The 288358-nt window shown below is 44.8% G+C and overlaps 1 protein-coding gene across 3 annotated transcripts; it reads right to left on the reverse strand.

Moving 5' to 3' along the window:
* Positions 1–6905: 6905 nt before the first annotated feature.
* On the reverse strand, positions 6906–222086 carry VPS18 (VPS18 core subunit of CORVET and HOPS complexes). Of its 3 annotated transcripts, XM_073610190.1 has the most exons (6): positions 221898–222027; positions 161024–161117; positions 146540–146681; positions 140421–140512; positions 104323–106178; positions 6906–25077 (listed from the first exon to the last, which is right to left on the reverse strand). In XM_073610190.1, exons 2-6 carry the CDS (start codon positions 161115–161117, stop codon positions 24349–24351), a joined length of 2913 nt encoding a protein of 970 aa, XP_073466291.1. In that variant the 5' UTR covers positions 221898–222027; the 3' UTR covers positions 6906–24348. The 3 variants fall into 3 exon arrangements, with proteins under 3 accessions (XP_073466291.1, XP_073466292.1, XP_073466293.1); XM_073610191.1 differs by lacking the exon at positions 161024–161117 and having other exon boundaries at positions 221898–222086; XM_073610192.1 differs by lacking the exons at positions 161024–161117; positions 221898–222027 and adding an exon at positions 181246–181463.
* Positions 222087–288358: the final 66272 nt, after the last annotated feature.

A 288358-nucleotide genomic window follows, 5' to 3' on the forward strand; every position in this document is an offset into this window, starting at 1 on the left:
AAAAAATCCCAAGAAATTCTTTAAGCATGTAAACAGTAAAAAAGGGAGGACAGACCATATTGGGCCCATAAAGAATGAGGAAGGACATCTGGTTACAAAGGATGGGGAGATGGTGAAGGTATTGAATTTATTCTTCTCCTCAGTCTTCACAAGGGAATAGGGGGGCTTCAGTAACCAAAACTGCAGTGTTTATCCTCATGACACATCACAGGAAGCACCTCCATGGTTAACAGAAGACAGAATTAAAATTTGACTTGGGAAACTTAACATTAATAAATCACCGAGACCAGATGGCTTGCACCCGAGGGTACTTAGGGAACTCAGTCAAGTAATTGCTAGACCATTGTTCCTAATTTTTACTGACAGTCTACTGACTGGAATGGTACCAGCTGATTGGAGAAAAGCCAATGTAGCACCAATATTTAAAAAGGGCCCAAAATACATCCCTGGGAATTACAAACCAGTTAGCCTAACATCAATAGTATGTAAATTCTTGGAGGGAATGATAAGGGACTATATACAAGATTTTAGTAATGAAAACTGTATCATTAGCAGTAATCAGCATGGATTCATGAAGAATTGTTCTTGTCAAACCAATCTATTAACCTTCTATGAGGAGGTGAGCTGCCATCTAGATAAAGGAAGGCCCATAGACATGGTGTATCTGGATTTTGCAAAAGCATTTGACACAGTTCCTCATAAACGTTTACTGTACAAAATAAGGTCGTTTGGCAAGGACCATAGAGTACATGGATTGAAAACTGGCTACAAGGGTGAGTTCAGAGGGTGGTGATAAATGGGGAGTACTCAGAATGGTCAGGGGTGGGTAGCGGGGTCAGAGACAAAAAGAACAGCGCCCTCTAAGTGCAGTATGCAAGTTGATTTATTCAAGGAAATGGTTTAAAAACACTCACAAAAATAGATGAACAAAGGGCATGAAATGTCATCTGCTCCTGATGGCCGGGTGAGAGGGAGGAAGGTCCGGTATGGATGTGGCGGTGGCTGTGTTTTCCTGGATCCAATCCTGTGCCGGTCACACTGCTGGTTCACTGTGCTGTCCGGTGGATGGGAAGGGGATCGCAGAGACGGACGTCACTTCTGGGTCAGGTCAGCGGGAGGTGCTCGCGTTCGGGACATGCGTGTCCCTTCCTCAGGCTTGAATAGCGGTCATCTTTGGTGGGGGCATGATCTACCCACACAATACACAGTCATGTGATGTGTTGTCATGGAAACATTATACACAAGGGGAGGGGAATGAAGAAGGGTGGGAGGGGGAATGGAGAAATTGAATGACAACCTAATGGGTGTGTGTGTGGCAGTTGATTGATGAGAATGAAGATGTATATGCTACAGATGAGGAGGGACGGAATATGTGAACTTAATGTATGTAAAATTGTATATAGGAAATTGTATATGAGAAAAGTAAGCAATTAGATCGTTGAGGAGTGGATGCAGTGTATTACAGAAGATGTGATAAATAAGGATAGAAAAAAAAATAAATAAATAAAATAAAAATGAATAAGATGTGGTGAAAGAAAATGAAAAAAAAAAAGTTAACATAAAAGTAAAAGTAAAAATAAATATACGAATGAATATAAAAATAAAATTGACATTAAATTAAAAGATGAAAACAAAATTAAAAATTAAAAAAATAATAAATATAAAAAATGATAAAAATAAAAATAAAGAATGGGAAAACGGGGGGATGAAAAGGTCAAAATAAAAAATATAAAATAAAAATGCCAATGGTGGTAATGGAGAGTAATATTTATGGGAACATGATTGTAGTAATGGATAATAATAATGAGATTATGTGGCTGGGATTGGTTGTATGCGGAAAGGAATCAGGAGAAAGGTGATAGGTGGTCGAATAGACTTGTAGGGTTGGGGAATGGTACTGTTGAAGTGTATTCATCATACAGATGGTATAGAGAGAGTACCGACTAAGTACGTGGATGTGGCAATAATGTTAAAATGAATGGAGGGAATACCCATGTGTAAATTAATAACATCAGCAATAATGAATAAAAATTCGGGTGGGAGAGGTAAAGTTCACGATGAACGTTTGGAGTTATGCAGGGGTGGATGTGTGGGTATGCGGGTGTATACAATGTTACGCATGCATGTATGCACGTGCATGTAGCAACTGTACAAATGTTCCTGGGCATGCGTTTAAGGGTGATAATCAGTAAGAGGAGATAGGATACTGGAAACTATGTATTGGTTAGGTCATAGTAGGGTGTTGATTTCTATGGTTTCGTTTAAGCCTCCAGGCGATAAAATATCCAGGGTGTAAATCCAATAATTCTCTCTTTCACAGAGTCTTTTGTATCGTTCAGCGGGGGGAAAGGTGTTTGGGATGGACTCCAATATCCAAACCCGTAGTCCAATGGAGGATTGGTCGTGGAATTCCAGGAAGTGTCTGGGGACACTGTTTGTCCTTTCCTTGTTCGACCAGGTTGCGGTGTTCTCCAAAGCGTTTACGTACGTTTTGGATCGTGCGGCCGACGTACAGTAGGCCACAAGGGCAGATCAGGCAGTAAATAACATATTCGGAGGAGCATGTGAAAAAATCAGGTATTATATATTGTTTGCCTTCATGGGTGAAGTCCTTTTGTCTGTGTGTAACGTGGACACATGTTAGGCACAGAGGTTTCTTGCACTGGTACATACCCTTGATGTTGAAAAAGGTTAGGGATGTACTGGTGATGGGGAGTGATGGTTTTATCTTGCTTGGTGCTAATTTGGCTTTGATATTTCTGGCTCGTCTATAGGTGATTAAAGAACGGTCACTGACTGTAGCTTTAAGGTGAGGATCTTCTCATCGGATTGGCCAATGTCTTTGGAGGATCTTTTCCATCTTCTTAAATTTGTTATGAAACTGTGTGACAAACCGGATGTGTTGAGAGTTATCTGTGGATGTGGCTTCTTTATTGACCTTAGAATCTTTATGGAGATATTTTTGGAAGGCTTCTTCTATGATGTCGTCTGGGTATCCTTTTTCTTTGAATTTTATTTTGAGTAACTCACTGTGAGATATGTAGTCTTGTTCCAGGGTACAGTTGTGTTTGAGCCTACCGAATTGACTTCTGGGGATGTTTTTAATCCAGCGAGGATGATGGCAGCTCTTGTAAATACGAGTTCCCTGACGTGGGCTTGAAGTAGTTTTGCGCACAGATGGTTTTGTTTTGGTGGAATAATTCTAAGTCCAAAAAGGTTAGCTTGTTGCTGTCGGTCAGAGTGACGTCACGATACAGCGTGATAACGAGGCTTGGCTCTGTTCTCTTGCGGCCTGCCTTTTCTCTTATTTATTTACACTTTTCCATTTAAATTTGATACCCTTATAAAATTTACACGCATTGGAACATCTCAATTATTGGCATCATATAATTTATGGGTTTTTGTATATCTTTTGTGGTTTAACCAACCGGAAGTGGTGTGACTCAGTTACACTTCTGGTACCATGGCACTTCCATATGGGTTCACTAGCTCTTTATAAGCGGTGATGTGTAAGGGGTCTGCACCCCAGATGACAGCTGCTTTTAGCAGAAACGCGTCAGCTGGACCCATTACAATTACCGCTACTTGCCTTTACATGTGCTTGATGATCTTTAAATATGCGAGTCTGTTTTTATACTTTTTAAAATAAATTAGTTTTTACGTTATCATGCTATGCGAGTTTTTCATTCATTTTCACATGGTATGTGAACATCCGTTTGTGGCCCCCTATTGGAACACTATCCTTATACCGCCGCGGCCAATCGTGGGAGCCAAGTTGCCGTCCTGACCTAGGATCCATCATGGTTGTCCAAGATGTCCCCTTTTAACCAGCTGGTCTCAAAGCCTTTGTGACTTGGGTGGCATAAGCCTCCCCAAGTGAACATCTGGTAAGCCTCCTAAGACCCTTGGTGGCGGCCTCTTCACCATTCTAGCCTTTCCTGAAACGCTGTTGGTCTCAAACATCTGTCCAGACCTCTGTGGTTTTTCTCTATATCTTTGGACTTTAATATTTATTGGTTTTTACCAACATATGCCTGGACTGCTGCTTATATTCATTATTTATTTTTAGTTGGGTATTTTAGTATTATTAGTCACCTTGATGATTTCCCCTCTAAATTATTATTGTTTCACCAGTTTGCACATATATATTGTACTGTATATTTTGCACAGGATATGATCATACCATATCCATAGAAATCTTTGTACTGTGAATTTTCTCACCGAAATTCTTATTTCATCTTTGCTTGTAACCTTTATTTCAGGTTTTTGACACTGGTTTTTATATTTTCAGTTTATTTAGGTTTTATAGCGCTACACTTTCATTTTTATATGACCTAACCAAAACATAGTTTCCAGTATCCTATCTCCTCTTACTGATTATCACCCTTAATAAACGCATGCCCAGGAACATTTGTACGGTTGCTACATTGTATACACCCACATACCCACACATCCACCCCTGCGTAACTCCAAACGTTCATCATGAACTTTACCTCTCCCACCCGAAATTGGATTCATTTTTATTCATTATTGCGAACATTCTTACTTTACACATGCGTATTCCCTCCATTCATTTTAACATTATTGCCACATCCACGTACTTATTCGGTACTCTCTCTATACCATCTGTATGATGAATACACTTCATCAGTGCCGTTCCCCAACCCTACAAGTCCATTCGACCACCTATCACCTTTCCCCTGATTCCTTTCCACATAATATCATTATTATTATCCATTACTACAATCATGTTCCCTTAAATATTACTCTCCATTACCACCATTGCCATTTTTATTTTATATTTTGACCTTTTTATCCACCCGTTTTCCCATTCTTTATTTTTATATTTATTTTAATCTTTTATTTCAATTTTATTTTTATATTCATTCGTATCTTTATTTTCATTTTTACTTTTTATTTATTTTTTTCTTCATTTTCTTTCACCCCATCTTATTCATTTTTCATCTTTATTTATCACATCTTCTGTATTACACTGCATCCACCCCTCACCGATCTAATTGCATACTTTTCTCATATACAATTTCCTATATACAATTTTACATACATTAAGTTCACATCCTCCGTCCTTCCGCCTCTGTTGCATATACATCTTCATTCTCATCAATCAACTGCCACACACACCCATTAGGTTGTTATTCAGTTTCTCCACTCCCCCCCCACCCCTTCTTCATCCCCCTCCCCTTGTGTATAATGTGTCCATGACAACACATCACGTGACTGTGTATTGTGTGGGTATAGCATGCCCCCACCAAAGATGGCCGCCATTCAAGCCTGAGGAAGGGACACGCATGTCCCGAACGTGAGCACCTCCCGCTGACCTGAACCGGAAGTGACGGCCGTTTCTGCGAGTGGTGTACAATCGATCCCCTTCCCATCCACCGGACAGCACAGTGAACCAGCAGTGTGACTGGCGCAGGATCGGAAAACACAGCCACATCCATACCGGACCTTCCTCCCTCTCACCCGGCCGTCAGGAGCGGATGACATTTCATGCCCTTTGTTCATCTATTTTTGTGAGTGTTTTTAAACCATTTCCTTGAATAAATTAACTTGCATACTGCACTTAGAGAGCGCTGTTCTTTTTGTCTCTCATCAATTCCAGAGTTCTTGTGTATTCTTAACTTTGAACTGGCAGCCCTCTGTGGACATTTTCCAACAATATTGCTTTTAACAATTGGTTTATATTGCTATTAATATTGTTTTTATTACTGTTCACATACCCTGGTTAACACTGTTTGTATCTTTATATGCCTAACCACTACCATTAGATACCCGATTGTTCCTCCTCCCCCCCCCCTTGTTCTAGATTCATTGTATCCAGAGAGCGGCAATTATTATCCCACTTTTTTCGTGGGTAGTGGGGGCCCCCAGGGTTCTGTGCTGGGACCAATCCTATTTAATTTGTTCATAAACGATCTGGAGGATGGGATAAACAGTTCAATCACTGTATTTGCAGACCATACTAAGCTAAGCAGGGCAATAACTTCTCCGCAGGATGTGGAAACCTTGCAAAAAGATCTGAACAAATTAATGGGGTGGGCAACTACATGGCAAATTAGGTTCAATCTAGAAAAAATTTAAATAATGCATTTGGGTGGAAAAAATATGAATGCAATCTATACAAAGGGGGAGAACCTTTGGGGGAATCTAGGATGGAAAAGGACCTAGGGGTACTGGTAGATGATAGGCTCAGCAATGGCATGCAATGCCAAGCTGTTGCTAACAAAGCAAACAGAATATTGGCATGCATTAAAAAGGGAATTAATTCCAGAGATAAAACGATAATTCTCCCGCCCTACAAGACTCTGGTCTGGCCACACCTAGAGTATGCTGTCCAGTTCTGGGCACCTGTCCTCAGGAAGGATATACTGGAAATGGATTGAGTACAAAGAAAGGCAACTAAGCTAAAAAAAAGGTATGGAGGATATTAGTTATGAGGAAAGGTTGCGAGCACTGAACTTATTCTCTCTGGAGAAGAGACACTTGAGAGGGGATATGATTTCAATTTACAAATACCATACTGGTGACCCCACAATAGAGATAAAACTTTTTTGCAGAAGGGTGTTTAACAAGACATGTGGCCACTCATTAAAATTAGAAGAAAAGAGGTTTAACCTTAAACTACGTAGCGGGTTCTTTACTGTAAGTGCGGCAGGGATGTGGAATTCCCTTCCACAGGTGATGGTGTCAGCAGGGGGGTATTGATAGTTTCAAGAAACTATTAGATAAGCACCTGAACGACCACAACATACAGGGATATACAAAGTAATACTGACTTCTAATCACACACATAGGTGGGACTTGATGGACTTGTGTCTTTTTTCGACCTCACCTACTATGTAACTGGGATTGTGCAGAGCAGGGCGACACAGCATATTACTGAATTTTAATCAGTATAGACACTTTTAATGTTTTACATAGCGATAACTGCAAAAAGGGCCAGCATGAAGTGATCTAGCATGACCTAATTTACTCACTAAAGTTCCACTTTAAAAATATATTATAATAAAAGAAATACATCTCACCCCAGATATGCAGCTGCTATATACAATGATGAAGTGTATGAGAGCCCAGATCAGAAGCACTTGTAAATAAAGCTCAGGAAAAATATTTGTAGAAAAAACATAGACCCCAAATGAACAACACATGTAAAAAAAAAACAAAAAAAAAACCATGCTGAATAAATATACATGTACAGACGCCAGATCAGCTTCACTGAAAAGAAAACTTTGTAGAATGATGTGTGCAGACCCCAGATCTGCAGCACTAGCAGTCATTACATGCCTCTAGAGCAGTGATGGCGAACCTTTTTGAGCCTAATGCCGCGTACACACGGTCGGACTTTTCGTCTACAAAAGTCCAACGGACGCTGACGGACTAAAGCTGGCTGGTAATCCGATCGTGTGTGGGCTTCTCCGGACTTTCAACGGACTTTTTCAGCCTCAAATCCGACGGACTTTAGATTTGAAACATGCTTCAAATCTTTCCGACGGACTCGAGTCCGGTCGAAAAATCCGCTCGTCTGTATGCTAGTCTGACGGACAAAAACCCACGCTAGGGCAGCTATTGGCTACTGGCTATCAACTTCCTTATTTTAGTCCGGTGTACGTCATCACGTAAGAATTCGACGGACTTTTGTGTGATCGTGTGTAGGCAAGTCTGTTCGTTAGAAAGTCCGCCGCAAGTCTGTCGGACAGGCTGTCGGACTTTTGTAGCTGAAAAGTCCGACCGTGTATACGGGGCATCAGTGTCCAAACCATGACACAAAACCTACTTATTTCTTTCAAAGTGCCAACACAGAATTAAACCTACCAGCGGCTCTGTACAGATGATGGGACTGATCATCCCTCTGAATGAGCCCTAAGGAACCAAAAATGTACAATTCTGCCAGATTCGTTCAGAATACAGTTCAGGAATGCATTGTGCTCAGAATACACTGTGCAACATACACTGACCATAACACCCACCTACCTGACACATGCACTCACCTACCTGACACATACTTCCTGCACTACTCACATCCCCATCCCCTCACACACAGTACATTGTAGATTGGAGGATCCATCCTCCTCTTTACCTCTCCACTCCCTCATCGTCCAGCTGTCCCCGGGCAGTATTGTGGGAGTCCCCGCCCTCCAGCCACTCCTCGATATCCCCACCTCCGGGAGGTCAGCTAGCAGCTACTGCACCTCTCCCATGGCCATGGATGATCTGCTCCGAGTACCGCCCCTACCCCTCTGCTGTTCCACAGGCTGAACCAGAGGGACAGACTGAACCAAAGTAGTCCTAAAGCAGGGGGAGCTGGAAAAGGGTGCCTGCAGAGAGGAATGCCCGAATGCCTTACCAGAGGTGTAGGGGTCCGGGAAAGGCAAAAAGCTGCAGCACAGACCCTCTGGACGGTGGAGGAAGAACTTTACACCCCCCTAAATATCTCACATGGGACGAGAGGACTGGCTACCCACCCCCCCCTGCCAACATCACTGGCACTGATGCATGGAAGCCAGCTCCTCAGTGCATGCACTGCCAGTGCAAGTGACTGCCTGGCTGGGGAATTCTCCTTGCGTGCCCACAGAGGGGGCTTGGCGTGCCAGCTGTGGCACACGTGTCATAGGTTCGCCATCACTGCTCTAGAGAATGGGTAGGATAGGCAGTGCTGATGAACAGTGGGCAGAGGTTACAGATATACAGTTCCTGCATATATTTATTAGTACCCCCTCCCTCGTTTTTTTCCATGGTGATGTGATTAAGTCAGCAACATAGCTGCTGGAACAACACAGGGAATGGAGGGAATTGGGGGTTTACCCTGATGAAGTTAGAGAACCTAAACTAGTGTCCAGTCTCCTTGACAGGTAATTAAAGAGAGCCTCTGAACAAGATGCAGGATCTTAGGAGAATAACGTTTTCATATGATTAGCAATTACAAGTGTATTCATAAAGAATTCAGACCCTCTTTACTTTTTTTTTTCCTAAATCTACACTCAGTAACCCATAAAGACAAAGTGAAAAGATAATTGTAGAAATGCTTGCAACTGTGTGAAAAAGGAAAAACTAAAATATCACATTGGCATAAGTATTCAGAGCCTTTGCAACAACACTTGAAATTTAGCTCATGTGCCTCTCATTTCTCTTCATCGTTGCTGAGATATTTTTACACCTTGATTGGAGTCTACTTGTGGTAAATTAAATTGATTAGCCCTGATTTCAAAAGGCACACACCTCTCTATAAAAGGTTTCACAACTGACAATGCATACTGTATCAGAGCAAAAACCAAGGTCAAAAAGAAACTGCCTGCAGAGGTCAGAGACAGGATTATTGCAAGTCTCAAATCTGGGGAAGGCTACAAATTAAATTATATTATATTATATATATATATATATATATTCTGCTGCACTGAAGGTTCCCAAAAGCACAGTGGCCTCCATAATTCTCAAATGGAAGCAGTTTGGCACAACCAGGACTCTACCAAGAGCTGGTTGCCTGGCTAAACTGAGCAATCGGGAGAGAAGTGTGACCAAGAACCTGATGGTCACTCTTACCGAGCTCCAGAGATTCGGTGTGGAGATGGGACAAAGTTCCAGAACAATCACCGCAGTCTTTTACCTATCTGGGCTTTATGGCACAGTGGCTAGACGGAAGCCTCCCCTCAGGTGCAAACACATGAAAGCCCACTTGGAGTTTGCAAAAAAGCACTTAAAAGGACTGTGAGGAACAAGATTCTCTGGTATGATGAAATCAAGATTGAACTGCTTGGCCTCAATTCTGAACATTATGTTTGGAGGAAACCAGGCATCACTCATCACCTGCCAAATACCATCCCAACAGTGAAGCAGGGTTCAGTCAGGGGAGGCAGGTAGGTCCTCACCTGTCATGAAAGGAAAAAAAAAAAAAAAGGAGGAGCTTCGAGGGTCATAGCTCAGCGACCTGGGGTCATAGATGCCAAATTTGGGGGGTATGGTTCCAGAGATATAGGGATCCTTGCGCAGCCTGTCAGAAGCTAAATACAGAGCGGCCACTTTAAATACAAGCTGACGCACTCTGTTTGAAGCAGACTAAGAGGTTGGGCTCACAGTGCCTCTCACTTCTTGTCAGAGGCACAGAGCTCAATGAACAGCTTGGAGTCTTGGACCAATGGTAAAGTACCATTGGTCGCAGCTGTCCAATAAAAATGCTGCAGTGGAGGCACGCCTCCCACTGCAGTGTCATAGAAGACAAATGCTCCCTTCCAGCCCAGCCCTCTTAACTACAAGGGAAAAACACCATGTGTTTATGGGTATAATATTTACCCACAATCCCATGTTTCTCTTACACGGTTACGAGGGAGAAACTGATTATGTTGAAAAGGTACTGTTATATTCAAGCTAAATCATATATTTGTTATAACATAATAATTTATTATCCATTTACTGTGAAATTACTGGTTGGAAGTTATAACTTCAAACTTCAGTAAATTTGTCCGTTAAGCCACCTGCAGAGTACAGATTACTTATGTTAATTAAACCCTTGCCACCCAGGCCAATTCTGTGACATTTCTCTCCTATATGTAAAAATCTTTTTTTTTGGCTAGAAAATTATTCGGAACCCCTAAAACATTATATATATATTGTTTTAGCAGACACCCTGGGGAACAAAATGGTGGTCGTTGCAGCTTTTTATGTCACATGGTATTAGCGCAGCAATTTTTTTAAAGGCTTTTTTTGGGGGAATAAATAAAATGAATAATAAAAAAAAAAAAAAAACATTAACGTTAGCCAGATTTTTTTGTATAATGTGAAAGAAGTTACGCCAAGTAAATAGATACCTAACATATCATACTTTAAAATTGCGCAAACTAGTGGAATGGTGCCAAACTTCAGTACTTATAAATTTTCATAGGTGACGCTTTAAATTTTTTTACAAGTTACATGTTTAGAGTTACAGAGGAGGTCTAGTGCTAGGATTATCGCTCTAACAATCGCGGCGTATATAACCTGTGTGTATCTGGCTCTGATACTAGCCAGGGCCTCACCAGCCACTGACCTTACCGCATGTCCCTGTTGTGGTGGTGTTTTTCAGCAGCAGGGACTGGGAGACTAGTCAGGGTTGAGGGAAAGCTGAATGGAGCAAAGTAAAAAGAGATAAACAAAAACCTGTTCCAAAGCACTCAGGATCTCAGACTGGGCCAAAGGTTCACCTTCCAACATGACAATGATCCTAAGCACACAGCCAAGACAACACAGGAGGGGCTTAGGGACAACTCTGACTGTCCTAGGATGTGGCACAGCAAGAGCCCTGACTTGAACCCTATTGAACATCTGTGGAGAGACCTGAAAATGGCTGTCCAACAGTCCCCATCCAATCTGACTGAGCTTGAGAGGCTATGAATGGCAGAAAATTCCCCAATACAGGTGTGCAAAGCTTGTTGCTTCATACCCAATAAGATCCTAGGCTGTAATTGCTGCCAAAAGGTGCTTCAACAAAAGTAAAGGGGCTGAATACCTAACTACATGTGGGATTTCAGTTTTTATTTATATATACACACACACACATATATATATATATATATATATATATATATATATATATATATATATATATATATATATATATCACACACACACACACGTTTCTAAAATTCTGTTCTCACTTATTGATATTGGTATTGAGCGTTAATAAACCTGTCGCTGCAGGGCAACGTAATGGTAGGGGATTTTGCAGACAATCATCAGGATTGTGTGTAAATCTGACAAGCACACAGCTGCCTGTCAGATGAAAGCAGTCCGGGGGCCTCCAGTAGCACCGGATTGCTTTCATACCCCCGGGCTTCGCTTGCCCATCTGTGGGCCTGGGGCTGACATAGCGAGTGCCATCAGGTAGGAGGGGGGGGGGGGGTTGGTAGCTGAGCAAACACACCTTCTTGTTTGTGACCCGAAAGCGATGCATTTGATGTCACTTCCGCCCCTCCCTCAGTTTCCCTAGCCAGCAAAGGATGGAATGCAATGCAATCTCTATTGCATTACATCCAGTGGAGCATAAAAGTGGACTTTTAGACCCTGGAGATCTCATTAACCACTTACGGACCGCCCGCCATTATATGGCGGTACTTTGAAGTGGGATATTGTTGTTATGGCAGCTAGCTGCTGCCATAACCCCGCTATCCACTTCTTCAGCGGGCGGACCGTTTTCAGATAAAAGTGGTCTCTGCTGCGCAAGATCACTTTTATCGGGGGCAGAAGAGGGGGGCCCCCCTCCCCAGTGTCCTCCGACGCTTACCGGAGCCGCCGGCAGCAGCAATCGCGTCCTCTTCAGTGTTAGGTTTGGAGCTGAGTGAGGGGAAGATGGCCCCTGCTTGGCTCTACAATTGCAGGGCAGAAGCGACGTCAAAACGTCACTTAGCTCTTAAAGGGATTTTTTTTTTTCAAACGACTTTTTTTATTGCATTTTAGTGTAAATATCAATCTTTTTAAATTCCTTATAAACAGGAATAAAAGTGACACCATTTTTTTTTTTTAAAGAACAGTGTAAAAAAAAAAAAAAAAAAAACAAAAACAAAATATTAATAATAAAAAGTATATATATATATATATATATATATACATACACACACACACACATATATATACATACATACACGCAATATATATTTACTCAGCGTAACATCTTTCACAGTATAAAAAAAAAAGATGGGCTAACGTTACTGTTGTCTTATAAAAAAAAAAGTGTATTTTTTTCAAAAAAGTAGCTTGTAAGACCGCTGCACAAATACGGTGTGACAAAGTATTGCAACGACCGCCATTTTATTATCTAGGGTGTTTTTATCTTGCAAACCTGGCCTGTTAGTGGACACTGAGGACAGGGTTGATGACCACTGTTGTAATGTATTTGTATTGAATTTTCGGACGACAACTATACTGACTAAGCGAAAATTGTATGATCTGGAATCGTGCGAGGAAAATTTGTGTGCATGCCCAATCGAATAAGATGGGAGGAACGGTCGTGATCGGCTGTCGAAATAAATGTACACGCGATCCGAAAATCGTATGATCCTTCCTTTGACAACCGTTTTTGTACGATATTCGGATCGTGTGTATGGGTCATTAAAGTGGATAAAGAGAACCTATCACCTAAAAATGATCACATAGGGGACTTTTTGTCCCCTATGTGAAAAAAAAAAAAAGTTCAATAAAAAAAAAAAAAACATTTGTTTTTGAAATTGTAAAAAAATTAACAATACAAGATAGGCTGTGCTAAGTTAAATAAAAAATACAAAATCTGCTAGCACATACAGTATCTCACAAAAGTGAACACACCCCTCACATTTTTGCAAAAAATTTATTGTATTTTTTCATGTGACAACACTGAAGAAATGAAACTTTGCTACAATTTAAAAAGTAGTGAGTGTACAGTTTGTATAACCGTGTAAATTTGCTGTCCCCTAAAAATAACTCAACACACAGCCATTAATGTCTAAACCGCTAGCAACAAAAGTGAGTATACCCCCTGTGAAAATGTCCAAATTGGGCCCAAAGTGTCAATATTTTGTGTGGCCACCATTATTTTCCAGCACTGCCTTAATCCTCTTGGGCATGGAGTTCACCAGAGCTTCACAGGTTGCCACTGGAGTCCTCTTCCACTCCTCCATGTGACCACATCTGGTTGATGTTAGAGACCTTGAGCTCCTCCACCTTCCGTTTGAGGATACCCCACAGATGCTAAATAGGGTTTAGGTCTGGAGACATGCTTGGCCAGTCCATCACCTTTACCCTCAGCTTCTTTAGCAAGGCAGTGGTCATCTTGGAGGTGTGTTTGGGGTCATCCTGTTGGAATACTGCCCTGCAGCCCAGTCTCCAAAGGGAGTGGATCATGCTCTGCTTCAGTATGTCACAATACATGTTGGCATTCATGGTTCCCTCAATAACCTGTAGCTCCCCAGTGCCGGCAGCACTCATGCAGCCCCAGACCATGACACTCACACCACCATGCTTGACTGTAGACAAGACACACTTGTCTTTGTACTTCTCACCTGGTTGCTGCCACACAGGCTTGACACCATCTGAACCAAATAGGTTTATCTTAATTCCACAGGACATGGTTCCAGTAATCCGTGTGCTTAGTCTGCTTGTCTTCAAACTGTTTGCAGGCTTTCTTGTTTATCATCTTTAGACAAGGCTTCCTTCCGGGACGACAGTCATGCAAAACAATCTGATGCAGTGTGCGGCGTATGGTCTGAGCACTGACAGGCTGACCCCCCACCCCTTCAACCTCTGCAGCAATGCTGGCAGCACTCATACCTCTATTTCCTAAAGACAACCTCTGGATATGATGCTGAGCACGTGCACTCAACTTCTTTGGTCGACCATGGCGAGCCCTGTTCTGAGTGGAACCTGTCCTGTTAAACCGCTGTATGGTCTTGGCCACCGTGCTGCAGCTCAGCTTCACAGTCTTGGCAATCTTCTTATAGCCTTGGTCATCTTTATGTAGAGCAACAATTCTTTTTTCAGATCCTCAGAGTTCTTTACCATGAGGTGCAATGTTGAACTTCCAATGACCAGTATGAGAGAGTGAGAGTGATAACACCAAATTTAAACACACCTGCTCCCCATTCACACCTGAGACCTTGTAACACTAACGAGTCACATGACACCGGTGAGTGAAAATGGCTAATTTGACCCAATTTGGACATTTTCACTTAGGGGTGTACTCACGTTTTGTTGCCAGCAGTTTAGACATTAATGGCTGTGTGTTATTTTGAGGGGACAGCAAATTTACACTGTTATACAAGCTGTACTCTCACTACTTTACATTGTAGCAAAGTTTCATTTCTTCAGTGTTTCCACATGAAAAGATATAATAAAATATTGACAAAAATGTGAGGAGTGTACTCACTTTTGTGAGATACTGTATATGCTGGAACAGCATAAAGGCTCATTTACACTTGCTTTGGCTTCCCCACACATTAAAGCGCCTACCGCTTCAACATGCTTTTATGATGCATTTTTGATGCTTCAGTAAAGCTTTTGGTGGAGCTTTGGCGATGCTCTTTTGAAGCATGACAGATGGCCTGCGTGTGTGTGGATATCTCATACCTGCAATTTCTCCAAAACAAAGTGAAGCTAAAGCTTAATTAAAGCCTCTCAAAGTCAGAGTTCTATGAAGGCTTTGAAGCACCACTAAAGCGACATGGGGTATAAAGTTCTGAAGTGAAGCAAAGCAAAAGCAAACGCAAGGTGTAAACATGACTGTAAGCTAACCATTTTATTTAGCGACAGGGGCTTTGACTGGCATTTAGAGAGCTTTAACAAAGCCTGTCCAAAGCAAGTGTAAACTAGCCCTAAAAAAAAATAGTGTACCAAAGGTGCAGCGATTAGAACCAAAAAGATCAGGATTATAAAGTCCAATTTACATATTGATCAGTCCAAATAAATGCATTCCCAAACCTGCTTCAAATATAAATTGGAAAGTAGCAATCAATATAAAGAGAAGGAATGTCCAGAAAGGAGCCATCACCATTGTAACGGAACGTCCCACACAGCTTGAGTGCTTCTGTCAGCATACAGCCTCCTCTTCCAGTCTGAACATCAGATATTACAGCCCATATATTGTAACTAAAAACTAGGCGAGACTAGCTCAGTGACACAGCTTGAACATGGAATGATTTATTGGACAAGAATACAGCCTTTTATACATTTCAGAAGTATGTCAGTTCCTCGCATACACAATAACCCAAATATCTACCCAAAACATCACACAATGGTTTAGCTAACGAGGTACAGCTGACTCATCGCTAATCCTATCACATTATTTAAATAACCACCTGAATGACTCGGATGTCACATTGCAGACCAGCCTTGCTGACTTCAAGATAACTGCAGACAATACACATTACCATAAGCGTAAACACAGCAAACCTTCAAACAATAGCAGAAGACCTAATTACAATTAACAATACAAACAGTGATCTCCCCCCTCCTCAGCCTAGTAGGCAACCAACTATATTAGGAGTAGACTGTCCAGCTCCTACACAGCTCTAGAGTCCTGTGATCAGCTCTTTCAATTAACATGTCGAGTTCAGAATTGAACAAACCAGCAATAGTCTTTATATATATATCCTGGGAGAGATTGTGGACAAATATATTACTGTTTCATTTTAAATAACCACCCTCTCATTATCAAACAGCTGTCTATTTTTCTCAGTCACTCTATGCCCTTAATAGACACAGGGTAACTTAGACATAGGAGTTGCATGGGGAGCTAAAACAAAAGGTTTCCCAACCTCTTCAAGGAATTTTGGGTTCCATGGGCTCCCCACGCAATCACATCTCTCCCCTTTCGGCAGCAGCAGACTAACACAGAGGGAGACCCCAGACAGGTTGACTCCAAAGTTAGTCCGTAGTTCCAGTCCCCCAATGTCTGCACTAACGCAGTACCCCAAACAAATTGTTCCAAACAGAGCATTACTCGCCCAGCCAACCTCTGCCTCTCTTGTAGAACATACCCGCTGCTGGGGGGGGGGGGTGAACTGGTCCTTCCTTCCCCCTGGAATCACTTCAGCTGCTGGAGAGAAGACAGGGTGGCTGGGCTCACTCAGTCATGCTGTTGGGGATCTGGGCTGACTGCCCAGCATCCCTGGGGTATACAAGTGGAGACTGAAGTCCCATCCAATTTCACAGGAAATCCATCCTCAGTTGAGGGTAGAGGCCAGCAGCACTCTGCCCTTTTGCCAGCGCTTCTTCTGGGGACCCCTCATCATCTGCGCTGGCTAACTGTTGGGGAGGGAGGCCGACTGCCCAAGCTCCCTGGAATGCCACTGTTGCTGGGAAGAGGTTGGTAGCACTCTGCCCTGTTGCCAGCACGTCTGCTGGTTTTCTGTTAATAGAGACCGCAGGCCCATCCACCAATACCAGATCAAGCTGCAGTTGTGAGGCGCCGATTGCATTCTCTCCTTAGATACTGATCTGAAGCTCGGGAGTGACCGCCACCTCCTCACTCTGGGCCTCCAGAACTGCTGCAGGTGTGAGGAAGAGGTCTTGGACCCCCTGTCCGGTTGCCAGCGCTTCAGCTGGGTTGGTGTCATAATTCTGGGGCGCCATCTGCTACTGGAACTCCCTTTCTCTGGTATTGTCTCCCAGGTGCACAAACCCTTGTTGGGGAGGGGGAATGTGGCTGCTTACCCTCCCTGCATCTCTGAAATCCACTGGGGAAGAGGAACCATCACCTTCTCACCTCAGGCCCCTGAAACTGCCACGGGTGTGGAGCAGGGGTCTGCAGTACTCTGTCCTGCTGCCAGTACTTCTGTTGGGGGTTTGCTAGGTGGTTCATCCTCTACAGAGAAGTTGATTAAATCACTAGTCTCTAATTGCTGAAAATCCAGGGCACGGGCTGGTGACACTTGGGCCCAGTGCCAGCACTTGAGCAGGTGATGCATAATCTGTAACATCCTCCAATGAAAAACCCATTGGGTCCATAATCTGTAATTTGTGGCTGGAGAGATGAGCCGACCGCTCCATCTCCCGTATCCTCATCCGGCTGCTGAACAGACATTTCTCCATCCAAGATCATCTCACCCAGAAACAGGATCGTCAAGGTCAGTCAGCACTTGTTGCATCTGCCATAAGACCTCTGCGTCCATAGCTGCGGGTGAAGGTGGGCAAAGCAAACTGTTACTATGCCACATTGCCGACTCTTCAGTCAGGATTTCAGAGCTGTCGGCTGGTACTTCTGGATAGTCCCAGGCAAAGGGAGCCCAGCCCTGGCGCTGAGCAGAGTCTAGCAGCCGTCTGCAGGCGATATCCAGCTCCCATTCCTGAAGGGCTAGAAACTATATCTTCCAGTGTCCAGTGCACTTCGAGACGTTCAGTAGCTCTTTGCTGAAATCCATGATTTTGTCCAAACGCCACTCCAAATAACTCCCAATTTATGGCCCCCTGACAGCTTCACATACAACAGTCCCAGGCCGCCGTAGCCAAAGCCTTCCGTTGGACTGCCATCCGCTATCCAAGGGCATGCTTGGGATATATGCCACTGGAGGGCTCTGTAGCTCACATCCAGCCACATCTCTGCCCAGACCAGCCTGCTTAGCTGTCTGCTCCTTGGGTGGTTTTTCTCCCAAAAACAGCACCGACAATCCATACTTCGGCCAGTACCTTTCCTGGATGGAGGAAAGAATTTTTCCCTGGTGGCACTGCTCACGGGCATTTCCTTCCAGAGTTTGCAGCAGAGAATCATACCATCCCATCAGGGCCTGCTCTGATACTGGTCCTCTGTGCTGTATCTGCATCTCTCATAACCTCCTTTTCGAATCCCTCTTCCATGGCGGCTGGTATCTGCATCTCTCCTCTTCTGCTATCCAGACCTTGGATCCCAGTGGAGGTTTGGATGTCCCAGACTGCAGGAAGCTTCCCACTGCTTGCCACCAATGTAACGGAACGTCCCACGCTCTGCTCGAGTGCTTCCGTCAGTATACAGCCTCCTCCAGGCTGAACATCAGATATCCAATATTGATAAAAAGGAAGGAAGGTGGGACTTTATATGAAGCATACACCCCAGGAGATAACACTATATAGATGAAGATGAGCGGTACTAAGTATATTGGAACTATGGACATTCCATGACAGCACTGCAAAACACCAATTGGCAGTCATTGGTTTATTGATATAAAAAAAAAATTATAACAATAATAGTAATACCATGATAAAATATTGACATAGTAAGTTCATAATTCAAACATTATATAGAACAGAGTTCATTATGATATATAAAATATGACAATAATAATAGTGTTATAATTTACTAGTAACATAATGAGTTCATATTGTACACATTGTATAGAACCAATTTTCATAAAAATGTGTCTCCCTAGTAAAAAACTATCTCTAGTTCATTGGTACAATCCAATTGGTATGTATGGTAATTGATGGTGTTGCAAAATATAAGCAAAAAGGCATCTTTTGGCTCGACGCGTTTTGTGGCGAGTGCCACTCTTCAGGCGCAAGTATGGGGTAGATGTAGGAATGCCAATGAGACTGGGTGCAGGCATGGAGGGCCGGAAGGCCGACCAGAATCAACATCAGTCCCGGGAGCTGGGGTGGACAAACCCAACCTTAGATGGAAAGGGGAGACAATATTCCCCAGGGATAGGCCCCTCATGGATAGAAAAAGAGAACATGATCCACAGAATTGTAACCATCCAGCAGGCTCAAGTCATAGGTAACAGGGGTCCTTCCAGCTTCAAGCTCCTCTCAGCTTTGAAAGATCAACAACCATCTCTCTCCAATATCCAATATTACAGCCCATCTATTGTAAGGAAGAACCAAGCGAGACTAGCTCAGTTACACAGCTTGAACATGGAATGATTTATTGGACAAGAATACAGCCTTTTAGACTTTTGAGAAGTATGTCAGTCCCTCACATACACAATAACCCAAATCATGACATAATGGTTTGGCCAACGAGGTACAGCTAACTCATGGCTAATCCCTCAATTTACCACATGGATGACTCAGATGTCACATTGCAGACCAGCCTTGCTGACTTCAAGCTAACTGCAGACAATACACATTATTATAAGCGTAAACACAGCAAACCTTCAAGCAATAGCAGAAGACCTAATTACAATTAACAATACAAACAGTGATCTCTCCCCTCTTCAGCCTAGTAGGCAACAGACTATAGCAGAAGTAGGCTGTCTGGCTCCTACACAGCTTTAGAGGCTTGTGATCAGCTCTTTCAATTAACATGTCGAGTTCAGAATCAAACAAACCAGCAATAGTCTTTATATATATATATATATCCTGGGAGATATTGTGGATAAATATTACTGTTCCATTTCAAAGTGATTGCAAAGGCTCGTTTTTTTTTTTTTTTTTCTTTAAACAACATACTTACCTCCACTGTGCAGCTCGTTTTGCACAGAGTGGCCCCAAACCTCGACTTCTGGGGTCCCCTGGTGGCTTTCGTGGCTCCTCCCCGCATCAGATAACCCCCTAGGGGAAGCGCTATCCTGGGTGGGGGAGTTTACCTTGTGGGCGTGCTCCAGAGTCCAGCATTTGCATAGACACGAATGCCGGACTCGGCCCCGCCCCCTGCATCATTGGATTTGATTGACAACAGCGGGAGCCAATGGCCGCGCTGCTATCTTTCCAATCAAGAGCTGGAATCCCGTGGAGAGAGGGAGAGCACGTCTCCTTTGACAGAAATACAGGGCTCAGTCAGGTAAGTAAAACAGGGGGCCAGTCACTGCCAGGTGTTTTTTCACCTTAATGCATCGGATGCATTAAGGTGAAAAAACACAAGGGTTTACAACCCCTTTAAGTAACCACCTTCTCATTGTCCATTAAACAGCTGTCCGTCATTTTTCTCAGTCACCTTATGCCCTTAATAGACACAGGGTGACTTAAACATAAGCAGTGCCTGGGGAGCTGAAACAAAAGTTTTCCAACCTCTCCAAGGGATTCTGGGTTCCATGGGCCCCCCGCCCAAAGTGACTCCCGTCACAACTATCATCCGTTCACACTGCCTCATACCCCTCAATGTGAACCCCCTAAGGAAGGTCAGACAAGTGTGTTCAAAATGATCCTGGGATGGGGTCACTGGAGTTGCTTCACATCACAATAAGAATCCAAATGGTACTCTGTTTTTAGGCACATATAGGTTTACTAGTAGTTGGAGAGGGAGCAATGTTGTCAGAGAAAGTGAGGCCAAAAAACCTGTGTCCCATTCGGACTGAATGTCGAATGGGACGTAAATGCGTTCATCAGTAACCGTTGATTTATTATTTTTTCATGTGCATTTTATTTATATTTTATCTCATTTCTGTAATTTTTACTTATTTTGTATATTTTTTTCATTATTGAATTGCTGTGCGTTAGGTATAGCTATCCAGATACGTTTTCTTATCCTTCTGTTTATAGAATTAGTAATGAGAATGATTACAACATTCTTATTTGATTTTAAGATACACAAAATAGCATTTTTTTCTCTTTTTACTATTATTACTTTTTGTGATCTTTTAATATATGTTACTGCTTGCTGCTCTTGAATTGGGAGGCTCACTGGTTCAACTTCCTGTGTTTGGACTGCACAGGTCATACATATGCTATTAGTGCAGGAGGAGTATCCTCTCCTCTTCCTGTTTGTGGAAGGCAACTAATGCCATAGCCACCGCACCCCCCCATCTTATACACAGCGCGATGTCGTGCGCTGACCATGCCCCTGATGAAACGCATAGGGAGGAGTCGCGACGTGTGATGTTATTGTGTACTGGATCCCGGAGGCCATTTTCATGGTTGGAAACTTCAGTTTCTTTTGCATTGATGCCAGATTTGATACCAGGTGAGGGTACTACTTTTTAAACAATACATTTTATTCGATGTACTACACTATGATATGCCCTTTTATCCCTCCATACCTTTATGGGAGTATTAAGGATATCATGGGCAGTGGAGGAACATCTAATTAGAAGGAGCTAGGTGATTCAACTCCAGTGACACCATCCCAGGACCATTTTGCCCCCGTCACGTGTGTTTCATGCTTGTCTGACCTTCCTTGGTAAGGGTCCAACATTGAGGGGTAAGAGGCAGTGTGTGAACAGGTGAAGGACAGGATCCTTTCTGGACACTCCTCTTTATCCATATTGATTGCTGCTTTCCAATTTATATTTGAAGCAGGATTGGGAATGCTTTGATATGGACTTAATATATAAATTGGATTTTAGAATCTGATCTTTTTGGTTCTAAGCGCTGCACCTACCTTCCACTGTAAAAAATGTAAGTCAACAAATTCCACTCCCCCCCTATTTACACACGTATGAATGAAACACAAGTGACGGGGGCACCCGCACATTAAAAACATAGATCGCGATACAGGTTACATATCGCCGTGCCCGGAGTGAAAGCAATATTTCTAGCACCAGACCTGCTCCATATTGCTAAACTGATGACCTATAGGGGGCTTTTAAAGTGTCCCCTATAGAAAATACAGTACTCAAGTTTTTCCCCATTACACGTGCGCACGCAAATTTAAATTTGACATGTTGGGTATCCGTTTACTCGGTGCAATCTCATCTTTTATATTTTACCAAAAAATTGGGTAATTCATGGTGTGCCCTAAAATTAACTTGCATTTATACTCAAAATTTGTGCTTCCTAGATCTTTGAAGTAAAAGCATGAAAAACTTTCTTTATTCTCTAGGGTGTCTGCTTTTAGAAAACACGTTTTGAGGGTTTATGCAATCTTTTAGGCCTAAAATTATTTTTTTTATCCACTTGCCACCCAAGGTACGTCATATGATGTCCTGGGCTTTGAGTGGGGATATCTGAAAGATGGCTGCAGGCTGTTCAGCCACTTGATTGTTCTTACAGGTGGCGGAAGGGGATATGTCCCCCCTCCCGCAAGAGCGGTGAGCCAGAGAAGGAATTAGGTGGAAGTTCACCATAGAGAATACCGGTGATCAGATGGTCACATGCAGTCTCTATGACTCAGAGGCCCGGCTGTGATGTTATGACATTAAGTCCGGCCTGGCAGTTGTAAATAATGCCGTGTACTTAGCTGGAAAGCCATGAATTTTTTTTTTAATCTCAAGCTTTCCAGCCTGGAGGTGATGTGGGGTCCTCTTGACCCCACATCTCTCCATAAAGAGGACCCGTCATGCCCTATTCCTATTACAAGGGAAGTTTACATTTCTTGTAATAGGAATAAAAGTGATCAAAAAAAAAAAAAAAAAGCTAAGTGCCCCGTCCCCGCGTGCTTGCACGCAGAAGTGATCACATATGTACATAGCACCTACATATGTAAAACGTGTTCAGTCCACAAGCGAGGTATCGCCGTGAACGTTAGAGCGAGTCAACAATTCTATCCCACGACCTCCTCTAACTCTAAACAGGTAACCTGTAAAAAAAAAAAAAAAAAAAAATTAAATTGTTGCCTATGGAGATTTAAGTACGAAAGTTTGGCGCCATTTCACGAGTGTGCGCAATTTTAAAGAGTGACATGTTAGGCATCTATTTACCTGGCATAACATCTTTCACGTTCTACAAAAAAATGGGCTAACTTTAGGGGTTTTTTTTTTACTCATGAAATTGCTGTGCAAATACCATGTGACAAAAAGTTGCAACGACCAACAATTTATTCCTTAGGGTCTCTGCAAAAAAAAAAAAAAAAAAACATATATAACATTTGGAGGTTCTGAGTAATTTTCTAGCAAAAAAATTTGGATTTTTACATGTAGGAGCGGAGTGCCAAAATTGGCCCGGATGACAAGTGGTTAAAACATGTGCACAAAAAAAAAAAAAAATGCAAAAAATGGCTCCGACAGCAAAAGAGCTAATGAGAACAAAAAAATGAACATACATGTCAATACGTTATGAATGCACTGTATAAGCAAACACACACACACGTTCCTGCCAGCCTAGTGAAGACAGATTTATCACACAGTGGGGCTTTATAGTAGGCTGAAAAGCCTATGAAATGCAAGTTTCAATTTTTAAACTTTAGGGAATGGCCAACAAATGGTTTTAGCGACAACTGGCATTTAGGTTAAATTAGTACTTGCTGCCCACATAACGCATGTGTGTGACAACAAAGAAGGCGGGCTTTAGACACCCACATGCCGCACATATGCATTTATGGCCACAGAGTTTTCTCTGCTGAGAACGCACTCCCAGCACAATGACCAATCTGTCAAAGACAGCTCTCATTCTGTATTATTGATCAGGAGTGAGTGAGACCAGCTCCCATAAATGTGACCACACTGACAGCCAATCACAGTGGTCATGTGATCAGCTGATCCTTCCTTCCCCCCAGGCATACAAACACCAATTACAAAGCAAGTCAGGCCTGGGCGGGAAGGGGTTAAAGGGTTAATAGATTCCTAGTCATGAAAAAATGATGCCCCGGGGAGGATTTTTTTTTAATAAAGATACTAAGTCAAGGCAAGCACATGGAATATAATATATATATATATATATATATATATATATATATATATATATATATATATATATATATTTAGTATTAGATTTATGAAGTTATTTTAAACAAGTAAAAACTGTGCATTATTTTATCATACAGTATTTTCAATTAACAGAATACATGACTAATACTCAAATGATGGTGAGATGCAAAACATGATAAAACATCCAATAATGATTTTGAGTCATGAGCAAGCAGTCTATTAAAGATCAGACTATAGGACCACTGGATACAACAGTGATGAGTCTAATTCATAAATTCAAGGGATTGGTGATCAAAAACTTGGCACATGTGTACTCACAGGATTGATGATTAAATCCTGGGCACAAGTAACCTGGCCCTTGTTAGGGCTATTTTATGAAAAACCTAAGAAAACAAAAATTCTACAGCCAGCTGAGCATCTCTTCTTTATATTTTTGTGGATCTATGAATGCTTTGTCAATCGATCGAATCATAAGTTCACCACAATAGGGACACTCAGCTGCCACAATGTTATCAATGTCTGCCTTGATCTGCTCACGGCTTGGTTGTCTCTTGCCCAGACTTATACTGTCTTCATCCTTTGCATGGGAGCAGCTTTTGGAAGGCTGTGCTGCGGCTCCTAATTTCTTCTGCAAGTCTTCTAATTTGATCTGCTTGTAAGCAGGAAGATTGGGGAAAACTAACTGCATGAGGCAGTCATAATGGAACATGTGACCACAAAGGAAGAGATAGAATGGGCGATTCAATAGTGGAAAATCACAAGAAGTGCACTTATCTTGCGGATCAACAGAGCTATACTTGTTCCTCATCTCCTGCATGTCTTCCCGAATACGTTTTGCACTCAGTGTAGCATCTTCCATCTCTTGCTTTAGCTCTTCTATATGCTGGTTGTAAGCTTGAAGTGAACTGCATATGGCTTCCTTGAAGTGGTCAATGGTCACAAAGTCAGGGAAGAATGGAAGAATATCTTCTATTTTGAGAAGATTACAGCTAGACAGACAAACCATGGCCTTCTTCACATCTTTCTCTTCCTGCACCACATGACGAGCGATTTTAAGCCACAATTTCTTCTTTAGTTCCTCATCATCTGCTGGTAAATCTGCACAAGACTTTGCTAGGTCCACATCCACCTATAAGTATTAAGAAAAAAAATATGTATTACTGCTATGAAAAAGATCAACATTTAGGCCTCATGCACACAGGGCGTATGTCAGTTTAGCCCCTCTGAAGATCTTTTCTCCTGTTAGGAGAAAAATTGATTAAAAAAAAAAAAAAAAGGGTAAAAGCTGCATATTGCACATGTTTACGTACAAACATTTGAGCATTAAAGTGGTTGTAAACCCTCATAAGACCACTTTTTGTTACAGGTAAGGCTTACCTGTAGCTACCCAGGATATCTCCTAAACCTGCACGGTTTAGGAAACATTCCCTGTATTTGCCGATGTCATCGGCACATGCGCACTGAAGCAAACAAACAATGGCACATACCTTACCGGCGGCTCCCCGGGAGTTATGTCGCCGGCCGGTGCCGTGTACGGGTACCGCAGCGGGGGCTTCGATTTCAGGTGAGTATTACATAATGAGCGAGTATGCTATGCATACTCGCTCGTTATGTTGTCTTGCAGGTGTTTTATTGTTTTAAAGTGGGTTTACAACCCGCTTTAATGGATTCCATTTCCCAGAATATTAATTTATTCTGCCCATTTATTCTGGAATGCATTAACACCCAAGCGCTCTCAGCTCCCCTCCTGAATGCTTCTTTTTTAACATGCCTATAAATGCATGCACATGGACACATAGGCTAACATAGATGTGCTTTTTAGTCTGGAAAAAAAAAAAAAGTCAAACGCCTGTAAATTCAGTGTTAAAGCCCATTGTTGTTCATGAAGCCTTAAAGTGGTTGTTAACCCACCAAGTTAAAGTGGATTTAAACCAACTCCTTATTTCTAAATTACTTCCATAGTGCTCATCTATAAAGGATATACATGCCTCCTGCATGTATCCTTACTTGTCAAATATCTCCCCTTTAGCTGTTTGGAGTCCTGCAATACTCCGGATTCTGTGGACAGGTCTGTTGTCCAGGGCTCGGTGGGTAAAGGCGTGATGTCAGTACACTCCCGCCCACCTCGACACTACCCTTGGCCAGGCATCGATATTTCTTATACTGAACTTCTGCTGGGCTCATGGATTATGACCCATGGTCACTAACATCCAATCAAATCCCAGGAAAGTAACCACATGACTTCAGCATGCCCAACCATGCTGAGGTGTGGAGCAGCCAATCCTGGGAGAGCAGAAAAAGAAAGGAGGGGGATGTGAAGTACACAGAATGTCTCTCACACTTGTGCATGAGATAAGGAAATCACTGTCAGTCACAGCAAGAGGAAAGAAACAGACACCTATTTCTCTGTGTCTGTTTTTATCTTACTGAGAAAGACTAAAGGATTGCTCAGAGCTGGATTAACTCTTCGTGGCAAGACTGGGCACAGATGAAATTACATCCTCTGCTGTAACAGATATGAGTCTTAAAGGATCACTAAAGCTATGGCCCCGAACCTGGTCTTCTGGGGTCCCTCGGCGGCTGTCTCGGCTCCCCCCCAACAAGGGGGTGAGACGCTCACTGTATCACTCGGCCCCGCCCCCGGCGCCCAGCGCCATTGGATGTGATTCACAGCAGCGCGAGCCAATGGCTGCTCTGCTTTCAATCCATCCACTCTAGCCAATCAACGGCCAGGCTGAGCGGCGAAGAGGATGTCGGCAGCGAGCGCGGGACTTTCGAGTGGTCAGGTAAGTAAAACGGGGGGGCTGAGGGGGCGGTATTGTCAGATGTTTTTTCACCTTAATGCATAGAATGCATTAAGGTGAAAAAAAAACAAAAAAAAAAAAAAAACAAAAAAAACTTACCTTTACAACCCCTTTAATTTAAAAAAAAAAAAAATTAAATTGGGGGTTTACAGCCACTTTACGTTTACAGTATCCTCACGGTTTATTCATGTAATCTGCTCCAGTGTCTGTGCCATATATATATATATATATATATATATATATATATATATATATATATATATATATATAAAAAACCAAATGCAGCTATATACCAATTTTCATAACGCAGATCGGCGCTCACGTGACCCGCCGCCTCTCTCCTCTCTCGGCCTGACAGCTGCAGCGGCGGAAATGATCCCTGCTGATGTCAGTCAGGAAGAGGAGGGGAGGTGGGTCACGTGAGCGCCAATCGGCTTTCTGAAAACAGGTATATAACTGCATTTTTTTTTTTATAAAGGCACAGACACAGGAGAGATTACATGAATAAACCCCTAGGATACAGTACATTTAAACCCAATCAGCAGGAGGGGAGGGGGGCGGGCACAGAAATGGAGCTGAAAGGCAGGGAGGGGAGGGGGAAGAGGATGGAGGAGAGCACAGAGGACGACAGAGGAGAGCTGCGGACAGAGGTACATAAACTGATGATATATGGTGGTCAGTTTACAAAAGGGGGTGCAGAACCAGCTAGGTATTTCAAGTGTTACAGGGGGCCAAATGACGCAGCACAAGCACTGTGCTGTATAACATGCTTTAAAAGGAACAGGAACTTTTTTGTAAATATCACTAGGCAAAATAATTTTTTTTTGTTTTGGATAGAGTGGAGAGGGATTGATGGAGATTCACTCTATTTGTCCTGCTTCACATTATCAATAAATAGTGTAAGTAAAAAAAAAAAACCCAAATTTTGAGTCCCCAGAACAGCAATGGAGGGGAAATCTTCCAATTAGGACACTAGTTCTGGTGACCTGTGGGCCCCAAGGGATTCGCTTAATTTGCCGCCGATTCCCTCTGACTTCCTGTTTCGGGTATGGGATAGGAAGTGAAGGTAAATCTCCCCAATGGGACACAGATGACAAAAAACAAACAAACAAAAAAAAAAAAAACACACAACTATAGTGATCCAAATGAAACTTGCAGTGCTGCTCTAAGCGGAGACAGAGATCTCCCCACCAGTTCCACTGAAGGGAGATGGCGTCAGTGCACCATTTAGAGGTCTAAAAACAGTATCAAAGAAGAAAGGGAGCCACTTGTCAACCCAGTGCATTAGTATGTAAATAAATGTGGCCTCAGCCAGCACAGATACAGCCCCCCCCCCCCCCCCCCCCCCCCCCACGTTTCCTCTGCTTCTGTAATGTAAACACAGAAGCAGAGGAAGTGATGTCATCGCTCCTCGTGAAGCCTTTTCGTTCCAGCTTCCGAGTAGAGAAGAGATCTACTGCGAGTCTGCACCAACACACTACACTGACACTAGCACACAGGCACATAAACACCCCCCCCCCCCCCCCTGCACCCCTGTCACAGTGACATCAATAGCAGTTTTTTTTTAACTGATTACTGCATTGGTGTCATTTGTGACTGTTATAAGTGGTAGGGCAGTTAGTAGTAGGCCCCTTTAGGTCTAGGGTACCCCCCTAATTCCCCCCAATAAAGGTTTAACCCTTTGATCACCCACCAGTGTCACTAAGCGATTTTTTTTTCTGATCGCCGTATTAGTGTCACAGGTGACGCTAGGTAGCAAGGTAATTATTTAGGTTCACCTTCAGCTTATTATAGCGTCAGGTACCCCCATATACTACCTAATAAAGGTTTTAACCCCCTGATTGCCCCCTAGTTAACCCTTTCACCATTGATCACCGTATAACTGTTACGGGTGACGCTGGTTAGTTTGTCTTTTACAGTGTCAGGGCACCTGCCGTTTATTACCTAATAAAGGTTTAACCTCCTGATCGCCTGGCGGGTGATATCAGATAGGTTTTAGGGTCAGATAGGGTCTGTGTTGCCCCAGGCAGCGTCAGGTTAGTGCCAGTACCGCTAACACCCACGCACGCAGCATACACCTCCCTTAGTGGTATAGTATCTGAATGGATCAATATCTGTTCAGATCTATACTAGCGTCCCCAGCAGTTTAGGCTTTCCAAAAACGCAGTGTTAGCGGGATCAGCCCAGATACCTGCTAGCGCACCTGCATTTTGCCCCTCCGCCCAGCCCACCCAAGTGCAGTATCGATCGATCACTGTCACTTACAAAAGACAACACACATAACTGCAGCGTTAGCAGAGTCAGCCTGATCCCTGCGATCGCTAACAGTTTTTTTGGTAGCGTTTGAATCAGTCGTTAACAGGAGCTTTTTTACCTGTGAGTCTCACTAGTGTACCACTAAATTTAGAGCCCAAAATGGCAAAAATCGAAGGTACACTAGTGAAAACAGATGGTGAAGAGGAAGTCACTCATCTGTTATATTCAGGCTCAGAACACGATCCTGTAGACGACAGCAACTCCATGACAGATAGCTCTGACAACGAAGTTGTGGCCCCTGCCAAGGTCAGGCGTACCAGACCCCGATCTTCTGCTGTTGAGGTGCAAGAACCACAAGGCTCTCGTATGGAGCAGAGAAGTACTAGTGCCGCTCATCCTTCTGGTGAACTGGCAAGCACGAGCGGCCTAGTACACCCTGGTCGTAGTCAAACCAGCACTGCAGTAACACGTGGTGACGTGGCAAGTCCCATAAGTGCAGTTCAAGCTGGTGAGGTGGCAAGCACAAGTAGTGTCCCACTGCCACCAAGAAGACAAAGACAGGCCCGTCGAGCCCATAGTGCCCTTCCTGTTGCATTCGCCAATCCTAATTGGGAACCCACCACTTCTGCAGCACCCGTACTTCCCCCATTCACTGGTCAACCCGGTATTCAGGTGGAAACAGTTGATTTTACGTCACTTGATTTTTTTATTTGCTGTTTTTCACCAAAGATCTCTATAGATCTATTGTGGACCAAAGCATTTTGTATGCTGGTCAATACATCGCCGTTAATCCCCAGTCCTCCCTTGCCAGAGATTGGAAACCAAATACGGTTTCCGAATGTAAGATCTTTCTGAGCCTATCCCTCGACATGGGCATAGTTAAAATGAGTATGTTGTGGTCATATTGGTCCACTAACCCAATTTACCATATGCCTGTGTTCTCTGCCTTCATGACCAGGGCACGATACGAGCAGATCTTGCAGTTCATGCATTTCAACCACAATGAACTCTGTCGTCCTCGTGGAGACCCTGGATACGGCTCTACAAAATTCGGCCCCTCGTAAACCACTTCAACCAACGTTTTGCAGACCTGTTTACTCCCCATCAAGTTGTCTGCGTTAAGTCCCTGATTAAGTTTTCTGGCCACTTGTCTTTTAAACAGTATCTTCCCAGCAAGCGTGCCAGATACGGGGTCAAGATGTATAAGCTCTGTGACAGGGCCACAGGCTATACATGTAGCCGGAGAACTGCCCAGATTACATAGGGAGCGCTGGCAAGATTGTGTGGGACTTGGTGTCATCCTTATTCGGAAAGGGGTACCATTTGTATGGGGACAATTATTACATGAGCGTGCCACTTTTTAGTCACCTGTTTGATCGGTAGATTGGAGCAGTTGCCCGTAAGGCCAGACGCTGGTACAAGAAAGTGTGTTTATTTCAAATGGCTTTGCTGAACGCTCATGCTATACAGAGCTTCAGGATGGACTGGATCCTTCCTTAAATTCCAGGAAGAGATCGTCCGAGCCCTTCTGTTTCTAAACGGTGCTCCACCTCACCTTCCCAATCCAAATGCAGTAAGCCGGCTGCATGAGAGGCATTTTCCTTATGTCCTTCCGAGTACCCCTACCCAACGAGCCCTCCAAAGAAGATGTTGGGTCTGCAGCAAACGCGGATATAGGCGTGACACCCGCTATTATTGTCCCTCCTGTCCTGACAATCTTGGTCTTTGCATCGGTGAATGTTTTGAACGCTACCATACACTAGTTGAGTATTAGCATAGGGTACAGCACTGCACAGAGTAGGACACACTTTCACAGGGTCTCCCAAGATGCCATCGCATTTTGAGAGACCCAAACCTGGAACCATTACAGTTACAAAAAAAAAAAAAAAATAAATAAAATGAAAAAAAAAAAAAAAATAGTTGTCGCTTTATTCTCCCTCTATTGTTCTGCTCTTTTTAATGTACTCTATTCAGGTATGTAATTTTTTTTATACTTTACTGTTTACTGTGTTTTATTGTTAACCATTTTTTGTTTTCAGGTATGCCATTCAGCTGCAGCGTGGATTTATTTATCTTGGCAGCAACAGAGTTTGCTCCCACGATGCAAGCTGTGACTCCAGCGCTGTAGGAGGCGATTTCACCACCACAGTTAAAAACAAAACGGTGCAAGTATGCCCATCATTAGAAGTGGGTGGATGAAGGGAGGTATTCTAATGGTGGGCATACCCACCGATCAATCTTTCGTTCAGCCCACAGGCTGCATGAAAAAAAAAAAAAAAAAAAAATTGATTACAATATATGCCCAACAAGGACCAACGTACTGGCATGTTGCTGGACTTTGAGTGGTTATACCAGAATGATGCCTGCAGGTTTAGGTATCATCTTGGCATCATTCTTTTCAGCCAGTGGTCGACTTTCATGTAAAAGCAATCCTAGTGGCTAATTAGCCTCTAGATTGCTTTTACAAGCAGTGGGAGGGAATGTACCCCACCCCCCCCCCCCCACCATCTTCCATGGTTTTCTCTGGCTCTCCTGTCCTAACAGGGAAATTGAGAATGCAGCCGGTGGTTCTGCCAGCTGACCATAGAGCTGATCAGAGATTAGAATGGCTCCAATCAACTCTATGGCCTAAGAAACCGGAAGCTACGAGAATTTCATTACTTAGATTTCGCCGGGTGTAAACAGTGCCATTGAGAAATTGGGAAAGCATTTTATCACACCGATCTTGGTGTGGTCAGATGCTTTGAGGGCAGAGAGATCTAGGGTCTAATAGACCCCAATTTAAAAAAAAAAGTGTACCTGTCACTACCTATTGCTATCATAGGGGATAATTACATTCCCTGAGATAACAAAGAAAATGATAAACGAAAGGAACAGTTTAAAAATAAGATAAAAAGCAAAAAAATTAAAAGCACCCCTGCAGGCGAACGCAAGCGTTGGTCTGGCATCAAATGTAAACTGCAATTGCACCATGCATGTGAGGTATCACCACGAAGGTCAGATCGAGGGCAGTAATTTTAGCAGTAGACCTCCTCTGTAAATCTACAGTGGTAACCTGTAAAGGCTTTTAAAAATGTATGTAGTTTGTCCCCACTGCACGTTTGTGTGCAATTTTAAAGCATTTAGTGTTTGGTATTCATGTATTCGGCATAAGATCATCTTTTTTATATCAAACATTTGGGCAAATATAGTGTGTTTTAGTGCATTAAAATTAAAAGTGTTTTTTCCCAAAAAAAGGCGTCTGAAAAATCGCTGCGCAAATACTGTGTGAAAAAAAAAATTAAACACCCATTTTAATCTGTGCTTTAAAAAAATATATAATGTTTGGGGGATCAAAGTAATTTTCTTGCAAAAAAAAAATTAATTTTTATGTTAACAAAAAGTGTCAGAAAGGGCTTTGTCTTCAATTGGTTAGAAAAGTGGGTGATGTGTGACATAAGCTTCTAAATGTTGTGCATAAAATGCCAGGACTGTTCAAACCTCCCCCAAATGACCCCATTTTGGAAAGTAGACACAGTCCATCGAATATTTTATATTTTGAAACAAGTTGCAGGAAAAAGAAAAATTTTTTTTTTCTTTGCACAAAGCTGTAACTAAATGATATATTGCTCGAACATGCCATGGACATATGTGGAATTACCGTATTTATCGGCGTATAACACGCACCCCAAGTTTAGGAGGGAATTTTAAGGAAAAAAAACTTACATTTAAATGCCCATCAATGCAGCCTCATCAGTGTTCATCTGCAGCCTTGTTAGTGCAGCCTTGCCCCAGTGTCCAATGCAGCCTTGTCAGTGCAGCTTTGCCCCAGTGCAGCCTTGTTAGTGCAGCTTTGCCCCAGTGCAGCCTTGTCAGTGCAGCTTTGCCCCAGTGCAACCTTGTCAGTGCAGCTTTGCCCCAGTGCAGAATTGTCCGTGCAGCCTTGTCCCCAGTGCAGCCTTGTCCCCAGTGCCGCCAACATACACAAGTTTAGTGTGTATTTTTAAATATGGCGCCGCGGAGTTCAGCTGAACGAGCAACGCCGAGAACACAGTGACTGGGCGGAGCCGAGATACACATAGCCGAGGGTTCTGGGCTCTTCTCGGCGCCGTTCACAGTCACGCCCAGTCCCTATGATGGACATAACAGAGGTCCAATGGCGGGACTGAACGGCGCCGAGAACCCTCGGCTATGTGTATCTCGGCTCCGCCCAGTCACTGTGTTCTCGGCGGTGCTTGTTCAGCTGAACGAGCGCCGCCGAGTCCCTCCGAACTCCGCGGCGCCATATTTAAAAATACCCGCTATGTGAATGTCGGCTGCGATTGCTCCGATAGATCACAAAAATAGCGGGGATTGGCATAAAACACGCACCCACGATTTTCCCCTGATTTTAAGGGGAAAAAAGTGTATGTTATACGCCGATAAATACGGTACATCCCAAAATACATTCTGTTGCTTCTCCTGAGTACGGGGATACCACGTGTGAGACGTTTTGGGAGCCTAGCCGCGTACGGGACCCCGAAAACCAAGCACCGCCCTTCAGGCTTTCTAAGGGTGTAAGTTTTTTATTTCACTCCTCACTGTCTATCACAGTTTTGGAGGCCATGGAGTGGCCAGATGGCAAAAAACTCCCCCAAATGACCCAATTTTGGAAAGTAAACACCCCAAGCTATTTGCTGAGAGGTATGGTGAGTATTTTGCAGATATCGCTTTTTGTCACAAAGTTTTGAAAATTGAAAAAAGAAAAAAAAATACATTTTTCTTTTCTTTTTTCATTTTTAAAAACAAATGAGAGCTGCAAAAAATACTCACCATGCCTCTCAGCACATAGCTTGGGATGTCTACTTTCCAAAATTGGGTCATTTGGGGGGGGGCAAAATGAGGTCATTTGGGGGGGGGGGGGGGGTGTCATTTTGGCATTTTATGGCCTTCAAAACTGATAGGTAGTGAGGAGTGAAATCAAAAATTTACGCCCTTAGAAATCCTGAAGGCGGTGCTTGGTTTTCGGGGCCCCGTACGTGGCTAGGCTCCCAAAAAGTCCCACACATGTGGTATCCCCGCACTCATGAGAGGTAGCAGAATGTATGTTGGGGTGTCATTCCACATATGCCCATGGCATGTTTGAGCAATATATAATTTGACAACTTTGTGCAAAAAATAAAAAAAAATTTAATTTTCCCGCAACTTATTAATTAACTAATAACTAATTTTGGGGTTAAATTCTACACATAACCATGGCATGTGTGAGCAATGTATCATTTCATGACAACTTTTTGTAAAAAAATTTTTTTTTTTTGTCATTATTCAATCACTTGGGACAAAAAAAATAAATATTCAATGGGCTCAACATGCCTCTCAGCAATTTCCTTGGGGTGTCTACTTTCCAAAATGGGGTCACTGGGGAGGGGGGGTGGTTGTACTGCCCTGCCATTTTAGCACCTCAGGAAATGAGATGGGCAGTCATAAACTAAAGGCTGTGTAAATTCCAGAAAATGTACCCTAGTTTGTAGACACTATAACTTTAGCGCAAACAAATAAATATACGCTTATTGACATTTTTTTTTTTTTTTTACCAAAGACGTGGCTGAATACATTTTGACCTAAATGTATGACTAAAATTGAGTTTATTGGATTTTTCTTATAACAAAAAGTAGAAAATATTTTTTTTTCAAAATTTTCGGTCTTTTTCCGTTTATATCGCCAAACAAAAAAAAAAAAAAAAAAAAAAAAAAACCGCAGAGGCAATCAAATACCATCAAAAGAAAGCTCTATTTGTGGGGAAAAAAGGACGCAAATTTTGTTTGGGTACAACATTGCATGACCGCGCAAATACCAGTTAAAGCAGCACAGTGCCAAATTGTAAAAAATCCTCTGGTCCTTAGGCAGCCAAATAGTGGTTAAAGCTTTACCCAATGAACAAATAAAATCCCAATTGATGACGTCATGAGGAGGTGGGGTCAAACGGTGAGGTCATTGGATAGCCTCGCCCCGTAGGTGGTGGAGCAACATTAATCACGATTGATGATGCATCTACATCGGGGGGACAATTTTTAAATAAAGGACTTGTCAAAATCTGGCTGTCTATTTATACTACACACTTTTTTTTTGTAAATAAGTAGTGGTATGTACCCCATACTTATTCACATGGCGGGAGGGGGTCAGAATCTGGAGGCCCCCCTTTAAGGAGGTTCCAGATTCAAATAAGCCCTCACTGCCTGCAGACCCCCACAACCACTGGCCGGGGTTGTGAGAAAGAGGCCCTTGTCCTCATTAACATGGAGACAAAGTGCTTTTGGGGGGTGGGGGGAGCCTCCCCTAGACCAAATCACCCCTCCCCTCCTTGTTAAGGGCACTGTGGCCTGGTATGGATGAGGAGGGGGGGCAGGAAAGGGCCCCTCCCCCCTTTCCTGGCGCGCCAAGCTGCATGCTTGGATAAGCATCTGGTACTTGGATGCCGTTTCTTTCAGAATTTTTACATGCCGGCAATTCTTTTGTTTTCAGTCTGCTGCAGGGTGGATTTGATTTAAATCACTAGTAAAAAGGCTCGATTTAAAACCAACTCAATTTAAAGTGGAGTTCCACCCACTTTTACAACTCTTCAGCATCCCTCACTAAACTGTGCACTGTAAACGAATTTGAATTTTTAAAAATTTTTTTCTCAGCACCTACTGTACATCTGCTGTAGTCATTTTTCACTTCCTCCTCCCTGGCCGTGGCCCATTGCATTATTTCCTATTTGCAATGCCTTCTGGGAAGGGGCGGCAACTTCCTCTGACACTACCGTTGCTATGGAAACCTGACCTCAAACCTATTAAACTGCTTGTGCTACACTGAGCATGTGTGAGATCTGCAAGGATGAGATCCAGGAAGAAATACAGGTTTTTGGAAAAATGGAAACAAAGTTGCCTGGAACGTGGCCTAGCTGTTTTACACATGATTATTGATGAAGAACAAATACAATTAGATGAAATTAAAAAAGAGATCGATATCAGTGTACAGCTGCTAGAACCATATAAAAATGATCAGGACTTTAATAAATATAATGACCTCCTTAAAAAGGAGGTTGAAAAAACTCAAAAAACTCTCAAATCTACCAAACAGGAAAAGTTCAAACAGAACCTTCTTGACTGGGAGAAGGGAGATATTTTTGATCCTACAGTACCTCGAAGGAGAAGTAGATCACGTAGGGGTAGAAGAAATCTATCAGGTATGTCAAGATCAAGATACTCCTCTACAGATAGTGAATCTGAGCAGCCTGAAAAAACGGTTGTTTTTTTTAGACCAGGAAGGGGATATTATCCCCAAAGCAGGCACGCAGCAAATCACATCCATGACCAAATCCCAGGCCCAAACCAACAGGGGAAACCAGGGAAGAGGAAAAGGAAAAGAAGGAAGAGGAAACCAAAGGGAACTCAGGTCGGCGTCACGCAAACTCTAGACAGCCAACAAAGGTCAAAAAACCAATCTTTAGAAAAACCACAACTAGACCTAAAAGTGGTTAATCTGTCCGAATTCCCTCTTAACCATCATCACATCTCCTTATTACAAAAGGGCCTATCCTTCTCTCCCACCACCACGATGAGTGAATTTGAGGTTTTTAAAGATATTAATTTATTTTTGAGGAAACTGATTTTCAGATATTGGCATGCGAATAGGGGTACCCAACGTACTGAAATGGATCAATTGGAGAAACAGGAGCGGGACTCGCTTGAGGCTCTAATTGCTCTTCTAGATGAAAATCAAGAGTATGAACTAGAAGCTGAAACCACACAAATATCACCTAGTTGTCCCCGTCCATCACAGTTGGTAATAAAATCCCAAAAAATGCCACCCCTTTCTAAACACAGACATATCCAATTTTTTCTTGAACAGGTTAAAAAGGGACCTCACTGAGATTAATTGGAAATATAGAGGACAAGACAATCTTACTCGGCAGGAAAGGAGAGCCCTAAAAGAATTGGAGGATGCAAAAGACAGTTATAAAAGCAAGTGATAAAGGAGGCAATATGGTCCTTATGTCACACACTATGTATGAGGAACAAACTATGCGTCTCCTCCGTGATGAGACCACCTACTTGAGGTTACATCAAAACCCCTTCCCCCAAATGGTGATAGATCTTAATTTTAAGCTTCAGTTAGCTCAGGAGGCTGGTCTTATCATCAAAAGAGAATGTAAATATCTTAGTGTCAGTGAGTTCAACATTCCTACTCTCTATACTATTCCTAAACTCCATAAGTCCATTACCGACCCTCCGGGGAGACCGATAGTATCGGCTGTCAAGGGTCCCCTCGAGAGGGTCGGTAAATATGTGGACTCACTGATCAAAGAGTTAGTACAAGACCTACCGTCATTCATTCAGGATACACGGGATGTTTTGGGGAGATTGGAGGATATATCTTTACCAAAGGGGATACTACTTGTCGGTATCGACGTGGAGTCGTTGTATACGTCGATACCGCACAGATGGGGCCTCAGAGCAACACAATTCTTTTTGGATGATAGATTCCCACTGTTGGCAGGACAAAACGAATTTATCGTTGAACTTCTACAATTCATGCTGGAGAACAATTATTTTCAGTTTCTCGGAATATACTACAAACAAGTTAGGGGCACTTCGATGGGAGCCCCTTGGGCTCCCTCATATGCCTGTTTACATCTGGGCCTATGGGAACTCGAATGCGTGTACCCCTCGTCGATGTACCTCGGCCACTGTCGTTTGTGGCTGAGGTACATCGATGATGTGATCATGCTTTGGGACGGTTCACCGACAGAATTGGTACGATTCATAGATGAACTTAACGAGAACGATCGAAACATCAGGCTGACATATACATATGATGCTAATAGTCTGTCATTTCTAGATCTTACTGTATTTGTAAAAAATGGTAAACTACATACAAAAACCTTTAGAAAGGACACAGCGGCCAACACTTTGCTATTGGCATCAAGCCACCATCCCATCCCCCTAAAACAAGGAATTCCAGTGGGTCAGTTCCTCCGCGCAAGAAGAAATTGCTCGGAGGAAGCTGACTTCCACAGGGAAATACACAATCTCTATGGGAGATTTTGTGATCGTGGCTACTCACATGCATGCATCAGACGGGCTAAAGAAAGAGCCCTACATACCAATAGATCATCTCTACTGATGAAACAGACTAAAAAAGAAAGCGAAAAAGAAAAAACCTCAAGCCATCCTCCTTTAAGGATCATCACTAAGTTCGGCGCACAGTGGGACCAGATTAAGGAAGTGCTGGGTCGCCACTGGCACATTCTGTCTGAAGCCCCCATTTTGGGTAACCTTGTAAGTAATAAGCCGCTGCTCACTGCTCGTAGAGCAACTAATTTGAGGGATCGTCTGGTGCATTCCGAGTATAATAGACCCAAAAAACGTAATTGGCTGACCGATCTTCCACCTCTTAAGGATATGTACCCCTGTGGTAGATGCCATGTGTGCAGATATGTGGATCGAACGGATGTGTTCGCCAGCTCTGACGGAAAAAAAAAAATTTGGAATTAACAGTTTCATAAACTGTACAACCACACGGGTAATTTATATGATAACGTGCCCGTGTGGTCTCATCTATGTCGGTAAGACCAAAAGAGAATTAAAAATCAGAGCTGGCGAGCACATCCAGAGCATCCTTAATAAGGATGATGATCGACCTTTATCTCTGCATTTTCTTGTTAAACATGGGGGCAAACCAGACGGCCTGAAGTGTAAAGGCATCTATAGACTCAATTTGCCCCATAGACGTGGAGATTTTGATAGGATATTGTATCAAAAGGAGAAGATGTGGATTTTCTATTTAAATAGTATGCAGCCCCTTGGATTGAATAATGAATTCAATCTATCTCCTTTCTTGGAGCAATAAATTGGCTGAAAATCTAGATTGTTTATGGAATAAAGCAAAATAATCCCTAGCTGGAAATCCACATCCTCCCCTATGCTGAGATATATTGAGATCAATACCATATGTGGATAATGAAATGTTGACAACCCACATATGGTATGTCTAACTTTCCAAATCTCTTATTGATACCACATATGAGCTGACTAGATTGTAGCTGCAGGCTTCTGGGTAATGTATTGCTGACAATGTAACAATAGCAATCTTATTTCAGAAAATAGCTTTTTCAGCTCTATACAATGGTAACAATGTTTTGATACAATCTTTAAATATCAGGAGTTAACAATTTGCCCCTTTTTTTCTTATTTGATGTTTAGTTTTGGGCCATACATGAACCAATTAGATTGAGGTTGTAGTATCTGGAGGAACCTTTTATTAATAAGTTACTGACGTTCCATCTGAATCTTAAAACACAGCTGTACATATGTGTGTGATTGCACTAGCGGTGAATGTGAATTTAGGTTAGTCTGCAATGCCCAGGTGCTGGCAATAATTAACGCAAATTAAACATCAATCGGCAGGCTATTTAAGCACCTAGCCGTGGGTATTGCATATGCTCTGAAGAAGCTTGGCAACAAGTGAAACGCGTAAGCGTCTAACCTGTGCACTGGTGGGACATGGATCTCCACACATAAATGAGGAATCAACTTTTGCACATACAGAAGCGATCTGAGAACTTTCCAAGATGGCGGGTTGAGCCCTGCGGTGAATACTGGGACTAAGCGCTTCCCCTGGTAAACCTACAGACCTAGCGCGGAACATTTCGTGAACCCTTTGACACACCGTACTTCCCCACGGAAGACCCGGAAACAACAGCTCCTGTCAGTACGGGCGAGCACACCGCATGTCTGCTCCCCCACACCGAGACAAGGCGGCTATCGCAGTCCTCTATGGATCTTGGAACTCTTTGGTTGAAGACGTCAAACAGTGAGCTCTGTAGTGCTCCAACATATACGGAGGCACACCATATATTGCTATCTGCCGTTTGTTTCCTTACCCAATATATTTTCTTGTTTTCCAACTGCTGATATATAGCCGGCCAAACGGGGACACTTCATCCATTTATCTAATTATTAATTTACCAACCTGCCATACATTGAAGTCTGTTTTTCCTCATTATCAATATCCGGACGGATATCTTGCTAATCACCAGCACCTGCACTTTATTCAGTAAGGACCGAAGCGGCAATAATAAATCTATTTATAAACTTTATCTGGGAAGTAAATGAAATATACATCAGACCCGGGTCTTTTCAATAAGCTGAAGTGTGTATGGATGCAGGAGTGATTTATGTATGTGGAAAACATCGGTGGCCACCAGTGCTGTGTAGGACTTTCTGTCCTATTTTTAATTAATGGTTTTTGGATAGTAACACTGTTTTTACTGGGATAATCAATAAAGATATTTAGGTTTAATACCCGCATGCTCTTGAGTGGACTGTCCTTTGAAGGTTCTCTCCTCCTCCTCTTCTCTTTAAAGAAATACAGTCTGGCTTCAGATGCCCACACTTAACCACTTAAGGACCAGCCTTGTTTTGGATTTTAGGTGTTTACATGTTTAAAATAGGTTTTTTTGCTAGAAAATTACTTAGAACCCCAAAACATTATATATTTTTTTTCTAACACCCTAGAGAATTAAATGGCGGTCATTGTAATACTTTTTTTCGCACCGTATTTGTGCAGTGGTCTTATAAGCGCACTTTTTTTGGAAAAAAATTCACTTTTTTGAAAAAAGTAGTAATAATAATAATAATAATAATAATAAATAATTAAAGTTAGCCCAATTTTTTTTTATATCGTGAAATATGTTACGCCAAGTAAATGGATACCCAACATGTCACGCTTCAAAATTGCGCCCGCTTGTGGAATGGCGTCAAACTTTTACCCTTAAAAATCTCCATAGGCAACGTTTAAAAAACTCTACAGGTTGCATGTTTTGCGTTACAGAGGAGGTCTAGGGCTAGAATTATTGCTCTCGCTCTACCGGTCGTGGCGATACCTCACGTGTGGTTTGACCACCGTTTTCATATGCGGGTGCTACTCACGTATGCGTTCGCTTCTGCACGCGAGCTCATCGGGACAGGGTGCTTTAAAAAAAATATATATATTATTTATTTTACTTTTATTTTATTTAATTTTTCACTTTAAAAAAAAAAAAAAAAATTGGATCACTTTTATTTCTATTACAAGGAATGTAAAAATCCCTTGTAATAGAAAAAAAGCATGACAGGTCCTCTTAAATATGAGATCTGGGGTCAAAAAGACCTCAGATCTCATATTTTTAACTTAAATGCAATAAAAAAAAAAAAAAAAAGTAATTTGATGACATTGAAAAAATGTGCCTTTAAGAGGCATAGTGACGTTATGACGTCGCTTCCGCCCTGCAGTGTCATGGAGACGGGTGGGGGCCATTTACCCTAACTCGTCTCCTTGCACAGCACTGAGAAGGACGCGATTGCCTCCGCCACGACGGCTCCGATAAGTGGCGGAGGGCACCGGATCGCGGCAATAAGTGATCTCGAGGCGAATCCGCCGCAGGGACCACTTTTATCTTGTAGCCGACCACCGGCCGAAAACGGTGATACCGGGGTTATGGCAGCTGGCTGCTGCCATAACAACGATATCCATCCTTAAAGTTAGGACGTACATCGGTGTGCGGCGGTCGGCAAGTGGTTAAGATGGCCACGGCCTGCGGTAAGTTTATAAAATAACAAACTACTGCTATAAACCAACAAAACAGATCTTAGTTTACAGACTAACTTTACTAGAATACATTAAGCTTGTGTATTATAGTGGTATTTTTATTTAACCACTTGCCGACCGCCGCATGACTATATACGTCGGCAGAATGGCACGGGCAAGCAAAAGGACTTACAGGTACGTCCTTGCCTGCCCCCCGGTGCCAGCGGCGGTCGGATTCAGGTCAGGGTCGATCGAAGGTGAGGGGGAGGCCACTCATTCGTGGCTCCCCCCTCTCGATCGCTCCTGGCCAATGATGGGCTTCCTCGGCTTCTGTGAATGTAAACAGAAGCGGAGGAAGTGATGTCATCTCTCCTCGAGCCAGTCTTTTTGATCCGGCGCCGAGGAGAGAAGACATCCAAGCAAGTGCACCAACACTACACTAACAGTAGAACACGCAGGTACACTTGTCACCCCCCTGTCACCCCCCAGTCACCCCCTGATCACCCCCCCTGTACCCCCACACATACTGACACCAATAGCAGGTTTTTTTTTTTTTCTGATTATTGCATTGGTGTCAGTTTGTGTCAGTTATAAGTGTTAGGGCAGTTAGGTTAGCCCCCTTTAGGTCTAGGGTACCCCCCCCTAACCCCCCCTAATAAAGTTTTAACCCCGTGATCACCCCCCGTCGCCAGTGTCACTAAGCGATCGTTTTTCTGATCGCTGTATTAGTGACACAGGTGACGCTAGTTAGGGAGGTAAGTATATAGGTTCGCCGTCAGTGTTTTATAGCGACAGGGACCCCCATATACTACCTTCTAAAGGTTTTAACCCCTTGATTGCCCCCTAGTTAACCCTTTTACCAGTGATCACCATATAATTGTTACGGGTGACGCTGGTTAGTTAGTTTGTTTTTTGTAGTTTTTTTTATAGTTTATTATAGTTTTAGGGCACCCGCCGTTTATTACCTTATAAAGGTTTAACCCCCTAATTGCCCGGCGGTGATATAAGTTAAGTTTTTAGGGTCAGATAAGGTCTGCGTCGCCCCAGGCAGCGTCAGGTTAGCGCCAGTACCGCTAACACCCACGCACGCAGCATACACCTCCCTTAGTGCTATAGTATCTGAACGGATCGATATCTGATCCGATCAGATCTATACTCCCCAGCAGTTTAGGGTCCCCCAAAAAAATGCAGTGTTAGCGGGATCAGCCCAGATACCTGCTAGCACCTGCGTTTTGCTCCTCGGCCCAGCCCTGCCCAGCCCACCCAAGTGCAGTATCGATCGATAACTGTCACAAAACACTAAGCACACATAACTGCAGCGTTCGCAGAGTCAGGCCTGATCCCTGCGATCGCTAACAGTTTTTTGGTAGCGTTTTGAATCAGTCGCTGACAGTCAGGAGCTTTTTTGCCTGTGAGTCTCACTAGTGTACCCCTAAATTTAGAGCCCAAAATGGCAAATCGAAGGTACACTAGTGAAGAGGCCTACACGTTTCTGAGCATGACAGATAGTGAAGAGGAAGTCACTCATCTGTCAAGTTCAGGCTCAGAATACGATCCTGTAGAGGACAGCGTCTCCATGACAGATAGCTCTGACGACGGAGTTGTGGTCCCTGCTAGGGTCAGGCGTACCAGACCCCGAACTTCTTCTTCTGTCCTTGAAGTGCAAGAACCGCAGGTCCCTCATATGGAGCAGAGCAGTACTAGTGCCGCTATTCCTTCTGGTGAACTGGCAAGCACCAGTGGCCTAGTACACCCTGGTCGTACATCCAGCACTGCAGTATCACGTGGTGATGTGGCGAGTCCCATAAGTGCAATTCAAGCTGGTGAGGTGGCAAGCACTAGTAGGGTCCCGCTGCCACCAAGAAGACGAACACAGGCCCGTCGTGCCCATAGTGCCCTTCCTGCTGCATTCGCCAATCCGAATTGGGTACCTACCACTTCTGCAGCACCTGTATTGCCCCCATTCACTGGCCAACCCGGCATTCAGGTGGAAACAGTTGACTTTACGCCACTGGATTTTTATTCACTGTTTTTCACCGAAGATCTCTATAGATCTATTGTGGACCAAAGCAATTTATACGCTGGTCAACACATCGCCACTATTCCCCAGTCCTCCCTTGCCAGAGATTGGAGACCAATTACGGTCTCCGAATTTAAGATCTTTCTGGGCCTTTCCCTCAACATGGGCATAACCAAAAAGAGTGAGTTGCGGTCATATTGGTCCACTGACCCAATTCACCATATGCCCGTGTTCTCTGCCTCCATGACCAGGGCACGATACGAGCAGATTTTGCGGTTCATGCACTTCAACGACAATGAACTCTGTCGTCCTCGTGGAGACCCTGAATACGATCGGCTCTACAAAATTCGGCCCCTCGTAAACCACTTCAACCAACGTTTTGCAGACTTGTTTACTCCCCATCAAGTTGTCTGCGTTGAAGAGTCCCTGATTAAATTTTCTGGCCGCTTGTCATTCAAACAGTACCTTCCCAGCAAGCGTGCCAGATACGGGGTCAAGATGTATAAGCTCTGTGACAGGGCCACAGGCTATACATGTAGATTTATGGTTTACGAGGGCAAAGATAGTCACGTAGAGCCGACAAACTGCCCTGACTACATAGGAAGCGCTGGCAAGATAGTGTGGGACTTGGTGTCACCCTTATTCGGAAAGGGGTACCACTTGTACGTGGACAATTATTACACGAGCGTGCCACTTTTTAGTCACCTTTTTGATCATCAAATTGGAGCATGTGGCACAGTGCGACCTAATCGCCGGGGCTTTCCTCGGCGGCTTGTAGATTCCCGTCTTAGGCTGGGGGAGAGAGCCTGCTTGCAGTGTAATAACTTGCTCGCTATGAAGTGGAGGGACAATAAGAATGTTTTCGTTCTTACCTCCCTTCATGCAGACACGACGACCCAAATTACTACGGCGACTGGTGTTGTGGAGAAACCCCTCTGTGTCCACGAATATAACCAAAATATGGGAGGGGTGGACCTCAACGACCAGTTGTTGGCGCCGTACCCAATTGCCCGTAAGGCCAGACGCTGGTACAAAAAAGTGTCTGTATACTTATTTCAATTGGCTTTGCTGAACGCTCATGTGCTATACAGAGCTTCAGGACGGACTGGATCCTTCCTTAAATTCCAGGAAGGGATCGTCAGAGCCCTTCTGTTTCCAGACGGTGCTCCACCTCACCTTCCCCAACCAAATGCAGTAGGCCGGCTGCATGAGAGGCATTTTCCTTATGCCATCCCGAGTACCCCTACCCAACGAGCCCCCCAAAGAAAATGTCGTGTCTGCAGCAAGCGCGGATTTAGGCGTGACACCCGGTATTATTGTCCCTCCTGTCCTGGCAATCCTGGTCTTTGCATTGGTGAATGTTTTGAACGCTACCATACACTAGTTGAGTTTTAGCGTAGGGTACAGCACTGCACAGACTAGGACACATTTTCACAGGGTCTCCCAAGATGCCATCGCATTTTGAGAGACCCAAACCTGGAACCGTTACAGTTTTAAAAGTTACAGTTATAAAAAAAAAAAATGTAAAAAAAAAAAACCAAAAATAGTTGTCGTTTTATTGTTCTCTCTCTTTTTTCTCTCTATTGTTCTGCTCTTTTTTACTGTATTCTATTCTGCAATGTTTTATTGTTATGTTTTATCATGTTTGCTTTTCAGGTATGTAATTTTTTTTATAGTTTAATGTGTTCTAACCATTTTTTTGTTTTCAGGTACGCCATTCAGCTGCAGCGCGGATTTATTTTGACAGCAACAGCGTTTGCTCCCACGATACATAAAGCCGTGACTCCAGCGCTGTCGGAGGTGATTTCACCACCACAGTTACATACTTCAGCATATATGCCGAAGCGTGGGGGCAGCAGTGGGTGGAGGAGCGATTTGCTCCTGCCTTTTGTGGGAGGATGCCCCCATGCTTCGGCATATATATATTTTAGGTAGGCACAGGTTGCGTTAAATGTTTTATTTTTTACTGTTTTTTTTTTGTATTTGCTTTGCAGGTATGGTAAGTATTACTGTTATACTGTAATGTTACTTTGTTTTTTGTTAACCATCATTTGCTTAGCAGGTACGCCATTCAGTTGCAGCGCGGATTTATTTATCTTGACAGCAACAGCGTTTGCTCCCACGATACATAAAGCCGTGACTCCAGCGCTGTCGGAGGTGATTTCACCACCACAGTTACATACTTCAGCATATATGCCGAAGCGTGGGGGCAGCAGTGGGTGGAGGAGCGATTTGCTCCTGCCTTTTGTGGGAGGATGCCTCCATGCTTCGGCATATATAAAACGGTGCATGTATGCCCATCATTAGAAGTGGGTGGATGAAGGGAGGTATTCTAATGGTGGGCATACCCACCGATCAAGATCTTTTTTTCGTTCAGCCCACAGGCTGCATGAAAAAAAAGTTTACAATGTATGCCCAACAAGGACCAGCAATGTACTGGTATGTTGCTGGACTTTGAGTGGTTATACCAGAATGATGCCTGCAGGTTTAGGTATCATCTTGGTATCATTCTTTTCAGCCAGCGGTCGGCTTTCATGTAAAAGCAATCCTAGCGGCTAATTAGCCTCTAGACTGCTTTTACAAGCCGTGGGAGGGAATGCCCCCCCCCCACCGTCTTCCATGTTTTTCTCTGGCTCTCCTGTCTCAACAGGGAACCTGAGAATGCAGCCGGTGATTCAGCCAGCTGACCATAGAGCTGATCAGAGACCAGAGTGGCTCCAAACACCTCTATGGCCTAAGAAACCGGAAGCTACGAGCATTTTATGACTTAGATTTCGCCGGATGTAAATAGCGCCATTGGGAAATTGGGGAAGCATTTTATCACACCGATCTTGGTGTCGTCAGATGCTTTGAGGGCAGAGGAGAGATCTAGGGTCTAATAGACCCCAATTTTTTCAAAAAAAGAGTACCTGTCACTACCTATTGCTATCATAGGGGATATTTACATTCCCCGAGATAACAATAAAAATGATTAAAAAAAAAAAAATGAAAGGAACAGTTTAAAAATAAGATAAAAAAGCAAAAAAAAAAAAAGAAAAAAAAAAAAGCACCCCTGTCGCCCCCTGCTCTCGCGCTAAGGCGAACGCAAGCGGCGGTCTGTCGTCAAACGTAAACAGCAATTGCACCATGCATGTGAGGTATCACCGCAAAGGTCAGATCGAGGGCAGTAATTTTTGCAGTAGACCTCCTCTGTAAATCTAAAGTGGTAACCTGTAAAGGCTTTTAAAGGCTTTTAAAAATGTACTCATTTTGTTGCCACTGCACGTTTGTGCGCAATTTTAAAGCATGTCATGTTTGGTATCCATGTACTCGGCCTAAGATCATCTTTTTTATTTCATCAAACATTTGGGCAATATAGTGTGTTTTAGTGCATTAAAATTTAAAAAAGTGTGTTTTTTCCCCAAAAAATGCGTTTGAAAAATCGCTGCGCAAATACTGTATGAAAAAAAAAAATGAAACACCCACCATTTTAATCTGTAGGGCATTTGCTTTAAAAAAATATATAATGTTTGGGGGTTCAAAGTAATTTTTTTGCAAAAAAAAAAAAACTTTTTCATGTAAACAAAAAAAGTGTCAGAAAGGGCTTTGTCTTCAAGTGGTTAGAAGAGTGAGTGATGTGTGACATAAGCTTCTAAATGTTGTGCATAAAATGCCAGGACAGTTCAAACCCCCCCCAATGACCCCATTTTGGAAAGTAGACACCCCAAGCTATTTGCTGAGAGGCATGTCGAGTCCATGGAATATTTTATATTGCGACACAAGTTGCGGGACAGAGACAAATTTTTTTTTTTTTTTTTGCACAAAGTTGTCACTAAATGATATATTGCTCAAACATGCCATGGGAATATGTGAAATTACACCCCAAAATACATTCTGCTGCTTCTCCTGAGTATGGGGATACCACATGTGTGAGACTTTTTGGGAGCCTAGCCGCGTACGGGACCCCGAAAACCAAGCACCACCTTCAGGCTTTCTAAGGGCGTGAATTTTTGATTTCACTCTTCACTGCCTATCACAGTTTCGGAGGCCATGGAATGCCCAGGTGGCACAAAACTCCCCCATATGACCCCATTTTGGAAAGTAGACACCCAAAGCTATTTGCTGAAAGGTATAGTGAGTATTTTGCAGACCTCACTTTTTGTCACAAAGTTTTGAAAATTGAAAAAAGAAAAAAAAAAAAAAAAAAAATGTTTTTTCTTGTCTTTCTTCATTTTCAAAAACAAAAGAGAGCTGCAAAATACTCACCATGCCTCTCAGCAAATAGCTTGGGGTGTCTACTTTCCAAAATGGGGTCATTTGGGGTGGGGGGGGTTTGTGCCACCTGGGCATTCCATGGCCTCCGAAACTGTGATAGGCAGTGAAGAGTGAAATCAAAAATTTACACCCTTAGAAATCCTGAAGGCGGTGCTTGGTTTTCGGGGCCCCGTACGCGGCTAGGCTCCCAAAAAGTCCCACACATGTGATATTCCCATACTCAGGAGAAGCAGCTGAATGTATTTTGGGGTGCAATTCCACATAGGCCCATGGCCTGTGTGAGCAATATATCATTTAGTGACAACTTTTTGTAATTTTTTTTTTTTGTCATAATTCAATCACTTGGGACAAAAAAAATGAATATTCAATGGGCTCAACATGCCTCTCAGCAATTTCCTTGGGGTGTCTACTTTCCAAAATGGGGTCATTTGTGGGGGTTTTGTACTGCCCTGCCATTTTAGCACCTCAAGAAACGACATAGGCAGTCATAAATTAAAGGCTGTGCAAATTCCAGAAAATGTACCCTAGTTTGTAGGCGCTATAACTTTTGAGCAAACCAATAAATATACACTTATTGACATTTTTTTTACCAAGACATGTGGCCGAATACATTTTGGCCTAAATGTATGACTAAAATTTAGTTTATTGGATTGCCTGCAGAGGTGATCAAATACCATCAAAAGAAAGCTCTATTTGTGGGAAGAAAAGGACGCAAATTTCGTTTGGGTACAGCATTGCATGACAGCGCAATTAGCAGTTAAAGCGACGCAGTGTCAAATTGGAAAAAGACCTCTGGTCCTTAGGCAGCATAATGGTCCGGGGCTCAAGTGGTTAAGCATTTTTTCCCTTAAAGAGTAACATAACTTTTGCTGAGAAAAAAAAACATTTCCCTCTGGGTGATCTATGTACATTGCAGGGATTTTTACAAACTTTGTTACAAATTCCTACCTTTTGTAATTCTGAAGAAATCACGGTTTGTGACCATGTTTAGAGTGAATCTAATAAGAGTGGTTTCATAATTCTCAATCAGCTGCTGCACTTGCAGGGCTCTAATGAGAAAAGTGGCAGGATCTGCAACCCTTTAGACATGATTTCCCATTAGGAGTATCTTACCAAAAATGTAATTTTTTTGCAGGGGATACCAGAAATCTGACTTGCATGTTAGTGCAGATTCCTAGGAAAAACAGTGAGCTAATCACACAAGTAGAAAAAGATGTTCTGGGGGCATACTGTACACATTGTGTACAGAAAGCCTCCAGGTAGCCATATTGCATTTTACCTCAAATCACAGAGCTGCAGGATGAAAAGGAAAGATAATTTATAATACCATTCAATTATAATATAATATGAGTTGCAATTGTATTGGATATGCTATTTTTTTTCCCCATGGCATTAAAGGTAAAAAAAAAATAAAAAAATACTACCCTCATCTCCCTATACTATTTACCAGAGCCCTATGCCCATCTGTAGAGGTGCTGGTTCCTCTCTTCACAGGACACAGACGCAGCTGTGAGCGCTATTGGCTCCAGCTGCTGCTGTAAATCAAATCCTGTGAGGGAGGGAGCAGGGGAGTGTGGTCAAACCACACTATATCTATGAACACACATACATCAGGACTCGGGAGCACACTTGCAGGTATGCCCCCATAGCATACAGTTTGGTATGGGGGCGCACACTAAAGAAGAAGAGCTGAGAGCACTGGCGGGGACCCCAGCAGAAGAGGTTCAGGGTCACTGTTTATTATTGTAGGGAATTTTTTTTTAATTATAACTAAAAAGGCAAAACTTTTTTTCGTTTTGGATAGAATGGAGAGGGATTAGAACAAACCCTCAGTTTTTATTGCTGTCTGTTCCCCCAAGATTCACCCATTTACCATTATCATTAAAAGTGAAAGTAAAAGAAAAACCCAAATTTTGCGCTGTCCCCAGAAAAGTGGGGAAAAATTTCAATGGGGACACTAGTTCTGGAGAACTGGGGCTCCCCAAAAAAATACCTTTAATTTGAAGGGATTTCCTCTCACTTCCCGTTTTGCTATGGAACAGAAAGTGAAGGGAAATCTCGACAATTGGACACAGATGGCAAAAAAAAAAAAAAAAAAAAAAATCTAACAGGGGTTATAACCCTCTCTTGCTCTATCCAAACTAAAAAAAAAAAAATAGGTTTTGCCTATAGTTCTACTTTAAGCCTTCACAACAAACTAAGGATATGTTGGGATACATTTACTGGGTTGAAGGTGGACTGAAAAATCAAGTCCTGAACCTCCTGCCAGTTTGATACTTTCTTCAGGTAGTGGTACAGCAAGAAACCAATAGCGCATTCAAGAAGGCCCTGACTTTTTTCAGGAAAATGATTGATGACATTCTGTGCATCCAAGTATTACACTGCTTGGCTAGCCAGCAAAAGCTTTAGGTCCGTTTCACACAGGCTTCCACTTGTATAAGAGCAGTGTGCACAAGAAGCTTTGACAAATTTGCAGAGCTTTCAGCAAGCTTTGTTGAAGATTTTAAAGCACCATTCAGCTCCAGTTTGAAAATGTTGAACGCAGATCCTAATGAGAGTGTTGATTGCTACTTTAACAAGCTGCTAGCAGGCTTCAGCACTTCTTAAATCTTGTTGAAAGTCTTCTGTATCCTGCTAGCAGCTTGTTTAAAGTGGTACAAATGAGTAATGTCCGTGATATTTTTTATTTGCATTAACATACATTTTTTCAGCTTTCGGGGTATGTCCCCTTCTTCAAGGTACCCTGAAAGCTTGTCCTGAAAATTTGTATGTTAGTGCAAATAAAAAAAGTATGTATCCAAAACTGATCTAAACACTGTTCTTATCTAAACCTGAGAAAACTGAATATTGTGAACTGCAGTAGCGAGTAGTCCAACCACCACGAGTCCGCCTGCTCCCGGGCAATCCTGCTGTGCCGGCTAAGCCTGTGGGGTAAAGGGGAAACCCAGTGCAACTGAGCCAAAATACAGTCCTGGAAACCACTGGCAGAGCAATGCACGCTCGTTAGAAACAGGGAGAAATGACAGTCAGAGAGTCCACTTGGAGAAGGTGGCAGGTATTTGGGGAGGGGGGTTATCCGGAGTTACTCAGCCTGGCTCCCTATCTACAGGATCCTTCCCGTGATAGGATTGGAAGGACTGGTCAGGATGTTAGCCAAATTGGACTGCAGCATATCGATTCCTATTTGTATGAGGAATCAAGGACTACCCCAGTGGTAACAATGTAAAAAAGAACATTGGGGTAAAAGGAAAATAGGTGGGGAACGGCATAACCATTGTAAAAGAAGGAAAGGCTAAACCCAGTGGGCAAGGGGACCTAAGTCAAGATACTTGCGGATGTCGGATATCCATAGCATGCTTCCGACTGGGGATCCGTTAATGGCAAGGTCAGTGACCGTCTAGCCAGGAGCCTGCCGCCTCAGGGGTCTCGAAGTACTTGGTGCGATCTCCATCCACCACACAATGTTTGCTGGGGTAAATGGAGGCTATTCTTGAGGCCTTGCTCTCGGAGACGTTTGCGGATCTCTGTATAGGAGCGGCGTCGCTTTTGGACCTCTGGCGAATAGTCAGGGAAAAGTAGGATCTCTGCACCATCATGTCGCAGGTCTGGCTTCTTCCATGCAGCCGCTAGCACGGGGGTGCCCCCGTTATAGGAAGGGTGGGGGGGGGACCCTATGGGCCCTCTCCACCATATATGTAGGCGGCGTATCTGGAAAATCAAGCAACTTAGCAAGAAATGTCTCTGCAAACTCAGTAGACCTGGGGCCCTCTGCCCTCTCTGGCAGGCCTAAGATGTGGATGTTATTGTGTCTAAATCTATTGTCTGTGTCGATCGCCTTATCCTGGAGAGCTTTTACCTGTATTTTCAGGGCATGCATCTCTCTGGAATCTGCTCTGATGGAATCTTCCAACTGTGAGATGTGATCTTCTGCTTCAGACACCCTGGATCTGAACTTATCCATATCATGGCGTATCAGGCCAATGTCCATGGCCAGATCGGTAAATTTTCAGTCAAAGTGTCTTTACAAGTTTTTATGGCGTCATTGCATGCTTTGATCGCTGCTAATATGTCAGCGGAGGTAGGATTCGGTAGTACCTGTTGTCCCGGAGGTGTCCGTGCCGCTGCTGACATGTTTGTCACAGGCTGCCTCATGTCCAAGATGGCCGCCATAGGAGATGAGAAGCGCTGCTGATCGGCGTATTTTTTGGAGGAGCGAAGCTTTCCTGGGGAAAGCGGGAGGAGCCCACGGGGTGCCCAGTACCTTCCTGGAACCCAGGGTGTCAGATGAAGTGTTGCGGAGTGGAGGAAAGTATCCCGGATGACATGCAGGATTGAGGCAGGAACGGAGCTCAGGCAGCGTGCGCCCTCTCAGCTACACATCCCAGCCACACCCCCTATCCCTCTGTTTTTAGTGGACTGGATCAGATGCAGGTGGGTGTAAACGGACACATGCCCATTTACATCAAAAATGGACAGGAAGACCCAATCAGTGTGCTTGTTCACACAGGGCATACACAGCGTACCTTTACATGGATGCACAGGTGTTCCATGCATCTCTGTGCAGACAGTCCCACTGATGTCATTTGGGATGTAGAAACTGCACGAACAGAGCCGTTGCTCCCAATTTTACATCCATATAGGTCCGCATGCATGTCCCTGGGCTCACGCTGTCTGCGATCGGGACCATGTACCCACACGGATGTCAGATTCGGAACAGCAGCTATGCCTCTGCAGCCGTTGCATCCCAATTGACATAAATGGGACTGCCTGTACGGAAGATGCACGTTACAGCTGTGCATCCCTGTGCGGGTAAACATGGCCTCCATTTTATTCTACTGGCCATATGCTTTTAGAAAATGTCTAGTTTAAGGGGCCTTTTCAAATTCTGGAAGCTGTAAGTGAAAAATTAAAGCCTCCAGATTTTTAGAGTTAAAAATTAGCTATAAGCTAAAATTAAAAATGTTTTAGATTTTTGGGTACATTCGATTTTCACTATTTTACATAAAGGCACAAATTTTAAATTTACAAATATTTGTTATTTATTAACTCTATACAGGTTAAGCGTTTATATTTAGTAGGGATTTAGCAGGAATTTTGTAAAATTAGATGCGTTTCTCTCTGCCAATAATGGTTTTAATGTATTTTTTGCAAGTATATTGGTTCAATAAACATCTGCGCAAATACTGCTGGGGTCTAAAAATCTGTAGCACCTTCTTTATTCTAGAAGTTCATATGCTTCAGAAAATATAAGGTTTTGGGGAGTATTTCACAAATTCTGAAAGCTGTAAGTGAAAAATGAAAACCTCCAGATTTTTTGAGAAATCTTTGGGTACGTTTGATTTTCACCATTTCGCATAACGGCCCAATTTAAAAGTTACAAATATTTGTTATTTATTCACTCAATACAGGTTAAGCTTTTATATTTGGTAGGGATTTTGTAAAATTTTCTGTGTTTTTATCTACTAATAATGTTTTTAGTGTATTTTTTGCAAATATTTTGGTTTGATAAACATTTGCGCAAATACCGTGGGGGTCTAAAAAAATCAGTAGCACCTTCTATTTATTCTACTTATGTGCTTTCAGAAAATATATGGTTTGGGGGGGGGGGGGGTCTTTCACAAATTCTGAAAGCTACAAGTGAAAAATAAAAAACAAAGGAAAAATTGCAAAAATGGTCTGGTCATGTACAAAATGGAAAAAATAAGAGGCGCTTTGATAAAGTGTACTAGTGCCTTTAACACAGTGATGGTGTGACCCTCTATATGTGTTCTATACACTATCCCAGAGTTATCTGATCTCACTCTGAACAAATCTATAACTATAAATTATAAGCGTACATATCATAACCCTATAAGTGTGCAAGTGTCCTTAATACAGTGATGGTGTGACCCTCTAGATATATATTTCAACACTCACACGCATAGACAATTAACTATACGTCTCCAGTGTTACATAAATGGAGTCACCACATGTACAATCCGTATAATAAAGTGCAATAAATCCCAACATTAGTAAAGATAATAATCAGTCCAAAAATAGACGTGACATCACACGTGATAAAAAAAATGTGTCCAAAGCAGGTGATATTGACTCTTGATCTAGGTAAAGGTGATACTGTGTCTGTGTACTGTGTTTCATGTGGACCTCATGTTATACATTCACTGTGGAACAACGATTGATCCTTTTACTCTGGTGTGTGGTAATTAAGCGATTTTTGCCTTGCATGGAAATGCTGGCAAAACAAGTCAGTGAGTGCAATTCTTGAGTGAGTTGAATCACTGTTCACGAGGGGAAAGGTGGAAGAGACACAGTATCACCTTTACCTAGATTAAGAGTCAATATCACCTGCTTTGGACACATTTTTTTATCATGTGTTTTTTTATCACGTGGGATTTATTGCACTTTATTATACGGATTGTACATGTGGTGACTCCATTTATGTAACACTGGAGACGTATAGTTAATTGTCTATGCGTGTGAGTGTTGAAATATATATCTAGAGGGTCACACCATCACTGTGTTAAGGACACTTGCACACTTATAGAGTTATGATATGTACGCTTATAATTTATAGTTATAGATTTGTTCAGAGTGAGATCAGATAACTCTGGGATAGTGTATAGAACACATATAGAGGGTCACACCATCACTGTGTTAAAGGCACTAGTACACTTTATCAAAGCGCCTCTTATTTTTTCCTGGATGCCGGTGTATGGAATGTGTTAGTCACAGGCACCCTTGATCAAATATTTAGTTGTTGTACCATAAATTTAAAGGGGCCGCTTCACATTGATTGTGGAGAGATTTTTCACCACACGGTTTACTATATTCACATTATTTTAGTTTTATCTGTGGAGGATAGGGAGCGCGATGGAAGTGTTTTGGTTTGAAGGGCGGTTTATCAATCTAAAATACCTGATTATATTTACATGTACAAAATGGAGCACAAGGTCTGGCAGGTTAAACTGCATCGTGATCTTGCAATGTTTTGAAGAGTTTTTAATATTGTACAATACCCGATTTATCCTGCCTGTTCTGGTGTTCCGGTCTATAAGCTGACCAAGCTTCCCATTAGGGATGCACCAAAACATGCCACCGAAAATGGCGTTATCAATCTGCCGAAAAAAGAAAAAAAAAAAAAAAAAAAAGCTGCCAACAATGGCTTCTGTTGGGCGGTACATGAAGGGAGTAGGTGCGGCTGTGACATCTTGGTTCTGTCCTGCCCCCTTCTCACTGGGGAGCCCTGGGTCATGCTGTCACCTCATCCTTCAGAGGGTGGAGGATGCCTGGCTTTCACGGTTGCGCATGCCCAGTGGTAGTGGCCACGCAGCCAGGTGACGTCACTCGCCGTGCACACACTTGGCAGCTGGGAGGATATTTTAGGCACTAACTATATGGAAGAGCAGGCTGCGTCTCTCCTGGATGGGAGAGAAATATCGGCTGGAGATCTTTACAACTGGATACCTCTTCAATGAGAAGGTGGCTTCTCCTTGGGAAGTTTGGAGTTTGACAATCAAAGAATAAAAAAAAAAAAAAAAAAAAAACACAACATTGATTAACCACCTAACCTCTGGGAGATTTACCTCCCCCCCCCCCCCCCCCCCGGGCCATTTTTTTGCTATATGGCACAGAGTTACTTTAAACTGACAATTGTGCGGTCATGCAGTGCTGTACCCAAATAAAATATATGTCTTTTTTTTCCCCACAAATAAGAGCTTTCTTTTGGTGGTATTTGATCACTCCATTTTTTATTTTTTGCACTATAAAACCAAAAGAGACAATTTTGAAAAGGAAAATAAAAATAAAAAATTATATATAATTTTACTTTCTGCTATAAAACACATCTAATACAAACATTTTAAAAAATCTAATTTCTTCATAGATTTAGGCCAATATGTATTCTGCTACATATTTTTGGTTAAAAAAATGTGAATAAGCGTGTATTGACTGGTTTGCACAAAAGTTAGTGTCTACAAAACTATGGGATATATACTGGACTTTCTTTTTAATTTTTTATACAAGTAATGGTGGCGATCAGCAACTTATAGTGGGATTGCGATATTGCAGCAGACCTTCTGACCTTGACACTTTGTCGGAACTAGTGACACTAATAGAGTGATCAGTGCTAAAAATATGCACGGTAAGACCCCTTTCACACTGGGGCGGTTTGCAGGCGGTATTGCGCTAAAAACACCGCCTGCAAACCGCCCCTAAACAGCCTCCGCTGTCTGTTCAGTGTGAAAGCCCGAGGGCTTTCACACTGAAGCGGTGCGCAGGCAGGGCGGTGAAAAAAGTCCTGTAAACCGCTTTTTTGGAGCGGTGAAGGAGCGGTGTATTCACCGCTCCTGCCCATTGAAATCAATGGGACAGCGCGGCAATACCGCGGCTATAGCCACGCTGTACGAGGGATTTTAACCCTTTTTCGGCTGCCAGCGGGGGTTAAAACCGCACCGCTAGCGGCCGAATACCGCTGCAAGAACGACGGTACAGCAGCACTAAAAATAGCGCTGTTGTATCGCCGACGCCCCCACCGCCCCAGTGTGAAAGGGGCCTTACTGTACTAATGACACTAGAAGTGTAGCGCTAAGGGAAGGGATAAAAAATGTGGTCTAAGAACTGACAGTTCAAAGTTCAAGTGCTGACAAAAACATCCTTGGAGAGAAGATGAATTATAAAGTCCTCTGGAGCGAGTCTCAACCAAGGTACAAATCCTCTGTGGAAGAAGCCCACACACCACCAATGAAAATGAAGAGGCTTACCAGACTTGGTGGACCCGACAAGGCGTACGCCAGGTGGGGTCAATCAGGCTTAGGTGGTGCTGGGCTGGAGTAAGTCCAGAAGAGCAGGGATGGTGGAATGACTTCCACGTGGCTGTGTTCCTCAAACGTAGTCCGGCTCAAAAGGTCGTATCCCTCGAATCCGTGTTGGAAGAAACAATGACAGCAACAAATGGAGGAAGAGAAGGATAGGCCAAATAGTGTGAATCCGTTTAAATGAAAATTCATTAAAATTTCTAGGTAGCTTCTAGGTAGCGCAGAATTATTGTGTATATATATATATATATATCTTGTTTGTTTTTGAGAGCGGATTCTGCTGCAACCTATACACATTCTTAGCAATATGGATGTCTTTGACTACAGGGCCTCCCGAACTGTAAATACGGAGGGTGTCTTTGTGGTCACTAGTAGTGACACCGAATTAGGTGGTTTGTTTTTGAGACTTAAAAACATCATGTCCTCTGAACTCCACCTACAGTGGGACGTGGCGTTTTTGGAACAGTACGTCTCTGAACGCATGGTTCCTAGAAGCCTCAGGTGGGACGTACACCCACCACAAGGTGAACCTGAAGTAGATTCTTGGTATAAATATTTTAATGAGGCAGGAGTTAATCTCTTAGGGATCCTCATTACCAAGAAATGCAGTAAACTTTCCATGTTAGACAATGAGATTAAAGAGCTCAAAGACAAACTGTTAACCCATAAGAACTCCCCTGAATACACCGCCCTCTCTTCCAATCTCCAAAAACATCTTGAGAAGGAAGACAAGGAGCAGAGGAGTAAAAAACAAAAAAAGTATTCTAGGGATGTAGGTGATTACAAGACAAGTAATGTTTTCGGTTGGCAAAAACTGTATATTGCTAACCCTGTTGTCACCAACACCATGCCACCCGTGGTGGGACTTCCTAACACCTCCGTTCCCAGAATGTCCCATACGGAGGCCCCATCGATAGCTACCCCGGTTGGCCCTATGAGGAGAACAGATTCTAGATACGAATCTCCTTCTCGGAATAGACCTATACACCCCCACACCCCTTATATCAATCAGAGAGGTAGGGGTCATAATAGAGGCAAACGTGGGGGAAGGGGGCAACGAGGTCACAACATGCCCTCTAACTCATATTCGGGACAACGTGAAGTCCCCATATCCCGACAGGGTGCTTATGTTGATACACATTCTGCCAACTCCTATTATCATGAACCACCCCCCCCCACTACTAATAATAGGTTCCTCCCCCTTCAAGACACATGGGACGATGAATACAGGGACCGGCACAGATATGATTCAGGATCCATGTATAATCAATCAACCCATGGTTACTATCCCTCTAGTACCAACTCACGCAGTGGGCAGGTTTTTCACGAGGACCAAAGACCCAGGAAAAGGGGCGCAGACCCAAGAGAGGTACCAGGGGAGGGTGGAGAATTCGAAGGAGGAAAAAGAAGGAGAACATGAGAGGCCAAGGTGTTTTTAATCTGAGCACCAAACTTACTGTTCAAGAGCTTTCAGTACTTGATAAGGGACTTAAATTTACCCCCCCCAAGAAGCTCGATCGGTTTGGTACATTTATGGAAACACACGCAAACTACACATTCAGCGCTATCTTGTTTCTAACCCTATTAGAAATGAGATTAGCGCCACTTCTGGGACAGTCCATTCTGGTTTGTCCAATCCCTCATTATTTACTCCACCTGTCCCCATGGCGCCAGCCATCACTATATTCAGGGATTTGGTCCTCAAGGATCTGGCTGAACTCCCTGAGAAACGCATATATCATCACCCTTTTTCTAATCAAGGTTTTAAATCTTTGTGTCTACAGAAGGACCTTGTCATCCGCCCGGCTGACAAGGGGGGTGGCATTGTTGTTTTGGATAAAAAGGACTACATATCTGAAATGTATAGGATCCTGGAGGAACCCGATACATATAAAACATTGCCCAATAACCCCACGTCTTCCTTTAAAAGAGAGCTTTCTGCTATTATAAGGAGGGGTTACGACCAAGGCATTTTAAATAAAAAGGAAAGAGACTTTATGGTACCCTTAGCACCCAGGGTTCCTACTATTTATTATTTACCCAAGGTGCACAAGAACCCAGTACAACCTCCTGGTCGGCCTATCGTGAGTGGGATAGACTCTGTCACCTCACGTATAGGCCGATACATTGATTTTTACTTGCAACCCCTCGTAAGGCGTATGCCTTCTTATTTGAAGGATACAGGGGCCACCATACGTCTACTTGAGAGTTTGAATTTGCAGGGTGATCACATTATTGCCACTGCCGATGTCGCCTCCCTGTATACTTGTATACCCCAGGACAAGGGATTGGAGGCTGTCCAATATTTTTTGGAGAAGGAACCTACCATCGCTCCTTTTCAGTGTGCTTTTGTCATTGAACTACTTGAATTCGCCACCAAACGTAGTTATTTCTGGTTTGACCAGCAGTATTATCTCCAATTACGTGGCGTGGCTATGGGCGCTAAGTTCGCCCCTAGCCTCGCCAATTTATTTATGGCGAAGTGGGAGGAGGATGTCGTCTATACCAATAGGGATCCATCCCTCATTGTGTGGGCACGGTATATTGACGACATCCTCCTCCTATGGAAGGGTAGTGCCGAGTCATTGGACTCATTTTTCGAACGCTTGAATAGCAACGATCGTGGCATCTCCCTATCTCATACAGCTAGTAACCATAAAATCAACTTTTTGGATTTGGAGATAGAGTTAAATGATGGAGTTTTTCAATTCCAGACACATTTCAAAGCCACAGACCGGAATAGCTTCATACCACCTGATAGCTGCCATCACCGGTCTTGGCTTGATTCGGTACCACGGAGTCAATTTCTTAGACTACGAAGAAATTGTTCAACCATCGACTCCTTTAAATCACAATCGGCATTCCTGAAGGCTAAGTTCATAGATAAGGATTATGACCCCTGTCTTGTTGATCGCGAGTATCAACATGCCCTTGTAACCAACAGGGAATCCCTTCTGGAAGATAGGCCCATGAGAGAACCAGATGATGCCTTCAGGTGGTCTTTATTGACTTCCTTTTCCAATCAACACAGATGCATTAAAGCCATTCTCACTAAAAATTGGGACATCCTCAGGAATGACCGCATTTTGGGTAATGTACTGCCCGATAGGGCCAGAGTTATCTTTAAGGGTGCCCCAAACATCATTAACCCTCCTATACGCCAACCCCTCTTTTATGAGATGGAGGTATTTTACTCTTGTAGGAGATGTAGTGTTTGCCAACATAATTCAGGCATAGGTAGAAAGACGCTATCATTCAGGTCATCAGTTACCCACAGGACATACCCAATCAGACAATTTTGTACTTGTACCACCAGTTACATTGTGTACCTGATTACATGTCACTGTGGTAAACAATACGTGGGCCGCACCATCCGTTCCTTTGCCATAAGAGTGGCGGAACACATTGCACTTATTAAAGGGGGGGACACTAAACACACTGTCCCTCGCCACTACAAGTTACAACATAATCGGGTGATTGATGGCACACAATTTGTGGTCATCGACAGATATGTCCCTCCTTGGAGGGGTGGGGCCATGACCAGGGGTGTGTCTCGCTTGGAGACTTACTGGATCCATGAGCTCCGTACACTCCACCCATTGGGCATGAATGTTGAAGTTGATGTCAACGCTTTTATTAACAAAGCCTGAGGTTGTTATCCTAATTCCTACTCTGCTTCTTTTACAGATGTTCTCTTTTCTGATCATTTTATTGAAAAAATAATTTTTTACAAAGTTTTATTTACTCAATTCGTATATATATCCATATTTATATTGTATTCCCTCTTTCTTTGTTCATCTGATTCTGGCTACAATTGAATAGCTTTGTGTATATGAATGTTCACTCTAATTCATCTATAATAATACAATTCAGGTTTGTGTATGTGTCAATTACACACATAGAAGATGTCTATCACATATGGCAGACTATCACTGTATTTATTTGTGATAGCTATATGTTATTTCTACATGGAAACCAGCTCCACGAGTTTGCATTTTCATTGGTGATTACAACATTTCAACCCCCTATGCAAATTAGTCCCTTGAGTTTGAATTTTTTCCTATGTGAATCCCTGTCCTTCCATATAATATAACATTTTATTCACATCATCATTGATACAATGTACTTCGACTTGTACACCTGTCCCCACTGTTTGCACATAGTTTTTTTAGGTAACACTGGTTGCACAATTAGGATATCGAGTTGCCATTTGTTTAACACATTGTCATTTATATATCTCGCTATCCCCTTTTAGGTAATGCTGGGGACATGGCCTGTCACTACAGTATCCAGGCATTTTCATATCGCCCGCCTCTGTTGGAGGCTCGCATCATCACTCGTTTGACACACAGTCTCGCACGGCCCTTAGATTTTGGACGTCTTTCCGTTGCTCCTGGGGCCACGTCTTGTTACCATGGCTACCCAGGCATTTACATCTTGCCCGCCTCTCTGGGAGGCACACATTATGCACACGTCCCACACACATTCTTGCACGTCGTTTAGATTCTGGACGTCACTCCGTCGTCCGCTTTTCTATTTCTACACCAAGTACGTTCTTGGCACATGCGCAGTACATATTATGCCATCTCGGTGCGTGCGCACATCATACGTTGCACTCATATTTCGTGTCCCTTCCACCTCACTGGCATCCACCTATGTATTCACTTTTGAGACTAAGGATCGGTTCCCCTTATATGAACTACATAGGGGCTTTTCATTTAATTTTATGATATTTCACTTTGTTTTGTTTCACTTCCGGTGCCCACCACTATGAGGCGTGGAACGCATGCCGGCCGGCGTGGAACGCACGCCGTTCGGCCATCTTCCTCCAATACCGGAAGTGACGCTTTGAACATCCGTGGAGCTGTTTCACATCATTTTTATGGTTTCCCTATATATATTCTGGTGGCTACAGTGGGGGGATCCCCCCAGATGACGTCTATGCAGACGAAACGCATCGGATAGGACCCCACTGTCGCCACTTTTTCACAGCGCTGTTTTTTTTAGACACTTTCCATGTGAGTGTATATTATAATTTTAATAAATTTTCATTTAAACGGATTCACACTATTTGGCCTATCCTTCTCTTCCTCCATTTGTTGCTGTCATTGCTGTCAGGGATACGACCTTTTGAGCCGGACTACGTTTGAGGAACACAGCCACGTGGAAGTCATTCCACCATCCCTGCTCTTCTGGACTTACTCCAGCCCAGCACCACCTAAGCCTGATTGACCCCACCTGGCGTACGCCTTGTCGGGTCCACCAAGTCTGGTAAGCCTCTTCATTTTCATTGGTGGTGTGTGGGCTTCTTCCACAGAGGATTTGTACCTTGGTTGAGACTCGCTCCAGAGGACTTTATAATTCATCTTCTCTCCAAGGATGTTTTTGTCAGCACTTGAACTTTGAACTGTCAGTTCTTAGACCACATTTTTTATCCCTTCCCTTAGCGCTACACTTATTTTGTCTCCTTGTCAATCTTTTACACTTGTTGGTTGTGTTAGCTGCTTTCCATCCCCCCTTCTAGGTAGCGCAGAATTATTGTATATATGTACTAATGACACTAGCTGGGAATGGGTGAAACATCTAGGGCGATCAAAGGGTTAACTGTATACCTAGCAACTGTTTGTGTGTACTGTGTGTGGCTGACTCCCCACCCCTTCAACCTCTGCAGTAATGCTGGCAGCACTCATACATCTATTTCCCAAAGACAATCTCTGGATATAACACTGAGCATGTGCACTCAACATCTTAGGTCGACCATGACGAGACCCTAGGCCATCTTTATGTAGAGCAACAATTCTTTTTTTCAGATCTTCAGAGTTCTTTGCCATGAGGTGCCATGTTGAACTTCCAGTGACCAGTATGAGAGAGTGAGAGCGCTAACACCAAATTTAACACACCTGCTCCCCATTCACACCTGAGACTTTTTAACACTAACGAGTCCCATTACACCGGGGAGGGAAAATGGCTAATTGGGCCCAATTTGGACATTTTCATGTAGGGGTGTACTCACTTTTGTTGCCAGCAGTTTAGACATTAATGGCTGTGTCGAGTTATTTGATGGGACAGCAAATTTACACTGCTATACAAGCTGTACACTCACTACTTTACACTGTAGCAAAGTGTAATTTCTTCAGTGTTGTCACTTGAAATGATGGAATAAAATATTTACAAAAATGTGTGGGATACTGTACACACAGAAAATCTGCTATATGGTGGTCGGCAAGCGGTTATGCATGCTATTAAGAGATAGCATTCAGTAGCATGTTATTAAAAATGTACTACCCTGTTGTCTGTAATAACATGCTACTGAATGCCATCTCTTTCTAAATAGCATGCATAATCAATGTTGTATTTTATGCTTTGGTACAGTATATACAAGATGCAGACATAACTTGCATGGCAAGAAGAGCTGTACTGTTATAAAATGATTGGTATGACATTTTTATAAAAATTTAATCACTCCCCCCACCCCCTTATTTTTAAAGGGGTTGTAAACCCTCGTGTTTTCATCCTATGCATTAAGGTGAAAAAACTTCTGACAGTGACCGGCCCCCCAGTCCCCAGTTTTACTCACCTGAGCCCTTCGTTCCCTCTGCTGCGATGTGCTGGACCTCTGCCCGGGATTCTCAGCTCTTGATTGGATAGATTGATAGCAGCGCAGCCATTGGCTCCCACTGCTTTCAATCAAATCTAATGAGGTGGGCGCCGAGGGCGAGTCCGGCATTCTGTGTCTATGCAAGCAAATGCTGGACTCGGGAGAGCGCTTTTCCCAGGGGGTTCAGTGGTGCGGGGAGGAGCCGCAAGCACCACCGGGGGACCCCAGAAGACGATGATCCGGGCCAAAATGAACTACACAGTGGAGGCAAGTGTGACTTTTTTTAAATGATTTTTTTAAATTTATAGCTGGGGTTTAGTTAAAAATAAAAATGTATTAGGCCCCCCTGAGATCACTCCCACTCTGGTTCTAATCTTATATAACTGGGTTACCAGCAAAAGCGGACCATGTCTGCGGTGTTGAAATATTTTAGATTTTTATTCTGATAAATTTACAATCTGCAGTGTTTGTGCAGCTGAGATTTCAAGAGGGAGTATTTATCCTCGACAAGTTTGATACACCACCTGAAAGCACGTCATCCAGTTCAGCATGCAGAGTACCGACATGACTACTGGCATCCCACCTCTCAGTTTTACTATGGCCTTTCGGAGTTCAGATGTCAGCCCAACAAGCATGCTTAGCCTGACAGCGCAGTGGATAGATGCCAACTTTAAATAGAAACATATCTTACTTAGAGCCCTTTCACACTGAGCCGCCCATAGTATCGGCAGTAAAACGCCGCTATTTTTAGCGGCGTTTTACCGTCGGATTAGCGGCGCATTTCGGCCGTTAACGGGACGCTTTTACCCCCCCCGCTAGCAGCCAAGAAAGGGTTAAAACCACCCGCAATGCGCCGCAATATCGGCGTTTTGCCGGCGGTATCCCAGCACTGCCCCATTGGTTTCAATGGGGAGCAGCGGTGGAGGAGCGGTAAAACACACTGCTCCTTCACCGCTCCAAAGAAGCTGCTGACAGGACTTTTCCTGACGTCCTGCCAGCGCAGCGCTCCGGTGTGAAAGCCCTCGGGCTTTCGCACTGGCGACAATGCTGCAGCTGTTCGAGGGCGTATTGCAGGCGCTATTTTTAACGCTATAGCACCTGCAAAATGCCCTCTGTGTGAAAGGGGGCTTAACGCACATAAGTTTGTTGGATCATACACTGCAAAAGCAATACTCAAAAGCATACCACGCATGACACTCTACAGTTGGCTGTAAATGGAGGGATTAACATCCGAATATCTCCATAAAGCACTTGGAGCAAGGCTGTAAATGTCAAGGGTTAATGACACCTCTGATCAAGCACGTCAGCCACGAGTTATCGTGGGCACGAGAGGCAGAACAGGGACGTGTGTGTAAACACACAAATCCCTGTTCTGTGAAGAGTGACAGATCGTGAGTTCCTAATAGCTAGGAAACACCATCTGTCATCCCCTCTCCCTACAGTTAGAACACAGTCAGGAAACACAGTTAACCCCTTCATCACCCCCAGTGTTAACCCCTGCCCTGTCAGTGACATTTATACAGTAATCAGTGCATCATTTTTTATAGCACTGATCTCTGTATAATTGTCCCAAAAATGTGTCAAAAGTGTCCGCCATAATGTCGCAGTCACAAAAAAAAAAAAAAAAAAGGAAGGATCGCCGCCATTACTAGTAAAAATAAAAACATAATAAAAATGCCATAAATCTATCCCCTATTTTGTAGACGCTGTAACTTGCCCAGAATACGCTTATTGCGACTTTTATTACCAAAAATATGTAGAAGAATACATATTGGCCTAAACTGAGAACAAAATAGCTTTTTTTTTTAAAAGAAAAAAATTGGAGATATTTATTATAGCAAAAAGTACAAAATATTGTGTGTTTTTTCAAAATTGTCGCTTTTTTTGTTCATAGCGCAAAAAATAAAAACCACAGAGATGATCAAATACCACCAAAAGAAAGCTCCATTTGTGGGGGGGGGGGGGGGGGTGACATCAATTTTGTTTGGGTACAGTGTTGCACGACCACACAATTGTCAGTTAAAGCTACAGTGCGAATCGTAAAAAATGCTCTGGTCATTGAGCAGCCAAATCTTCCGGGGCTGAAGTGGTTAACCACTTACGAACCGCCCGCTGTCTCTGTACGCCGGCTGTTTGAAGTGGGATACCGTTATGGCAGCAGATAGCTGCCATAACCCCAGTATCCTCTTCAATGGCGGATCGTCCTCTTTCAGATAAAAGTGGGCTCTGTGGCGGATTCACCGCCAGATCACTTATCGGGGGCAGGAGCAGGGCCCCCCTCCTCACATGATCCGGTCGCCTTCGCCTCTTACCAGAGCCATCAGTAGCAGCGGAGATGATCACATCCTTTTCCTTGTGATCCTGGATGCAGAGTGAGGGAAAGATGGCCCCGCTCGGCTCCATAACACTGGATGACGGAAGCGATGTCAAACGTCACTTCTGCCCAATGGTCTTAAAAAGGGGATTTTTTTAAATTTTTTTTTTGCAAATGATTTTTATTAATTTGTTTCCACAAACAGAGCTTTCTTTTGGTGGTATTTGAGCACCTCTGCGGTTTATTTTTTGCTAAACATAAAAAAAAAAAAAAGACAGAAAATTTTGAAAAAAAAAGTTTTTGTTTCAGTTATACAATTTTTGTAAAAAAGTGCGTTTTCTCCTTCACTGATAAGCTGCACTGACAAGATGGCACCAATGGCCATTGATAAGAGGCACTTGAGGGCACTGATAGGCATCACTGATGGTACTGGCAGGCATTTTTCATAGGCATTGATTGGCAGCTGCCTGGTGGCCTAGGGTGGCATTCCTGTGTGGTAGCCATCCCTGGTCCAGGGCGTGCATCCGCGCGGGGGGGGGTGGCGGGGCGCTGCGCTGATACAATAATCAGCCAGACCCCCCCCCCCATCAGGAGAGTTGCAGATCCGCTCTCCTCTACTCGCATCAGATGCGAGTGAGGAAAAGCCGATAAACGGCTTTTCCCATTTACATAGTGATCAGCCATGATTGGACAGGCTGATCATGTGGTAAAGAGCCTCCATCAGATCTCTTTACCGAGATCAGATCGGTGTAGCGTGTGTCAGACTGACACGCCGCATCACCATGAGGACACGCGCCGGTAGTTGACCTGAAAGACGTCATTCGTCATATAAGTCAGGAGAACCGAACCACCGCCCGGCGGGAAGTGGTTAAAGCGGAGGTCCACCCTAAAAATAAATAAATAAAAACGCTCCTTTAAATACATTAAAGTGGATGTAAACCCAATGTCATCCTTTCTAAACTACTGCCATAGGTGTTATCTATAAGGATATACACGCCTCCTGCATGTATCTTTACCTGTCAAATGTCTCCCCTCTGTCTGTTATGAGACCAGAAAAACTGCATATTCTGTGGGTGGGTCTGTTGTCTGGAGCTCGGTGGGTGGAGTTGTGATGTCAGTAGACTCCCCACCCACCTCTACACTCCTTGTCAATATGTATTTTCTCCTGTGTATTTCTAAGACTGAACTTCTCCTATGATCTCTAACATCCAGTGAAAAGACAGGAAAGTAACCACGACTTCAGCATGCCAAATCATGCTGAGGTGTGGAACAGCCAATTATTGCAGAGCTGCTGAAGAAAGGAGTGGGGGAGGGAATTAAAAAATAATGCCTGTGTCTTAGGCTAGTGCACGAGATATGTAAATCAAATATAAAAAAATCAGATGTATAAAAATCCGCCCACTCATACACCCAAAAACGCTGCGCTGATGGCAAAAACCTAAATCTGAGCTGCTGCTTAAATGATAAGTATACAGTAAAAAATTGATTCACCACAAACTCGCTCCTAGTGAACTCAAAATAGCAGCGCTAAAGGTGATCCCTAATCAAATAATGAGGTGTAGTGAAGAGTGATAAGCTGATGTATCAACCTGTGCAATGATTACATCACGTCCTCATCCTTCATCATTAATGTGCATACAATGACATACTCAAAAAAATCACAAACGAATGGTGCATATAAACCAATTAAGTGAATAACGTATCTGTGCACATACAAATATAATGTGAAAATTATAACTGAGAGCCAATGTGAATTAACTCGCAAAAAAATTATTATATCTATAAAGTGTGTCCACAAACAATCCAAAAGTAAAATAGTCCAAAACAAAATCCGTGACGTGTTTGTAGTGCAAATCTTCTACTTAAATGAATCTTCCACCGCACCTCTGTGACTGTGAATCCACTCCCCTTAGGTGAATGCACTCACCAGCTCCTTTTGCCCACACTCTCGTGTCAGGGCCAACAAGCTTTTATCCCACACTCACAAGGGATAAGATTGGTCTTCAGTGGTAAACCTGTACACCTTTACTTCTCCAAAGTGTAATGCCCAAGAGCTCTCTCCTATCCGGGCAGACGCACACCTCGCCTCCATGTGCTTCCCATGGACAATACTACAGCACAGCTGGCTTTAGACCATGTGACCGACCACCACCAATCAGCTCCTGCGTGACTGGAGCTGATTGGTGGTGGTCGGTCACATGGTCTAAAGCCAGCTGTGCTGTAGTATTGTCCATGGGAAGCACATGGAGGCGAGGTGTGCGTCTGCCCGGATAGGAGAGAGCTCTTGGGCATTACACTTTGGAGAAGTAAAGGTGTACAGGTTTACCACTGAAGACCAATCTTATCCCTTGTGAGTGTGGGATAAAAGCTTGTTGGCCCTGACACGAGAGTGTGGGCAAAAGGAGCTGGTGAGTGCATTCACCTAAGGGGAGTGGATTCACAGTCACAGAGGTGCGGTGGAAGATTCATTTAAGTAGAAGATTTGCACTACAAACACGTCACGGATTTTGTTTTGGACTATTTTACTTTTGGATTGTTTGTGGACACACTTTATAGATATAATAATTTTTTTGCGAGTTAATTCACATTGGCTCTCAGTTATAATTTTCACATTATATTTGTATGTGCACAGATACGTTATTCACTTAATTGGTTTATATGCACCATTCGTTTGTGATTTTTTTGAGTATGTCATTGTATGCACATTAATGATGAAGGATGAGGACGTGATGTAATCATTGCACAGGTTGATACATCAGCTTATCACTCTTCACTACACCTCATTATTTGATTAGGGATCACCTTTAGCGCTGCTATTTTGAGTTCACTAGGAGCGAGTTTGTGGTGAATCAATTTTTTACGAGATATGTAAATCACCTGTCACTCACAGCAAGGGGGAGTATTTGACAAAGTTTTTCTCAGTTTGTCAAGATTTTTCTTACTGAACAATAAAAGGGGATTGCTCAGAGATGGATTAACTCTTTGTGGCAAGACTGGGCTGAAATTATAGGAAGTCTTATACTCTACAGTATGATATCAAAAAAAATAAATAAATAAATAATTCGGGTTTACATCCACTTTGAGAAACATTTGAAAAAATTTTTTTTTTGCTATTGCTGCAGATCGTCCTAATCTGCCACTTCCTATTCCGTGGTGATCTTCAACCTTCTCCTCCTCGCATTGATTTCTGGGAAAATTGGGCGCGGTGTCTTCTGGGACCTGTGTGTGTCACAGAAGACAGCTGCCCATTCAGAAATCACTGGGGGACTCATGCATGCGCAGTAGGAAACGGGCAGTGAAGCCGCAAGGCTTCACTGCCTGTTTCCCTTCGTGAGGATGGTGGCGCCGGCAAACAATATGAGGGATGGATCAGCCACGGCGGGGGGGGGGGATCCACATCGCGGGTGCCCTGGACAGGTAAGTGTCCTTACTAAAAGTCAGTAGCTACAGTGTTTGTAGCTGCTGACTTTTAAAAAAAAAAAAAAAAAAAAAAAAATTTACAGCTGGAACACGCACCCCTTTAAACGTCACCTATGAAGATTTTTAAGGGCGACATGTTACTGCCCATAATTGCTCCCCAGCCTGAGAGACTGGCATCTGTAGTCCGTACTCTCAAAGTTACCGGGAGAAAGGATTTTCCCTTTTGCAAGTTCTATTCCTGCAACCACCAGTTTAGGCTTAAGCGTGCCCAAGGAAATGACACAACACAGGAAGCACCGCCATGGTTAACAGAGGACAGAATTAAAATTAGACTTGAGAAACTTAACATTAATAAATCACCGGGACCAGATGGCTTGCATCTGAGGGTACTTGGAGAACTCGGTCAAGTGATTGCCAGACCGTTGTTCCTAATTTTTACAGACAGTCTACTGACTGGAATGGTACCAGCTGATTGGAGAAAAGCCAATGTAGCACCAATATTTAAAAAGGGCCCAAAATACATCCCTGGGAATTACAGACCAGTTAGCCTAACATCAATAGTATGTAAACTCTTGGAGGGGATAAGGGACTATATACAAAAATTTAGTAATGAGAAGGGTATCATTAGCAGTAATCAGCATGGATTCATGAGGAATTGTTCTTGCCAAACCAATCTACTAACCTTCTATGAGGAGGTGAGTTGCCATCTAGATAAAGGAAGGCCCGTAGACGTGGTGTATCTGGATTTTGCAAAAGCATTTGATACAGTTCCCCATAAACGTTTACTGTACAAAATAAGGTCCGTTGGCATGGACCATAGGGTGAGTACAAGGATTGAAAACTGGCTACAAGGGCGAGTTCAGAGGGTGGTGATAAATGGGGAGTACTCGGAATGGTCAGCGGTGGGTAGTGGGGGTTCCCCAGGGTTCTGTGCTGGGACCAATCCTATTTAATTTGTTCATAAACGACCTGGAGGATGGGATAAACAGTTCAATCTCTGTACTTGCAGACGATACTAAGCTAAGCAGGGCAATAACTTCTCCGCAGGATGTGGAAACCTTGCAAAAAGATCTATAAAAATTAATGGGGTGGGCAACTACATGGCAAATGAGGTTCAATGTAGAAAAATGTAAAATAATGCATTTGGGTGGCAAAAATATGAATGCAATCTATACAGTGGGGGGAGAACCTCTGGGGGAATCTAGGATGGAAAAGGACCTGGGGGTCCTAGTAGATGATAGGATCAGCAATGGCATGCAATCCAAGCTGCTGCTAACAAAGCAAACAGAATATTGGCATGCATTAAAAAGGGGATCAACTCCAGGAGATAAAACGATAATTCTGCCACTCAACAAGACTCTGGTCAGGCCACACCTGGAGTATGCTGTCCAGTTCTGGGCACCAGTCCTCAGGAAGGATGTACTGAAAATGGAGCGAGTACAAAGAAGGGCAACAAAGCTAATAAAGGGTCTGGAGAATCTTAGTTATGAGGAAAGGTTGCGAGCACTGAACTTATTCTCCCTGGAGAAGAGACGCTTGAGAGGGGATATGATTTTGATATACAAATACCGTAACTGGTGATCCTACAATAGAAATAAAACTTTTTCGCAGAAGAGAGTTTAACAAGACTCGCGGCCACTCATTAAAATTAGAAGAAAAGAGGTTTAACCTTAAACTACGTAGAGGGTTCTTTACTGTAAGAGCAGCAAGGATGTGGAATTCCCTTCCACAGGCGGTGGTCTCAGCGGGGAGCATCAATAGCTTCAAGAAACTATTAGATAGGCACCTGAATGACCGCAACATACAGGGATATATAATGTAATACTGACACATAATCACACATAGGCTGGACTTGATGGACTTATGTCTTTTTTCAACCTCACCTACTATGTAATCCTGGATATTATGTCATGACAGCCAATTTTAGCACTTCCATCTCTTGCCTTCCTGCAGTACATACAGGGAAGTGAGCTCAGGATTACTGTACAAGTTAAGCCACTATGTAATCCTGGAAATACGCACATTGGATAATCCAGGGCTTGTCCTCTTCTGTTCCAAGCCAACAAGATGTCTTGTTGTAAAGGCCTGGCATGGAACTGGGCATAGGGCACTGCCTTGAAAGAGGATATCATCCTCCCTAGAAGACTCATACAAAGTCGAATGGAAGGTTGTGTGGTGCCCCTTATCCATAGTTTACATAGTTAGTAAGGTTGAATAAAGACACCAGTCCATTAAGTTCAGCCTGAGTGAGTGTGGGTGTGTGTCTGCAATTGTCCCTATCCTTGTACATTGTGTCTCATTAAGATGCTTATCTATCATATTTTATTATTTTTTTTATGTAAAAAAGGTACCCATATAGCACCATCAATTTACGCAACTCTCCACACATACATTGCACACTCACATCGGTCCCCACCCTCAAGGAGCCCACAATCCAAGGTCCCCAACTCATATTCACATACTAGGGCCAATTTTGAACAGAAGCCAATTAACCTACCAGCATGTCTTTGGAGTGTGGGAGGAAATCGGAGTATCCGGAGGAAACCCACGCAGGCCCAAGGGGAACATGCAAACTCCAGGCAGGTAGTATCATGGTTGGGATTTGAACCAGTGACCCTTTTTACTGCTAGGGAGAATGCTACCTACTACACCACTGTGACGCCCAAACCGATGCACCTGAACCTTCAGGGCACCCATCCTTACAAGTGGCAAGAATACTCTTGCTTGGACCGTGTCTAGGATCAGACCTAAATACTTTAGACTTTGAGCTGGTTTCAAGGCTGACTTTTCGGTATTTATGATCAAGCCTAAGCTTTTCAAATACTGCACTGTGTATATTATGCTCTGTTCTAGAGACTGTAATGAGTGATCTGAGCAGGTCGTCGTCCTGATACCCGAGCACCAGGATCCCTTGGGCCCTAAAAGACCCAGGTACTGGTGCTAGGACCTTTGTGAACACCCGGGGAGCTGTAGCAAGCCCAAAAGGGTAGAGCCACAAACTGAAAATGACATTCCTCTACTGCAAAACGTAGAACCTCTGATGAGGCTGAAAGATGGGTACGTGTAAAATAAGAGTCTTCTATATCGATGGAGGCTTGAAAGTCTCCAGTTTGGAGTGAGGTTACTACTGAGTGGGCAGACTCCATCCCAAAGGACTGTATCAAATGATACATGTTCAGGGATCTTAGGTCCAAAATGGGCCTTGCATCCTTGTTTACGGTTCAGAAACCAAAACGGGGACACGCTTGATGATGTAGTGCCTGAAGCAATACATTTCTTTTTGGAGGATCCGAGGGAACGCTGGATCTTAAAAACATTGAGGGGGAATCCCCCGCAACTCCAACTTGTAACCACGGGATATAATTGAGGTGACCCACTCATCCTGAATCATTGTTCTCCAAAATGTCCACAAAGTGCAGCAGCCTTCCCGTACTGATGGAGTGTGGGGGGGGGGGTTTGGCACCTTAAAAGGAGGGCTTGGTGCTGGGTTTAGAAGAATTTTGGACCCAGGGCTTTTTCTGGACCTGGCCTTGTGGCTTGCCCCTCGCCCTAGCGCCCTGTTGGCGGCAGAACCACTTTGACGCTGAGACATTTGAGGAAGCAGTCCCTGAGGTTTTAAACGAGGGACGTCTGGTACTTTTCTTTAGAGGGAGTAGAGAACTCTTCCTTACGGAAATCGTTTGGATCTATTTGTCCAAGTGATCATCAAATAAACATTCCCCAAGGGAAACCTGCCAATAACCTTTTACAAGGAATCTCGGCTGACCAGTTCTTAAGCCACAAAAGTCTGCACATATGTACAGACAAGAGCCAAACGAGATACCTGCTGTATTGAATCCTTTTAACCACTTCGCATACAGGCCAATTCTGACACTTCGCTCCTACATGTAAAAATATCATCATTTCTTTGCTATAAAATTACATAGAACCCCCAAACATTATATATGTTTTTTTTTAGCAGAGACCCTAGAGAATACAATGGCGGTCATTGCAACTTTTTATCTCGCGCGGTATTTGCGCAGCAATTTTTTCAAATGCGTTTTTTAAAAAAAAAAAAACAGTTTCATGCTTTAAAAAAAACAAACCAGTAAAGTTAGCCAAATTTTTTTGCATAATGTGAAAGATGAAGTTACGCTGAGTAAATAGATACCTAACACGTCACGCTTCAAAATTGCACACGCTAGTAGAATGGCGCCAAACTTTGGTACTTAAAAATCCCCATAGGCGACACATTAAAAATTTTTTACTGGTTACATGTTTTGAGTTACAGAGGAGGTCTAGGGCTAGAATTATTGCTCTCGCTCCAAGATTCGCGGCGATACCTCACATGTGTGGTTTGAACACAGTTTTCATATGTGGGCGGGACTTACATATGCGTTCGCTTCTGCGTGCAAGCACACAGGGACAAGGGCGCTTTAAATTTTTTTTTTTTTTTTTAATTGTTAATTTTACTTAAAATTTTTTATTTTGACACTTTAAAAAAAAAAAAAAAAAATTTTGATCACTTTTATTCCTATTACAAGGAATGTAAACATCCCTTGTAATAGGAATATGGCATGACAGGACCTCTACAGTGAGATATGGGCTCAATAAGACCCCACATCTCTCCACTAGGCTGGGAAGCCTAAAATAAAAAAAAAAATAAATAATCACCGCTTCCCAGCCGAGGCGGCGCTGTTTTTTTTAATGCAGAGGCCGGGCGTGACATCATAACATCGCGCCCGGCCTCCGAACGATCATAGAGACTCCGGCGACCATCTGGTCTGCCGGAAATCCCCATGGTCAAAACCTGGGGCCGGCGGATCCGCTCTCCGACTCACCGATCGCTGAGGTGAGTCGGTAGAAGCACCGGATGGCGGCGGGAGGGAGGGGGGGGGACGTCCCCTTTCGCCGCCCGTAAGAACGAACAAGCGGGGGAACAGCCGCTATGATCATTCTTATGGTGTACGGAATCGCTGGCTGAAAATGCCAATATCTGAATGATGTCTGTAGCCTCAGGCATCATTCAGCTATAACCCCGGAAAGTTGAGGCCGTCGTATGACGGCCGAAGGATATCAAGTGGTTAAAGGCGTTAACAGCAAAACACAGCACTCAAGGAATATCTGTCTTACTTTCAGGCAGATCATACTCCTGGTTAGGCCCATCAGGCCGTCTGACCTGATTCTTTACAGACTGGCAGATACAAATTGCTGCAACAGCTGGCTGAATAGCTGAACTGGCCAAAGAAAAAGAAGCCTTTCATAATTACTCCAATAGGGTCTTTCAAGCCTTGTGCGTTATCTACCGGACAAGTTCTTGTTTAACCACTTGCTTACTGGGCACTTAACCCCCCCCCCCTCCTATCCAGACTAATTTTCAGCTTTCAGCACTGACGCACTTTGAATGACAATTGCGCGGTCATACAACACTGTACCCAAATGAAATTTTTATCATTTTTTCCCCACAAATAGAGCTTTCTTTTGGTGGTATTTGATCACCTCTGCGGTTTTTATTTAAAAAAAAAAAAAAAAAAAAAGTAGAAACCTGAATTAAAAAAAAAAAAAAAAAATTATTTTTTTATATTTTGTTATTAATAAAATTAAAACAGGTAATTTTTCTCCTTCATTGATGTACGCTGATGAGGCAGGACTGATAGGCGGCAGTGATGGGTGGCAGTGATGGGTGGCAATAATGGGCACTGATCTGTTACACTGATTGGCACTACTGGTGGACATTGATAGCTGGCACTTGTGGGCATTGATAGGTGGCACTGTTAACTGGCAAAGATGAGGCAGATATGCCTCTTCCACTTCGGGACCTTTGTCCCTCTCATCTGAGCCGGTGATCGGCTTTTTTTTCTACTCACGCTATTAGCGTGAGTAGAAAAAAAAAATGATTACCGATCTTTTGTTTACATCATGTGATCAGCTGTCATTGGCTGACAGTTGATCACATGATAAGGGGCTGTCGGGGGGGGAATCGGTGATCAGCCGAGTCTCAGTGACTCGGTGATCACAGCGCGGTCGGCAGAGCGCATGCTCAGGGGTGGCCGGAATTCAGGTCCGCGTTGTGGCCGTCATTCGGCCATAGCGCGGATGGCAGGTGGTTAAGGAAGAGACTGCTGCATCTACCGCTGGCATGCTCCATTTTTTTAACAAACTTTTTATCCATGGGATATAAAAAGGGAAAACCTCTTAAGAGGAACAAAATCCTGTCAGGATATTCCCTAACAGCATACACCGCCTGTTCCAGCAGGGGGTGTAGGGGGAAAGCCTGTGCGGCCTGAAGAGGCCTCAGGGATCCCAAGAGGATCAGGGGGGCTCAGTCACCTCTGCTTTTTTAAGAGGCAACTTAACCGCTTAAAGACCAGCCTCATTTTGGAATTTAGGTGTTTACATGTTTAAAACAGTTTTCTTTGCAAGAAAATTATTAAATAAAAAAAAAGTATATATTATATGTCATTGCAATACTTTTTTCACACCGGTCTTACAAGCACGCTTTTTTTGGAAAAAATTCACTTGATTTAATAAAAAAAATAAGACAACAGTAAATTTTTTTATATATTGTGAAAGATAATGTTACGCCGAGTAAATTGATACCCAACATGTCACGCTTCAAAATTGCGCCCACTCGTGGAATGGCGTCAAACTTTTACCCTCAAAAATCTCCATAGGTGACGTTTAAAAAAATTCTATTCTTCATAGAATTATTGCTCTCGCTCTAACGATCGCGGCGATACCTCACATGTGTGGTTTGACTACCGTTTTCATATGTACATGTGGCGGTCGGCAAGTGGTTAAAGGCAGAACAAACCATTTCGGTCAGAGTTAGGATGAAAGCCTCTGCAACTGAGAGGCAGACATCAACTGGATATCCTTTTGTCCAGATTGCTCGGAAGCAGAATCACCCACCAGGCCCTCCACAGAATCCCAAGATTTTAGCGTTTCCCCATTCTCAACCCATTCCTGCTCCAAACTAGGAGGCTCCAGGGGGGGGGGGGGGGATCTGTCACGCTTCTTGCCACCCTGCAGGATGGAGGCAATCATGCCAGCAATCCTGTGCTCCAACCCAGCTAGGGCTGAAGACAGTTCATCCTTTGTGATAAAGAGCGAGGAAGCAGCAATGAATGTAGGCACAATCCCAGATAGGCGCAGCGGCTCAGATTGCCTGGAAGTCTCCGGTCCTTCAGGGGATACGACTAGGTCCATCAGGAATTACTGACGACATAGGTGCGCCCTTCCCTGTAGTGTTAGTCCCACTCCTCTTTTTTGAAGAAATTTAATATCCACAAAAAGAGAGTACTTGGGTGTAGTATTAAAAAAAACCTCAGAAGTGAGACCCTTTAATAGGGCTCACCAAGCCCTTATGCAACAATTCTGCTAAGCACCTTTAGCCTGCCAAGCAACACTTGGTGACTCACGTGACCCAGGTAAGGAGAAATGAACAGCTGCAAGTGCCCGTTCAGTGTCTGCTCTGTGTCCCACAGCTGCCTTCTGGAAGCACCGCATGCTTGGCATATACAGCTTAAATAAGCTGGCTGTGCACCGGAACATTCTGTGCATGCATGCGCGGTCCCGGCGAATGGGCGTGGCTGTATTCTCGTATGACGCAAATCTTCATACGCCCAAATAAAGGCTACTGCGCATGTGCGGCGAAGGCGCGTGCACCATGGCCGCCAAGCTGCTAAGTCCAGCAGCACTTTTGCGAATACACCTGCGTCATAACCGCCAAACTGTTGTGCACAGCGGCACTCTTGCGAACGCACGTGCACCATGGTGAACCAGGGCGAAATGGTGCACCATCGTACAGGGTAAAAACAGTCAGACACAAGCAAAAAAAAAAAAAGGTACAGTTTGCAAACACCCACAGCTAGCCCAAAACTCCCCCATGTGGTCACCGCACACAGGTGTCCAGCCTTTAGCTAGCTTGACTGATTGTTACAATTACTGGGACACCCCACAATAATACGCCTTACCCGTCAAGGTGCAGGGCCACTTAGAAACTAAGAGCCCAATCTTCACCCCTTATGGCGGGTTCCTGTCACTTGAGGACCTTCAAGGACCGGGTACCCTTTTCATGTTTAGGGTCCTCCCCCTTGGACCTGTATAGCACCCTGCAGGAATGCCTTAGTGCTGTGGTGTCCAGGATTCCATCACAGGGTCCAGCGCCCGGAGGCCACATTCCAGACAAAACCTCGCAGGATCTTGAGTCTTGTTTGAGAGGCTCGAGTACCATTTAGACTTCTTTCTATTATATTGGGCGGCACAGTGGTGTAGTGGGTAGCACTCTTGCCTAGCAGTAAAAAGGGTCGCTGGTTCGAATCCCAACCACGAGACTACCTGCCTGGAGTTTGCATGTTCTCTCTGTGCGGGTTTCCTCCGGGTACTCCGGTTTCCTCCCACACTCCAAAGACATACTGGTAGGTTAATTGGCTTCTGTCTAAATTGGCTCTAGTATATGAATGTGAGTTAGGGACCATAGGATTGTAAGCTCCTTGAGTGTAGGGACTGATGTGAATGTACAATGTATATGTAAAGCGCTGCGTAAATTCACAGCGTTATACAAGTACCTTAAATAATAAATAATAATAATAACTTCCATCTGACATATCAGCATGGATGTCGCACCACTTCCTTAAACTAAATCTCTCTAAAACTGAGCTATTAATATTCCCCCCCGCCCGTGCCCCCCTCCATGACTTTTCCATCAAAATCAACAATGCAACCATCAGTCCCTCCCCTCACGCCAGGGTACTAGGTGTAATCCTAGACTCCGACTTGTCATTTCAGCCTCAAATCCAATCATTGTCAAAAGTTTGTAGAATTCACCTCCGTAACATCTCTAAAATTCGCCCTTTTTTAACAAATGAAACCACCAAGCTCCTCATTCACTCCCTTGTTATCTCTCGCCTTGACTATTGCAACTCCCTTCTCATTGGCCTACCGCTCCATAGGCTATCCCCTCTTCAGTCTATCATGAATGCTGCTGCCAGACTTATCCACCTTACCAACCGCTCAGTGTCTGCCAACCCTCTACTTCAATCCCTACACTGGCTCCCAATCACCCAGCGAATTAAATTCAAAATTCTAACCACAACATACAAAGCCATTCACAACTCTGCCCCAAGCTACATCACTAATCTTGTCTCCAAATATCACCCAAATCGTCCTCTCCGCTCTTCTCAAGACCTCCTGCTTTCAAGCTCTCTCATCTCCTCCTCCCATGCTCGTCTCCAGGATTTCTCCAGAGCCTCTCCCATCCTCTGGAACTCGCTACCTCCATCTATCCGGCTAGCCCCTACTCTTGCTACCTTCAGGCAATCCCTGAAAACTCATCTCTTCAGGAAAGCCTATCACGTCTCCAACTAATCTCCTACCACTTCCACCAGCTCATTCCCCACAGTTACAACCTTTTGTACCACCTGCCCCACCCTATTAGATTGTAAGCTCTTCTGAGCAGGGCCCTCTTAATCCTATTGTATTGTATTGTATTATATTATAACTGTATTGTCTCCCTTTTATATTGTAAAGCGCTGCGTAAACTGTTGGCGCTATATAAATCCTGAATAATAATAATAATAATAATAATAATCTTGCCACTTTACCACATAGCCCAGACATGTGAAGAATATGGGATATTGTTGTCACATGTACCACACAGCCAGTACTTGCCAGATATTCCTACAGCTGCTTTAATGTTGCTGAAGGCCTGTTGGCAGCCTCCCTGACCAGTTTTCTTCTAGTCTTTTCATCAATTTTGGAGGGACGTCTAGTTTTTTGATAATGTCACTGTTTTGCCATATTTTCTCCTCTTGATGATGACTGTCTTCACTGTGTTCCATGGTATATTCTTCTTTTGTACCCTTCTTCTGACTAATACCTTTTAACAATGAGATCCCTCTAATGCTTTGGAAGCTCTCTGCGGATCATGGCTTTTTCTGTAGGATGCGACTAAGAAAATGCCAGGAAAGGCCTACTGGAGCAGCTGAACTTTATTTGGGGTTAATCAGAGGCACTTCAATGATGTCAGGTGTGTACTGACTCCTATTTAATATGAGTTTTAATGTGATTGCTTACATCTACAGCTACATACCCAGTTATCAGAGGGTGTTGTGCACACTTATGCAACCATATTTTTGTTTTTCATTTTTACTTCTCAGTTTTTCAGTTTGTTTTTCAGTTGAGTTGTACAGTTTATAGGTCACATTAAATATGTGGAAACATTTCTGAAATGATTTATCTTTGTCTCATGTTTTAACATCACAGAAATCTGACATTTTAACAGGGGTGTGTAGACTTTTTATATCCACTGTATATAGGATATAAAAAATATATTACTGTCACCGCTCTTAACTGCTCTTTTTGTACTATAAAGGGCTAATTATGTTTTTTTTAACCCCATTATGACAGGCGATACAAAAAAAAAAAAAAAAAAAAAAAATTATGCTGCTGCTATTAAACGTCTTGGGCCTAGTTCACACCTATGTTTTTTTTTAGTGCTTTGTGCAGAAATGCACAACAATTCATTTAACCACTTCAGCCCCGGAAGGATTTACCCCCTTCCTGACCAGAGCACTTTTTACAATTTGGCACTGCGTCGCTTTAACTGCTAATTGCGCGGTCATGCAATGCTGTACCCAAACGAAATTTGCGTCCTTTTCTTCCCACAAATAGAGCTTTCTTTTGATGGTATTTGATCACCTCTGCCGTTTTTATTTTTTGCGCTATACACGGAAAAAGACCGAAAATTTTGAAAAAAAAAAAAATATTTTCTACATTTTGTTCTAAAAAAAATCCAATAAACTCAATTTTAGTCATACATTTAGGCCAAAATGTATTCGGCCATATGTCTTTGGTAAAAAAAATGTCAATAAGTGTATATTTATTTGTTTGCGCAAAAGTTATAGCGCCTACAAACTAGGGTACATTTTCTGGAATTTGCACAGCCTTTAATTTATGACTGCCTATGTCGTTTCTTGAGGTGCTAAAATGACAGGGCAGTAAAAAACCCCCACAAATGACCCCATTTTGGAAAGTAGACACCCCAAGGAAATTGCTGAGAGGCATGTTGAGCCCATTGAATATTCATTTTTTTTGTCCCAAGTGATTGAATTATGACAAAAAAAAAAAATTACAAAAAGTTGTCACTAAATGATATATTGCTCACACAGGCCATGGGCATATGTGGAATTGCACCACCAAAATACATTTAGCTGCTTCTCCTGAGTATGGGGATACCACATGTGTGGGACTTTTTAGGAGCCTAGCCGCGTACAGGGCCCCGAAAACCAATCACCGCCTTCAGGATTTCTAAGGGTGAAAATTTTTGATTTCACTCTTCACTGCCTATCACAGTTTCGGAGGCCATGGAATGCCCAGGTGGCACAAACCCCCCACAAATGACCCCATTTTCTAAAGTAGACACCCCAAGCTATTTGCTGAGAGGCATGGTGAGTATTTTGCAGCTCTCATTTGTTTTTGAAAATGAAGAAAGACAAGAAAACATTTTTTTTTTCTTTTTTCAATTTTCAAAACTTTGTGACAAAAAGTGAGGTCTGCAAAATACTCACTATACCGCTCAGCAAATAGCTTGGGGTGTCTACTTTCCAAAATGGGGTCATTTGGGGGCCACCTGGGCATTCCATGGCCTCCGAAACTGTGATAGGCAGTGAAGAGTGAAATCAAAAATTTACGCCCTTAGAAAGCCTGAAGGCGGTGCTTGGTTTTCGAGGTCCCGTGCGCGGCTAGGCTCCCAAAAAGTCCCACACATGTGGTATCCCCATACTCAGGAGAAGCAACAGAATGTATTTTGGGGTGTAATTTCACATATTCCCATGGCATGTTTGAGCAATATATCATTTAGTGACAACTTTGTGCAAAAAAAAAAAAAAAAACAATTGTCTCTTTCCCGCAACTTGTGTCACAATATAACATATTCCATGGATTCGACATGCCTCTCAGCAAATAGCTTGGGGTGTCTACTTTCCAAAATGGGGTCATTTGGGGGGGTTTTGAACTGTCCTGGCATTTTATGCACAACATTTAGAAGCTTATGTCACACATCACCCACTCTAACCACTTGAAGACAAAGCCCTTTCTGACACTTTTTGATTACATGAAAAAATTTATTTTTTTTTGCAAGAAAATTACTTTGAACCCCCACACATTCTATATTTTTTTAAAGCAAATGCCCTACAGATTAAAATGGTGGGCGTTTAATTTTTTTTTTTTTCACACAGTATTTGTGCAGCAATTTTTCAAACGCATTTTTTGGGAAAAAAAAACACACTTTTTTAAATTTTAATGCACTAAAACACACTATATTTCCCATATGTTCGATGAAATAAAAAAGATGATCTTAGGCCGAGTACATGGATACCAAACATGCCATGCTTTAAAATTGCGCAGTGGCGACAAACTAAGTACATTTTTAAAAGCCTTTACAGGTTACCACTTTAGATTTACAGAGGAGGTCTACTGCTAAAATTACTGCCCTCGATCTGACCTTCGCGGTGATACCTCACATGCATGGTGCAATTGCTGTTTACATTTGACGCCAGATCGACGCTTGCGTTCACCTTAGCGCGAGAGCAGGGGGGACAGGGGTGCTTTTTTTTTTTTTTCTTTTTTTTTTTGCTTTTTTATCTTATTTTTAAACTGTTCCTTTCATTTTTTTTTTTTTTTTTAATCATTTTTATTGTTATCTCAGGGAATGTAAATATCCCCTATGATAGCAATAGGTAGTGACAGGTACTCTTTTTTGAAAAAATTGGGGTCTATTAGACCCTAGATCTCTCCTCTGCCCTCAAAGCATCTGACCACACCAAGATCGGTGTGATAAAATGCTTTCCCAATTTCCCAATGGCGCTGTTTACATCCGGCGAAATCTAAGTCATAAAATGCTCGTAGTGGATAAGTGGTATGAGAATGAGAACGGCGCTGCCCTCTCCGTTGTTAGATACTGGGTACTGGCGTCAAAAGTTACAAACAGGTTTTATAGAGCTAAAATATATGTAAACTTTATGTAAACTTCACCATCAACTATCATAATGGGATCCCCAAGAAAGAAAAGCCCATATATCGGGCAAAACTAAAATACTCAAAACACCATTGATTAACAAATAAAACTGTTAAGTATATGTCCCCCCAGTGAATAAGAATAATTGCCACAGTAAATTGTGTAATAAATCGGTGAAAAACTGACTAATATGGTGCACAATGCTGTAATTAACGAGTGGAAAAATATAAGAGTGAAAAAATATATAGATTCTCCCCAAAGTTCAAAAGTATTGGGACAAACTGGCGCCCAAAAAAATTGTGTAAATAATAAAAATTAAATGTGCATTATGGTGTCATTGTAATAACCGTGTTGACCTTTCCGTAAATGTGTAATAAATAATGGGTGAGATGGTGATTAGTCCCAATATTCAAAAGTATTGGGACAATATAGCGCTTGTAATTCTAAAGATATGTTCTAAGTGTGAAACAAAATCAAAATCAGATCAAACACTCCCTGTGCATTAAATACAATAAATTAAAAACATATAACTGTATAAATATAGAGATGACATGCATAAAAGTAAATTCCAGTTAATCTTGCTTAAGCCAGGTGATGGTTAACTGCTAGAAGATATTTTATATAGTCCACAAAATGGGTGTTGTAAACAAATATAAGAACAAAGTTCAAAATGTGAAAGTTGATTATTTCACCCTATCGGGCTCACCACAGTGACTTCTGTGCATTTAGTTCAGATGGTGACTTGAAGTGCTCACCCCCCAGTGCTACCCTACTCACCAGAGATAACCACCCCTGCAGGGGTACCGAGCGACAGAGTAGATGCCCAAGGTCAGGTGATGATGACTCCAGTGATCGTGCCGTTCCTCTGCTCAATGCGGTCCTTACGGCTGTTCCACGGGGGATATGTGCTTTTTATGTAACCTTGCTACTCCATCAGTATACCACCTTAAGCTGTTATACTCTCCAGAGATGCAGAGAAAAGAGAAACACAAAAAGGGGCTTCCTTCGTGAAGTAAGTCAAGCTCATTTATTGCACATATCAAAGAGTCCAAAAGTACAAAAAACAGTCCACAAAATAAGTATAATCGGCAAGGCTATGTGCAGGGATGGAAGCGGCACCAAGCTGCGAGCGTGCGTCCCACCGTGCGTTCCAGCCAACACTTCCGGGTATGACGTGTGAGCGTGACTCCGCCTTACGCGTTTCGTCATAGGACGTTTTCAAAGACGGTGTCCATCCTCATGGGACTCATATGCTGACAGGGTAGAGTTTTTCCTGGAAGCTTTTCCTTGGAAAGTCTGAATAGCTAGACCTTTCATCAGTTTTGGGGTCACATGCCAAGGTTTATGCAGGAGAAGAGTTTCGTAGTCGGGGTCACAAGCCAAGGTCGATGCAGGAGGAGAGTTTCCCAGTCGGGGTCAAAGCCAAAGTAGTTTCCAACAGCAATAGATGTAGCTCCAGTAGTATGCAGGATCAGACCACAATAATCTGGCCTGTGGTCTGATCCTGCATACTACTGGAGCTACATCTATTGCTGTTGGAAACTACTTTGGCTTTGACCCCGACTGGGAAACTCTCCTCCTGCATCGACCTTGGCTTGTGACCCCGACTACGAAACTCTTCTCCTGCATAAACCTTGGCTTGTGACCCCAAAACTGATGAAAGGTCTAGCTATTCAGACTTTCCAAGGAAAAGCTTCCAGGAAAAACTCTACCCTGTCAGCATATGAGTCCCATGAGGATGGACACCGTCTTTGAAAACGTCCTATGACGAAACGCGTAAGGCGGAGTCACGCTCACACGTCATACCCGGAAGTGTTGGCTGGAACGCACGGTGGGACGCACGCTCGCAGCTTGGTGCCGCTCCCATCCCTGCACATAGCCTTGCCGATTATACTTATTTTGTGGACTGTTTTTTGTACTTTTGGACTCTTTGATATGTGCAATAAATGAGCTTGACTTACTTCACGAAGGAAGCCCCTTTTTGTGTTTCTCTTTTCTCTGCATCTCTGGAGAGTATAACAGCTTAAGGTGGTATACTGATGGAGTAGCAAGGTTACATAAAAAGCACATATCCCCCGTGGAACAGCCGTAAGGACCGCATTGAGCAGAGGAACGGCACGATCACTGGAGTCATCATCACCTGACCTTGGGCATCTACTCTGTCGCTCGGTACCCCTGCAGGGGTGGTTATCTCTGGTGAGTAGGGTAGCACTGGGGGGTGAGCACTTCAAGTCACCATCTGAACTAAATGCACAGAAGTCACTGTGGTGAGCCCGATAGGGTGAAATAATCAACTTTCACATTTTGAACTTTGTTCTTATATTTGTTTACAACACCCATTTTGTGGACTATATAAAATATCTTCTAGCAGTTAACCATCACCTGGCTTAAGCAAGATTAACTGGAATTTACTTTTATGCATGTCATCTCTATATTTATACAGTTATATGTTTTTAATTTATTGTATTTAATGCATAGGGAGTGTTTGATCTGATTTTGTTTCACACTTAGAACATATCTTTAGAATTACAAGCGCTATATTGTCCCAATACTTTTGAATATTGGGACTAATCACCATCTCACCCATTATTTATTACACATTTACGGAAAGGTCAACACGGTTATTACAATGACACCATAATGCACATTTAATTTTTATTATTTACACAATTTTTTGGGCGCCAGTTTGTCCCAATACTTTTGAACTTTGGGGACAATCTATATATTTTTTCACTCTTATATTTTTCCACTCGTTAATTACAGCATTGTGCACCATATTAGTCAGTTTTTCACCGATTTATTACACAATTTACTGTGGCAATTATTCTTATTCACTGGGGGGACATATACTTAACAGTTTTATTTGTTAATCAATGGTGTTTTGAGTATTTTAGTTTTGCCCGATATATGGGCTTTTCTTTCTTGGGGATCCCATTATGATAGTTGATGGTGAAGTTTACATAAAGTTTACATATATTTTAGCTCTATAAAACCTGTTTGTAACTTTTGACGCCAGTACCCAGTATCTAACGGAGAGGGCAGCGCCGTTCTCATTCTCATACCACTTATCCACTTATGCAATTAGACCCTTAGGGGTACTAATTAGAGATAGGCAGCAGCCCTCACATTGTCCTAAGCGCGGATTCACTTATCTATATCATAAAATGCTCGTAGCTTCCGGCTTCTTAGGCCATAGAGATGTTTGGAGCCACTCTGGTCTCTGATCAGCTCTATGGTCAGCTGGCTGAATCACCGGCTGCATTCTCAGGTTCCCCGTTGAGACAGGAGAGCCAGAGAAAAACACGGAAGACGGTAGGGGGGCATTCCCTCCTACTGCTTGTAAAAGCAGTCTAGAGGCTAATTAGCCGCTAGGATTGCTTTTACATGAAAGCCGACTGCTGGCTGAAAAGAATGATACCAAGACGACACCTAAACCTGCAGGCATCATTCTGGTATAATCACTCAAAGTCGTGAATGGCGTACCTGAAGACAAAAAAATGGTTAACAATAAAGCACAGTAAACGGTAAAGAATAAAAAATTGCATACCTGAAAAGCAAACATGATAAAACATAATAACAATAAAACATTGCAGAATAGAATACAGTAAAAAAGAGCAGAACAATAGAGAGAATAGAGAGAGAGAGAGAGAGAACAATAAAACGACAACTTTTTTTTTATTTTATATTTTTGTTTGTGTGTTTTTTTTTTTTTTACACTTTTTTTTGTAACTGTACCTTTTATAACTGTAACCGGTTCCAGGTTCAGGTCTCTCAAAATGCGATGGCATCTTGGGAGACCCTGTGAAAGTGTGCCTAGTCTGTGGAGTGCTGTACCCTACGCTAATACTCAACTAGTGTATGGTAGCGTTCAAAACATTCACCAATGCAAAAACCAGGATTGTCAGGACAGGAGGGACAATAATAGCGGGTGTCACGCCTATATCCGCGCTTGCTGCAGACACAACATCTTTTTTGGGGGGGGTTCGCTGGGTAGGGGTACTCGGGAGGACATAAAGAAAATGCCTCCCATGCAGCCGACTGCATTTGGTTGGGGATGTGAATGGGGGAAGTACAGGCGCTGCAGAAGCGGTGGGTTCCCAAATTAGGATTGGTGAATGCAGCAGGAAGGGCACTATGGGCACCACGGGCCTGTGTTTGTCTTCTTGGTGGCAGCGGGACACTACTTGTGCTTGCCACCTCACCAGCTTGAACTGCACTTATGGGACTCGCCACGTCACCAAGTGTTACTGCAGTGCTGGTTTGACTATGACCGGGGTGTACTAGGCCACTGGTGCTTGCCAATTCACCAAAAAAACTGTTAGCGATCGCAGGGATCAGGCCTGACTCTGCGAACGCTGCAGTTATGCGTTTAGTGTTTTGTAAGTGACAGTGATCGATCGATACTGCACTTGTGTGGGCTGGGCTGGGCGGAGGGGAAAAATGCAGGTGCTAGCAGGTATCTGGACTGATCCCGATAACACTGCGTTTTTGGGAACCCTAAACTGCTGGGGACGCTAGTATAGATCTGATCGGACCAGATATTGGATGCGTTCAGATACTATACCACTAAGGGAGGAGTATGCTGCGTGCGTGGGTGTTAGCGGTACTGGCGCTAATCTGACGCTGCCTGGGGCGACGCATATCACCGCCGGGCGATCAGGGGATAAACCTTTATTCGGTAATAAACGGCGGGTGCCCTGACACTATAAAAAATAAATGAACTAACCAGCGTCAACCGTAACGGTTATACGGTGATCAGTGGTGAAGGGGTTAATTAGGGGGCAATCAAGGGGTTAAAACATTAGGTAGTATATGGGGGTCCCTGCCGCTATAAAACGCTGACGGCGAACCTAAATATTTACGTCCCTAACTATCGTCACCAGTGACACTAATACAGCAATCAGAAAAATGATCGCTTAGCGACACTGGTGACAGGGGGTGATCAAGGGGTTAAAACTTTATTAGGGGGGGTTAGGGGGATACCCTAGACCTAAAGGGGGCTAACACTAACTGCCCTACCACTTCTAACTGTCACAAACTGACACCATGCAGTAATCTGGAAAAAAAAAAAAAAAACACAACAAAAAAACAAAAACAAACACTCCTTGGTGTCAGTGTGACGGGGGGGGGGGGGTGTGTGCTTGGGGGGGGGGGGGTCGGGGGTGTTATGTGTGCCTGGCATGTTCTACTGTGTGTATGTGTTCACTCACTGTGAAGTCTTCTCTCCTCGGCGCCGGGACGGAAACTGCCCAGCCGAGGAGAGATGACATCACATCCTCTGCCTGTGTGTACTATACACAGGCAGGGGATGTTTTTCATTGGCTGGGAGCGATCGCGAGGGGGAGGCCACGATCGGATGGCCTCCCCCTCGCCTCTCAACGCTCCCAGACCGAAGCCGACCACCGCGGGGGGGTCCAATGGGACGCGATTTTGCCTGCCCGTGCCATTTTGTTCACGTATATATGCGTGAGGCGGTCGGCAAGTGGTTAACATGGTTTCCTATGGGACACGATCAAGTCTACGCTTTTTTCAGCTGCTGCCTATTTGGAAAAAGTCAAGGACTTTTTTCAACGCAAAACCGTGCTTTTTTTGCTTGTTTGGTTCAATATACTTCAATGGTGAAACTGGAGAAAAGCTTGTAGTGCGTTTTTGCCACAATTTGTGTTTTTTAATCTGCCCAAACACAAATTGCGGGAAAAAATAAAAATAGACACACAGCAAAAAGCACTGCAGAAATGGATCAAAAGCAAACTGCATAGGTGTAAACTGCCTTATGCTGGCCATACATGTATCGATTTTCAGACAATATTCATACAAAATATCTTTGTACATTCGCTGAAAGAATGTTGTTTGAAAACTTCACTTGCTTTAAACATTCAGTTTTAAAATGAATGTAATTTCTGAATGTAAACCACATACATTGTCTGAAAATGCCTTTGACCAAGAAGTTTTCTATTCTGCTCCTTAGAATTTTCCCACCACTGGTCGAAAACTAACGTTGATTTGACCCCACTAACGATTAGAAAATCAAACAATCTTAAAATGATTTTTTTTTTTTTGAAGGAAGACATTGTTTTTGTATGGTCAGCATAGGAGACAGCAGGTGGCTTTTATAAAGCCACCTGCCTATGACAAGCAGGTCTGTCATACATAATATATTACAGTTCTGTCTGAAAATCGGCAAAACAGCCTTTAACATTTTTTATTTAAAGAAAAAAAAAAATTATCAGAGTCTGATGATATTTACCATATTCAACCTTTAATCGTAGATATAGTATATCTCTTCTGTCTCTTCCTCTCAGAGTGGACTAGAGATTTTGCTTCCTAACCATATAGTTGATTATTTATATTTACCACTGCATATAGATATTTAAGAATAAATTGCCTTTTTTTACCTAAAATTATACACCACACTTATTGTTTCAAATAAAATCGGATAATAACCTTAAAATCGGCCAACTAATCGATTATGAAAATAATCGTTAGTTGCAGCCCTACTTAAAAGGCTGAGTATTTCTGCTCCTACCATCAGGGAGGGGAGGAATGCAATTGGCCCCAAATTTACTTTTTCAGCAGGGTAACGACCCCAAACATGACAATAGCATTAAGAAATATTGATTTGATTTAGACTTTTCTTCTGTTTTCTCACGTTGCTAAAAATAAAATTTACACATACATACACACATAACCAAATTTGCTGACATTTTTTCCCAGAGTCAAAACAGCTCAACCTACAGAAGGCAAGAATCAAGCGCATGGACTGGAGACTGGGTGTATGTAATGATTCATATACCAAAAACTTCATCACCACCAAAGTGGAAAGGTCTTTTTTATATCATCCTGATTACTCCAAGTGCTGTGCAAGTTGAGGGATGCAAGCCCTGGATAAATGGATCCCACTGCAAGAAAGCTTTAGAACCCCAGCAAAGGGCAACTAAAACGGTTTCCCCCCAACAAGCCTACTGCTGTTCATTCATCTCACAGGTCCCCTCCGCTTACTCTTGCATGAGCTGAGGAGAAGGATGAGGCTATACGGGCTGTTGAGCCCCAACCAGATAAAGGACTGTGGAGAGTTATCCTTGGAGGAGGATTGTTGGTAATATTCTGCTTTGTTTTGCCCTGGCTGATTGATATTTCTCTAGGTTAGGAGAGCCAATGGAACATTACTAAGTTGATGTCTTGGTGAAGCCTGAAAATAATTACCAGAGAGATTGCTACACACCTTATGGAGCCATACCAAAATGTCTTTGTATCTATGCACATGCAAGCTGCTAAGAAATTAAAGTTGTACAATTGTTGGGTGTAACAACCTCCGAGTATGAAAGGGGTTAAAGCCATTTAGGACATTCCATTTCCAAACACAAAAGCAGCTACCGAACACTCCAATCAGCCAAACCAGAAACCCATACGAATAATTCTTACCCCCAAGTATGAGACGAGGCTCTGTACGGAGGGTCAAACGAGAATCAGACTCTCTTTTATTAGAATACCAGAATACAGTCTTATATACAGTAGAAGAGGAGGTCCCTCCTCCTGCTCATATTACTCTAACAATACAACTGTTACCAGAAACAGAACATGAACTAATTAACTAACCCCTTAAAGCAGTCGATGTGACTCCGTGCCCTCCTGGGCATTGTATGATTAATCAGGATCTCACTACAGGTCAGACTTGTTGTCACCGAGCTTCACACATTAGTATAAACACAGGACCACCTTCTCACAGTAGCAGGAGCGAATTACAATTAACAATCCAAACAGTGATCTCCCCCCCTCCTCCTAGTAGGCAACAAACTACAGTGGGATTAGACTGTCCGGCTCCTACCCAGTTCTAGAGGCCAATGTGATCAGCTCTCTCAACTAACATGTTGAGTTCAGAATCAAACAAACCAAGAATAGTCTTTACGTATATCCTGGGAGATATTGTGGATAAATATTACTGTCCCATTATAAGTAATCCAAGATATATTTTCTCAGTCACCTTGTGCCCAAAAGTGACTCCCGTCACATTGGGTCTGTACACACTCCTCTATTTCACATAGAACACTACCTTTTCTAGGTATTCCAGTGTCACTCAAGGAGATAGAAGAACTACCTAATTTCCAGAATGTAAATAAGGAAAGTGAAAACAAAATGGACTTTCTATTCCTTTACTTTAGCATTTCTTTAAAAAGGTACCCTCAGTATGCATTAATTTTACTCGCATTTATGCAGCTAGTTCAGAATATGATAAAAGTACTATACAGATACACTAGCTGTATGAACGCTGCTACTCAAGTATAGGTTTGAAGGTCTTAAGCTTCTTTGGAATAATGACACAGTTGATGAATTGTACAATTTAACCTTCAGTAGCGATTCAAAACGAAGCCATCCTAAACGACATGTATGTCTGATAGGATATAATTTGAAAAAGGTTTGCTCTGCTCCCCCGGGTTTCTACTTTATCTGTGGGAAAAAAGAGCTTATACTTAGATTCCATTAGATGCAAAAGGTACACGTTAACCACTTAAGGACCGCCTCACGCCGATTTACGTCGGCAAGGCGGCACGGACAGGCAAAATCACGTACATGTACGTGATTTGCCTCCCGCGGGTGGGGGGTCCGATCGGACCCCCCCCCCCGGTGCCCGAGGCGGTCCCGTTTTGTCCCCCCGCGATCGGAGGTGAGGGGGAGGCCATCCGTTCGTGGTCCCCCCCTCCGATCGCCGCCGGCCAATCAGATTACTTCCTTTGCTGCTGTATGCTAAACAGCAGCAAAGGAAATTATGTCATCTCTCCTCGGCTCGGTATTCCGTTGCAGCGCCGAGGAGAGAAGACTGGTATGTGAGTGCACCAACACTACACAACACAGTAGAACATGCCAGGCACACAAAACACCCCGATCCCCCCCGCCCCCTCCCTGTCACAAACTGACACGATCAGTTTTTTTTTTTTTTTTTTCTGATTACTGCATTGGTGTCAGTTTGTGACAGTTACAGTGTTGGGACAGTGAGTATTACCCCCCTTTAGGTCTAGGGTACCCCCCTAACCAAGTTTTAACCCCTTGATCACCCCCTGTCACCAGTGTCACTAAGCGATCATTTTTCTGATCGCTGTATTAGTGTCGCTGGTGACGCTAGTTAGTGAGGTAAATATTTAGGTTCGCCGTCAGCGTTTTATAGCGACAGGGACCCCCATATACTACCTAATAAATGTTTTAACCCCTTGATTGCCCCCTAGTTAACCCTTTCACCACTGATCACCGTATAACTGTTACGGGTGACGCTGGTTAGTTTGTTTATTTTTTATAGTGTCAGGGCACCCGCCGTTTATTACCGAATAAAGGTTTAGCCCCCCGGTCGCCCGGCGGTGATATGCGTCGCCCCAGGCAGCGTCAGATTAGCGCCAGTACCGCTAACACCCACGCACGCAGCATACGCCTCCCTTAGTGGTATAGTATCTGTACGGATCAATATCTGATCCGATCAGATCTATACTAGCGTCCCCAGCAGTTTAGGGTTCCCAAAAACGCAGTGTTAGCGGGATCAGCATAGATACCTGCTAGCACCTGCGTTTTGTCCCTCCGCCCGGCCCACCCAAGTGCAGTATCGATTGATCACTGTCACTTACAAAACACTAAACGCATAACTGCAGCGTTCGCAGAGTCAGGCCTGATCCCTGCGATCGCTAACAGTTTTTTTTGGTAGCATTTTGGTGAGCTGGCAAGCACCAGCCCCAGGCAGCGTCAGGTTAACGCCAGTACCACTGACACCCACGCACGTACCATACACCTCCCTTAGTGGTATAGTATCTGAACGGATCAATATCTGGTCCGATCAGATCTATACTAGCGTCCCCAGCAGTTTAGGGTTCCCAAAAACGCAGTGTTAGCGAGATCAGCCCAGATACCTGCTAGCACCTGCGTTGTGCCCCTCCGCCTGGCCCAGCCCAGTCCACCCAAGTGCAGTATCGATCGATCACTGTCACTTACAAGGCACTAAACGCATAACTGCAGCGTTCGCAGAGTCAGGCCTGATCCCTGCAATCGCTAACAGTTTTTTTGGTAGCATTTTGGTGAACTAGCAAGCACCGGCCCCAGGCAGCGTCAGGTTAGCGCCAGTACCACTAACACCCACGCACGCAGCATACGCCTCCTTTAGTGGTATAGTATCTGAACGGATCAATATCTGATCCGATCAGATCTATACTAGCGTCCCCAGCAGTTTAGGGTTCCCAAAAACGCAGTGTTAGCGGGATCAGCCCAGATACCTGCTAGCACCTGCGTTTTGCCCCTCCGCCCGGCCCAGCCCAGCCCACCCAAGTGAAGTATCGATCGATCACTGTCACTTACAAAACACTAAACGCATAACTGCAGCGTTTGCAGAGTCAGGCCTGATCCCTGCGATCGCTAACAGTTTTTTTGGAAGCTTTTTATTGAACTGGCAAGCACCAGCGGCCTAGTATACCCCGGTCGTAGTCAAACCAGCGCTGCAGTAACACTTGGTGACGTGGCGAGTCCCATAAGTGCAGTTCAAGCTGGTGAGGTGGCAAGCACAAGTAGTGTCCCGCTGCCACCAAAAAGACGAACACAGGCCCGTCGTGCCCATAGTGCCCTTCCTGCTGCATTCGCCAATCCTAATTGGGAACACACCGCTTCTGCAGCGCCCGTACTTCCCCCATTCACATCCCCAACCAAATGCAGTCGGCTGCATGAGAGGCATTTTTATGTCCTCCTGCGTACCCCTACCCAACGAACCGCCCCAAAAAGATGTCGTGTCTGCAGCAAGCGCGGATATAGGCGTGACACCCGCTATTATTGTCCCTCCTGTCCTGACAATCCTGGTCTTTGCATTGGTGAATGTTTTGAACGCTACCATGCACTAGTTGAGTATTAGCGTAGGGTACAGCATTCCACAGACTAGGCACACTTTCACAGGGTCTCCCAAGATGCCATCGCATTTTGAGAGACCCGAACCTGGAACCGGTTACAGTTATAAAAGTTAGTTACAAAAAAAGTGTAAAAAAAAAATATATATATATATATATATATATATATATATATATATATATATATATATATATATATATATATATATATAATAAAAAAAAATAGTTGTCGTTTTATTGTTCTCTCTCTCTATTCTCTCTCTCTATTGTTCTGCTCTTTTTTTACTGTATTCTATTCTGCAATGTTTTATTGTTATTATGTTTTATCATGTTTGTTTTTCAGGTATGTAATTATTTATACTTTACTGTTTACTGTGCTTTATTGTTAACCATTGTTAACCATTTTTTTGTCTTCAGGTACGCCATTCACAACTTTGAGTGGTTATACCAGAATGATGCCTGCAGGTTTAGGTATCATCTTGGTATCATTCTTTTCAGCCAGCGGTCAGCTTTCATGTAAAAGCAATCCTAGCAGCTAATTAGCCTCTAGACTGCCTTTACAAGCCGTGGGAGGGAATGCCCCCCCCACCGTCTTCCGTGTTTTTCTCTGGCTCTCCTGTCTCAACAGGGAACCTGAGAATGCAGCCGGTGATTCAGCCAGCTGACCATAGAGCTGATCAGAGACAAGAGTGGCTCCAAACATCTCTATGGCCTAAGAAACCGGAAGCATTTTATGACTTAGATTTCGCCGGATGTAAATAGCGCCATTGGGAAATTGGGGAAGCATTTTATCACACTGATCTTGGTGTCGTCAGATGCTTTGAGGGCAGAGGAGAGATCTAGGGTCTAATAGACCCCAATTTTTTCAAAAAAAGAGTACCTGTCACTACCTATTGCTATCATGGGGGATATTTACATTTCCCGAGATAACAATAAAAATGATTTAAAAAAAAATAAAAAATGAAAGGAACAGTTTAAAAATAAGATAAAAAAGCAAAAAAATAATGAAGAAAAAAAATTAAAAAAAAAGCACCCCTGTCGCCCCCTGCTCTTGCGCTAAGGCGAACGCAAGCGGCGGTCTGTCGTCAAACGTAAACAGCAATTGCACCATGCATGTGAGGTATCACCGCGAAGGTCAGATAGAGGGCAGTAATTTTAGCAGTAGACCTCCTCTGCAAATCTAAAGTGGTAACCTGTAAAGGCTTTTAAAGGCTTTTAAAAATGTATTTATTTTGTTGCCACTGCACGTTTGTGCGCAATTGTAAAGCATGTCATCTTTGGTATCCATGTACTCGGCCTAAGATCATCTTTTTTATTTCATCAAACATTTGGGCAATATAGTGTGTTTTAGTACATTAAAATTTAAAAAAGTGTGTTTTTTCCCCAAAAAATGCGTTTGAAAAATCGCTGCGCAAATACTGTGTGAAAAAAAAAATGAAACACCCACCATTTTAATCTGTAGGGCATTTGCTTTAAAAAAATATATAATGTTTGGGGGTTCAAAGTAATTTTCTTGCAAAAAAAAAAAACTTTTTCATGTAAACAATAAGTGTCAGAAAGGGCTTTGTCTTCAAGTGGTTAGAAGAGTGGGTAATGTGTGACATAAGCTTCTAAATGTTGTGCATAAAATGCCAGGACAGTTCAAAACCCCCCCAAATGACCCCATTTTGGAAAGTAGACACCCCAAGCTATTTGCTGAGAGGCATGTCGAGTCCATGGAATTGGAATATTTTATATTGCGACACAAGTTGCGGGAAAGAGACAAATTTTTTTTTTTTTTTTGCACAAAGTTGTCACTAAATGATATATTGCTCAAACATGCCATGGGAATATGTGAAATTACACCCCAAAATACATTCTGCTGCTTCTCCTGAGTACGGGGATACCACATGTGTGAGACTTTTTGGGAGCCTAGCCGCGTACGGGACCCCGAAAACCAAGCACCGCCTTCAGGCTTTCTAAGGGCGTGAATTTTTTATTTCACTCTTTGCTGCCTATCACAGTTTCGGAGGCCATGGAATGCCCAGGTGGCACAAAACCCCCCCAAATGACCCCATTTTGGAAAGTAGACACCCCAAGCTATTTGCTGAGAGGTATAGTGAGTATTTTGCAGACCTCACTTTTTGTCACAAAGTTTTGAAATTTGAAATTTGAAAAAAAAAAAAAAGTTTTTTCTTGTCTTTCTTCATTTTCAAAAACAAATGAGAGCTGCAAAATACTCACCATGCCTCTCAGCAAATAGCTTGGGGTGTCTACTTTCCAAAATGGGGTCATTTGGGGGGGTTTTGTGCCACCTGGGCATTATATGGCCTCCGAAACGGTGATAGGCAGTGAAGAGTAAAATCAAAAATTCACGCCCTTAAAAACGCTGAAGGCGGTGATTGGTTTTCGGGGCCCCGTACGCGGCTAGGCTCCCAAAAAGTCCCACACATGTGGTATCCCCATACTCGAGAGAAGCAGCTAAATGTATTTTGGGGTGCAATTCCACATAGGCCCATGGCCTGTGTGAGCAATATATCATTTAGTGACAACTTTGTGCAAAAAAAAAAAAAAAGTGTCACTTTCCCGCAACTTGTGTCAAAATATAAAATATTCCATGGACTCAATATGCCTCTCAGCAAATAGCTTGGGGTGTCTACTTTCCAAAATGGGGTCATTTGGGGGGGTTTTGTGCCACCTGGGCATTCCATGGCCTCCGAAACTGTGATAGGCAGTGAAGAGTGAAATCAAAAATTTACACCCTTAGAAATCCTGAAGGCGGTGATTGGTTTTCGGGGTCCCGTACGCGGCTAGGCTCCCAAAAAGTCCCACACATGTGGTATCCCCGTACTCAGGAGAAGTAGCTGAATGTATTTTGGGGTGCAATTCCACATAGGCCCATGGCCTGTGTGAGCAATATATCATTTAGTGACAACTTTTTGTAAATATTTTTTTTTTTTTTTTGTCATTATTCAATCACTTGGGACAAAAAAAATAAATATTCAATGGGTTCAACATGCCTATCAGCAATTTCCTTGGGGTGTCTACTTTCCAAAATGGGGTCATTTGGGGGGGGGGTTTGTACTGCCCTGCCATTTTAGCACCTCAAGAAATGACATAGGCAGTCATAAACTAAAAGCTGTGTAAATTCCAGAAAATGTACCCTAGTTTGTAGACGCTATAACTTTTGCGCAAACCAATAAATATACGCTTATTGACATTTTTTTTACCAAAGACATGTGGCCGAATACATTTTGGCCTAAATGTATGACTAAAATTGAGTTTATTGGATTTTTTTTATAACAAAAAGTAGAAAATATCATTTTTTTTCAAAATTTTCGGTCTTTTTCCGTTTATAGCGCAAAAAATAAAAACTGCAGAGGTGATCAAATACCATCAAAAGAAAGCTCTATTTGTGGGAAGAAAAGGACGCAAATTTCGTTTGGGTACAGCATTGCATAACCGCGCAATTAGCAGTTAAAGCGACGCAGTGCCAAATTGGAAAAAGACCTCTGGTCCTTAGGCAGCATAATGGTCCGGGGCTCAAGTGGTTAATTTGTTAAAGTCATCCCTGCCACATGGTATGTGGAGGACGCTGAGTTTACTAAAATTAACGTAAACAAGATCCCACCGCATCTACTTAAACTAAGAGAGAGATATTTCTAGCTACACACCTGAGAGTTTTGACACCACAAAGGAAACCAAGGATTTCAAACCATTGTTTGATATTCCCTGGGTAAATCATTGTTGTATTAAGAAATCTTTTAGTTTCATCATTGATTTGGCAGAACTGATGGATAACATTACTGCCCTTACGATAGAAGCCTTGTGGTTCTTGATACTGAATTAAAAATGATAAAAAAGGAATTGATTCAGCACCGATTGGTGTTGGGTTATCTCACGGTCAGTCAAGGAGGAATGTGTACCATAGTGGGAACGGGATGCTCCAATTACATTAGAAATGATACGAACGCTGAAGATGCCATTTCACATGTAGAAAGGGTGGAACAATTAAAGCTAGGTTTTCAGTGAAAAAAAAAAAAAAAAAAAAAAAAAAAAAAACACACATACTGAGATTGTTTGGGTTGAAGGAAGCTGGGAGAGCTGGCTCTCGTGGCTTAACCCTCTCAACTGGTTCTCAGGACTTAAGAAATTGGCTTTCTGGCATCTTACATGGTATTTTATACATAGTTGAATTTATTGTACTCAATCCTTATAATCAAAATGTGCACCAATTATGTGCAAAATGACTAGTTACATTTACCGGTAACTGTGTTTCTGGGAAGTCTTCCAGGATGGCACCCTGAGAGATGACTGGTCCCATCTGACAGGAAACACGATCAAAATAGAGGTTAAAAACCCCGCCCCTCCCCGTGCTCCTCAGTTGTGAAAAAGTACTAACCCACACCAGTGCACGAGAGTGAAAAACACCTCCAACGTTCAACTACTTAAATAAACCAAAAGGGGTGGGAAGTAGGCCTGCCGCCCTGGAAAACTTCCCAGAAATACCATTACAGGTAAGCGTAACTGGTCATTATCTCAAGTCGTCTTCCAGGACGGCACCCTGAGAGAAGAGCAAGTAGCTCAGGCCTACCTTAGGGCGGGACAACAGCCTGCAGGACCTTTCTGCCGAAAGCCAGATCCTGGAGGTGACAGAAGTTCTACTCTTTAATGTCTCAGGAACGTGTTCTGACTTGACCATGTTGCTGCTCTGCAGATCTGATCTACCGATGCTCCAGCCCTTTCTGCCCAAGAGGTTGCCAGAGACAGTGTAGAATGTGCTTTGAGATTAGTTGGGACTGTTCTACCCGCTTGTTCATAAGCTATGGAAATGGCTTGCCTAATCCATCTAGCAATAGTTGTTTTTGAAGCCTGCTCACCCCTTCTTGTGCCACAAAAACTGACCAACAGATGATGAGAACTCCATCACTCTAAGTAAAGCAGTAGACACCTCCTAACATCTAGTGTATGAAAGGCTCTCCCCTAGTCTTTCTGAGGGTTGACACAGAAGGACGCAAGGATAATTTCCTGTGACCTATGGAAACTTTAGGAAGGTACAAGGGATCCTGCCTGAGGATGACTATCCACCAATAAACGAAAAAATGTCTCCTTCATAGATAGAGCATGTAAATCGCCCACCCTCCTGGCCGTTGTAATGTTTGAGCCGTTTGAGCCAACGGCTCAAAAGGTGCCTTGGTTAGGGCCTTCAAGACTAGCGATAAGTCCCACGGTGGAAATTTACTCATTTGGACCAGGGACAGCTTCTCTCTAGCCATCAAAAATCTCTTGACCAATGGATCCAGAGCCATTCTTCTGTCCAAAAAGCTAGACAGATCTGCCACCTGGACCCTAAGGGTCTTGGTTGCCAAGCCTCGATCAACTCCCTCCTGTAGGAGGTCTAGGATCGTAGGAATATCCTGCTGAAAAGTCCCCCTCGTTTTACACCGAGAGAAGACCCTCCAGACCCTAACATATATTGGGGACGGAAAGTATTCAGACCCCCTAAAATTTTTCACTCTTTGTTATATTGCAGCCATTTGCTAAAATCATTTAAGTTCATTTTTTTCCTCATACACACAGCACCCCATATTGACAGAAAAACACAGAATTGTTGACATTATTGCATATTTAATAAAAAGGAAAAACTGAAATATCACATGGTCTTAAGTATTCAGACCCTTTGCTGTGACACTCATATTTAACTCAGGTGCTGTCCATTTCTTCTGATCATCCTTGAGATGGTTCTACACCTTCATTTGAGTCCAGCTGTGTTTGATTATACTGATTGGACTTGATTAGGAAAGCCACACACCTGTCTATATAAAAGACCTTACAGCTCACAGTTCATGGCAGAGCAAATGAGAATCATGAGGTCAAAGGAACTGCCTGAAGAGCTCAGAGACAGAATTGTGGCAAGGCACAGATCTGGCCAAGGTTACAAAAAAAATTCTGCTGCACTTAAGGTTCCTAAGAGCACAGTGGCCTCCATAATCCTTAAATAGAAGGCGTTTGGGACGACCAGAACCCTTCCTAGAGCTGGTCGTCCGGCCAAACTGAGCCATCGAGGGAGAAGAGCCTTGGTGAGAGAGGTAAAGAAGAACCCAAAAGATCACTGTGGCTGAGCTCCAGAGATGCAGTCAGGAGATGGGAGAAAGTTGTAGAAAGTCAACCATCACTGCAGCCCTCCACCAGTCGGGGCTTTATGGCAGTCTTTATGGAAGCCTCTCCTCAGTGCAAGACACATGAAAGCCCGCATGGAGTTTGCTAAAAAAAAAAAAACACCTGAAGGTGTGTCACCAAGATGGTGAGAAATAAGATTCTCTGGTCTGATGAGACCAAGACAGAACTTTTTGGCCGTAATTCTAAGCGGACACATGAAAGCCTGCATGGAGTTTGCTGAAAAACACCTGAAGGACTCTAAGATGGTGAGAAATGAGATTCTCTGGTCTGATGAGACAAGATAGAACTTTTTTTCTTAATTCTAATCGGTATGTGTGGAGAAAACCAGGCACTGCTCATCACCTGTCCAATACAATCCCAACAGTGAAGCATGGTGGTGGCAGCATCATGCTGTGGGGGTGTTTTTCAGCTGCCGGGACAGGACGACTGGTTGCAGTCAAGGGAAAGATGAATGCGGCCAAGTATAGGGATATCTTGGACGAAAACCTTCTCCAGAGAGCTCAGGACCTCAGACTGGGCCGAAGGTTTATCTTCCTACAAGACAATGACCCTAAGCACACAGCTAAAATAACGTGGGAGTGGCTTCACAATAACTCCGTGACTGTTCTAGAATGACCCAGCCAGAGCCCTGACTTAAACCCAATTGAGCATCTCTGGAGAGACCTAAAAATGTCTGTCCACCAACATTTACCATCCAACCTGACAGAACTGGAGAGGATCTGCAAGGAGGAATGGCAGAGGATCCCCAAATCCAGGTGTGAAAAACTTGTTGCATCTTTCCCAAAAAGACTCATGTATTAGATGTATTAGATAAGACTCTGTATTAGATCAAAAGGGTGCTTCTACTAAATACTGAGCAAAGGGTCTGAATACTTAGACCAATAGGTTGTCTAGATAGGGGATCAGTGAGATTTCCTGAAGATGCAGGTAAGAGACGACCTCTGCGAGGATCTTCGTAAAGACTCTCGGGCTGGCTGCCAGTCCGAAGGGTAGGGCCCGGAACTGCCAGTGCTGGGTACCCTGATCTGTGTATATTGCAAAACGAATAAATACCTGATGCTCTGGAAAAATGGGGACATGCAGACATGCATCCTTCAGGTCTATGGTGATCATAAAGACCTCCTTCAACAGATGCTTCCTGACTGTGTACACCGACTCCATACTAAACTTCTTGTATGGCAGGAAGGTGTTTAGTCTTCTTAGATTTATAATCAAACGGTATTTCCCAGAAGGCTTTGGAACCACAAAGACATGGGTATAAAATCCCCGTCCACATTGATTTGTTGGTACTGGGAGGATGACCCCCTGGTCTGCCAACTGTCTGACACTCTCTAAGAGTCCTAAGGCTTTTGGTCTGTCCCTGGGTAGGTAGGTTAGGAGAAAGGATTGGGGAGGTCTGGAGATAAATTCCAGTCTGTAGCCCTCTCTTATCCACTAAAGGATAAGAGGACTCAGACTTGTTCCCACTGTGTGGCAAAGTGTGAGAGCCTCCCCCCTACCCTGGTGCTAGCATCACTTAGAATCCTTGTCTGCAGGCTTTGGGCCAGAGAAAAGGAGACCTCCTTTCTGCTTGCCCCTGACAATGCCCCATTTCTTGCCTTCTTTACGATTTTTAAAACGGTTGTTGACCTGGGGACCTAAAAAAATAAAAATTTCCTTTATCCTTTTTAGGCTTCACAGGAAACTTTATTCCCTTTTCAGTGGATCTGGAAAGGGTCTAGTCCAAACCTGCATCAAATAGGAGGGACCCTTCAAATGGTAGACCACACAACCTTGTTCTGGATGTGTGGTCCCCATCCCAGGTCTTAACCTGTGCAGCCCTTCTAGCCGAATTAAGGAGTGCTGCCGCCTTTGCTGACATACGCACAGTCTCAACTGCAGCATCCAAAAGATAGGCAACCGCCTTCCCAACCACTTCCAAGGCATCCAAAAGCTGTATGGACTTGGAAGTACGCGCTATATGGTCCATCAACTTATTAACCCACATATCCGCATTTCTGGCTACACAGGCCGATGCCAGTGCTGGGCTCATGGCCGCAGCATTGGCCTCCCAGGCTCTACGCAAAAGGGTCTCGGACCGATGGTCCATCTGGACCCGTATATTGCCTGTTGTCAAAAGAGAGGTTCGATTGTTTGGACACCTGAGCTAAGGACGCATCAAGCTTAGGTAACTCAAAAAACTTCTCCTCTTCCTCCTCCTCCTCTAAGGGGCACCGGCAGTTCCAGGTTTTAAATCGTAGAACTTTTCTCTCTGGCTCCTTCCACTCCCTCAGAATAATATCCTTGAGGGACTGGTGCATAGGCAAGACTTTGGACTGAGGCCTGATCAGACCTCGATAAATCCTATTCTGGGCGGAGATCTGTGCTTCAGGTTCCTGAATTTCCTCCGAAGCATATATTGCCCCCAGGAGACCCTCCATATCATCTGCTGAAAAGATATGTCTGCCTGGTCTGGAGTGTTCCTCTTCCTCCTCCTGGCTATTTTCTACATCCTCCCCCTCCTTAGGGAGGCTCCAACTGAAGTCCCCAACCTTCTCTGCTTCGTCCTCAGAATCCTGAGAAGACGGGGCCTCTGGGGTTCAGTGAGTGAAGATCTACCACCCCTAAGTATAGAAGCACTCTCCTGAGAGGATGAGCCCTCTCGGCTAGGATGGGACTCTTCCTGCCTAGCATTAAGGCTTGTCTGAAAGGCCTTGAGGGTAGACAACATTTCAGTCTATACTGAGAGAAAAATCACTCATGACCTGTGAAGTCTCCTTCCCGGACAACTTGTGTATACACTTGTAGCAAAATGGCTTGGTGTGCTCTGGCGCCAATTTATCATTGCAGTAACCACACTTCTTAGCCCGGGAAGGGGTTTTGGACCTAGGTCTACTGGCAACACCCTGGACAATAGTCTCTGTTTCTGTAAGAAAAGTAGCCCAATTAGACAAAACCAAAAAGGACCCCAACTGTGATCCCCTGTGAAGGTAAGGGCTAGGGGACCTACCCCCTCCATTACCCCTGTCAGCCAGGTAGACTCACCCCCTGTGGCCTCCTGAACGGCTGCTGATGTAGACTCTTTTCGCTCCATGATTTGGGCTGGTGAGAGAGCCGTGGACGCCTGCTCCCTGCCAGGCTGCTTGTCTCCTCTGAAAGGTCCCCCTTGTTCTAGGCTCTTTCCCGAACTGTGGGCTCCCCCTGCGGCGCTGCTCCGGACAGCGTGCCGCATATTTCTAGTGGTCCTGGAAAACTGGAAGTGCCGCGCTCTAGCTCGGTGACTCATTTCCCGCGCCCAGGAGGAAGAAATCGCAAAATGCAAAACGGCGCCGGAAGAACATCAGCAAGCTGCTGTGCCGGTGTTCTGACATATACTGTCCTCCTATCGGATAGTGTCCGCTCTGTACTGCGCATGCGCAGCACGGAGCAGAAGGAGATGCCGAAAGTGTCCGAAGTTGATCAGCTGACCATCAGCTGTACACGGCGCTTCGGCACTTGTTAGCGATGGCTGTGTAAGAGGGCCCCTCGCGGGCTCGCTTCGCTCGCCACGCTTCGGGCACGGCCTCGCTTCGCTCGCCACGCTTCGGGCACGGCCTCGCTGCGCTCGGCAACTATTTATTCTCACTCTATGTCCACTTGGATAGTAGGGAATGAACCTGGACATAGGGTGAGAATAACAGCGCAGGCGCCGTGTACAGCTGATGATCAGCTGTTAAACTTCGGAGACTTTCGGCGTCTCGTTTGTCCTCCGTACTGCGCCTGCGCAGTACAGGGCGGACACTATATGATAGGGGACTGTATTTGACAAGACACCGGCACCAGCCTCTGTAGAGAGGATGTGTGCCGAGGGCGGACGGACCTTCACTGTGCCGCCTCCTCCTATGGCCTCCTGAGAGGCCCAGGGCCACCTAACAGAGAACAGAAGGGGAACTCAGAGGACCGAGGAAGCTTTAAGTGGCAACATCCTGACAACTGACTCTCAGTCAGGTAAGGAAGGGGAGCAGGAATTGTGGTCCCTGACGTTCTGGGAACCTCTGCCGTGCGCAGGGTCCTTCAGTTCTCATGGGGGATCTTCATCCGCCCCCCCCTGAGAAAATAGGAGAACCCCTGAGGAAGGGCAAGCCCTACCAGACCCAGAGGCTTCCCAAGCCTGTGGTCTGGCTCCCGGGGGGAGACTTCCAGCCCTCGGCCTTAAGTCTATAAGGAAAAATAAACTGTTTCGCCGTGGGGGAAACACAATCAAAAACTGAGGAGCACGGGGAGGGGTTTTTAACCTCTATCTTGATTGTGTTTCCCGTCAGGTGGGACCAGTCATCTCTCAGGGTGCTGTCCTGGAAGACAACTTGAGAAATGTTGTTTGAAAATAAATCACAAATGCTTGTACTAATACTGGTCCTTCTAATCCCTTAAAAGGGGTTGTAAGCCCTCATGGTTTTTATGCATAAGATGCATTAAGGTGAAGACTTCTGGCAGTCACCGGACCCCCGTTTTACTTACCTTAACCCTGTGATTCCCACGCCGGAGATGCTTTGTCCCTCTCTGCACAGGGTCCCGGCTCGATTGGATAGGTTGATTGATAGCAGTGCAGCCATTGGCTCCCACTGCTGTCAATCAAATCCAATGACGCGGGGGGCGGGGCAGAGTCCGGCATTCGTGTCTATGGACACAAATGCTGGATTCAGGAGCGCGCCCGCAAGGTAACCCCCCGGGAGAGCGCTTCTCCTAGGGGGTTATCTGAAGTGAGGAGCCACCGAGGGACCCCAGAAGTTGAGGATCGGGGCCAGTCTGTGCAAAACGAGCTGCACAGTGGGAGGCAAGTATGACATGTTTGTTATAAAAAAAAAAAAAATGCGCACAAGCCTTTACAATCACTTCAAGGTCACGCACGATGACTTATCTGTACGTACATAGTCTATTCTCAAATAAAACTTGTACCAGCAGGAATGCAATCAGATTGGCTTTGATTGCTTTCATTTCAAAGGCAAACTTAACAGGGGCTGTCCATGTCACAGGGAGGAACAGTGATGTTATGAACAAAAGTTTAAGTAGCAATGGGTTAATTTCCAGCATGATTTACAATATAATCTTTGGCAGTGAAATTATGCTGAAGTTCTGAAAAAGCAATGCATCAACTACTTCTCAAATCACACTACTTGAAATCAAACACATTAGACACTACTTTAGGTACGAATTGTAAAATCGCAAGTCATACCGTTGTGATCGGGGGCTAAAAGTTGAACTCTAGGCAAACAGATAAGCATACAGAGGAAATATACAGATGGAAGTTAGTATCATTGTTAGTTAAAACAGATTACAAAACTATACCTTTAACGCTAGATCCACTGCTTCTTCATACAGCCCCATGACTTTGTAGACATGGACACAGGCATGATGGTGTCCATGTTCTGCACAGAGACGCAGAGCATATTTTAGGTCATAGTAAATTGTGTTGGGATTGGTGCCCGCGATTTCCAAATATGAGAGGAGGGACTCTGGTCGAAACTGAGCGTACAATGATAACAAATAGTTGTGGATGGCTTGTTCAGTTTCCTTGAGTTCATAAACACAAAACTGCATATACCTAATGGCTTCATTTATGTGAGTACCAGCACCTTGACTGTAATTAACAAGGGCAGGGATAAGATTCTTTGGATCCAGTCTTTTGCCCATCATGATCCAAGAGTCAACAACCTTCATAGGTATATGCTGCATTAAGACTGGTGAAAATTTGTAGAAAAGCTTTTCATCTCTATGCTTTGTGAGAACATGAAGCGCTTCATCATAATCATCATGTTGGCAGTGATGAGCTACAACTCGTTCATAGTCTTGTATTAAAACAGCAAAATATACCATGTTTTCTGTGTCACCGTGGCTGGCCAGAAGGTCATGTATAGAAGCACGGTTATTGAAGAGGCATTCTTTATTTCGAGGACTGCTGAGAAAACCCCTGAATTCATCACGGGTTTTTAGATACAAGCTTCTTTTTGATGTGTCACTTTCTAAGGTTCCCAGGCAATTTAGATACAACTCTGTCAACCAAGTAGTTAGTAAAGTAATTTGTATCTTCTCTGAAGGTTTCAAGTTGGATAGCTTTTTCAGGAGAAATTCCATTAGTGCGTCTTCTTGTTTTGCTTCAATGAATTTAAGTGCTATTTCTTCAAAGTAATTCTGAGTGAGAGCATAACATTTTGCACTCTCTTTGTATTTTTTATTATGGAAGCAATGTTCAGCTTCCTTAGCCAAAACCATGTCCATGCATTCAGGGCGATCCTTGCAAAACTCTTTAGCCAAGTCGAATTTGCCCATGTTCATGTACATCTTCCAAACATCTCTTGACTCACGTTCGACATGATATCGAAAGACTGCCCTTTCTGTATAAATCCAAATTTGCCCTATAACAGGATCTTTCATCATCCTTTTCAATGGGCCAAACTTCTCTGTAAACACATCTTCAAACACAACCTGCCCATTTAAAGTACAAATAGCTTTGATCCTGTCAGGCAGCAAGAGTAAGAAATGAAACTGTGTGAGCACAATAGACATTGGTTTGTCAGTGCTGGATGGGTACTCCCAAACCTGAACACCTGTCAGCACTGAATCAGGACGAGAGAAGTCTAGCGTACCATAAAGTACTCCATTTCCCATCATCCAAGCAAAAGAGGTTGGGTAGGTGCGGAGTTTTGGAGTATAGAAAGCTATTTCACTGTAGCCAAGGTTACCTGGAAACTCCTGGATACTTGGTAGGTCATCGGCAGGCTGACTAAAAAGGGGTGCAAACCCATGTTGTTCATTACCTTCAGTTATTTTAGCAGCAAACTGGAAAAGTCTTTTACGAGTTGTTGCAATGGCGCAGAAACGGTTTTCATATCCTCTGTTAATTTCAAGGCAGCAAACTGGTGCAGGACCAGTTTCCTCCTCCAGGGTGTGAAGGTATCTAAAGTATTGGTCAGGGTTGGTGCCAAAAAGACTACTTTCAGTTATAAAGATTTCCGCTTCATAGATTTGACCCTGTGCAGTGCCCACCAGAATAGGACCTGTGGACGTCTCATTACCTAGAAACTTGTTCCACCCAATGCTTTCAATTATATGGCCCTTCCATCGAGAAAGAAAACGTGCTTTCTGGGCATTTCGATTGAGATATAGGCACTCACTAGTGTTCAGAGCAATCAGAAGATGGGACCCTGAAATAAAAAAGGATTACAAAATGAGATCCAGGATTGTCAAAAAAGAGAACAGTACAATTTCATCAACACTGCTATGAACTAAAACTGTAAGACATATGTCACCATAAAAAAAAAAAAAAAGATGTACAGGGATACATTTGCCAATCCATAAACAAGAACGACAGTATAACATTTGTACAGTGACCAGCACAATGGAACTACATTTTGTTCTTCCTTCTATATAGTTAAAATGATTCATAAAGTTAGCTGCATTCCAAGTGCTCTGCTCAGGGAGTGTGAGCATCCCTGACTGCAGAACTTTAATTGTGTGGGGATGTGTTGGACTAATGCAAAATAGAGACAAACAATGATTTGAGAAAGAAAGAAAAAGAAAGAGAAAAAGAGAGAAAAAGAGAGAAAGAGAGAAAGAGAGAAAGGGAAAGAGAGAGAGAGAAAAGAAAAGAAAGAGGACATTTAAAAATAATGTGAAGGTTCTCATCAAATTATTAACTCGTTTTTTTTTTCCCTTTTCCTTCTAGCAGGATCAAAACAGGTGAAAATAAAGGAAAACAGACAAAAAATAAAAAAAGTCAAAAACTACATGAACACATATGCCAGTGCAATGTAAAGAGGCTGCATATTTCTGATGTCTGGGATGTCCTAGAGATGCATACATCCACCCATAGTCATGAATGGGTAAAAGCCATATACCTGTAGCTATGTGCTGCTACTGGCACAAAGAAGTGCACAGACGTGTGCTTTTGGTACATTACGTCTGTACGCATGTGCTACTTTACACAAAAAGCAATGCAGAGCTGCATACAGCTGCCTTCACCCATTCCTGTCTCTGGGTAAAAATAAAAATAAAATTAATATGGTGCTACCTATATAAAATAAACAAACAGACCCATATCATTAATGTGATGTGACATGCCACTAAGCGATGAGATAAAAATAAAAAACGAATGAATGTGATAAAAAATGGTGATCAGCGACAAGCCTTAAATCGCTATGCAGTAAAAAGGCGACAAGCCTAAATCGCCTATGTAGTGAAAATGTGCTACTATGGTAATATATACCACTACTATCATAGAAAAAGCATGTGACAGAAATGTAATACACTAACCATAAGTGATAATGGCAGTGATAAATACAAGTAACTATGAGATATAAATAGATAGACCAAGTCCAAGTAGTACCATCCAAACTCCTTCAAAGACCAACAAGAGTCTTTTATAATTCTTAGATGCTTGGTGACTTCCTATTGTGACTATGAACACAGGAAAAATCCAGGTGACTTTTGGTGCTCCCCCTCTTAGGTCCCCACTCACCAGCTCCAATCACCCCTACAGGGGTATCTCGCATGTAGGACAGCCTTAGTGCTCAGATGGTGTTTCCAGTATTGTCATCCAATATCCAACTTTTATGGATCGCCCAAGGATATCTCTCGTCTGGATCAGATTGGGTACAGGTGGAATCTCCAGGGGTAAAACACCCAGCTATACTTCTTTCTCTCACCACTTTCCAGTGCAGATAGGGGTATTCATGCAAAAATAGATAAGGGCTCCCTTAGTATAGTATAAAAAATTTGGAAAATGTTTTTATTTCAAATAACCAGCAGGGAAAAAAACAAATATATAAACAGAATCTAAAAAAGTTTTAAAAATATAAATATAAACAAGCATTCCACATGCTGAAATATCCGCAAAGAAGATCTACGTCTATGGGAGAGTGATAGCTCCAGAGCTGTGGTTCCCGTTAGCGGTGTGCGTGCCAGCTAGCTGCGTTCCACAGGCTTCCTAAGCCGCCTCTTCTGAGGTGGCCTCAGAAGACGTTTGAGAACGAAACGTATGTAAGGCAGAGTCAAATACTGACGTCGCTTCCGGGTGTAATGGCGGCTTAGGAAGCCTGTGGAATGCAGCTGCCACGCACGCCGCTAACGGGAACCACGGCTCTGGAGCTATAACTCTCCCATAGACGTAGATCTTCTTTGCGGATATTTCAGCATGTGGAATGCTTGTTTATATTTATATTTTTAAAACTTTTTTAGATTCTGTTTATACATTTGGTTTTTTTTTTCCCGCTGGTTATTTTAAATAAAAACATTTTTCAAATTTTTGATACTACACTATGGGAGCCCTTATCCCATTTTTTTTTTTTGCGCATGAATACCCCTATCTGCACTGGAAAGTGGTGAGATTAAGAAGTATAGCTGGGTGTTTTACCCCTGGAGATTCCACCTGCACCAATCTGATCCAGACGAGAGATATCCTTAGGCGATTCATAGAAGTTGGATATCAATGCTGGAAACACCATCTGGGCACTAAGGCTGTCCTACATGCGAGATACCCCTGTAGGGGTGATTGGAGCTAGTAAGTGGGGACCCAAGAGGGGGAGCACCAAAAGTCACCTAGTATCTAAGAATTATAAAAGACTCTTGCTTTGTTGGTCTTTGAAGGAGTTTGGATGTTACAACTTGGACTTGGTCTATCTTTTTATATCTCACATCTATTTTTCACATATATTGGGACTGGATCCCTTGTTTTTCTGGGGTTTATTTTGAATATTTGTATATGTCTTCGAGTACTCTTTCTGGATATAGTTACTTTCTATTTATCACTGCCATTATCACTTATGGTTAGTGTATTACAATTCTGTCACATGCCTTTTCTATGATATTAGTAGTAGTATATATTACCATAGTAGCACATTTCACTACATATTTACTGCATAGCGATTCTAGCTATTTAGGCTTGTCGCTGATCACCATTTTTTATCACATTCATTAGTTGCACATTTTTATCTCATCACTTAGTGGTATGTCACACCACATTAATGATATGGGTCTGTGGTTTGTTTATTTTATATAGGTAGCGCCATATTACTCTTAATTTTATTTTTATTCACACTCTAGTCTCCTTCTTGGAGATCTAGCAGGGTAGGCTGCACACCTATTGCCCTTTAGACCTAAGCGCAGATTTTTCATCTTATTTTATATTATCACGTCTCTGGGTGGCTGTACACAGCTCTAGCACATCCCAGGCACAAGCAATACACAGTGTCTTCACACTGCACAAGAAATTGCATCCATCTGCATGAAGCCTTAAAAAACAGAATACGTAAATATGATAAAATGGCAAAACACTGCAGCATATGATTTGTTTACAACTGTATTATAGAAGGGTGACTGTTACAAAAAATGAATCATTTGGAGGTGGACTAGGGGGTAAAGTGTTTCAGTATACTAAAATACTATAACAATACACATACATTTTAGCTAAAAAGCATCAGTAGAATTAAACCCCCAATTAAAAATGGCCATACTGAATATGCTTCTAGTAGCCAAACTTTTGCTAAGGCTTGGAAAAACAGGATTTTTATAACAGTTTACCTGTAAAATCTTTTTCTTGGAGTACATCATGGGACACAGAGCCTTAACCACTTGCCGACCAGCTCCTGTACATATATGTCGGCACTTTGAAGATAGATATCTTGGTAACGGCAGCAGCTGCTGCCACAACCGAGGTATCCATCTCTTCAGGAGCCGGTCGTGTTTACGATAATGGTGGTCTCTGCGGCGGATTCGCCGCGAGGTCATAGTTATCGGCGGCGGGAGAGGGCCCCCCCCTCCAGCCACTCTCCTGCACCCTCCGCCGCTTACTGGAGCCATCGGCAGCGGCGGAGGCGATCGGGACCTGTTCGTGGCCGGGAATGGAAACAAGTGAGGGGAAGATGGCTCCCACCCTTCTCCATACCATAGTAGGGCCGGAAGCGAGGTCACAAACGTCACTTCTGCCCATACGTCTTAAAAGGGCCATTTAAAAAAATGTTTTTTATTGCATTTTAGTCCAAATATGAGATCCGAGGACTTTTTGCCCCCAGATCTCATATTTAGGAGGACCTGCCATGCTTTTTTCTATTACAAGGGATGTTTACATCCCTTGTAATAGGGATAAAAGTGACCCGAATTTTTTTTTTTTTTTTTTAAAACAGTGAAAAAATAAATAAAATCAAGTAAAATAAATAACAAAAACATTTTTAAAGTGCCCTGTATCGACGAGCTCACACGCAGAAGCGAACGCATACACGAGTAGTGCCCACATTTGAAAACGGTGGACAAACACACGTGAGGTATTGCCACAATCGTTAGAGTGAGAGCAATAATTCTAGCCCTAGACCTCCTCTGTAACTCAAAACATGCAACCTGTAGAATTTTTTTAAACGTTGCCTATGGAGATTTTTAAGAGTAAAAGTTTGACGCCATTCCACGAGCGGGCGCAATTTTGAAGCGTGACATGTTGGGTATTTACTTGCCGTAACATTATCTTTCACAATATAAAAAAAAATTGGGCTAACTTTACTGCGGTCTTATTTTTTTTATTCAAAAAAGTGAATTTTTTCCAAAAAAAGTGGGATTGTAAGACCGCTGCGCAAATACGGTGTGAAAAAAGTATTGCAATGACCGCCATTTTATTCTCTAGGGTGTTAGAAAAAAGACAATATAAAATGTTTGGGGGTTCTAAGTAATTTTCTAGCAAAAAAAACTGTTTTAACCCTTTCATGACTAAGCCTATTTTTGAAACTTGGTGTTTACAAGTTAAAATCCGTATTTTTTGCTAGAAAATGACTTAGAACCCCCAAACATTATATATATTTTTTTAGCAGAGAATCTAGAGAATAAAATGGCGATTGTTGCAATATTTTTTATCACACGGTATTTGTGCAGCGGTGTTTTAAACGCAAATTTTTGGAAAAGTGACACTTTCATGAATTTTAAAAAATCCAAACAGTAAAGTTACCCCAATTTTTTTGTATAATGTGAAAGATGATGTTACGCCGAGTAAATAGATACCAAACATGTCACCCTTTATAATTGCACGCACTCGTGGAATGGCGACGAACTACGGTACCTTTGAATTTCCATAGGCGACGATTTAAAATTTTTTTACGGTTACCAGGTTTGAGCTACAGAGGAGGTCTAGGGCTAGAATTATTGCTCTCGCTCTGACGATCGCGGCGATACCTCACATGTGTGGTTTGAACACCGTTTACATATGCGGGCGCGACTTCCGTATGCGTTTTCTTCGCTGCGCGAGCTCGCGGGGACATGGGCACTTTAAAATTTTTTTCTTTTTTTTTTTTTTTTATTTAATTTATTTATTTTGTACTTTATAAATTGTGTTTAAAATTTTTTTTTTTTTTACTTGTATTGCTGTCACAAGCAATGTAAACATCCCTTGTGACAGTAATATGTGGTGACAGGTACTCTTTATGGATAGATCGGGGGTCTAAAAGACCCCCCATCCCTCCTTTACACTTCAAAGTATTCAGATCGCCGAAAACGGCGATTCTGAATACTGTGTACTTTTTTAAATTCGGCGCCATTGGCAGCCGAGTAAACGGGAAGTGACGTCATGACGTCGCTTCCGCATTTACAACAAGAAGGCTGGAACGAAGCCACTCGCAGCTTCGTTCCAGCCCGCCCCCAGCCGCCGAAGGCAGCCGAACGGACACCGTGCCTCCCGATCGCACGGGAGGCCCGGTAACAGCGGCGGGAGGCGGCGGGAGGGGGGGTGTCCCCTCCCGCTCCTCCGGTATAACAGCCAAGCGGCTTTTAGCCGCATCGGTTGTTATACACGGGTAGCCGATCGCCCGCTGTAAACAACGGTACCGGGATGATGCCTGCAGCTGCGGGCATCATCCCGGTATAACCCCGGAAAGCCGAGTACGCATATGTGCGTTCGGTCGGCGGGAAGGGGTACTTGTAAACCCTAATAACTCAAAACAAGGCTAGTACTTAAAGTGGATGTAAACCCAATGTCATCCTTTCTAAACTACTGCCATAGGGGTTATCTATAAGGATATACATGCCTCCTGCAAGTATCTTTACCGGTTAAATGTCTCCCCTCAGTTATGAGACCCGAAAAACTGCATATTCTGCGGGTGGGTCTGTTGTCTGGAGCTCGGTGGGTGGAGTCGTGATATCAGTACACTCCCCGCCCACCTCTACACTCCCCTTGTCAATATGCATTTCTCCTGTGTATTTCTTACACTGAACTTCTGCTATGATCTTTAACATCCAGTGAAAAGACAGGAAATAAACCACATGACTTCAGCATGCCAAATCATGCTGAGGTGTGGAACAGCCAATCCTTGAAGAGCTGCTGAAGAAAGGAGTGGGGATGGGAATTTAAAAAAAAAAAAATGCATGTCTTAGGCTAGCGCACAAGATTTGTAAATCACCTGTCACTCACAGCAAGGGGTAGGATTTGACAAAGTTTCTCTCTGTTTGTCAAGATTTATCTCACTGAACAATAAAAGAGCATTGCTCAGAGCTGGATTAACTTTTTGTGGCAAGACTGGGCTCAAATGATAGGAAATCTTATACTCTACATTATGAATTAAAAAAAAAAAAATAAAACATTTTCGGGTTTATATCCACTTTAAGTGGTTTAGTAATTACGTAAATGATTTATAGGGCACCTTCAGTTGATGGACACTGGTTATACCCAATCCAGGAAGTTCACTCCCCATATAACCCCCTCCTCCTCCCAGGAGCACATCAGTTTTTGTAGCAAAGTAATATACTTAAATCCCAAAAAAGAGGGGAGGGACCTCTGTGTCCCATGATGTACTCCAAGAAAAGAAAAGAATTTTACAGGTAAGCGGTAATAAAAATGCTATTTTCTTTATCGTACATCATGGGACACAGAGCCTTAAAAGGGGTTGTAAAGCTACATTTTTTTTTAACCAACATCCTATCTATATGCTGCATACATCAGTAATCTAGCTAATATATCTCCTGAATTATTTTATTTACCTGTTATATACATATTTTTTCTGCACTTCCTTTTTGACTCTCTGTATGATATTCTAGGCTTCTGGTTTTTGGAGCACATTTCCTGACGCAACGTCACGCCTTCATGGGAACTACAATTCCCTTAAAGCTTAGCGGCATCGCACATGCGCAGTGCCGCTTGTTCACTGTGTGAAAGAATGAGAACAAGCCTTGTTCTCATGTCTATCACAGCCTTCGGTGTGGGAGGCGGAGCTACAGCATCTTAGACACGCCCGCGGCTCCCCTGCCGTTGAACGCAGACAGCGTCTCACCGCAGGCATCTAGCCCCAAGGGAGGGTGCTCGCACGTATAACAAACCCCAGGCAGAACTGCTTGGATGAGGGGGCAATCTTGTAGAAGAGGAATAGGAAGTTCCAAAATCGCACACCAAAAAGAGGCATTTAAAAAGAAAAACGAAGGAAAAAGGTAAGTGAACCAACAGTACGCTACCTTAAAGGAACAGGTAAAAAAAACAAAAAAAAAAAAAAACAAACAAACCTTTAGTATCACTTTAAGTAATTACTTAATGGGACGTCCCATAACAATGCCACTTGAGGGGAGGTAGACACAACCCAGAGGGTACCCCCAGACTTGAGGAACTATACTGCTGCCTGCAGCACACTGCGCCCGAAGGCGATATCCTCATACTTCCTTACAGCCAGTTGATAAAATTTTGTGGATGTATGCACTGAAGACCAAGTTGCGGCCTTACAGATCTGAGCTATGGAGGCCTATAGTGCGCCTTAACTTGAAAAGGGGGAATCTTACCCCTTAAATCATAAGTTTGAATTATCACTTGCCGAATCCACTTAGCGACAGTGGATTTCGATGCTGCCTGTCCTTTCTTAGGACCTTCTGGCAGAATAAATAAGACATCAGTCTTACGAATCTGAGCAGTTGCCCTTAAATAGATTTTCACTGCTCTCGCCACATCAAGACAGACAATGTAGTGACTTTTCTTCCCTGGACGATGGTTTTGGAAAAAACAATGGCAGGACAATATCTTGGTTCAGGTGAAAACCTGAAAACTACTTTCGGCAAAAAGTCCGGACAAGAGTGTAACACCACTCTGTCCTCCCGAAAAATCAAATATGGCTCTATACAAGAAAGAGCAGCCAATTCCGAAACCCTCCTTGCTGAGAATATAGCAATCAAAAATATCAACTTCCTTGTCAAAAGGATTAAGGGAATACGTTGTATCGGTTCAAATGGCTGTTTTTGTAACACAGACAAAACTACGTTCCGGTCCCAAGGATTCAAGGGAGGTTTAACAGGCGGATCAAGCCGCATTACCCCTTGTATAAAACCCCAGACTAAAGAATGTGTAGCAAGTGGTCTTTGAAATAAAGGCCAAGTCTCAGCTTTATCGGTCTTAATAGTACCCAAGGCCAATTTCATTTCTACCCCTAATTGTAGAAAGGCAAGAATTCTGCCTATGATATATCTCCGAGGGTGCCAACCCTTGGATTTACACCAGGAAACATAAGCCCTCCAGACCCTATAATATATAGTTCTGGAAGCTGACTTCCTTACATTAATCAGGGTAGAGATAACTGACCTGGAAAGCCCATGTTTCTTCAGAATGTGGGTTTCAATAGCCAAGCTGTTAAATTTAGAGACCGTAAGGAAGGATGGAATATCGGTCCCTGTGAGAGCAGATCTGGCCGTAGTGGGAAGGAACATGGGCCCTCGACTGCCATCTTTTTTTTATAATTGTATTTTTATTAGATTTTTAACATTGTAGAATGAACATGTACAGCAGTAATGTTGTACAATATAGAGTATAAAATATAAAGTTTTTGAGAACATCTTTATAACAAAACAAGGTAAGTACATAGGAACAGAGTTCACAGTTACAGAGCACGAGCCGCTCTGTACATTATGTCCAGGATGTAGAAAAAAAGTAGTCCTAGAATAGAAGTGCAGGATCAAAACTGTAAGTTAGTTACATAAAAGAGAAGAACATAAATTCTATGAAAGATATGTGGTATGGAATAATAAGTTCTAAATAGCACCAGTGAAAAATGGGGCAAGTGGGGGGGGTGGAATTTCATGATCATATGGGATGCCTATGCCAGTAAAAAAACTTAAACAACGGTGTTTGGCATAGGAGTCCCAAATTCCGACTTATCCCAGGGTTCCCACAATTTTTCAAATTGGGGGATAGTGTCATGTACTGAGGCCGTTAGATATTCCATCCTTCGGATATCAGTTACTAATTGTAAAAATTTGGGCCAAGGGGGAGGGGCATTGGACAGCCAACATAGGGGAATAAGTCGTTTGGCAGCCAGTAGTATGTAAGAAAGAAGCCGGTTAGCTCTTTTGGTTAAGCCAGGGAAAGGAAGGCCTAACAAATAGTGTAATGGGTCTAATGGGAGAGATTTATCCAACACTTTCTGTATCAGGAGCCTCACCTCACCCCAAAAAGGTTGTATCCTTGAACACTGACAAAATATATGGAATAAGGAACCCGTGTCAATCCCACAACGCCAACAGCGCGGCGAGACTGAGGGGTCGTATTTATGAACAACATCAGGGGTTCTATACCAAAACATAAGAATTTTCATAGAAGTCTCCCGTTGGGTCACACACTTGGAGGACTTGGAAACAGAAGACCAAATCTTATCCCATAACTGAATTGAAATAGATCTGCCTAACAAATGGGACCACTTTCCCATATAATGATGCATGGTCTCAGTCAGAGGTGTCGACTCATGAAGGATACGATGAATGGAAGATATTAAGTGTAGCTGGTGGGGCCCTTGAGCGCATATGTATTCGAAATTAGTTGGACTTTCGAGGGATAATGATGAAGATTTAGAGTGGAAAAAGTGCCTAACCTGCAGGTAGAAGTAAAAAAGTAGGGGAGGGATATTGAATTTCTCACGTAAGGTGTCAAAGGGATGTAACTTTCGCGTAACCGGGTGTACTAAATTTCGAAGTTGGAAAAGGGAGGCGTTAAGCCATGGGAAGATCCTGCTCAAGGACAAACTGTCTGGTATGAGTGGGTTAAACAGTACATTGATGAGCGGGGAGCAGGGTGAGGCGAGTTGGTATTTAAGACATTTACGCCAAATGGTTATAGTAAAATTCATTGGGCCAGTGCACTGGTGTCTAAACGTGGGATCCATAGAAAAGGAATCCTCCCAAACCAAGGTACATGGGTGAACCGGGTATATCACACCCTTCTCAATAGCAGACCATTGATTTGGAGCAAACAGGGAGGACCAGGAAATAATAGGCCTTAAATGTGAGGCATAATATTTGAAAATGTCCAGTGCACCCATTCCACCCCTGGACCTCGGAGCAAACACCACCGAACTGGCTATACGGTGAGCCCTATCGCCCCATATGAACTTAAGAAAGTTACATTGAAGTGTCTTTAATTGGGATGAGGGCAAAGCAATTGGTAACGTTTCAAAATGGTATAACAGTCTAGGTAAAATAGACATTTTTAAAACGTTTATCCTGCCCAATAAGGATAACGGATACTTAGCCCAAATCCTCAAGGATTTATTAATTTCCAGAACTAAGGGAGGAAAGTTAGCAGAGTAAAGAGAAGAGTAGGATGGGGTGAGAATACCACCAAAATATTTGAGGGAGGTTTTACACCATTTATAGGGATAGGACTCTTTGAGTTGTGATAATATGGGTAATGGGATATGTATGGGCAGAGCTTCAGTTTTAGACGTGTTAACCTTATAGCCCGAAATGGCCCCGAAGGAGGACAACAATTTGTGTAGAGAGGGGAGAGAAATCATTGGATTGGTGATCGTGAGCAAGATGTCATTCGCGAAGAGTGATAGTTTATATTCCCCTTGTCGCATTACCACCCCCCAAATATCCGGATGGGTGCGGATGGACTCGGCCAGGGGTTCCAGGCAGAGAATAAAAAGCAATGGCGACAAAGGACAACCCTGCCGAGTACCATTAGTCATGGGGAAGCTTGGTGACAAGAAGGATGACATCTGTACTTGAGCTGTGATTGTTGAATATATAGCCTTCAAAGCCTTCAGATAAGGACCCCTAAAGCAATACGTCTCTAAAACATTGAACATATAGGGCCAGCTTAACCTATCGAAGGCCTTTTGTGCATCTAAACTCAAGATCAACGCCTGTCTAGAGGTTCTATCTAAAAGATCTATCAGATTTATTGTACGACGGGTGTTGTCCCCCGCGTGTCTACCAGGCACAAAACCTACTTAGTCCTTATGAAATCAATTTGGGGATATTCCTAGATAACCTGGATGCAAGAATTTTTGTAAAAATCTTATAATCTGAATTTAGAAGAGCTATCGGCCTATAATTATCTGGGGTAGAGGGATCCTTACCCGGCTTCGGAATGAGAGATAAATGAATGAGAGAATTGTGAGATAGGAGATATACCTTTAAGCAGGGATTCATAGAGGGTTAGCATGTGTGGAGATAGAATATCAAAAAAAGATTTGTAATAAAAATAGGGTAAACCGTCAGGGCCGGGTGATTTGTGTAATGGGAGTTTCTTAACTATGGACAAAAGTTCTTCAGTCGTTATATCTATATTCAAACTGTCCAAGTCTTCCGAAGTCAGCTTCGGGAGTTTTATATTAGAAAAAAATGTTTTAAATTTTTCCTGAGCAAATTTAAAACCATGCTCAGGAGTGAGGCAATTATATAATTTATGGTAAAAATTTGCCGAAGGCGCTAGACATTCCACGGGGACAGTAAACTCTAGACCCATCTGTCTGCTGAAGGAAATCAGGGAATGAGTTGAAAGGACGTGGACGGAGTTTATTAACTAGCATTCTATGCGGTTTGTTTGAATACTCGTAAAACTTCTGTTTTGTCCATAGTAAAGATCTGACTGCCCTGCCCAGATGAAGTGATTTGATTTGCTCCCTAAGAGAGATTACCCTGCGTAGTTTTGAAACTGTAGGGCCTCTCAACAGTCTCCGCTCCGCAGCAACCAAAGCAGAGGTAAGAGATTGTAAAAGACTATTTCTATCTTTCTTTATCCTGGAGCTTTCGGCTATGCAGGCGCCGCGGAAGACAGTTTTATGTGCTTCCCAAAGTGTGGAGAAATCTGAGACTGACCCTATGTTATGTTGAAAATATTCTTCTAAATTTTTTGCCAGTATATTACGTGAGACCTCAGATTGTAGTAGATGGTCGTTTAGGCGCCAATGACATGACTTAGGGTAGGCCTGGGAAAGCACAAGATGTAACATAATGGGAGCATGGTCCGACCATGTAATAGGTGATATATCAACCTCAGCCACATAAGATATGAGTGGGGCCGATATAAAGAAGTGGTCAAGGCGTGAGTACATTTTGTGGGCCGAGGAATAGAAGGTGAACTGTTTAGAGGAGGGATGTCTGATCCTCCATGAGTCGAATAACCGATGAGATCTTATACATTTGCGAAAAGAGTTAGCTTGGGATGAAATCTTTTTAGAAGGCATGGTATTAAAAAGGGTTTGTCTGTCTCTATTGGGGGACATAACCAGATTGAAATCCCCTCCTATAATCATGAAAGGTTGCGATGGGTAGTGAGGAGAATCAAACAATGTGTTAAGGAATTTAATCTGGCCTGTATTAGGAGCATAAACATTAATGAGAGAAAACGATGTAGTCACATAATCACAATCCAGAATGAGATATCTACCGAGAGGGTCAGCATAAGATCTTTTTACCTTAATAGGACATGACTTCCTAATCAAAATCGCCACTCCCGCCTTGCCCGAGTGATCCGAGGCAAGGAAGGAAGTGGGGAAATACCTTGAGGCAAATTTGAGCGTACCAGTAGACTTAAAATGGGTCTCTTGAACCATCACCACATCTGCGTCAGAGGCCCTGAAATCCTTCAGAGCCATCCAGCGCTTACGGACGGAACCCAGACCATTAACATTATACGACATAATTTTCAAAGCCATATGTATAGACCCAATAGATTCGCTTTTGTAAGGTTACAGACACCAAGGGATAAAGAAACATACCCACATATCAGCAGACATAACCTGTAATAAAATTGCATTTGGTTAGAAAGGTAGGAATAAGACATTTGCATCCTTAGCACCAGAGTGATATCCTTGAACATAGAAAAAAAAAGGAAAAAAACAAGAAAAAAAAAAAAAAAAAAAAAAAAAAAAAACAAGAACCAACTGGAAAAACAATAAAAACAAAAATTCTCTAAGGCCTGAGAGGCAATTGCGTCTCAGGAGGCCTTGAACAAATGTCAAGGCCAGGTAGGGGCGTATACGGACTTCCATCAGGAGACTCTAGGTAGAGAACTGGGAAGTACCCGCCGCTCACCTCATGAGCTCGTTATCATTAAAAGTAGATTCTGCCATTACAAAAAGTGATTAACAAGTCAGCGAGGTGTACTGAACGGTCTGTCAACTGAATCACTCATGACCGGGGAGGAAGAATGGACATTAGCTATAAGACTACGCAGATTAAGAAAAAATAGTTTTACCCTTGTGTAAAAAAAAGAAAACAAAACCAAAAGGAGCAGGGTAGGTGTCTAAAAAAGAAAAGTTATAATAGATCAGAGTATTAACTTCTACTACTCTAGGAACATGTAAAATGTTCCGAGTAGTACAATGTGGATGGATCCATGAAAACAAGTGTTAAGCTTTCAAGGGGGTTGCTTGGAGTTACGAAGACGCTGAGGTGTGGAGAAGCGTTTCCTGGATTTGTCTCTCACCGGGGTCCAGATGCGGCTAGTTGTATTAGGAGGGGGACGAGCCTGATTATTTGGAGGGATTAAATCCTCTTCCGGGAGTGGAGGTAGGCCAAGACTTTTCAAAAATGCCTCACCTTCCAGTAACTCACGTAGAGTATGCTGTACACCATCTTTAGATACGGTGAGGCGAAATGTAAAGCCCCAGTAATATGGGATCTTGTGATGTTGTAGGTGGAGTGTGATTGAGCGTAGGTTCCTACGTTTGGCAAGGGTAATGGGAGACAGGTCGCTGAAGATTTGAAGTTTTGCCCCCTTGTATGTAAATTGGGATTTGTTGCGGGTGGCAATAGTGAGCGCTTCCTTGCTTTTGAAATAATGAAATTTCACTATGACATCTCTGGGTCTGGCTCCTACCGGGGGCCTGGGGGCCAGAGTATTAAAGGCGCCAATCAATATCCACCACTGTAGGGGCCAGAGTATTAAAGAGACCCAGAAGATAGGTACGTAGATCAGAGTCTCCCACCGTTTCCGGGATACCTCGGAAGCGTAAGTTTTGTCTCCTTTCTCTGTTTTCCAAGTCCTCTTGCTGTAACTGCAATTGAGAGACTGATAGACGTAAGTTGTGGTTTTCCTCTTCAATTGCTTGCACATAATTTATCATCTCATCAAATTTATTTTCGAGAGTATTAGTACGTTCACCGATTTGATCGATCTCTCCTCTCAGTTCCGTAGCTAACTTGTTTACCTCTAACGAGCATTATTTGTAATTTGTTGTAACAAGAGCTGTAACTTGGCATCAAGCTTACTATATTGTAAATATCCAAATTTAAAATAACAAAAGGTATATAGCCCAGCTGTATGTATGGGGGATCTTGCTGAAGGATGAGTGCAGTGGGAAAGTTTTAATGAGTCAATGGAGCAGAGAGGCTGGAGGAGTACCTGGAGTACCAAGATGGCCGCCGCCCTCCAGAAGTAGGCCGAAGCCGGGGACTTACGGCTGTAACCGGCTGGGTGAGCGCCGTTGCTAATAAAGGATATGGAGTGAGTGAGGGGGGGGAACTGTTACTCACTGCGACCCAATGAGGGGCAGATCCACTGTATGTCGGCTCCCGGAGCTTAGATAGTGCAGGTCGGAGGCTTCTGGTAATCAGCAGGCCGCAGGATGGAATTAGGCCTCCGTGGAGCCGGACAGAGGGGCCGGGATCACTGGCGCCTTCTCCCCCTATTTTCCTGGGAGGCGGAGGGCTGCCCACCCGGGATGATCGTCCATACGGTGCCCGGTTCACAGGGAAGGATTGCCGGAGGTAGCGATCAGGCCGTAGGCCCCAAGATGGCGGCAGGCTTCTCTGGTGTGGAGCGATCTGTAGGCCCGGGATACAGAGGTCAGACAAACCGAGAAATAACTCTCTAGATATGTAGCAGAGCGGCCTAGGAGGTTGTTATGGTGTGAGACTAAGCTCTCAGGAGAGGATTGGAGCCTGGATGGTGGTAGATTGTCCAAGCCTTGGAGGAGCTCAGCTGAGACACGTCCTCTCCTGTTCGACTGCCATCTTTACGATTTCTGCATACCATGACCTTCTGGGCCATGCTGGTGCCACCAGAATTACTGGCTTTCTTTCCAGCTTGATCCTGCAAAGAAGTCGAGGCAGCAACTGAATAGGGGGGAATGCATAGATAAGTGAGAACTGATCCCACGGGGTCACCAACGCATCCGTTCCGCATGCGAGTGGATCCCTTGTTCTGACCACAAAGTTGACTAACTTCGTGTTGAACCTGGACGCTAGAAGATCTATGTCCGGAGTCCCCCATCTTTGGCAAACAGCCCGAAATATGTCGAGGTGAAGAGACCATTCTCCTGGGAATAACTGCTGGCGACTCAAGTAGTCCACCTGTCAATTCTCTGCTCCCGGAATGAAGACTGCCGATAGGCACAGAACATTCCTTTCTGCCCAAGTTAGAATATGGTTCACCTCTCTCAGCGCTGAGAGAAACTTTTGGTGCCCCCTTGCTCCTTGGTGATTGATATAGGCCACAGCTGTTGCACCGTCGAATTGGATCCTAACAGGACAATCCCGTAACCGTAAAGTCCAGGCCTATAGAGCCAGACGCACTTCCCGAATCTCTAGGATATTGATGGGCAAGGTTCTTTCGGTTCTTGACCACTGTCCATGGACAGTTGTCTTTTCTAGTACTGTTCCCCAGCCTGAAAGGCTAGCATTCGTCGTTACCACTTTCCAGATGACTGGTTTGAAGGATTTTCCTTTCAACAAATTCTGGGTTAGTAACCACCGAGTGAGGCTTTGGGACACTCTTGAGGACAGCCGCATTGGCAAGTCTAAATCTTAAATTGTTTTGTTCCAAGCAGACAGGATACTGTTTTGCAACAGTCTTGAATGAAACTGGGCATAGGGAACTGCTTCGAATGAAGCCACCATGGTTCCTAGCAACCTCATGCAAAGGCGAATGGAGGGATTGCCTTCTGACTTGACCATCCGCACCAGCTCTCTTATGGAGTTAATATTTGCCTGAAGCAAGAACACCTTTTCCTGGGCTGTGTCTATGATCAGACCCAAGTACTCCAGCCTTTTTAGTGGTATTAAGGAGGATTTCACTAGGTTGAGAATCCAACCCAAACTTTCCAGATAGTTGGTTGTAGTGCGTACGCTTTGCTCCAAACGAGCCACCAACTCATCGATTAGTAATAGATCATCTAGGTTCGCTATGACTGTTATGCCCTGTGCCCTTAACCTGGCTAGAGGTGGGGCCAGCACTTTTGTGAACACCCAGGGTGCTGTGGCTAGCCCAAAGGGCAGGGCTACAAACTGAAAATGCTGTTGTTCTAACTCGAACCACAGAAACTTTTGGTGAGCGGGAAATATAGGGACATGCAGATGTGCATCCCTGATGTGGATTGATGCTAGAAGTTCTCCTAGAAGGATAGAAACTACTGACCTGATCGTCTCCATGCGAAAGGAGCGGATCTTCAACTGGTTTAGATTTTTTAGATCTAGAATGGGTCTGACATCCCTATTTGGTTTTGGTACCATAAAAAGATTTGAATAAAACCCCAGACCTTGCTCTTTGTGGGGATCTGTTTGATCACCCCTTAAGATATTAATCGGTCTAGTGCCTGAAACAGAAACTGTCTTTTCTCTGGATCTTTGGGAACACTTAACCTCAGGAAGTGAGACGGTGGAAAGTCCCAAAATGCCAGCTTGCACCCCAGCGTTACCATGGAGATGACCCATCTGTCCTGAATTTCCTCTTTCTAGACTTCTGAAAACTGCAGAAGTCTCCCCCCCCCACCTTGGTGAGGGGGGTTACCTCTTCATGATGAGGCTTTAGGATTCTGCTTTGCAGGTTTCTGACCCCAGGACTTCTTTTGAGCCTGGATCTGACCCTGAGGCTTTCCTCTAGAATCTGACGGTGGAGGCCGTCGCCACTGCCTAGAGGCGGAAGCCCGTGGTGCAGGAGAAAGAGCCCGTTTAAATGAAGGACGTTTTTACTTTCTTTTGACTGGCAAAAGAGTACTTTTCCCACTAGAAATTGTTTGGATATATTTGTCCAAGTCTTCTCCAAATAGTCACTCCCCATGAAAAAGGAACCCAAGTTAGGAGGTTTTTACATGGTGCTTCAGCTGACCAATTTTTTAACCACAGGATTCTACGCATATGCATAAGCGTAAGGCGGGACGCCTGGTGAATAGAATCTTTAATGGCATCTATGGCAAAGCATAACGCTTTTGGTAGTTCAGCCAATCCCAGAGCTTGTTGTGCAGGAATCTCTCTAAGGGCCTGTTTAAATTGGTCCTTTAGGGATTGACAGACGCCTATTGCAGGGACTGCAGGCTGAGTAACGGCACCTGCCAAGGAAAAAGTAGATTTTAATAGGGATTCCAACTTTTATATCTGTTGGATCCTTAAGCATTTGTGCATTGTCTACAGGAAAAGTTAGGCCTTTATTCACACTGGAAATCGCAGCCTCAACTGCTGGTACTTTCCATTTTTTGGAGAATTTCTCCTTCAGGGGATAGAGAATTGAAAATCTCTTAGGAGGGAGAAAACGCTTACCTGGGTGATCCCATTCAGCAAAAAAAGCTGTTCTAGTAATGGATGTGCAGGAAACGCATGCAGGGGCTGAGAAGGTTTTAAGGAACCCAAGGAAGAAACCAAGCTTTCAGGAGACTGTTAGGGGGAGCATGAAAAGTGGAACGAACCATCTCCGTAAGAGTTTGTATAAGCAATTTCTCAGATTGTGAGGCTGAAAAAGGTTCATCTACCAATCTTTCCTCCACAGAGGAATCATCGTTTTGGTTTTCCTCCTGATCGACTGAGGGTAAAACCTCATCCTGAGCCCACTGTTCCCCTAGCAAAGGTTCTGAAGCGGGGGAGGGAGATCTAGCACGCTTCCTATCCATTTGAATGGAGGATGCGATTAAAGCCACAAATCTTCCTTCCAGACCCTGCAGGGAGGAGGAAAGGACATCTTCAGTCACATATACAGGGGCTGAGATGTGAGAAGCAGTTGCACCATCAATTTGTTCCAATGGCTCACCCTGGCTTGCCATAACTGGAAATTCAGGCGAGGATGACAGAGTGGAAATGAGACTCGAGATCCTAATGACTGGGGGTGAAACCTTTACTCGTTTGGTTTTTGTGGTGTCTTTTTTGGTAGGCATAGTCCTAAGTACAAAAACAGAACAAATTGCACTTAATCGCTGAATATAGTCATGACATTTAAAGCAGCTATAAAGTTCAGCCTAATGCTGGGAAAAAGGTGTCCTGCCTGTATTAGTAATGTCAGTTTTCAGGACGGATATCCCATTGATATTAGAACAGCCTTTCTTTTACCATTCTACTTTATTGTTCAGATATAAGTTCATATATAGACATAAAATGATGTTGTTTCCTTTACAAAATGTATTATCCATTACAGTACCCTAATTCTGTGCTCCTGAAGAAGCGCATGCGGCGCGCAACATGTCGAGCTCATACAGAAATTGATTGCCACCATCACATAACGCTTGGTTCAACAAAATGTACTGTAACTATATAGATCAATAAGCTGCATGTCTCTTGTTGGTTTCATAAGTTTTGTGTATCTTTTTTCACCAACCAACCAAATGTGTATGGAGTGCATAATTTGTAAACTGTGATTGGTTTTTATATCTTCCATTCCCCCTTTTTTTATGTAATAATTTCGAAATAAAATAACATTTTAACTATATATTACCCTCATTATTGTGCCTATAAAGTCTTGAGCCCACCAATATATCTTTCTGCTCTTCTAAACTAATGTCAGTTTTCAAACTCTCACGTGTCCCACAGCTCCTGTGTTGCAGGCTGCTTGTTTTCTCCTCGTCAGCCGAGGAGAGACTGTCACAGCTGTAACAATAATAATAAAATAAATGGATTTTTAAAACAGCTTACCTGTAAAATCCTTTTCTTGGAGTCCATCACGGGACACAGAGCACCATAGTAATGACTATCTGGGTTATACGCTACATTCAGGTGATTGGATGCTGGCAACCACTAGTAAGAAGGTTCCTCCCATATAACCCCTCCCACAAGGGAAGTACCTCAGTTTTGTAGCAAGCAATGAAGTTCCCAGAAAAGAGGGGAGGGACCTCTGTGTCCAGTGATGTACTCCAAGAAAAGGATTTTACAGGTAAGCTGTTTTAAAAATCCATTTTTCTTTATCGTACATCACGGGACACAGAGCACCATAGTAATGACTATCTGGGATGTCCTAAAGCAATGCACCTGAGGGGAGGGTAAACAGTATCCCCAAGCCCCAACACGCTGTGGCCAAAGACAATCTCCTTTTGAGATCTAACATCCACCTGGTAAAACCTGGTGAACGTATGAACTGAAGACCAAGCGGCCGCTTTGCAAACCTGAGCCATAGACACCTGTTGGCATACTCTCCATGATGCACTAACCCCTCTAGTGGAGTGTGCTTTTAGATCCCAAGGTGGAACCTTGCGTTTTAACCCATACGCCTGGATAATAGCTTGGCGAATCCACCTACAGATAGTTGAACTCGTTGCCGCCTGTCCTCTCTTAGGACCTTCCGGCAGGACAAAAAGTCAGGCTAAAGACACAGATTCCAGGGGTCACGCTACGAGGTCATCCTCGGCTCCCCCACCTCTCATCACGGAGTACTTTGGGCATGGAGCTCCAGCGGGACAACATGAGGCCAAGATGGCGCCGACGCCGGCTCCAGCAACATATGCGGCGGCCCTCTCCACTCCTCCACCGCGGATCTCCCCGGGACACAGGACTGACAGGTATGCTTCTGAGGGGGATCTGCTGCCTGTTCGCCCACCAACCCCACCAGCTACCATCCTGACCGGTCCCCCCTATCTCCTCTATGGAACACATGCTGGGTAGCCTGTCACAGCCGTTCCCCCCCTGCCTCCTGGAGCCCCCGCCATCAACACTTGCTGGCCAGGCTTCTTCCTCCTGGGAATCCTCAGCCCTGGATTGGGACCCCCGCTCCCTCCCACAAAGACCCCAGGGTCCCAGAGACAGAATCCCTTCTCTATCTCCACAGCACAGGGATTCCTACCAAGCCTCAGTGCCTCCCCCACCCTCACAGAACTTCAGGGGGCTCATTCACATACTGATCACCTGCATGGAGCAAATCAAGCAGTGAAGCTTAATTCCACTGCTCCCCCACACACACCCTAGAGAGGCTATCCCCCATCGACTGCTCACTCTGCCACAACGCAGGACTTTTATGCCCATGCTACAATGGAATCTGATTCTGAACCTGAGGCGTGCACGTCATGGAGGGATTATATTCGCTGTATGCCCACAAAACAGGACTTTCGCCTGCTTATCCAAGAAGTGCGCGACACCTGCAGATCTGAAATCAATATGCTTCGTACTGATCTACACCAACTGTCTACCAAAGTTACATCTCTAGGGGAAGACGCATGTGACACAACAGAGGCAGACGCAACATAAGGGTTCGTGGCCTCCCAGAAGCAACCCAGGATGAAGATTTGCATGTAACCCTGCAAGCTATTTTCAATAACATACTGGGTCGCCTGGAAAACCAAAGAGTTAAAATGGATCGGGCTCACCACGCACTCCGCCCCCCAGGGACCGGGACCCAGACCACGTGATGTAATTTTCAGGGTACACAACTATGCCCTGAAAGGAGGACATAATGAGAAAAGCGCGCAACATGCACACCATTGACTTTGATGGCACCTCCATACAGCTTTTCCCAGACTTGTCATGGATCACCCTTCAGCAACGACGCTCCCTGCAACTGCTCCTCACCTCCCTGAAAGAACATGACTTCCGCTACCATTGGGGCTTTCCTTTCAGCCTCACAGCTAAGAAAGATGAGAGGTCCACCACCCTACGGTACCCTGAAGACCTCCACTCTTTCTGCAGAGAGCTGGATATCCCGGTCCTGCCCACCCCTGGTGGGACCTTCTCCCAACCCCCCCACCTCGCCCGGAACCCTGGATCCAAGTAAATGGGAGAAAACGCCCGAGACTGCATCCTACCGGCACTCCCTCATCCTCTTATCAGAGATAATTCTCCGTTTCTTTGAGACACTTAACTACACTGATGCTCAAGTATTTGGTTCTCTTCCTCCGACTAACCCTGTTACTCCCCTTAACTTACTAATGGCTGGGTTCTACCTACCAAGAATTCAGGTTTATGGTTATGATCTGTAGCCTGTTGAGATTGCATGTCATTGATAATACTTGATTTTTTTCAAACTTCAGAAGGTGCCCCCCTTCCTCTCCCTATCCATCTTCCCCTCCTATCCCACCCCTTTTCTTTCCTCCCCCTTCCCCATCCTCTTCCCCTCCTTCCATTCCCTCCTTCCTCCCCTCTCATCCTATATCAGGGTAAAGTATTATGCCTAGGGAGACATCCTCGCCCCTCCGGGGTTCCTTTATGGGACACCAGGACGGGGGACATGCTTCTATTCTGATAAGAGATCTCTAAACTACTTTGTCTCCTTCTGAGCGAATTACCGCAACAGTTTTCCTTATTTGAGGTTATAGTTTTGGTTAAATGATATGCCAGTTACCAGTTGATAAATACAGGTTTTCTGTTCTATTGCGTTGTGCTGCATACTTAATTAAACGCAGGCAGGCCTGGGAGAGGGTTGCACCCATCCTGGGTCTATCCTATCCTCCCTCGGGGGGGGGATCTTCGAATGGCCTCCCGTTCTACCCCCTTTGGCGGTATTTTTTTTTTTACCTCCTGTGTGGCGGGGGGGTCCTTCGAAGACTTCCAACCCATCACTTTTTTTTTAGGTGGGTTAAATTGTGAATGGTTACTACCTGATTTTGTACTAAGTTTTGTTTTTTTTTTCTCATCTGCTAGAACATCTCTTCTTCTCTCTTTCCCTCCCTACAGTCCTATGGATGCTCCCTGCCTCTGGAGCCCGGACTTCACCCATAGAATCACCTTTTCAGTTGCAATCCATATTTTCTGACCCCCTAGGGCACTATATCATTTTAAGAGGTACATGGAAAGGTGCCAATCTCACTTGCAACATCTATGCTCCGAACACTAACCAAAACTCCTTTTTATCTAGAGAGTGTATAAACGATTATTTGCATCCCCCCACCAATATCTGGTCATTGGAGGAGATTTCAATTTGACTTACTCCTCATGCCTGGACAGACACTCCCTAGGGCGTGGGCAGACTCCCAAAGCCCTTGATAGAAGATCCACTCTCTTCCGTTAACTAAACTAGGAAATATGCCCTGTGATTCCTGGCGCACTATCTACCCGTCAGCTAAACAGTTCACCTTCTACTCTCACCCTCATAAATCCCACTCAAGCCTGGATTACTTTTTTGTAAATGCTCCAACCTTGAGAGCTTGTACAGGCTCAGACATTCAGGCTCTCTCATGGTCGGACCATGCCCCAATCAAACGCTCTCTTGCACACTCCCTGGGGATCTTCCGCACGTCATTGGCGCTTAAATGACTTTCTGCTCAAACATGACCCCTCCAGGGTAGAACTGGAACGAACCTTGAAGCTGTATTTTGCAGAAAACGGCTCCCCTGAGGTTTCCACTTCCTCTCTATGGAAGGGTCATAAAGCAGTCTTTAGAAGTCAGTGTATCTCACTCTCCACTGCTCTTAAAAGGAATGCTAATGCTGCTCGCAAATAAGCTCAAACATTTGGAAACGCGATTGCTTTCTTCCCCATCCCTACATATCCTCAGAGAACTTATAAGCGTCCGGGCAGGATTAAGGGATGTAGACTTGGGTAAGATTGAAAAGGCGCTACTTCGGCTAAGACAGACCTACTACGATAAAGCTAATAATCCACATAAGCTATTAGCTAGACAACTGCGAGAGCGAGTAGCGACCGCCTCAACTTCCCATCTTAAATATGAGAGAGGCACTCTTCAATCCCACCCCACCAAGATTGCTCATATCTTTCATGGATTATTATTCAACATTATATAACGATCCGACTGTCCCACATAACCCCCCTCACCTGACCTATCCCAAACGATTCACTCCTACCTAGCAGACTGCGACTTACCTCAGTTCTCCCCCTCTGCCCTGACGACCCTAAACTCCTACATTACTGAGGAGGAAGTCACTGATATGATTAAAACCTTGCTGAATAACAAAGTCCCAGGACCCGATGGACTACCGTACCATTACTACAAAACCTTTTTACCGCACTTACTACCCCACATGACAATTCTGTTTAATTCATTTCTGTCTGATACACCTGTCCCAAGGGATATGCAAACTTCCTTTCTCACGCGGATTCCTAAACCGGGAAAAGATCACACTCAGCCATCTAATTGCATACCTATAGCACTCAACACGGACTTGAAAATTTTTACAAAATTATTAGCAAATAGATTAAACAATTTTAAGCCGTCGCTGATACATAAGGACCAGGTGGGATTTATCCCTCTTCCCCAAGCAGGGGACAATACTCAAAGGGTCATTGACCTTGTGGAGGTTGCCAACAGGACCAAATTAGAGGCACTGTTGCTCAGTCTTGATGAGGAAAAAGCTTTTGATTGGCTGAGCTGGCCCTTCCTGTTTGCAACTCTCCACCGAGCTGGAATTGACGGCCCTTTTCTCCGAGCCATTTCCCACTTATACTCGTCCCCCCCAGCATTAGTTCGTACCCAATTCGCTTAATCTTCCACCTTCCCGATATCTAATGGAACCCAACAGGGCTGCCCACTTTCCCCGCTCCTTTATGCCTTGTGTATTGAACCCCTAGCAGCCCATATAAGGAAGAACCCAAACATTCATGGTATCCCAGTTCGTATCAGAGACTTCAAGATTTCCTTATATGCTGACGATGTCCTCCTCACCCTGACACAACCCCATGTTTCTCTCCCGAACTTGCATGCAGAGGTGGATCAATACAGTGCCCTCTCAGGGTATAAAACAATCCTAAAACAGAAGCCCTCCCCCTTAATATACCTCATCAGACACTAAAGGCTCTTTCGCAAACATTTAACTATTCCTGGAAGAGCTCCTCCTTAAAATACCTTGGGGTCCACCTTACTACCACATACAATACCCTCTATAAAGCCAACTTTCCTCAGCTATACACCTCTATCAGAGCCTCCTTGGTCAAAAGGAAGTCCCTGAAGCTGTCTCTCTTTGGTCGTCTAGCGACCCTGAAGATGACAATTCTACCTCAGCTCTTATATCTATTCGAGACGCTTCCTATACCCATACCAACCTCACACCTCAAGCGGCTCCAGGGCGACTTGATAAACTTCTTCTGGAACTATGAGACACCGGATTGCTAAATCGGTTTTATACGCTTCCCATAATCAGGGCGGTTTAGCGTTTCCTAATATAGCCAAATATTATTTAGCTACCCAACTACGCCCTGTAGCCTCTTGGTGTACCCTTCATGCTTTCAACCGCTGGATGCAAATTGAGAAGTTGTGGTTAGCCCCTACACATCCAAACTCCATGTTATGGAGCTCTGATGTACCTACTGACGGCTTACATTTATTAGGGCCAATGTCCCTTTTACGCTTGTTGTGGCGTCGAGCCAAATCCACATATCCGCTTACCACCTCCTCTTCACCGGTCACATCCTTATTCACACCTAATATTCCAGATAGTTTGACCTCACAGATGTCACACTTTTGGATGGAAAAGGCCTTATTCCGCTATGGCCAGTTGATAGACCCTAGAACCCGATCGCTGAGATCTTTTCAGGATCTGCAAAATAACTTTGATATTCCTAAACAGGCTTTCTTTAGTTATCTGCAAATTCGACATTATGCACAATCTCTGGTACCGAATCTTCAATTCTCCCCTCTAACTGAATTTGAAAAACTGTGCTTAGAGGGCTCATCCCCTAAAGGTATGATCTTGTGAACCTATCAGCTTTTGACTTTAGATTTTTCATCAACCGGACCACATCATGCATATATGGATAAGTGGGAGCGAGCCCTGGGTGTAGACTTGCCTCTGCCCACATGGCAGCTCATATGGTCTCAGGCCTCTAGGAGCTCCGTGTGTACGCTCTATAAAGAGAATCAACATAAGATTCTGTTCCATTGGTATCAGATCCTGGACCTGCTCCACTCCATATATCCATCGGCTGATTCTCGCTGTTGGCGATGCTGTAAATATAGGGGGACACTATTTCATATCTATTGGACCTGCCCTCTGATCATTCCTTATTGGCAAATGGTGCATTCCTTGCTCCAGTCCATCTTCGATGCTGAAGTGCCCTTCGATCCGAAGACCTTTTTGTTGGGTCTCCCACCGATCTCTCTCTCTCTAAAACGTCCAAGAAACTTTTGTCACCTGTACTAACTGCCGCACGATGCTTGGTGGCCTTAAAATGGAAACAGAGAGAGCCACCCTCATTATCCGAGTTGCACTCCAGGATCAGAGATGTCAAGAGAATGGAATACCTGACAGCCTCTCTGAATGACACGCTTGAGAAGCATAATCGAATATGGGAACCCTGGTTCCTCTTCGAGAATCCCATAACTTAAATGTTCCTCACCCCTTGTTACCCTTGATTGGTTCCTTTCTCTCTCAAGAGATTCCGGGCTCTGGAGGCGGACAATTGTCCTTTCATCTTCTTCACACTCTACTATTCTCCTTCCCTCCCCACTTTTTCTATCTCACTCTTCCCCTTTTTTCTAATTTTTTTTTGTTTCGTTACACAAGGTATAAATACTGTACTATCTGAATAATACTACAACGATGCTACTTTCTGACGGTGGTTCATCTAACTAGTCTGAACTTGCCTGTACCTTCTACCAACTGTTTACTGATTATATCCCAGAAGTACTTATGCTGCTACAAATTGTATTACCTTGTATGTTATGTTGTCAACTTCTTATTTCCTTGGAAAATCAATAAAAATTGTCAATTTTCAAAAAAAAAAAAAAAATATGGGTCCTTGAGACAACAGGTCCGCACGGTACGGAAGGAACAACGGGTCCCCCACTGTCAACTTCACAATCTCTGTGTACCAAGACCTCCGGGGCCACCAGGATCACTGGTTTTCATTCCTCCTGTATCCTGCGTAGCAGGTGTGGCAGAATTTGGATCGGAGGGAAAGCATACAGAGAATACTGATCCCGAGGAACTACCAAAGCATCTGTCCAGACAGCAAGTGGATCCTTGGTCCTGGATACAAACCTGTCCAGCTTGGCATTGAATCTGGACGCCAGCAGATCCACATCTGGGGTCCCCCAGTGTTGACAGATCTGAAGAAAAGCTTCGGGGTGAAGGGACAATTCCCTCGGCAACAATTTTTGGTGACTCAGGAAGTCTGCCTGCCAATTGTCCACACCCGGTATAAAAACTGCCGAAAGAAACGGCACATGCCTCTCTGCCCAAGTCAATATGTGATTCGCTTTTTTTGGGCCGCCTGGCTTCTGGTGCCTCCCTGGTGGTTGATATATGCCACTACCGTGGAGTTGTCGGACTGTACTCGCACAGGAAGGCCCCGCAATCTGGATGTCCAGAAGCACAGGGCTAGATGAGCTGCCCGAATCTCCAATAGATTGATGGGCAAGGTTTTTTCTGCTTGGGACCATGCTCCCTGGACAGATGCCTCCTTCAGGACTGCTCCCCAGCCGAGAAGACTGGCGTCTGTAGTTACCACCCTCCAGGCTACCAGTGGAAAGGATTTCCCGCTTTTCAAATTGCTGGTTTTTAACCAAGAGAGGCCCCGTTGTACCTGTGGAGATAGAACCATAGGATGATCCAAAGTTCGAGTGGTCCTGTCTCAGGCTTCCAGAATATTGCTCTGGAACAACCTGGAGTGGAACTGTGCATAAGGAATTGCGTTGAAAGATGACACCATCTTGCCCAGCAATCTCATGCACAGCCGAATAGAAGGTCTTTCTTCTCTTTTTACTTTCCGGACGAGCTCCACTATGGAATTGACCTTTAAGGGGGGGGGGGTAAAAACACCCTTTCCAAAGCAATTGAGAGACATGAGGTCCAAAATGGGCCTTACCTCCCCATTTGGTTTCGGCACGGTGAAAAGGTTTGAGTAAAACCCCTTGAATCTTTCTTCGTGCAGAACCTTGACAATTACACCCTGCTTCTGCAGATGCTCCAAAGCCAGGAACAGACATTTCCTTTTTTCTGGTTCCGAAAGGACCCTAGAGTTCAGAAACAGAGTTGGAGGAATTCCCGGAACTCTATCCTGTACCCTTGTGTTACAGTGGAAATGACCCACCTGTCCTGAACCAGTTCTTCCCAAGCATCCAAAAACAGCCGAAGTCTGCCCCCCACCCATGAGCGGGGACGTCCCTTCACAAGGTAGACTTGGAGTTGGACTTGACTGACTTTTGGGTTCAGAGTTTTTTCTGACCCTGAACCCGGAAGGTTAAGGCCGTCAATACCGCTTGGGGAAAGAAGCACTAGGCCCTGGAGCGTTGGGAATCTTAAAGGAGGGTTGTTTATTCTTCCTTTTAACAGGAAGTAAGGCGCTCTTTCCTCCAGAGATTTTCTGGATATATTTATCCAGATCCTCGCCAAACAGGTGTTCTCCATGGAAGGGAAAAGCGGCAAGCTTTTAACCACAAGACCCTGCGCATATGTATTGACAGTAGCGCGAAACGAGACGTCTGCTGGATTGAGTCTTTTAATACGTCTACTGCAAAACACAAAGCATGAGGAAGCTCCGACAACTCCTTGGCTGACAAGGTAGGTTCCTAACCAACCTTTTAAAGCGGTATTTCAGGGACTGGCAAATCCCGATAGCCGCAACCGCTGGCTGCACTGCTGAACCAGCCACCGCAAAGGAGGCTTTCAATAAGGACTCTAGCTTCCTATCAGTCGGATCCTTAAATACTTGGGCATTATCCACTGGACAGGTTAGACTCTTATTTACTGAAGAAATGGCGGCATCAACCAAAAGGTGTATCTTCTTATTTCTTCCTGAACTTTTCCTCCATAGGATATAAAAGTGAGAACCTTTTTGGAGGCAAGTATATCCTGTCAGGGTGATCCCAGTCTGCGTAAATTACCTGCTCCAATAATGGATGCAAAGGGAATCCCTGGGAACCTTGCTGAGGTCGCAAGGTTCCTAAAGTAGAACAGGAGAGTCCAGGCTCCTGAAACAGGGGTAACTTAAACCCAGCTCGTACCATCTCAGCCAGAGATTGGATAAACAATTTTTGGGGATGGGAGGCTGAAAATGGCTCCTCTGAACCAGAATCCTCAGCCGAGGAATTCTCAGCCTCTCCTTCCACCCGGTCTTTTATGGCCACCTCCTCCAAATCCTCTGCCCACTGTGTTTCCAGATCATCTGGACCCATCTGGCTATGGGAGTCCTGGTGCTCAAGTGACTCACCATTTTTTTTCACCCCCCTGTGTTACTGAGGCAATCATACTAGCTATTTTGCCCTCAAGGCCAGCTAGGGCAGACACCAAATCATCCTTAGTAACATAAGCCGAGGCAGGAACATTGGTAGGGGCCACAATGCCTGACAGCTGCAATGGCTCAGCCAGGCCAGCAGCCGCAGGTCTTTCTGGGGAGACTGAGGCTGCATCAGCATGAGGTTGGTCTCCTGTTTTTAAAGGAGGTACTCTTACCCCAGTACTTGCCTTGTTCCCTGTACCATGTTTTCTGGAAGACATTGCTTACAAGACGAGGGAAAAAGTATTCCCTCTGAACCACAAGCTTGTTAGCGTATAGCAGTTGTCACGGCTTGCAAAAAACCCGTCCAACTTGTCGCAACTGTTTCCAAAAACATCCAGACTCACGTGCCCAAGTACAGCTGCTCTGTGTCTCCACAGCGCATGCCAGGAGCTCCAGCCCTTCATCAAGTCTGTCGGTGACACCGTGCGCACACGTGATTAGCGGCATGCGCGCCAATGCGGGCATCCGCCACGCACGCCGTGGCGCACAGGCCCGCCAAGGCACACATCTCCGTGGTACGCATCGCTATAAGTGCACGCCGCAGCCGGTCAGTCTGTAACAGCTGTCTCCCATCGAGACACAAGGCATACCGAGGTTAGAGGAAAAAAAAAAAAAAAAAAAGAGTAAAACAAAAACAGATTTAGGAATCCCAGAGGGAGTACTCACTGTTCCACGCTGCAGGACCTTTTTTACCAGGCTCAATCTTCCCCCATCACGGCGGGTAGCTCCTCTGTGGACCTTCAAGGACCAGGTCCCCCATACTTGGGGTCCACACCCTTGGACCTGTAAGGCACCCTTCTGGTTACCTTGGGCAAGTACCGTATTTATCGGCGTATAACACGCACCCCAAGTTTAGGAGGGAATTATAAGGAAAAAAACTTACATTTAAATGCCCATCAATGCAGCCTTGCACAGCGTCCATCTGCATGCTTGTCCAGTGTCATTTGCAGCCTTAGTGTCATTTGCAGCCTTGGTGTCATTTGCAGCCTTGGTGTCATTTGCAGCCTTGGTGTCATTTGCAGCCTTGGTGTCATTTGCAGCCTTGGTGTCATTTGCAGCCTTGCAGCTTTGTCTGTGTCCATTTGCAGCCTTGCCCAGGCTGCAGTTAAACTGCAGTGACTTGTCAGTGTCACTGCAGTTTTAAAATGGCGCCGCCGGCGCCGAAATACACAGAGCCGGTCCTCGGCGACTCTCGGTCACTTTCGGCTCCACTCGTAGTCCCGCTCGGGATGGGCGTGACTGAGCGGGGCCCGAGCGCCACCCATATACAGATAGCCGAGTGTACTTGGCTAGATTCGGCTAGCTACAGTCACGCCCAGTCCCTGTGTCCATCATAGGGCGGGACTGGGCGTGACTGAGCGGAGCTAGCCGAACCTAGCCGAGTACATTCGGCTATCTGTATATGGGCGGCGCTCAAGTGGATCCGAAAGTGGCCGAGAAGAGCCGAGGACCGGCTATGTGTATTACGGCACCGGCGGCGCCATTTTCAAATTGGCGGCTGGCGATCGCTCCGCTCACAGTCAGCGGGGGATCGGCGTATAACACGCACCCGCGATTTTAAGGGGAAAAAAGTTACACGCCGATAAATACGGTATATGACCAGGAATACCAATTTAACAAGGGTCCAGCGCCATATAGGACACATTACAGGCAAGACCTCGTTCTTGATCCAAGGCTCAGGTACCATCCACTTTAGCTTTCTTGTGCCATCCGAATGGATCCGATTATAACGTCCTCACTGGGACATCATAGAAGAATTTGAAGAGCTTCAACAGCCATGACCATCACCTTCAAGACACTGGCGAAAAAACACGGAGGTACTTCCCGTGTGGGAGGGGTTATATGAGAGGAACCTTCTTTCAATTGGTTGCCAGTGTCCAATCACCTGAAGGTTGCGTATAACCCAGATACTCATTACTATGGTGCTCTGTGTCCCATGATGTACGAGAAAGAAAATACATTTTATTTATAGTGAGCTTTTCATCCAAAGATCTCAAAGTGCTACATGTTTAAAAAGAAAAATTGAACAATTTATACAATGAAACAAACATCTAAAATGAACAAAAGACTTTGCTAAAAAGAAACGTCTTAAGACCTTTTTTAAACAGTCAGTAGATTGAGGAGCCCTCAAGGTATCAGGTAGTGCATTCCACAAGCGCTATGCAGCTGCACAAAAGGCCCTGTCTCCCATTGTCTTTAGTCTAGTTCTGGGTATATGAAGAAGGTTTAAATGAGTGGAGGGGACGTGTTGTACTTAATGGTTTGAGAAGTTCTTTAACCGCTTGGCATCCGCGCTATAGCCGAATGACGGCTACAGCGCGGACCTACATTCCCGGGAGGACGTCATATGACGTCCTCCCCTGTGCACGCTCCCTGCGCGCGCCCTGCAGGGCGCGCGCCGGGCGCGTTGTGATCACCGAGTCACTGAGACTCGGCTGATCACCGATCTGTCCCGGCCCCTTACCATGTGATCAGCTGTCAGCCAATGACAGCTGATCACATGATGTAAACAAAAGATCGGTAATCGGTTTTTTTTTTTACTCACGCTGACAGCGCGAGTAGAAAAAAAAGCCGATCACCGGATCGGATGTGAGGGACATCGGTCCCCAAGTGGAAGAGGCACATCTGCCTCATCAGTGCCCAATAAAAGTGCCACCTAATAGTGCCCACAGTGCCACCTAATAGTGCCCACAGTGCCACCTAACAGTGCCCACAGTGCCACCTAACAGTGCCCACAGTGCCACCTAACAGTGCCCACAAGGTGCACCTATCAATGCCCACCTGTAGTGCCAATCAGTGCCACCTGCAAGTGCTGCCCATCACTGCCACCCATCAGTGCCCATCACTGCCGCCTATCAGTGCCCATCACTGCCGCCTATCAGTGCCCATCACTGCCGCCTCATCAGCGTACATCAATGAAGGAAAAAAATTACCCGTTTATTTTTTTATATTTTGTTTTAAAAAATTTTAAACTTTTTTTTTTAAAAAAATTCAGTTTTTTACATTTTTTTAATAAAAAGTAAAAACCGCAGAGGTGATCAAATACCACCAAAAGAAAGCTCTATTTGTGGTGAAAAAATGATAAAAATTTCATTTGGGTACAGTGTTGTATGACCGCGCAATTGTCATTCAAAGTGCGTCAGCGCCGAAAGCTGAAAATTGGTCTGGATAGGAGGGGGGTTTAAGTGCCCGGTAAGCAAGTGGTTAAGGTAAGTGGGGGCATATCCATGGATACACTGGTATGTGAGGAGAGAAACCTTGTATTCAATCCTGGCAGAGACAAGAAGCCAGTGGAGTGAGTGTAGAATGGGAGTAATGTGCTCATGTTTCCGCACTCTCATCAGGATCCTTGCTGCAGAGTTTTGGATGTACTGAAGCCTCTGCAGACTCTTTCTAGGAATCCCAATGAGAAGTTTCTTTAGAGTAGTCCAGCCTGGAGGAGAAAAAAGCATGAACCAGCATTTCGGCATCTGAAAGGGAGGGAATGGAACGAAGTGTAGAAATATTATGGAGATGATAGAAAGAGGTCTTACATAGATGATTTATATGGGCCTCAAAAGTGAGTCCATTTTTACACCAAGATTAGTGACTATTAATGAAAAAGGGATGTTAGAACCGGATCTGGTGAGGAGTGCCAATCATGATGACTTCAGTTTTAGAACGGTTTAGTTGAAGAAAGTTGTGCTCCATCCATACCTTTATCTCCTCCAGACAGGTGTTAAAGCGGGGGTCCACCTATCTATCGTTTTTTTTTTTTTTGGAGTTCATTCACAAACTTTTCTTCTCATGATTATCTACTCACATGTTCTGTGTAATAAGTCCGCCTGTGTCCGATTTTGTTGTAAAGAATAACTTATAAAATTCACTGAAGGCGGTTTCCATCTTCACTGTGGGCATTTGAAGCCCACAAGCATGTATTTCCTGGATGCAGTGAATGCTGTGCTCCCAGCATTCACCGAGATGTTGTGATGACGCTGTTGCACAATGCATGCTGGGAAGCCCGAGACTAGCTCCCAGGGGACTGTGGGAGATCTGGGAGAGGCTAGAAACACGCCTACTCCCATGGGAGGAAAACCAGGAAGTGCTAAGAAGATTAGAAAAAAAAAAAAAAAGGTAATTACGGCGATTTAAATTTTTTTTTTACACAGCATGTCAGCATCTAGGCAAGGAAGAGAATGCAAAGAGATAATGTTCAAAATTTGGGTGGAACCCCGCTTTAAGTATCAATAAGGATGACTGTAAAGATGGAGTTTCGGCTGTTGCGTTTACATATAGCTGTAGTTGTATTTTGTTTTAGCCTGCCGTGCGTCTTCATGGACGTTCACGGCCCCAAGCCCTCAGAGAAAAATTCCGCCCCTTTTTACATTTAAAAATGTCCCCGCGCTCGTGCACAGCGTTTTCGGGTCCACAGACCCAACACGAGGGGGAGGCAGAGACCCATCCAGCAGCAGGCACCAACAACAGTAAAATCAGCCAACAGTAATAAAATTAGCAGTACCAGCAGGACCCCCCCCCAAGGGCGGGGGGGGGGGGTACAGCACTGATGTCCCCCTAACCCTCCGGTCCCTACAGGTTGGAGAAAGAAAACATTTTGCAGATTTCTTTTACCTTGATAAAAATCTCCCTGCACACGCTGCTGACCACACAGACTGAGCTTTACAGTGAAGACAACAGAGTAAGGTATGTGCATAGACTCCCTCTAGTGGCGATTTAAAGCATGACAACATTTTTTTTATCCTAATGGAAGAAAACATAGGTGTTTTTAATACCCAAGTTTATTCCCTTACCTTATCGCCGCCACAGGATTTGCTGAATTAACAGATAATCCAACCTTCACCCATCACGGCGAGCTGCGTTTAGCAAACCTTCAAGGGCCGGGTCCCGAGATATCGGGTTTCCAACTCCCTTGGACCTGTAAAGCACCCCACCAGGAAAGCTAGGTAATGTAGCAAGACCAAAGCCCTGGGTTCCAGCCCTACAAAGAAATGCATTACAGGCAAAACCTTCTGCTTCGGATACGAGGCTCCAGGTACCATCCTTTTAGGCCTTAGTGGCACTTTGGATGGATCTGGTCTTTATGGAGGCTATTTAAATCCAGCATGGATCCCTCCTGGAGCTCCTCAGAGCACATCTTCACTCGTGACCAGGCCAACACCTTAGACACTGGCGAAAAAAAACTGATGTGCTCCTGGAGGGAGGAGAGGTTATATAGGGAGTGAACTTCCTGGATTGGGTATAACCAGTGTCCATCACCTGAAGGTGGCCAATAACCCATTAAGTAATTACTTAAGGCTCTGTGTCCCATGATGTACGATAAAGAAAAGCAATTTGTACAGTTTTTTGGGGGTTGCAAAGTGAAGCTTTACCTCATTTACTGAGCACTGGAGCAAGTGCACAGTATATTTCAAAACAGCTGCAGTTCTTGTTGCATGTCTGAACAAGGTCTAAAGGACTCTAATCTGGAAAGACACAAGTGGGAGGCTTCAGAGACTCTTCTCTTTCCCTCCTCTACCACTTTTGACCCCCTTTGTTCACTTATGCCTTTACCTAGCCCATTTCTTATCTGCAACTAATTACAGAGTTGTCATACTGAAACCCCCAATCATCATGTTTGGAAAGTATAGCATTGATGGATGGGGTCTATAATCCCCCCCCAACGAAGAATCCTTCCTGTGGATCTATTCCTCCACATTCACGCCTGTTGCTTTATGAGCCCATTATAAAAGTGGACAAACATGTGGTTTTGTATTTAATCTTTTTATCACGTTAAGAACTGTTGGATATGCAACTATATGATTCTCTGTAGATTTCAATAAAAATTACTGAAAGTGAGAAAAAAAAAAAAAAAAAAAAAAAAAAAAAAGCACCTGTGGGATCCAAAAACATCTTGTAGACTATGAACTCATCTTTCCGACCCAGGTCTGCTTGGTTTGGCTGGTCTGCCTTTACTAAATCAATCCTAAATGAGAAAACAAAAAATGTTAGAGCAACCGCCTTCGGTAACAAATCAATTTATATGCATATTTGTTAAAAGGCGTCTCCAAGCATTAAAATGGCATTCCTTTGTTTCATTCAGCCCTTTCTTACCAAAAATATCTAAAATGGATGGTGGTAATTAATATGTAATTATTTTTTATCAAAAACATCCTCTGCCACTGGTCAAATACATAGTAAAAAATAAATATCAATAAACTGTTTTAAATTGGCATAAAATATATATTTGAAATCAAATCTTTATTTTGTAAAAATAACATGGTGTGGGCAGATTTCTGCCAGTCACAGGCTATCATGCCCGCAGCCTTGTCTTAGAATAGGAGGGAGGTGAAGCCACCATTATTCTACATGTAATATCCCCCATTTTGTTTAGCTGGTTAGTGGCAAGAAGGAGGAGGGGGGAGGGAGTGAGCTCTATAGTCATTGGGCTGCTAAGATGTGATAGGGATGAAATGCTCAGCATAGAATCTCACTGAAAACTGAGCATGGGCAGAGTTGCCACCACAGCTGCAAAATCCCTACCTGAACTGGGAACATGAACACAGAGTAGAGACAGAGCAAGAGGATCCCTCAGTTATTTTGCAGGATACAGAAAATTAATCTCATAGTGACTGAGTGAGTGTGAACAGCATGTAATACAGCATTTATTGATAGTTTTTTTACGGTGTGGGTTTAGTGACACTTTAACCACTTCCATACTGCGCAAATTCCAGCACCCCTCTCCTACATGTAAAAATCATCCTTTTTTGCTAGAAAATTACTCAGTACCCCCAAACATTATATATATTTTTAGCAGAGACCCTAGGGAATAAAATGGTTGTTGTTTCAACTTTTTATCTCGCATGGTATTTGCACAGCAATTTTTTAAAGATATGGCATGACAGGTCCTCTTTACAGTAAGATATGAGGACTATAAGTCCCCAGATCTCACCTCTAGGCTGGGAAGGCCGAAATAAAAAAAATAAAAATATAGATCTCAGCTTTCCAGCCAAGGTGGTGGCATTTTCTCCCCCTCCTGCTCCCTGCAAAAACGATCAAGCAGCTGAAAAGCCGCTACAATTGTTTACAGTGAAGGGAATTGCTGGCTCTAAAAGAAGATATAACTCAAAGTCGACCATGTAATAGGACGTTGGGCGGGCGGGAAGTGGTTAACTGAAAACTGCAGTTGTCAACTGCCACAAATAGAGCTTTCTTTTATATATAGCACAAAAAATAAAAAACGCAGAGGTGAACAAATACCACCATAAAAAAGACAGACAGCTTAAAATAAATATACACACATTATATATATATATATATATATATATATATATATATATATATATATATATATATATATATATATATATAATTTTTTACCTTCTGCTATAAAACATATCCAAGTCAAAAAAAATAAAAATAAAAACTAATTTGATCAATTTAGACCAATATGTAGTCTGCTACATATTTTTGGTAAAAAAAAAAAAAAAAAAAATCCCAATAAGTGTATATTGATTGGTTGTTGTGCAAAAAGTTAGAGCGTCTACAAAACTATGGGCTATCTTTATGGAATTTCTATTTATTTTTTTATCACTAGTAAAGGCTGCAATCAGCAACTTCTAGCGGGACTGCGATATTGCGACGGACAAATCGGACTCGGCTAACTGTGTGGGGGTGCTTTAACTGTGGGAAGACAGAGATTCGTGTTCCTGCTTAGCAGAAAAACAGGATCTCTGTCTTCCCTACTAACAGAACGGCGACCTGCCTTGTTAACATAGGCAGGCCGCCATTCTGCCTCTGTCGGGAACGATCGGCGGGTCCCGCTGGCAGCACTGCAGACCCGGAAGTGAGAAATCACATACCCGTGCGCGATTTGTGATTTTGTGCAGAGGAGCTGCCGGCCGAAAGTAAATGTACGTGGGGCAGTCAGCAAGAGGTTAAAGTGATTGTAAACCCTCTTCTATAACCAGTGAAGTGAAGTGAATAGCCTCAGATGATACACAGAGATTAAAAAAATCCTCCTACATTTAACTTGTATATCTGCTGTCGCCCTTTCTACACCCTTTGAAAAGTGCAGATCGTGTTAGAAATGTCTCTTACCCTTTCAGCAGTGAGTGGGGAGTCTGCACACTACACTGTGTGAGAGCTGAGGAAAGGGACCCCCCCTTCACATAGACAGAGGAACGAAGGAACATGCAGAGCTGTAATTTGAATAGACAAGCTCCCTGCTAATCTCCCTACATGACACAACATTTTCAGCTACTGTTATCTCATGTGTCGGAGACCTTGTCAGAAGTGACTATGCTAATAACAGAGGCACAAAGCACCAGAGAGAAATGGCACTTAGAGCTTTAACCACTTGACGACCGCCTCACGCCGATGTAGGTCGGCAAGGCGGCACGGACAGGCAAAATCACGTACATGTACGTGATTTGCCTTCCGCGGGGTGGGGGGTCCGATCGGACCCCCCCCGGTGCCCGAGGCGGTCGTCTTTTGTCCCACGGCGATCGGAGGTGAGGGGGAGGCCATCCGTTCGTGGCCCCCCCCCTCGCGATCGCCGCCGGCCAATCGAATCATTCCTTTGCTGCTGTATGCTAAACAGCAGCAAAGGAAATGATGTCATCTCTCCTCGGCTCGGTAATTTCCGTTCCGGCCCGAGGAGAGAAGACAGGTATGTGAGTGCACAACACTACACACACACACACAGTAGAACATGCCAGGCACACAAAACACCCCGACCCCCCCCCCGATCCCCCCCAATCACCCCCCACCCCACCCCCCCGTCACAAACTGACACCAGCAGTTTTTTTTTTTTCTGATTACTGCATTGGTGTCAGTTTATGACAGTTACAGTGTTGGGACAGTTAGTATTAGCCCCCTGTAGGTCTAGGATGCCTCCCTAACCCCCCTAATAAAGTTTTAACCCCTTGATCACCCCGTCACCAGTGTCGCTAAGCGATCATTTTTCTGATCGCTGTATTAGTGTCGCTGGTGACGCTAGTTAGGGACGTAAATATTTAGGTTAGCCGTCAGCGTTTTATAGCGACAGGGACCCCCATATACTACCGAATAAATGTTTTAACCCCTTGATGGCCCCCTAGTTACCCCTTTCACCACTGATCACCGTATAACTGTTACGGTTGACGCTGGTTAGTTTATTTATTTTTTATAGTGTCAGGGCACCCGCCGTTTATTACCGAATAAAGGTTTAGCCCCCTGATCACCCGGCGGTGATATGCGTCGCCCCAGGCAGCGTCAGATTAGCGCCAGTACCGCTAACACCCACGCACGCAGCATACGCCTCCCTTAGTGGTATAGTATCTGAACGCATCAATATCTGATCCGATCAGATCTATACTAGCGTCCCCAGCAGTTTAGGGTTCCCAAAAACGCAGTGTTAGCGGGATCAGCCCAGATACCTGCTAGCACCTGCATTTTGCCCCTCTGCCCGGCCCAGCCCAGCCCAGCCCAGCCCACCCAAGTACAGTATCGATCGATCACTGTCACTTACAAAACACTAAACGCATAACTGCAGCGTTCGCAGAGTCAGGCCTGATCCCTGCGATCGCTAACAGTTTTTTTGGTAGCATTTTGGTGAACTGGCAAGCACCAGCCCCAGGCAGCGTCAGGTTAGCGCCAGTAGCGCTAACACCCACGCACGCACCGTACACCTCCCTTAGTGGTATAGTATCTGAACGGATCAATATCTGGTCCGATCAGATCTATACTAGCGTCCCCAGCAGTTTAGGGTTCCCAAAAACGCAGTGTTAGCGGGATCAGCCCAGATACCTGCTAGCACCTGCGTTTTGCCCCTCCGCCCGGCCCAGCCCAGCCCACCCAAGTGCAGTATCGATCGATCACTGACACTTACAAAACACTAAATGCATAACTGCAGCGTTCGCAGAGTCAGGCCTGATCCCTGCGATCGCTAACAGTTTTTTTGGTAGCTTTTTATTGAACTGGCAAGTGCCAGCGGCCTAGTACACCCCGGTCGTAGTCAAACCAGCACTGCAGTAACACTTGGTGACGTGGCGAGTCCCATAAGTGCAGTTCAAGCTGGTGAGGTGGCAAGCACAAGTAGTGTCGTGCTGCCACCAAGAAGACAAACACAGGCCCGTCGTGCCCATAATGCCCTTCCTGCTGCATTCGCCAATCCTAATTGGGAACCCACCGCTTCTGCAGCGCCCGTACTTCCCCCATTCACATCCCCAATCAAATGCAGTCGGCTGCATGAGAGGCATTTTCTTGATGTCCTCCCGAGTACCCCTACCCAACGAACCCCCCCAAAAAAGATGTTGTGTCTGCAGCAAGCGCGGATATAGGCGTGACACCCGCTATTATTGTCCCTCCTGTCCTGACAATCCTGGTCTTTGCATTGGTGAATGTTTTGAACGCTACCATTCACTAGTTGAGTATTAACGTAGGGTACAGCATTGCACAGACTAGGCACACTTTCACAGGGTCTCCCAAGATGCCATCGCATTTTGAGAGACCCGAACCTGGAACCGGTTACCGTTATAAAAGTTAGTTACAAAAAAAAGTGTAAAAAAAAAAAAAAAAAAATATATATATAAAATAAAAAAAAAATAGTTGTCGTTTCATTGTTCTCTCTCTCTCTATTCTCTCTCTCTATTGTTCTGCTCTTTACTGTATTCTATTCTGCAATGTTTTATTGTTATTATGTTTTATCATGTTTGCTTTTCAGGTATGCAATTTTTTTATACTTTACCGTTTACTGTGCTTTATTGTTAACCATTTTTTTGTCTTCAGGTACGCCATTCACGACTTAGTGAACCATAGTGAGTATTTTGCAGACCTCACTTTTTGTCAAAGTTTTGAAAATTGAAAAAAAAAAATGTTTTTTCTTGTCTTTCTTCATTTTCAAAAACAAATGAGAGCTGCAAAATACTCACCATGCCTCTCAGCAAATAGCTTGGGGTGTCTACTTTCCAAACATGGGGTCATTTGGGGGGGTTTTGTGTCACCTGGGCATTCCATGGCCTCCGAAACTGTGATAGGCAGTGAAGAGTGAAATCAAAAATTTACACCCTTAGAAATCCTGAAGGCGGTGCTTGGTTTTCGGGGCCCCGTATGTGGCTAGGCTCCCAAAAAGTCCCACACATGTGGTATCCCCATACTCAGAAGAAGCAGCTGAATGTATTTTGGGGTGCAATTCCACATAGGCCCATGGCCGGTGTGAGCAATATATCATTTAGTGACAACTTTTTGTAAATATTTTTTTTTTTTTTTTTTGTCATTATTCAATCACTTGGGACAAAAAAATAAATATTCAATGGGTTCAACATGCCTCTCAGCAATTTCCTTGGGGTGTCTACTTTCCAAAATGGGGTCATTTGGGGGGGTTTTGTACTGCCCTGCCATTTTAGCACCTCAAGAAATGACATAGGCAGTCATAAACTAAAAGCTGTGTAAATTACAGAAAATGTACCCTAGTTTGTAGGCGCTATAACTTTTGCGCAAACCAATAAATATACGCTTATTGACATTTTTTTTACCAAAGACATGTGGCTGAATACATTTTGGCCTAAATGTATGACTAAAATTTAGTTTATTGGATTTTTTTTATAACAATAAGTAGAAAATATCATTTTTTTTCAAAATTTTCGGTCTTTTTCCATTTATAGCGCAAAAAATAAAAACTGCAGAGGTGATCAAATACCATCAAAAGAAAGCTCTATTTGTGGGAAGAAAAGGACGCAAATTTCGTTTGGGTACAGCATTGCATGACCGCGCAATTAGCAGTTAAAGCGACGCAGTGCCAAATTGGAAAAAGACCTCTGGTCCTTAGGCAGCATAATGGTCCGGGGCTCAAGTGGTTAACTACTGTCTGAAGTCAATAGACAATGTGGATTTCAGGTTGCGCCTTTCGAACTGCTACAACAAAGGTTGTAAAGGTTTTAGGATAGTGCCAGGATTTTTTTAAATCAAACATGAACATGCGAAAGATGAGACAGCAACAGACGACTAACACCACCCAACACTCTCAACATACCTGAGAAGGGCATCCTTTCCCAGGCTCATGCACAGTTGATTACTGCACACCACCAAGCTGTTGATATTCTCTGGAGGGGTGAAATCAATCCTTTGTTTGTTGAATATTGGAGTTTCCTTTTCTAGGCGTGCATTAATGTAGCCTGAAAGCAGCCAAACAGTTAACAGATTATTAACACAGAACCTGACAATCTCGAAAACTACACAAAAAGACTAACTAAATTCGAATGCCGCGGAAGACCCTTTAAAAGTCTATGGGAGAAATCAAAAGTGCTCATTTTAACCCTTTCATGACTAAGCCTATTTTTGAAATTTGGTGTTTACAAGTTAAAATCCGTATTTTTTGCTAGAAAATTTACAGAGTTCCCAAACATTATATATATTTTTTTAGCAGGGAATCTAGAGAATAAAATGGCGATTGTTGCAATATTTTTTATCACACAGTATTTGTGCAGCGGTGTTTTAAACGCAAATTTTTGGAAAAGGGACACTTTCATGAATTTTAAAAAATCCAAACAGTAAAGTTACCCCAATTTTTTTGTATAATGTGAAAGATGATGTTACGCCGAATAAATAGATACCAAACATGTCACCCTTTATAATTGCACGCACTCGTGGAATGGCGACAAACTACAGTACCTATGAATTTCCATACGCGACGTTTTAAAATTTTTTTACGGTTATCAGGTTTGAGTTACAGAGGAGGTCTATGGCTAGAATTATTTCTCTCGCTCTGACGATCGCGGCGATACCTCACATGTGTGGTTTGAACACCGTTTACATATGCGGGCGCGACTTCCGTATGCTTTTTCTTCGCTGCGCGAGCTTGCGGGGACAGGGGCACTTAAAAAAAATTTTTTTTTTTTTTTATTTAATTTATTTTTTTACTTTATAAATTGTGTTTAAAAAAAAAATTTTTTTTTTTTTACTTTTATTGCTGTCACAAGGAATACTCTTTATGGAGGGATCGGGGGTCTAAAAGACCCCCGATCCCTCCTTTGCACTTCAAAGTATTCAGATCGCCGAAAACGGCGATTCTGAATACTGTGTACTTTTTTAAATTCGGCGCCATTGGCAGCCGAGTAAACGGGAAGTGACGTCATGACGTCGCTTCTGCGTTTACAAGAAGGCTGGAACGAAGCCGCTCACAGCTTCGTTCCAGCCCGCCCCCAGCCGCTGAAGGTACCCAATTGGACACCGGGCCTCCCGATCGCACGGGAGGCCCGATAACAGCGGCGGGAGGGGGGGGGGGGGGGGATGTCCCCTCCCGCTCCTCCGGTATAACAACCGAGCGTTATACACGGGTAGCCGATCGCCCGCTGTAAACAACGGTACCGGGATAATGCCTGCAGCTGCGGGCATCATCCCGGTATAACCCCGGAAAGCCGAGTACGCATATCTGCGTACGGTCGGCGGGAAGGGGTTAAAGGCTTATATGCAAGTTATTGTCATAAAAAGTGTTTGGGGACCTGGGTCCTGCCCCAGGGGACATGGATCAATGCAAAAAAAAGTTTGAAAAACGGCCGTTTTTTCAGAAGCAGTGATTTTAATAATGCTTAAAGTCAAACAATAAAAGTGTAATATCCCTTTAAATTTCGTAGCTGGGGGGTGTCTACAGTATGCCTGTAAAGGGGCGCATGTTTCCCATGTTTAGAACAGTCTGACAGCAAAATGACATTTCGAAGGAAAAAACCCATTTAAAAACTACTCGCGGCTATTGCAACGGCGTGGGGTCCCCCCAAAAATCCATACCAGACCCTTATCCGAGCACGCAACCTGGCAGGCCGCAGGAAAAGAGGGGGGGACGATAGTGCGGCCCTCCCCTCCTGAACCGTACCAGGCCACATGCCCTCAACATTGGGAGGGTGCTTTGGGGTAGCCCCCCAAAACACCTTGTCCCCATGTTGAGGACAAGGGCCTCATCCCCACAACCCTGGTCGGTGGTTGTGGGGGTCTGCGGGTGGGGTGCTTATCAGAATCTGGAAGCCCCCTTTAACAAGGGGACCCCCAGATCCCGCCCCCCCTGTGTGAAATGGTAAGGGGGTACTTACCCCTACCATTTCACTAAAAAACTGTCAAAAATGTTAAAAATGACAAGAGACAGTTTTTGACAATTCCTTTATTTAAATGCTTCTTCTTTCTTCTATCTTCCTTCATCTTCTTCTTCTGGTTCTTCCTCCGGCGTTCTCGTCCAGCATCTCCTCCGCGGCGTCTTCCATCTTCTTCTCCGGGCCGCTCCGCATCCATGCTGGCATGGAGGGAGGCTCCCGCTGTGTGACGGCGTCTCCTCATCTGACGGTTCTTAAATAACGGGGGGCGGGGCCACCTGGTGACCCCGCCCCCCTCTAACGCACGGGACATGACGGGACTTCCCTGTGGCATTCCGTGACGTCACAGGGAAGTCCCGTCAAGTCACCTTGCGTCAGAGGGGGGCGGGGTCACCGGGTGACCACGCCCCCCGTTATTTAAGAACCGTCAGACGAGGAGACGCCGTCACACAGCGGGAGCCTCCCTCCATGCCAGCATGGATGCGGAGCGGCCCGGAGAAGAAAATGAAGAAGAGAAGAAAAGAAGAAAAGAAGAAGAGAAGAAGAGAAGATAAAGAGAAGAGCAGGAGCCTCCCCCCACGCCATGGGTGCGGAGCGGCCCGAGGAGAAGAAGATAGAAGACGCCGCGGAGGAGATGCTGAAAGAGAACGCCGGAGGAAGAACCAGAAGAAGAAGATGAAGGAAGATAGAAGAAAGAAGAAGCATTTAAATAAAGGAATTGTCAAAAACTGTCTCTTGTCATTAACATTTTTGACAGTTTTTTAGTGAAATGGTAGGGGTAAGTACTTACCCTTACCATTTCACACGGGGGGAGGGCCGGGATCTGGGGGTCCTCTTGTTAAAGGGGGCTTCAAGATTCTGATAAGCCCCCCGCCCGCAGACCCCCACAACCACCGGCCAGGGTTGTGGGGATGAGGCCCTTGTCCTCATCAACATGGGGACAAGGTGTTTTGGGGGGCTACCCCAAAGCACCCTCCCAATGTTGAGGGCATGTGGCCTGGTACGGTTCAGGAGGGGGGGGCCCGCACTATCGCCCCCCCCTCTTTTTCTGCGGCCTGCCAGGTTGCGTGCTCGGATAAGGGTCCGGTATGGATTTTTGGGGGGACCCCATGCCGTTTTTTTTTTTATTTTGGCCGGGGGTTCCCCTTAATATCCATACCAGACCTGAAGGGCCTGGTATGAAATTTAGAGGGACCCCCACGTCATTTTTTTTTTATTATTTTGGTTCGGGGTTCCCCTGTGGGGAATTCCCATGCCGTTTTTATCAATGAACTTCTATGTGTATTGTCAGACCGGCAATGCAATAGCCGCGAGTAGTTTTAAATGAGTTTTTTCCTTTGAAATGTCATTTTGCTGTCAGACTGTTCTAAACACAGGAAACATGAACCCCTTTACAGGCATTCTATAGACACCCCCCAGCTACGAAATGTAAAGGGATATTACACTTTTATTGTTTGACTTTAAGCATTATTAAAATCACTGCTCCTGAAAAAACGGCCGTTTTTAAAACTTTTTTTTGCATTGATCCATGTCCCCTGGGGACCACCACATCTTACAATACAAATTGTAAGCATGGAAATAAGTAAAAGTGGAACTCAAGCCATGTTATATTTTCTTCTTTTTTTTTTTCTTTAAGACTCTGCTTCCAACAGTGGAATTACATTCAAGTTAAAAAACACATTTGCAGCTCAGGGTACACTTATTGTGCCTTGGGGCAGTGATGAAGCGACTCCCATCTGTATGCACAGAAGTGATATCTCGGTCTGGCCATTCAAGCAGCCGAAAACACCAAACCCAGAAGGAAGACCGAGAAGATGGAAGCGCCTGGGCGGGCATCATTTCACAAGTAAATCTGCCATATTGTGCTTATATGCTGTGCATACTAGTACACTGTGGCATAAACCCCCTGGAGAGCCATTTAAAATAAAAGATACAGCAGAGTTAAATTCCAAAAAAAAACCTCAACCCTCTCATCCCTCCCACTACCTGATTGCTGTAATGGAAAACAAACACCATCTATAACATCCTTTTTACTTCTGGTGAATTTTGGGTCCCGATCCTTCATTCCTTCTATGTTTCCCCCGCAGTGGGAAACGGTGCCATTGAGGAACCTGTATGGTGTTCTTGGGCAAAAATATCTTCCTTCACAGGTAAGAAAAAAAAAAAAAATAGCCATACTGTACATGATGGGTTGGGGAAGGAGGAATGAGAAAAATAGAATTTTTAAAACAGCTTACCTGTAAAATCCTTTTCTTGGAGTACACCATGGGACACAGAGCCTCAAGTATTTACTTAGTGGGTAATGGGCCTACCATCAGGTGTTAACACTGGTATAACCATACAGGAAGTTGACTCCCCTATATAACCCCTCCTCCTTCCAGGAGTACCTCAGTTTTTGTAGCCAAGCAATATACTTACATCCCATAAAACAGAGGGGCGGGAGCTCTGTGTCCTATCATGTACTCCAAGAAAAGGATTTTACAGGTAAGGAGTTTTAAAAATCCTATTTTCTTTATCGTACATCATAGGACACAGAGCCTCAAGTATTTACTTAGTGGGACGTCCCATAGCAATGCTACTTGAGGGGAGGGAGACACAACCCGTAGGGCAACCCCCAGACCTGAGGACTTATACTGCTGCCTGCAGCACACTGCGCCCAAAGGCGATATCCTCATTCCATCTTACATCCACTTGATAAAATTTTGTGAATGTATGCACTGAAGACCAAGTCGCGGCCTTGCAAATTTGAGACATGAAGGCCTGGTGTAGCACTGCCCAAGAAGCACCAACTGCTCTGGTAGAGTGCGCCTTAACTTGAAAAGGTGGAATCTTTCCCTTTAAATCATAAGTTTGAATTATAACTTGCCAAATCCACTTAGCGACAGTAGATTTCGACACTGCCTGTCCTTTCTTAGGACCCTCCGGCAGAATAAATAAGACCTCAGTCTTACGATAGATTTTCACTGCTCTCACCACATCATCAAGACAATGTAGTGACTTTTCTTCCTTGGAACATGGTTTTGGGAAAAACGATGAAAGGACAATATCTTCATTCAGATGAAAGCCTGAAACCACTTTTGGCAAAAAGCCTGGACGAGGGCGTAACACCACTCTGTCCTCATGAATAATCAAATATGGCTCTTTACAAGAAAGAGCAGCAAATTCCGATACCCTCCTTGCTGAGGATATAGCAACCAAAAATGCTAGCTTCCTTGTCAAAAGGACTAAATGAATATGCTGTATCGGTTCAAATGGCTGTTTTTGTAACACAGACAAAACTAAATTCAAGTCCCAAGGGCTTAAGGATGATTTAACTAGCGGATTAATCCGCATCACTCCTTGCATGATACCCCAGACTAAGAATGCGTAGCAACAAGAATTCTGCCTATGATATATCTCTGAGGGTGCCAACCCTTGGATTCACACTAGGAAACATAAGCTTTCCAGACTCTATAGCTCTGGAAACTGGCTTCCTAGCATTAATCAAAGTATAGATAACTTACCTAGAAAGCCCACATTTCTTCAGAATGTGGGTCTCAATAGCCAAGCCGTTAAATTTAGCGTTCGTAAAGTAGGATGGAATATCGGCCCCTGTGATAGCAGGTCTGGCCTTAGTGGGAGGGACCATGGGTCCTCAGGTGCCATCTTCACAATTTCTGCGTACCATGACCTCCTGGGCCATGCTGGTGCTGCCAGTATTGTCGGCTTTCTTTCCAGCTTGATCCTGCAAAGCAGTCGAGGCAGCAAATGAATCGGGGGGGAAATGCATGGATCAGTGAAAACTGATCCCACGGGGTCACCAACGCATCTGTTCCGTATGCGAGTGGGTGCCTTGTCCTGGACACAAAGTTGACTAGCTTCGTGTTGAATCTGGACACTAGAAGGTCTACATCCGAAGTCCCCCCATCTTTGGCAAACAGCCCGAAAAATCTCAGGATGAAGAGACCATTCCCACGGGAATAACTGCTGGCAACTTAAGTAGTCCGCCTGCCAATTCTCTACTCCCGGTATGAAAACTGCCTATAGGCATGGGACATTCTTTTCTGCCCAAGTTAGAATCTAGTTCACCTCTCTCTGAGCTGAGAGACTTTTGGTGCCCCCTTGGTGACTGATTTTTGCCACAACCGTGGCATTGTCGGATTGGATCCTGACAGGACAATTCTTTAACCTGAAGGCCCAGGTTCTCAGAGCCAGATACACGCCCGAATCTCTAGGATGTTGATGGGCAAGGCTCTTCTGGTTCTTAATCACTGTCCCTGGACAGTCTTCTTCTCTAGTACTGCTCGCCAGCCTGACAGGCTGGCATCTGTCGTTACTACTTTCCAGATAATTGGTCTGAAGGACTTTCCCTTCAGCAGGTTCCGAGTTAGTAACCAACTGAGGCTTTGGGACACTCTTGGGGACAGCCGCATTGGCAAATCCAAAGCTTGAATAGTCTTGTTCCAAGCAGACAGGATACTGTTTTGAAACAGTCTTGAATGGAATTGGGCATAGGGAACTGCTTCGAATGAAGCTACCATCTTTCCTAACAACCTCATGCAAAGGCGAATTGAGGGATTTCTCTTCGACCTGACCATCCGCACCAGCTCTTGTATGGAGCTGATCTTTGCGGGAGGCAAGAACACCATTTCCTGGGCTGTGCCTATGATCAGGCCCAGATACTCAAGCCCTTTTAGTGGCTTTAAGGATGATTTCTTCAGGTTGAGAATCCAACCAAGACTCTCCAGGTAACTGCTTGTAATGGCTACATCTTGCTTCAAGCGAGCCAACTGGTCTATTAACAATAGATCGTCTATGTAAGCCAAGACAGTTATGCCCTGTGCCCTTAACCTGGCTAGAGGTGGGGCTAGTACTTTTGTGAATACCCGGGGTGCTGTAGCAAGCCCGAAGGGCAAGGCTACAAAGTGGTGCTGTTCTACTTCGAACTGCAGGAACCTTTGGTGAGAAAGAAATACAGGGACATGCAGATATGCATCTCTGATGTCGATGGATGCCAGAAGTTCTCCTTGTAGGATGAAAACGACTGACTTGATTAACTCCATTCAAAAGGAGCAGATCTTCAGGAACTGATTTAGATTCTGTAGATCTAGAATTGGTCTGGCATGCCCATTTGGCTTTGGTACCGTAAACAAGTTTGAGCAAAACCCCAAACCTTGCTCTTGTGTGAGAATCTGTATGATCACCCCTTGAGCCAATATCGGTCTAATGCTTGCAACAGGGATTGCCTTTTCCCTGGATCCTTGGGAACATTTGATCTCAGAAAACGAGACGATGGAAACTCTCGAAATTCTAGCTTGTATCCTAGAGACACTGGAGAGAGTCCATTTGTCCTGAATTTCCCTTTGCCAGACTTCTGAGTACCTCAGAAGTCTTCCCCCCACCTTGGTGAGGGGAGATGCCTCTTCATGACGAGGCTTTGGTATTCTGCTTTGCACACTTGCGGCCCCAGGTCTTCCTTTGTCCCTGGGTTTGACCCTGAGGTCTTCCTCCAGAGTCTGGCAATCGTCCCGCCTAGAGGTGGATGCACCTGGCGCGGGAAAAAAAAGTGCATGTAAACGAAGGACGTTTATATTTTCTTTTGACTGGCAAAAGAGTACTTTCTGCTAGAAATTGTTTGGATGTATTTATCCAAACTATCGCCAGATAGTTGTTTTCCCATAAAGGGAAAACTAGTAAGAAGGTTCTTGCAAGGCGCTTCAGCTGACCAACCCTTTAACCAAAGGGTCCTTCGCATGTGTACTAGTACAAGCGCAAGGCGTGATGCCTGATGAAGAGAATACTTCATAGCATCTATGTCAAAACATAATGCTTTTGGTAGTTCGGCCAACTCCCCGGGCCTGTTGTGCAGGGAGCTCATTAAGAGCATCTGTGAACTGGTCCTTTAAGGACTGACAGATGCCTATAGCTGCAATTGCAGGCTGAGTCACGGTCCCTGCTAAGGAAAAAGAGGATCTTAACAGGTCTTTTAATTTCTTATCTGTTGGATCTTTAAGCATATACGCATTGTCAACTGGACAAGCTAAACTTTTCTTCACATTGGAAATTGCAGCGTCAAATGCTGGAACTTTCCATCTTTTTGTGAATTTTTCCTCCATAGGATAGAGAATTGAGAATCTCTTTGGAGGGGAAAATTACCAGTTACACTTATTGGTAACGGGTTTTCTAGGAAATCTTCCAGGACGGCACACCTGAGAGGACGGGTCTCACCTGACAGGAAACACAAACAACAGAGTTTAAAAGGCCCCACCCTTCCCTCTGTCCCTCAGTTATGATAAAGTATAAAAAATCCACACCAGTGCCAGAGGGTACATTCTGTGAGAATTGAAACATCACCGACAATTAGGGGAAGGGAAGTAGGCCTGCCGTCCTGGAAGATTTCCTAGAAAACCTGTTATCGGCAAGTGTAACTGGTAATTTTCTCCAGTCATCTTCCAGAACGGCACACCTGAGACGATGAGCAAGAAGTTCAGGCCTAACTTAGGGTGGGACCACCGCCTGTAGGACCTTCCTGCCGAACGCCAAGTCCTGAGGGGACAATAGTTCCACTCTGTAGTGCCTCAGGAAAGTATTTTGGTTCATCCATGTTGCTGCCTTGCAGATTTGATCAATCGAGGCGCCTGCCCTCTAAGCCCAGGAGATCGCCAGTGATCTAATTGAGTGAGCCTTAAGGTGAGCTGGAACCGGTCTACCCGAGTGCTTGTAAGCTATTGAGATAGTCTGTTTGATCCACCTGACTATCGTTGGTTTGGAGGCCTGAAGACCCTTTCTCTGGCCACAAAAAACCAAGTTAGATTTACCGGTAACTTGTTTTCCAGAAGTCTTTCAGGACAGCACCTGAGAGATAGCGACTCCTCCCACCGGAACCAGGAAACACCTTCTTCCTCCAAACTTTAAAGGGAGGCGCCTCCCTACCATACCTCAGTTGTAGTAGAGAAGACCTCCGGCCCCGGCTGGAACACATAAGTTAGTCACAGCATAGTATATTAAATACAATAGGGCGGGATGTTGCTGTCCTGAAAGACTTCTGGAAAACAAGTTACCGGTAAGTCTAACTTGGTTTTTCCCAAGGAGTCTTTCAGGACAGCACCTGAGAGGATAACAGAGACTTACCCCCTTAAGGCGGGACAACAGCTTGCAGGACCTTTCTGTCAAACGCCTGATCATTAGCAGATGTGAGGTCCAGCCTGTAATATTTCACGAATGTGTGAAAACTCGACTATGTTGCTGCCTTGCAAATTTGTTCAGGGGTGGCACCAGCTCTCTCTGCCCAAGTGGCTGCTAGTGCTCTTGTTGAGTTCGCACAGATTCCTGCTGGTGGAGACACACCTGCATGCGAATAAGCCTCTAAAATGGATAGTTTCAGCCACCTTACTAAAGAATCCTTAGATTCTTTCCTGTTGCCCAAAAAAAGCACAAACAGTGAATCTGAACGTCTAAAAGGACCTTGTTCTTTCCAAATAGCATAACAAAGTTCTTCTGACATCCAACATGTGGAAACAAGTCTTCTTCTCCCCTACTGGGTTGGGGCAGAAGGTTGGAAGTATAATGTCCTGAACACGATTCTGCACTGAAGCTATCTTTGGTAAGAATTTCTGATCTGTCTTACGTATAACCCCATCAGGAAAGATAGACAAATAGGGTTCCTTAATTGATAAAGCTCACTGATCCTGCTTGCAGAGACCATGGCAATCAGAAACACAGACTTAAAAGTGAGATATCTGAGTGGTGCTTCCTCTAACGGTTCAAAGGGACTCTTTGTTAGAGACTGAAAGATTATTGACAGATCCCATTTAGGAAAAAAGTTAAGCGGTGCTGGTCTGGATCTCGTGAGAGATCTAAAGAATCTGGTTACCAACGGATTAGAGGCCACAGATCTATCTAAGAACGCTGCTAACGCAGCAACCTGCACCTTCAAGGTACTAACTGCTAGTCCCTTGTCGGCTCCATCCTGTAGAGATTCAAGAATGGTAACAAGACTCCCTGGGTCCTGGGCAGATGAATTACACCATGTATTATAAACCCTCCAGACCTTGGAATAAAATGTCCCTAGTCACCTTTTTCCTACTTGATAATCTTGTAATAGTAAATCGTGCCTGAGGGGCAGATGCCAATAAGGCTGGACTGCCATTCTCAGAACGGTTGAAAACCAGGCCCTTCTTGGCCAAAAGGGCATGATTAGGATGACTGGTACCATTTCTTTCTGAATTTTCCTTAATATTAAGGGAATTAACTGGAATGGGGGGAAAGCGTAGCAAAGATGGAATTTCCATGGATACGCCAGAGCATCTGTCCCTAGTGACCCATCGTGACTGTTTAGGGAAAAAAATAGCGGAACCAGGGCGAACCTTTGAGGCGAACAGGTCCACTTCTGGCAGCCCCCATTTTTCGGCAATCATAGCGAACACCTCTGGGTTCAGAGACCATTCTGCTTCCTGAATGGGGTTTCTGCTCAGGAAATCCGCCACCCTGTTCAAGGACCCTTTTAAGTGGACCACTGATAGACAGCAAGTGTCGTCCTGCCCACCGAAGAATGTCCATGGCTAGTACTTGCAGCGATTTACTCCTTGTACCTCCCTGCCTGTTTATATAAGCCACGGCTGTGGCATTGTCCGTTAGTATTTGAACATGCTGAGCCCGAAGACCCTGAGCGAATGACTTCAGAGCCAAGTCGATCGCTTTGAGCTCTCTCCAGTTTGAGGACTGCGTCGCCTCTTTCCTGGACCAGTTTCCCTGAGTGAAACCCTTTTCTAGGTGGGTCCCCCACCCCCAGGAACTGGCATCGGTTGTCAGCCTTTTTCCGATCGGAAAGACCCAGACTAACCCCTCCGATAGGATATCCTGCCTCTTCCACCACCATAGTGACCTCTTCACCTGGGTTGGAATTTTTACTTCCGATTCTAGAGATTCCAAATTGTGATCCCAGGATCTCAGAAGAAAGGCCTGCAGATGTCTGAAGTGTAACCTTGCCCACTGAACAGCCGGCATTGACAAAGTCAGAACACCCAGAGCTGACATGACCCGCCTTACCGTCAGCTGCTGGTTGGTCTGCAGTAAAGACACTGTATCCTGGATCTTTTCCTTCTTCTCTGACAGAAGAAAGATCCTTTGATCTACAGAATTTATTACATACCCTAGAAACCGAATCTCCTGAGATGGGTTCAGGGAAGATTTTTGGAGATTTAGAATCCATCCGAGAGACTCCAGATGGCTGCATGCTCTGCCTAAATTTCTCTGCAATTCCTCTCTTGAGGGGGCGAAAAATAGTCTAAATAAGGAATTACTGCGATTCCCTGAAGACGAAGTGGAGCTAGTGCCTCTGCCATCACCTTGGTGAAAATTTGTGGTGCGGAAGATAGCCCGAAGGGTAAGGCTCCGAATTGTAAATGCTGGATTCCGCCCTCCAACCTTACCGCCAACCTGAGATACTTCTGGGATTGGGATGAGATTGGAATATGCAGGTATGCATCTTTTAAATCCACTGACGCCATGAAGTAACCTGGAGTCAGTAGATTTCTGACAGTGAAAATTGAGTCCATCTTGAACTTTCTATACTTGATGGCTACGTTTAGCGGCTTTAGATTGAGAATTAATCAAAATCTTCCTGTTGGTTTTTTTACCAGGAAGACATGCGAATAGAATCCCTCCCGCTGTTCTTTTGGTGGCACTGGGATTACTACACCCTGCTGCATCAGTTCCTCTAGAGAGGACTTCATGGCCAGGGCCCTTATTGGATCTCGAGGGGTATTTGTTAACAAAAACCTTCCTGGGGGGCTTCTGAAAAACTTGAGAGTATAGCCCTGCGAAAGAGTGGTCAGAATAAACTGATTTAAAGTTATCCCTGACCACTGCGGAAGAAACTCTCCTAAACTTCCGCCAACCCGCAGGGACGAGTCATTGCGATTTCTCGGCCTGTGAAGGCGGACGGAAGAGAATTCCGCCTTTACCCTTCGTTTTTTGAGCGGACCAATTTTTCCTCCTCCCCTGAAATTTACTGTCCTGGTCTTGAGCTTTTTGGAGGTCCCAAAAAGATGTTTTGGGCCTGCTTTTTCTTTTTGACCGGGAAGGACTTCTTATCGGCAGTTCTGTCTAGGATATTATCTAGATCAGGGCCAAAAAGAAGGTCACCTGAAAAAGGAATCCCACAAAGTTTGCTCTTTGAATCTGTATCCCCTGGCCAGGTTTTTAGCCATAAAGCTCTTCTTGCAGCATTTGTAAAAGCTGCAGACCTAGCTGACATTTTAATTGCTTCAGCCGAAGCATCCGCAATATAAGCCACTGCAGAGATTAGGGTAGGAAAGGAATCTAAGATCTCTTGTTTGGGTGAATCTGCCACTATATGTGATCTAAGCTGGTTCACCCAGTATTCCAGATTCCTGGCCACAAATGTTGTGGCCCTTGCTGGCTTCAAATTGCTCATGATTGATTGCCATGATCTTCTGAGCAAAAGATCCATGCGTTTGTCCATTGGATTCAAAGGACAGGTCTGTGGATCTTGAGACCTGGGAAAATGCAGCATCCAACCTGGGCACCTTATTCCACACCGCAGAAGGGTCCTCCTCAAAAGGGAAGCGCCTTTTGTGGACTCTGGAAAAAAAGGGTTTTCTCTCTGGATCTTGCCATTATTTAGCAATGGCATCAGAAATGACCGAATGGACCGGAAATTCGGCCCTTAGGTTCATTTAATCCTGCATACATGCGGTCATGAAGAGATAATTCCTTTTCCTCACTTAAGCCAAGCGTAACATGAATAGCTTTAAGGAGCCCGTCTACCTCCTCCAGGGATAGCTTAAATTTGGAAGGGGCCACCTCCGCTCCCTCACCCTCCTCTTCCGAATCTTTAACGGAAGGAGCAGCGGACTGCTCTTCCCTGGTTGAGGGGTCTTCAGATAGAGCTTCCACCACCGGGATAGAAAGAGAACCCTGGGAAGCCTCAGAAGTGGATGGCTGACTAGCAGCTGGATTAACTAAGGAGTCACGAAAAGTTTGAATCGTGGCATATAGTTCCTTCTTTAGAGGCAACCAGGTCATCACAAACCGAAGCGGATTCTTCCTTGACAAAAGAAGTGATGCATGCACTGCACAGGGCTTTTTTCCAATTTTCTCCCATTTTGGCCCTGCAAGAAGGACATCGCTTTTTTGGGTCAGAGCTTTTAGCCTGTGAGAGAAAAAACAAAAAAGGAAAAAAAAAAAAAAAAAAATCAGGGGACCTTTTAGGGAGACCCAGTCTCAGCTTCACAAGAATCACCCACAGGTGCACTTAGAAGAAACCAGTCAGCCTCTAGTGCCCAGACAGGCCCCTTGCCACTAGGGGGTAGAGAAAAAAAAAAAAAAAAAAAAAAAAAAAAAAAAAAGGTATAGACCAAACCCACGTAAAGGAAGAAAACAGACTTTAAACCGCTGCTCCTACCTGAGCTTTGCTGGCACCTGTGCCTGTCCCCACCGCTGCAGACGCTGAGTCCTCCATCTCTGGTGTGCAGCTTTCCACTCGTGGCTTCATATACCGCTTCCGGACTCCCATAGTGCATCTGCGCCGGACCAGAAGCGGAAATAGGTGCCAGCTCCTGTTCTCCCTCCTTGCGTCCACGCCGGAAATGACACTTCCGTTGACCCAGTGACCCGCTTTGTCACATCCGGCGCAACCGCCGGCAAAATGGCGGCGGCGCACACGCACCACCGCTCCTACGACTGCGCGGGTCACGGGATCTTCGGCTCTCACGAGCACTAGGAGGGGAAGAGGAGCCCGATTCCTACCGCTGCGGATACTTGGGTAGGCCGGGAGGACAGCAGGCCTCCTGCGGAGGAAAAAAAGAGAAGGAAGCCCCGTCTCCCAGGAGCACCTGAGAGACCTTGACTCCCCTCCCAAAAAGATGTTCCCTCCGGGCCAGAGGAAATACAAAACTGGGGTATGGTAGGGAGGCCCCTCCCTTTAAAGTTTGGAGGAAGAAGTCGCAATCTCTCAGGTGCTGTCCTGAAAGACACCTTGGGAAAAGTAATTAGTAGATGGTTTGATCTCCTAAACTCTCTTTAAAAATAGACTAAAAGACAACGTCTAATAAGTTTTTTGTTTTTTTATTTAAAAAGGTTTTTATTTGCCAAATAGTCATACAGGTTATTAGCAAAATGCAATAGACATTATATATATATATATATATATATATATATATATATATATATATATATATATATATATATATATATATATATATATATATATATATATATATAACAATCCAAGGTGTATCCAAATTCTAATATTTGCATACATATAAAAGATGAATACATTTATTATATCGCTTTATAGTTTGTCATTGCTCTTTGTACATTTGGCTGCTTTTTTTTTTGAAAAACCAAGACAAAACAAAACAACTTTGTCTAAACAGTAGCACAGTAAAAAAGATAACTTATGTTCCTATAGGCAGAAACTATATCGTTCATACCGTACTCCAAGAACCAGGGGGAAGTGTCCCTCATAAACCCTTTGTGCTGTGTGCTGTTATGATTCATCTCCCCACGAGATCTCTTAGTTATCATCTGAAAAATATATTTAACTTGCGCAGTTACAAGACAGATTGTAGCGTATTTTCAGAGTTAATCCATTTTCCCCAGATTTTATAAAATTTTTTGTTCGATCCTCTGGATTCATACGTCATTTTATACATGGTGATGTTGGCATTAACTAATCCTTTCCAGGCGTTCAATATAAGGTAGTCTCTTCTAATCCAGTGAAGTGCAATTAGTTTTCTTACATAGTAAAACAGTAATCTTAGTAGTGTTCTCATGTTATTGATCATAACTTCATCTTCTATGATCCCTAGTAGGCCTAGAAGTGGGCTACAGATGTTTAGTATATCAAATGTGTCAGCAATAAATTGGGTCACCTGTGACCATAGTGGTCTCACTCTGTCACATTCCCATACCATATGTATAAAAGATCCTTCTGCCGTCAAACATTTATGACAAGTGGGGTCTTCCCTTCGTCCCATTTTATAGAGTCTAAGAGGGGTATAATACATTTGATGCAAGTACCTAAGCTGTATTAGTTTGTCTCTGGCAGAAATAACCGTAGGCAAATATGATGCAAGAACTCCCTCCCATTGATCAACTGTAATTTCTGGAATGATCTCCACCCATTTTTCTTTAAGTTTACATTCTCTAGAATTCTCCCTTTCTGCTAGTGTATTATAATATGTAGATATTCGTTTAGTATGGTCTGGATGTGCAAGCAATCTTTCTATTTTACAGTTCTCCAGTAACACCGGTCCAGCACCAAATTGAGCATGGGCAGCGTGTCTCAGTCTAGTGAATTGGTATTCCCATGTCTCTGGAATATTCAATTATTTTCTCAACTGTGAAAAGGATTTCAGTTCCCCACTGATATATAACTGATGTAGGTATGTGAGCCCATACTTGGCCCAGCGAAATCCGTCTTCCAAACAGAAAAATTCTTTTAGGTTAGGGTTAAACCATAGCGGAGCATTAGGGGATTAATGAAGAGGATTATCTAGTATATGTTTTATACAGATCCCCAATTTGAGTATCTCTTTGCCCCCTTCAGTGGGGACTTCTCCCCTAAAAAAGAAATTCAGTGAGGTTTCATATGAAGTCACTGCTGCTGCTTCTACTGCAACCGCAGCATTATTTAATTGTGGGAACATTCTCCAATGGATAAATACTAATTGAGACGCTAAATAGTATAATCGTATGTCAGGTATTGTCAAACCACCTAGTTGGTAGTTGTAACATTTCCAGAGAGACCCTAGCAGCCTTATTACCCCATAGAAAAGATGTCAATAGGGAATTAATATGTTTGAATATTTTTTTCGGGATATATATTGGTGCATTAGAAAGTATGTACAAAAATTTTGGGAGGAAGACCATTTTAAATAGATTGGCCCTACCAGAGTGCAAGTAGGAGAGCTTTCCATTTCTGTATCCTTTCACTAAATGTTCTAATTATAGGCCACAGATTGGCCTCAATGAATGATTCTACCGGTAGTTGGACCATTATTCCCAGGTATTTAAACTTCTCTACAATGGCCAGAGGGCACTGGGCTGGAAGGGTTAAGTCCGGCTGGGGATCCAGCGGAAAAAGGACTGACTTGGTCCAATTGATTCGGAAGCCAGAAAAATCTCCGAACTCCCGGATCAATGAGACTGCCGTGGCCAGTGATGTGTCAGAATCTCTCAAATATAGGAGCATATCATCCGCGTATAGTGACACGCTCTTGCAGGTCTCCAACCAGAAACCCCTGTAAAATGTCATTGGTTCTGAGTTTAGCAGCTAGTGGTTCTATGGCCAGAGCAAATAGGAGAGGAGACAGGGGGAAACCCTGTCTCGTTCCCCTATGAATCCTGAAAGACTCAGAGATGAAACCATTTACTCTAATACTTGCTCGAGGGTCATTATACAAAGAGTCTAATCCACGAGATAAATTTTGGTCCAAAACCCAATTTACCTAGAAGGGAAAATAAATAATTCCATTCCACTGAATCGAACGCCTTTTTGGTGTCTAAAGACGCTACAACTCGTTTACCCTTATTCAGGTGATAGATCTGAAGATTAACATACAGTCTACGTAAGTTCATTTTGGTAGAGCGGCTGGGTATAAATCCAGTTTGACCTGAATTAGTTTAAGGATCACCGACTTCAATCTACCGGCCAAGATTTTGGCCAGTATCTTAACGTCAGAATTTATCAAAGAGATTGGCCTATATGACTCGCATTCCTGCAGATCCTTCCCTGGTTTGGATAGCACTACAATTAAAGCCTCGCTCAGACTCCGGTAATATGCCTTCTCTTTCTGCAGCTATAAAAACTTTTTGTAGTGTTGGCGCTAGTTGCTCTTTATGCAATTGGTACCACTCTGCTGGGAACCCATCCAAGCCAGGCGCCTTGCCCGGTTTGAAGGAGGAGACTGCGCCACCAATTTCCTCCAGTGATATCGGCTGCTCCAAAAGTGCACGGTCTTCCTGATCTAATGATGGGAGAATTAAATTCTCAATATATAGTGCCAATTCCTGATTAGTGTGTTGGGTTTGTGTCTGGTAAAGGGTTTCATAAAAATGCAGGAAGGCGTTTAGAATCTCTTGTGGCTCCTCAACCACCTCACCAGTTAGTTTCCTGATCTTCCCTATCGATACCGGGGCATAAAGCGGACTCGCCAGGAAAGATAGGAGGCGTCCACTCTTATCGCCAAACTCAAAGAAAGATCTAGTCTGATGTAGTTGTTTTTTAACAGTGTGCTCAGTTAGAAGTAAGTTATATTGTCATGTTTTGTTTTGCCAAGATTGGTATCTACCTGGAGAGGAATCATGTATATATTCCCTTTCAGCTTCCGGGGCCTTAATCTCTGCCTCTTTCATATCAGAATTGATTGCCTTGGTAAAACTCCTTGTTTCCGAGGCAAATACCCCTCTCATAGTTGCCTTAAAGGCATCCCACTGATTGGCCAATGTTGTTTCCATCCCATTCTCCTTCCAATAGTGACCAATACTCTCTTTGCATTTTATAGTAATATAGTCCTCCTGGAGCCATTTTGTATTCATACGCCATTGTCTCCTTCCCCGTGGAGCGTTCAAATCCAACGTAACCTCCAAAGGAGAATGGTCTGATATAGCTCTAGGGAGATGTCCAACAGCGGATATATAAGGAAGGCCATCCACAGATGACAGTGCTAAGTCTATTCTGGACAGTGTCTTATGGGTCTCAGAATGACATGAGTACTCCCTGACACCAGGGTTCCTCTGTCTCCATATGTCAGTGAGTGCATAACTCTCCAACCATGAGAATAAAGTATGGCGGGACTCAGAAACGGTCCCATGTCTATCTAGAGTTCCATCCGACACTGCATTAAAATCTCCTAAAAGTAGTAATGGGCCCTGAGCAATCAGTATAGCCTCCTTAATAATATTGTCTAATATTGGGAAGGAGAATGGGGGCAGAACATAGACACATACCAGCGTTAAAGACACATTATACGTTTGACACACTAAAATAGCATATCTGCCATTCGGATCTAGTTTGACCTGTAATATGTGCACTGCGGCTTTTTTGGTGACTAGAATAGCTACACCCCTAGAGTATGTTGAGTATTCGGCATTAAGTACTCTCATTACATTAGCTTTTTCAATGCCATGACCTTAGATCCCTGCAAGTGAGTTTCTTGCAATAGTATGATATGAGGTTTGTATCGTTTTATGAAGTCAAAGATGAGAGATCTCTTAGGGCTCTTTCACACGGAGGATCCGTATGTCTGTCTGTTTTTCATCCTTCCGTTTTCTGATGAAAAACGGACATACATGTATCCCTATGGAGCGTCGGATGTCAGCGGTGACATGTCCGCTGACATCCGACCCGCTCCGATCCGAAAAGTGTAACGGAGGAAAACCCTACTTTTCCATCCATTTTCGGATCAGATCGGGTGACGACGGACTCTACGGTCTGTCATCACCTGATCCCCCATAGGGGAGAGCGGCGCTCTGCACACTGTGCAGCGATGGACCTGTCATTTTCCTGCTCAGCGGAGCGATCCCCGCTGAGTAAGCAGGTGTTCACGGGGCGGATCATCACTGATCCGCCCCGTGTGAAAGAGCCCTTAATCTTGGAGTTCATACCACGCACATTCCATGACAACAGCGTAAGCTTACCCTCCATTTACATGTAGAAGAGATAAATGTAAGGTACCCGGGAATATTTGTTTGCATGTCACATTCTGAATGGACATATCTCCTGTGGGGAGAGAAAAAAAAAAAAAAAACACACCAGCAGCACACAGCACAAACCAACATTGAACAGTAACATGAACACCGTCCCCCCCTCCCTGCACACACCCCCAACTTGTTGTGTGCCTGACTTCCATAACCAAAAGGTAGAAAAATTAAAGTGACCTCGGGGGGGGGTGTCACAGTTCTCTAAGAAGAACAAAAACACCACATAATCATATATGATGTAACATATGAAGGTGTAATATTGACCAACTCAAAATCCTGAGCTAGTTCAGCCAGGAGTTATCTTCCTATAGAGGATAGGGAAAATACCTGAGGAAAGGAGATATGAAAGAAAAAAAAATGATAAAAAATTATAAAAAAAAATAAAAAAAATAACAGCCCAATGGGGGAACAAAAAGTATTCCCTCTTAAAGAAAAAGAAAAAAAACAATCTCCAGTAGTCCCTATCTCCTCCCTCTCTCTCCTATATCATATATATAAGTGGTGATATATACTGTATGTCGATCCAGGCGGGGCGTTACGCCATAGCATTGTAGTATCAGAAGATATTATGAGCATGGTCATCTCTACACGCTGGTATAGGGTGCCCCGTAACAAACATCATGTGTACTCAGCAATTATTCCCTTATTCATTTACCGGTGTTCATCTGGGCTGCGACGCCCTCTGGTATCCAGCCATCTAGAGGCCTCCGTAGGATTGTTAAAGAACGACATCTTTCCTCCATCCACCACTCTTAGTTTCGCTGGGTACAGCATACTGTAAGTAAGTTGCAAGTCTCAGAGTCTTTTTTTTTTTAACATGGATGAAGCTAGCTTTGTTTCTGCGTGGCCGCAGAAAAGTCTGGATAGATGGAAATGCGATTCCCATTGTATTGCAATTCACCTCCAGTGCGAGCTGCTCTAAGTATGCCTTCCCGATCCCTGAAGTGTAAAATGCGTGCAATCATAGGGATCGGATGTGCTCCAGGAGGAGGAGGTTTAGAAGGAATCCTGTGTGCCCTTTCCATGGTGAATAAGTGGGAGAAAGTAGTGTCAGCCATATTATCTTTAAGCCAAAGCTCTAAAAAATCTTCCGGCTGCGTTCCCTCAGCTTTTTCAGGGAAACCTACAAAACGGACATTGTTCCTCCTTTGTCTGTCTTCCATGTCTCCCAGCTTATCTGTGTGGGCATTGATTTCTCTATGTAGATGTTGTACCTTATCTTCCATAGGACGCACCACATCCTCCATGTCACTAATTCTTTGCTCAGCTTCCAAGGCCCTCTCTCTAATGGTCTGCACATCCTGTTTCAGAAAGGACATTTCTGCCCTCATCACATCAATATGTTCAGTCAAAGTAGTTTGGCAGCTGTAAATAGCCTCCATAATTTGCTTTAAAGAGGGTTCCTCTGCACCGTCTGCTGACTCCGTATCTCTTGTATCAGCACAGGGGAGTCTGTCCAGGGATAAGCCTCTTATCCTACCCGGAGATCTGCGGGGCAGCGGGCTTACCTTCACAGAGTGTGGGGATGATCTGTCAGATCCGCTGTATTTTTCTGGGGCCCTGGTCTGCTGCCTCGTGCGCGCCGCCATCTTGGACTCCCCAGGCATAGCGGGATAAACACTCCGCGGCCAGTTCCATGGATGCCGGCCCGTATTTAACCATACCCTAATGATCTGTAGGGTCCGGTGAGTAAGAGGGTGCCGATATTGTAAAGGATCCGTGTCTCTGACATTCAGGATATAGGCAATATGTTATGTCCCGGCCGGAGCTCCTGTGAAGAGCTGCTCACATGTCCGCTGCTAGCTCCAACCCCCTGAGGGACCCTTTTATATGGACTGCTGAGACAGAGAGAATATTCTTCTCTGCTTCCCCCAGGATCTCCTGAGTCAGCATCATTAACCTGCTGGACCTTGTCCCTCCTTGGTGACTCAGGTAGGTCACCACCACCACCGCGTTGTCCGAAAAGATTTGTACTTCCCTCCCTTGGACCTGGTTCTCCAAAAAGTTTACTGCCTTTCCGACTGCCAGAAGCTCCCTGAAATTGGAGGAAGCTTTGCTTTGCTTCTGGTCCCAGGGATCCTGGGCATAGCGATCTCCCAAGTGAGCTCCCCAGCCACTTGCATCCATTGTTACTCTTAGTGGATCTTGCTGTGTCCATGTCCGACCCCAGATAGGTTGATCGGACTGAGCCCCCAGTCTAGGGAGTTTCTCACCTCTCCTAAGAGATGTACTCATGTCCAGGGATTCTCTTCTCCCGTCCCAGGAGGAGAGAAGGAATCCCTGGAACCCCCGAGAGTGCAGCTGGGCCCAGGGGACTGCTGGGATGCAGGATGACATAAGCCCCAGCACTCTCATAATGGTCCTTAGAGAGGACTCTCCGGTCTCGTGGAGAGCTGACACCATTCCCTGTACCTTTGAGATTTTTTCTAGAGGAAGAAAAACTTTGGGCCACCGAGTCTACCCAGTACCCTAGGTACACCTTGGACTGAGAGAGATCCAGGGAGGACTTATCCCGGCTGACCATCCAACCCAGGTAATCTAGAGTGGACAACACTGTGTCTCGGTCTGACCGGAGCTGTTCTAGGGCTGGGCTGTAAATCAGCATATCGTCCAAGTACGGGATCAAGGCTATCCCCTGGAAGTGCAGAAAAGACACCACCTCAGCGAGAACCCTGGTAAAGATTCTCGGACTGGCCACTAGGCCGAAGGGGAGTGCCCTGAACTGCCAGTGCTGGACACCCTGCTCTGTCCGTACTGCAAAACGCAGGTACTTCTGATGTCCCGGGGCAATGGGGACATGCAAATAAGCATCTTTCAGATCTAATGTGATCATGAAGACTCCCCTTTGAAGGTGTCTTCTGACTGTATAGATACTCTCCATCCGGAACTTCTTGTATAGCAAGTACTGGTTCAGCTTCCGTAGATTAAAAAAAATCAGCCGAAATTTGCCCGATTGTTTCGGAACCACAAAAACGTGGGAATAAAACCCTAGGGCAATCCGACTCACGGGAACAGGAACAATGACCTCTTGTTCTGCAAGCTCGCAGACACTCCCCAAAAGGCCCCTTGCTTTCAGTGGGTCCTTGGTGAGACAGGTAATGAGGAAGTTTGGAGGGGGGTGACAGGAACTCCAACCTGTAACCCTCTCTTACAAGATTTAGGATGTAAGGACTCCGTGTGATCTTCTCCCATTGGGGGGGAGGAACCACGAGAGCCTTCCACCAACCTTTATGGTGGCGCCATTTGGCTTCATTGTTGGAAGGTCCGGACCCGGAAAAAAGGATTCCACCTTTTTTACTTGCCCTTACCGAACCCCCACATTTTCCTCTGCTCCTTTTTACCCTTAAACTGGCTTTTTGCAGTGGGCCCCTCGAAAAAATGTCTTCACTTTATCCCTCTTGGGTTTTGTAGGGAATTTCTTGCCCTTTTCTGTGGATCAGGACGGGACCTGTTCTAGGCCAGAGCCGAAGAGCAGGGAGCCCTCAAACGGTATACCGCAGAGTCGGGACTTAGAGGTAAAATCTCCATCCCATGTTTTTACCCAAAGGGCTCTTCTGGCGGAGTTTAGTAGAGCCTCTGACTTTGCAGTTGTTCTCACTGTTCCTACAGCAGCATCTGCCAAAAAAGCTTTCCCAATAACCTCCAGAGAATCTACTACCTCCTTGGATTTGTTTTTAAGCGAGACATGGTCCATCCACCTGTTGACCCATGCATCTGCGTTTCTGGCAACACAGACGGAGGCAAATGCTGGACCCAAGCTGCAGCATTGGCATCCCAAGCTCTGCGCAACAAGGTTTCAGATTTTTTATCCATCTGATCCTGGATGTTGCCGGAATCCTCAAAGGAGAGGTCCGATCGTTTGGATACTTGTGCCAAAGAAGCATCCAAGCGTGGGACTTTAAAGAATTTCTCCTCCTCCTCATCCTTAAAAGGGGCATCTACGTTTCCAGGTCTTAAGTTTTATTACCTTGCGCTCAGGCTCCCTCCATTCCCTTAGGATTATATCCTTAAGGGATTGGTGCAATGGAAAAGTCTTAGTCTGCGGCTTGCCCAGTCCCCTATATACCTTATCTTGAGCCGAGACCTGAGTGGACGGCAACTGATTGTCCTCAGATGCATAGATTGCCTTGAGAAGACCCTACATGTCTTCAGCTGAGAAGAGATGTCTCCCAGGCATAGCCTCTACCTGGCTATCCTGGACAGAAACCTCTTCTTCTGCCCGAAAGCTCTGCTCTGAGTCCTGTCCCTTCTCCTCATCTGAACAATAGGGGGCCGGTTCTTGGGACCCCCCAGTATTACTGGTAGACATCCCCTCCTGAGAGGGGGGAGCTCTCCCTACTGGAAGGGTGTTCTACCTGCCACTTCTCGACTGTAGTGCTAAAGGACTGGAGGGTTGCTAGCATCTCAGACTGTAGCGCACTGCATTCCTTCACAGCTCGCGCTGTTTCCTTGCCCGCTAATTTATAGATGCATTTAAAGCAAAAAGGCTTGTGGTCCTGTGGGAGTTTCTCATTACAGTACCCACAACGCCTTGATTTTGAGATGGCTTTGGACTTAGTCCTACTGGCCGTCCCCTGGGCAGGGCATTCAATCAATTCAAGTCGGGAAGATACTGGAGCGTTTAAAGACCACATAGACCAATTCTTGCTGGAGAAAAGCATTTTAAGCAACAGACAGCATGGATTCATGAAAGACAGGAGTTGTCAGACAAACCTGATTTCTTTTTTATGAAGCGGTAAGTAAAACCTTGGACAGAGGGGTGGCTGTGGACGTGATCAAAAGTAACATTTCTGTCTTTGCAGATGACACCAAGCTATGTATTTGAATAACGTCCTTACAGGATGTCTCCAATTTACAAGCCGACCTCAATGCACTCTCTAATTGGGCGATGAGGTTGTGGCAGATGAGGTTTAATTTTGAGAAATGTAAAGTTACGCACTTGGGGGCTAAGAATATGCATGCATCATACATACTAGGGGGAGCACAAACAGGGGAATCCATAGTGGAGAAGGATCTGGGGGTTTTGGTAGATCATAAACTCAACAGCATGAAATGCCAATCGAGAGCGAGAGCGAGAGCGAGAGCGAGAGCGAGAGCGAGAGCGAGAGCGAGAGCGAGAGCGAGAGAGAGAGAGAGAGAGAGAGAGAGAGAATTTTGCCCCTGTTCAGATCATTAGTAAGACCTAATCTGGAATATGCAGTTCAGTTTTGGGCACCAGTTCTCAAAAAGGAGATCAGGGAACTGGAGAAAGTGCAGCGAAGGGCAACCAAACTGATAAGAGGCATGGAGGAGCTCAGCTATGAGGAAAGATTAGAGGAACTGAATTTATTCACTCGAGAAGGAGAATAAGGGGGGATATGATCAACATGTTCAAATATATAAGGGGTCCATATAGTGAACTTGGTGTTGAGTTATTCTCTTTACGGTCAACACAGAGGACAAGGGGGCACTCTTTACGCCTAGAGAAAAGAGATTTCATCTCCAAATACGGAAAGGTTTCTTCACAGTAAGAGCTGTGAAAATGTGGAATAGACTCCCGCCTGAGGTGGTTCTGGCCAGCTCAGTAGATTGCTTTAAGAAAGGCCTGGATACTTTCCTAAAATGTACATAATATAACTGGGTACTAACATTTATAGGTAAAGTTGATCCAGGGAAAATCCGACTGCCTCTGAGGATCAGGAAGGAATTTTTTCCCCTTCTGTAGCAAACTGGAGCATGCTCTGCTGGGGTTTTTTGCCTTCCTCTGGATCAACTGTGGGTATGGAATTGGGTATATTGGATTGTACGATATTTTTTAACTATACTATAACTATGTAATCTCTGTAAAGGACAATAAAAAACCCATTTTAGCCATTACCCTCCGGGTATCCTGTGGGGGAGGGGGAAATAGGGCCACCCCAAATCTCCTTCCCACGCCAGCTGGATCACTCACCCCCTGTGGTGACTTCTGAAGCTGTCAAATTCGGTCGGTCCTCCTTTTCCATCCTTACTAGTTGATCAACCTTCAGGTAGGGTCGCTCCAGGTAGATTGGGGGACACAGGACCGTGGACCCCAGCTCCGTTACCGCCTTTGTACACGCTCGCCCCCATTTTGTTGTAGTCAGGAGTTGCCGGTAATGATGTCACACAAGCGTGCCGTACCGAGATCCGGACATGCACAGTAGCGGCCGGATAACACCGATACGGCCTAGGTGGGAGAAGGAGATTCCCCAGCCTCACTAGTCACAGCTGAGCCAAGACATCATGCAGCCAGCATCATGGACTCCCTCCCAGCAAACGGGGGATACTCGGGCGGCCCCTCCTTACCATCCACCACTATCTGGTAGGAGGAGAGAGTGGGATGTAAGGTCCCTGGGGTTATGGACACTCTCACAGTGTCCTAGTGCCACCAGTTTCTCGGGGGGGGGGTTCTTCTTGTACCCCCCCCCCCCCCCCCGAGTCTTCCTTTAAGAAGCAAGAGGGAAATGCCCCCCCTGGAAAGAGCAGAGCCCTATCAGACCCCACAGTCACCACTGGCTGCTCTAGGTCTGATATCCCAGGGGGAGACCTCGGTCCCAGACCTTGGTCTAAGAAAATAAAGAAATAAATGGTTTCGCTGCCACCCTGTGGGAAACACAATCAATAATTGAGGGACAGAGGGAAGGGTGGGGCCTTTTAAACTCTGTTGTTGATTGCGTTTCCTGTCAGGTGAGACCATCATCTTAGGTGTGCCATCCTGGAAGATGACTGGAAAAAAGCTGAGTTAGACTTACCGGTAACTCCTTTTCTGAGAGTCTTCCAGGACAGCCCATGAGACCTTGGGCTCCTCCTACCAGGACAGGAAACACATTACCCCCACCAGATAAAAGGGTGGTCCTCCAGGCCTCATGTCAGTCTTCTCAAGAACCGTAGGACACCCCTGCAAAACATATGCATAATAAACATAACTTCAGACAAAACCGGGTGGGAATCTGGCTGTCCTGGAAGACTCTCAGAAAAGGAGTTACCGGTAAGTCTAACTCAGCTTTTCTCCAAGTGTCTTCCAGGACAGCCCATGAGACGATGAGCCAGAACTTACCAGTCTAGGCAGGGACAACTGCCTGAAGGACCTTACGACCAAACACCTGCTCCTGAGCGGATAGGAGATTCAGGTGATAATGTTTAATGAAGGTCGAGTAACTGGACCATGTGGCAGCCCTGCAAATTTGTTCCGGTGAGGCACTAGCCCTCTCAGCCCAAGACGTAGACAAGGCTCTAGTTAAGTGCACAGTAACAAAAGGTGGAGGAACTTCCCTTATTTTGTAAGCTTCAGAGATAGCTTGCTTTATCCATCTAGCCGCACAGGGCGGCACAGTGGTGTAGTGGTAGCACTCTCACCTAGCAGTAAGAAGGGTCACTGGTTCGAATCCCAACCACGACACTACCTGCTTGGAGTTTGCATGTTCTCCCTGTGCCTGCGTGGGTTTCCTCCGGGTACTCCGGTTTCCTCCCACACTCCAAAGACATGCTGGTTAATTGGATCCTGTCTAAAATTGTCCCTAGTATGTATGAATGTGAGTTAGGGACCTTAGATTGTAAGCTCCTTGAGGGTAGGGACTGATGTGAATGTACAATGTATATGTAAAGCGCTGCGTAAATTGACGGCGCTATACAAGTACCTGAAATAAATAAATAAAAAAAAATCTAGCCAATGTGGCTTTAAATGCACTATTTCCCCTGTGAACTCCTGAAAAAAACAAAAAAGGACAAACAAGGCATCAGTTACTCTAAAGGTCTTGGTGACCTCAAGATAGACAAGGAGAATCCTTCACACGTCTAAAAAACTAAACTTTCTTTCCTGGTCGCCCTGTAGCAAACTGCAAAAGGTTGGCAGCACAATGTCCTGGGATCTGTGGAATGTACTGGCCACCTTGGGCAAAAAACCTGGATCGGTTCTTAAAACAACTCGCTCCTCAAAAATTGCGAGGAAAGGCTCCCTCACTGATAGGGCCTGCAACTCACTTACCCTACGAGCTGAGGTAACAGCTACAAGAAAAACAGTTTTTAATGTAAGTAACCCAACTGAAATATTATCTATAACAGGGATATGCAATTATGGACCTCCAGCTGTTGCAGAACTACAAGTCCCATGAGGCATAGCAAGACTGACAGCCACAAGCATGACACCTAGAGGCAGAGGCATGATGGGGCTTGTAGTTTTGCAACAGCTGGAGGTCCGCTAATTGCATCTCTCTGATCTAGGAGGCTCAAAAGGAAATTCAACCAGTGTTTGAAGTACTAGGGACAGGTCCCAAGTTGGAAAACATCTCACCACTAGTGGTCTGGCCCTAGAAATTGATTTGAAAAATCTGCCTGCAGTCGGATTTTCCAGGAGAGAAAACTGGAGGAACACACTGATAGTACCTTAAAAGGTACTGGCAGCAGCTAACAGAAAGACCTTTGTCGACACCCTCTTGAAAAAATTCCAAAATTGAAGGGATATCATGAGATAATCGTTGATTTTCAGATAACCATGAGATAAATCTTTTCCAAACCTTGGAATATATGGCTCTAGCGACTGGTTTTCTGCAATTTACCAGAGTCTTGACTACCTTGTCAGAGAATCCCTGGGCGCTCAGTATCTTTTCTTCAGATACTAAGCCGTCAAGTTTAAGGAAACCACCTGTGGGTGCGACACTGGACCCTGCGATAGTAAATCTACTCTCTTTGGAAGATTCAGTGGAGGCTCCAAGACCAGAGTCTGTAGCAGGGAAAACCATTGCCTCTTGGGCCAGAAAGGGGCGATTAGGATGAGATCCGTTTCTTCTAGAAGAAACTTCCGGAGCACTTCCGGAATAAGTCTGATCGGTGGGAAGGCGTAACAGAGGCCGAATGGCCACGGATTCGCCAGAGCATCGATCCCCAATGATTGATCTGCTGGTTCAAGGAAAAGAACCGCTCTGATTGCGGTTGTTCCGATTTGCGAACAGGTCTGCTTCGGGACATCCCCATCTGTTGGTGAGATCCGCAAAAACTTCGGGATGAAGGGACCAGTTGTCCCGATCTACCCGGAAGCAGCTGAGATAATCTGCCAGACAATTTTGTGTCCCCTTCAGGTGCACGGCTGAAATTGAAGCTAGATTCCCTTCTGCCCAAGATAAAATCTCCTGGGCAATAGATTGAAGTATCCAGCTCCTTGTGCCTCCCTGTTTGTTGAGGTATGCGACTGTCGCGATATTGTCGGAAAGAATCTGGAGATTGTGCCCCTTGAGTTCCATGTGAAATTACTGCAAGGCTCTCATAACTGCTAGCAGCTCTGATAGGATGAAGCACTTGCTTCCCTCGAGGACCACTCTCCTTGTGCCACTGCGTTGCTGAGGGGAGCTCCTCATCCCCAGGAACTTGCATCCGTAGTGATCCTCTGGGATATAGGAATGGACCATGGGAGACCCTTTGTTGGGTGCAGGTTTGTCCTCCACGAGCTTCTCTTTACCCTGGCGGGTAGCCAGACCCTTGACTCCAGGGACCCTGCGTTTCCGTCCCAGTTCCTTAATAGAAACAGTTGTAATGGACGTAGATGAAATCTTGTCCATGGTACTGCGGGAAAGCATGAGGTCATCAGACCCACTGCTCTCGAAACCTGTCTCAGCGAGACTGACTGGTTGGTCTGTAATGCTGACATAGTTTGGATCATTTTTGTAGTCTTCTCCTGTTGAAGAAAAGCGTTCTGGTCTACCGAGCAAAAGGCGTATCCCAGATATGTCACTTTCTGGGCCGGAATCAAGGACGACTTCTCTACGTTTATTAACCAGCCTAGGGACTGTAGGAAGTCTTGCACCGTCTGGAGATCCGCTAACAACCATTTAGTATGATTCTGCCACTACAAGGAGGTCGTCCAGGTAGGGGATAATCGTTATCACTTTCAACCTTACCCGAGCCAGTGCCTCCCCCAACACCTTTGTAAAAATGTGTGGGGCTGAGGACATACCGAAGGGGAGGGCCTGATACTGAAAGTGCCGAGTCTCTGTTCCCATCCTGACTGCTAGTCTTAAGAATCTCTGAAAGGATGGATGGATCGGGATGTGAAGGTAAGCATCCCTCAAATCCAAAGTGGCCATGAGTATGAGTTTGGGTAAAGCAGGTTTTTGATTGTGAATACCGTCTCCATCTGGAAATGCATGTATCTGATTGAATGGTTTAAAGACTGGAGGTTCAGGATAAGCCGATACTTCCCTGATGGCTTTTTGATGACAAATATATGGGAATAAAATCCCTTGCCCTGGTCTGGCCGGAGAACAGGAATCAGGACCTTTTGATCCAATAAGTCTCCAATTTGGAGACCCAGAGCCTTCGCTTTCTCTCGATCTCGGGGAGGAAAGGTGACCAAAAACCGGTCCGGTGGTTGGCGAGAAAATTCCAGCCTGTACCCATTGGTCACTAGGTCCAGGATGAAGGGACTTGAGGTGACTGCCGCCCATTGTGGGAGAAAGGACCTCAATCTTCCTCCCACTGGGGGACCCAAGTCACTGTGGCTTGGCGGGTTGTTGAGGAGGATTAAAAAAGACCCCACTCCCCCTTTACCTCTGCCTTTGTGCCCCGGCCAATGCTTTTTGGGCCTGTTGTCCTTTTCTCTAGGTCCTTGCTGCCTATCTTGGCCACGAAAAAAAAAAAAAAAAAAAACACACACACACACACAACACCTTTCTGGCTGTTGGGTTTTTCTTTTTCTCTGGAAACGCCCCCCCCCAAATCAGCCGGGCGTTCCAGTGCCTCCTGCAGTCCTGGGCCAAAAAGATGATCACCCGTAAGGGGAAGACCACAAAAGGCGCAACTTGGAGGCTGAATCATCTGCCCAGGTTTTCATCTGCCCCAAATTCACTAAGGCCAAAGTCCTGGCTGTCATTCTTACCGACTCAGCGGAAGAATCAGCCAAAAATCCTACTGCCTTAAAAAGGAGAGGGAAGGACTTCAAAATCTGCTCTCTAGAAATACCAGCCGACAAATGAGTTTGAATCTGAGTCAACCACACCTCCAGATTTCTGGCTACACATGTGGAGGCCAGAGCGGGTTTGAGATTCCCAATAGCAGAATCCCAGGCTCTGTGGAGAAGGATATCGCCTCTTTTGTCCATCGGATCCCTAAGCGCGCCCATATCATCAAACGCTAGGTCGGAGTTTTTTGAAACCTTTGAAAGAGGTGCGTCCAACTTAGGATTCTTGTTTCACGGCTGCGCTGAGTCCTCATCAAAAAGGAAACCTCCTTTTTAGGTTACCAGAAAAGAAAGGTTTTCTCTCTGGATTTTCCTACTCCAGTTTGATAGTATCAATCAGGGAACTACGTACTGGAAAAACTCTAGACTTCTTCTTATGCAAACCCTTACACATAAGATCATGTTTAGATAATTGAACCTCTTCCTCTTTTAAATAGTATAGATAGCCTTTAATAAGTCATCAACATCCTCTAAAGATAACTTAAACCTGGAGCCCCTTGTGGATTCTCTATCCCTGGGATCCCTATGTGACCTCGATTCTTCTGGAGAAGAACGGGTAGATCTAACTTCAGCTTTAGAGTCTTTACTCTCCGCCTGCTGTGGAGTGCTACTGACTGAAGCTCTAATTGAAGACGGACCCTCAGCTGGCGTTTGAAGCTTGTCAATTAGTATTTTAAAAGAGCTTAAGGTGGACGCAAGCTCATCTCTGACAGAAGTTAACATTTTCTGACAGGAGGCTACCGGGTCATCTTTTACTAGGCCTTCTATACATGTGCGACAAACTGCTTTGCTTCATGAGGAGCTCAATTTGTTTGCGCAAACCGCACATTTTCTCTTTGGTGGCTGCGCTTGGGCCTTGTCCTGGAGTCTTGGTCTGCAAGACAAAAATAAAAAGACCCACCCACCATGCAATTATAAGCCACCCAATCACTTCATAACCACGTGCAGGAGGGAGGAAATGTGTCCCCTTACACTCACTACTATAGAGGGGGGGGGAGGGGAAGGGAAGGGAACACTCACAGGGATAGCAAGATGGTGACAAAACACCCCAGGCTTACCTGTGAGGTGCTGGTGTTGGACACTGCATCCGCTGCCTGTGCAGGTACTGCTGAAGGATCCATCCTGCCCCTCTTGGTTGTCCACAGCCTGGCTGCTTTACAACAAGAACACCAGCAACCAGTGTCCCCTGTTGGCACAGTTTCTGGAGACTGGAACCGGCGTCCGATGGTGACGTCAAATGCCCCAGAAGTGACCCTCTCCAGGCACTTCCTGTGGGCCAGCTTGGAGCGCAGTAGCTCCGCGGCTTCCTCTTTCCCCTGAACAGATCAGCCATGCTGTCGGCAGGGAAAAGGACACCGCCACTCTGCTGAGCTCTAGTGCAATGCACTGCGCTTGGGGCCCGACATAACACCGGTCCTGGTCCTCTCCAAGCACTGAGGACAGGGGACAGCAGCACAGCCAACTTTCCCAGCGGAGATGCTGCTTCTGGCAGAGGAAAAGGTTAGGGATATGCCCCAAAAACAGTCCTATAGAGCCCCTGCTCATGAGACCTAGGGGACCAGGTTCCAGGAACATGTTACCCCCCGTCCGGAGGAAACACAAATAACTGACATGGGGCCTGGAGTATCGCCCTTTTATCTGGTGGGGGTAATGTGTTTCCTGTCCTGGTAGGAGGAGCCCAAGGTCTCATGGGCTGTCCTGGAAGACGCTTGGAGAAATATGCTTATCCGGATTATCCCATTCGGTATAAGCTTTTCTAGTAATGCGTGGACAGGAAATGCATGAAAAGGCTGTAAGGGTTTCAGGGAACCCAAGGAGGAGACCGGACCATCAGTTAACTCTGTTAGGGGTAGCATGAAAGCGGAGCGAACCATCTCTGTAAGGCTCTGTACTTCAGACTGTGAAGCTGAAACATTAAGTATTGTTTCCTCTGCAGAGGAATAACCGGCTTGTCTTTCCTCTCGATTATCTGAGGGTAATTCCTCATCTTGTTCTCACAATTCCCTTGGACCCTCCACTGCTTGTAAAGAGTTTAAGGTGGGAGAGGGGGATCTAGGATGCTTCCCATCCACCTGGATGCGATTAAAGCCACTAATCTTCCTTCTAAGCCCTGCAGGGCCAAGGAGAATGCATCTTCAGTCACGTATACAGGGGCTGAAGTGTGTGAAGCAGTTGCACCACCGCTAGCTCTCAATGACTCACCCCGGCTTGCCATGTCTGGTATCTCTGGATACTCTGGAGATGACAGTATGGCGGCATGACTGGGGTTCCCAGCGCCTGGGGGTGGAACCTTAGGCACCTTTATGGTAGCTCTGGAAGTCATAGCGCAAAGCACAAAAGCAAGAGGTAAAAATATACAGTAGGGACGGAAAGTATTCAGACCCCCTTAAATTTTTCACCCTTTGTTATATTGCAGCCATTTGCTAAAATCATTTAAGTTCATTTTTCCCCTCATTAAATGTACACACAGCACCCCGTATTGACTGAAAAACACAGAATTGTTGACATTTTTTCAGATTTATTAAAAAAGAAACACTGAAATATCACATGGTCCTAAGTATTCAGACCCTATGCTCAGTATTTAGTAGAAGCACCCTTTTAATCCAATACAGCCATGAGTCTTTTTGGGAAAGATGCAACAAGTTTTTCAAACCTGGATTTGGGGATCCTCTGCCATTCTCCTTGCAGATGCTCTGCAGTTCTGCCAGGTTGGATGGTAAATGCTGGTGGACAGCCATTTTTAGGTCTCTCCAGAGATGCTCAATTGGGTTTAAGTCAGGGCCATTCAAGAACAGTCACAGAGTTGTTGTGAAGTCACTCCTTTCGTTATTTTAGCTGTGTGCTTAGGGTCATTGTCTTGTTGGAAGGTAAACCTTCGGCCCAGTCTGAGGTCCTGAGCACTCTGGAGAAGGTTTTCGTTCAGGATATCCCTGTACTTGGCCGCATTCATCTTTCCCTCGATTGCAACCAGTCGTCCTGTCCCTGCAGCTGAAAAACAGCCCCACAGCATGATGCTGCCACCACCATGCTTCACTGTTGGGACTGCATTGGACAGGTGATGAGCAGTGCCTGGTTTTCTCCACACATACCGATTAGAATTAAGAAAAAAAGTTCCATCTTGTCTCATCAGACCAGAGAATCTCATTTCTCACCATCTTAGAGTCCTTCAGGTGTTTTTCAGCAAACTCCATGCAGGCTTTCATGTGTCTTGCACTGAGGAGAGGCTTCCGTCGGGCCACTCTGCCATAAAGCCCCAACTGGTGGAGGGCTGCAGTGATGGTTGACTTTCTACAACTTTCTCCCATCTCCCGACTGCATCTCTGGAGCTCAGCCACAGTGATCTTTGGGTTCTTCTTTACCTCTCTCACCAAGGCTCTTCTTCCCCGATAGCTCAGTTTGGCCAGACAGCCAGCTCTAGGAAGGGTTCTGGTCGTCCCAAACATCTTCCATTTAAGGATTATGGAGGCCACTGTGCTCTTAGGAACCTTAAGTGCAGGAGAAATTTTTTTGTAACCTTGGCCAGATCTGTGCCTTGCCACAATTCTGTCTCTGAGCTCTTCAGGCAGTTCCTTTGACCTCATGATTCTCATTTGCTCTGACATGCACTGTGAGCTGTAAGGTCTTATATAGACAGGTGTGTGGCTTTCCTAATCAAGTCCAATCAGTATAATCAAAACACAGCTGGACTGAAATGAAGGTGTAGAACCATCTCAAGGATGATCAGAAGAAATGGACAGCACCTGAGTTAAACATATGAGTGTCACAGCAAAGGGTCTGAATACTTAGGACCATGTGATATTTCAGTTTCTCTTTTAATAAACCTGCAAAAATGTCAACAATTCTGTGTTTTTCTGTCAATATGGGGTGCTGTGTGTACATTGAGGAAAAAAAAATGAACTTAAATGATTTTAGCAAATGGCTGCAATATAACAAAGTGAAAAATTTAAGGGGGTCTGAATACTTTCCGTCCCCAGTTTTAACACGAAAACAATGTCACCATAGGATCAGTTTTAAAATGCTGATAACAATAGTGTTTCCTGTACTGGAAATGCCTGCTTTACCCCTCACGTGCCCAGCGCTCCTGTGTCTCCTTAGGCTGTAACAGACTCCATTCTTCAGTTTATAGCTTGTGAAACTGACAGAGTCTATGTTACAAGCATCAGGTGAAAACCTGATTGGCGTCCTCAGCGTCTTCCGCCCTTAGCGCTGTGTGTTCCATGTGGACGTCTACATCCTGCACACAGCGCCGCCTGTCTTTGTAGGAACACGCCCCTTTGCAAACCCGCCCCCTCCTGCTCAGCATAACAGTCCATGCGTGCCAGCTCGATGCTTTTTCATTTGAAAGAAAAAACAGACACCAGAGGAGGAGGCAGCATTGCCATCTAGAGCCTGCAACGCCGTCTGGTACTTTGTCCCCACATGTCAGAGTGTATTGCCTGTAAGATTAGGCTGGGGAAGCATTAAAAACCAGCAAGATAAGTACATGGAGGGCAAGAGATATATATATAAAAAAAATTGGAAGTGCCCACCGCACCTCTCCAAGAGGGGAGGGAGGAGGATGGGAATCTTTGTCAGCAGTATGTATAGCTTTTGTAATAGTAGCTATCCATTATACATAATATGTTTTTATATGAAGCAAGAAACTCAAGATTGAGCTGATGGCTTGTGGATATAATCCCATGCCCGTCAGGAAGTCTCCCAAGGCTGCGCTGGCTACCAGAGTACTTAACCTGTGCTATGGCTGCTTCTTGTAACTGCTGTACCCCTTCTTTGATTCCTCTAGAAGAGGGACACCATTTGTTCACCAAGAACCCCCCCCCCCCCGGCTGCTGGGACCACCACACATGGCTGTTATAGCCAGACACAGAGCTGCTGAAAGCATCGTATTAAGGTATGTGTAACTTACTCCCTCTAGAGGAGACATTTTAAAGGCATAAAGCTTTTAAATATATGGAAGGAAAGGCATAGGCACCTTTTACAGCTCCTAGCCTCTTCCCTTACCTTTTCCTCGCTGCAGGATACTGACGATTTACAGACAGATCCAAACTTCACCCATCATGGCACGCAGCATAGTTAAACCTTCAAAGACCGGGTCCCTTTTAATAGGGGTTCCACTCCTTTGGACCTGTATAGCTCCCCTCAGAAACAGCTTTAGGTAATGTAGCAAGACCAAAAAGAGTCCTGGTTCCTAGGGTCCAGCTCTCAAAGAAGCTTTACAGGCAAAACCTTGTTCGTGAATTGAGGTCCTGGTACCATCCCATGGCCTCAGTGGCGAGGATGGATCCGGTTGTGGAGGTTTTTTAAATCCAGAATGGATCCCTCCTTGGGAGCGCCTCAGAGCACATCTTCACTCATGACCAACACCTTTAGACACTGGCGAAAAAACTGAGGTACTCCTGGAAGGAGGAGGGGTTATATAGGGGAGTCAACTTCCTGTATTGGTTATACCAGTGTCAACACCTGAAGGTAGGCCCATAACCACTAAGTAAATACTTGAGGCTCTGAGTCCTGTGATGTACAATAAAGAAATATCAATTTTTGCCTGGGAGTTGGGCTATAAAGCTGTGATCTAACTACAAGATTCATGTGTATTAATTGAACTTCGGTGCGCTACTTGGTGTTTTTTTCCCAGATCTGTGCAGTAATCCAGTGCAAAACTTTTTCTGTTTTGCTAGTCTTCCATTATCAAGTCCAATTTTGTTTTCTCCTTGTGCAGAGTCTTGTCTTGTCTATGCCTGCTGCTGGGCCTCTCCCACACTTCTGCTCCCTGCACAGGAAAATACTCGACAACTATTTTCATAATCAATTAGTTGGTCAGCCGATTAGTTGGCCTGCATACAGAATGCATTATTTGATTATTTGATTATATGATTACATATCAGAAAATACAGTGCAGCACACCATCCATACATGTGAGTAAAGCGCTTGTGAATGTAAATGTGTTAGGAGCAGTAGCTCGTGGGAAATGTAGTCCTGGATAGGAGAAGGAAGAGTCATTCTAAAGGCAGAATTTTTTTTACCTTGCTACAGGGGCACTCTGAAGGCAGAAGGAGCCAGAAGTGCTGGCGAGGGACTCCAGAAAAGGAGAATCAGGCTGCTCCGTGCAAAACCATTACAGAGGGCAGAGAAGTATCAAGGTTTTTTTTTTTTAACCACTTGCCGACCTCCACGCGCCGATATAAGTTGGCAAAATGGCACAGGTGGGCAAAGGGGCATACCTGTACGTCCGTCCGTCCCTCCCCCCGTGCCTGCGGCAGTCGGATTCATTAGCAGACCGATCAGTCCTCAGGGCCAGGCCAATGATTTATGGCCTTGACCTGCTGATCAGTCCTAACAAATGAAATCCTTCCCCTGTTTGTGTAAGTGTAAAGACTCCTCGTGGAGTCTTTTCAATTCCAGTGAGAGGAGAGAAGACGTCTTATCGTCAGTTGCACAATACTACACTAACACCTGTACACATAGGAACACTTGCCACCCCCCGATCGTCCCCCCAGTTAACCCCGTCACTGTGTCACGAATTGCAGTTTTCACTGATCACTGCATTGGTGTAATTTGTGTCTGTATTAAGCGTAATGTCTAGGGTAACCCCTAAACAAGGCTTAACCCCTTGATCGCCCCCTAGTTAACCCTTTCACCCCCTGTCGCCAGTGTCACTAATAGATCTTTTTTCTGATCGCTGTATTTGTATCACGGGTGACGCTAGTTAGCCAGTTAGTTGATTAGTTTCACCGTCAGGTTTTTATAGCGTCAGGTTTCCCCATATATTACCTAATAAAGGCAACTCCCCGATTGCCCCTAGTTAACCCTTTCACCCCGTCACCAGTGATCATCGTATTAGTGTTACAGGTGACGCTGGTTAGTTTGTTTTATATAGCGTCAGGGCACCCACCGTATATTACCCAATAAAGATTTAACTCCCTGATCGCCCGGCAGGTGATATGAGTCGGTTTTAGCGTCAGTGAGGGTCTGCGTCGCACCAGACAGAGCACGCACCATACACCTCCCTTAGTAGTATAGTGTCTGAACGGATCAATATCTTTGATCTGATCAGAACTATTATTAGAATCCCCAAAAGTTTAGGGTTCCCAAAAACATAGCGTTAGCTGAATTAGCCGATACCTGCTAGCACCTGCGCCCCTCCGCCCACCCCAGCCCAGCCCAGCCCACCCAAGTGCAGTATCAATCGATCACTGTCACTTACAAAGACACAACACACCTAACTGCAGTGTTTGCAGAGTCAGGCCTGATCTCTGCGAACGCTAACAGTTTTTTTGGTAACGTTTGAACCAGCGTCTCTGGCAGTCAGTTATTTTTCCTGCGAGTCTCACTAATGTACCAGTAAAATTTAGAGACCAAAATGTCAAATCGAAGGTACACTAGTGAAGAGGCCTACACGTTTCTGAGCATGACAGATAGTGAAGAGGAACTCACCCATCTGTCAGATTTAGGACCAGAATACGAACCAGTAGACAGCAGCTGCACCCCGACAGATAGCTCTGATGACAGGGTTGTGGTCCCTGCCAAGGTCAGGCGTACCCCGACCCCATTCTTCTGCTGTTGTTGAGGTGCAAGCTCGTATGGAGCAGAGAGCCAGTACTAGTACCGCTCATCTGTCTGGTGAACTGGAAAGCACCAGCGGCCTAGTACACCCTGGTTGTAGTCAAACCAGCACTGCAGTAGCACGTGGAGAGTCCCATAAGTGCAGTTCAAGCTGGTGAGGTGGCTAGCACAACTAGTGTCCCGCAACCACTAAGAAGACAAAGACAGGCCCGTCGAGCCCATAGTGCCCTTCCTGCTGCATTTGCCAATCCTAATTGGGAGCTCACCACTTCTGCAGCACCCGTACTTCCCCCATTCACTGGCCAACCCAGAATTGAGATGGAAACAGTTCATTTTACGTCACTTGATTTTTATTTGCGTTTTTTCACGGAAGATCTCTATAGATCTATTGTGGACCAAAACAATTTGTATGCTGGTCAAATCATTGCCGCTAATCCCCAGCTGACCCTTTTCAGAGAATGGAAACCAATTACGGTTTCCGAATTTAAGACCTTTTTGGGCCTAACTAAAAAAGATTGGAGTAGAGATCATATTGGTCCACTGACCCAATTCATCATATGCCCGTGTTCTCTGCCTCCATGGCCAGGGTATGATATGAGCAGATCTTGGGGTTCATGCACTTAAATGATAATGAACTCTGTCATCCTCGGGGGGACCCTGAAAACATTCAGCGCTACAAAATTCAGCCTCTCGAAAACCACTTCAACCAACAGTTTGCAGCCTTGTTTACTCCCAATCAAGTTGTCTGCATTCATGAGTCCCTGATTAAGTTTTCTGGCCACTTGTCTTTCAAACAGTATCATCCCAGCAAGCGTGCCAGATATGGGGTCAAGATGTATGACAGGGCCACAGGCTATACATATAGGTTTTATGGTTTACGAGGGAAGAGATAATCGCGTAGAGCCAGAGAACTGCCCAGACTACATAGGGAGCGCTGGTAAGATTGTGTGGGAGTTGGTGTCACCCTTATTCGGAAAGGGGTACCACTTGTATCCGGACAATTATTACATGAGCATGCCAATTTTTAGTCACTTGTTTGATCATGGAATTGGCGCATTTGGCACCATGCGATCTAATCGCCGGGGCTTACCCCAGCGGCTTGTAGATTCACGTCTTAGGCTGGGGAGAGAAGCTGTTTGAAGTGTAATAATTTGCTCGCTGTGAAGTGGAAGGATAAATCAGAATGTTTTCGTTCTGTGCTCCCTTCACGCAGACACGATGGTCCAAATTCCTACGGCGACTGGGGTTGGAAAAACCCCTCTTTGTCCACGAATATAACCTTAATATGGGACGGTTGGACCTCAACAACCAGTCGTTGGCGTCGTACCTAGTTGCCTGTAAGGCCAGGCGCTGGTACAAAAAAAAAAAAAAAAAAAAAAAAGTGTCTGTATACTTATTTCAATTGGCTCTGTTGAATGCTTATGTGCTATACAAAACTTCAGGACGATCTGGATCCTTCCTTAAATTCCAGGAAGAGATCATCACAGCCCTTCTGTTTCCAGACGGTGCTGTGGCCCAACTTCCCAATCCACGAGAGGCATTTTCCGGGTGTCCTCCCTGGTACCCCTAACCAAAGAGCCCCCCCACAGAAAATGTTGTGTCTGTAGACACCCGCTATTATTGTTCCTCCTGTCCTGACATCCTGGTCTTTGCATTGATGAATTTTTTTTAACGCTACCACACACTAGTGGAGTATTAGCATAGGGTACAGCACTGCACAGACTAGGACACAATTTCACAGGGTCTCCAAAGAGGCCATCGCATTTTGGGAGACCCGAACCCTTACAAACACTACAAAATAAGTGTAGAAAAAAAATAAATAAATAAACCTATATATAATTTATTTTATATAAAAATTGTTGTCGTTTTATTGTTCTCTCTATTGTTCTGCTCTTTTTTACTGTATTCTACAATGCAATGTTTTATTGTTACTATGTTTTATCAAGTTTGCTTTTTAGGTATGCAATTCTTTTATACTTTACTGTGTTTTATTTTTAACCATTTTTTTTTTGTTTTCATGTACGCCATTCTGCTGTAGCACTGATTTATCTATCTTGACAGCAACAGTGTTTGCTCTCACGATACGTAAATCAGCGACTCCAGCACTGCAGAAGGTGATTTCACAAAAAAAAAAAAAAAAAAAAAAAAAAAAAAAGAGAAGAGCATATATGCCGAAGCATGGGTAGAGGAGCAATTTGCCCCTGACATGCTTCGGCATATATTTTTTTGGGCACAGATTGCATTAAAAAAAATTATATATATATATATTTATATATTTTTACTATGTTTAACCACTTGACGACCGCCTCACGCCGATTTACGTCGGCAAGGTGGCACGGACAGGCAAAATCACGTACATATACGTGATTTGCCTTCCGCGGGTGGGGGGTCCGATCGGACCCCCCCCCCCGGTGCCCGAGGCGGTCGTCTTTTGTCCAGCGGCGATCAGAGGTGAGGGGAGGCCATCCGTTCGTGGCCCCCCCCTCGCGATCGCCGCCGGCCAATCAGATCACTTCCTTTGCTGCTGTATGCTAAACAGCAGCAAAGGAAATTATGTCATCTCTCCTCGGCTCGGTATTCCGTTGCAGCGCCGAGGAGAGAAGACTTCACTGTGAGTGCACCAACACTACACAACACAGTAGAACATGCCAGGCACACAAAACACCCCGATCCCCCCCCCCGATGCCCCCCCAATCACCCCCCCTCCCTGTCACAAACTGACACCAGCAGTTTTTTTTTTTTTTTTCTGATTACTGCATTGGTGTCAGTTTGTGACAGTTACAGTGTTGGGACAGTGAATATTAGCCCCCTTTAGGTCTAGGACACCCCCCTAACCCCCCCTAATAAAGTTTTAACCCCTTGATCACCCCCCGTCACCAGTGTCGCTAAGCGATCATTTTTCTGATCGCTGTATTAGTGTCGCTGGTGACGCTAGTTAGGGACCTAAATATTTAGGTTCGCCGTCAGCGTTTTATAGAGACAGGGACCCCCATATACTACCTAATAAATGTTTTAACCCCTTGATTGCCCCCTAGTTAACACTTTCACCACTGATCACCGTATAAGTGTTACGGGTGACGCTGGTTAGTTAGTTTATTTTTTTTAGTGTCAGGGCAGACCCTGACGTTTATTACCGAATAAAGGTTTAGCCCCCTGATCGCCCGGCGGTGATATGCGTCGCCCCAGGCAGCGTCAGATTAGCGCCAGTACCGCTAACACCCACGCACACAGCATACGCCTCCCTTAGTGGTATAGTATCTGATCGGATCAATATCTGATCCGATCAGATCTATACTAGCGTCCCCAGCAGTTTAGGGTTCCCAAAAACACAGTGTTAGCGGGATCAGCCCAGATACCTGCTAGCACCTGCGTTTTGCCCCTCCGCCCGGCCCACCCAAGTGCAGTATCGATCGATCACTGTCACTTACAAAACACTAAACGCATAACTGCAGCGTTCACAGAGTCAGTCCTGATCCCTGCGATCGCTAACAGTTTTTTTGGTAGCTTTTTATTGAACTGGCAAGCGCCAGTGGCCTAGTACACCCCGGTCGTAGTCAAACCAGCACTGCAGTAACACTTGGTGACGTGGCGAGTCCCATAAGTGCAGTTCAAGCTGGTGAGGTGGCAAGCACAAGTAGTGTCCCGCTTCCACCAAAAAGACAAACACAGGCCCGTCGTGCCCATAGTGCCCTTCCCTGCTGCATTCGCCAATCCTAATTGGGAACCCACCACTTCTGCAGCACCCGTACTTCCCCCATTCACATCCCCAACCAAATGCAGTCGGCTGCATGAGAGGCATTTTCTTTATGTCCTCCCGAGTACCCCTACCCAACGAACCCCCAAAAAAGATGTCGTGTCTGCAGCAAGTGCGGATATAGACGTGACACCCGCTATTATTGTCCCTCCTGTCCTGACAATCCTGGTCTTTGCATTGGTGAATGTTTTGAACGCTACCATTCATTAGTTGAGTATTAGCGTAGGGTACAGCATTGCACAGACTAGGCACACTTTCACAGGGTCTCCCAAGATGCCATCGCATTTTGAGAGACCCGAACCTGGAACCGGTTACCGTTATAAAAGTTAGTTACAAAAAAAGTGTAAAAAAAAAAAAATATATAAAATAAAAAAAAATAGTTGTCGTTTTATTGTTCTCTCTCTCTCTCTATTCTCTCTCTCTTGTTATGCTCTTTTTTACTGTATTCTATTCTGCAATGTTTTATTGTTATTATGTTTTATCATGTTTGCTTTTCAGGTATGCAATTTTTTATACTTTACCGTTTACTGTGCTTTATTGTTAAACATTTTTTTGTCTTCAGGTACGCCATTCACGACTTTGAATGGTTATACCAGAATGATGCCTGCAGGTTTAGGTATCATCTTGGTATCATTCTTTTCAGTCAGCGGTCGGCTTTCATGTAAAAGCAATCCTAGCGGCTAATTAGCCTCTAGACTGTTTTTACAAGCCGTGGGAGGGAATGCCCCCCCCCACCGTCTTCCGTGTTTTTCTCTGGCTCTCCTGTCCCAACAGGGAACCTGAGAATGCAGCCGGTGATTCAGCCAGCTGACCATAGAGCTGATCAGAGACCAGAGTGGCTCCAAACATCTCTATGGCCTAAAAAACCTGAAGCTACGAGCATTTTATGACTTAGATTTCGCCAGATGTAAATAGCGCCATTGGGAAATTGGGGAAGCATTTTATCACACCGATCTTGGTGTCATCAGATGCTTTGAGGGCAGAGGAGAGATCTAGGGTCTAATAGACCCCAATTTTTTCAAAAAAAGAGTACCTGTCACTACCTATTGCTATCATAGGGGATATTTACATTCCCCGAGATAACAATAAAAATGATTAAAAAAAAAAAAAAAAAAAATTATGAAAGGAACAGTTTAAAAATAAGATAAAAAAGCAAAAAAATAATAAAGAGAAAAAAAAAAAAAAAAAAAAAAAAAAAAAAAAAAAAAAGCACCCCTATCGCCCCCTGCTCTCGCGCTAAGGCGAACGCAAGCGGCGGTCTGTCGTCAAACGTAAACAGCAATTGCACCATGCATGTGAGGTAACGCCGCGAAGGTCAGATCGAGGGCAGTAATTTTTGCAGTAGACCTCCTCTGTAAATCTAAAGTGGTAACCTGTAAAGGCTATAGAGGCTTTTAAAAATGTATTTATTTTGTTGCCACTGCACGTTTGTGCGCAATTTTAAAGCATGTCATGTTTGGTATCCATGTACTCGGCCTAAGATCATCTTTTTTATTTCATCAAACATTTGGGCAATGTAGTGTGTTTTAGTGCATTAAAATTTAAAAAAGTGTGTTTTTTCCCAAAAAAAAATGCGTTTGAAAAATCGCTGCGCAAATACTGTGTGAAAAAAAAAAAAATGAAACACCCACCATTTTAATCTGTAGGGCATTTGCTTTAAAAAAATATATAATGTTTGGGGGTTCAAAGTAATTTTTTTGCAAAAAAAAATAACTTTTTCATGTAAACAAAAAAGTGTCAGAAAGGGCTTTGTCTTCAAGTGGTTAGAAGAGTTGGTGATGTGTGACATAAGCTTCTAAATGTTGTGCATAAAATGGACAGTTCAAAACCCCCCCAAATGACCCCATTTTGGAAAGTAGACACCCCAAGCTATTTGCTGAGAGGCATGTCGAGTCCATGGAATATTTTATATTGCGACACAAGTTACGGGAAAGAGACAAATTTTTTTTTTTTTTTTTTTTTTGCACAAAGTTGTCACTAAATGATATATTGCTCAAACATGCCATGGGAATATGTGAAATTACACCCCAAAATACATTCTGCTGCTTCTCCTGAGTACGGGGATACCACATGTGTGAGACTTTTTGGGAGCCTAGCCGCGTACGGGACCCCGAGAACCAAGCACCGCCTTCAGGCTTTCTAAGGGCGTGAATTTTTGATTTCACTCTTCACTGCCTATCACAGTTTCGGAGGCCATGGAAAGCCCAGGTGGCACAAACCCCCCCCCAAATGACCCCATTTTGGAAAGTAGACACCCCAAGCTATTTGCTGAGAGGTATAGTGAGTATTTTGCAGACCTCACTTTTTGTCACAAAGTTTTGAAAATTGAAAAAAGAAAAAAAAAAAAGTTTTTTCTTGTCTTTCTTCATTTTCAAAAACAAATGAGAGCTGCAAAATACTCACCATGCCTCTCAGCAAATAGCTTGGGGTGTCTACTTTCCAAAATGGGGTCATTTGGGGGGGGTTTGTGCCACCTGGGCATTCCATGGCCTCCGAAACTGTGATAGGCAGTGAAGAGTGAAATCAAAAATTTACACCCTTAGAAATCCTGAAGGTGGTGCTTGGTTTTCGGGGACCCGTACGCGGCTAAGCTCCCAAAAAGTCCCACACATGTGGTATCCCCATACTCAGGAGAAGCAGCTGAATGTATTTTTGGGTGCAATTCCACATAGGCCCATGGCCTGTGTGAGCAATATATCATTTAGTGACAACTTTTTGTAAATATTTTTTTTTTTTTTGTCATTATTCAATCACTTGGGACAAAAAAAAAATAAATATTCAATGGCTTCAACATGCCTCTCAGCAATTTCCTTGGGGTGTTTACTTTCCAAAATGGGGTCATTTGGGGGGGTTTTGTACTGCCCTGCCATTTTAGCACCTCAAGAAATGACATAGGCAGTCAAACTAAAAGCTGTGTAAATTACAGAAAATGTACCTTAGTTTGTAGACGCTATAACTTTTGCGCAAACCAATAAATATATGCTTATTGACTTTTTTTTACCAAAGACATGTGGCCGAATACATTTTGGCCTAAACGTATGACTAAAATTTAGTTTATTGGATTTTTTTTATAACAAAAAGTAGAAAATATAATTTTTTTTTCAAAATTTTCGGTCTTTTTCCGTTTATAGCGCAAAAAATAAAAACTGCAGAGGTGATCAAATACCATCAAAAGAAAGCTCTATTTGTGGGAAGAAAAGGACGCAAATTTCGTTTGGGTACAGCATTGCATGACCGCGCAATTAGTAGTTAAAGCGACGCATTGCCAAATTTGAAAAAGACCTCTGGTCCTTAGGCAGCATAATGATCCGGGGCTCAAGTGGTTAATTGTATTTGCTTTGCAGGTATGGTATGTCTGTTATACTGTAATGTATACTGTGCATGTATGCTCATAATTAAAGTGGTTGTAAACCCTTACAGACCACTTTGACCTACAGGTAAGCTTAGATTAAGGCTTACCTGTAGGTCCAAGAAATATCTCCTAAACCTACACGGTTTAGGAGATATTTGCAAAAAGACAGGCACCGCGGTCTATGGCGCAGGGAGCATGCCACTGTTAACGGTGATATGCTGTTAGTGGCGGCTCCTGTGCGCATGCACGTCATCGCGGCTCTGGCCAATCACAGCACCACGATACCCGGAAAGAAGATGGACGCTCCATAGCAGAGGGGACATCGCAGGCTCCTTGTACTCGGGCAAATGCTCAGTACTAGTATCGGTATAACCCTAGTTTTTACACATGCATTTTTTTTAGCCAATTTGTTGTTGGCCAGAATAACCACTTCAGTGCCGGATTATTTGGCTGCTCAATGACCAGAGCATTTTTTGCGATATGGCACTGCGTCGCTTTAACTGACAGTTGCGCAGTCGTGCGACACTGTACCCAAACAAAATTGACGTCATCCCCCCCACAAAGAGCTTTCTTTTGGTGGTATATGATCATCTCTGCGGTTTTAAATTTTTTGCGCTATAAACAAAAAAAAAAACACAATATTTTGTACTTTTTGCGATAAAATATCCCCAATTTTTTTTTTTTTTAAAAAAAAGCAAAAATGTTTTTTTCTCAGTTTAGGCCGATATGTATTCTCCTACATATTTTTGGTTAAAAAAAAAAATAAATAATAAAAATCGCAATAAGCCTATATTTATTGGTTTGCACAAAAGATATAGCGTGTACAAAACAGGGGATAGATTTATGGCATTTTTTATTTATTTATGTTTATTTTTTTTTTACTAGTAATGGCGGCGAGCTGCGATTTTTATCGTGACTGCGACATAATGGCAGACACATCGGACACTTTCACTTTTGACACATTTTTGGGACGATTGACAATTATACAGTGATCAGTGCTATAAAAACACACTGATTATTGTATAAATGTCGCTGGTAGGGAAAGGGGTTAACACTAGGGGGCGATCAAGGGGTTAACTGTGTTCCCTGTGTTCTAACTGTAGGGGGAGGCGACTGACTAGAGGGGATGACAGATCGTGGTTCCTAGCTATTAGGAACTCCCAATCGGTCTCTCCTCACACAACAGAACAGGGATGTGTGTGTTTACACATACACACACGTCCCTGTTCTGCCTCTCGTGCCCGCAATCGCTCGTGGCCAGCGGTCATCCCAACCGTCGGCCACAAGCATCGGTAGCTCCGCAGTGCAGCAGGGCACCTGCGTGCGCCTCCGTCGGCGTGTGCCTGATATCCCGCTTAAAGGAGCTAACGTATAGCTACAACGGCTAGCAGGAACGGTATGACGACGGCTGGTCAGCAAGCGGATAAAAAACGCAAATTGCTGCAAAAACGCACTACATGTTTTTCTGCAGCTTCTCCATTGAAGTCTATTAAACCAAAAAAAAAAAAAAAAAAAAACACTGTTTTGAGTTGAAAAAAATAAAAATCTGACCCTTTCCAAACACGCAGCAGCTGAATAAAAGAACGGATGTGAACATATCCCATAGGAAATCATGTTAAAGTGATTGTAAGACTTCATGTTTTATTTTTTTAAATAACAAACATGTCATACTTACCTCCACTGTGCAGCTCGTTTTGAACAGAGTGGCCCTGATCATCCTCTTCTGGGGTCAGTCAGCGGTTCTCGTGGCTCCTCCTGGCATCAGAAAACCCCCTAGGAGAAGCACTCTCCCAGGGGGTTACTTTGCAGGCGCTCTCCTGAGTCCAGCATTTGCGTCCATAGACAAGAATGCTGAACTCGGCCCCGCATCATTGGATTCGATTGACAGCAGCGGGAGCCAATGGCTGCGCTGCTGTCAATCTATTCAATCAAGAGCCGGGACCCCCGTTCAAAGAGGGGTTAAAGAAAAGTAAAACGGGGAGGGGCTGGTCACTGCCAGAAGTTTTTTCACCCTAATGCATAGGATGCATTAAACGTGAAAAAACACGAGGGTTTACAACCTGTTTAAAGGAACTGTAGTGTTTCTGCAAAAAGCACCAACGCACGCGTAGGTGTGAACTAGTCCCAAGAGGTTTAAAATACTTCAAAATCTTACTGGCGAAAGGTACATGACATTACGACTGATCTCCTCTCTCCCACTAGAATTCTCACCAGCACAGTACCTCCTTCACCTTTCCAAAATACCTTCAAAAAGATACAAGTCATTGGCTATGCACTTGATCAATGCAGCCCGGCTCTGCCTGCCAGTTCATTGGCGGTCTAAATCCCCCCCTTTAATGAAAGAATGGGCATCACGCATTAATCAAATAGCTACGATGGAGGAGCTGATACACATTACTCAAGACAGGATTTCCAGGTTTACAGCAACATGGGCTAATTGGTTTGAATTTCGATCCTCTCAGCAATATCAGGAGCTTCTACAAAATTCTACCTAATTCATGCCTTATTACTTTTGACACGCCTTAATAATACATCACACAAACATTCTTAACTGGGGGTCTCAGGTGGCACGTCCGGTAGCAACTGGAAAGGTTAGTCGGTGGTTTCCCACCCCCTCTCCCAATACTCGCCCCCTTTCTTTCCTTTTCTTTTTTTTCTTTTCGGTTTCTCTCAAATCTCCTGTTTATGAGGTGGTGGGCGGTCTCAGTGGTCTGCCCGTTCCCCCACCCCCCCCATATCATAACATATGCAATAAACAGGAATCGGGTTGGAATGGCCAGGGGGACTCTGTGGCCCCGGTTGCTCTAACGTGGTCGAAGTTAGAGAGATATTAAATGCCAGCAATGGATATGCTCGGATTCCCTTAGGGGTAATATAGGACTACATATGTCAGGCACTTAAAATTCATTTGATGTAGGAATGACTAAGGCATGGTCTTTGATACATAGAGATGTGTTGCAATGTTGTTTATACCCTGTTTTACTATGTAGATATCTCTTTGATGATTCCTTCTGTATTACTGTTAGAAAACTTTAATAAAATCTTTATGAAAAAAAAAAAAAAAAAAAAAAAATTAGCCCTTTATTAGTACAAAAAGGAGCAGATGATGGCTACTATAAAAGGGGGTTCATTTATACCATGAAACAGTGAAAGTAATATATATTAAAATAAAAAAAAACACCCAGAAGTAGGATATATGCGCATTTTAACTAGAAGTCAGACATGAAGCTATATAAAGGGCGGGGGAGGGGGGGGGGGGAGAATATAAATCTTTTATATTAAAGTAGTACTAAAAGCTAAGACCCCCCCCATGGATATGATCATTTTACATATAAATGCACAATAATGGTAAAAGTTTACCTTAAAGCGGAGTTCCACCCAAAAGTGGAACTTCTGCTCATCTAATTCATCCCCCCTTCCGGTGCCACAATTGGCACCTTTCTAGGGGGAGGGGGGTGCAGATACCTGTATTAGACAGGTATCTGCACCCGCTTCCGGAAATAGACTGCTGCGGGAGTCACACCCCCTTCCGAACCCCCCGCTGTCTCCTGGGAAACACACAGGTCCCAGGAGATAGCGGGGACCACTTAGGATGCGCGGCGCCACTCGCGCATGCACAGTAGGGACTCCTAGACAGTAAGTGTCCGTTTATTACAAGTCAGCAGCTGCAGTATTTGTAGCTGCTGGCTTTTTTTTTTTTCAGGTGGTCTCCCTCTTTAAATGTAATTGCAGGGTGGATATAAAGTAATGGATTTTTTTTTTTTTTTTTTTCGATTTAAAATTGATTTTTTTTTATTTTTATCAAATTTATGTTAATAAAATGCTTTTGGTAGGGTTGCACCAGTACGGATATCGGTAGCGATACTAAGCATTTGCATGAGTATCGGTACTCGTGCAAAACGCACGATACCTGAAACCGATATCTTCGGGTTCGGCTCTTTCATCCGTCAGCGCGAATGCCCACTGACAGAGGAAATGTAAACAAAAGAATTCAGGCGGTCATTAGTTGTTAAGGAGCAGTGCCGCAACATCCTTAACATCCAAATGACATTTCAGCTGTCAGTGGGGATTTCAATCCCTGCAGTGGACCCGCCCCGGCTTCACCCCTCCCGCTCAGTCTCCGCCCCTCCCCCTTAGCTCAATTTTTTTGTGTCCTCCAGCGATGTGCTTCTCCTCTGCTGGCGGCTGCGGGGTGACAGATCTGCCTGCCTGGGGAGTAGTGCGTCTTGCACTGAGCTAGGCTTTGCTGCTGCAGAATTTCTTGGAGGGGGGGCAGGTCTGTCGGGTGTTGTAGTGCAGTGATTGGCAGCGTATGGATTCCCAAATACCACCCTCCCCACCCTAAAAAAAATAAAAAATATTAAATAAAATATATTAATAGGTATAAGTATTGGTACTCGTACTCCATCTTAAAAAACTGGTATCAGCGCAACCCTAGCTTTTGGAGTAAAAATGTATCTAGAGATAGTTTTCTATTTAAGATACAACAATAATTTAGTTTATTCAGCATGAAATGAAGCTTAGTTATGTAGCATGAGGCTGTATATTCTGCAATATTTACATTTTTGGTAAACTCATTCAATTAATCCAAGCTGAGTTAACATGCACTGCATTGATGTATTCACGCAATGGCACAGTAACCATGAGCTAAAACAAAGTTCAGGAATATTCCTTTATCTCATTGTTTTGCAAATCTATGTACACTACAAACTGTATGATTGAATCGGTTCCGATAGCGATGTTTTACTAACCTGACAGCTTATTATTCTAAATAGGAAACCTTCATTTTGTTTGCAAGTATTAAATATTCTAACTACCAGCAAGAATAAGTCCATCCATTTAACGAGCACCTCTCATTTCAGATTGATCATGGTAGCACCTGATAGCAGGCATCCACTCACCTGCTGCTGCCACATCCCTCACCTTGTTGTTCTTGCTGGCACTTTAACCCCTTGCCGACCGGCTCACGCCGATATACATCGGCAGAAGCGCACGTGCAGGCAGATTAACGTACCTGTACATTGCCCTTTAAGACGCGGCATTGTGAGCTCTGTGAGTGATTGCGGGTCCCGCGGACTCAATGTCCGCGATCGTCTCACAGAGAGGAAGAAAGGGGAAATGCTGATGTAAACAAGCATTTCCCCATTCTTCCTAGTGACAGGACACTGATCACCGCTCCCTGTGATCGGGAGCAGTGATCAGTGTCATGACACACGTAGCCTATCCCCCCCCCCCCCAGTTAGAACACACTTAACCCCTGCAGCACCCCCTACTGGTTAATCCCTTCACTGCCAGTCACATTTACACAGTAATCAGTGCATTTTTAATCGTGGAACCCTGTAAAAAAAGGGCAAAAGCACCACCTTAACCTAGGTGAGGTGAATGACAAGAAAATGCCCCCCTTTTTGACACCCTATGAGCGGAAGTGATAACCCCCAAGAGACCACCTCCTGAGCCAGAGTAAGTATTGGAATCTCCCAAATATCTTGAAAAAGAGATAGCGAAGCTCCAGGAGAACCAAAATGACCAAGTTCGGACCCCACGGCGGTAGAAGAACCGCACTGGCGGCAGACGCCTAACCCCTGGGGGGGGGGGGGGGGAGGGTACACACCAGGAGACGCTGAAGACGACCACCCAGGGCCCCCCCCCCCCCCCCCCCCATCAGCAGTGTTGGAAACTGTAGCACCTGGCTCATCACGGCCAGGCCGTTAAAAACTAGCGACTCTAAAAACAGGATGGAAGAACGGTCCATGAGACAGTAGGCCCTTCCTGAGAGGCAATGGCCAAGGAAAACGTCGGCAACCGGGCGCACCTGGTCGGCGTACCTAGACCACCGGGACCCAACCCAATCCAACAGAATGACCAGAATCACCGCAGCCGTGATCCCATCAAAAAGACACAACAGAGGCTGGAGAAGGAAAGGCATAGAGCAAACGTGGGTCAATAAGCCGCCAGAAGCTCCTGTGACCTTGCACGAAACCCCGGTACCATCCTGTTGAGCTAGGACGCAAAACAGATCTACCTCAGGCGTGCCCCAGCGGAGACCAATACGATGAAACATGGCCCAGTGAAGGGCTCACCCTGTGGTCCACCCTAATCAACTGAGGTATCTGTTTTACAGTATTTTACTCCTGGAAACGTATGCCAGAAAGGGCCGGAACGAGACGCTCTGCCCACCAGAGGTTACTGGCAACAGCCTATCTTGGCCCGCCCTGGTGAAGGACATAAGTCACTGCCGTTGCCTTGCCTGACTGGAGCCCCCGAAGTCGATCCTTCCATGATCCAGAACTAGTCTGTTCACATGAAGTTCCAAGATATTACTCAGTAGTCCGGATTTCACCAACGTCCAACAACCCTGAGCAGCGCTCAGTGCTAGGACCTCTCCCACCCGGACAGACTGGCATTGGTGGCCACCCTGTTCAATACAAGGGGAGAAAGGATTTACCCCACAAAAGAAGCGGAGAGCGAAGCCACCTGACTAGGAAAAACTCTGGATTCCTAACTCATTATGCCAGGATCTCCCCTAAGGGAGCTTGTATGGAATTATGCAAACGGAATTAGGGATGCACCGAAATTTCGGCAAAAAGCCGAAAGAGAATTTTTGCAGATACTTGCGCCGAAAATGGGGCGGGGCTCTGCCCCTGCCCCTAGTTCCGCCTATCAGGTGGGTTCCTATATTGATGAAAGGGGGGAGAGCCACCGCCGCCTGTTTGATTCCTGCGCCGGGAACATCACAGCTTTCATTTCAATAGCAGTGTGTTCCCTGTTGCGCGCCGTCACATACAGCCCCTCCCCCTTGTCCAGGCACTTTGATAGACAGATCACCCGCCCAATCCTGGGACGGGTGATCTGTCTATCAAAGTTCCCCGGACAAGGGGGAGGGGCCGTATGTGACGGCGCGCAGCAGGGAACAAGCTGCTATTGAAATAAAGCTGTGATGTTCCCGGCGCAGGAATCAAAACAGGCGGCGGCTCTCCTCTCCCTTCACTGGCTACACTACTGGGGACACTGGTTAAGCTGCAATGGGGACACTGGCTGCCCTACTGGGGACACTGGCTAAGCTGCATCGATCTCCTGTACCATGTCCCCAGTCTCTGGCCATCTCCTGTACCATGTCCCCAGTCTCTGGCCATCTCCTGTATAAAAATCTTTAAAAACAGTCACTTTCGGTTTTCGGGATCAAGGAAGATTTATTTTCGGTATCGGTTTCGGCACCAAAAAAAAAAAAAATTTGGTGCATCCCTAAAACGGAATCGTATCAAAATAAAATTAAAAAAAAAAAAAAAAAAAAAAAAAAAAACCACACAACACAAAATTGGACCGAACCCCACATGCAGATCCGCAGAGGAGCCCCCCTGCCGGACAGTGAATGAAAGGAGGGCAGCATGCAGCTGAACGCCCGCAGGCTAATTTTTCGGACGCCCGCAGTAAGGCCGCGGGCTAAATTCTGAGGAAATGCTGGAGACGTGCACATAGCAGAATGCTTAAAATCGCATTTGTGGTGTCGATAGAAATCAGAATGTCCCCTGACGAAGGAGTGCTCCCGCTGTGCGGACAGACTCCATCCTGAATTACCTTATGGGGGTGCAGTATGTACCATGCAAAAAAACTCTTTGGAGGAACACAGCCGGGAAATTATCTTGTAACCGGACAAAATCAAGGCGCGACATGCTGCCATTCAGAGTCGCCCCCCAAAATACATGTCTCAGCCCCACTGAGGAAACAGAGAGCTCAGCAACAAGGGTAACTGCGACCCAGCGACCTAGCTGACAACTGCAGCACCTGGACCAACAGGTCCTCCAATGCAGCAAATACAGGGGGACTCTGCTCCCCTTCCAGGCATGTCAGCTGGACCTTTTAGATACCAGAGATTCCTCTATTGGCACCATGGTTGCCTTGAGCAGCCTAGAGACAGCGGGGGTTCACTACTGGTGGAACAGTCCACTACTGAAGGAAGGACTACCCAAAGGAGTACCTTACTGCAAGTATTCTTGGAAACACCAAAGACACCTTAGACAACCCCAGTCCTCATGGACAAATTTGTCAGAATAAGAGGGAGAAGGGAACACGTTCGCCGCAGAAAACAGTTTATCCAAAGGGATACCGGCCCTCCGCCGCAGCCACCGCTGCACCCTCTTGAAAAGGTTCCCGCACAGATGCAATAAGTGCAAAAAGTGCGCACCTCAACCGAGGCCCCACACAGGGAGCACAGACCGAAGCCCCCCCCCCCACAGAACCGGAACCCCTCACATGGGGCACAAACCGTGGCCCTTTCATGGACACAAACCCTCACAGGGTCACCAACCGTGGCTCCTCACAGAGACACAAACCCTCACAGGGGCAAAACCCATGGCCCCTCCCAGGGGGCACCAACCGGGACCCCCACAGGGAGCACACGCCGTGGCGCCACCCCTCAGGAAAGGGGGGGGGGCCCACCACAAGGCCTACCAGGCCACGGCCTAAATTTCTGGCGGCCCATGGGGGGACCGCGGTAGGCCACAAAAGCCGTGGGACCCTCATGAGGACCGGGCCGACCCTGAGCCCTGGATGGACCCGCAGCCACCGCCAGTGAGGGTCGATAGACTAAACTAGCCCCCGGACACCTCCCAAAAAAATCCCTAGGCCAGAAGCCTGGACCTCACGCGGGGGGGTGGGGGCATGGTTCCCAAAACCGACCCCCCCAGGGAGTGCCCAGCTGCTCCACCGTGCCTGGACCGGTGGAGCCCATACTTACCCCTCCTGCAGGGATTGCTGGACGCACTCCACAGATAGATCCATCTCCCGCCTAGACGAAGTGGATGTCAGCCATGCGGAAACTGACTCAGACAGCAGTAGCCCCATCATGTGTGTCTCTGCGAGACTGTACCTTGCCGGCCTCCCCGGTCCAAAATGGGGCCTGTCGTGGCCGACCCAGCGCGGAGCTAAGGTCTGCACGTGCTCGATGGCCAGGCTGGGGAGACTACCAGGATCTATATTATCCAGCCTGTCACCCAGCCCAGCAGTTGATTGCAGATCATCACAGGGGAAAAAAAAAAAAAAAAAAGAGAAAATAAAAAATAAAAGACAAAAATCCAAAAGAACCACAGGTCCCAACAGGGAGCCAGGTCCTGACTAGGCAGAAAAAAAAAACTGAATACCTAGAGCAGGGAGGGGGTTATATACTGACTAAGGACGGCCCATAGGCATAGCCAGGTGCTCGTTTGCTTTTTTGTTCTGCCTAGTCCTACTCCTAATAGAGGCGATATAACTAGACTAGACTATTTTCATAATCGATTAATCGGCCAGTAACATAATGGGGGTAAAAAAAAAAAAAAAAAAAAAAAACTAAAATGAGCCCTTTATAGTACAAAAAGAGCAGATAATCGCTACTGTAAATATTACTTTCACAGTTCTACAGTAAAAAAATTGAACCCCTTACAGTAGTGATTATCTGCTTTTTTTGTACTACAAAGGGCTAATTTAATTTTTTTTAACCCCATTATGTTACTAAACGTCTTAGACCTGGTTCACATCTACAGTATGTGTGTTTTTTGGTGCTTTTTGCAGAAACGCACAACTGTTCAGTTACATGGTTTCCTATGGAACACGTTCACATCTATGCTTTTTTTCAGCCACTGCGTGTTTGGAAAGGGTCAGGGACTTTTTTTTTTTTTAAACGCAAAACTGTGCTTTTTTGGTTCAATATACTTCAATGGAAAAGCTGCAGAAAATCATGTAATGCGTTTTTGCAGCAATTTGTGTTTTTCAATCTGCCCAACAAATTGGCCAAAAAAAAAAAAAAGCAAAAAACGCAAATTGCAGCAAAATCACGTGTGTAAAAAAATAATCAAATAGCAGTGCAGAAACAGATCACAAGCAAACTGCATAGGTGTGTACCGAGCCTTATGCTGGCCACACGGATCAATTTTCAGACGAAAACTCTTTATACATTCGCTGAATGAAAGAATGTTTGAAATTTTCACTTGCTTTTAACATTTCTGTTTAAAATGAATGTAATCTCTGAACGAAAACCACATACTGTACACTATCTGAAAATTCCTTTGACCAAGAAGTCTTCTATTATTTTCAAATTTTCCAGTCACTGTGGTTGAAAATGAATGTCAATTTGACCTCACTAACAATTAGAAAATTGAAAACGAACGTTCTTAAAATTACATTTTTTTTTGAAGGAAGACATTGTTTGTTTTTAATACAAAAATTTGATCTCTGAGTCTGATATTTACCAGAGTCACCCTTTAATAGTATATCTCTTCTGACTGTTATTCTCAGAGTGGATTAGAGATTTTGCTCCCTAACCATATAGTTGGTTATTTATATTTACCACTGCATAGAGATATTTAAGAATTAATTGCCTTTTTTTTTTTTTAAATTTTACATATTAACTAAATTATACACCACTCTCTCTTTTGATGTTATTAACCGATTAATCGAAACAATAATCGGCCAACTAATCGATTATGAAAATAATCGTTAGTTGCAGCCCTAGATATAACCCTATCGTTATAAAGGCTGTGTCTGTCAATGAACGAATGAGAAAAAAAAAATGTGTTTTTTTTTATATATTTTTTGAGGATATTTATTATAGCAAAATATTGTGTTTTTTTCAAAACTGTCGCTCTTTCAAATACCACCAAAAGAAAGCTGTTTGTGGGGAAAAAAAAAAAAAAAAATAGATGTCAATTTTGTTTGGGAGCCACGTCGCACGACCGCGCAATTGTCAGTTAAAGCGACGCAGTGCTGAATCGCAAAAAACATTCTGGTCTTTGGCCAGCCAAATGGTCCAGGGCTGAAGTGGTTAATGCCATCCTTGTTGTGCCATTAAAGTGAATGGGACTGTTGTGAGTCAACAGTGGGTCAGAGGAGGAGCCGCTGCGGGACAGAGATGACAGTTGCTCTTTAAAAATTATGATTTAAATCGAGTTGATTTAAATCAAGGCTTTTTACTAGCGATTTAAATCATGATTTAAAGCGACTTGATTTAAATCAAATCCACCCTGTCTACTTAGCTGTATGCGTGCTGCACTGTATTTCCTGATAGGTAAACATATAATGCATTCTGTATGCAGGCCAACTAATCACCTTGCCAATTAATCGATTATGAAAATAGTTCACAACTATTTTCATAATCAATCAGTTGTCAATTAATTGATTCGTTGTTTCTGCCCTATGTGAAAGCAAAGCGCCGAATGGCTGGCTTGCTGTTTGACAGTTCTTATATGGTCCTTGTGATGTCACTGACCCAGAATGCGCCATTTCAGGGGGGCTGCGCTCGCTCACCCCTTTCCTGACCTGCTTGTGCAAGTTAGGGTCTGGTATGGATTTTTTTTTTTAAATTTTGGCTTGGGGCTTCTCTTAAAATCCATACAGGCAATTTTTTTTTTATTTATTTATTTCAGCTGTCAGCAGGGAAACCCATTGACAGCTGAGGACTCCTCAGTTTTTAGGAACGCCACGGCTGGCTTCTCAGCCCCACCTCTTAACTAGTTTTTACTGCGGAATAAAAAGAAGAGACGGGGCGCACCAGCCGTGTGCATTAACTTTTAAAACATTTATTGAATAAAAATAGTAAAAGGAAACAACTCACAATCAGCTGATTGTGATGCCTGTGCGGTCCATGATCCTTGGAAGGTTTCGCTCATCCTAAGTCGCAGGCTGTCTTTCGGTGCAATTTTATGTTGTGCCTCCTCCACCAATTGCTTGTGAGTTGTTTCCTTTTACTATTTTTATTCAATAAATGTTTTAAAAAAGTTAATGCACAAGGCTGGTGCGCCCCTGTCTTCTTTTTATTTCGGTTTCTACTAGGATCCCCATCCTTGAGGGCAGCAAGGCCTGTGTCTACGTATTATCTATGGTGATCCACCTGTGCGCAGGAGTTGTTTTTTCTCTTTTGTTAGTTTTTACTGCGCTATGATTGGGCAAAGCTTTGCCCAATCAGGGCGCAGAACGCACTGTGCAACTCGCAGTGCATTGCAGGTCGTTAGGGGGCGAGGCGGCAAACACTCAGCAAATTTGGGTGTCCCCCGAACGGGGCAAACTGCCAATGTTCAGCCCAAACTCATGCTCGGGCCGAACCGCTCACCCAACACTATTCACCACTGCATGTAATCAAAAATAAAAATGGTCTTTTTTTAAACTTTACATGTTACCTAAAATTATACACTGCCCTTTTTTAAAGTTTTTATCCAATTAATGAGCCAACTAATCAATTATGAAAATAATTGTTAGTTGCAGCCCTACAGGCTATGTAAAGCATTTTGATGTCACTGTTACAAGGTAATATCTGGATTTGCAAATACCTTTGGTGCACACAGAGTAGATTGATAGCCTTTGTGGCCATTGAGAAATATACGATTTATAACACAAGCAAAAAATTTTCATTTGATGTGGATCACACAATCGCTGCGTTCTGCTACCTGGAAATACATTGCAGGCTGATAGAAACCTGCACCACTGTCACTTGGCAATCAGTTGTTACCGAAAATGCTAGAAAACAGAACAGTGAAAAAACAGCGTTATTACCTGTTAACTACTTTTTCCAGGAATCTTCCAGGACGGCTTACAGAGAGATAGGCTCCTCCCACCTAGCACAGGGAACACATGATCCACATCATAAAAGCAGCACACATGTATTCGCCCCTCAGCATTAACAAATAACCATAGCCTTCAGAATAAGCAATCATTAAACCTTCATTAGCGTAGCTTCATCTTTACTCTATGTTTTACATAGCTAAATCACCAACCAAGAAGGGAGGGAACTGACGCCGTCCTGGAAGATTCCTGGAAAAATTAGTTAACAGGTAATAACACCGTTTTTCCAAGTCATCTTCCAGGACGGCTTACAGAGAGGACAAAATAGGACTAGCTGATCAGGGTGGGACCACAGCCTGCAGCACTTTCCTGCCGAAAGACTAGTCTTGGCTGGCAAGCAGATCCAGTCTGTAATGCTTTATGAACATCTGGAACCTGGACCAGGTTGCTGCCTTGCAAATCTGCAGGGGAGACACTCCTGCCCTTTCAGCCCAAGAAGTAGAAACCGCTCTTGTGGAATGAGCATTTATTCCTAACGGAGGTGTCCGGGATGCTGCTTTGTATGCCTCTGCAATGGCTGACTTCCTCCACCTTGCGATGGTATTTTTAGAGGCCCTTTTACCCCTGTTTGAACCTGCAAACAACACAAACAGGCTGGTAGAACGTCGACATTCCTTGGTGCGCTCTATGTAAGCGATCAAGCATCTAGGATCTCCACAAAATGGTATCATGATCTCTTCCAACCTATGGAAGTTAGACGGTACTTTGGGGAGAAATGCTGGGTCCAGCAAAAGGATAATCTTGTCTTGCAAGATGATGCAGAAGGGCTCAATCAGTGAAAGCGCCTGTTTCTCCCCAACCCTCCTAGCGGAGACAAAGACTACCAAAACCACCGTTTTCAAGGTTAAGAGCTTTATGGGCAGTTCGTCTATTGGCTTAAATGGTGTTTTACAAAGGCTTGGCAACACAGTGGGTAAGTCCCAAGGAGGGAACCTCTTTGACTTGGGGACCCGCTTACGGCTGATGGATGCAAGAAATCTCTTGACCAGTGGCTCTTCTGACAGTCTTTGATTTAAAAAGCTAGATAGAGCTGATACCTGCACCTTAAGGGTACTGACTGCCAGATTTAGATCTGCTCCGGCTTGGAGAAAATCTAGGACCGCCGGGATCATGGCTCCTGACACTCTGTTATTGAGCAGGCACCAGGCCGCTAATTTTTTCCAGATTTTATTGTAAATTGCGTTAGTGGACAGCTTCCAGCTGCCAAGAATGGCATTGATTACTTTTGCAGATAACCCTATCTTCTCTAACAGCTCCCTCTCAGAAGCCAGGCCGTCAGAGAAAGAGAGCTCACTTCTGGACGATTCACCTCTCCCTGATATATAAGGTCTGTCCTGTAAGGCAGTCTCCAAGGCTCCGTGATGCTGAGTCTTAGTAGTCCTGAGAACCAAGACCTCCTTGGCCAGAATGGTGCGATCAGGATAAGCTTTGTGCTCGACACTCCTATCTTCTGGATAATCTTTGGAATGAGAGCAAAATGGTGCAAACACCTACACCAGATTTGCCTCCCAGTACTGGGATAGGGCATCTAGGCCCAGACTGAGATGATCTCTCTGTAGGGAGAAAACTGGAGTTAGACTTACCGGTAACTCCTTTTCCAGTGGTCTTCCAGGACAGCCCTTGAGAGATGGAGTCCCTCCCATCGACCCAGGAAACACATTGCCAAAACAGTTCAAAAGGCGGTCCCTCAGGTCCCTGGTCAGTCATTCACCAAGAACCGAAGGATGGAACTGCAAAAAACATAACCATAACAGGTAATAATGTTAGTACATTCACATAATCAAAAAAGGGTGGGATCGTGCTGTCCTGGAAGACCACTGGAAAAGGAGTTACCGGTAAGTCTAACTCCAGTTTTCCCCAGTTGTCTTCCAGGACAGCCCTTGAGAGGATCCCCAAGTACTCACCAGATTAGGGGGGACCACGGCTTGGAGAACTTTTCTCCCAAAAGCCTGATCCTGACTGGACATTAAGTCTAGTCGATAATGCCTTGTAAAGGTGGAAAAGCTTGACCACGTGGCTGCTTTACATATTTGCTCCGGGGTGGCACCAGCTCTTTCTGCCCAGGATGCTGATAATGCCCTTGTGGAGTGGGCTTTAATACCCCCAGGAGGATCTTTGTTTTCTGTCTTATAGCCCTCTGCTATAGCTAGCCTAATCCATCTAGCTATGGTGACTTTAGAAGCTTTTTTGCCCCTTACGTTGTCCAGAAAAAAGAACAAAAAGTGAATCTGAGATTCTAAATGGATTGGTTACCCTAAGATACACCTCCTCACATCTAGTAAATGAAAACGCCTTTCTTTCTCGTTTGAAGCCTTTTGACAGAAAGAAGGGAGGACAATATCTTGTGACCTATGGAAATTAGATGCCATCTTTGGTAAGAACCCAGGGTCTGTCTTTAGGATGACTCTGTCTTCCAGAATTTGGAGGAATGGCTCTCTGACAGAGAGAGCTTGGATCTCACTAACTCTGCGTGCTGAAGTGATTGCCACAAGTAGTACTGTCTTGAAAGTGACCAGTCTTAGAGAGGCCTCTGGAGATAGGTTCAAAAGGTGACCCCAAAAATGCCCTTAGAACAACTGATAGATCCCAGGATGGGGCGATGTTAAGTCTAACCGGTTTGCGTCTGGAGATTGCTTTACAGAACCTAGCAATAAAGGGGTCTTCCTGCAATCTTTTCTCTAAGTACACACTTAAGGCCGCTATCTGGACCTTAATAGTACTAGGAGTTAGCCCTTTGTCTATCCCCTCCTGGAGAAACTGCAGGATATTTGCTGTATCCGTATTTACCTCCCCTCGGCTGTTCAACCAGCTGTTAAATTTTCTCCAGACTTTCCTGTAAATGGCCTGAGTGACAGGTTTTCTACTTTGTAGCAGGGTCTGAATCACTCTGTCAGACAGGCCCTTGCTCCTCAAAATTTCCTCCTCAGTAACCACGCTGAGAGGTTCAGCATGGATACTTGTGGATGAAAGAGAGGTCCCTGCGACAGCAGGTCTGGTCTGCAGGGAAGCCTCAGAGGAGGCTGGTCTGTCAACCGTAGCAACGTTGTGAACCATGGTCTCTTGGGCCAAAACGGTGCCACTAAGATTAGACACGTTTCTTCTACTAGAAACTTCGCCAAAACCCTCGGGATAAGGTGAAGCGGAGGAAACGCATACGCTAAACTGAAGGTCCATGGGGTCTGTAAGGCGTCTACTGCCCAGGGCTGATCTCCTGGGTGTAGCGAGCAAAAATTTTGAACTTTTGCATTCTCCTTGCTTGCAAACAGGTCCATTACTGGATTTCCCCAGTAAGCGGCTATATATTTGAACACCTCTGGGTGTAGCGACCATTCTTGATTCGACACTCGCTGTCGACTCAAGAAATCTGCCGTGTTGTTGAGCTCCCCTTTCAGGTGAACTGCAGAGATGGAAGTCAGATTGGATTCTGCCCATAGAAACATGCGATTGGCCACCAGCATTAGCCGACGACTTCTGGTGCCCCCTTGCTTGTTTATATACGCTACAGCCGTCATATTGTCTGAACGGACCTGTAGATGATGACCTTGTATTGCATTCTGAAAGAATAACAGAGCCCTGAGGACCGCTGTTAGCTCTTTCCAATTGGACGAGAGGAGCTTCTCCTCTGCCGTCCACCTGCCTTGTGCCCAATCTGAGTTGAGGTGGGCTCCCCACCCCCAGCTGCTCGCATCCGTAGTTAGTATGGATGTGATGGGAGAGATCCAGAGAACCCCTTTGTTCAAATTCTCTGAGTCTTTCCACCACCAGAGGGAGCGTTTTACTCTGGTGGGGATTGAAACCTCTTCTTCCAGATCCCTGTCTTTTAATTTTTCCAACAGAAAACTCTGAAGGTCTCTTTGGTGGAACCTGGCCCATTGTACAGCTGGAATGGCTGCTGTCATCAGTCCTAAGACCGACATCACCTCCCTCACTGTACACTTGGCGCTGCTTTGAAGAAAAGACATTCTGTGGCGTAAATTCAATATCTTCTCCTCTGGCAGGACTATGCTCTGCTCTACTGACAGGATCTTGTACCCCAAATACAAAATTTCCTGTGTTGGGGTAGTCTTGGACTTTTCCAGACTGACTATCCACCCCAACTGCCTCAGGTTGAGTTGTGTCAACTCTAGGTCCCGACGAAGTTGTTTCTCCGAATGGGCCGTGAGGAGTAAGTCGTCTAGATAAGACTACAGTCAGTCACGATTATTCCTTAACGGAACTTATGCCTCCCCGAGAACCTTGGTAAAGATTCTCGGGGAGGACGACAGTCCGAAAGGGAGTGCTCTGCACTGGAAATGATAAACCTTGGTGTCCATCTGAATCGCCATCCGAAGAAATTTCTGGCATTCCTTCCTTATTGGGATATGCAGATAGGCGTCCCTTAAATCCAGGGTAGCCATGAACACCTCTTTTTGGAGTAGATTTCTTATCGAGTAGATAGACTCCATCCGGAATTTTTTGTATCGGATGGAGCGGTTCAGAGGTCAGAGGTTCATGATTAGTCTGAATCTCCCGGACGGCTTTTTTACCACAAAAATGTGCGAGTAAAAACCGTCCCCCTGTTCCTGAATAGGGACTGGTGTCAATACCTCTTGATCCACCATTTCCCCTATTAACAGAGGCAAGGCCTTGGCCTTTTCTGAGTGTCTTGGAAGCTTTGTCACAAGAAACTTTGAGGGTGGGTCGCTGTGAAACTCCAGCGCATACCCTCTTTTTATAATGTTCAAGACAAACTCGTTTGAGGTTGTCTTTTCCCACTGTGGGAGAAAGTTAATTAATCTTCCTCCCACCGTGACCCTGATGTCACTGGGGTTTGGGGTTTGAATTGGGGCGGTTAAAAAGTATGCCCCCTTTTTCTTTCCCTTTTTGTCCTGTCCAATGCTTTTTGGGCTTGAACTCCTTCTCTGACTTAGAGGGTTCCTTTGAGGGTCGAAAAAATTCTCTTTGAAAATTTTTTCTTTTTAATGGGAAAGGTTTTCTTTTTATCCGCCGTTCTTTCCAAGGCGGTATCTAGTTCAGGCCCGAAGACTAAGTCTCCTGTAAAGGGGACACTGCACAAGCGTGTTTTAGACGCCGTGTCTCCCCCCCAAGTTTTCATCCAGACTGACCTCCTAGCTGCGACCGAAAGCGCTGCTGTTTTAGCCGTAAATTTAATGGCATCAGTGGAGGCGTCAGAGATGAAACTTGTCGCCTTAAAAAGCATAGGGAAGGTTTTTAAGATCTCCCCCCTAGGCGTGCCTGCCTTAAGATGCTCTTCTAGTTGGGCTAACCAGAACTCTAGATTCCTGGCTACACAAGAAGTGGCCAGAGCTGGTTTTAAACCTGCCATAGAAGCATCCCAGGCCCTCTTTAAGACTATGTCTGTTTTCCTGTCCATTGGGTCCTTTAAATGACCCATATCCTCAAAAGCAAGGTCAGACTGCTTTGAGACTTTGGACAGAGGGGCGTCTAGTTTAGGATTTTTATTCCAGACCGCCTCTGGGCTCTCATCAAAGGGGAATCTCCTTTTTAGGGAATTTGGGAAGAAGACTTTTCTATCTGGCTCGGCCCATTCCTTGCGGACAAGGTCAGAAAGCACATTACGTATAGGGAATACCTTAGCTTTCTTTTTCCCCAGAGCCTCATACATTTTATCATGTCTGGTTAATTGAGTTTCTTCTTCATCAATTTCCAGCGTATCATAAATGGCGCTCAACAGCTCGTCTACATCCTCCAGAGACAGCTTGTATTTTGCGACTTTGTTAGCCACAGCCTGATCCTCATCTGAATCTGCGTCAGAGGATTCAGGGCTAACTAACACGGGGCTATGCTCCCTGACTGTACGGGGCTCCCCTGAACTGGGTGTTGTAAGGCATGGTGAGGAGGGAATCGCAGCTTTACTGGTGGAAGCAGACGTGCCTACATCTGCGATTAACTCGCGGAGAGATTTAAAGGTTGATGCCATCTCATCTTTAAAAGGAGCCAAGCAATTTTGCCAAAGGAGAGTCTGCCTCTGTTTTGAGTAAGCCTGCAATACACTGCTTGCATAAGGCTTTGTTAGAGCCTGAGGACAACTTATTTCCACAGTTAGGGCATTTTTTGCGGCCTGACTTGTCTTCCCTTGGAGCTTCCTTCCCCTAAAATAAAGAATAGACTTTTTTAGCATCAGGAAACCTCTTAACTCTCAAAACACCTGTGCTGCAACCACCACTGTATCCACCCGGGACTGTGAGGTAACCACCACCATGGGGTACTACAAATCCCAGCCTTACAACAAAAACCCCAGAAAAAAACACAGTAAGGGCTTGCCCAGCAGCCTACCTAGGTTTGGCTGGTGCCTGCCTCCACCGGAGTGTCCTGGGAAGTAGCCTCCATGGTCCCCCTCACGCTCCGGGTCCCGCCGCTAGTCCGGTATAGCTGGACGCTGGTCGGGACTTGCAGGCCTCAGCGTGGGCCTTCCCCTCCTCCTTGTGCCTGTAGAGACCCGGAACCGGAAGTCTCGGCACACAGGATGACGCGGTTCCGCCGGAAATGACGCTCGGCGTCTCCGACCCCCACCGCTATTGTAGCAAGGAGCTTGTGATGGAAGGAACCATCTGCACTGCTCCTGGGGGGAACCTTCGCCGACCTGTCCCTGGCACACCTCGGCACTGGAAGGAGGGGGGTAACGGGTCTGCTCCTGTCAGCTGGACGGTACCCGAGCCCCAATTTAAGAAGGTAGGACTAGATTGGAGCCGCTGGATAGGACCCGGTCCCCCTGTGCGGCTCCGCTCCCCTCAGGCAGCCCCTGAGAGATAGAGTCCTTCTCTGGTTCCTGGCAACATGTTCCTCCGACGGAGGAAACACAAATGACTGACCAGGGACCTGAGGGACCGCCTTTTGAACTGTTTTGGCAATGTGTTTCCTGGGTCGATGGGAGGGACTCCATCTCTCAAGGGCTGTCCTGGAAGACAACTGGGGAAAAATTGTTCCACCTGCCTGTTCTGCCTTGTAGCAAGAAGGTCTATTTGATTTTATATATTTATTTGATTCCCCACTTACTGTGGTAATATTGTCCGAAAGGACCTGCGCATGTCTTCCCCTCAGAGTCGGTCCAAGGGCTACTAGAGCCTTTAGAAATGTGCTCAGCTCCCTTACATTGGAGGAGAGGCTGGCTTCCTGCCAGTTCCAGACCTCTTGGGTCATCTGTGCGCCTGAATGGGCTCCCCACCCCTGACCGCTGGCGTCCGTGGTGACCACCAGAGGGTTGAGTTGGGACCAAAGTCGACCTGCAGAGAGATTTGTAGGGATCAACCACCACTCTATTGAGAGTTTTACTTCCTGCGCGAACTGTCTGCCTCTAAACGAGATTCCTTCCTTCCATCGCAGACAGAAAGCATGAACGCCTGAAGTGCTTGAGTATGGAATTGTGCCCACTGGACTCCTGGGATGGCAGCTGTCATCAATCCAAGAACCCACATTATACCCTGAATTGAGGTCTCTGTACACACGCAGAGGCTGCTCACCTCTGCAATTATCTTTGCCAGAAACATTTTGGATGTAGTCGAGTATATTAGGTATCCTAGGAAAACTATACTTTGAGTAGGTACCAACTGTGACTTCTCCTGATTTATCAGCCACCCCAGCTGCTGAAGGTGTCTGATAGTTCTGCTCAGGTTTTGTTTTACCTCGGCTGCAAAGATCAGCAGGTCATCCAGATAGGGAATTATATGAATTCCCTTCGATCTCAGGATCCACAGAGCTTCTGCCAAAATCTTTGTGAAGATGCGTGATGCTGACGCCAATCCGAAGGGCAGAGCATTGAACTGAAAATAGAGGGTCTTAAACCCCTTATTCATTGCAAACCTGAGAAACTGCCTGGACTCCTTTCGAATGGGGACATGAAGATCTCTTAGGTCCAATGAGAGCCTGAGGACCCCAGGGGTTAACAAATCTCTGGTGGTGTAAATCGACTCCATTTTGAATCATTTGTACCTTACGTATACGCTCACTTGCTTCAGGTTCAAAATGAGTAGAAATTTTCCTGATGGCTTTTTTTAACCACTTCGCATTTAGGCCATTTCTGACACATCGCTCCTACATGTCAAAAATCATCATTTCTTTGCTATAAAATTACATAGAACCCCCAAACATTATATATGTTTTGTTAGCAGAGACCCTGGAGAATACAATGGCGGTCATTGCAACTTTTTATCTTGCACGGTATTTGCGCAGCAATTTTTCAAACGCGTTTTTTTGAAAAAAAAACAGTTTCATGCTTTAAAAAAAAAAAAAAAAAAACAGCAAAGTTAACCAAATTTTTTTGCATTGTGTGAAAGATGAAGTTACGCTGAGTAAATAGATACCCAACATGTCACGCTTCAAAATTGCACACACTCGTGGAATGGCGCCAAACTTTGGTACTTATAAATCCCCATAGGCGACGCTTTAACATTTTTTACTGGTTACATGTTTTGAGTTACAGAGGAGGTCTAGGGTCAAAATTATTGCTCTTGCTCCAACGTTCGCGGCGATACCTCACATGTATGGTTTGAACACCGTTTTCATATGTGGGCGGGACTTACGTATGCGTTCGCTTCTGTGTGCGAGCTCACGGGGACAGGGGCGCTTTAAAAATTTTTTTTTTTTTTTTTTTTTATTGTTAATTTTACTTAAAATTTTTTATTTTGACACTTTTTTTTTGATCACTTTTACAGGGGGTCCCCGGGTTACAAACAAGTTAGGGACTGTAGGTTTGTTCTTAAGTTGAATCCGTTTGTAAGTCGGAACAGGTACATTTTTTAAGTGTAGCTCCAGCCAAAAAAAATATTTTTAAGCTTTTTGGCTAGCATAGGGAAGGGTTAACACCCCTGTAATGTTTGTTTTGCTGTGTGTGCCCCTGTACAGAAGATTTCACCTCACTTCCTGTCCCAATGACAATTGGATTTTGAAAATGTTGGATTGTTGTGGAAACAAGGATTGGTGATAAAGCATCAGTGGAGGTACCTTTTCCCCATAATAACTCTTACAGGAGTGAATTTCCCTTCCTAGGGGTAGATTTCCTCTCACTTCCTGTTGTTTCCCTCCGTTTGTAAGTAGGAGTCGTTTGTAAGTCGGATGTTTGTAACTAGGGGACCCCCTGTATTCCTATTACAAGGAATGTAAACATCCCTTGTAATAGGAATATGACATGACAGGTCCTCTTTACAGTGAGATATGGGGTCAATAAGACCCCACATCTCACCTCTAGGCTGGGAAGCCTAAAATAAATAAAAAAAAAAAAAAAAGAAAAAAAAAAAAAAAAGGATCACCGCTTCCCAGCCGAAGCGGCGCCGTTTTTTTGAATGCAGAGGCCGGGCGTGACGTCATAACATCGCGCCCGGCCTCCGAACGATCATAGAGACTCCGGCGACCATCTGGTCCACCGGAAATCTCTATGATGTACATCCGGCGCTGGCGGATCCGCTACCCGACTCACCGATCGCTGAGGCGAGTCGGTAGAAGCACCGGAGGGCGGCGGGAGAGGGGGGGGTGTCCCCTCTCGCAAGAACGATCAGGCGGCGGAACAGCTGCTATGATCGTTCTTACGGTGTACGGAATCGCTGGCTGAAAATGCCGGTATCTGAATGATGTCTGTAGCCTCAGGCATCATTCAGATATAAGCCCCGAAAGTCGAGGCCGTCATATGACGGCCTCCGGATGCCAAGAGGTTAATCAAAAAAACGTGAGCATAAACCCCCCCTTTTCTTAGGATTGGGGGGGTTGAAGGGGGGGCTTATCACCTTCTCCTCCAACATACTCTGTAGGAGGGAAGACATAGCTGTTGCCCTCTCCACATCTTTCGGGAAAATGCTTGTGTGAAATTTTTGAGGGGGCAGCCCAAGAGCTCTATCCTGTACCCCGATTTTATCAGATCTAGGATAATGCTGCTGCTGGAAATGGTCTGCCACTGTGGGAGGAATGACCCCAACATTCCTCCCACATGGCTCACTGGGAAGGGTCTTTAGGCTGGGGGGGGGGTTTAAAAAGGAAGCCACCTCTGCCCCTAACCCCTCCTGTATTGCCACCCTCTTTTCTGGTCCTGCGTGGCTGCAAAATCCTTGTTATGCTGTCTTTTGTCCCCCTGACGATAGTTCCTTTCTCTGGAAGGGACGAAAATTTCAGAGACACTGACCTTTGACACTGTCTCCTCCCCAGGACTTCAGACAGATAGCCCTCTTGACTTCATTAATTAATGCTGTAGACCTGGCCGAGAATATTACAGACTCCGTGGACGCATCTGCTATTTAGGGTACTGCCTTATTTAGCGTTGGTAGAGCATCCAAAATTTCTTCCCTGGGAGTATCTGACTCCAGAAGAGTGCGGAGCTGTTAAACCACTTCAGCCCCGGAAGGATTTACCCCCTTCCTGACCAGAACACTTTTTACAATTTGGCACTGCGTCACTTTAACTGCTAATTGTGCAGTCATGCAATGCTGTACCCAAACGAAATTTGCGTCCTTTTCTTCCCACAAATAGAGCTTTCGATTATATTTGATCACCTCTGCGGTTTTTATTTTTTGCGCTATAAAACGGAAAAAGACCGAAAATTTTGAAAAAAAAAAAAAAAAAAAAAAAAAAAAAAAGATATTTTCTACTTTTTGTTATAAAAAAAAAAATCCAATAAACTCAATTTTAGTCATACATTTAGGCCAAAATGTATTCGGCCACATGTCTTTGGTAAAAAAAAAAAAAAAAAAAAAAAAAAAAGTCAATAAGCGTATATTTATTGGTTTGCGCAAAAGGTATAGCGTCTACAAGCTAGGGTACATTTTCTGGAATTTACACAGCTTTTAGTTTATGACTGCCTATGTCATTTCTTGAGGTGCTAAAATGGCAGGGCAGTACAACCCCCCCCCCCCAAATGACCCCATTTTCAAAAGTAGACACCCCAAGGAAATTGCTGAGAGGCATGTTGAGCCCATTGAATATTATTTTTTTTTGTCCCAAGTGATTGAATGACAAAAAAAAAAAAAAAAAATACAAAAAGTTGTCACTAAACGATATATTGCTCACACAGGCCATGGGGATATGTGGAATTGCACCCCAAAATACATTTAGCTGCTTCTCCTGAGTATGGGGATAGCACGTGTGGGACTTTTTGGGAGCCTAGCCGCGTACGGGGCCCTGAAAACCAATTACCGCCTTCAGGATTTCTAAGGGTGTAAATTTTTGATTTCACTCTTCACTGCCTATCACAGTTTCGGAGGCCATGGAATGCCCAGGTGGCACAACCCCCCCCCCCCCCCAAATGACCTCATTTTGGAAAGTAGACACCCCAAGCTATTTGCTGAGAAGCATGGTGAGTATTTTGCAGCTCTCATTTGTTTTTGAAAATGAAGACAGACAAGAAAAAACTTTTTTTTTTTCTTTTTTCAAAACTTTGTGACAAAAAGTGAGGTCTGCAAAATACTCACTATACCTCTCAGCAAATAGCTTGGGGTGTCTACTTTCCAAAATAGGGTCATTTGGGGGGGGGGGGGGGGGTTGTGCCACCTGGGCATTCCATGGCCTCCGAAACTGTGATGGGCAGTGAAGAGTGAAATCAAAAATGTACGCCCTTAGAAAGCCTGAAGGCGGTGCTTGGGTTTCGGGGTCCCGTACGCGGCTATTTTGGGGTGCAATTTCACACATTCCCATGGCATGTTTGAGCAATATATCATATCATTTAGTGACAACTTCGTGCAAAAAAAAAAAAAATAATTTGTCTCTTTCCTGCAACTTGTGTCACAATATAAAATATTCCATGGACTCGACATGCCTCTTAGCAAATAGCTTGGGGTGTCTACTTTCCAAAATGGGGTCATTTGGGGGGGGGGGGGGGGGGTTTTGAACTGTCCTGGCATTTTATGCACAACATTTAGAAGCTTATGTCACACATCACCCACTCTGACCACTTGAAGACAAAGCCCTTTCTGACACTTTTTGTTTACATGAAAAAAAAATTTTTTTTTGCAAGAAAATTACTTTGAACCCCCAAACATTATATTTTTTTTAAAGCAAATGCCCTACAGATTAAAATGGTGGGCGTTTCATTTTTTTTTTTTTCTCACACAGTATTTGCGCAACGATTTTTCAAACGCATTTTTTTTGGGAAAACACACACTTTTTAAAATTTGAATGCACTAAAACACACTATTGCCCAAATGTTTGATGAAATAAAAAAGATGATCTTAGGCCGAGTACATGGATACCAAACATGACATGCTTTAAAATTGCGCACAAACGTGCAGTGGCAACAAAATAAATACATTTTTAAAAGCCTTTACAGGATACCACTTTAGATTTACAGAGGAGGTCTACTGCTAACATTACTGCCCTCGATCTGACCTTCGCGGTGATACCTCACATGCATGGTGCAATTGCTGTTTACATTTGACGCCAGACCGAAGCTTGCATTCGCCTTAGCGCGAGAGCAGGGGGGGACAGGGGTGCTTTTTTTTTTTTTTTTTTTTAAATCATTTTTATTGTTATCTCAGGGAATGTAAATATTCCCTATGATAGCAATAGGTAGTGACAGGTACTCTTTTTAAAAAAAAAAATTGGGGTCTATTAGACCTTAGATCTCTCCTCTGCCCTCAAAGCATCTGACCACACCAAGATCGGTGTGATAAAATGCTTTCCCAATGGCGCTGTTTACATCCGGCGAAACCTAAGTCACGAAATGCTCTTGGCTTCCGGTTTCTTAGGCCATAGAGATGTTTGGAGCCACTCTGGTCTCTGATCAGCTCTATGGTCAGCTGGCTGAATTCTCAGGTTCCCTGTTGAGACAGGTGAGCCAGAAAAAAAACACGGAAGACGGTGGGGGGGGGGGGCATTCCCTCCCACTGCTTGTAAAAGCAGTCTAGAGGCTAATTAGCGGCTAGGATTGCTTTTACATGAAAGCCAACCGCTGGTTGAAAAGAATGATACCAAGATGATACCTAAATCTGCAGGCATCATTCTGGTATAACCACTCAAAGTCGTGACTGGCGTACCTGAAGACAAAAAAAATGGTTAACAATAAAACACAGTAAACGGTAAAGTATAAAAAAATTGCATACCTGAAAAGCAAACATGATAAAACATCGCAGAATAGAATACAGTAAAAAAGAGGAGAGGGAGAGGGAGAGGGAGAGGGAGAGGGAGAGGGAGAGGGAGAGGGAGAGGGAGAGGGAGAGGGAGAGGGAGAGGGAGAGGGAGAGGGAGAGGGAGAGGGAGAGGGAGAGGGAGAGGGAGAGGGAGAGGGAGAGGGAGAGGGAGAGGGAGAGGGAGAGGGAGAGGGAGAGAGAATTTTGCCCCTGTTCAGATCATTAGCAAGACCTAATCTGGAATATGCAGTTCAGTTTTGGGCACCAGAGAGAGAATAAAAACGACAACTATTTCATATATAATTTTTTTTTTGTAACTAACTTTTATAAAACTGTAACCGGTTCCAGGTTCGGGTCTCTCAAAATGCGACGGCATCTTGGGAGACCCTGTGAAAGTGTGCCTAGTCTGTGCAATGCTGTACCCTATGCTAATAGTCAACTAGTGAATGGTAGCGTTCAAAACATTCACCAATGCAAAGACCAGGATTGTCAGGACAGGAGGGACAATAATAGTGGGTGTCACGCCTATAACCGCGCTTGCTGCAGACACATCTTTTTTTGGGGGGGGGTTAGTTGGGTAGGGGTACTCCGGAGGACATAAAAAAAAATGCCTCTCATGCAGCCGACCGCATTTGGTTGGGGATGTGAATGGGGGGAAGTACGGGCGCTGCAGAAGTGGTGGGTTCCCAATTAGGATTGGCGAATGCAGCAGGAAGGGCACTATGAGCACAACGGGAATGTGTTTGTCTTCTTCTTGGTGGCAGCGGGACACTTGTGCTTGCCACCTCACCAGCTTGAACTGCACTTACGGGACTCGCCACGTCACCAAATGTTACTGCAGTGCTGGTATGACTACGACCGGGGTGTACTAGGCCGCTGGGGCTTGCCAGTTCACCAAAACGCTACCAAAAAAAACTGTTAGCGATCGCAGGGATCAGGCCTGACTCTATGAACGCTGCAGTTATGCGTTTAGTGTTTTGTAAGTGACAGTGATAGATCAATACTGCACTTGGGTGGGGTGGGCTGGGCGGAGGAGCAAAACGCAGGTGCTAGCAGGTATCTGGACTGATCCCGATAACACTGCGTTTTTGGGAACCCTAAACTGCTGGGGACGCTAGTATAGATCTGATCGGATCAGATATTGATCCGTTCAGTAATTTATACCACTAAGGGAGGTGTACGGTGCGTGCGTGGGTGTTAGCGGTACTGGCGCTAACCTGACGCTGCCTGGGGCAACGCATATCACCACCGGGCGATCAGGGGGCTAAACCGTTATTAGGTAATAAATGGCGGGTGCCCTGACACTATAAAAAATAAACGAACTAACCAGCGTCACCCGTAACGGGTATACGGTGATCACTCGTGAAAGGGTTAAAACATTTATTAGGTAGTATATGGGGGACTTTGACACTATAAAACGCTGACGGCGAACCTAAATATTTACCTCCCTAACTAGCGTCACCAGCGATACAGGTACGCGATTCTGCCTGCCCGTGCCATTCTGCCGGCGTATATCGTCGTGAGGCGGTCGGCAACTGGTTAAGCCATAAGTCAAGCGTACGAGCCACGCATGTAGTAGCTAGTGCTGGCTTAAAGTTAGCGGAGTAGGCTTCCCACGCTCTCTTTAAATATCCTTCTGCCTTCCTGTAGATTGGCTCCTTTGGGGTGCCCGAGTACTCAAAGGAAAGCTCTGAATCCTTTGAAACCTTAGATAGGGAAGCGTCCAGTCTGGGCCACTTTTCCTACAACATTGTATCTTCCTCTTTGAAGGGAAACCTTCTTTTCAAATTTTTAGGGAAGAAGACTCCCTTTTCTGGTTTCTTCCATTCCTGAAGTACTTTCTCTTTTAGGGACATATGTACCAGAAAGGTTCTGCTCTGCTTGGGCTGCAGCTCCATATATAGTCTTTAATAGTTCCTCTCTTTCCTCTGCAGGAAAAAGGGATCTTTGAACCTTGCTGGGTCTTTCCTCATTACAGTCCTCATTGGTGGGCTGTCCGTGCCTGGGTCAGGACCATTGGCCTAACACTAGTATTGATGTCGGAAGTACATGGGATAGGTACAGCAAGAGCCTCCTGCTCTCTGGGTTTAAAAGGACTGTAAAGTCTGTTTCTACTTTGATGAGCTTGTCTATACAGTCCTGACATGCACTTTTCTTCCACCCATAAGGCATTTTTCTTGGTGCACATCGGGCATCTTTTTCTGAGTGTCTCTGTTTTGCTATCTCTGGGCTTGTGGGCTTTGTCCTAAAATTAATCAAATGACAAACGCCAGCACATTACTTCCACTGAAGACAATACCGTAACAAAAACACCCTGTGGATAATAAAAATCCTTATCTAAGAACCTTCTTAAAAGTACCTACCACCGGAGCCTATGCTAGTATGTGTGACACCTGTCCACACTAAGCATAACAATAAACAGGCTCTGGAAGAAAACACAACGCCCCCTGTCCCCCCCACGAGGATAAGAAAAGGGAAGGAGCAGTCTGCCCCCTATTTTCTTACCTTAGGGCCCAAATCAATGGATGGCGCCTCCAGACCTGCTTCCATGGATCCCGGTGTCTCCGTGCTCCTGGAAGCCTTCGGCACCATTTTGCTATTTGGGCCTTTATATAAGGAGGTGTGGAGAATCCGGGATGGTGCTGTGGATCCAACGCCGCCCTCCGGCACAGCCCATCCCCAGCTAGGGCTTCACTTCCCGGTGTCTGGGTGTACCAAGATGGCCGCCGCTGGACTTCCTGCCATGTCACTTCCTGTCACCAGCCCTGGAAGTTACCTCAACACTCTGCGCCACCAGCACGATCCACATGCTGGGGAAAGAGAAGCCCTGCACATGAAGATCTCTGTAAACAGCAGAAAAAAGGTACCCAGACCATGCGGTGGCCTGCGCCTCCACTAGAACACCCTGCTGTGCCATTTTCAACATTAAGCTGCTATGTACACCTCTACAGACTGCATGCAGTACGAGGTGGATACAGATGCCAAAATAAGGTAGGCTGCAGACAGGACAGGCGCACATGCCTGTTTGAACAAAGCTACTTCCAGCACCACCCCAGTGTGAACACATTCATTAATTTTAAAAGGGAAGCATTTTTCTTTTCAGGTTTCCCCCCCCCCCCCCCATGCAAAAGCAACTCCTCATTGTGAAAGCAGCCTTAAAGCACAACTCCGGGATCGGCAAAAAAAATTACCCAATTAGTGCACACCCAAACACAGAACATTAAACAGTTAATACATATGTGAAATTCCTTACCATTGAAGGGAAAAGTCTAACGCCCCCCTTCACATAGGCTGATTAGGTTCGCCTGTCAGTTTTTCAGGCGGACCTGATCGGACCCTCCATTCACTTCTATGGAGGGGCAGATGTCAGTGGTGACATGTCCACTGACAACTGCTGCTATCCGATCCTGTAAAATCCAGACAGAAGGTGACCCTATTTTCCAGCCATTTGGCGGATTGGATGAAAACGAACAAGCGGTGCGCTGAAAGGTCCGTCTCAGCACAGTAAGCGGAGACCGACATGTCATCCGCCTGCATCTATTCTGCCAAGGTGGAGGTATTACAGCAATAACTACATCATATCCTCTTATCTCTCTTTACAGGAAAAGGAACTACATTTCCCATGAACTTTTGGAAATTACAGTGAATGTGAGAGGGTACACTAGACCTGTACATGTTAAATGTGAACTAGTCCACTTCAACATAAATCATGCCCCTCATACTCCAGCCACACTGCTGAGCACACAGATGAGTCTTATAAATGTGAAGCATGCATTTGCACAATGTTTAGTTCATTCTATGTACTCTACTTTCATTAAATATTGAATTCTCCCTCCTCTGGATTTTCTGTTACTGGCTGCAGTCTTCATAAGTGATCTCTCCCCCCTCCAGCCACAACAGATAAATTAAATTGCCCCTACATGCTTTATTCAATCATTACCGGACCATAGGCACAGGCCCATAATTATACACACTGTATTCTACTGTAATAAATGATGGGCACTGAAGAGGCTGCACCAATTTAAAAAAAAAAGGTTCCTGCACAATTTTGGGCGATTTGTGCATTAAGTAGCACAGATGTCAGGCAAGTTGCACCTGAAATCGCACTGACCTGCGGCTTTGAAATCATGCTACATCAAAGTCACATTCAGTGTGAACCAGGGCTAATAAAGTGATCAGTGATAATATTATACACACTAATAATGGCACTGGCACAACGGGTAAACATCTAGGGCAATTAAGGGGTTTACGGTGTGCCGTTTTCAACTAAAGATCAATTGATTTATTTTCCATGCTTAGCATTCAAATGGGCAGTAAAACAATGTCTCAACTGCCCGGTTTTAACACCCATGCCATATGGGTGAACAAGGTACACCAGGCAAGTGCCACTCTGTACAGCATTGGGCCCTGCCCAGCCGTGACATATTTCAGCCTGCCATAGACTGACAGACTACAGGCAGTTGGGCTGGCTGCTGTACCTGTGCTTTCCAGGTGCAGTAAAACAACAGGATTGGGTGCACAGGGGTTAGACGTCTCATCTACAAAGGGCCTAATATAATAGGCAACTCCCTGACCATTAGGGTGACTGTAAAGGCTCCTTTACACTTGCTTGGGCTTCAACACACATTAAAGCACGTACCTCTTCAACATGCTTTTATGATGCATTTTTGATGCTTCGGTGGTGCTTCGATGAAGCATTGGTGATGCTCTTTTGAAGCTTTATGGAAGCTTGACAGATGCCCTCTTTGTGGATATCTCATACCTGCAATTTCTCCAACACAAAGCGAACCTAAAGCTGAATTAAAGCCTCTCCAAAGCAACAGGTGCTTCAAGCGAGCTTTGTCAGAGAGTTCTATGGAGGCTTTAAAACACCACTAAAACAACATGGGGTATATTTTTTTTTAAGCGGAGCAAAGCAAACGCAAGCTGTAAACAGGACTGTAAGCTAACCGTTTTATTTAGTGACAGGGGCTTTGACTGGCATTCAGAGAGCTTTAACCATGCCATGTTTTAAAGCAAGTGTAAACTAGCCCTTATAGGAAGTGTCAGCAACATGTCACATGCAGGAATTCTCCTGAGAAAAGCATATAAGTTGGTGATGACGGTGATTAGCCTCCAATGACGCTCTGCATCGGTTCTACATGGATCAGACACCCTAAGGATGTGTGCAGGGTACAGACCATTCTTCGGCCAGCCTTCATGGAAGGCGACAACACACAGAGGTGTATTATCAGTGATCTGGTGTGTACAGATATTTGTGTCTCTGTTGTGCAACCACAAGTCGCAGCGTGCAATGGACATACATCATGATAACCCTTTCCATGTGATGCCTTACCGGAAAGCGGGATCCCAGGCACCCGGGTCTGGCTCGGAAGGTTGGCCCGAGACAGGGAGTCCTCGTATTCTTCGAGAATGGAAGCCATCACCGGTACCAAGACCCTCTAACCGAAGCGCTTAACAGCCGAACGAGCAACTTCCGGTCTCCGATTAGCTCATGTGATAGAGCAGGAGAAACTGTACGCCCAGTGAGCGTCATGTGACATGTAAGAAGTGTATGTCCACCATCACGTGTTATGCAAAGGGTGTATGCACAGCAGGTGTATTCTTTTGGCTTCGTTCAGCTTGTGGTGGCAAGGTCTTGAGATCTGGGGGAAGGGAGGGAGGAAATTAATGTTGTCTGCAATGTGTGGCCTGGGGTCAAACAGGTGGGATTGGTTTACTAAAGGCAAATAGAGTGCACTTTGCAAGTTGTTGCAACTTGCAAGGGAATTTGGTCCAAGGCTTAGTAAATGAGGTGAAGCTTCAGTTTACAAATAATACCCAATCACATGCAAGAAAAATAAAAGAGCATTTTTACCTCCACACGACTGGATGATGGAGGTCAGCAGAGCTTCTCATTTACAGGGTTTACCCTTGTATGGTGTAGCTGCATTTGCAAAGTGCGGTGTATTTGCCTTTAGTAATTCAACCCCAATGCCTGACAAATGAATGTGCAGTGTGGACGCTTTCACATGTGTGGTAGAGCTTGCCTCCCCTCAGAAAAGCAAGTGTTTGGCAGGTGATGTTGGTGAGGAGGCAATAAGTTGACTTCCTGGCGGGCTCTGCACTAAGGATGGGCTGGGGCGTGTTCACACATCCCACGTGCAGAGCCCACCAGGAATTCGGCGCTGCGCTAATCACAGGCAGTGAGACATTTCCCAATTTCTGCAGCCGCACATCGGGAAAATGCCTCACTGCCTGAGTAGCGCAGCGCCGTGCCGACTTCCTGGCAGGCTCTGCACGTGGGCTGTGCAAACACGCCCGAGCCCATCCTTACTCTGCACGTTGAGTGTGCGAACACGCCGGAGCTCATCCTTAATAGAATGACAAAAGACCACATACTGTTGACTGACTCACTACCTCATCTAAAAATCTATTCCAAACATCAACTACTCTTTTAGTAAATTTGCTTGCTAAGCATTTCTTGTCTATGTTCATGTGTTCTTAAAGTGGACCTTCAGTCATTTATTCAACTTTCCATCTATTAAAGTGGTTGTAAACCCTTACACACCACTTTTACCTACAGGTAAGCCTATAATAAGGCTTACCTGTAGGTACCCTTAATATCTCCTAAACTTGCACCGTTTAGGAGATATTCACTGTATCAGCATTAGCCGATGTCATCGGCACATGCGCCCTGAAGAAACAGCTCGCTCGTGCCTTTTTTTCAGCTGGTGTGCCGTTACCGGCGGCTCCTGCGTGCATGCGTGGGAGTAACGTCATTGTGGCTCCAGCCAATCACAGCACCGGAGCCAGCAATACCCGGAAATGTTGCCAGCCACAGCGGTGTGCAGGGGCTTCGATCTAAGGTAAGTATTTCATAATAAACTAGTATGCTATGCATACTAGCTCATTATGCCTTTGTCTTGCATATTTATTTTTTCTGTGGGTTTACAACCACTTTAAATCTTCTGCGCATTGGAAAGTAAATTTTTTTTTTTCTGACAGTAAATACCTTATACAGCCCACGTCCTCTTTCTTGTCTGGTCATTAGCCTAGGCTTATGGCATCATGCACAGCTCTCTTTCATTCTTGTGAGAGTTTGCCAGGAAGGGAGAGGGGATGAGTCATGAGAGGGCCAATGACAGCTGCAGAGCTGGAGGTGTGCCTCTGTGTGTCTGTGTAAATCCAGGAAGTAAACAGGCAGCAGCTTCAGCTGCCCACAGTTAAAATGGCTGCAGCCAGACTCAGTGGTGGGAGATTTCTGCAGCATATTTGGCAAGTACAGAATCACAGTATATATAAAATAATATGCAAAGTGGTTGGAGGGAAGCTTCAGAATGGCAAAGATGTTTTTATTATCAGCCCCGGAAGAATTTGCCCCCTTGATGACCAGAGCATTTTTTTGAGATTCGGCACTGTGTCGTTTTAGCTGACAATTTGTTGTACCCAAACAAAATTGACGTCCTTTTTTTCCCACAAACAGAGCTTTCTTTTGGTGGTATTTGATCACCTCTGCGGTTTTTATTTTTTGCGCTATAAACAAAAAAAGACCAATAATTGTGAAAAAAATCAATATCTTTTACTTTTTGCTATAATAAATATCCCCCAAAATATATATAAAAAAACTAATTTCTTCATCAGTTTAGGCCAATATGTATTCTACATACTTTTGGTAAAAAAAATCGCAATAAGTGTATATTGATTGGTTTGTGCAAAAGTTATAGCGTCTACAAAATAGGGGACAGGTTTATGGCATTTTTATAATTATCTTTTTTTTTACTAGTAATGGTGGATTTTTATGCAATTTTTATTGGGACTGTGGCAGACAGATCAGACACTTTTGGCACTTTTTTGGGGACCATTGACATTTATACAGCGATCAGAGCTAAAAATAGCCACTGATTACTGTATAAATGTCTCTGGCAGGGAAGGGGTTAACACTAGGGGGCGATAAGGGGTTAACTGTGTGTATTAACTGTAGGGGGGGGTGGGCTCACTAGAACATGACAGAGTTCACTGTTCCCGATGACAGGGAACAGAACATACCTGTCATGTCACTAGACAGAACAGGGAAATGCCTTGTTTACATGGGCATTTCCCCATTCTGCCTCTCTCAGCCACGATAGCCGGTCACCCGCGGACATTGAGTCCGCAGGCACGGTCGCACGGCATGCGCACGCCAGCTTTGAAGGAGGGACATACGGGTATGCCCATTTGCCCACCTGTGCCATACTGTCGACGTATATCGGCGTGCGGCGGTCGGGAAGTGGTTAACCTCTCTTTGTACTTTTCATATAATTGCTCCTTCTCCCACAATAGGAATTTTGTTTTTTAACCAGCCAGGGCCTCTGCCTTTCTCGCCTAGGTGAGAATGACATGGCCCCAGGCACCCGCATCACACATCTCAGGAGGCTTCAAGGCAATATACTGCCAATGTACTTGCGCTGAGCTGCTACATCAGGGGCCAGCTACAAAAACTTGGAAGAGAGACAGGCAGTGTCAGTTTACAGCAGGACAGCACTGGTGGATGTGTGAGAATTTGTGTTTGAAGATAAACCAAAAAGCAAGATAAGGCCTTATTCACACAGCATACCTATGCGTTCACCCATTCGAAATGCTGTATTTGCTCTCATTGGATATACAAGTGTTCAGGTTCAATGGGGATGCATTGGCTACACAAAGACAGCTGCTGAACCCAATTTCACATCTGTGTAGGTGCTTGTCCCTGAACATAGATAGTGTGACACACACATACAGTATCTCACAAAAGTGAGTACACCCCTCACAATTTTGTAAATATTTTATTATATCTTTTCATGTGACAACACTGAAGAAATGACACTTTGCTATAATGTAAAGTAATGAGTGTACAACTTGTATAACAGTGTACATTTGCTGTCCCCTCAAAATAACTCAACACACAGCCATTAATGTCTAAACCGCTGGCAACAAAAGTGAGTATACCCCTAAGTGAAAATATCCAAATTGTGCCCAAAGTGTCAATATTTTGTGTGGCCACCATTATTTTCCAGCACTGCCTTAACCCTCTTGAGCATGGAGTTCACCAGAGCTTCACAGGCTGCCACTAGAGTCCTCTTCCACTCCTCCATGGTGGAGCTGGTGGATGTTAGAGACCTTGCGCTCCTCCACCTTCCATTTGAGGATGCTCCATAGATGCTCAATAGGGTTTAGGTCTGGAGACATGCTTGGCCAGTCCATTACATTTACCCTCAGCTTCTTTAGCAAAGCAGTGGTCATCTTGGAGGTGTGTTTGGGGTCATTATCATGTTGGAATACTGCCCTGTGGCCCAGTCTCTGAAGGGAGGGTGTCATGCTCTGCTTCAGTATGTCACAGTACATGTTGGCATTCACGGTTCCCTCAATGAACTGTAGCTTCCCAGTTCTGGCAGCACTCATGCAGCCCCAGACCATGACACTCCCACCACCATGCTTGACTGTAGGCAAGACATACTTGTCTTTGTACTCCTCTCACCTGGTTGTCCCCACACATGCTTGACACCATCTTAACCAAATAAGTTTATCTTGGTCTCATCAGCCCACAGGACATGGTTCTAGTAATCCATGTCCTTAGTCTGCTTGTTTTCATCAAACTGTTTGCGGGCTTTCTTGTGCATCATCTTTAGAAGAGGCTTCCTTCTGGGATGACAGCCATGCAGATCAATTTGATGCAGTGTTCGGCGTATGGGCTGAGCACTGACAGGCTGACCCCCCACCCCTTCAACCTCTGCAGAAATGCTGGCAACAGTCATACATCTATTTCCCAAAGACAACCTCTGCATATGACGGTGAGCACGTGCACTCAACTTCTTTGGTCGACTATGGCGAGGCCTGTTCTGAGTGGAACCTTTCCTGTTAAACCGCTGTATGGTCTTGGCTCCCTATGCTACAGCTCAGTTTCAGGGTCTTGGGAATCTTCTTATAGCCTAGGCCATCTTTATGTAGAGCAACAATTATTTTTTTCGGATCCTCTGAGTGTTCTTTGCCCTGAGGTGCCATGTTGAACTTCCAGTGACCAGTAGAGAGCAATAACACCAACTTTAACACACCTGCTCCCCATTCACACCTGAGACCTTGTAATACTAATGACTCACATGACACCAGAGAGGGAAAATGGCTAATTGGGCCCAGTTTGGACATTTTCACTTAGGGGTGTACTCACTTTTGTTGCCTGAGGCTTAGACATTAATGGCTGTGTGTTGAGTTATTTTGAGGGAACAGCAAATATACACTGTTATACAAGCTGTACACTCACTACTTTACATTGTAGCAAAGTGTAATTTCTTCAGGGTTGTCACATGAAAAGATATAATAAAATATATACAAAAATGTGAGGGGCGTACTCACTTTTGTGAGATACTGTATGTCAAATTTAGAAAAGCGGCTATGTTTGCGCAAAAGATATAAATGGGACTATCTGTGTAGATGCACAGAACATCTGTGCATCCTGTACAGGCAAAGAAATATGGGTGTACGCATGTGTATGCCCATGTAAATGAGGCCTCAGGGGGATTAAAAAAATGGGGGGAGGAGGTAAAGTTCCTCTTTGAAGGATACGTGCACTTTCAGGCAAAAAGCACTTTTTTCTTTTTGCCCCTCTACACTGAACTAATAGAACCCACCTTCCCGCTCTGCAGATGTATTCTTACTGAGATCCCCTGCCTTTAATGTTTGTTGGCATCAAACGCCGCAAGTCCTCTCTCCCTGGCCGTGCCTGCACAGCAAAGTTTTATAAAAGCCTATGGGGGCAGGGAGTGCGGATGACGATGTCAACAAACATATAGTGACGCTGGGTGACGCTCCTGAAACTACTGCACATTGCTTTTTTACAACCATATGTTACCAGCCTTCTTTGGAACTTTTTTGGATTGTCGACTTGATATTTTTACAATAAACCCGCTATACAGTGTTACACTATGGGGGGTCATTTACTAAGATGAATGCACTGCGCTGGTTCCAACCTTAATTGGTGCGCTGGATAGATCCTTAATCCAACATGTGAACCAGCGCACACACAGGAGTACCTGCACGCGAGAATGTTCCTATCGCGCTGGTTCTCGGCGAGGTACATCTCGCGCTCGCTGCAATAGGAAAAAGAGATCTTCCTATTAAGGCAGTGCGAGAAAAACCTGCATGGGTTCCGCCTTCAGGGGCATGCCAGGCCCTCCGGTCTAGTATGGATATTAAGGGGAACCCCTACGCCGAAAAACAGCGTGGGGGTTCCCCCCAAATCCACACCAGACCTTTATCCGAGCATGCAGCCCGGCTGGTTAGGAAAAGGGGTGGGGACGAGCGAGCGCCCCCCCCCCCCCTCCTGAACCATGCCAGGCCGCATGCCCTCAACATGGGGGATGGGTATTTTGGGGAAGAGGGGCGCGCTGCAGGCCCCCCCACCCCAAAGCACCTTGTCCCCATGTTGATGAGGACAAGGGCCTCTTCCCGACAACCCTGGCCGTTGGTTGTCGGGGTCTGCGGGCGGGGGGCTTATGGGAATCCGAGAGCCCCCTTTAATAAGGGGGCCCTCAAATCCCGGCCCCCCACCCTATGTGAATGAGTATGGGGTACATGGTACCCCTACCCATTCACCTAGGGAAAAAGTGTCAATAAAAAAAACACACTGCACGGGTTTTTAAAGTAATTTATTAGACAGCTCCGGGGAGGGTCCTCTTCCGGCTTCGGGGGTCTCTCCGGTTCTTCTCCGCTGTCTCCGGCCTTTTCTTCCGCTGTTCGACCTGTTCTCCGTGCTCTCTGGGTCTTCTGCCGGGCTCCTCCGCTATCTTCTGCCACTCTTTTGCTATAGCGGAGGAGCCCGGTCTGCTGCCTTCTGCCTTTTTCCCTCTTCTCTTCTTCTCTTCTTCCGATGTTGACATGACGCTCTCTCTGGCTGGAATGCTCTCTGGGTGCTCCGCTCTGACTTATATAGGCGGTGACCCCACCCCCTTATGCCATCACAATCCCTGGGCATGTTGGGACTGTGACGTTTTAGGGGGCGTGGTCACCGGGTGATGTTGACCACGCCCCCTAAAACGTCACAATCCCAGCATGCCCAGGGACTGTGACGGCATAAGGGGGCGGGGTCACCGCCTATATAAGCCATAGCAGAGCGCACAGAGAGCATTCCAGCTGGAGAGAGCGTTGTGTCACTCCTGACACTCCTGTGGGCTCCTCTGCTAGCAAAAGAGCGGCAAAAGAGCAGAAGATAGCGGAGGAGCCCGGCAGAAGACCCGGAGAGCGTGGAGAACAGGTCGAACAACGGGAGAAAAGGCCGAAGACAGCGGAGAAGAACGGGAGAGACCCCCGAAGTCGGAAGAAGACCCTGAAGCCAGAAGAAGACCCCCGAAGCCGAAAGAAGGCCCCCCCGGAGCTGTCTAATAAATTACTTTAAAAACCTGTGCAGTGTTTTTTTTTATTGACACCCCATACTCATTCACCTAGGGTGGGGGGCCAGCATCCGGGGGCTCCCGGATTCCGATAAGCCCCCCTCCCGCAGACCCCGACAACCAACGGCCAGGGTTGTCGGGAAGAGGCCCTTGTCCTCATCAACATGGGGACAAGGTGCTTGGGGGGGGCCCGCAGCACGCCCCCCTTCCTCAAAGTACCCATCCCCCATGTTGAGGGCATGCGGCCTGGTACGGTTCAGGGGGGGGGGGGGCGCTCGCTCGTCCCCACCCACTTTCCTGACTTGCCGGGCTGCGTGCTCGGCTAAGGGTCTGGTATGCATTTTGGGGGGACCCCACGCCGATTTTTCGGCGTAGGGGGTTCCCCTTAAAACCCATACCAGACCGAAGGGTTTTGGCATTGGGGTCCCCTCCGAATCCATACCAGACCCTGGGGGGACCCCACGCTGTTTTTTTTCACAATTGTTTTTATTTTTAGCTGGCTTTTTTTTTTTTTTTACATTGAGCGGGAAGTCAGCTGACAGCTGATGACTCATAGGTTGTTAACCACTTCAATATCAGACACTTTTGCCTCTTCCTGCCCAGGACAATTTTCAGCTTTCAGCGCTGTCACACTTTGAATGACAATTGCGCGGTCATGCTACACTGTACTCAAACAGCATTTTTAGCATTTTGTTCCCACAAATAGAGCTTTCTTTTGGTGGTGTTTGATCAACTCTGCGTTTTTTTTTTTTTTTGCTAAACAAACTAAAAAAGAACAAAATTTTGTAAAATAAAAAGGTTTTCTTCGTTTCAGTTATAAAATTTTGTTTTCTCCTTCATTGTGGGGCACTGATGAGGTGGCACTGATGGGCACTGATGGGGTGGCACTGATGGGCACTGATGAGTTGGCACTGATAAGGTGGCACTGATGTGGATGCACTGATATGTAGAATTGATGGGCACTAATATGCGGCAATGATAAGCAGCACTGATATGCAGCACTGATAGGCGGCACTGATGGGCACTGACTGGCGGCACTGATGGGCACTGACTGGCGGCTGTGATGGGCACTGACTGGCGGCTGTGATGGACACTGACTGGCGGCTGTGATGGACACTGACTGGCGGCTGTGATGGACACTGACAGGCAGCTGTGATGGGCACTGACAGGCGGCACTGATGGGCAGATAGGCGGTACTGATTGCCACTGACAGGTGGCACTGATGGGCAGCACTGATGTTGAGGTACTGACAGGTTTTACTGCTGGGCACTGAGATGGGCACTGATTGGCACTTTGATGGGCACTGTGAGCTGTCTTTTAATTGGGGAACTGACTGACAGCTGAGGGGTCACATCTGAGGTGTTGTGGCACATCTGAGGGGGCTGTGCTGATAATCAATGTGCTGATTATCAGCACAGACCCCCCCCCCTCTGACAGGGAGAGCCGCGATCGGCTCTCCCTGTCAGCGCGAACCAGAGGCTTCTTATCACGATCGGAGATGCGGGGTGTCAGACTGACATGCCGCACTCGCGATCGCCGCTATGCGCGCCCCTGCGGGCACGTGCCAGCATTTTATCCTGCTGGACGTCATATGACACCCAATCAGGATAACAGAACCACTTCCCGGATGTCATTCTGCATATGGTGGGCGGGAAGTGGTTAAGGACGCGGTGGCCGGCTTCCCGGCCCCCTTCTTAGCAACCAGCTATATACAGCATAAAAAAAAGAAATAAAAAAAAAGGCTAATCGCAGTAAAAACGCGGTACTTGCGTTCTGGATGCAGGTCCAGTGAAATCTATTACAAGCAAAACGCTGCATTTTGCGGGAAAAAAAGTCCCTGACCCTTTCCAAAAACGCAGAGGTACAAAAGTGCATTGATGAGAACATGTTCCATAGGAACCCATGTTAAAAAATTCCCATGTATTTCTGCAAAATGCATCAAAAAAGGCATTAGTGTGAATAGAGCCTAAGGCCCCTTTCACACTGGGGCGGTGGGGGCGTCTGCGGTAAAGCGGCACTATTTTATTCAGCTGCTAGCGAGGCGGTTTTAACCCCCGTGGGGCGGTTTTAACCCCTCTTCTAGCGGCCAAAAAGGGGTTAAATCCGCCCGCAAAACACCGCTGGATCGGCATTTTGCCGGCGGTATCACAGCGCTGCCCCATTGATTTTAATGGGGAGGAGCAGTGAGTTCACCGCTCCAAAAAAGCTGCTGGCAGGACTTTTTGTGACGCCCTGCCAGCGCACCACTCCAGTGTGAAAGCCCTCACTGGAGTGAATGGAGCCGCTTCTTTAGGAAGTTTTTCAGGCGCTATTTTTAGTGCCGTAGTGCCTAAAAACACCCCAGTGTGAAAGGGGCCTAAAAACAGTCCTGCTAGCAGCATCTTTGGAGCGGTGTATAAACCGCTCCTGCCCATTGAAATCAATGGGACAGCGTGGCTATACCACCGGCAAAACGCCGCTGCAGTGGTGTTTTGCGTGCGGATTTAACCCCTTTTTCGTCCGCTAGCGGGGGTTAAAACCGCTAGCGGCCGAATACCGCCGGTAAAGCAGCGCGAAAAATATCGCCGTTTTAGCGCTGCCACCCGCACCGCCCCAGTGTGAAAGGGGCCTAAGGCCCCCCTCACACGGACGGACCTTTCAGGTCCTCCTCGGACCTGAACGGATATTCCATAGACCTCTATGGAGGGTCGGATATCAGTGGTGACATGTCCGCTGACATCCGACCCGCTCCAATCCTAAAAAGTGTAACGGAGGAAAAACCTATTTTTCCATCCATCATCGGATCAGGTGACGACGGACTCTACGGTCCGTCATCATTCGATCCCCCATAAAGGAGAGCGGCACTCTGACAGATCTGTCCCTGCACAGTGTGCAGAGACAGACCTGTCATCTGCCTGCCCAGCGGGGATCGACGGGGCTCCGTACAACGGGGTACAAAAGTCCCATCATGTGTATGAGGCTTAAACACCAGAAATTCAAGTTTTCATATCTTTAAAGGTCACCATACACTGGCCAACCAGTTAGATCTTCCATAAATTAGATTCAGTGCAAGAGCCGGTTTGATTTTCTACAATTAGAAGTAATTCTTACAGTGCATCTTCCTATTACCGCTTTAGCCTAATGCTCTCTTTCCACTATTTCAACACCAAAGTTGCGTGATTTACAATGTGCTTTTTCGGCTTGTTTTCCACTATTGCAACTTGTCATGCCACTAGGGACTGAAAAGTTGCATCACAAGTTCTACCCCATGATTTACAATGAGTACCGTTCAGATGTCTGCGACTTCAAGTCGCAGCAACTTCAAAGTAGTCCCTGCACTATTTTGGTCCCACTTTGATGCGACTTGAGGTCCATAGACCTCAAAAATACACAGGCATTGCTTCAAGTTTTGGCAAAAAGTACGCAACTTTGGGCTTTCAATAGTGGAGCCTTAATGCCACGCGACTAATTCAAAACATCTGAGGAAAAAGTCACACTGAAGTTGGAACAAAGTAGTGCAAGAACTTTTTTTTGGACTTGCACCAATTAGAACGGGGGGACATTGAAATACATGTGTTTTGACTTGTCCTGCAACTTCACATGTGTCAAGTCACACAACAACTCGCAGTAGTGGAAAGAGAGCTTAAGGCCACTTGGGACTGAAAAGTTGCATCACAAGTTGTACCCCATGATTTACAATGAGTACCGTTCATATGTGTGCGACTTACTTACGCACATGCCGTATACACAGTGGGCACACATCTTTATTACAGAAATCCATAGTTGGCATGGAAATTAACCACTTGCTTACTGGGCACTTAAACCCCCTGCTGTGCTGACCAATTTTCAGCGCTGATCCATTTTGAATGACAATTGCGCAGTCATACTTAGCCAAATGTTTTTTTTTTTTTTGTTTTTTTTTAAGTTCCCACAAATAGAGCATTCTTTGGGTGGTATTTGATCACCTGTGTGTTTTTTTTCTTTTGTTCAAACAAAAGAAAAGACCGATTTTTAAAAATAATTTTGTATATTTTTGGATATTTTGATATTAAATTTTGCAAACAGGTAATTTTTCTCCTTCATTGATGTACGCTGATGAGGCGGCACTGATTGGTTACACTGATAGTCAGCACTGCTTGGGATCACTGGTGGGCATTGATAGGTGGCACTGGAAGGGGGTACTGGTGGGCACAGATGAGGCAAGAATTGCCTCTTCGGGACCAATGTCCCTTGCACCTAAGCCGGTGATTAGCTTTTATTTTTATCCTCATGCTGTCAGCGTGAGTAGAAAAAATAAACAGATCGGCCCTTACTTCGATCTGTGATCACCCGAGTCTCAGTGACTACGTCCTATGACAGCCTCCCAGAAATTCAGGTCCACGCTATGGCCGTCGTTTGGCTATAGCACAGACACCAAGTGGTTAATAGAAAAACAGATGCAGATTTCTAGGACTGGCCAAAAATAATGTTTAGAGAGTCAAAGGCAACTGATGACTTTCTATTAAAGGTCTAAATGGGCCATTAACATGCATCACAATTGAACTTAGGAATGTGTCTTTGCAAAGTTAAACTCATTAAAATCCTTTCTTATTTTTGCTTGGGGATAGACTGCAGAGGGATTATAAGTTTTGGGGGATGTCTACACCCCTGATAGGGTGAAGACACCTACCAAATTTTGCCAGTTTCGCATTCAAAATTATTCACTTCCTGTCACATAGCCAAACAGGAAGTGAGGGTAAAACCCTACCAATGTATGTCCTTGGGGACACACAGGTCAATCTAAATAGTTTCCCCGTTCGGGAAAATGCACTCTAGCATTTTGCCATGTACATCCCAAATTATTATGTATCTTGGGGTTTATTTACTAAAAGGTTAATCCACTTTGCACCACAAGTGCACTTAGAAGTTCAGTTGCTGGAGATCCGAGGGGGACATGCAAGGAAAAGAAAAAAACAGCATCTTTCCCTCTACATGATTGGATGATAAAATCACCAGTGCTACCCTTCTGATTTTCATCAACTACACTTGTATTGCAGAAAGGATTTGCCTTTAATAAACCCCAAAATACCTAATAATTTGGGGTGTACACAACAAAGTGCTAGAGTGCAATTTGCATAATGGGGGCACTAGTTAGATTGACCTGTGTGTCCCCAAGGAAAAATTAGGGTTTTACTCTCACTTCCTGTTTGGCTATGACAGGAAGTGAAGCCAATTTTAAGAAAAGGGACAAAGCCCAACCTTTAAAAAAAAAAATAAAAAAATAAAATCCACAATTGGAAAAGGATTGGCTTCAGCTTGATTTTAGTTCAGTGCTCTAAATCAGTGCTTCTCAACCCTGTCCTCAAGTACCCCCCAAAAGGCCATGTTTGCAGGTTTTCCTTCATCTTGCACAGGTGTTTAAATCAAAGTTAAAGGGGTTGTAAAGGTAAAAATTTTTTCACCTTAATGCATTCTATGCATTAAGGTGAAAAAACTTTTGACAGTACCGCCGCCCCCAGCCCCCCCGTTTTACTTACCTGACGCCTCGAATCTTCGCTCCTCGTCCTCGTCAGCTTCATTGCAGCTCAGCCTGGTCGCTGATTGGCTGCAGTGGATGGATTGAAAGCAGCGCAGCCATTGGCTCGCGCTGCTGTCAATCACATCCGATGACGCGGCGCGCCGGGGGGGGGGGCCGAGTGATACAGCGAGCGGCTATAGCCGCCAGCTGTATCACGGGAGCGCGCCCGCAAGCACTCACCACCGTGCGAGGGAGCTCGCATGAAGGTGGTAAATGCTTGCGGGGAGGAGCTGAAACAGCCGCCGAGGGACCCCAGAAGACCAGGTTCGGGGCCACTCTGTGCAGAACGAGCTGCACAGTGAAGGTAAGTATAACATGTTTGTTATTTTAAAAAAAAAAAAAAAACAACTTTACAACCCCTTTAAAGGCTTTGTATTTTGGACAGCTATTTTAGAGAAGATAAAATTTCCTAAACATGTCCTGTCAGGGGGGTACTTGAGGACTGAGGCTGAAAACCACTGCTCAAAAAGAAAATTGAATACTTACCACTCTGAAATGTTACTTTCGTTGTCACTATCCATGGCAGCATATGCACAATCCATGCATGTGCTACCATGAAGGCACCAGGAAAGCAACTTATAACTAAAAAATAAAAAAAAATGAAAAAGGGATTTGTCCAAGACATGCCAATCAGCCTAGTTAAGCTGCAGCTGGGAAATCCGATGCATGAAAAGAACACACATAAAACAAAGAATTTGAAACAATTTTATTGGTCCAAAACAAAAAAAAAAAACAAAAAAAACAGTACTTGGAAAAGAAGCAAGGAAAGCAAAATACACACATGTATGTTAATTTGAGTCACTAACAGAATAGGTTTGACCCTTTTGCAGTGTAAATTAACAGGAGTTAAAAGGAATGCACCCACAAATGGACATCTATTAAGGATTAAAACAACATTAGGCACAACATCTTGAGAAAGAATTTTAAAAATAAGGCAGCACAGACAGTTAAATCAAAGTGAACGTAAAAACAAAAATTGCCAACATAAAAAAAGATTTCATGGTAAAATAACCACCACCCAAAAAAATAAACAGCAAACCAAAGTAACAAAAAAATTGCATAAAAACACATCTGTTTTGCAACAACATAACTGTCAGAGAGTTCCCCTGGGCTGACACGATGCTGGTGTGCATCGCGGTGCGTTGGGGCACGCGCGTTCCCGTGGGCGCCGCCGCGGGTGTCGGTGTGCGGGCGCGCGCACCCGGCTTTTGGCGCCAATCTGCCTATTTAGGCTGTCTGTACAGGGGGCTCGGTGCTGTCCGATCTTCAGCTCCCTGTATCCCTGCACCTGCTTCCTGCTTCCTGCTTCCTGTTTTGAACCTGATCTCCTGTCCACCGGCCTGTCTTTGATTCTCCTTGCTTGCTGCCTGCCACTGATCCCGGACTGTCCTGACTACGAATCTGCCTGCTCCTCTGTACCACGTTGCCCACCTGTTGCCGACCTCTGCCTGTGACCCGACCTGCTTGCTCCACTCCTGCTCTGCACCTGCTGCCTGTGCTTCAGTTGACTGGTGATCTCAATAACCACCTTTACCGGGATCCTCCTGCAGCTAACCCGCCAGGCTCTCATACTATTCTGTGCTCCCGTGCCTCCTGTCCATACTACCAGGGGCCGGGAACCAGATATGTAAGGGAGGCCTCCCCCTGCTACATCGGGCTCACCTGTCTGTTACGTGGAAGTCTGACAGTATCGGCCAGCCATGTCCGAGCCCGAGCAGGGAACCTCCCCCATGGAGGAACTGTGTAGACACCTGGCAGGTCTCACACAAGCCGTAAGGAGCCTCCAGGAAGGCTATACAAGGTTGGAAGAACAAGTCCAAGTCCTGTCTGCTCCTACCCATCCGCAAGCCGCTTCATCTGCCGGAGCGCCATCTGCACCCTCAGTAGTGATGCTACCTCCGGAGCCTAGGGTACCCATACCCGAAAAAAAGGCCCGTAGTAAATTCCGGGCCTTTCGCAATGCCTGCGAACTATACTTCGCTCTGCAACCTCGCTCTTTTTCCTTGGAGGCAACTAAGGTGGGCTTCGTAATTTCCCTCTTATCTGGTGAACCACAGACCTGGGCTCACCGCCTTCTGGAGCAGAAATCTGGAGCACTGGATAACCTTGATGCTTTCTTTACCATCATGTCTCAGTTGTATGAGGATCCCCAAGTGAGAGCGACTGCCGAAGCTGCCTTGCACGCCCTTCAACAGGGGCGTAGAGCCGCAGAGGACTATGTGGTGGAATTTAGGCGGTGGAGCTCCGACACTGGTTGGAATGATGCGGCCTTGCGTTATCAGTTTTGCATGGGATTGTCTGATCCTTTGAAGGATGAGTTAGCACGGGTCGGAATACCCCAAACCCTGGATGAGCTCATCAATTTGTCTATCCAGATCGACCGACGCCTCAGAGATCGTCGCTCCCAGAGATCTACCAGCCAATTTTGCCCTACCTGGATGCTTCCCAAGGTTCCGAGCTCTCCCAGCCAGTCTTTTCCGGCACCGGCCACACCGGTTCTTGATTCCTCCGAACCAATGCAACTCTGCCTGCTCCGTCCCTCTCTCAATCCAGAAGAGCGCCAGCGCCGAAGAGCTAACAACCTCTGCATGTACTGCGGGGAGCCTGGACACTACGTGAGGTCTTGCCCAAACAAGACACGTAAGTCTCTGCCAATCTCTTCAATTTGTGCATCTGCTCTCTCTAAACCTGCTAATCACCTTGCTCTCTCTATCACCTTACAGCTTCCAGGAAGGATTATTCTAGCTACAGTCATAATTGACTCAGGAGCCTGCAGCTGTTTCATTGACCTAACCTTCGCTGCCAACCACCACATCCCTCCCCAGTCTAAAGTTCGGGGACTTGGTGTACATCTCGCTGATGGCTCCTCTCTTTGTTCCGGTCCCGCCACGCAGGAAACCATTCCTTTGTTAGCAACCATGGGCTCTAACCATCAAGAACTCCTGCGCTTGGATGCCATCACCTCTCCTCTTTTTCCCATCATACTGGGGATGCCATGGTTGCAGGCCCATAACCCCAGCATTGATTGGTCTAGCGGGGAAGTCAAGTTCCTTTCTGAATATTGCCGGCAACACTGCCTACATACGAAGCCTACTGAATCTACCCAATTACTCTGTTTAGATACCGAATCCGAGTTATAACAGGTGATCCCTGCACCCTATTGGGACTTTCTGGACGTTTTTAGTAAAAAAAGAGCAGAGACTCTACCTCCCCACAGGCCTTACAATTGCCCAATCGAGCTATTACCTGGACAGAAGTTCCCTTTGGGAGGATTTTCCCATTAACAGAGCAGGAGTTGGACACTCTAAAAATATACATTGATGAGAACCTGAAGAAAGGGTTTATCCACCCATCTACCTCTCCGGCTGGGGCTGGTATATTCTTCGTGGAGAAAAAGGACCATTCCTTACGTCCTTGTATCGATTATCGGGAACTGAACAAAATAACAATCAAAAACCGTTACCCTCTACCTTTAGTGCCTGAACTCTTCCAGAGATTGGGATCCGCAGTAATCTTTACCAAATTAGATCTTCGTGGTGCCTACAACTTGATTCGTATTCGGGAAGGAGATGAGTGGAAAACAGCTTTTCGCACCAGATTCTGGCATTTTGAATACCTTGTTATGCCCTTCGGCCTGTGCAACACACCCGCAACGTTTCAACATTTTGTCAATTACATTTTCCGTGACTTCCTGAACCTATATGTTATTGTTTATCTAGACGATATTCTGATCTTCTCCTCCTCAGTCTCGGATCATCGTAGGCACGTCAGAAATGTGTTAGCTCGCCTCAGGCAGCATGGACTTTATGCTAAACTGGAAAAATGCCAATTCGAACTTCAAAGTATCCAGTTTCTAGGCCTAATCATCTCTGTTGAAGGTATTAAAATGGACCCTCAAAAGGTATCAGCCATTCTGGAATGGCCCGCTCCCTCCGATAAGAAAGGGGTTCAAAGGTTCATTGGCTTCTCTAACTTTTACAGGAAGTTCATTAGGGGCTTCTCTGCAATAATTGCCCCCTTCACCAAAGTAACCAAACAAGGGAATCGGTTCCAGTGGTCTTCTAAAGCACAATCCGCCTTCAAAAAACTCAAGGAGCTGTTCACCTCTGCTTCTATCTTAAAACACCCGGACCCTGCTCTACCATTCGTCCTCGAAGTGGATGCTTCAGAGGTTGCAGTCGGAGCTGTTCTGTCCCAACGGCAAGGTCCAAAGGCCCTTCTCTACCCAGTGGCCTTTTTCTCCCGCAAACTCTCTTCAGCGGAGAGAAATTACGATGTTGGTGATCGGGAGCTTCTGGCCATCAAGTCCGCTTTGGAGGAGTGGCGTTATTTACTGGAGGGTGCAGCACATCCCATCCTGGTCTATACGGATCATAAGAATCTGGAGTACCTCCGAACAGCCAAGAGACTGAAACCACGGCAAGCAAGGTGGGCCCTATTTTTCTCCAGATTTCAGTTCCATATAACATACAGACCTGGTTCCAAAAATATCAAGCCGGACGCTCTCTCCTGTATGTTCCCTGATTCCGGCAAACCTGTGCATCCGGACACTATTCTTCCATCCGGAAATTTTCTTTTACTCCAAGGGGATCTGCTATCCCACATAAAACAAGCCTCCTCAAATTGGATCCCCACTTCCGGAGATGAGGTGAGGGCCCAGGATGGCCTCTTTTGGCACAAGGGTAAAATTGTGGTCCCTGAAGATTTGAGGGTGGCAGTGCTAGAGCTCTGCCATGATCACAAGATGGCTGGACACTTCGGTGTGCTAAAGACGACTGAATTAGTTCAGCGCACATTTTGGTGGCCTCTGTTGGCGAACTATGTAGAATCTTGTACTATCTGTGCTCGGAGCAAAAATAGCCGGACAAGAGCCTGGGGTCTGCTAAAACCATTACCCGTCCCGGAAAGACCGTGGAAGATGATATCAATGGATTTTATCGTAGAGCTTCCCCAAGCAGAAGGCTTCTCTACCATCTTTGTCGTCGTAGACAGGTTAACCAAGATGGCTCACTTTCTGCCTATGAAGGGCACGCCTTCGGCTATGGAGACAGCAAGGGTCTTCATCAAGGAAATTGTTAGGCTGCACGGAGTCCCATCAAATATCATATCTGATCGTGGTGTTCAGTTCACCTCTCGGTTATGGAAGGCTCTCTGTGATTCCCTGGAAATTGAGCTCGCACTCTCCTCTGCTTACCATCCCCAGACTAATGGGCAGACGGAGAGAACTAACCAAACTTTTGGAGCAGTACCTCCGTTGTTTTTCATCTTTCTCACAGGACGACTGGGTTTCTCTTCTGCCAATTGCTGAGTTCTCGTACAACAACTCTTTACATTCAGCCATTAAGCAAACGCCCTTCTTTGCCAATAACGGCTTCCACCCGTCCTTCCTGCCCAGGTCTTTACCCGAATGTGCTATCCCTGCGGTCTCTGAAACCATGGACTTCTTTCTTACCAACAACAAACTCTTGCAGGAAACCATGGCTAAGACCCAGGAGTATAATAAGAAAACGTTTGACAAGAAGAGGCGAGGAGAGCTCATCCTGGAACCTGGCAACCAGGTTTGGTTGTCCACGACCAATGTAAGAATGGCCTGCCCTTCAAGGAAATTGGGCCCCAAATTTATGGGTCCGTTCTCAGTCAAAAAGAGAATTAACAACGTGGCCTACAAACTCAACTTACCTAGTACTCTAAAGATTCACCCGGTCTTTCATATATCATTGTTGAAACCTGTTATACCCAACACCTTTGCTGGCCGAAGTACTGACCCACCGGAGCCCATAATTATCGATAACGAAGAAGAATTCGAAGTGGAGGCTATCTTGGATTGCAGGAAAAGACACAACCAGTTGCAATACCTAATCAAGTGGAGGGGGTACGGACCGGAGGACAACTCCTGGGAGCCAGAGGGCAACTTACATGCCGAAGAGCTCCTGAGGACTTTCAGGAGTACTCACGCCACCAGATTGGCTCAGTTGGACATCTGGAGGCTGCCCTTGAGGGGGGGCACTGTCAGAGAGTTCCCCTGGGCAGACGCGCTGCTGGTGTGCATCACGGTGCGTTGGGGCGCGTCGGCGCGCGTGCACGTTCCTGTGCACACCGCCGCGGGTGTTGGCGTGTGGGTGTGTGGGGGCGCGCGTCGGCATGCACGAGCGCCCGGCGTTTGGCGCCAATCTGCCTATTTAGGCTGTCTGCACAGGGGGCTCGGTGCTGTCCGATCTTCAGCTCCCTGTATCCCTGCACCTGCTTCCTGCTTCCTGTTTTGAACCTGATCTCCTGACCACCGGCCTGTCTTTGATTCCCCTTGCTTGCTGCCTGCCACTGATCCCGGACTGTCCTGACTATGAATCTGCCTGCTCCTCTGTACCACGTTGCCCGCCTATTGCCGAACTCTGCCTGTGACCCGACCTGCTTGCTCCACTCCTGCTCTGCACCTGCTGCTTGTGCTTCAGTTGACTGGTGATCTCAATAACCACATTTACCGGGATCCTCCTGCAGCTAACCCGCCAGGCTCTCGTACCATTCTGTGCTCCCGTGCCTCCTGTCCATACTACCAGGGGCCGGGAACCAGATACGTAAGGGAGGCCCCCCCCTGCTACATCGGGCTCACCTGTCTGTTATGCGGAAGTCTGACAATAACAAGCGCCGCCGCTTTGCGGGAGTCAAATGGTACACCACCCCTGGGCCTTTGCTCTGCGGGGATGGGAGGCGGCCGCAATTGTGTTTAGGCTGTCTGTCCCTCCCCGTTGCGTAATCACGCCCGCACATGACGTTGGCGGGTGCACGCCCCCGGCCCGCGGCATATAACGGTGACCTCGGCCGGGTGCATGTAGGTCTCGCTACGGATGTGGGGCAATTGGCCTGGCCCGGCTCTTTCACCACACAGGTAACTTGTTGTACACTTTTACTATGGTCTACTGGCCTCCTAGCTGCACACACTCTCTCTCCTTCACTCTTACTACATATTTCAATTTCTCTTCCTTGTCCTTTCTGGCTCCGGTCACACGTATATCCATTCACTTTTTGGTTTCCCACTATGGTGTCACCCATTATATTTCACGTTTGGTCCCATGTTCACACACCCATTCTATTTTCTTTACAGCCATCTCAGGGCATGTTGGCCTGGTTGTTTGTCCCTGCCTGGTGGCCCCTAGGGCTACCTTGGTCACTTTGGTGGCTGTTGCCGATGGTTTCCTGGGGCGAGCTTTCTGCCTCAACCCGGGGGAGACTTTGGAGACCCAGACCAATGCTGCGCTATAGGATTCAGGTTATCACAGATCAAGACACTGTTCGTGAGTAGGAATGCAAATTTGAATTCTTTTGCATCTTTCTCCTATATATCTGTTCATATATTAATACATGTTCCATTGTTTTAATGCAGCTGACATTGCATCGGACTCCTGATGATTGGTTATAAGCCAAGAAACGCGTTGAGTTAATAACTATTGATGCACATACCCATTTAGTATACAATGTATTTTTTCCTGTAACTATACAACCAGTGTCTGTGTTATGCCTTTCAATATATTGTCTATAATATGCCGAAATGTTGCTTAGGATGTTTTTATTAATGACTGTATTTGGTGCCAGAACCTATGTAATTAAACCTTTATACTATTACTACCTGTTTACTTTTTGTGGACATAACTATGTATAGGACCTACCCCAGATACCTCACTTCAGCATATACTATCCAGTTGACACTTCCACCAACTTGCCTCACGCAAAGTCCTGCTTTTCTTCTCTATCTCTATTTGCTACCTAATTGGGATGGAGGCATGTTGGTGCATTTCTTTACAATTCTGTGGACAGGTCACACCCCCATTTTTTGACACATCAACATTAGGGTGGCAAACACCCGTTCTTGGTGACCTGATCCACCTACGAAACCTGCACATATTCTTTGTAACTAACTTTTTATTTATTTTCATGCAACCCAACCACACCCTATTTTATCTCCTATTTTTTATCTCTCATCTCAACATTATTTGTTTGTTCTTTTTTTTAATTTATACTAGATAGAGACCTATGGTCCCCCCCTTGTCCATTGGTTATTTCCAGTGCAAGAGTCGCGTATCTATTTTTGCATATATATCCCTTTATATAATATTCATTCTAGTGAAAAAATTCGGAATTATTTTTTCATTTCTTAACCCTTTTCACACTTCTTTCCCCTTGTTGTCTCCCTTTAGTCAGATAAATACTGATTCAATTCAGGGCTAAAGCTTTTTGTTTTTGTTTTCCCTTTAGTCAGAAAAATACTGATTTAATTCAGGGCTAAAGTTTATGTTTTTGTTCCCTTTAGTCAGGTAAATACTGATTCAATTCAGGGCTAAAGTTTTTTGTTTTTGGTTCTGTTTCTCTTTAGTCATACTTACACTGATTCAATTCAGGGCTAAAGTTTTTACATTTCACACTCTTTTGCATAGTGATTAATTCAGTGCAAAAGTTAGTGTGTATTCTGTTACTGTCCTTGCTGAATATTGATCCTATTTATAGTAACTTATGTTTTCCCCTGCTTTTCCTTCTCTACTTCTTTGGTTTTCTTTTCCTTTCTCTTCCTTCGTTTTGCCTCCTTTATTTTTTATTCTTTTACCGATATTCTCTCATATAAGTGGCTCATACACCCTTATTCCACTACTCCCTAAGCGCAGTTGGTACTGGGGTCGATCAGGTCTATTTCCCGGGGTTGCGATGCGCCCAGTTCTCGACCTGTCACCCGTCTCGTTACGTGACGAGGGCGGGCCTTGACCTTGGCGCATCGGCGTCATGTTTCCACGCCCCGCATGCGGCGCCGTGCGCCGCCGCTTTGCGGGAGTCTAATGGTACACCACCCCTGGGCCTTTGCTCTGCGGGGATGGGAGGCGGCCGCAATTGTGTTTAGGCTGTCTGTCCCTCCCCGTTGCGTAATCACGCCCGCAAATGACGTTGGCGGGTGCACGCCCCCGGCCCGCGGCATATAACGGTGACCTTGGCCGGGTGCATGTAGGTCTCGCTACGGATGTGGGGCAATTGGCCTGGCCCGGCTCTTTCACCACACAGGTAACTTGTTGTACACTTTTACTATGGTCTACTGGCCTCCTAGCTGCACACACTCTCTCTCCTTCACTCTTACTACATATTTCAATTTCTCTTCCTTGTCCTTTCTGGCTCCGGTCACACGTATATCCATTCACTTTTTGGTTTCCCACTATGGTGTCACCCATTATATTTCACGTTTGGTCCCATGTTCACACACCCATTCTATTTTCTTTACAGCCATCTCAGGGCATGTTGGCCTGGTTGTTTGTCCCTGCCTGGTGGCCCCTATGGCTACCTTGGTCACTTTGGTGGCTGTTGCCGATGGTTTCCTGGGGCGAGCTTTCTGCCTCAACCCCGGGGGAGACTTTGGAGACCCAGACCAATGCTGCGCTATAGGATTCAGGTTATCACAGATCAAGACACTGTTCGTGAGTAGGAATGCAAATTTGAATTCTTTTGCATCTTTCTCCTATATATCTGTTCATATATTAATACATGTTCCATTGTTTTAATGCAGCTGACATTGCATCGGACTCCTGATGATTGGTTATAAGCCAAGAAACGCGTTGAGTTAATAACTATTGATGCACATACCCATTTAGTATACAATGTATTTTTTCCTGTAACTATACAACCAGTGTCTGTGTTATGCCTTTCAATATATTGTCTATAATATGCCGAAATGTTGCTTAGGATGTTTTTATTAATGACTGTATTTGGTAATTAAACCTTTATACTATTACTACCTGTTTACTTTTTGTGGACATAACTATGTATAGGACCTACCCCAGATACCTCACTTCAGCATATACTATCCAGTTGACACTTCCACCAACTTGCCTCACGCAAAGTCCTGCTTTTCTTCTCTATCTCTATTTGCTACCTAATTGGGATGGAGGCATGTTGGTGCATTTCTTTACAATTCTGTGGACAGGTCACACCCCCATTTTTTGAGAAAATACATGTGTTAGAAACTCGATAAGGACACCCAAATGTACTCTCTTGCCGGCCCCCCACACACACAATCTTGGCTCTTTTTAGGGCAAATTAAAGATTGCTGTCTGCAAGCTTTATATAACATAGGTTTGTCTGCTAATGAGGCAATTGCAAACACATGGACAGTCCATTAGGCCCCTTTCACACGATCGGACCGTTCAGGTCCGCCTGTCAGTTGTGACGGTGGACCTGAACGGGCAATCCATGTTAGCCTATGGAGCGACGGATGTCAGCGGAGACATGTCCGCTGACATCCGACCCGGTCTGATCCGCAAAAAGCAGACGGATGGCCCTACGTCCAGGTCCGTCGCTGGCAGATCGTGTGAGATCTGATGAAAACGGACATGCTGTCCGTTTTCATCTGATCCCTCCATAGGCAGCAGCGGCGCCTGACAAGCACCTCCCCGCTCAGTGAGCAGAGAGGGACCTGTCATCCGCCGGCTCAGCGGAGATCAACGGACTGATCTCCCACTGAGCTGGCGGACCGGGGCGGGCTCCGTGGAAACGGAGTCCGCCTCGTGTGAAAGGGGCCTTAAACACACAAAATGCAAGTTCACCCAATGTAGAGAGAACTTCAAAGTGGGTACACCTGTTAAGGATGTCCTTAAATTACTAACCCAAAAAACACACTCTGAGCATGCCCAGAAACATCCAAGTGCTGTTCACACACAAAAAGCACCACCAAAAAAAACCAAAGTCCCTGAGCATGCTCGGAACAACCCAAATGCAGCTAGCACAAAATAAGCCACCCCACTGTCCAAAATTAAGCACATCATCCAGCATGCACCAAAATTACAGATGGGACAAAACACCCCCCAGTCCAGGGGGCCAACTATAGAGCCTAACATGTGTACAAGTTATACAACAAATACCATTGCAGTCTAAGGAAACTGACTTGGCAATTTTACTAGTTCCCACTTGGCTGGCTTATCTTCTAGTTATTGGCCTTAAAATGAGTATGGGGCCCAGGTCCCACCCTAAGGGACATATATCAATGTCACCAATTGGACAACCCCAAAAACGAAACAAGGAGAAATGCCTTTAAATATGCCAAATTGTGTAAGGGCCAGTTCACACCAATGCAGTCCAGTGCATATTTTATGCATCAAAAATGCATGGAAATTTGGTTATATGATGTGCAATGGCATAGTTCACACCAGTGCTTGCCGTTCCAGTGCGTTCCAGTTACAGAAAAAAAGTAGAACATGCTGCATTTTTTCTACACTGGACTGTATTGAAAAGCTGTAAAACGCATCAAAAATGCAATGGAAAGCACTTGGTCTTATTTAAGGTTAAGAAAAAAGAGGGGTGAAAAAAAGCACTGGACTGCATCAAAAACGCAATGGAACGCATCAAAAACGTGCATGCAGAAAAGCACCTGGAACGCGTCTGGACTGCGTTTCTATGGTGTGAACTGGCCCTAAGGGCAAGATCACACCATAGAAACGCAGTCCGGACGCTTTCCAGGTGCTTTTCTGCATGCACGTTTTTTTATGCGTTCCAGTGCGGTTTTGGTGCATTTTTGATGCAGTCCAGTGCTCCCCCCCTCTTTTTTCTTAACCTAAGGCCTGATTCACACCTATGCATTTTTAGTGCTTTTTGCATTTTGCAGATCTGCACTACAGTCCATTTAACATGGTTTCCTATGGAACACGTTCTGTAGTGCAAATCTGCAAAATGCAAAAAGCACTAAAAATGCATAGATGTGAGTCGGGCCTAAATAAGGACAAGTGTATTGCAATGCGTTTTTGGTGCATTTAGGTGCGTTCCAGTGCGTTTTTGATGCATTTTACAGCGTTCCAGTACAGTCCAGTGCATAAAAAATGCAGCATGTTTGACTTTTTTTTTTTGGGAACTGGAAACGCACTGGAACTGCAAGCACTGGTGTGAACTATGCCATTGAAAACCATATAACCTACTTTCCGTGCGTTTTTGATGCAGAAAAAAAAAAACGCACTGGACTACATGTGGTGTGAACTGGCCCTTAAGGAATAAAAGTTATTTAAAACTACTCGCGGCTATAATGAAATGTCGGTCCGGCAATTAGGGATGGGCCGAACACCCCCTGTCCGGTTCGCACCAGAACTTGCGAACAGGCAAAAAATGTGTTCGAACACATGAACACCGTTAAAGTCTACGGAACAAGAACATGAATAATCAAAAGTGCTAATTTTAAAGGCTTATATGTAGGGATGAGCTTCGAGTTCGAGTCAAACTCATGTTCGACTCGAACATCGGCTGTTCGCCCAACAGCGAACAATTTGGGGTGTTCGCGGCAAATTCGAATGCCGAGGAACACCCTTTAACCGGTTCAATACGGGGCATTTTCACCCCCTTCCTTCCCAGACCAAAGTTTTCAGCGCTGTTGCATTTTAAACGACAATTGCGCGGTTGTGCGACGTTGTACCCAAACAAAATTGACGTCCTTTTTTTCCCCACAAATAGAGCTTTCTTTCGGTGGTATTTGATCACCTCTGCGGTTTTTATTTTTTGCACTATAAACAAAAGAAGACCGACAATTTTGAAAAAAACACAATATTTTTTACTTTTTGCTATAATAAATATCCCAATTTTTTTTAAAAAAACTAATTTTTTCCTTAGTTTCACCCGATACGTATTCTTCTACATATTTTTGGTAAAAAAAAATCGCAATAAGCGTATATTGATTGGTTTGCGCAAAAGTTATAGCGTCTACAAAATCCGGGATAGATTTATGGCATTTTTTTTTTTTAATTATTTATTTATTTTTTTTACTAGTAATAGCGGCGATCGCGATTTTTTTTCGTGACTGCGACATTATGAAAGGGGTTAACCACTAGGGGGACACAAGGGGTTAAATGTGTTTCCTAGGGAATGCTTCTAATTGTAGGGGGCGGGGACGTACAAGGGGAGGAGACCGATCAGTGTTCCGCTGTACTGGGAACACAGATCGCTCTCCTCTCACCGGCCTGGTTAACGGGCAATCGCGGGTGCCCGGCGGACATTGCGGCCGCCGGGCACACGCACTGGGTCCTGAGCAACGCAGCGGGTTCGCCCTAGACAGCCGGGAACCCGAGGCCGTCATATGATGTCCACCCAGGATGGGAGATCCCATCTGTGGACGTCATATGTACATACGCAAAAATATTCAAAAAACGAACAGTCAGCGCAAAAACCCTCAAATAAAGCAAAGCTGCTGAACACTAAAGGCAAATATATAAATCCTTTCACGTGATACAATACAAAAATAGTGCAGCGCTATAAATCTCAATCAATATTTAAAATGTCCATAAATAGAAAAACCATATGTATCAACGGTGGTGCAGAGTGCTTCATGCAAATCCACAGTGCTCTTAAATCCGTGCTCCCCCTCTTGCCAGTCAAACCGCTCACCTTGTTAGAGGGACCCCTGAACTAACAGGAAGGTCTCATAAGCGTTTCACCACTCAATTAGTGGTCAGGGTAATATCTTGGCTGGAAGGCAGGAAGACCTCTTCCTTAATAGGGATCAACACTTTTCTTCCCAATATGCATGGAATAAACAAAGAAAATACATAGTGCTCTCTGTATGACTTTAAAAAACGATTCCTTTATTAAAAGACAGGTACTCACATAAATAGCACTATGGCCAGTGCTAGGCTAAAGGGCGCATATTAATTACAGATGACAATATAAGATAAGGCGGCTGCAGCGGCGTCTAAACCGGGATAAAACCAATCCGCACGCGTATCGTCCGATAGGACTTCCTCAGCGGTCTATGGATCCCTTAGGTCTAGTCTGTATTATATATAAAAGCCCCCTTAATCAATCATCTGTTGCTAATTACTCCCGAGTGGCGCCCGTCCAATCAGAACGCCCCACTCGGGAATAGGAAGTGTAAGAAATTCAAGTGTTGATACTAGTTGCCATAGTGATCGGCGTCATGATGACACGACGCCAGACCACATGACTAACTGCTCTGTACTGCTCCTCCCTCCTGCATACACAGGAAGGGCATCCTGCTGCTCCTATTAGCTGACTCTCGGGGAAGGGGCGTACTTTAGTGAAATTCATGGCACGATCGCATCATCACAATGACGCGGCGTCCGGTCATATGACTGGCCGCGTCGATAGACACCTCCTTCCAGGGGCAGGGACGTACCACAATGCAAATACGTGACGCGATCGCGTCATCACAATGACGCGGCTTCCGGTCATGTGATCACCTGCGTCAGTGGGTACCTCCTTCCTTAAGTTGAGATAGAAACCAAGTGAGCTATGATTGGGTGAAACTATGTCACATGATACTGCTGATCACACGTCAGCCAAAAGAAGTGTAAGCAGAGAAGGTATGATGCTGCTAGGCGGCGTCAACTAAAAAGGAATATAAGCACAGAATCTATACTCTCTGTGTACCCATAGGACGCTAGTCAAGTCAGCACCACAGTGCTGAACTATTCTTTATCAGCGGACATAGTCAGATTATATCACTGCTAAACTTGATATAATCTAAAAGACAGGGTCAAATTTCAAAGCTATTTAAAGACTACCCCACCATATATTAAAATAAATTTAAATAAGAAGCTAGTAAGAGATAAATACTTAAAAAGACACCTTCCTGCAGCCACCTTTTACAACATAGTCATCATACGTTATTCAAATCAGTAAATCCTAGATTCATCAGAGTAAAAATAATATAAGAATCCCTTTTATTAAAAAATAAATTATCTATCAGAAATAAAACAGTTCAGATCGAACTCAACATTGAGCCCCGTGGGTACTCCCACATGGGTCTCATTCACCCAGAAAGACTCACGGCGGCTCAATTGTCTTATAAAATTACCCCCTCTCCAGTGGGGTGTAACCTTTTCAACTCCCCAAAATTTTAGTTTGGCGGGACTACGTTTATGACATAATTTAAAATGCTTGGAGACATTATGTGAGTCTAATCCTTTTTTGATATTAGTAATATGTTCACCGATGCGGACATGCAAGGGGCGAGACGTTCTTCCCACGTATTGTAAGCCGCATTCGCATTCCATAATATATACCACCCTTGCCGTGGAGCATGTAATAAAATCTTTGATCTGATAGATCTTCTTGGTTGCTGTAGCGGTAAACTCTTTGCGTTTTTTTAATGTTCCCCCTAGCTTGTTTGCAGGCTGGGAAGCGTCCACATGCATAAAAACCTGTCAGGATGTTGGATATCCTATTTTCAGAAGCAAGAGGTGGGTCAATGACCCCCGGAGCTAACTTATCTCTGAGGGAGGGAGCCCTTTTGTAAACAAACTGGGGACGTTCGGGAAGAACATACGCGGGTAGGGAAGTGGTTAAGCATTATTAAAATCACTGCTCCCAAAAAAACTGCAGTTTTTAAAACTTTTTTTTGCATTGATACATGTCCCCTGGGGCAGGACCCAGGTCCCCAAACACTTTTTATGACAATATCATGCATATAAGCCTTTAAAATTAGCACTTTTGATTTCTCCCATAGACTTTTAACCACTTCCCTACCCGCGTATGTACATATGATGTCCACAGATGGGATCTCCCATCCTGGGTGGACGTCATATGACGGCCTCAGGTTCCCGGCCGTCTAGGGGGCGCGCACGTGCCCGTCTCGTTGATCGGGACCCGGTGCGTGTGCCCGTTAACCGGGCCAGACCGTGGATCTGTGTGTGTAAACACACAGATCCACGTCCTGTCAGGTGAGAGGAGAGCGATCTGTGTTCCCAGTACAGTGGAACACTGATCGGTCTCCTCCCCTTGTACGTCCCCGCCCCCTACAGTTAGAAGCATTCCCTAGGAAACACATTTAACCCCTTGTGTCCCCCTAGTGGTTAACCCCTTCACTGCCTGTCACATATACACAGTAATCAATGCAATTTTATAGCATTGATCGCTGTATAAATGTGAATGGTCCCAAAAATGTGTCAAAAGTGTCCGATGTGTCCGCCATAATGTCGCAGTCATGAAATAAAACCGAGAGCGCCGCTATTATTATTAAATAATTTTTTTTTTTAAATGCCATAAATCTATCCCGTATTTTGTAGACGCTATAACTTTGCGCAAACCAATCAATATACGCTTATTGCGATTTTTTTTTTTTACCAAAAATATGTAGAAGAATATGTATCGGCCGAAACTGAGGAAAAAATTTGTTTTTTTTTTTAAAAATTGGGATATTTATTATAGCAAAAAGTAAAAAATATTGTGTTTTTTTCAAAATTGTCACTCTTCTTTTGTTTATAGCGTAAAAAATAAAAACCGCAGAGGTGATCAAATACCACCAAAAGAAAGCTCTATTTGTGGGGAAAAAAAAGGACGTCAATTTTGTTTGGGTACAATGTCGCACCGTGCAATTGTCGTTTAAAGTGCGACAGCGTTGAAAACTAAAAATTGGTCTGGGAAGGAAGGTAGTGAAAATGCCTTGTATTAAACCGGTTAAAGTGAAACAATTAAAAGTGTAATATCCCTTTAAATTTCATGGGGGGTGTCTATAGTATGCCTGTAAAGGGGCACATGTTTCCCGTGTTTAGAACAGTCTGACAGCAAAATTACATTTCAAAGGAAAAAAAGTAATTTAAAACTACTCGCGGCTATTAATGAATTGCCAGTCCAACAATACACATAAAAGTTCATTGATAAAAACGGCATGGGAATTCCCCACAGGGGAACCCCAAACCAAAATAAAAAAAAAAAAAATGACGTGGGGGTCCCCCTAAATTCCATACCAGGCCCTTCAGGTCTGGTATGGATATTAAGGGGAACCCCGGCCAAAATAAATTTAAAAAAACGGCGTGGGGCCCCCCAAAAATCTATACCAGACCCTTATCCCAGCACGCAACCTGGCAGGCAACAGGAAAAGGGGGGGACGAGAGAGCGCCCCCCCCTGAACCATACCAGGCCACATGCCCTCAACATTGGGAGGGTGCTTTGGGGTAGCCCCCCAAAACACCTTGTCCCCATGTTGATGAGGACAAGGGCCTCATCCCCACAAACCTGGCCGGTGGTTGTGGGGGTCTGCGGGCGGGGGGCTTATCGGAATCTGGAAGTCCCCTTTAACAAGGGGATCCCCAGATCCTGGCCCTCCCCCCTGTGTGAAATGGTAAGGGGGTCCCTACCATTTCACTAAAAAACTGTCAAAAATGTTAAAAATGACAAGAGACAGTTTTTGACAATTCCTTTATTTCTTCTATTTTCTATCTTCTTTCTTCTTTCTTCTATCTTCCTTCTATCATCTCCTCCGCGGCGTCTTCTTTCCTTCTTCTCCTCGGGCCGCCCGCATCCATGGCATGGAGGGAGGCTCCCACACTTCTCTTCATCTTCTTCTCTTTTTCATCTTCTTCTCTTCTTCATCTTGTTCTCTGGGCCGCTCCGCACCCATGGTGGCATGGAGGGAGGCTCCCGCTGTGTGACGCTTCTCCTCTTCTGACAGTTCTTAAATAACGGGGGGGAGGTGGGGCCACCCGGTGACCCCACCCCCTCTGACGCACGGGGACATGACGGGACTTTACTGTGGCATTCCCACCCCCCACCCCCCCCCGCATTTTTTTTTCTGAATTGTGTTTGTTTTCTTAATGCTGTTTTTATCAATGAACTTGTATGTGTTTTGCCGGACCAACATTTCATTAGAGGCGCACAAAGTGAACCAGCGTTAAAAAAAAAAAAAAAAGTCTAGAGGTGCGCCCGTTCAACCTATGCAAATGTTTTTACGTTGCCTGACATTTACTAATATTTTGCCGGCGCACTGAACTAAAGTATTTGAACAAGTGCAAATGCCATTTGAGCATGCGCAGTGTATAAATTCACCTCCCGCAGTTTAAATGTATTTGCCGGCGCTGCTTGTTCCGAGAAAGTCACTTTTTCGTTCTATATTGGCCATATTTGTGACTTGGGCAGTTAGTACAACACTTCCCCACATCACCCCCATATTATTGGCACTGCCAGCTTGTTTAAATTTGAAGTTAAACATGCTGTGCACCAGGTCTATAGTGGCGTACAGATCACCTCTTCCCGTTCGCCGGGAAGAGAATAGTAAATGGGGGATCATGCTGTGTTACCGGTGCAAATGCTTTGTAAATATGAAAATGTCATTTGTGCATCGGCGTGCACTGCAAGTCATGGCGCAAATGCTTCGTAAATCAGCCCCAATGTGTGGTTTTTATGTTTTTATACCCATCTTCATGGATCACCAAGTTCACCTTTCATGTGGATCACTGCACCTTATGGAGCTCATTTTTTGACGGTGGATCCCCTCTGTCGATGTCGGAAGTGGCCCATTCGCAGATCAGCAACTTCGCATGCTGAATCCGGTTGAGGTTATTCCTCATGAATGCCTATTTAACTCTGATGCCCCGTACACACGGTCGGACATTGATCGGACATTCCGACAACAAAATCCTAGGATTTTTTCCGACGGATGTTGGCTCAAACTTGTTTTGCCTACACACGGTCGCACAAAGTTGTCGGAATTTCCGATCGACAACCACGCGGTCACGTACACCACGTACGACGAGACTAGAAAAGGCCGGTTCAGAACCAAGTGCGGCACCCTTTGGGCTCCTTTTGCTAATCTCGTGTTAGTAAGAGTTTGGTGAGAGACGATTCGCGCTTTTTCAGACTCGTGGCTTTCAGATCGTTTTCTGCCGTTCAGTTTGTGCTTGTGGGTTTGTATCTGCTCTTCAGTGCGTGCAAGTTCCGCGTGACTTTAAGGAGTCATTGTATTCTTGTTCGTTTGTTACTGGTTTTCAGGTCGCTCTTCACAGGCCTTGCTGTTCTTCAGTGCGTTCTGTTACTTCGTTCTGAGCAGCCGACCGTTTTCTAGCCATGTTTCGTATGCGTACTCCTCGTAGAGTTTGTGCTGTGCGGGGGCTTGGTGTTGGGGTCCTGACCTTGACACAAGTCCAGTCCATGAACAGGGTGGGGAGGAGTTCATGGACCAAGAATTGGTTGCTTCAGCGTGACCAGTTCTGTCATATGCCTTTGCTCCGTGAGATCCGTGAGAATAATCCTGATGATTTCAGGAACTTTCTCAGGATGACGGACCCCGTATTTCACCGTTTGTTGGCTTCGCTGACCCCCTATATCAGCAGGCAGGATACCTGCATGAGGCAAGCCATCACTCCGGAGCAGAGGTTGGTCGCTACCCTGCGGTACTTGGCGACAGGGAGATGTCTGCAGGACTTAAAGTTCTCGACAGGCATCTCCCCCCAGGCTCTTCTTTGTGGACATTTACTGCTTGTGTTTGTTTGAGCTGACCCTGACAGAAATGTGTGGAGTGCAGAAAATGTCGTGATTGTGTAACCTTATACAAAGCACTGTTGGCTGTTATTTACTAAATGCAAAGACACTTTTCACTACAAGTGCACTTGCAACTGCACTGAAACTGCACTTGTAGTGCAAAGTGGATTTGCCCTTAGGAAATTACCCCCATTTTCTCATCAAACAACAATTACATCACCCCAAAAGTGTTGTAGCGTTGAGACAATAATCCACACATTCTTGATGAACAATCTTTTTAATACCTGCACAATCACATGTGCATTTAACAAAGCTTTTTCTGACAAACCAATATGTTTGTTATATAACAATTTTTGTGGTCATTATCCAAAATCCAAATGTGCATTTTATAGAAAACAGGCCTGTGTAAAACCCACAAGAAAGACACAAATCTTGATCTTACAAAGTTCACATTTGGTAGAACTTGAAGGCAATATCACACATGAGTATTTAGGAACTGTGTTTGATATTGCGTTCAGATGGGGGGAAATCACCCCTGGAAAAGCCAAATTTGGAAGATGCACACAAATTTCCCAATGTCAACATGTGCTATCTGCCATCACGGGGGATCAAGGGACGTGTTTTGGGGGAGAAAGCCCTTCCTCAACGCGACTTTATTATTGAGGAAGGGGTTGCACCCCCAAAACGCGTCCATTGATCTCCCGTGATGGCAGATAGCACATGTTGGCACACTGTGTGCATCCTCCAAATTTGGCTTTGGGAAAAATCACAAAAACATTTAGCACATTGTAGCACACAAAAGAAGAAAGTGATTTGGAGGGGTTTTAAACTCGCCCCAAAACATCAATGATGTTTTTATATTTTGGAATAACATCATTGATGTTTTGCTTGATGTTTTCCAATTGTAAATTACACCCCATGATCTCCCCGATCAGGATCTGGGCACTTTCGGATGTGAAAGGATCTTCATCCACAACCTCACGATCACCTAAAAAGAGAGGAACCCCAAAATAAATTAGGTTTCCCAAAAAATGCCGCCATCCATCTCTTATCTGAGCCTGTGGTTGCAGACACTCACCTGTTGTGGTGACTAGTTCCACCACGTCTTCTTCCTCCTGCTCATCTTGTGTTGGGGGGATTTCCCCTTCTTCCGGGGGGGGGGGGGCTTTGGTCTCCTTGGATGAGGGGTGTCCTCCGAGTCTTTTCTCCCCTATGTAAAACAAAATGGTATAATTAGCACACAGATATTTAATGTCAGAACTATAAAGATGAAACATTGCTTGGAATTATCTATTTTGGCAGAGTTCCAACATGTAGCTTTTTTAGTGTCCTTTGTCAAGCTGCAATACTTTACCTGTTTAGTACAAGCTTCACAGATGTAGCCCCCCCCCATAGTATACACTGGAGCACCTGTGTGGCCCCCCTAATAAAAATGGTGTTCTTGTGTCCCACACTAGTGCTCCAGTGTCCAGATGTGAAAACAGCTACTCAGTGTCCTCTCCTTACACAGAATCTAGTTTGCATTTCATTCTAGTAACAAACCCATCTACACAACCCAATTCTTTGAAGCCAAGTATAGGGCGTCAAAATGGTGGCCAAATGCATATGGGCTAAACAATGGTATTTTATAGTCCGAAATAAAAATGTGTGATCCGAACGAATAATGTGCCCATGAACATGAAAGTTGCCATTTTAAACTGTACAACAGTTCCTAAAAGCACATGGAGCAGCACGAACGTAATAAACACAAAAAGAATAGGAACACAGCACAACTACTTACTTTTTTGCAGCACTCTCCGGATCTTTCTGTACTGCTCATGTTCTCGTAATTTCAGGTCCGACCACCGCTTCCTGAGCTGATCTTTCGATCGTCGTACCCCAAATTTCCGGTGCAGACTCCTGACCACTTTCGCCATGATCTTGGCCTTTCGTATATTATCCATCATAGTCGGCCTTCTTCAGGATGTCCGCCATCTCCAACATCTCCCCAAAGGACATATTTGAGTCCTTCAATCTCCTTCTGGATCGGGACGTTTCAGGCTCCGGCCTTTCCTCCTCCTCCTCGTTGCTGTAATTAGCACGATCCTGCTGTCTATCCGCCATGTGCTCTTCCTCCACTGCGCCGAACGAAAAGGGGCGGGGAATAGAATAGAAAGAACGTCAGGGGCGGGCGGAGTTATACGCATGCGCAGTGTGTATAAATCGTAACGCGCGCGTCTTACGTACGATCTGTGAGCGGAGGAAGGAGCATCGGAGACGCCGATCGTGCTAACGAAGGTAGGATCTAAACTTGGGCCTATACTGCTTCGAAATTGAAGCCTATATTGTAACAAGATTAGGGGAGTTTGGCCTGACATTAGGGTTTGTCTTGTGTTGTGTCTTGCAGAGAAAATGGATGGGTTCAACGACCACAATTTCCTGCCCCTGTTCATTGACAAGTACAGGGAGCTGCCCTGTCTGTGGCAGGTGAGACACCCCCACTATAACCACAAACAGAAGAGGCAGGCAGCGCTGGAGAAACTGCTGGAGTTGGTGAAGCCGGTGGTCCCCACAGCAACCATCCCCTATTTAAAAGCTAAAATTGGTGGCCTGAGGAGCACTTATCTTAGGGAGCACAAGAAGGTCACAGATTCCCAGAGATCTGGAGCTGCAGCAGATGACGTTTATGTCCCCAGGCTGTGGTACTATGAGAGACTGCGATTTCTGTCAGACCACACTGAAGTCAGGGAATCCCTCTCCACTCTTCCTTCCACTCTTCCTTCCATACCAGCTGAGGCTTCCGATGTCCAACCTGGACCTTCCATCCAGGAAGAAGTGGAAGAGCCCAGCTGGAGCCAGGCATAGCATTCTTCGACAGATTTCTGGGCAATAAATAAATGATGTTTACTAGATGTTATTATTGATCACTAATTGCTGATTAAAAAAAGTGTTTTACATATCAATAGACAGTAGTGGGCACCCAAAATTGGAACAAGAATGAAAACTGCTGGGCTCAGAAGGATAGTCTGTTATATTTGATAACATTAAATTTGCAACAGTCAGGAGGTGAAAATTGTGTGTGATTGATGAATAAAAAACTAAAACTATGTCCCTTTTTCATACACAGGAAGACCTCAGCCAGGAGGAGGTTGTGGAATGTTGCAGTCAGGAGGAGGCGGGGGTTAGTGGCAGCCAGGAGGAGGCGGGGCTAAGTGTCAGCCAAGAGAAGCCTGGGACAAGTCGCAGCCTGACTGAGTCTCAGGTTCCTCCCCTCCGCCTGCCATACAAAAGGGCCAGGAAGGCCACTCCCAGTCCTGTGCAGGATTCAGCATACAGGCTGATCCAGGAGGCTTTGGCGTCCCTCAGAGCCTTCCCCAGTCCTGAAGAGGCCTTTGCCTGCATGGCTGCCACCAAATTGCAGGGCATGCAGGAGGGCCAACGCAAGATCTCTGAGGACCTGATTTATAAAGTCCTACGTAAGGGGGAGAGTGGGGAACTGACACACAAGACGGATGTCATGGAGAGGGACGATCCTCCTCCTCCTCCTGCTGCCACAACTCCACCACCACAGCCAAAGCCTGGAAGGAAGCGTGGAAAGAAGACCAAAGAGTGATGGCCCTGGGTTCAGTCTGGTCTGACAGAAGATGCAGTCTCTCGTATGACCACAGCCTGGGGACACAGATGTCATCTGCTGCTTTCCGGATCTCTGGGACTTCTGGACCAGACTGCCCTTAGATAAGGACTCATCAGGCCACCAATTTTGCTTTTAAATAATTGATGTCTGCCCTGGGGGTCCAAGGCTTCACCCACTTCTGCAGTTTCTCCAGCGTTGCCTCCCTCTTTGTTTATAGTTGTGACCCCTTAATAAAATATTTTTAGGTAAATTCTACTCTCCTGTGTGTGTGTTTTCATCCAAAAAGGACAGTTTGTTGGTGACGATTCAGGTACATTTCTAACATAAAATGTGAAATTAACAAGGGACAACAACACTAAACAATCTCCTACAGATTAAATAGAACAACATATTAGTGGTGTTGTGGGAACTTGTCACAAAAAACACACAAATATTTTCGGGAGTACAAATCAAAATCACCAAAAAAAAAAAAATATGTTGTCAGATGTGAGAAATCAAAATATATTGAGGGAATCCCGATAAATAGTAACGAAATAAGTTTGTGAGAAGTGTGTGTGAATATGAGCAGCAAAACGACTTAATTCTTGTCACATTATAAAGAAGAAGAGAGTGCGCTGTATTAAACCATTTTTAACATTGCAGCGTGACGAAAGTGCTGTATCCATTACGAACGCTAAGTTTACCAGAACGAGCTGTCCCGTGTCGGAATTTCTTCTGAGCATGCGTGGCACTTTGTGCGTCGGAACAAGCCACACACGGTCGGAATTGACGCGATCTGATTTTGTTGTCGGAAAATTTTATCTCCTGCTGTCCAACTTTGTGTGTCGGAAAATCCGATGGAAAATGTCCGATGGAGCCCACACACGGTCGGAATTTCCGACAACACGCTCCGATCGGACATTGTCCATCGAAAAATCCGACCGTGTGTACGGGGCATTATGCTGCATAGTATATGAGTCCACCAAGTCTGGTAAGCGTGCCACCTTATCCTTTGTTTATACACAAGTAGGGTTGCCACCTTATCCCTTTAAACCCGAATACATATTAATTACACAGGTTCTGTGGCTGATTAAGGTGGAAGCTAAACTCACTTAGTTTCATACCTGCATTCAATTAGCCTCAGAACCTGTGTAATTAATATGTGTTTGGGTTTAAAGGGATGAGGTGACAACTCTATACACAAGATTCGGTTTGACTTCACCTGGAGGAGTGTGAGAGACATTTCTCCACACTTAGATTCACCTTTGAGCTGCATTATCTTGTTTATTCAAGAACTGTATATTTTTGATTCATTCACTTTTGGAACATTCACCTTGAGTTCATTTTGTTCATACATAACATATATTGTTATATTCATTTATATGATATTGTTGCTTCTGGTATATTTACCTTATTTCACATTTCTTGTCACTAACAATTTTTTGTCACTATTTTGATCGCCACATTATTTTTATTTTTATCTGTATTTACATTTTATGTCTAGTGGAAATGTTGGCAGCTTACTATATTTATGCGCAATTTTCTTAAACGTACATCACGGGACACAGAGCTGTAGTAATTACTATGTGGGTTATAGGCCACCTTCAGGTGATGGACACTGGTACACCCTAAGACAGGAAGTCCACTCCCTATATAACCCCTCCCACTACTGGGAGTACCACAGTTTTTTCGCCAGTGTCTTAGGTGTTGGTCACGATTAAAGATGTCCTGTGCTGAGCTCCACTGGAGCAATCCTTGCTGGAGCCAGCTATACAGCCGGATCCATTCAAAGTGTCTTTTAGGCCGAATTGAATGGTACCCGGGCCTCGTGGCAGAAGAAACAAGGTTTAGCCCGTAATGCTTCTATTTTTAGAGAGCTAGACCCCGGGATCCAGTGATTTGTTTTTTTCAGCCATAAAGTTGTTCTGGTGGGGAGCTTTATGGGTCCAGGAGTGTGGATCCCCCGATAAAAAGGGGCCCCAGTTCTTGAAGGTTTTTTAAACGGAGCCCACCGTGAGAGGTGAAGATTGGGTCTGTTGGTTTTACCACAGAAATCCCTGCGGCGGGAAAGGTAAGTGGAGATTTCTAAGGAATTTTAAAGTTTATTATGAATTGTCTCCTTTAAAAAGTAAATGTTGTCATGCCTAGAAGTCACCACTGGGGGCTGTATAGAGCACATACCTTGTCATGCTTTCTCAGATCAAACTGTGTCAGCAGAAGCTGACAGACTTCTCTCCGGCTAGCAGTCACAGGACTCCGGTAAGATGTTGGGGGGGATGTTTCCTAAAAACACCCCCCACCTGGACAAAAGCTCTCCCCCTCTCCCTGAGTAGAGGGAGAAGCCAGAACGATCAGCAGATTCCGCTCAATTCTCCACCACCTCTGTACGGCGGTTTGTCACAGCTCTCCTCCATGCTGCCCCCCCCCCACACACCGATCCCGTTGGATCGGAGGCCCACGCTCACACGGGAAAACGCTATTTTTTTAAAAGAGGGGGCACGGTGGGAATATGGAGTGGGCATGGCTTAGCGCGGCGTTGGCGTGCAGCAACGTCCAGTGTGGGAGTACTTTTAAAAGGCTCCATTTTTTGCTGACTGCAGCTGTCGGAGAGACACAAAAGCAAAAAAAGGGGCATGTAAGTGGTGGCACATTTACTGAAGCATCAGGCTGAGCGTTAATAGCAGCGACAGTTGCTGGACTATTTGCTCAAGCAGTAAATGCTGTTTCTTCTGGTAGTACCTCTGCATTTGTGCATCGGGCTATGGTCAGAAGGGGAGGTAGAAACACCCCAAAAAGGGCTTAAAAGGGACTCCTTCAAGCTCTAAACAGCCTAAACTCATCTCTACAATGGCATCCTCCCCTGAGAGTTCTGGGGTGGCCGGTCAGAGTAAGCAATCAGGGTTATCAAATATTGCAATTGTTTTCAACACTGCAGCCCCTGTCTATATTACTGAAGAGGGTTTTTCCTCAAGCCATGATAGGCTTGGATAGCAGCTTTAATTACATCCCAGAATGGGATAAAATGCGACAGGTCCCTTTCCATTACCCAGGACCCTCAAACTGAGGATCTGGGGGCGGGAGAAGATGAATTTCCCTCAGGGGACCTTGAAAAGGCTGATGACTCCTCTTCTGAGGGGTCAAATGCAGGGAGATCTGCTTCACAATCTGAAAGATTGATGGTGAAATTCTTACTGAATTTGTCCGCTCCACATTTTTGCTACTCTTCATTGAGTCGGTTGATATGCCCGCTTTTTGTTTGGGTTCACTAAAGCCTCCTCAAGCTGCGCATGCCTTTCCTGTCCATTCATTGCTGGAAAGGCTTATGTATTTTGAGTGGGATCACCCAGATAAGCATTTTTTTCCTCCTATAAAGTTTTAACACTTTATCCTATGGAGGAAAAATTCACTAAAGTGGGAGATACCGGGGGCGTGGCCTAGCGCAGCATGTGAACAGACCTGTTCACCGGAGCTCCCGCTGTTGATCCTCCGTTTGATCCTCACCTCGCTTCTCCCGGCGCCCAAAACCGCAAAGACTGGTGCCCACAGCTTCCCTGTCACCCCTGGACCCAGCAGCAACCGCAAATTCGGGCATGATGACCCGAGAGAATCGCAGAGATTCCACGGCCTCGGCTGCTCCGGACTTCCAAGATGGCGCCTGGACATCTCAGCCCCAGAGAATGCCACGAGGCCAGGACAAGAAGACAGAGCAGGGGGTAAGTCACAGAAACCCCCTAAGACTAAAGACCAACCCAGGGATATGCTATACTACGCACAGAAGCTAGCAGGCTCTGCTGATTCCACACAGACCGGTACACAGCTCCCTGCAGTGTCCATAGAGCAGGCAGGCAGGGGTGACACAGACAGGCTGGAAGACACTGACATTATGGAATCTGTCCCTGACCCCATGCCAGGCCTGTTTGATTTGCAGGCGGAGGATAGCCCCCAACCTACGCTCAGTGAAATACTACATGCGGTCCACAGATGTACTGCCTCGGTGGATGACCTCAAGGAAAAATTTGGGGGGCTGAAGGAGACTGTCTCTCTCCTCCGCCAGGACATTCAAAAAATCAGGGAGAGAACCACGGCAGTGGAAGGGAGAGTAAATGACATAGAAGACCAGATGCCCCATTTGAACAGAGATGTAAGGGGGGATGCACAACATGCGCACCAGGCCTTTGAAAAGACTGACGACATCGAGAACCGCCTGAGACGCAACAACGTCTGTATAGTGGGGCTCCCAGAGAAGGTGGAGGGCAGGGACCCCACGGTATTCGTTGAAGGCAGGTTGCAGGAATTATTCGGCAAAGAGGCCTTCTCTCCCCTGTACGCGGTGGAGTCCACTGCATGAACTGCGTCATCAATTCCTCTTGTGTTCCACACTTCTTGCTGTCCATTCCAGTCTGTGCACGGACTGCATGTTGGAAGTCCTCGGGTACATCACCCAGTACTACAGGACCTCGTTACACTTACAATAAATGGATTTGGTATTTGCAATGTCTGATACACCCATAGTGTCCTCGAATGTTCGGGGAGTGAACGATCCACTGAAAAGATCTATAATCTCAGTTGGACTGCGGAAGTTCCACCCGGCCATAATTGGCCTTCAGGAGACTCACCTGCGGGTCGATACGGTCAGTTTCCTACAATACGCTTGGGTTGGTAAGGCATATCACTCCACCTACTCCACTCTTTCACGTGGAGTAAGTGTATTGATCCATAACGCCCTAGTATACCAGGAATTGTATCCCTGATAGATGTATCTGGTAGATTTGTGTTTCTCTACTGTAAATTATATACAATCACATTGATATTAGCCTTTGTATATGTGCCCCCTCCGTTCTCCAGAGAGGTATTTCAGCTGTTAATTTCTTACTTAGCTAACAAACCGGATATCCCGGTATTAATAATGGGTGACTTTAATTGCTACTTGGACCCTAAACTAGACAGACACCCTCTTGTGCAGCCCCCTGGGGTTGGACGGGGCACTGCTCTTAGCCGCCTACTTGCAGAGGTAGGATGGATCGATGTATGGCGCAGCCGTAATCCAGATAGTAAAAATTTTCTTGTTTCTTTAAGACCCATGGGTCATTATCTCGTATTGATTTGTGCGTAGGCACCCCAAATCTGGTTGGTAACGTCTCTAAAGTGGAGTACTTCCCACAGGGAGTGTCAGATCACTCTCCACTAGGTTTATGTCTAACTACCCAACCCCCTAGTAACTTACCCAAGGCCACATGGAAGTTAAACGCTTTCTGGTTAAAGCTTTTCGCTTTGCAGGAAAGAATAGCCTCTCAGATCCGGGTTTTTTTTAGAACGCACTGGCATTTAACTGATGTTCACTTGAAATGGGAAACCTTTAAAGCATATTTAAGAGGGATTTTTATTCAAGAAATACAATAGGTCAAACACAACTCCTCGGTCCTGTTAGAACAGGCTGAGGACTTGGTGAGGCAATTAGAACTAACCTATGTAACTGATCCTACTGACTCCGCCAGGGAGGCATGGATGTCAGCCCAGGACTCCTTGGACCGTCTGAGATCCTCCACTGCGGAGCGAAAAAGGTTCTTCACAAAGTTGGCGTTTTACGAGGAGGGGGAAAAGACGGGCTGCCTACTTGCTAAAATTGCACGATCCCAACAACAGTCACCGGCCATTGGAGCTATTCGTACTGCCAATGGTAAAGTAGTTAATTCACCGGAGGTCGTTATATCAGAGCTGGCATCCTTTTATGGAGACCTTTATAAGCCGAGGGATGCTTACTCAGATGCAGATCTAACCGCATATATGTCAAAAATTGATTTACCTTCATTGTCTGCTGAAGTTCAAAAACAATTGGATGCTCCGATAACCCTGGAGGAGCTTCAGATGGCGGCCTGCTCTTTTCCCACATGTAAGGCACCGGGAGAGGATGACCTCCCTATGGAGGAATTCAGTCAATATGAAGAACAGATACTTAAAGGTTAAAGGTTTTTAATGCCTGCCTGGAAGCAGGTAAACTCCCTGAATCTATGGCAAGAGCAAATGTAACTCTACTTCTTAAACAGGGGAAGAATCCGGTTGACCCTGGCTCCTACAGACTTATTTCATTACTCCAAAGTGATGGAAAGATCCTTGCCAAGGTCTTGGCGCTTCGGGTCAACGGGGTTATTCCTCAATTATACACCAGTATCAGGCCGGCGTCATGCCACAAAGTCCACGGCTACAAATCTGAGGAGGTTGTTCCTAAACATGCAAATGCAAGCAGATAATGGGGGGTCAAAGGGCACTGTTGTCTCTCGATGTCAATAAAACTTTTGACAGCGTCAGCTGGAGATATTTATGGGCAGTATTAGCTAAATTTGGTTTCGGGGACCGATTTATAGCATGGGTTAAGTTATTGTATGCATCCCCTCAGGCCAACATTAGAATGGCGGATAGAGTATCACAAGCCTTTGCCTTGGGCAGGGGGACAAGGCAAGGTTGCCCACTGTCCCCGTTGCTCTTCGCGATTGCAATAGAGCCACTGGCAGCCCTGATAAGAGACAGTGCACAGATTTAGGGGTTCTAATATGGAACTCTGCATGAAAAAATAATGCTGTACACGGACGACATGTTACTCTTTCTGGGGGACCCGAGTCATTCACTATCAGAGGTGATGTCTATAATAAAACTGTTTGGCCAACACTCCGGGTTAACCATAAACTGGTCCAAGTCAGCTCTGATGATGCTGGACGGGGACCACAGGGCACCTTTGGGCACCGTACTCCCTGTCTCACTCCCAGGGGTACGCTGCACTTAAAATAACAAAGTGTAGCGCTGAAAATTGACGCGTTTCGTCTCCAAAGGACGTCATCTGGGGATGATGGACATCAACCCCAGATGATGTCCTTTGGAGACGAAACGCGTCTGGACGGTCCCCACTGCTGCCTACATTGATTTACAGCGCTGTTTTTACGTATATCCATGTGAGTGGTTTTTCATTTTAATAAATTTTCCTTTGTTTTATGGAATTACGCTATGGTCCTCTTTCGTTTCCTTTTCGATACTCTCTACATGTCTATGGACTTTTGAGGTTTCGTTTGCCTGTGGTACCACTCTCCCCATGATTCCACCTGGCTGCCACCCGCATACATCTGTTTGACGGTATTTACCCATGGTCCATCCATCATATAACAAGCCTGTTTGACACACAGAGCGTACGTTCTAGTGTGTTCCAACGATCTGGTAAGCCTTCCCCTTATCCGGTGGTGGTTTCTTCATGAGTGTATATTATCCACTATTTGCAAGACTTCTCTGCACCTGATTGTGAACAGATTCACATCTACCCTTACTTATGGACTCATTTTATTGATTGTGCACACCATAATTTTCATTATATACATGTTGTACATGACTGTGCATACCATTATTTTCATTATATACATGGTGTTATTTTAGTGTCAATTTTGATTTCTTGCTTAGATTGCACTGGGGCACATCAATTTTCAGCGCTACACTTTGTTATTTTAGTTTATTTACCATTTTTTCAATGTGGTGTGTTAGCTGCTAAAACACTGGGAGCAGTGCAGAAATTATATGGTCTATTTTTTGTACGCTGCACTTAGCCACAAGGGGCGCCCTCTCAGCAATCCAGCCTCGCACCAAGGACTTGACAGGTGGCTTCATTTGAGGCTGCTGCAAAACAGTATCTTATCAACTTGGAACAAGAAGGTCCAAGCTCTAGATTTCCCAATGTGTCTGTCTCCAAGGTGTGCCAGAGCCTCAGTTGGTGGTTGATAACCAAGAATCTGCAGAAGGGAAAATTTTTCCTACCAGCTACCTGGAAGATGGTAACAGATCCCAGCCTTTCGAGTTGGGGAACAGTCCTGGAAGAGGCGACTGTCCAAGGGAAATACTCCAGTTCAAAAATGACCTTGCCCATCAACGTTCTAGAGATCCAGGCAGTGCGCTTGGCGCTGAGGGCCTGGACGTTCAGGTTACGGAATTGTCCTGTCAGGATCCAATCCAACAATGCCACAGCAGTGGCCTATATCAATCACCAAGGGGGCACGAGAAGTCATGCGGCCCAGAGAGAGGTGAATCATATCTTAACTTGGGCAGAAAACAATGTACCTTGCCTATTGGCAGTCTTCATTCCGGGAATAGAAAATTGGCACGCGGACTACTTAAGTCGCCATCAGTTGCTCCCGGGAGAATGTTCCCTTCACCCCGATATCTTCCTGGCAATATGCCGAAGATGGGGGATCCCAGACGTAGATCTGTTTGCGTCCAGGTTCAACAAGAAAATTGACAACTTTATGTCAAGAACAAGGGATCCGCTAGCATGCGGAACAGATGCCTTAGTGTTCCCGTGGAATCAGTTCTCACTGATTTATACATTTCCTCCTATTCTACTGCTTCCACGACTGCTTCGCAGGATCAAGCAGGAAGGGAGCTCAGTGATTCTTGTGGCCCCGGCGTGGCCCAGAAGATCTTGGTATGCAGAGATCATAAGAATGGCGGTAGGGGACCCATGGACCCTACCACTACGTTCAGACCTTCTCTCGCAAGGTCCGGTATTCCATCCTACCTTAGAAACGCTAAATTTAACGGTTTGGCTATTGAGTCCCGCATTCTGAAGAAGCGTGGGCTGTCAGGTCCAGTGGTATTTACCTTGATTAATACAGGGAAGCTGGCTTCCAGAATCATAAATTATGGAGTATGGAAAGTATATGTCTCCTGGTGTGAATCCAGGGGTTGGCACCCCAGGAAGTATGTCATAGGTAGAATCCTTGACTTTCTGTAGATGGGGTTAAAAATTAAGCTGGCCTTGCGTACTATCAAAGGCTAGGTCTCGGCCTTATCGGTATTGTTTCAACAACCACTTGCTTTGCATCTTTTGGTTCGTAGCTTTAATCAGGGGGTAAAGCGGCTTAATCCCCCGGTTAAGTCATCCCTGAACCCTTGGGACTTGAATTTAGTTCTGTCGGCATTGCTAAAACAGCCTTTTTGAGCCGATACAGCAAATTCCCTTGGTCCTTTTGACAAGGAAAATAATTTTCTGGTAGCCATATCTTCTGCAAGAAGGGTATCAGAGATGGCTGTTCTTTCTTGTAGAAAGAGCCATATTTGATTATTCACAAGGATAAGGTAGTATTGCTTCCTCATCCTAACTTTCTACCGAAGGTAGTGTCTAGTTTTTATCCAAGGTAGTATATGGAAAAGGGGGGATACAGCGCTGTGTATGGTGTAGGTAAAACAGCAGCCAACACAGCTATAGACCCAAGCAATAAATGTAAATGTGAAAGTGTAGCGCTATAAAACCTAAATAAACTAAGAATCTAAAAAAACAGTGTCAAAAACCTTAAGTAAAGGTTCTAAATAAAAATAAAAATACAATAAGAATTTCAGTGAAAAAAAGTAATGATACAGATATTTCTTTAAATGTGGTATAATCATATCCTGTGCAAAATGTATGGTGCAATATGCATATGCAAGCTGGTGAAACAATAATAATACAAAGGAAAAGTCAACAAAGTGAATAAAAATACAATAATGTCCAACTAGAAATAAATAATGAGTGTAAGCTGCAGTCCAAGCATATGTTGGTAAAAACAAATATAGTTTGAAGTTCAAAGGTATAGAGAAGAACCTCAGAGGACTGGACAGATGTTTAGGACCAACAGCATTTCAGAAAAGGTTAGAATGGTGAAAAGGCCGCCACCAAGGATCTTAGGAGGCTTACCAGATGTTGTTGACTTGGGGAGGCTTATGCCATCCAAGTCACAAAGGCTTTGAGACCTGCTGGTTAAAAGGGTACATCTCCTTAAACAGCCACGATGGATCCTCGGTCAGGACGGCAACAAAGCTTCCACGATTGCCCGCGGCGGCATATGGATAGTGTTCCAATGGGGGGCCACAAACGGGTGTTCATATACCATGCGAAAATGAATGGAAAACTCACATAGCGTAATAACTTAAGACTAATTTATTTTAAAAATGATAAAAATAGACTCACATGTTAGACGATCATCAAGAGCACATAAAAACAAGTAGCGGTGATTTGTAATGGGTCCACCCGACGTGTTTCTGCTAAAAAGCCGTCATCTGACCGCAGATGACGGCTTTTTAGCACAAACATGTGTAGTGCTTGTTGTTGGAAAGTCTGACCGTGTGTATGCTCCATCGAACATTTGCTGTCGGAATTTCCATACACAAATGTTTGAGAGTAGGTTCTCAAATTTTCCGCCAACGAAACTTGTTGTCAGAAAGTCCGATGGTGTGTACACAAGTCCGTCGCACAAAAGTCTACGCATGCTCTGAATCAAGCAGAAGGAGCCACACTGGCTATTGAACTTCCTTTTTCTCGGCTTGTCGTACATGTTGTATGTCACCGCGTTCTCACATTCGGAATTTTGGGCCAACATTTGTGTGACTGTGTGTATGCAAGACAAGTTTGAGCCAACATCCTTCGGAAAAAAATCCACGGTTTTGTTGGCGGAAAGTCCAATCATGTGTACGTGGCATTAAGGTTGTCATTTAAGAAAATAAAATAACAAATTTGTTATAAAGACCTGCTCTGTGCAATGGTTTTGCACGGAGCAGCCCCGATCCTCTTCTTTTTGGGTCCCCGTTGGTGGTCCTGGCTCCTCCACCCTGCCGAGTGCCCCCCAATAGCAGGTTATTTTCTATGGGGGCACTCGAAGAAGCTCACTCCTGAACATTGTCCATTCACACACAGAGCGTGGGTCAGCCCCTCTCCTCATTGGCTCACTGGCTGTAATTGACAGCATCAAGAGCCAATGGCTCCCTCTGCTATGAGAGCCAGTGAGAGCCGCTGCTCTTATGCACATCGCTGGATTGAGATGGGGTTCCGGTAAATATAACAGTTTTTTATGTTTTTAACGCATACAGTTAGAGAGGATAATTTAGTTGGTCGCAGGCAGGTCGGTAAGTTTAGCTGGGAATTTTCTTTGGTTTTGTTTTACATGCGTCACCCTTCCATGTGTTCTTTACTGCAAAGGCCAGTTATATGTGGGGCAGTGGCCATTTGTTTGTACTGTTGGAATACTGGTGAGGGGACGCACTGTACACTTTTGCTGCCATTGTGCTATATGCTGGGTGTCCAGTGCACCCCTGTGCCTTTAAAGAGGGGTGGGCTCCCTCTAGGCTCACCTACCCTCTGCCTATCCATTATAATACATGTGCTCCCACTTTGGAGGCTCTTAAAATTTAGAGCTAGGGGTTTCCGGAGATGGCCGCTTAAACTCAGAGCTCTGTCCCACTCTGGCAGTTTGCCCCAGACCGCAGCATCCCCACTCCCAACTGCTCTGTTCCTGCAGCGGATGACCCTCCATGTCGGTGGGGGGTGCCCGGAGGGACTTTTCTTGTTTACTGGACGCCCCCCTGGACCCCAGATGAATCAAAGATAGCGTCCATCATGCTGCACGAGGCTGACAAAGAGGGGGAAGACATGGACGCTGGCTCTGAGCCCTCTCCACTCTCGTCTACCATGAAGGGTATGCATGCAGTGAGTACACACAACCCTGCACTCCCCTCGCCAGCCTCTACAGAATCCCTGCTTGAGATGACACTGGTCGAACATTTGCTAACTCCTCCTTGGGGACCCGGAGGGACTTATCTTGTTTACTGGATGCCCCCCCTGGACCCCAGATGAATCAAAGATGGCGTCCATCATGCTGCACGAGGCTGACAAAGAGGGGGGAAGACGTGGACGCTGGCTCTGAGCCCTCTCCACTCTCGTCTACCAAGAAGGGTATGCCTGCAGTGAGTACACACAACCCTGCACTCCCCTCGCCAGCCTCTACAGAATCCTTGCTTGAGAGGACACTGGTCGAACATTTGCTAACCCCTCCTTGGGGACCTGGTTGGGAACCCCTCCCTATCTGACAGGAAAATATTGACCCTAGAAGCCAACCCTGTGGAGCTCTCAACACTTATGGCTACATTCTGTAAGATGCTTGCCAGAGGCCTTGCACATACAGCCACACAAATTACCTCTACTATCCAGGCTGACCTACATAACCTGGGAGCCAGGATAGAAGCCATTGAGCATAAACAGAGCATACCATTGCCAGGGCTAACCAAACTACAACTCGCATCCAGGATCTGCAGGATCAGCCTTGACTCTGCCCTTGGGAAAATAGATGACCTGGAAAACAAATCCAGAAGATACAACTTTTTTTTTAAATCAAATAACTTTTATTAGAATAAAAGCAACAGACATTTGCAGTGTAAAATAAATTCAAATACACAGTCTATACAAGCAATAGATTCAGTTTGCAAGGGTTGTATGTATTCACATTGACTGTATACTTTAGACACTTAGGTTAAGCTTGTAGTATATTCTATTGCATTATGCAAACAACTCTAAAAGAACAACACTGAGGGGCGTGGCCTGGAGCGGCATGAGATAGGACGTGGGTGACCTGAGCTCCGCCGGACTTACATCCTGAATCACTAATCCTGCGACCCTATAGCCCATGAAATGCCCGAATTTCACAGCCTGACTTTACGGAACCCCCCCTGGATCATGTCCAAACAAAAATGGAATTCGGGGGCGGCAGCCAAACTTGATAAATATCCCTGTTTAGATCAGGACTCCCCGGAGCAAGATGGCGGTGACACGCTGGCAGAGGAGAACACAGCGGGAACCGACACAGCAAGAGTGCTGGATGCCATCACAGCTTGCCAAGAAGCAATTACCTCCTGCCAAACCACGCTAACAGCCAGGATTGAAGAGGTAAAAGTAGATATATCACTTGTAAGGCAAGATTTCCAGAAATTAAGAGATAGAGTCTTTGACACAGAGACCCGCATTAGCAATGTAGAAGACTCCCTCCCCCCCACTACAAAACATCTCTGATAACATGCAGCTGAAAGTGAATCAGCTCTTGCAAAAGCAGGATGAACTTGAGAACAGGCTACGCAGGTGTAATTTGCGCTTCTTCGGGCTGCCTGAGGGGGTGGAGAGAGCGGACCCCCCCACATCTCTGGAGAAACTGCTTCATGATACATATGGCAAGGAGGCATTTTCACACACATTCGTGGTAGAAAGAGCAGGGAGAAGGGGAATATTCCATTTGGCAATAAAACGATCGCTGTGTTCCCGGATTTCTCTGCAGAGGTGCAACGCAGGTGCAAAAGCTTCATGGAAGCCAAACGGAGACTCCGCATCAAGCATATAAAATATGCAATGCTCTTCCCAGCACATCTGAGGGTGGAGGGAGAAGACAGAACGCACTATTTTGAAGATCCGGAAGCCGCCATAACATGGCTTGAGCAGAGGGACAATCACAGCTAAGTACCCATATATATGCCTTTTTTCATGCCTATGCCTCACTGACTGTCCTCTTGCCACCCCTTTGGATCCTAAATGCGGGAGGATCCTATCTACTCCCTCTCCTGATTCTCCCAATGACACACATGCTTTCACTGCAGTCCCCCCCCCACAGGATTTACGCCTGTGATATCACGATGCATCCTGAACTTCAGTGGCAGGTGGGGGGGAAGAGGAAGATGGGGGGGACACTGCCTCACACCCACATCCTTGTTTCCCTGAACTACACATGTGTGGATTGCTTGAGACACGGACATACGCGTCGCCACTAGAGACCCCCACTGCAAACCATTTTGGGTTATCCTCCCACCTTAAACCGAAGCAAGAAACGTCTCAGGGACAGAACACTTTTTTCCTTATCTCTTCCAAGCTAAAGGTCTACCTGGAAGTTCTTCCCTGCGGAAGACACTGCACCAATCTACCGAAGAGCTCACCTTATTCAGTGAGCACAGTCCTATGCAATGTTTTGTTAATCAGCGAAGTTTCGCCCTACACTATTTCATCTGCAACCTGTGCTGGAACATATTGCTAGTGTAGCAATAACTCTTGGTGGAGCTGCTGGTTTAAAGCGGGCTGTTACCTTCACTTTTGCCACCTCTGTTTCACCGGGTCTAGGGTCCCGATGTGTTTACCTCCGGACAATGTAGGCACCAGACACTTGAGTATTCTTTCCAGTGCTTTAATGAACAGGTAATAAAGGAAGTAGCAGGAAAGAGGTAGAAGGAAAGTTGCAGGGAAGCTCAAATACCTTTTCTTAGTATTCTTTAGTACATCATTGGGGATTGAACACTTGTAGCTGACTGTACTCCCCTTGTGGGATTCAATCTTTGCCCGTCTGGATAGGCCTCTCCCACTCGCCTAGCAGCCAGTGTGCAGCACGGACAAAAGTCTCTACCACAGACTTGTTTGGAGCAAAACCCGTACGATCCTCTGCCATAGGATGTAATGGTTTACGGTGAATATCAAACACAGCACTTGAACCTTTAAGCCGACCCGGCAGTACTATGCAGTAAGATTACTTCAGGATACGTCCTCCAACTGAGTCACCAGGCCCCTCTCCAGACCAGCACTCTGCATGATCCTTCCATGATGGGTCCTCCCCTGGGATCTCCTCAGTTGTTCAGCCTCTTCACTCAGGATAGACAGCCCAGGACCATTCCTCTGGCGCCGTGGTAGGCCCCAGACAGGCTTCTGGGCCCACCCACATGCTGCAGTGACGTGGGCCTCCGGATCGGAGGACCACAAGGTGGTACTCCTAACGCATACCTGTCGGCCAGGAGGGCCAGCAGGTGGCTGAAAACTAACCCCCAAACATGGCGTCTCTCCCATAAATACCCTCTCCCAGAATGCAACTCGGAGGACCACCTCCATCGAGTTGTCTCCGGGACAGAGGAGCGCTCATACGCTTCAACACGTTGCCTTTCCAACACTGGCCCATGGTGACAACGACACCCACCAGCGCAGTGTGAAATTACACGCAACTCAGCCAAGCTGGAACAGAGGCAAATCTAACTTCACCTAACAAGTAACCCACTAGATTTACCTATCAGCAGTAGATTAGAAATCTACCAGCGCTACACTAGCTATGTTAGCTTCTGCACCTAACCAAAGCTGTGTGAGTATGGACCTACTGGTTTCGAATAGCGTCCTGCACACATGGTGGCTTTTGTATGTTTCACTCATAGGTTGGACATTGTTATCTAATTGTTGGAAGTTTGGGAAATATGCCCGCACAAGTTTGGGAAAGGATGGGGGCTATGTGTTATAATCTGTTTAGAGACATGCAACTGTATTTTATGCAGGACAGAGAACAATGGTACTTTACAATTTTTACTGTATTACAGGAAACTTTCATTTTTGCCCTCTATGTGCAAGAATGTATGGTTAAACAAAATATCTGAGCACCCTGGAGCCTTTAATTTCTTTCTCTTCACCCCATGGCCCCCCTAAAATTTCTAACATGGAATGTCTGGTGCATGAACAATAAAGTTAAAAGGACGGCAGTATTCTCCGTTCTTAAAAGGCAGAAAGCCGATATCATAGTACTGTTAGAAATGCATATTGTAAGGAGCCTACAGCTGGCACTTAAGCGCCCCTGGATAGGGTGGGTGTACTACTACTCCATGTGCACCACCCATTCCCAAGGTGTCTCTATTCTGGTGGCCAAATCTACCCATTTTGAACTCCGGGGTTCTGAGATTGATGCGTCAGGCAGGTACGTGTTTTTACACGCAGCTATTTGTGGGGAACCGATTTTGATATTGGCCTATTATGTGCCTCCCCGTTCAACTCATCTGACAGAGGGCTTCAGCTGCATGGCACTGTACCCATCAGTGCTGGCAGTATGGCTGGGTGACTTCAATATGACAATCAACCCTAGCCTTGACAAACATTGCATGACTCCCCCACTACAAGCTCCACCTCAATCCACCAGATTTGCCAGGCTTATAGCAGACTTCCATCTTGTAGACATGTGGAGGGCCATACACCCCAACACTCGGGCCTATACCTGCTTTTCACCCGTGCATATCTCCATGTCTAGAATAGATCTGATACTCATTTCTAGCTCCCTCCTCCCTAGGCTACAGAATGCTGGCCTGTCCCCTCGAGTACTCTCAGACCACAGTCCTTGTTGGGCCACGATACAACAGCATCATGACCGTTCTCTAGCTGGGTGGTGGCTAAACCCTTTCTGGCTTACGCTCCTACCCGAGGATGATGACATCACGGTGAACTGGGGACAATTTCTTTCAGATAACGACGAGACGGCCTCTCCACAGGCAGTATGGGATGTTTTTAAAACACACATTAGGTCCACTCTCAGTAAGCACATAAATCAGCTGAAGAGAACTTCAGAATTAGACATGCAAAAGGTGACTGCAGATCTGCTAACTGCAGAGCAGGCGTTCTTAGACAACCCCACGGATGACAGGGCGAATAGTCTCAAGCTACATTCTAGATTGGTTACACAGCTGCAATATGAAAAATCTAAACGCAAACTATTTTTCCATAAACAGAAATTGTATGAGCATGGGGAAAGAGCAGGGAAGCTTCTAGCCTACCTAGTGCACTGTGGGGAGAGACTGGTGACCGACCCCGACTGAGTAACTTCGCTCTTCCGGGACCCTTTTGCTACCCTATACACGTCTACATCGCCTGATGACGATACTAACATGGAAGCTTTCCTCACAGAGGTACAGATTCCTCATCTAACTGAACAGAAAATGACAGAGTTAGAAAAACCCTTAACAGCGGAGGAAATAGGGGAAGCCATAGCAAAATTTCCCCAAATCACCGTGCTCTAAATCACCGGGTTCTGACAATCTCCCGATTGAACTTTTCTCCACACACTCAGAATTTTTGATCCCTAAGCTCCTAAAGCTCTACAACCGTATCTTTGAAGATTCCCACATACCGGCGTCTATGCGAGAGGCGCTGATAGTGCTAATCCCCAAACCCGGCAAAGACCCAAAATTGCCGGAGTCTTATCGCCCTATATCGCTGCTCCAGGTAGATGTCAAGATCTTGGTCAAGATTCTTGCCATCCGCCTCAATACTGTCATGTTGTCCTTGATCCACAAGGACCATTCTGGCTTTATGCCGGGCAGGAATACATCCTTTAATCCTAGAAGGCTATTCATCAACCTGCAAACCCCCCATGACAATGCGGGAGCCAGAATGGTCGTTGCCTTGGACACTGCCAAGGTGTTCAACTCAGTGGATTGGAGATACTTGGGGACATGCCTGGGAAAATTTGAAATAGGGCCCAGATTCATCAAATGGGTACAACTGTTATAAACTGGGACAAGTCTCAAATACTCCCCATGGACAACTTCCCGGCGACTCAGGAACATGTACTAACTAGAAGGCGCAGTTATCACAGTTATTCCACATTGACAAAATAGATAAAGCCAGATTCTTAATTTTTTATGCCCCAAGTGGGCACATTCCTCAGATAACCCTTTTGTGGCAATCACAGGGGGGGGGGGTGAAAGGTGCAGTAAAAGTGAGCTCACGTGCCTCACTGCTTTATCACTATAGACGCTTATGGGATGTAACCATGGATAAACTTAAATTGCCTCAGATACATAATCACACCCCAATATGGCATAATGCAATCCTTCCTGAATTTCAATCCATCCCCGACCCTGAAATATGGAGCTCTAAGAGTATTTTCTACCTATCTCACCAACTCTCAACGGGGAAATAAAACCATTTGACAGACTTAAGTCAGAGTTTGAGTTACCCAACCACATGCTCTTTAGATATTTACAACTCCAACACGCTTATAGAACACAATTCCCGACTGGTATTCCCAACATGGACAATAATCCCCTCCTGGAGGTGATCAAAAGCTCAGACCCAAAGAAGTTGATTTCAGTCTTCTATAGTATGTACTACTGCCTCGGGCTACCACATCAGCCTATGCGTTGAAGGCCAGATGGGAGGTGGACGTGGGAGTGACTGAGGATGAGGAATGGAGTGATGCTTTAGACCTGTGCAAACTAGTCTCCCCCAACTCTCTGATCGCCTCACGCAGATCTTCATACTCCACCGGTCTTACCTCACCCCTCTCAGGATATCCAGGTACAAACGGGATCAGAATGCCCTATCCTATGTCCAATGTGTAATCGGGAAAATGGCACTTTCTATCATCTAATTTGGAGTTGCCCCAGGGTCCAGGGTTAATGGACACAAGTAGTGCAATTTCTAATTGACAATATGGGCTCCCCCCTTACACTACACCCTAGGCCTTGCCTGCTGGGAATATACCCAGAACCAGAAATGAACAAATTCACCAAAGTATTCCTTAATGAAACACTTTTCTCTGCACGAAAAGCTCTGGCAAGGAGATGGATGAGAGCCCAGCCACCTGACCTCAGTATGTGGATAGCAGAAGTTATTAATAGTTTACCATATAAAAAATTCATATACAAGCATAGAGGATGCCCGTCCAAATATAATAAAATTTGAGATAGATGGTTACAAGCTGCGGGAACCATTAGTTAGCATGGCGATTCCCCCCCACCTCTCCTTTTAAAAGCAGCCAACCACAAGTCACCTGACACCAAGATGGAAATAGACGTGGAGGGAGCAAATATATATAGTGTACCATGTATGTCAAGTTTAATATGTTTCCTGTCTTATTGAAAGTTGCGTGTCTCAGCATGACGTATAATATCTAAGAAATGTCAGTTATATGACAAATGTTGTAATGATAGCCTTTGCCTCTTTGACATTTTCGAACGCATAAACTTTATTTGTATATTGTTGTTTGGTTACAATAAAAACACATTGAAAGTAAAAAAAGAAAGAACAACACTAAGAAACAGTAGCTGCACTTTTTCTTCACCTGGAGTGCTATACGTTCGCCACATACACATTACAAAGAAACCATCTGCTTCATCAATATTGTGTAGGAAATACATCAGATAGGACCCTGAATGTTAACTTGTAGTGCCTAATTTCCAGAACAGTTAACCTTGCAGCAGTCTTTTGAGGACAAGTTGTGGAGGAGCGACCTCTGGTGCACTTACCCAGCACTGCCAATTTTTTTCAAACTTCTTTGGAGATCTCCTATGGTAATAGGCGTGTTTTTCACTTATAAGAATGTTATTAACTGTTTGGATCCATTGTTTGCTTGTCAGAGTATGGGCGGACAGCCAGTACCTTGCTATAAGTTTCCTGGCCAGGTAAAGTAATCTAAGAAAAGCAATATAAACTGGAGGTGTATATAGTTCCTCATCTAGGCCACCTAACAAACATGACAAGGGATCCAGTGACAGTTGAACCTGGTATACAGTGTTGATGATCGTGATACTCTACTCCAATAGCGGACAAGTTTGGGACATCGCTACAACATGTGAACAAGGTCACCTGGGTGGGACTGACACTTAGGGCAGATGGTAGAAACTCTACTACCCCATTCATGTAACTGTATTGGGGTTCTATAGACTCTATGTAAGATAAACAAGTGCGATAGTTTTTGGGCTGCAGACACTGACACTAGGGGGCCAGCTTCAAGGATTTGCTCCCATTTTTCTCCATCCATAGGGCCGATATCTTTCCCCACTTTTCCCTGCAAGGCAGAATATTGTGGGCTTGTATATGAGTTAATAATTGTATGTAGGTCCTAGAGATAATACCCCTTTTTTCCTCCTCCCGTATATATAGTTTCCAAAAAAGAAGATGTCGTCAAACGCAGCGTTGAATGGTTACTCTGACACCGTACAGCGTGGCACAACTGCATATACTGATAATAAAAATTCCCCATTAACGGAAATTCCTCTTTTAAGCGGGCGTAAGATTTCAGGGTAGAGTCATCAAAAATTTGATACAAGTATTTGATTACTGCTGCCTTTCACCGTGTGTGACCTTTAAGCTTGGCTATCTCTACATAAGATCTGTTTTGCCATATAGGAGTACTGGACAAAAAGCCCTTTATTCCCAGTCTTTGTTTAATGTATTCTCATAGTTTTTTTAGTAGTTGGGCTGTGGTACAGTAAGACGGAACATCTCTATGTGTGTTAGAGCAGAATAGGGTGTGCGCGATTTGATTAACAAAAACCTTTAGCTGGGTCCGATACAGATGATGAGTTCCACCCTGTAAAGTGTTGCATCTGTGCGGCAAGGTAGTATGTCTGAGCATGGGGAACTACCATTTCCCCCTGATCCTTAGGGTATTGCAGAGTAGCTAACTTAATATGGGCAACTTTGTTTTTCCAAATTAAGGCTCTAAATTGGGAATCTATATGTTGGAACCAATATTGTGGAATCCAAACAGGGGCATTATGGAGTATATACAACAGTTGAGGGGCCCAGATCATCTTGGTTAGATTGGCTCGTCCCGTTACTGTTAATGGTAATTTGCACCAGGCTGCACATTATTGCTTACATTTTTGTAGTAATGGCTTGAGGTTCAGGGTAATATAGTCCGTAGGGTCCTGCATCACCTCTATCACCATATACCCAAATGATTGGATTACTTGTATCCGGGACACACAGTCAGGCAAAGCCACGGGTAGTGTGTCTAGCATCAGAAGAACCAATTTATGCCGATTAATGGCAAAACCTGAGTATTCTTCAAATTGCTCTAGGAATTACATTGCCCCTGCTGCCCAGTGTCACCCAGATACAACAGTGCATCATCTGTGTAGAGTGATCACGTGTCTTCCTGTTGTCCCCGCCAGAAACCTATGACATCCGGTGATGACCTTATTCTAGACGCTAAAGGCTCAAAAGCCAGGGCAAAAAGCAGGGACGACAATGGGCACCCCTGCCTAGTGCCCTGGAACAGTGGGAAAGTCTCCAACAGCGAGTTGTGTATTATGTGTATACTATGTGTATTCTCACCGTTAGAGCAAAGTATAAGAGCTTTATCCAGGAAATAAACCCCTCACCCAATCCGAATCTGCCCAAAACAGCCCACAGATACTTACACTCCATTCTGTCAAAAGCTTTGGCAGCGTTGAGGGATAAGATAGCCCTATTTCCTGTGTTCTCAACTGGGACTTGAATATTAAGGAAGAGACTCCTAATGATTAATGCTGTAGATCGTGAAGGGATAAAACCGGATTGCTCAGTATGCACCAGTCTAGATATAACCTTTGCCAGTCTGGTTGCTAATATTCGGGCCAATATCTTGATATCCAAAGTAAGCATCAATATGGGTCGATATGAGTTAGGCTGTAGAGGATCCTTGCCCATTTTAGGAAGTACCACTACAACAGCCTCCCTCATGGTCATCGGCAATTGACCGCTCCTCAGTGCCTCATTCAACATCCGCAGTAGAGATGGTAAAAGTGTCTTGCTATACCGTTTATATGTCTCAATCGGTAACCCATCGGCTCCTTTGCTATTAGCCATCTGTGATACTGCTATGGAGAGCTCTTCCAGCTTAAGCGGGACATTCAACATAATGGCTTCTTGTGCGGTAACTTGAGGGATGAAACATTCATCTAGATACAGGGCAAGTGCATCCTCAGTGGGACTCACTTTGGAAGTAAATACATCCTTAAATAAGTTTGTAAACACTGAAGCGATCTGGTCTTGATTGCTGACAGTGCCCCTTAGTGGGGTTTGTATTGCATCTATATGCGTTATTCCCTGCTGCACCTGAGCTATCACTGCAAGTAGATGGCCTGTGTTTTCTCTCTCATTAAAGTAGTTTTGTCTTATAAAAAATCTTTTATTTCCAGCCACGCTATTAGAAACCTGCTGACATAATGACATAACCACCTACGTTATGATTCTTCTGTAGGGGCTCTGATAAACTCGGCTTCTGCTTCACCTGCTTTATTAGGGCCCTTTCACACTGGGGCGGGGGCGTTGTGGGCGGTAAAGCGCCGCTATTGTTAGCGGCGCTTTACCGCTGGTATGCGGCCGCTAGCGGGGGCTGTTTTACCCCCCTGCTAGCGGCCGAGAAAGGGTTAAAACCACCACAAAGCGCCTCTGCAGAGGCGCTTTGCCGGCAGTATAGCCGCGCCGTCCCATTGATTTCAATGGGCAGGAGCAGTGAAGGAGCGGTATACACTCCACTCCTTCACCGCTCCGAAGATGCTGCTAGCAGGACTTTTTTTCCCGTCCTGCTAGCGCACCGCTCCAGTGTGAAAGCCCTCGGGGCTTTCACACTGGAATTAAAGCAGCGGCACTTTCGGGTCGGTTTGCAGGCGCTATTATTAGCGCAATAGCGCCTCCAAACCGCCCCAGTGTGAAAGGACCCTTAAGCGCAAAATTTTCCTACTCCTTGGTTTTGGTTTTAATTGCTGAGATCTGCCTTATTATAAGTCCTCGCAGGTAGGCCTTGGGGGCATCCCACACTACCTTGGGGCTAGCTGAACCCTGATTATGTTGTAAAAATTCCTTTATCGCCTCAGGGATGGGATCTGATTCTGGGAATAATGTAAACCAGAAGGGATTAATTTTCCACAGTTTAGTCCTGGAAACCTGAGACAGGTCAATTCCAATACTAAGGGGGGAGTGGTCAGAGAGATTATGAGGAGCATACACTGCAATTACAGTTTTATCTTGCGCATCCAAATTTCCCAGACACATATTTATGCCCAATAGACCTTTAAATGATTAAAGAGGATTTGGGGTAAAAAGAGCTTGGACTTTTTAGGCACGCCCAGACAAAATATACAAAAATATATTTTATTATATAAACATAGAGAATACACATATAATAAAATCCACATTAATAAATTAACTAATAGTTAAAATAATGCAGCTAATAGTTAAAATAATGCAGCTGTGTCCTCACTTTATAGTAGTAGAGGATCCTCTCTTTATAGTTGTTATCTCCACTAGTTCATAAAAGGCCATTGACAACAACCCCCCCCCCCCCCCCCCACAAAAGAGACCAGGTAGGATGCTGAGTAATCTGGGAAGAGAAGGAAAATGAAAAAATTCTGTCATAAAAAGTAGTAGGGGTCATGAAGATGGAAGCAGACGTTTAAATGCTGCAGTGTCGCATACCTTGCCAGGAGAGCCCCTCAGGAACGTCAGCCGCCACTGCAGTGACACACCAAATGCGTGTAGCCACTAGCCAGATGAGATGCTGAGCCAGCGTGCATGTCCTGTCCGTAATCAACCAATCAGCAGACTGCAAAGGTGACGTCATCTGGACCGGCCACAAACCGTCACTGCGCATGCACCCGAGCCCGTGGCATACTACCATCTGGTCAAGGCGCGGGCCTGGGCTTGGGCACATGCGCAGTGATGGTTTGTGGCCAGTCCGGATGACGTCACCTCGGCAGTCTGCTGATTGGTTGAGTACAGGTGGGACGTGCATACTTATGCATGCTGGCTCAGTGGCTAATTTGGCTACACGCATTTGGTGTGTCACTACAGTGGCGGCTGACGCTCCTGAGGGGCTCTCCTGGCAAGGTATTCTACACTGCAGCATTTAAATGGCTGCTTTCATCCTCATGACCCCTACTACTTTTTATGACAGAATTTTTTATTTTTCTTTCTCCCTTTCTATTCCCAGATTACTCAGTATCCTACCCGGTCTCTTTTGGGGTGGTTGTTGTCAGTGGCCCTTTATGAACTAGTGGCCATAACTACTATAAAGTGAGGACCCTTTTGGTGTCTTTCCTTTTTTGCCACATATTTTACTTACCTCTGGCTTTTTGAAACAAATACCCATCTAAAGGGCCATTGAGTAATCTGGGAATAGAAAGGGAGAAAGAAAGAGAAAAAATTCTGTCATAAAACGTAGTAGGGGTCATGAGGATGAAAGCAGCTGTTTAAATGCTGCAGTGTAGAATACCTTGCCAGGAGAGCCCCTCAAGAACGTCAACCGCCACTGCAGTGACACACCAAATGCGTGTAGCCAGATGAGCCGCTGAGCTAGCATGCATAAGTATGCACGCCCCACCTGTAATCAACCAATCAGCAGACTGCCGAGGTGACGTCATCCGGACCAGCCACAAACCGTCACTGCGCATGCGCCCAAACCCGGGCCCGCTCCTGCGCATTGGCCAGATGGTAGTATGCCACAGGCTCAGTTGCATGCGCAGCGACAGTTTGCGGCCGGTCCGGATGACGTTACCTTTGCAGTCTGCCGATTGGTTGATTACGGGCGGGACATGCATACTTATGCACGCTGGCTCAGCGTCTCATCTGGCTCCATGCATTTAGTCTGTCACTGTAGTGGCGGCTGACATTCCTGAGGGGCTCTCCTGGCAAGGTATTCTACATTGCAGCATTTTTTATGACATGACAGAATTTTTTTCTTTTTCTTTCTCCCTTTTTATTTCCAGATTACTCAGCATCCTACCCGGTCTCTTTTGGGGGAGGTTGTTGTCAATGGCTCTTTATGAACTAGTGGTCATAACTACTCTAAAGTGAGGACCCTGTTGGTGTCTTTCCTTTTTTGCCACATATTTTACTTACCTCTGGCTTTTTGAAACAAATACCCATCTCTCCATCTGGAATTGTTAGCTATCTTTGAAAGTGAGTTTTTTATACTGGAACTGTGGGTATATTTTCTTGATTCTATCCTTAAGTGTTATAGGACATGTATTTTTTCATTTTCTGATTTACCTGTTATTATCTGTTATAGATCTTCTATACCTAACCATACTTCTCAACGGGACTACCTGACCCCTCAGCAGCTGCCCTGCATTCTGCTTGTTTTGTTTTTAGCTGCGAGTTTATACTTCGCACTATGTAGTAAGTATAATTTTTCTATTCAATTGGTTTACCACACATGCTAGTTTTATATATATGCCCCTTTCACAGCTTAGTTAACAAACATTATGTGACTGCCCCAAATGTAGAATACGTTTTTATAGACTCCATGGGCATTTTTCCCATGTCTCTTTCTGTATACCCCGGTACTATACAAGTATTATGTTATGTACACCCCAATAGTTGCTTGGTTTGCTTGTCTTGTTTCTGTGGGTTGACCACCTCTAGGATGTGTGAAACGGAATGCCTTATTATTATTTCTTATATTGTGCATAATATATGTATACATTGTATTTTCTTTGTTTTTTTCTTTTCCCCATTTAACAGTCATTCTAATGCCCCGTACACACGGTCGGACATTGATCGGACATTCCGACAACAAAATCCATGTATTTTTTTCCGATGGATGTTGGCTCAAACTTGTTTTACATACACACGGTCGCACAAAGTTGTCAGAATTTCCAAACGCCAAGACGTACACCACGTACGACGAGACTATAAGAGGGCAGTTCATAACCAAGCGTGGCACCCTTTGGGTTCCTTTTGCTAATCTCGTGTTAGTAAAAGTTTGGTAAGAAACGATTTGCTCTTTTTCAGACTCGCGGTTTTCAGTTCATTTTTCTGGTGTTCAGTTTGTGCTTGTGGGTTTGTATCTGTTCTTCAGTGCGTGCAGCGAGTTACCATTGACTTTGTCATTGTGTTCTTGTTCATTTGTTACTGTTTTTCAGGTCGCTCTTCACAGGCCTTGCTGTTCTTCAGTGCGTTCTGTTACTTCGTTCTGAGTAGCCGACCATTTTCTAGCCATGTTGCGTGTACATACTCATCGTAGAGTTCGTGCTATGCGGGGGCTTGGTGTTGGGGTTCTTACTTTACAAGCCCAGTCCATGAACAGGGCGAGGAGGAGTCCATGGACCAAGAATTGGTTGCTCCAGCGTGACCAGTTCTGTCACATGCCTTTGCTCCATGAGATCCGTGAGAATAATCCTGGCAACTTCAGGAACTTTCTCCGGATGACGGGCCCCGTATTTCACCGTTTGTTTGCTTTGCTGACCCCTTATATTAGCAGGCAGGATACCTGCATGAGGCAAGCCATCACTCCGGAGCAGAGGTTAGTCGCCACCCTGCGGTACTTGGTACTTAGCCTGCAGGACCTCAAGTTCAGCACAGGCATCTCCCCCAGGCTCTGGGGATCATAATCCCAGAGACCTGTTCTGCCATCATCCAGGTCCTGCAGAAGGAGTATATTAAGGTAAGATTTGTATCCTTTAACATCACATTTTATTGTATAGAATGTTTGTTAATGTAATGTATTTCTTTCCTCATTCCCTAATTACCATGATTGTAATATGCTGTGAATGTCCCCTTTGTCCTCATGCATGCTAGATTTTTATGTTTTTTTTTGTCCTTCATACATATTTGCCTTCACTTACCTCCCCAGCATGCTCTCCTGGGCCTATATTCACCTCGTGTAGTCACTTAACAATGTATTTTGTCAGCTCCATAGTAGTGCTTTACCCCAAACACCCCCTGTCTGTAAAATTCAATTCTCTCACTGATCAGTCAACTCCGGTCATGTTGATTAGAAGACAGATTTATTACAAATGTAATATACATAGGGGTGAACTCTCACAGCAAGGTGTTCCATGCAGAGTCAAACAGAAACACTGTACACAGGTTGTTTTGTAGCAGTATTTGGCAAACTGCCATTGGCTAAGGCACACTGGTGACTCATGGTGCATTGTCAGCTTTATTGTCAAATCCAGCGTGCCTTTCACAAGATTTCCTATTATGGTAAACTTTTGCTAGTTTTTTAAATATTGTTGTAGGTGTTGGTCAGAACTAAGCAGATTGCATAAACAATAAGTCAGGGCCATTTTAGCTAGAAAAAGAGCATATAAGGAACAAGGCAAATGTCGATATCACCTGCAATTCTTTGCATATTTCTTATCACCCCCTAAAATGTGTAAAATTGTGATTTGTGCTTTAAATTCAGGCAGAGTGCCAGAGGCTTTTTTGGGGGGGTCCCAAAATCATTTGGAACCCTCCCCCCCCCCAACTGCTAACTCAGCTGATACCAATCCTCTATCTATCCTCAATCCTTGATCTGCTGACTTTGCCAAACCCATACACACTATACTCACCTCTTTTGTGGTCATATTTATGGATGAATTTCCCAAAGCATGTAGTGCAAGGGCCTGCCTGTATACTTTCAAATGGTACTGTTTAAAGTTTTTTATCCTAATATTATCTTGATAGATAATATCAGAATGTAAAAATGTGCTAAATTGTGTACAGTGTGTATTTATATCTTTGTATTATGACACTTCTTACCTGTCCAGTGGGCTGCCAATAGTGTAAGTAAGGAGGGGCTGGCCAAAGTAATACACATTATTTAGGCATTCAGCTCTCAATGAAGTGGAGAGGGTTACCTGTCCAAAACACCCCCCCCCCCCTAAAATTTTTTAAATGGCCCATGAGAGGGTGGGGGGAGGAATCTGATAGGTGGACCTTACACCTTTTTCTTTAAATACTCCGTAAAATAAATGTTATAATGATGTTGGCCAAGAATGTTTGTGTCTAATCTGCTTTCCATGTTTAAGTGCAAAATGATTAATTTTTTTTCTTGTTTGACTCCACAGTTTCCTTCCAACCCACAGGAATGGCAGACTGTGGCCTCCCACTTTGCCCAGCGGTGGTACTTTCCTAACTGCGGAGGGGCAATTGATGGGAAACATGTCCACATCATCCCATCACCCAATTCGGGGTCATAATATTACAACTACAAGGGGTTCAATAGTATTGTGATGTTTTACCCCAAACACCCCCTGTCTGTAAAATTCAATTCTCTCACTGATCAGTCAACTCCGGTCATGTTGATTAGAAGACAGATTTATTACAAATGTAATATACATAGGGGTGAACTCTCACAGCAAGGTGTTCCATGCAGAGTCAAACAGAAACACTGTACACAGGTTGTTTTGTAGCAGTATTTGGCAAACTGCCATTGGCTAAGGCACACTGGTGACTCATGGTGCATTGTCAGCTTTATTGTCAAATCCAGCGTGCCTTTCACAAGATTTCCTATTATGGTAAACTTTTGCTAGTTTTTTAAATATTGTTGTAGGTGTTGGTCAGAACTAAGCAGATTGCATAAACAATAAGTCAGGGCCATTTTAGCTAGAAAAAGAGCATATAAGGAACAAGGCAAATGTCGATATCACCTGCAATTCTTTGCATATTTCTTATCACCCCCTAAAATGTGTAAAATTGTGATTTGTGCTTTAAATTCAGGCAGAGTGCCAGAGGCTTTTTTGGGGGGGTCCCAAAATCATTTGGAACCCTCCCCCCCCCCCAACTGCTAACTCAGCTGATACCAATCCTCTATCTATCCTCAATCCTTGATCTGCTGACTTTGCCAAACCCATACACACTATACTCACCTCTTTTGTGGTCATATTTATGGATGAATTTCCCAAAGCATGTAGTGCAAGGGCCTGCCTGTATACTTTCAAATGGTACTGTTTAAAGTTTTTTATCCTAATATTATCTTGATAGATAATATCAGAATGTAAAAATGTGCTAAATTGTGTACAGTGTGTATTTATATCTTTGTATTATGACACTTCTTACCTGTCCAGTGGGCTGCCAATAGTGTAAGTAAGGAGGGGCTGGCCAAAGTAATACACATTATTTAGGCATTCAGCTCTCAATGAAGTGGAGAGGGTTACCTGTCCAAAACACCCCCCCCCCTAAAATTTTTTAAATGGCCCATGAGAGGGTGGTGGGAGGAATCTGATAGGTGGACCTTACACCTTTTTCTTTAAATACTCCGTAAAATAAATGTTATAATGATGTTGGCCAAGAATGTTTGTGTCTAATCTGCTTTCCATGTTTAAGTGCAAAATGATTAATTTTTTTTCTTGTTTGACTCCACGGTTTCCTTCCAACCCACAGGAATGGCAGACTGTGGCCTCCCACTTTGCCCAGCGGTGGTACTTTCCTAACTGCGGAGGGGCAATTGATGGGAAACATGTCCACATCATCCCATCACCCAATTCGGGGTCATAATATTACAACTACAAGGGGTTCAATAGTATTGTGATGTTTTACCCCAAACACCCCCTGTCTGTAAAATTCAATTCTCTCACTGATCAGTCAACTCCGGTCATGTTGATTAGAAGACAGATTTATTACAAATGTAATATACATAGGGGTGAACTCTCACAGCAAGGTGTTCCATGCAGAGTCAAACAGAAACACTGTACACAGGTTGTTTTGTAGCAGTATTTGGCAAACTGCCATTGGCTAAGGCACACTGGTGACTCATGGTGCATTGTCAGCTTTATTGTCAAATCCAGCGTGCCTTTCACAAGATTTCCTATTATGGTAAACTTTTGCTAGTTTTTTAAATATTGTTGTAGGTGTTGGTCAGAACTAAGCAGATTGCATAAACAATAAGTCAGGGCCATTTTAGCTAGAAAAAGAGCATATAAGGAACAAGGCAAATGTCGATATCACCTGTAATTCTTTGCATATTTCTTATCACCCCCTAAAATGTGTAAAATTGTGATTTGTGCTTTAAATTCAGGCAGAGTGCCAGAGGCTTTTTTTGGGGGGGTCCCAAAATCATTTGGAACCCTCCCCCCCCCCCAACTGCTAACTCAGCTGATACCAATCCTCTATCTATCCTCAATCCTTGATCTGCTGACTTTGCCAAACCCATACACACTATACTCACCTCTTTTGTGGTCATATTGATGGATGAATTTCCCAAAGCATGTAGTGCAAGGGCCTGCCTGTATACTTTCAAATGGTACTGTTTAAAGTTTTTTATCCTAATATTATCTTGATAGATAATATCAGAATGTAAAAATGTGCTAAATTGTGTACAGTGTGTATTTATATCTTTGTATTATGACACTTCTTACCTGTCCAGTGGGCTGCCAATAGTGTAAGTAAGGAGGGGCTGGCCAAAGTAATACACATTATTTAGGCATTCAGCTCTCAATGAAGTGGAGAGGGTTACCTGTCCAAAACACCTCCCCCCCCTAAAATTTTTTAAATGGCCCATGAGAGGGTGGGGGGAGGAATCTGATAGGTGGACCTTACACCTTTTTCTTTAAATACTCCTTAAAATAAATGTTATAATGATGTTGGCCAAGAATGTTTGTGTCTAATCTGCTTTCCATGTTTAAGTGCAAAATGATTAATTTTTTTTCTTATTTGACTCCACAGTTTCCTTCCAACCCACAGGAATGGCAGACTGTGGCCTCCCACTTTGCCCAGCGGTGGTACTTTCCTAACTGCGGAGGGGCAATTGATGGGAAACATGTCCACATCATCCCACCACCCAATTCGGGGTCATAATATTACAACTACAAGGGGTTCAATAGTATTGTGATGTTGGCGGTGGTGTCGGCTACTTACGAGTTCCTGTATGTGGACGTGGGGAAGAATGGCCGGATGTCAGATGGTGGAGTCATCGCCCACATGGAGTTCTACAGGCGTCTCCAGAATGGCAGCTTGGACTTGCCACCTCCAGAAGACAATGCGAAAGGACTCCCTTTCGTCTTCGTTGCGGATAAAGCGTTTGCGCTGGGGGACCATCTTATGTGGCCATTCCCTATGAGGACCCTCACCCCGGACCATAGGGTTTTTAATTACCGGCTGGCCAGAAGAGTGGTGGAGAACACATTTGGAATAATGGCCAGCCAGTTCCGCCTATTTCTTACACAGATACACATGGCGGAATATAAACTCAATCACATCATCCTGGCTTGCTGTGTTCTCCACAACTTTTTAAGGAGAAATTCTGTGAACTATGCTGGCTCAGTTGGGCCTGAAGCCGGAATTAATATTAATGAACCAACCCTGACGGCGCTTGAAGCTGGCCATCCTGGCTTGCCCCCCCAGAGTGCCCGCAAGGTCCGTCTAAGATACATGGAATACTTTGCGGGTAGGGGGGCCATCAATATGCCAGACAATGTCTGAGACATTTTTTAAATAAAAAAAATATTTTAAACTGAACAAATATTTCCTTTGATTTACTGCTTGTCTTTCTTTTAGCTGACCCTGACTGAAATTTTGGGAGTCCTGAAAATGGTGCGATTGTGTCAAATTAGAAAACACTGTTGGGTGTTATTTACTAAAGGAAAATACACTTTGCACTACAAGTGCACTTGAGACTGCACTGAAACTGCACTTGTAGTGCAAAGTGGATTTGCCTTTAGTAAATAACACCCATTGCCACTGAAAACACCAATTTTACAACACAAAAATGCTTTTGAGCATTGAAAGAAGAAGCCACACATTGTTGAATCTCAATCTTTTTAATCAAAGCACAATCACATGTGCATTTATAAAAGGTTTTTTAAAACAAACCAACATGTTTGTTGTATAACATTTTTTTAGGTGAAATTAAAAGTAGAAATGTCCTTTTAAGGTAAAACAGGCATGTTTAAAACCCAATAAGAAATACACAAATCTTGAACTTACAAAGTTCAACTTTTGTAGAAAATGAAGGCAATATCAGACATGAGTATTTATAAACTGTGTTTGA

This window comes from Aquarana catesbeiana, linkage group LG13 (assembly GCF_042186555.1).
Source record: "Aquarana catesbeiana isolate 2022-GZ linkage group LG13, ASM4218655v1, whole genome shotgun sequence".
NCBI lineage: Eukaryota > Metazoa > Chordata > Amphibia > Anura > Ranidae > Aquarana > Aquarana catesbeiana.

Coding starts and splice junctions, on each gene's coding strand:
- VPS18 (XM_073610190.1), bottom strand. CDS start 161,117: ATGATAACTAAGAGATCTCGTGGGGAGATGAATCATAACAGCACACAG. Junction 140,513..146,539: donor GGAAAGGATGCCCTTCTCAG/GTATGTTGAGAG, acceptor TTTCTCATTTAG/GATTGATTTAGTAAAGGCAG. Junction 106,179..140,420: donor GATGTTTTTGGATCCCACAG/GTGCTTTTTTTT, acceptor TTTTTATTTCAG/GGTCCCATCTTCTGATTGCT.